Raw genomic sequence first — 288,358 nt, 5'->3', positions numbered from 1 at the left:
TCCATCCCACTCCAGAGCACACAAGATACGTAATGGAAGCCGTAGCATGGTGCAAATCCCAGCTACTTATTTTAAAGACCTATGAAGTATCAGCATTGAATGTATTGCTTGGAACCCTTGTGTCATTAAAAAATACACAGCTGACTGCAGGCAGTTTGGGAAGCCATGGCAGGACACACAGTGCACCATGACTGTGTCACGTCTGCTGTTGGACGATGAGCAAATGTGTCCTGTGCACTACATCCCAGGAGAGAGGAATGGGGGCCTGCCCACATGCAGGTAATATTTCCAAATATATCCATGAAGTTGTGCTGACCAGCTTAAAAGAGAGGAAGTTATTATTTCCAGGTGTGTAGGAAGGGATTTCTCCAGGTTGTGGGGAAGGTGTTTTGTGTCCTGCAACATGAGGAAAGCTGTGGCACTGTGTCCTGGATAACCTCACCATGAGAACCCTTTGAGGAGAGGTCTGGTGTGAGAGCTCAGGTTCACCAAAATTATCTCTTGGTTTAGTGGCTTAGGATACTGAGCCCTACTGAAAGTCAACGTACTTGAGCTCTTAAATTGATGATGTTCTACTGCCCTGCTCTGCAGAGAACAGATTGCTCAGTACAGTCTTCTGATGTTCTGCTTACTAACATACATTGCAACCTCACATCATAGTTAAAGAGTCTGTTTTTATTGTTAAAAGACACTTGAAAATAATCAGTGCCAGATCAGATGCAAGGACCTCCTGGACTGTAAATGGACAGCAATACCCTACTTTGACTTTGTTTTTTTTAATCTTAGCATTTGTACAGAACAAGTTGCTCTTACATTTGGTGGCTGTCCGAGGGCCAGGCTTTCTATAAATATAATACACCTAATTCATAACCATGTAGCTAATATGTACTTGTTATCTAGGGGATTGAATTTATGCACCTAACTCCTTGTAACACTAATTGCTCTGTTGTAGGTTGCAAGTTAAGTCTGTGCAAAGGGGAGAAAAAAGCTTTCTCACTACCTGCAAATCAGTAGAACACGAGATTAAATTTATGCAGAGAAAAACTCTTTTTCCTGATCATATAGGGCTGAAATATAACCTCAAGGCTCAGTTTGAAGAGAGGGTAATGTAGAACAATACGTCCCAGAGGAAGCACTGTGAGGCATTCTGCTTCTTGGAAATGCTTGGAAGCATTTCAGTGCCTGAGAGTCTCACTACACGAGAAGAGTATACCTGCATATAAAAGGTAGACAGTCCATGTCTGAGTACCCAGCATCTTTGTTTGGTGACCTGGTAAATGCGACTAAAGAGAGCCTGTCTCCCCTCAGGCGGGACATCTGGGGAATACCACCTGTAGGGCGTTATGGGACAGAACAGGAGTGGTGAGTATCTTTCTTTAACCTCAATTTCTTTGGTCAAAGGTTGACTTTTGCAAGACCCCTCAGAAACAGATAGAAAGCAGCCTCTCTCATTGCATCCTCACCCTTTCCACCCTCTCCTCTCCCCCTTTGGATCCCCATGTAAGGACCAGGAAGACTTCAGCTTACAGGGGTTCTCATGTATTTACTGACTTCTTAAAGAGGAGTGATGAAACAAGTGGACCGTCACACAGAAAAATCAGAATAATGGAGGTGACAGAAATCAGAATATAACCCACCTTTCACTTGGGCCTTTTTGGGACCCTTAGTCACCATTGTTTCTTTCACATCACACCCACACACAGAGCTTTCTAGAGAGAGCAAAAGGGACAGTAAATAAAAAAAGGCAAATTCTTCCTTCCTTCCTTTCTTTTAATTTCATATTCTGCTACAGTGACTCAGAACTAAAGCCAAAATCCAAATTTTTAGTTTTGATTTTAGCATACAAAAATTATATATATTCTTAACCAATATAATTTTTTTGCAGGAAGTTAGAGAAGAAGATTTTAAGATGACTCAACATCCACTGCTCCATGTAAGGAGTTACTGCAAGTCAATTAAAAGAATCAGTTAAAAATAGCTTTCCCTTGATAAAGGAGATATTTCTCTCATTGGGACACATTGCTAAATTCTATAACCTTACAGGGAAACAGCATTATCAGCTAAACTGACCCAGTTTACTTTCTTTGTCTAATTCTGTAACACCCACGTGTCTTACAGGGGGACCAGTTATAGTAGGTGTGGTGGAGTGTTTTACCAGTATTTGTCCTGGGACCAGATGTAGATGAAAATAAAGAAAATGTATCCAAACTCAGAGGAAATGAGCAAATTATCTGTTTAGAAAAAAAAGACGCAGTTTTAGGACAAAAATCAAAACAGTTTGATTTTGCAGAAGGAGGGAAAGAGACCATGGAAAGCAGCAGAATTTGGAGAAAGTTACTTGTATAAACCAATATAATTACATGGAAAGTTGGAGAGCTATGGCCCTCAAGAGTGCTCCCTGAGCTACATCTCTAGAGAGGCAGCCTGAAGGCTTCTCAGAACAGGAGCCCTGCATTGAGAACGTCTCCAAGATGCATGGATGAAACAGGGACATTGGCACACAGGCCTGTGAGAGCCTTTGCATCATCAGATCCACTTACCTGCTCCTGCAGACTACCAGGTTGTACCACTCTGTCCCTCAGTTTATAAAATCCATTTTACAGCTAATCAAGCTGCTGGATCTGAGATTTCTGTCCAGAAGTGCTGCACAGAGCAATGGCCAGGTGTGGTACCTGCTGCTCTGCAGAGGTTTTCCCCTGTACCCTTGTACAAATGCTGAGGGCTCTCTCCCCCATTGGGCTGTGGATGGAGAAGATGCTCCTGCTCACAGTTATAGTTTGGGCTCCGTTGTCAGGTTACCTGAAGCTGTAATGTATATTTTGCAACAGTAAAATCTGCTAGTGAACTGATTTATTTTCCAGTAAAAATGCAGAGAGTTTAGAGTGGGAGCTTTTCTCTGTATTCAGATATTTCTTTCTAAAACTGAAATCAAATATTTCTTTCATAATATTTCAGTTTAGCGTGTAATGTTGAAGCTGTCTTCATAAAAGCTCTCCTTTTACTTCTGCAGCAGAGAGAGAAGTTTGAAAGGTACAAATTGCAGGAAGACATGTGACACTAATAGGGCTTCTGAAAGAGCTTTGAGTCCTGTGGGGGCTTGACATCTTTTTCTTACAATCTCAGATCAAGCAAGTACATTGAAATGAGAAGCCCATAGCCCAGGGAAGCTGCTTTTGATGCCATGCTGCAATCACCTGTACCTGCTCCATCTGCAGTGCTTCACTGGGCAATGCCTTGCTCCACCCAGCTCCATCACAAAATTTTTAGCCATAGGGTTTCAGTGGTTTCTCAGCCAAGCCCATCCTCCCTCTTGACTGGTGCATGGCACACAGAGTGATCACTGCTGGTGGGAGAGAATGCAGCAAATGCGAAACCGAGATTTAAGTTTGCCATTCACAGAGAATCTCAGCCCTGTGCCAAAAAAACTCCAAGACCATTCTGGTAGCACTTAACACCGAATTTATTATTCCTCAGGCCACCCAGGCAGAGCTTGCATGTGGACAGATGCTCCAAAATGGGCATGCAGAAGGAGCTCTCCCATTCTCTGCTGCAGCTCCTCCCAAGGTGCCCCCTTGTCGAAACTCTCTACAGACTACAGGATCTACTCCTGCACTATGCACACTGGGGTAACCTTTAGGAAAGGCTGTGGGGAAGTATGATCATCAGCCAACAGAAGGGATGGGACAAGGAGCCGACCATGGAAGCCTAAGGTGTGGCAGAACATTGCCATATTCCCAGGAACTCCTGTCAAAGTATCTGCACACATTCTCACCCATGGCTGGCAGAGAGTTTTTAGAAGTATCACATAAACAAGATGCCTCTTTGACCCACACAGGTTTTCTGTCTTGGTCTGCATGCATGGAGACCTTGCTGCAGAGCACAAGAAAAAGCATTATATTTCTGCCCATCAAACAACCAAGAGCAAGCAATCACCTTTCCTCTTGTTACGGAATATTGCCATGGTTTCATGGAAGAACACAAATACATATTTCGTCTTCTGAAAAATACAATGAATTTACATTTCCCCAGTTGCTCCTTATACAGTTCTTGTCAGACACAGGAGCACACTTATTTTTTTTCTATTTGTGTTTACAAAGTCTTGCAAAGAGTCATATGAGATTTTCGACGCTTAGAATTATGATTCCAGGGCCAGGATGTTTTTCCCTGCTCCAGCAACACACAGCACCTGTAAAACTATCTTCAATTACCCTGCTCTTGGGGATTTCTCCTACGTGAATCCAGGGTTTCGTAATTGTTCTGAGTAGTAAAGCATGCTGATCCCCAAAGAACCAGTTCTTGCAGGCTCACTCAGAAGGTGTGCCATGTCACTTAATTATGTTTCTCATAGATTCTAGTGCTGAATATTGCAGCAGCTTTGTATCAGAATTTAGATTTTGGGGAATATCTGCAACTAACTGAATTCTCCTTCCAGCAGCAGCAGATGTCTGTGTGTCAGTTCACACAGTAGTTCACCAAGAAGCTTGTAACAGATTATTTCCAGGGCAATCCTTCTGGGTCAGCAGTTTGCAAACAGATTTTCAGACACAATTAAAATGTTGTATTTCCTCACAGGCATGAGGATAATAAATGAAAGAATCCCTGTACTCCATATGTCTCTGCTTCAGAAATTTTTCATATTCCTTGGAATCTGGTCTGAGACACCTTCTTTAAATTTTAGTATGGGCATTTGCTTTTTAAATGTTTTAAAGAACCGTTTAGTTCATGCATTCATTAAGTTAGATAAAATTTGGTTTCAGAAAAGTGGGGATTACGCCTAACAGAAAATCCTTGAGTAAATAAATTCTTGCAAAGAATACAAGTTCAGATGCTGTTTCTGTAAATAAGGGAGTAAGGTCCAATTTTTTGAAGTTATTTGAATTATGAGTGAGTTCAAGGAAATTAAGACCCCTGATACTAAGACCCATTTAAATAGAGGCCTTTTGAAGAAATAGCTACAGTGTCTGTTACTTGTTTCCCACAATGTTCTGGTAACAGCAGATTCACTAAAATGCCTTTAAATTTTAAAGAGTAAAGTATTAAAATGAATAAAACACTACAGAATCACAGGTGTCCAGCTAACATTCCCTGCAGCAGAAAAACACCCAAACAGAGCTGATTTTTTCATATCTTTGATGTGAGAGAAGGCATAATGAGTGCAACAGTATTAGTTTCTAAGGAGACACATGCAGAAATTAGCTCCATTTTGCTTAATAAACTGTTAAACAAAAATGGTTTTGATGTTAGACTTGGTGAAGATGAGATTTTAAATCTTTTTATTCATCTGCTCTCTGGGATGTTCTTATTTCAACAAAATAAAACTCATCTCTCTAAATTAATGAGGCTCTTCATTTTGGATTCTTAGTTTGTAAAGTGTGTATTAGATCTAGTCAACATCTGTTAAATTAAAATGGCTATTCAATTGCAATTAAAATTTTTCTAGCAATTTTTCATTTTGGTCAGTGTTATAGTCTGGTGCTGACAAGTAGATAAAGTGACTCATGCTATCTTCATATAAAATCTTATTTTCTGGAGCTTGTTAAAATTTTGGGTTTGGGGAGTTCATTAGCAAAATTTTCCCAGTGAACCTTACCCTTTTTAAACAAATCTTTGTGGGTTTTGAAGCCATTTTCTCATGTAGAATCGAAATCTTTGGAAATCCAAAAAAATAAAGAAATCAAGTGTCATTTAAGCAGCTTAAATACTTATTTCTCCAAACCCAACAAGTGAGGGAGATACTTCCTCACTCGGACTTGCTTTCAAGTATGGAAACCTAAAGCCACTTCCACAGCGAAGACAACTTTCTGCACAGTAGATGCCCACTCTTTCCTGCAGGATCCACACAGCAGCAAGGCCAGTGGGGGTGATGGGTCTCCCCTTGGGATGCAAGGTTGTCCATCATTCCCATTCCCAATGGCAAGGAATGGCACACTGTCAATAGACCTGCTTTTAGTCCAGTCCTTTAGCCACAGTGAGGGGATTTAAGAAGAAGAGCTCAGGTGTTCCAGCACCACAATGAGATGGCAGTGTTGGCACACTCTGCATCCTTCCAGAAACTTCTGCAGCATTTTGAAGTACCTTGAGTTCAAGTAACTACGCGGCAGTTGTCAGGGCTAGCTTTACCTTGGTTACAGTGACTGGATATAGAGCTGAAAAGGTTAGTTTCCCTAGATTGCTCCTTTCTAATGCCTGTTTAGTCATCAGGACACGTTGATTATTTGTTAACATATTAAATATTCATTTCTGTGGGAAAATAGGTTCATTTAGGATATATCCACACCTGCATCCCTGTCCATAGATGAATGCTAACTATATACTTACTACTGAGCTAAGCCCTGAGGAGGTGCAGAGCTTGTATTCTGGTTCCAGCAGTAACTTCTGCATGGAGCTGCCCACAGAAGTCTCTCCTGAATCCCTGGGGATGTTAAGCACACCAGACAGCCTATAGTAGGCATGTGACACAGCAAAGGGATTTCATAGACACCAAACCACATCTGGCATCACAGCTGGTACCTTGCTTATAGGGCCTGATTCTTTACTCAGCATTCACCCCTTTCTGGAGCTGGAGGGAATATTAAAAGCAGAGATCCTTAACACATCAGCCAAAGTTTCAAATAGCAGGTATCTCTAAAGCTTGTTCAATTCCTTCTGAAATATGGCATTCCAAGTCTAATGCCACTGTCATTCTCATTTTTCTTCATAAATAAATAAACAAATAAACAAACAACCAACCTTTAGGCCCATGGAATAACAAGTGATGTCTTTTCTTTTAATGACTGCATTTTTCCAAGTCAGTGGAAGAAAATTTGCTGTGTTCTAGTCTCTCTGGCTCATTAACTCCAGAAATCTGATAACAGTTTTAATGTAAAAGAATAATGTTAGGTTTTAAATGGGGACAAAATAAAACATGCACAGGAATAAATTAACCTGTTACATCCCCCAAACGATTATTTGCACTGACCTGGAATTTGCATAGGCAAGTGCCTTACAAACAAGTACACAAACTTGTGGTTAAGCTCTGAATATTGAAAATGAATGGGAAATTCTGTCCCTACAGAAAGACCCTATGTTAGCTGTCTTCTGATCTTGCTCTTTCTCATAGTGCCTCCAAATCCTGAGCAGTGCACAGTAGCTGCAGCAGGTACAACAGGGCAGAGTAAGACTCAGCAAAGCACAAAAGCACATCTGTTTCTTGGAGCATGAAATGCAGAAGCAAGCAGCATTACAGCTTTTCTTAAATCAGAACAGTCACAGCTGTTTTCCATTCCAACTTCTAGTGAGTGTTAGTCAACAAATCTCATGTTCTAACATGTTTTGAGCTCCAGTTTGGGTGTAAATATGTGTTAGAAGAACAATCTGTTGGTTGAAATGTGGTAGTCCTTAAACGTGATGGAAGTTGAGAACTGCCAAAAGTTTAGCTTCAGTATTAGCTTTGAAGAAGCTTCAACCTTAAGGAGAGTGGGTTAAGGAGAGCTATGGAAGATTACAGGAAATTTCTCAGACAGGAAGAACAAATCCACTCTGGGCATCATACAAGGAGCTTGACAGTTTGAATTACAGAAGTCAAGAGGTGATGGGCACAAACTTAAGCACACGATGCTCCTTCTGAGCATCAGAAAACAGTTTTTCACTGTGAGGGTGACTGAGCGCTGGCACAGGTTTCCCAGAGAGACTGTGGAGTCTTCACCCCTGAGAATATTCAGAGGTTGTATGTACACGGTCCTGGGCAAGTGCCTCTAGGTGGCCCTGCCTGAGCAGGGGGGTTGAACCAGATGACCTCCAGGGGTCCCTTCTGACCTCAACAATTCTGTGGTTCTGAGAGATCAGAACAACTAGAAATGAGCTAAAGTAATGATTACTAGGTAACACTACCTAATAGGTATGCATTTGCAATGCACATGAGGAACTGTTCCCACTGACCTTCAAGTGTAACCTCAGCCAGAGTATAACTATAGGTCACCAGCAGAACCTCAAAATTGGAAAGTTACAAGTTATGTGGAGAAAGGGGAATTGAAGAGAAACTTAAACAACTGTAAATAGATCTGTTGGATCCTCAGGAAAACCCCAAGAAGTCATTAGCCAATTAAGGTTTTATTCAAAACACAGTTCTTACTAAGGACTGTGGAAACAATTTTATTTCCACTGTTCAAACTTGGTAAAACTGTCAGCTCTGCATGGAGAGCATGGCTGTCCAAACACCTTCAAAAATTTCTGTTATAACCTGTCATAATGAGCAAGAAAAAGAAACTATGAATGAAAATTTGTATTTGAGGTAAGAGTAATTCTCTGAAAGTGTGAACAAGGCTCAAACAAAGCAGGTAATCTCTTCATCTACTCTCCATCCTTGGCAAGGTCTAAGCATACTTCACAGGGCAGTGTGTTCCTGCAGGATATATGGGCAGCAGCAGAACATTTTCCACTCCTAAGGAAAGGAAAATGGCTACTGCATTTATGTGTTTTCTTCAGGATAGTATTGAGGACTTCAGAAAACATTTTGCCATAAATATTACAGAATAAAAAAAAAGGCAGTTGGAGGGGTGGTTTTTGTTGGTTTTTTTCCCCAAGTGGAAGCATATGAAAAACTCCATCATACTGAAGGCCCTGTTTGGCAATGGAAAGAGGAATCATTCTGTAAATCTGGTCTGAAAAGGAGTTCATGTGTTGGAGAGGTCTATGTAGTGGAGGCCAGCTGTGGAACTGGACCTCCAGAGGCACCAGGGAACCAGCCAAAATCACAGGCTGGGTTCATAAGAGCCTAAGGAACAGAGAGGAAGACAACAGCTGTTGAGTTTGCCAGCCAGAATCTTAGGGAGGTAGGTAGGGTACACATCTGTGTTTCTGAATGCTTATCGTCATCACAGGCTTTGTCCTGAAAGATTTCCAGTTGCTCCAAAATATACCAGAGAACGAGCAGTCCCCAGAACACCCAAGTTCACAGGTCTGCAGTGAGCAACTTTGTGCCTGTCCTTCCTTAAAGGCAGCAAGCAGGACTAGCTTTAGAGACTGGATGCACCCCTTCCTGCAATTGGATCTTTAGCCTAGATCTGAAGCACCCATCACTGCAATGTAATCCCTTGTGATACGTAAATCCTTACATGAGGAAACATGACTCATTTAGTATGCTAGTCCACCAGGCTCATTCTCTGCATTCATAGGGGTGGGAATTCCAGGTTCATCCCCAGATAAAACACCCTGCTCTGAAGCAGGACACTGATGTGATGACAAAGCATACAGTAACTGTGGAAAGGCAACATGATGCCATGACATGTGATGCCTGAATCCTCTATCTGCAAGAACAGGAACACCATCACTTGCAGAGGTGTCAGATTTTTCATTAGTTAGAAGTGCAAGGTCTGAAACATGCTGCTAGTTCTGTGTCAATACAGACCAGCTTTTGGAATTGAGATGTGCACATCCCTGGCATGGGCTAAATCAGGTTTGCTGCTGGTCTAGCAGCTAAGCGGTGCCCCTCTCTGCTCCTTTCAGAAGTGTATCAGCCACTTTTGGGGAACCTGAATTTAAAAGAAATAAGCCTGTGTCCTGTCCATCATGCAGCTGCCCAACACAGGCTTGGTTTGAAGGAACAGCACTTCTGAAGATAACACCTGTGGGTGATTCAGAGGTCAGTATATGTTAGTGACCATTCCAAATTAATAATAAACCCCTTTCAGCTTGGTTCAGGTAGGCAGATGCTCCTTCAACAACAGACAATCAAACTCCTCTGGCTCCCCATACCACAGTGAATATCACAGCTGCTCAGGAAAACCCCGCTGGCAACAAAAGTTATATAAAGCTTGCAAAAACACTGACTAAGAAACCTGTCCTCCTTCCTTTTACAGGTCGCGTGGTGATGTCTTCCACTCATGAAAAGTGATCCATGAGTAACCAACTACTTTCTCTACCTTTTCGGCAAAGAAGTCTGTTGGATATTGGGCTTATAATCCTTGGACTCCTTAGTGTGGCCATGGGCAGAGAAAGCTACACAGACAGGAGATGACAGTCTGTATCCTAAACATATATTCTGCCCTTTCCCTACCTTGCCATTAGTTCAGAAAGCAGCTGAAGCAGGAAGCCACAAACCACAAGGACAAGGCACAGTTTCTTTGGCATCCACTCAAACTGTGTAGAAGAGGAAAATCGAGACCTAAAATCATGTCCAGCATGGTCTCTCTCCAAGCACCCTAGGAGTGTTGGAGGCTTTAGAGGATAGATAGAGTTACTACCTTCAAATCTGGCTCTTTCTAGTTACCTAAAATGAAAGGCACTGCTGAGTCAACCTGCATAAGACAAAACATGTGCAGGGCCACACACCCATCCTAGCTGGGAAGTTTAACAGAGACTCTGCCTGGAGTGCTTTCTGCCACACTGTGACTCTGGCCAAGGGTAGCAATGTATTGTAATAGTACTTTTCACCTGTCTTCAGAAATATTCAACACCCACTTACGGGATGTGCTGTCAAATATAAACCCAAGATTACTGAAAGTGACTACTGACACTGCATGTGTTTTTGAGCAATTATCCTAAGGTGACTAAAGGAACTTTATTTCTTTAGAAAAAGGGGAACAACAACAAAAGTTTGGATTTGTTTTTTTTTTTTAATTTAGTACATGGAAAATATAATTAGAAAACTAAGCTTTAAAATTGCTGAAGACTCTTCATAAAGGCAAACAAAAGAAGAACAAACGAAATTCTGTTTGAGAATGTAAATTTTTTTAAGTATTTTGGTAAATAGAAAAAGGGAAGAGGTCCTTTCAGCCAGGTCACTGAAAGGAGCTACAAACAGATATTTCCTCCTCCTACTGGATAATTTATCTGCTAAAAGAAGCATACAGGGAAGGATAAGATGACAAAAACCTGCTTTATCACTTTACAAAAAAACCCCTAAAACCAAAAAAACCACTTGCCATACTCTGGAAAGTGGGATGGGTGTGTGGTGAGTGAAGGACAAAGGGAACTTCTGAAAGCCTCATTTTCCCAGTCAGCATGTGGCAGACCTCCCAAGGGGCATCTCTTCTCATTTTACTATGGCAAAGGAAAGAATCATTCAGCAGATTCTTGAATGCCCTGGCAAAGTGGGCAAGTGTAGTGACCAAAGGTGGAGGGAATTGTGAGTTATTTATGAGACAGTTCTGTATGAATCTCTATTTTACTAGCACATAATATCTCAAATGAGATATATCCTAGAGGTAACCAGGCACTAAATTAGAAAGAGGATCAATTTTGTACAATACACCTTGTTCGAGCTGTATGCCAGTAGGCAATCAGGAGCTCCCTGGAAAGATGCCTTCTTTCTTACAGGGAATTGCTATGAGATATATATTTTTAAAATTGCTTCAGGTTTTCAGAAAATGTTGGTGTCATCAAGCAGTATGCTGAAGAATCAAAGATGTTGTCTTTCACATGGGGTATAGTTCAAAGGTGGAACTCTGCCACAGGCTGTTGGGGAGACCAAAACATCAGTGCATTCAGCAACACAGATTGCTGGAGAACTTATATACTGTAATATAGATGCAGCTTTCTACTCCAGAGATCTCTAAATGGCTTTTTTTTTTTTTTCCACAATGGAGAAATTATGATAGGGAAAGAGAATAAATTAAGGAGAAATATCCAGGAATATATACAAAAAGAAGCATCAGCCAACCATGCCTGTTTTTTACACATAGTCTCCGAGCTTTGCATGACTGGATGGTGCTGGAGACACAGCTCTCCAAACAGTCTTTTCATTCATTCTTCACTTCGTGTATTTTTATTGTGACAAATATCATGATTAGATACTTGTGTGAATATAAGACATCATTTTTCTTGATTGTTTCATAAGTGCTCAGCCACCAATGACTCAGCTCACTTCCAACCAGAGGTAAGAGCAAGAAGGAGCACATCATAGACATCACTACTTAGGCAATGTTGATAGCCAGATGTGAAGACCACACTCCCACTATTAAAGGCCTCTATCTATAATGTAAGCAAGTTTGCCCTTCATTTGAGCAGTCTCTTGAGGTTAACATGGCTGCATAAAGTTTAGAATAAGTGGGAGGGCTTTTTAAGAACTTGCTATCAGAGTCACGAGATTTCCTAAAAAAATTCCAGGATTAATCTTATTGAAGTCCCACAGCTACCTAGTTAGCCTTTGATATGACTTGACTCAAGAAATGAGAAGATTCACTGAACCATTCAAGGCCTTCATTCCCCCACAAAAAAAAAAAAGCCCCAAAGAAGGTGAAATTGCATACAGGCCTGTCAGCAGGTTTGGTGTTTGTGTTTGTACTTTCTTAATTGAAGCTAACAGCTCTGCCTGCAAGAAGTCAGCTGACAGAGATCCAGTTCTGCACAATTTACAGTTTGTGGACGCACAGATTAGAGCTGACTGCAGAGTATGCACAAGCATTATTTTTTGTGGAACCATTTGCCTGACAGCTGCCTTCTCAAGAGGAACAAGATACAAGCTCGTTCTGGTTTACAATTGATGGAGGAAACAAGAAATCCTTTCTGGTGTTTGGGTGGAAGCCAGGCATGAATGAATGAAAATGTAGATCTACATTTTTCTTACACTGACAAAGGATGTATGCCTCTTTCTCTACTTTAGTGCAGGGAACAGCCTGTCGTCAGCTCTTTGAAAATCAAAACAGATTTTTGAAGGAAGCTTACCATTTATTGATTCAAGAAGTGCACTAAAGTCCTATCAGCTGCACAAGATTTGAGGAATCTTCCCTCAAAAATCTTCTGAAAATTTAAGAAAAGAACACGAGAAACATGTGAACCATTCCCCTAATGAATGATTCTTCAAATTACAGTGAAATAAAAGTTAGTAGGCAAATAAATAAAGCCATTCCCACATTTCAGAACTCCCATTTTGCTAATTATGAATGTTTCAACTTCTGTACTAAATTTAGGAGCTCTGCATGAAATCTTGGCTCTATTGAAATTAATGGGAGTTTCTGTCATTTCGAGGAGGTTCTAAATTTAGCTAAATGAATTTTCTCCTCAGTAGTTCAGTGCCTTCTCATGGTTTTGCTGACACTAGCCAAATCTACATGTCCTTGCATTAAACACTAACAGCCAGTGTTTTGTTATTTCACATTAAATGCTTTTTTGAGCCAATATTTAATTATTGTTTCCTACACTCTACTTTGTTTCCTTATATCTGAGTGAGGCCTTTACAGTTTGACAACTCTGAATATGTTCCTACAAAACTGACTGAATATATTCAGTGTTGAATACATACAAGTCTCAGTCATAAAATAGTTTAGAGCCCCACAAAGCAGAGCAATCTGTAAATTATAAAACTGTGTAGTTTTGACTGTCCTATAGTGAGATAATCTTTCTAGTGGTAGTCTGAATATCCTTTCAAAGTCTCCTAATCAACTTTTATGTATGTTAAACCCCTCCATTCTTGTGAAATGGGAGATCTTCAGAGATGGAAGAAGTTTGGCAATTGGCTTATTTTGCACTTCCTTCTGAATTAGGCTTGATGAAAATTGTAAGTTATGTCACAAGCTGCTATGTGTAAAAAAATCCTTCCCTAATCCTTAGAATTTCCACTGGTGAAGTTGGGGCTAAATTGGGTAACAGAAAGCAAAGACGTGGGGATGTCCCCAAGTAACCTGCACAAAAATAGACAAGAGACAGCGGTAATGACAAAAATGTAATATTTTATTATACAGAGGTAAAGAACCAGACACGGTGGGGACCGCCTCAAGTGAATTGTGTTCATCTTTATAATATATTATTTTTCTAACAGGAAAAAGCAATACGAATTGTCAACATTTTAACACCAGGACAGCTAGCATTGATGAAGCACATGTCCAGAACAACTTGTAAGAAAAGAAAAATGCAAGAGGGATTTCCTGGTTTGTTTTGAAAGCTGCAGAGAATTATGAAATTTCTCTGCATCCTACAAAGAATATCTCAAATCATGTCTAAATGAGATAGTAAAAGAGTTTAAGTCCTTTAGAAGGTAAATCAATTAGTGCCACAAATGCATCTGCAATGCTGCTGGGAGTCAATCTGCTACCTTTTTAATCTGGCTCCAGATCTAGGATTCCCATTCTTTCCCTGCCTATCACTGAAACAGCTATGTGCCTTTCCAACAGTGTTTTTTCTCTCCAAAGTACTGCAGGTAGAAAAGGTAATATCAACTGCTTTCCTTTACAGAGGGTACATTTAGGATGAGACACTTACAAACCCAGTACCTAGTGACATTTCTGAATCTGTGTGTTAATGGCTGCCCCAGGAAAGCAAGGAAAACCAGTTGAAATTTTGCAAATCTGTCTTCCTGGGCAACTAGAAGACACCAATGGACTCCAGAGTCCCAAGAGGTCCCATATTCCCACACACACGCCGTGCACTTGGGCAGGCTTCAAGGCAGCTGCAAGTGTGGATGTGTGGCAGGCAGATCACTGCTCTGGGTACCGTGGACAGAGCCATTTGCTTCGGTGGGAGTTGTATGGGCAGGTGCTTTTGAATTCGTTGCCTGTGAGAATGACCTGCAGGCTGCTCCTGATGCCTAGTGAAAAGACAGACAGAGTCTCCAGGCTTTAGGCTCTATTTCCACACAAGATAGACTTATGGATAATAAAAGAGGAACCCACTGCATTTAAACAACGTGGTCCAGAAAATACTTGAGTGTCAATTTTCAGAAAGCTGAAGAGGTCTTGGAGGACATGATAGTCCTGTCCCTTCTGTATACTTTTCCCAGTGTTGGTTATCATCAGAGAAGGATGATGAGCCCCATAGATCTGCAATGTGACTCAAATTCTGGTATTGTCTGCAAATTTCTTGTCCAAATACAAGGCGAAGGAGCATAGAGCCTGCTGGTGATAAGACTTGGGTTTTGGCAACATTATCCTAGCTGGCATTTGGAGAGGAGTCAGTAATAATATAATCTGTATGTCTTTTACAGATGGGCAGCAAAGGTGAGGGTGGTGCCTAGGGTAACTACATGTGAGAAGTTTGGTAAATACAAAACGCAGAGGTGGAGTTAAAGAATTGAATTAATCTAGGATTGATGCTTATTGATCCAAGCTTGCTGCTGTCCAGGGCTGTCATCCCTGGACCTCCTGCACCTTCCATTAAGAGATCCAGTTGTCAAAACACAGTGGTCTAACCTGAGTGTCCCACCATTCTCTCTTGAAAGACTTCATAAGAGTCAGAGTCTGTCGGCTTGGAGAATGAAATTCATTGATCCTCCTTCTCCATAACTTGAAGCTGCCTAAATGAGTAAACTGAGTAAAGTCCTGTCAGTTTTCTAGCTAGCAATTTTACCCAAAAATGTTTTATCTGTCTTGGTAGTAAAATTTCATCCTTCTCTTTCCCTACTCACCCATCATACAAGGAGGAAATCTTGAGATCCTACCTTATCCTAAATATCTTTATCACATATACATCATAGCAGAGAAAATGTAAGGGCTATAGTGAAGGCTAAAGGCATTTAAGTACTAGGAGTCTCTTGACAAGAGAAGCTGTTAAGAACCCAAGGACACATTGATCTTTTTATACATTGAGTTTCTTGCAAATTCATTTATTGACTTATCAACTGGTGTAGTACACCATAGGGATTTTCCTGTTACAAGTTTTCTTTTGAACTGGCAGATTCCAGCAAAGCCAATTTTGGCTTAATTCTGTTCATACAGATGTAACATTAAAAATCTGTTGAGATGTTCAGTTGAACTCTGTGTTCAGTAACAGCTTGATTTCACAGTGGAGTTTGATGGTAGTAACACCAAACCTCATCCAGATAAGAACCTTTTAAAGACATGAGGTGTAGATTTGCATTCAAATCTTAGGGCTTGGACTATCACTCATTAAAAAATACTGGATATGATTCAGAAACTCACTGTGGTGAATGTGTTAGACTGGATAATACAGGTTTATGCAGGATAATACTGGATATACAGGGTTTTTTGGCTTACATTCCTACAGAATATTTTAAAAAATCATATATATTTAAAAAAACCCTAAATTTAGAAAGGACATTTAAAGCCTGTTTGTCAATGAACCCTCCAACACACAGACTCAGTATATTATTCTGAAGCCAACTTAAACCTCAGCAATTAAGTCACAATTAACAGATTTTTAACTTTATTTCAATATGTCAGAAAATATAAAATGGACACTGAATATCTCGTTTAAATTCTTCTACTCTTTTTCCATAAAAAAAAAAAAGGATTATTGTGTATCATTAATGAACTTTGATTCTTTGTTGTAAAAATAAAAAATCCATCTGAAATTATTGCTGTTTATAAGGTCTAGGAAAGCTATAAAAACTCCTGGTGGGAAGCAACTTCACCAGAGCAGATATAACCTTAGCTGCTGGAGTATACTGTAAAATACCCTACAAGATCCTGCTCACACAGGGGCAGCCAGGAGGGTGGGCACTCACTGCCCCACAGCAGTGTCACATGGCCACAAACATCCTGAAAGAGACTTTTAAACTAGTGTTTGGACTTTCCTGTATATTTCATCCTGTTGTGGACTTAGGCAGGGACCATTGTGAACACTGAAAAGACTGAGTTGTTAAGAGCCTCTGCCCCAAAATGTGCTGAGAAGTATTTATAATCTTGCAAGGCTGGGACGTAACCAGACCCACATTCTTTCTCACTGAAGCTTTAACTGGACGTGGGAAACAAGATTTCAGCATAGCGCTGAGGTTGTTTATAGCATGTCAGAGTTAAACACAGAACCCCAAACCAAACTTACTGCATAAAAACAAGCATCCATGACATGAAATACAGTTGTTAAAGACTCGTCTCAAGTGGGGAGTGAAAATCTTCAGCTGGAGTTTATGCAAAGAAAATAGATTTCTCTGCATATCCTGTTGAATTTCTTTATCAGGATTGAAGTTAAAGACACACTGGATTTCCATAAATTGTGCAGGCTTTGGTCAAAGTGTTGTGAGTGCTCAATATACTCCTTGATCAGGCCCAAGCTGTGCAGGTTGAAATAAAGCAAAAAACAGAGAGCAAAAACACCGAACAGAAAAATCAGTATTGCTATTGTGCCTGTTTATTGTTTGGAGCAAGAATTTGAAACGTTAATCTTATTCCTTTTAGCTGTGAATGACTCACTTTTTGTCAAAGAACAGCAGTTTTGAGCCATTTTAAACAGCTGATGCCATCTTTATCTTGATAAATCAGGAAGCATGAAAAGAGATAAAAATCAAGCTCTCCAGAGGCAAAGAATGACACCCACACCCCCTAATCTGTAATACTCCACAATCATACACAAACATGGACAATAACAGTGTTTGTGTATAGAGTGAAAAAAGATGGATTTTAGTATGCTTTAAGGGAAATGCTTTTATTCCTGACTTCTATTAATGTCACGTATATTGAGATTGGAAAGACGAAGCAACAGATTTGGACCCTGTGAAAATGGGATTTACAGTGAATTGGATTAATAACTTCCTAGGAAAAGAGACCTTTTTCTATGCTATTTAGGGCATTACATTCAGTGTTATATCACTTGGATGTAGTTTCCTGGCCTGGCAGAGTTATGCAGAACCCACAGTTGACAAGCGCTGTGGAGATGACCAAAAGGTTGAAGTTATTAACTTAAATTAAACTTACACTGAAGGACAAGGTGACCTTCAGCAAAGACCCTCTTCACTGAGGCAGATGCAGAACACTACTTGTCCTCTGGCAAGAGGCATTTGAAGCCAAGCACAGCAGCAGCTAGGACCTGAATCAGAGTGTCTCAATTGCTGGCAAGAGGTAGACTCCATTTCAAGGTGATGTAGACCATGTGACATCCAGGTTGGTGACAGTCTGGGCTGTCAGACACAACACTGTTTCCTTATTTTGACCTTTCTGATCACTGTCATGACTGCCTAGGAAGCCCCATGACTGCACAGGGAGCCCTGTTGCTGCATGGCCATGGTAAGCTTTCCAATTCATGCTAAACACTTACTTTACATAGCTGTAGAGGGCAGCCTGAATCCAGCTCCCATTTCTCTTCATTGCATGAAGAAACCAGGTCTGAGCAGCATTGGCTATCAGGTGTGCTGCCCTTGAATACAAGATACCACATGGACACCTAAATCTTCAGTACATCTGAGATCTGAATTTGCCTCGCCTGGAAAGCCCTGGGCTAACCACAGATCCAATTAATAAGCAGTTCACTGCTGCTAAGATAGTCTGGCCTCTCATTCTTTCTGACTTGAGTCTTTCCATTGGAGCCGTCAACAAAAGAGCTACTTATAATGTCAGACATTTTTGTGGTGAGGCACTCTCTGTCAGGAAGGAAATAAGGAGCATTTAACACTGCTTTATGGACAACGTCTAGAAGATAGAAAGGTGTGATTGCGACCAATCTGGATCAGATTTGATTAACTTACTTTAAAAGAATAGCATTTGAAGTCCTAATTACAAGACTCAGACTGCATGGAAACCATGTCCATTTTACACCAGCAGGTTTGTTTGGAGCCTTGCAGAATTGCAAAGGAGGGTGAAAGGTTTGAAGGTCAAGGCAAAAGTAGAGGTCACATTCACAAAGAAATACAAGAGGGACATTGGATAAAATAAACAAAATAAAAATATCCAAAATCAAAACAAACCAGAATTCTCTTTAATTTTTCCTATTTTCAATAACTCTTATTTATTGATTAAAACTGAAAGGACATTGAAGGAGATTTAAAGGCAAAAATGGACTTTTCTTCCTAAATGAGAAATAGAAGCAATCCTGATTATCTCCCGTTCTCCAGTCTTTCAGGAAAACATTGGATTTAATATAATGTATATATCTCCTCTTGTTTATAAGAGGGTTTCATGCTGTGCATATCAACATAATATCAGGGGCAACAAGGTCAGGAGCCAATTTGATTTGCAAACTCTCCTCCTGCTAAACTAGGACTTAAAGCAAGTGGGCTTTGTCCTCCAGGTTCAAGAGCAGAGCCCTTGTATCCTATAAACTTCAGCTTACTTTAAATCTTATCAGTTCAGCTGTGCAGCAGTCTTGTGAGATCCCATAAAGACCTGGAAAACTATACATGTAATCTCAGGATTCAGGCTGGAAGACTTCAAGTAATCTAAATGTGAAAGATATAGGAAATCCTTTGCTTTAACCATCACCCAAAAGTATTCACCGTGCTCTAGACAAATTTCTTCATCCTTTTTGGCAAGTAAGTAGGTTAGAAAGTAAGACCCACAGATTTAGTATCCAAAAAGCTCCTTGAAGAAGCTGCATTATTTTAGTAAAGAACAGGAGCTCGCGATAATTACCTCCTTTGCATTCCTGTTTTGGGGAAAAAAATACTAAAAATCAGACATGGCACTTGGAGATCAGAATCAAAGAATTCCATAACTAAAAAAAAACAAAATAAAAGAAGAACTGGACTAATTTACTAGGAGAAGAAACAATGTAGCTTTGGCCACTGATCAAAATACCTTCTTCTGTTGCACTACCTTGCATTTGTAATGCCTCTCCCCTACTCTTTTCACATCTCATGACTCTGATGATGGTGCTAACCTAGCTAACCTAAACTTTGGAGATCATGCTATGTCTGCAGTCTCTGTAACTACTCTGCTAATACTGCAGCTGTTTTTCCCCCTGAAAAGAGACATCAGGGTGGGGATACAAAATGCAAACACATCAGTTTCCTGTACATAAACCTTGAAAACTCTTTTAGCAATGCAGCATGAAACTTTGCCTTAGAAGGTGAGATGGAAATCAGCCTTAGCTGTGAAGATTAAAAGCAATCAGGGAGTTATCTCTTCCAACAGCTGTTGGACTCCCAAAATCTTACATCAAGAAGGGGCATAAATAACTTGGTACTCAGCTTCCCTATCTCATTGTGTTGATTTACTTTCAGGATGTAACAATTATTTTACACAGGGTGAATGTGTGCAGATTGTGGAAGTATTTCACTCACAAATCCCTTAATAAGGCATTGCATTCCCCAGCATATTGCCTTACCCTGCATCCCATCCTGATTGCACATGCTTCAGCTTGAGAACAAAGCTGGAGCCAAAAAAGGGAGCTTAAGCCTATTTTTCTCATTGATACTGTGATTAAAACAGTCATCCCTTTTAGTGTGAAACTTCTGCTGAAAGGAGACTAATGAGTGGGTAAGGAACAGAGATCTGGTTACTGGCTGGATGCATAAATTCATATTCTCTGTTCTAGACATATTTCATTTGTTGATTCAGCTCCTATTCTATTATTCCAAAGTGGTCTCAGTCACCTTATGACTTATTTCTTAATAAGAATTTTGGGAGTCATGTATCACACTCTGTGTAAGATTCTGAATAAGATTCTAAACATTCTAAGCAATGGTCTAACTGTGTTCCTTAATGGCTTGTAAGTGTTGTGCTGCCTAGGATCAAGGTCTGCCTGTGCCAACACCAGTGTGGAAAACTCTTGAGGAGGAGGGTAGCCTCCCATGCACTCCTCAGTCTCTGTGGGTCACACAGATGACACAGCTAATGAGGTAATCACAAGTCATGGTGTGCTTGCTGTTTCAGCAAAGCCAGATGTCCCTGCACTTTCAACCTCTTTCTGCTCACCCTCTCTGGTATCAGCCTTTGTCTTTTTCCTGAAGGAATTCTTCCAACTTCCTCTTATGTTTAGGATCACAGTGCCCCTTTTTCATCCACAAGTACCCTCTGAACAGGTGAGTTTTAACACTCATAAAGTTCTCCACAAAACTGTTCCCAGTGACAAACTCAGCACTTCAACTGCTTTTCCCAAACCCAAACCACTACTCCTTCAGAAACAGGAACACAACTTATTATGCCAGGAGCAGAGAATATCTTACTTATAATTTTACTACTCATCTTCTAATAGAGACTGAGGGATATATTGCTCTACAGCCAGCTAGGTTTACACTAGAGTTATGCCATTTCTCCATCACCAAACAGACTGTGGCCATGGTCTTCAACTTCGCCTCCAAGACAAACTGTGTATGGGCAATAGTGCCCAGCTTGTACTGGCTTTGAGATTTTTTGGAAATTGTATGGAAGAGTGCCAGCTAGCCTGGGCTGCAATAGGGGCTGTTTTAACAGTCTAGCATAGGGCTGTTTTAACAGTCTAGCATAGTATACAATAAGATTTTACTGTCCAGTGACATTTCCTGACACCATTTTACAGCACAGACACTGCAGGGAGCTGTGTTAGCTGTTGGCCAGTAGAGGAACCATTCTTTAGAGGTCCATGGAGAGCATGTGTGGCTTCAGTGTATCATTGTTCCAACTGTAAAACTGGGAATTCTACCTTTCATGGTGAAATTCTTCCTGTTTTCCTATCTCTTTCCTTCAAGAGACTTTGTGTGGAGAGACAAGCTGGATTTAAATAACGAGACTTGAAAATCATTGAAATGTATACATCCATTAGAACAAGAGGAAAAATTGTCTTGTCCCTTCATCCCTGCTGCTGAGGAATCCTTCTCCATGGTCTAACAAGGCAATGACTTAGGTTTTAACTTTTATATTTTTCAAGTTCTGTACTGCTTAGTGTGTAACTCTGAAGTTTCCTGTATCCTGTTAACTTCTGCTCTCTTGTGCTAGGTAGACATAACAAAGCCTCTCCGGGCCTGCTCTTCAAGGACACCCAGACCATCCTAGGCCCAAAAAGTATAAACCAAAGAGCTTCTAAGGGGAGCAAGCAGAGGCGAACTTACATCATTAACTGAAGCTTTAATTGGAGAATTAACCCTGATATGCAAATGAACCAAACCTATAAAAGAGTGAAGAACTCATGACCTGTCGTCCATCTTGGGGTACATCTTGGCAATAGCCTCTGGCCCCCAGGGAGTACCTTTGAAGGCCTTTCAAATAAATACCTACTTTTATTCCCTTACTCCTGTCTAGTCTCTGTTTCTAGGAGGCCTCTTAAGGCATCAAAGGTATTAATGAATGTATGAATGAAGAAAGGAAAGAAAGGAAAGAAAGGAAAGAAAGGAAGGAAAATAAGGGAAGGAAGGAAGGAAGGAAGGAAGGAAGGAAGGAAGGAAGGAAGGAAGGAAGGAAGGAATTCGGAAGGAAGGAATTCAGAAGGAAGGAAGGAAGGATTTAGGAAGGAATTCGGAAGGAAGGAAGGAATTCGGAAGGAAGGAAGGAAGGAAGGAAGGAAGGAATTCGGAAGGAATTCGGAAGGAAGGAAGGAATTCGGAAGGAAGGAAGGAATTCGGAAGGAATTCGGAAGGAAGGAAGGAAGGATTTAGGAAGGAATTCGGAAGGAAGGAAGGAATTCGGAAGGAAGGAATTCGGAAGGAAGGAAGGAAGGAAGGAAGGAAGGAAGGAAGGAAGGAATTCGGAAGGAAGGAAGGAAGGAATTCGGAAGGAATTCGGAAGGAAGGAAGGAATTCGGAAGGAAGGAAGGAATTCGGAAGGAAGGAAGGAAGGAATTCAGAAGGAATTCGGAAGGAAGGAAGGAATTCAGAAGGAAGGAAGGAATTCAGAAGGAATTCGGAAGGAAGGAAGGAATTCGGAAGGAATTCGGAAGGAAGGAAGGAAGGAATTCGGAAGAAATTCGGAAGGAAGGAATTCGGAAGGAATTCGGAAGGAAGGAAGGAATTTGGAAGGAAGGAATTCGGAAGGAAGGAATTCGGAATTCGGAAGGAAGGAAGGAATTTGGAAGGAAGGAATTCGGAAGGAAGGAATTTGGAAGGAATTTGGAAGGAATTCGGAAGGAAGGAATTCGGAAGGAAGGAATTCGGAAGGAAGGAAGGAAGGAATTCGGAAGGAATTCAGAAGGAAGGAAGGAAGGAATTCGGAAGGAAGGAATTCGGAAGGAATTTGGAAGGAAATCGGAAGGAATTTGGAAGGAAGGAATTCGGAAGGAAGGAAGGAATTCGGAAGGAATTCGGAAGGAATTCAGAAGGAAGGAAGGAAGGAAGGAAGGAAGGAAGGAAGAAGGTACTTGGAAGGTACTTGCAAGGAAGCCAGCTGCATGCTTACTCAGTGAGGGTGTGTGTTCCCACAGAATTGGGCCATGTCAGATTTACACAATGGATATGAAAAAGGTGTGCATTTAAGATCACAAGTTCTCTACCTTGCAAGAAGTTTGATAAAAAGCTCCATGCACTACTCCCTCTCACGATCCACTTGTGGGGGTGTCATACATGTAAAAATCTGTTTATATTAACCTGTCACATATGAGAGTTCGTTCCTCACACCATCCCACAGCCAGGCAGCAGAAAATTCTGCAGAGCTGAAGATGCAAGACATTCAATCCTCTAACACACTTTTCATAATTTCAAGGAAATTTAACACTCATAGGGAAATGGTAGAGACGACCAGCATCTTGCACTTAACCTCTGAATATTGACATCAGGGTCAGCTCCTGTATAGGCAGACCCACCAGTTCCCACCAACCCTGATGCAGAAAGAGCCACCTCTAAGCTAAGAGGTTTGGTACAGCTCTGGGCTCTAGCTGAGACTATCAGATTTGGGGCCAGCTATGGTCATGGAACTTGTAATATCAGTCTCCATCCACATGGAAAGGAACATCTCACAGAAGTTAAAATCCAAGCAATTATCTTGTGCCAGTGTTAAATACTGCTAGCAAGACCTGGATGTGAACCAGTTATTAAGGAACAAAGGGTTAGTTATATACACATCTATAAGTTTAAAGGGGAAGAAAAACTTTGATTGATTCTGTTTATCTGATCTCCACCTGCCTTCCTTGAATTTTTCACATGGTGGTGTTGAAGCAGGAATTTGCTGTCAGTCCTCATTAGAAGGCTGCACCAGCTAGTACATGGAAGGCATACAGTTTTCTGTAGGAGTACATTTGCTCCTGCATCTTCTCTGCAACCAGGCTGCTAATGAACTTACTGCTTATTCAGTTACAGAGCTCCTCACAGAAAGCTGGGAGGTGTTTATGGCTCCAAAGGCTCATAAACGAGAATGGTAAAATTATTCCTGCTGACTGTGCAGCAGGGCCCTGAGAATACAACTAGCTCTAATAATACTGTCCAGACACCTCATGCTTCCAAGTTAAAGAGCAAACTACCTAATTGCAGCAATACACATGTCCAAGATAAAGCATAATATCCCTTGGAAAGGATTTTCCAGTAACTTGTGTCCTCAGCAAGAAGTAATTTACATGCACTCTTAATTCTACTGCATTGCTTTTTTTTAAAGCAGATTGCTGCTGTTTTAACAGCTTTTGTTCTGCTTGATGATGACATCTCTAGTGTCCCAATTCTACTTTTTAAGAGGGATGTGGAGAGATCTTGTGCTCTTTAAATGACTAACTTTTCTGAAATGGGATGCCTGAGGAATCAAGACTGAGACATGAATTTCTGAATGTCACTTCCCTGACTAAGGGTTTTGCAGATCCACAGAGTTAACTGTAGTTTTGCTTTAAAATTAAAGAGCCAAATTTTCATGTTAAACAGTGTCCCAGACTTAGACTGTCTATGTTTTCTGAAAGGAAGACAAATACAGTAGTAGAGCACAAATGAAAACTACTCCCACTGTACACTTGTAGAGACTGAAGACCATTAATTAAAAATCATGCTGAACTGATTAATGTTTCACACCACTGCAGCTGCTGCAATGCAAAAAATATTACCATATTTTTCAAACCTTTCTGGAGCTAAACAAGATCAATTACATTATGAGGCAGCAAAATGTATTTAAAGCTCTGAAGTACCTTACACTTACTTGTAACACCTCAAGGTTGGTACTAAACAGGATTCAATTGGCTGCCCAGAAGGCTTTGAATCATGGATTCATAGAATACTTTGGGTTGGACAGGGCTGGCCAACCTGGTCTTGAATGCTTCCAGTGATTGGGCATCTACCACCTGTCTGGGCAATCTCTTTCAGTGGCTCACCACTCTCATTGTAAAAGAATTCTTCTCGATCTGGTTTAAATATACCTTCTTTTAGATTAAACCCATTACCCCTTGTCCTATATGAAAAGGTCCTACTAAAAAGTTTGTCCCCATTTTTTTTACAGGCCCCCTTTAAATATTTCACAGCCACAATAATGTTTCCCTAGAGCCTTCCCTTCTTCAGGCTGAACTGTCCGCATTCTCTTACAGGAAAGGGGCTTCATCCCTCTGATCATCTTCCTGGCCCTCCTCTGGTCCCACTCCATCAGGTCTATGTCTGTCCTGTGCTGACGACCCCCAAGTTGGACACAGTAATCCAAATGGGCTCAAGGGCAGAGTAGAGAATCATCTCCCTCCACCTGAAGTCCATCCATATTTTGATGTAGACCAGGACATAACTGGCTTTCTGGGCTATGAGTGCACATTGCCAACTCATATCCAGCTTTTCCTCCTTCAGTTTCCCCAAGTTCTTCTCCACAGGTCTTCTTGCAATCCCTTCATCCCCCAACCTGTATTGTACCAAAGGTTGCCCTGACCCAGGTGCAGCACCTTGCAATTGGCCTTGTTAAACCTCATGAGTTTCCCATGAGCCGTCTTCTCAAGCCTGTCCAGATCCCTCTGGATGGTATCCCGTCTTTCAGGTGTCTTGACTGCAGCACTCAGCTTGGTGTGACCTGCAAACTCGCTGAGGGTGCACGTGATCCCACTGTCTGTGTCATCGATGAAGATACTAAACCGTACTGTTCCCAAAAAAGACCCCTGAGGGATGTCACTTGTCACTGGTGTCCATCTGGACATTGAGTCATTGACCACTACCAGCTGGTGACCATCTAGCCAGTTCCTAATCCAACAAACAGACCAACTTACAAATCCATCTCTCTTCAATTTAAAGAGAAGGATGTTTTGGGGACCACATCAAATGCCTTACAAAAGTCCAGATAGATGACAACTGTAGTTCTTCCCTTGTCCACTGATGTAATCACTCCATCATTGAAGGCCCCTAGGTTGCTCAGGCAGGATTTGTCTGTGGTGAAGCCATGCTTTGGCCAGCATTTTGTTCATAATCAGTTCTTTGTAATTAAGAAAATCCTATTGCTATGAGGAAGGTAAAAAAAATAAATATTCTGTCTATCTGTTAGTTGACCTCAAACCGTAGTCCTTTAACCAGTTTCTCATGGAAGAGGTGACTCTGTACAGCATTTTACCTCTCTTTAGTCTACTAATTAACCAGATATTTGCTAGAAGAATAGAGTGAGTCTGTTAGGGAGGGAGTGAACAGAGCTCCTTATCATTTTCATTATATCTTTTTTGTTTTGTATATGTGTGTACATATATATACACAGTAGTTTTGCAACTGGCATTAGGATCTTCTACTTTGATGTTGCAGTAATGTTGACAAGATCATGCTGACAGTGAGTTCAGTGGCTGGAGAGGATATATATTTGCATGACTACTTCCACTGAAGTAGTGTGACTTATGAACTGTAATGTACATGTACATGTATGCATCATGTGGGCCACTGTGGTTTTCCCATCCTTGAGAGTGTTCAATGCCAACTTGGGTGGGGCATTGAGCAACCTGGTCTAGTGGAGGGTGTCCCCAACCATGGCAGGGAGGTTGGAACTAGATGATCTTTAAGTCCCTTCCAACCAAGGTTTTTATGATTCAATGAATACATACATGATTTTAAAAGTCACTGCTGTTGTACATGGCATCTGGAATAGACCTCGAGGTCTTCGTATTCAGAATTCAGCAAGCCTCCAGAATAAGGAGGCTACACACATGAAACCTTCTGAAAAGACCCATTTATGCAATGTTAGCCACCAAAAGAGGAAACTTGAAAAAAAAGGATTTTGTGCTGGTTTAAGTCTTTTTAAGAGTGTTAGAAACTCTGGACTCAGTTTTCCCAAATAACTGGGGCAAACCCTCCAAATCCTGCATTCCAAGTCATACAACAGCACCTCAAGGCCTTCCCTCAGCATGGCTTTTTCTTGTATCAAACTGTCCCATTCATCAACAATGTGCCTCAAAATTATTGCTTTCAGACATTTGTTTTAATAGCTTCAGGATGTATAAAAGATTCTTTTTTTTTCTCATGTCACAGAAAGACGTTTGGATATGGTAAATTAACTTCTGCTTCTAGTCCTCTGTTGCCCCTCTGCTGGGATTAAAATACAAGATGCATGCTGCTGGTGCTTGACTGCTGTTGATGATCATTCGGTTGTTTTCCTTCTTCACTTCAATTTACTTGTAAAGGATGAACCAAACCCAGCTGTTACTGAATTACTTACAATTAAAAGAGAGAATTTGTGAGAGTGACTGACGCAATGGCTGACATACAGGATGTGGTATGTTCTGAAACCTTCTTACCTGTGTTTTGGATGTCATCCTTTGAGGTGGTCCTCTAAATCCAGCAAAGAACAACATAAAAATAACACAGCGCTGAAAAAGATCTCCTGGACACTGAGAATTTCCCTTTTTTATTTCAGGCAGGGTGCTACATGAACTCGTTACTGCCCTACTGAGACCTGCACCTGCTTTATTGCACCACGGTCAGATGTTAGGCACCATCTCACAGAGCCACCCTTTCTCCCTTGCAATACAGTAAATGCCAAGTTTAAAGTTCATAGGGATGGGAAGATAATTACCCAGCAAACTAAAAAATTGCAGAGGCATTGTGTTGCTTTTGCTACTCAAGGAGTTCACTAGGCTAATAAAGAAACCTAGTGCATTAATTTCTCCTCAAAATAAAAGCAGAAAACTGCAGGAAGAAATAAGTGTGTTAGTGAGGCCAGCAATAGCTCGATACCCAGAGCAGAAAAAATCCAAGGGAGACAGTAGCACTGTTGAAGAGGAGGATTACATTTCCACCACCTGAATAAGATGGTGAATTCAATGGATGCCTGCTCATTGGAGAAGTGCAGAGGACCTCTGTGCTGGATCTGCTGTCACCTGGGATAGCCTCGGCCAGTGAGGATCTAAAAGAGCTGCTCCACCTGACTTCTGCTACAGCAGGTGTGCAGTCAAAACAATATGGGCTCCAACCAGTGTAACTAGACAATGAAAAATTTACTCTCCATTCAAATTTGTTTGAGGATCTGCTCAGCCAGATGTGTCAAAATCTTCTGAGGTTTCTGATAATTAACATTATGCATAGAAAAACACCTGGAAATGTTTGCAGACACACAGTCAGAGTGGGATCTTTCACAGAATTCCCAGCAAGACAGGGTCTGCTCAGGGCTGGGGACTTCAGGGGCTGCCCACAGGCAAGGCAGGGCAGAGCCAGGCAGCCCTCAACCATCGCAGTGCCCCAGCCAGGGAGCAGGGCAGCTGGGGCAGCCCCAGCCCCAGACATCAGGCACCTCCTGGGCATGGGCACAGGATAACATCTCCTCCAGCAACATTTAGGAAGTCACCACAAGAACAAAGGGGTTCGTGGGCTCTGCCTTCACCTTCCCTTTTCCTCCATTCCTTTCTAAATGGCTGGGCCAATCCCTGACTGCTGCTCCCCAGGCTGGCAAACCCTCTGTGAGGAAACGCTGCAGGAAACCCTTCAGATGAGAGAAGGTGGGATGGAAAGCATCACTCAGTGAATTCTACTATCAAGTCCTGCTTTCTCAGCCTCTTCAGTCAGCTGAATCGCTATGGAGCAGCAGCTCACAGCTGGACTGAAAAAGCTCCCTGAGGACTTGAGACAGGCAAAAAGATCTTCACAGAGCTCCTCTTTGAAGAGCTGAGCTGAGGAGAGGGCGGGGTCGACATGTAAAGTGGGGTGATAAGAGATACTCATTGGTGAAGAGGAAGGATGCTAAATGGCTTATTTACAACATCATTTCCTCTTGACTTACAGATGCTATCAATATTTGTGCATGTATGTTATGCAGAAGCATATTTCCCTCCAATTATTTCCATCTTCTGCACCTTAATAAACAGATTTCCTACAATTAGAGAGAGCTAGCAGGAGGACAATCTGCCTGCACAGAGCACTGCTCTGTGATTTGGGACTGAACCTTGCTCAGTCACTTGTGAAGAGCAGGCCTAGACATACTGAACCTGGCACTTTTTGCTGCTATTAGTTACCTGGCAGAGAATTTGCAATTGTCCTGGTATGTTTGCCCTGACCAAGTTTGGTTCTGGACACCCCTGTGAACTCTGGTAATCGAGTATTCAAAAGAGCATCAAAGACACTGATTAATTCTACTATGAAACTGCCCCAATCTTTTTTCTCTGCTCTTAGACCAGCAGTAGCAAAACCAAGATTTGTTACAGAGATAATAGGAATTTTAGCAAGCAATCTTACTGAATCATTTAAGGAAAGACAAAGTGGCAGAACACGATTGAATGGCCCAATTAACCTCAGCATAATATCTTCAACTGGCAATATAAAAAGCAAATGCTAGAAGTTCCGCATCTAGTATCATTCAATCCTCTGCCATGATTACTTATATTTTAGAGATGACCAGAGCTGAGATGTAGTTTAGATACTAATTTATGGGGCTTTTTTTCTGGTGAAATAACACTGGCAGAAAAAAACCACAATTTGAAACTAGCCCTCAGTCTAGGAGAAATTCAACTTTTGGATATAAATAGCAGCAACACCTGCCTAACCTAAATGCTCATTTTACTTTAAACTAGTTTAATTTAAGCAATAGAAGTTACGCTTACTTTTAATGGGCAGCAGCTGTTCATTAAATTTATAATGACATTTGGGTACCCTGGTGATAGACATTCAGAAATATCATATACATAGAGACAGAAATTCATTAGTAGCACTACTGAGTTGGCTTGGAAGTGAAATTAACTCAAAAAGAGACACTTGTTTCACCTCCCTCTGCAGTTTGAAAACCTAGACTGTTATCTAAGGCATATAAATACATCACAGGGTGGTATTAGCCAAAGCCCATCCTATAAAAAATCTGAAGAATTTTTGTTGTGAAGACATACACACGTTTAGGATTTTTCTAAAATATTATCATGGTACTACTACCATTGAAATATACATTGGTTTCATTTTCATTTATATATAGAGATATAGAAAGCTAATATAGAGATTTATATATTATCACCAAGCCAGTGGTGAGTGCATTAGAGTTTATACGTGATGGTATTTGCCTGTCAGGGAACTGCTCATTTCTAATGGGCTCTGGCTCTGTCCTTGTGATGCCAGGTGGATTATTTTTAACAGCTGCAGTAGACAAAAGGGTTGACCCACACATTAGGAACTAACAGGGAAAGTAATTACAGAACTCTAGTAAACAAACAGCTTTAGTCTTTTATGAATGCTGTCTCTTGGTCCATTGATTATGCATTAAAATCCATCTCCAATCTCTAGCTTGGGTCTCTTCTTCAGGTCAACTCCATTTCTCCTCTCTAAAAGTAGTACTGCTAGGATCTACCTGTACCAGCTTACCTATACACATAAGGTACATGCTTTACAGCCTGGAGAACTCAGCAGGGGTTCACTACTAAAAATGTTATTCCTACTTGCATTAATAAGGCAGCCAAGGTCAAATAAGGCTGCATGTATGGGCTCCATGGCATCTCAAGTAGTCTGGAGTGACACCTTTGCAACCTTTTTTACTTCAGTGGGATTGCCAAATGTTACTGTTTGCATTTTATTAAGCAAGTCTGTTGATTATACATAAGAATGGACTAGAACATGACTGGATTAGAAGAAAACTTGTAAAGTGACACACAAAACCAAACAGCAGCTTTGTTAGTTTTGTTCAGCAAGAACTGATGATACAACCTCCATCTGTATTTTTTAATTGTGTGGATCAGTAGGAGATTTATAAAGGCAAAGAGTCTGAGAACCAAATATCCACACAGCACTTGTCACAGGGTTTTGTTTTGCCTTTTTCTCCAGAGCAGCTCTAGTCCAGTCCCATAGACTGAAGACCTGTGTGTGGTTGCAATCCATTAGCTACACTACTAGAGAGCATTTTCCCCTTTAGTTTCATGCAAAAGGAATCCAGTTCTTGTTTCAAAAACTGTTCCATGACAGGAACCAAAGCATGGTAATCACTAGCAGAGACATTTGTTTCAAAACACTGTTCTGATACAAAATAGTGTGTTAAAGTAGATAAAAAGCATACAAAGCAGATTTTTTTTACATATAGAAGAGCCAGCTCACATTGGAGCTGCTCTGAGGACTGTGTTTGAATAGCTCTGATAATTTAGAAGCATTATACCCTCACATAGTTCTCTCTGTGCGTCGCTCATTTTTTCTGTTAAGTATGTCCTCCTGTGGCAGGAAACTCATTAGCAAATTCTGTGCTGAAAGTAATGCTTATGTAAGTTGAAGACAAGCACATTATCAGAAGAATGTTTTGATTAATTTGCTGTTCATTAACGATACACCTCTGTGGCTGTAGCGTAAGTTCTCTTTTGAAAACAACTATAAAAATTATACACAGCTGCATTTTTTTGAGAATCTGGTGTTCTGAGAACATTTAATCACCTCTAACAAATGTTTGGTATTTGTTTACTTCAGGTCCCCATTTAAACTCTGTAGCACACAGTTGCAGAAGGACTGGCAATCTGAGGTCACGGAGGGCTTCTTCCAAGAAAGCTACAATTGTAGATCCATAAAAAGTCTTCCTGGTGTTAAAAGGTGACCAGGTTTGTATGCCCTGTCACCCATGAATCACAGGTAGAGAACATATATCAGCTTTAAACAGAAAACTTAGGGTAATTACTTTTTCCAGCAGGTCAACTTGGACACTTACTATGATGTCCCTTAATCTGGATTGTGCTTGCTTTACTTCCAATGTCATTGCAAATCCAAAACTTTGACCCTATTTCCTTAAATGATATGCATCTTTTGGTGACCTTTGTCAGAATACCTTGCTTGTGTGACTACTAAACTGGAGATATCTTTCTTTATATCATATTAACAATTAGCGTTTATTGTGAGGAAAAAACAAAAATTTAGTAGCTTTGCATTTTTTCCCCTGGGAAAAAAAGGAGTTAAAATGAGAGCTTTATTTCTGTACTGCATCTGTGCACTTCTCCATTTTAAGGGGTATTGTCGTGATGAAGACATCATCAGTGTTTTGACAACATCTACTAGCTACAGGTGCTATATCACTCTCAGTAAAAATAGCTGCCCTGGTAACAACACTGTGCCAAGCTGGTACTAGGTAGTTATATTTGGCCAACATAACCTGCTACTAGGGAGGGTGCTCTTCACTGCAGTGCTACCATGTGAGGTAATAGAAAGCCCTCTTTCATTCACTTATTGTTTCTAGGGGTAAAACTAAACAGTCCTCACGCACTCTGTGTATTTCTAGGTTTCTAAAGAGCTTTTATAATACTTAGGATGAGAACACTTCTATAAATATAAGTAAGCATCCTCTCATTTTCTCCAAAGTTTGTCAGTAGGTTTGCCCAGAATATTATTTTTCTATCACTAGGTTTCAGCTAAGCCTGGTCTGCTCAAAAACCTGCTCACAAGTTTCACTCAGCTGCTGAGCAAAGATTGGCTGGAGTGACTTACCAGTTAATAATTGATTAAAAGAAAATGGCTCTTCCTCCTAGACATCTACTCACTTTGCCAGCCTGTAACATCAGATAAGTCGGAGTTGCAGTGGTCTGCTGCCACTGTTTCCATTCCTGTTTCTGCTGGGGCAAAGAGGGCAGAGAGTACTGACCAACAAAAAGACATCAGAAACACAGCATGGTATTAACAGCTCTTGATCATTAAGGAGAGTAAAGGGCTATATTTCAGACTAACAGCACAACATCTGCCAAAAATCTGCACAGAGCTGTTATAAACACAAATGAGTACTTTGTGAGCACACTTCAACCAAATAACTTGAGTGAGAAGGTAGTTTTCCAAATATCTTCCTAGCTTTAATCCCAAGGCAGAATGCTGTGCAGAAATCAAGCCGCTGAATAGCATTACCCTATGGAAACGTGTCCCCAGAGTCCAATGTTCCCTCTTCTTTCTCTAGTACCCCCAAAATGACTCCTGTTAAAACCAGAAATTGTTGCAGAGATAAAAAAACTTGAGGAGTTTTATGCTTACATTTTCACCAAATAAGAGGGAAGAAATTCAAAAGCATGATGAACAGAGAAAGTCAATAGAACATCATGGAGCTCTGTGGAACATTCTTTCCTGCCCTGCTGTTAAGTTAAATATTTGTTTCATTTCTTTCTCTATATACAGAAAAGATTTGAATGCCTTCAGTTTTGAACTATTGTTATTAATATTAAGAAAAGCCTAGATACACAAGGGATCTTAGACAGCTGTCCTCTAGCCCTCCGATATATTGCCCTGGGAGGGAGCCTGCCTGGCTTACACAGGCTGGAAATAGAGCAGCATTTCTAAAGAGATAGGCAAAACTGGTAACCTAGGGGAAAGCCACCTAAGTCAGCAAAGCAGAAAAGACTCAAAGAGGTGTTTTTAAATCCTCCCTTTTTGCAACTGTTAGCTCAAAATCTCCTCCCATACAGGTAAGCACTGAGGTCCTCTGGGAAACGGAGGTGGCCTTTCAGGACTCAGCGTCATAGCAGGCAACCTTCTGACTGTAGGAGTTACACTGGGTGCTGGTTAATGCCGAACTGGTGCCACAATGCTTGTGAATCTTGCTCCAAGTTTGTTTCTTTTCTAAATTGATCATGACACAACTCTTTCATTCAAACCTTTGACGGGGATCTGCTTCCCCTGTTGGTGTCTGCAGCTGTCTAGATGCAGAGATGTTGCAGTGGGGATCCTGCAACACGCATATATCAAACCAGGAGTCCCGTGGAAAGGAAATATATATGGACAGACAGATTCTTGATAGCTGTTTCAGAGATGTTTATTTCTCCAGCCGCATGGCCGGAGCTCTGCTCAGGAACTGTTCCAGTCATGGGACCAAGGGTCCTTCTGCCCGCGCAGGGAACACAAACCAACCAACGGGAACGAGGCTGAGCAGGGACAGGGAAGCCCCGTGTCTGTGCCCTCAGGGCCCCTCTCCCAGGGCTACACGGCGGGGGAGGGACCCCAACACCTCACCCGTTTTATTTTAATAAAAGGAGAATGAAAACAACTGGATAAACATAACAAGAACCGTTTCAAGACAAAACAAGCCACCCTCCTGAGTCTTTAAATGTCCAAACAGATTCTCTGGAACATCTTAGGGCTGACAGAAGGGAGACAGAATTCTCTGAGCATGCTTTGTGGGGAAACTGAGGCAGGAGAGGGTTTAACTTCTTCCCTCCCCCTTTTCATCCCCCACTCGGCATTGGAAAGGGATTTTTGGGGAAACAATTAGCAAAAGCATGGTTTTGTGAGGGAAACCATGCGTGAAAAAACGGATTGGGAATACACTGGGGGCAATAGGACATAGGGTAAAAGGGAAAGGTGGGATTAGGAAAGGGAAACTGTAGGGGGGGCTTACAATAGAGATACTGTCTAACATGACTACGATTTTTTGCATATATACTGCCTTTTACAGGAACACCATCAGGCCCAGTGACCTGCGATGCTTGTAACCCTTTTCTCCCTAGTACAATATTAAATTCCACCACCTCTCCATCTCCCAAGCTTGGGATGCATTTTTCAGGGTTATTCTTTTTAATAGCAGTTCTATGCACGAATATGTCTTGCTGGTTGTCACACCTTGTTATAAAACCATAATTTTGCTTAACATTATACCATTTTACTATCCCTAAGATCTTAGTTACTATGATTTTTTCCTTTTTCCGAGTGGCTGCTGTTTTCTGTCTCGCTGCGTCTTTGCTCTCTCCTTCGGTCGCTCCCGTGTTGGAATTCTCGGGGCTGCTGGTGCCTGCGCGCTCTTCCCGGGGTCGCGTTCGGGGCCGCGCGGGCCGGGCCGGGCCGCGCCGCTCAGTTCTCCGTGCGTCGCCTCCTCTGGTCGCAGCTTCGCTGCCGCTGCCAGGCGCTGCACCCACGTCTCGGCCGGGCCCCCGAGCGACGACCCCCCCGCGCCCCGCTCCAGCGCGCCTTTCGGCTGGGCGCGGCTCCGTTCCACCGCCATCGCCGCCAGCTGCCGCCCGTGCGCCGCCCCTCTCGGCCGGGCGTTCCCGGGGCTCGCTCCACCACACGCTGCACAGGACCGGGCGGGCACTGCCGGGTCCCGCCGCTCCCGCCGCGCCTCGCTCCGCCACCGACACTGCGGCTCGCGTGGCTCCGCCCGCACGCGGGAACTGCCTCGCTGCTGCTCGCAGAGCGCTCGGTGCACGTGGCCTGGGCCGCACGGTCCCTGCGCCAGGCTTCCCTTCGCCAGGACACAGCTGACATTGCTCAACAGTCTCGGTAACTAAATAATATTCACGAAAATATTCTTCCATCGGCATATATTTTGACTCCAGTATTAACTGTGTCCAAACGGTTTTCCAAAAGCCCTTGGTAAGAATTAAATCCCAAGAAACATAGAAAAAGTTCTTAAACAACCATGCCAGGAAGTGTTTCAGTTCTTTTTGAGCTTGAATCAAGCTAAAATTTACAAATCGTTGTTCAAGAATCATTTTAAGTTTAAGATAAATGTCCATATGCGGCTCTGAGAGCCAAGAGTCTTCCCACGGTTCCTCCATAGTTTAGATATGGAATAGCAAAGCAAAACCAAGAAGAGGAATCCAAAGTTTCCAGGGTTTACTCACACAAATCAGTCGCTTAGGGATCGGGGATCGTTCTGCTCTCAAATCTCCACCATTTGTTGCGGTGGGGATCCTGCAACACGCATATATCAAACCAGGAGTCCCGTGGAAAGGAAATATATACGGACAGACAGATTCTTGATAGCTGTTTCAGAGATGTTTATTTCTCCAGCCGCATGGCCGGAGCTCTGCTCAGGAACTGTTCCAGTCACGGGACCAAGGGTCCTTCTGCCCGCGCAGGGAACACAAACCAACCCATGGGAACGAGGCTGAGCAGGGACAGGGAAACCCCGTGTCTGTGCCCTCAGGGCCCCTCTCCCAGGGCTACACGGCAGGGGAGGGACCCCAACACAGAGATCTGAATTTAGCTTCTTCTTTTGTCCTAACAGGGTTGAACTCTGAGCATGAGAGGGCCCTGTCTACGCATCCAGCCCCATTCTTCTTTGTGGGCTGCAGAAAAGACATCTCCTCCCTGCCAGAAAAGCCATTCATTTTCGCATGGAAGAGGGGAACAAACATTTTCTCTGTCTAGTGGCTGAGGAAGTTTATATGAGAAATAAGACACCTAAGAGTTACTACAGGGTGATTTTCAATATATCAGGTGATTTTCAATAAAAGATTACCACAGATAATCTGAGGAGTTAATTTTTATAACTGTTCAGGAACTAAAATGGGTTGCATAAAATGTTTCACCTTTAGTGTTTACTGCAAATGAACCCATTTTGCCTCAACGGGGCCATGCTAGCGCAGCACTTCACACTGGCTGCCATAGCTTACCCAGCTTCTGTGGTCCTAGCTAGAGCCACAGGAATGGTTCAGGTTTCTCTGCATGGCACTGAACTGTGTGGCATTGAACTGTCTGCAAGTTCTGCATAAAGGGGACTTGCTCAGAAAAGTTGTGTTTCCCACCTGAGCCATTTCACTGACTAATAAAGTCCTGACAGCTGACATCCCCTGTCCTTGCAATGAAAAGCAGGTATGCTTCAGCAGGAGTGGGACCTAAATTCAGAATATTTTTCTTCTGAGCAAATATTACAGGAATAGTCATGAGTCTTTTCTACTCTGCAGCCTGAAGTCAGACAAGTTAATTACCTTAAATGCATATAATAATTTCCAGAAGAATGCAGTGCAGTTTTCCAGAGGTCTCAAGAATGGTTAGGAACTGTACAGTTTTGGAAACAGACCTTGTGCTTTCAAATAGGGTTTCTTATAGCCTTCCATATTACAGAGCTAGCTTACATGTCCTGGAAAAACAAGAGGGACTTTAACAAAAAAGCATTGTCAGCCCCTGTAGTTTTCCCACTACATTTCTTTATTCCATTCAGAAGAGACTGACCTTTTTTCTTTTGTATTGGTCTTCTATTCTTACCATATTGCACAACTGAAAATCTGACATCCTTAGCTTCTCAGGTATTCATTTTCACCATACTACTCTAAGAAAGAAAATTCATGAATGGGAAATTGAAGCACCAGAGATCCAAAGAGCTCCCAGAGCCATTCAGAGAGTCGGTTCAGGGAGCGCTGAGTCCAGACCTCCTAAGTCTAACAGCAGGACCTCAGCTATTCAATCATCCTTCCTTTCAATTGCACCATTTACCTGTCCAGAGATCACTTTCACATGATAAGTCTTTTTAATTTAAAAAAATACTTATATTTTCAGTGCATGTTAATTCATAACAAGAGAACCAGAATATTTTTACTGAATTATGTTCATTCTCTATCAGTTATTTATGAATGCCAGAGCTGTCTCTCTTTATTCAATAAAACAGGTTTGTATTAATTTAAATTAACGCAAATAAGGACCATTGATTCCTCTGACCCCTTTAATTCATTAGCCAGGCTGATTAGTTTTTTAGATAAAGTTGAAGGGAAAAAATATACCCAAGGTGAATTTTGAAACAACTGTGTCGAACTGAAACTGATCCTGGAGTGATCCTTATCTGCAAACTACAGGATATTTGTTCCACTGAACGTCAGAAGGATAAAATCTGTCTAAAGTCTCATGTTAGCAATGGACAGCCACTTAAGAGCCCTGCAACTGAGAACAGGCTTTACTTTATTGACCATAAAAGTAAACAATGTGTCTTATCATGCTCCTACTTAGGCAGCAAAATACTCTGAGATGGCAAGTTTCTAAGTTTTCCACACTGTAAGTATACATTTTTTAATGGGCCAGTACCTTACTGAAAGAGAGTCCTCAGCACAGACCTTGTAAAACCCAGCCATTGCACCAGTAAATATTCTGGCCATGTATTCTGACCTCTGCCTCTAGAACTGGGAGCTGGACGAAGGCAGGGACGAAGATTCTTACAAACCAAGTGGAAATTTCCAAAGTGCTCAGCCTGGTAGGGGCCGCCCAGGCCCTAAATGCCGCTGTATGGTGTGATAATGGGGCATTTTAAAGCATTTCTCCTCAGAATAGGTATGTATCCTTTTATAGTAGAAAGAACACAAGAATGGGGCAGACACAGAACTGAGCTTTTCAAATAAGCCTGAAAAGTTTGTCAGGGTTTGCTATAATACAAGACAAGCCAGACAGTGACTTCAGAAAAAAGGAAGCTTCTACACCCCAGTCTTTAACCATGAACTTGAGCAAAGTGTTCAGTAGGGTCTGGGAGCTGGGATTACACCCTGCTACTCTGCCCATAAGGATTTGAACTCATGGTGCCTTAGACTTTTCAGGGGAGAAAAGCTCTCACTTTTAGGTTATAACATATTCTTGCGGGTAGGAGGGAGGAAAAAACCCCACTTGCAATTTTTCCTGTTGGAGCTGCTCATTTTATACAGGATGATTAAATATTAATTGGCCAGAAGATAAGCATTACTCTCTAGATGCTCCTTTGGGCAAGGGGTTTTCCCTGTTTCTGTCCTGCCTCCTGTTAATGCCTGCACAGAGACAGGAAAGCAGGTGTCTCTCCTCCTTTAGTTCAGGAGAGTGCCTAGCATCTGGGACGGTGCTCCTTCTCTTCAGACAAAGGAACACGCAGCCACACAAAGCTACACAGTGTCAAACAGCTGCAAGGGGAGGATGGGAGAGAAGCCCAGCCTGAGGTACCCCACCATGAGCTGAGTCATGGGCAGAAAGGAGAGGGCAAAACTGCTCTTTACAGTTTTGGAGATGCAGGAGGAGAAAAGGGAGAGGTACAAATTCTGGAGCAAGACAGATGCCTCACCAGGGTCCACAAGAATTGGAGTCCACTGAAATTCAGAGCAACTGTAGTTTGGGAAATGATTCTCCTCTCCTGAGCTCAGCATACCCCTACCAAAAAAAGAGGGATTTAAGGGAAACAGAAATAAAGGAAGGTGACATCTAGGGCTGCAGTAGCAGGTGTCACGAGCCCGGGACAAGCAGCACTAGGGCTTAAGATCTGGCATTCAGCAGAAGATCTGACAACCTCTGAAGAAAGAGACTTGAAGAAGAGGACCCATGTTCCCCAGCTTGATGGTTGCCTTATGGTCATCCACTCTACACATCAGTAAAAGCATGCCTAGTAGTCCTTGGTTATTCAGCTCTGAATCACCCATGAAAATGGGAAAATATTCCTTGAAAAATGTACCTGTGCTCTTTATATACTTAGCTTCAAATGTGAGTCATAGACTCAAGTGCCTTCTGGATTTTTAGGTTATGCAGAAGAAATGAAAGACAAGAGATTCCTGTGGACAAAGAGAATTTGTCACGTCTATGCCATACCTGGCCATCACCCCACACGCCCTGGCAACAGGGCTATGAGCAAGCAGAACTAGCATGGAAAGAGTTCTGTGTCCTTCATCAGATGCAGAGCACCAAGAAGTTCACTCATACAATACAAATTTAATTCAAACCTGTATTAATCAAACTGGAACTTTTTATGTGTACCATGTAAATAATGAACTCTATGTCATGCATCTTAGAAGACTGATTAATCCTTTCTTGCATTTCATATTACCCAAGTGAACTAGATATGAAATAGTGTCTTGGATGGCTTTAGGAGATACTTTTAGAAACACTGGGACAAATCTGCACACCACTATTTTCAATACAAATGCATTTCAAGCTTCACTCAAATCCCTCTGGAGAAAATGGGATTCTTTTCTTCTGGGTCAGACTCTTGCTCTGGAGGCAGCACTTGTGCTAACACCTTGTAAAACAAAGTATTTCTAAGCTTTGCCTACATACAAATGAAGAAAAGTGGGATGCATCAATTTTGGAGGCATATTTACACAGGCGGAAAATTCTTGAACACTGACCCTACAAGTCTTGAATCTGTAAATGTCAAGAAAATACAAATAACAGCAACTGACATGATTTCCACTTATCTCTATTTCTGAATTCCCGTCCTTTATTAGATTATTATCTCTATTCCACAGGAGTTGGTTTTCCCTCCCAGAACCACTTTTTTTTTAAGCATAAGTGGGAGCAAGAAATTGCCCAACTCATTTGCAAGCAGGTTAGTTACTAATCCAACAGCAAATGTGGACTACCATGCAATAAAAAAATTTAGGTTTCAATGCATTAACACAGACATATAGCTATAGAGACATGTGGCACTGCTCATCACTTTAATGAAGAGGCACTGAGGTGGCTTTTATGCCCTCTGACCTGGGTGTTCACCCTCTTCCTAGCCTCCCCTCCATGTCCTGGCCTGGACATTAAAGCTGCTGAAGGATTTCTCTAATTGCTGAGAGTCATTTGCTCACCCCAGCTGCCTTGGTCCACAGAGGTGCCATGGCAGTTGTCAAACTGATTTTTCTTGGTACCAAGGGTCTCCCCAAGCTGGAGATCATCTGGAGGCAGTTAAGCTGATGTTAGGGCTGCTTTGTGTGGACAATACAAAGCTGAGCTGGGGGAGGGTTTGGACAACAGTATTTGGGACTCCTTCCAGTGGTGTGAAATTTCTTGGGCGTGATGACCTGGTACTGGTAACAAGGTGCCTTACTGAGCCAAGACTGCAGGAGCTGGTAAAACAAGGGTATTTCCTGCTAAAGCTTAAAGGACCTCTCTCCTTACTGCCTCCTAAATAAAACCCTGAGGAAAAAAATTCTTAAAAGGAGCAACTAATTTTCTTGTTTTCTAACACCGCAGAAACTGACACATTTGAAGGTTTTTGTTAGCTTTTTTTTTCCCCACAACCTAAAAAGATAAAAAAGACTCCAGAATATTCTGAATTATACACAAATGCACAAATATTTGCTTAGAAAATAATTCAAGTCCAAAGAAAGATAGGAAAAAAAAATAAACCAAACCAGAAAGGCTGATAGTGGAGATTGAAGCCAAGGTACATCTCTCCCAGACTAGCACTCCCTGACAGCTAACAGCATTTGCATGAGCAGTGGTTTAAGTCATATTTTTATAAATGCCCTATGCTTAAAAGCATTAGAAAGACTTCAACATCATCAAGGAGAACTACTAAAACAATTGCACCAAATTCCCTTTGATGGTTCCAGATATTTTATTTGCCAATTTAAAATACTTACAAGCGGCCACTCCATAGCTGCTTTGTCTCTGCTTTAAAGAAAATTACTGTATAAAAACCATGTATGCTACTAAGAGGAGGAATGAGAAATTTTACCTGGTAAGGATAACACCTTCTAACAAAAATAGAAACCTATATTTAGTTTCTGTTACTTCATGCCTGGTTAATCTGGAGAGCATGTCCGGGAGAGCAACTGGTGTTAACCAGTCTGATAGTGTGATGCCCGCAGCAATACAAACTTGTTAATCTTAAGTTTAAAATAGATCTTCACAAGCAATTCAAGTTAACTATATCTGATCCAACTAGTTTTATCTTAGACTGGTCACTTCATTTCATCTCCTCTCTTCTGGTGCTGGGAAGATTTGATATAATGTCTTGATCATTATGTAGCCTGCACTGAATTGTAGATACACGAAATTTGTGGACTTTTCAACTTATAGCTTGAGCTCAGTGGAGTTAAATGAAACATCAGACACCTAAATATGGAGACCATTCAGGCACAGTTATGCATGTTTCAGTGGCCCTTGCAGTTGTAATCATAAATTATCTATGGTCCTGATCAAAAAAAATTATTTTATTGCACTTAGGAAGTTTAGGAAGAAATTAACTTTCTTCCATCTTGAGCTACAGTACACACCACAAAAGATCCTAAAATTGATGAGGATGATAATATTTTCTACCTTCAGGAAAAAGCCTTCAGGAAATGATGGTGAGTATCTGCTGCTTCCACTGTCTTTATAGGATTTGTGTGCATTTGAGATTTGGAAAGTCATACAGTGTTTTCACAGGTGCCTAAATAGAGACTTTGGAGCCAGATATAAATCTCTAAACTGTGTTGCCTTTATCAGGCAATCTGACTAAACAATACGTATTATTCTCTTGCCAAACTTTCCTCCTCTTAGGGGAAAGAAAGATCCGCTTGAAAAAACAAGCTGCGAAGTGCTACATTTTTACTTGTTTTCTAGCATTTGTTAACAACTCTGGTTCAAAGAACAGAAAATCACATTGGGCATTGACTTAGCTCAGTGCAAAGATCCTGCATGAGCTCGGGCTGCTCCATGGGGGTCACCTCTGGTGGGATTTCCTGGGCCATGTCTTCAACTTGCAAGTTCCAGATACTTTCTGGTTGCCAACAGTTTAGGAGCACTCTATTGCTGTTTGCTTGTGCTTTACTGTCTTTTAATGATATGGAGAGAGAGGAGATCATCAATTGCAATTACCGGTGTTCTCCCCATGAAGAAGTGACCATGGAGAAAGCTTCCGCCGACTTTGTTGCCTAAAGAATCCAGCCTGCCCACTATGCCTCCTGTGAAATCAAAGCCTCCTCCCACTTTCTTGAATTGTATCTGTTTTGTACATTAGTCTTGGGAACAAATGACCTTGAAGCTGTACATGTAGCAAAAGGGAAGAATATGAGTCCTGTGTAAGAAACTGGAGAAGTATTATGGCTTTTATATCAACATGCAAAGCATCAACAAGCCAGACACACACATGTGCATTGTGAGCTAAAAAAAGTCCTGCCCTGGCATCCAGGGAAGAGATGCGGCTTGCAGTACTTGAAAATACATCTTCAGGTTGCTTGAAACATTAATTATAAAGATCAAATATTAATCCCACTCCATGAACTTGGCTTGTCAATGGAAAATGTATGGTGAAAGAGATTGTTCTAAGTCTTTAGAAACAGTGCTGGAAAAGCTCACTGAAGTTAGAAAACTTTTCTCAAAGATAAAGGCTCTAAGTGTCTCAGAATCTGAAGAGCAGCCATTGCAAAACGCTCCTTATTCCTCCACTTATTTGTACCCTAGAGAATATTTAGTGAGAGAAGACGAAAAGTGTCAGCCCAAAAGGCATATAGGGTATTCATGAAATAAAGGGAACAATAAAGTTTTGAATGGAAAATCAGAATAAGCCTGCTCTAAAGTATGTGAGGTACCCACGGTGCAAGATTTTGGTCAGTCAAGCATATGCTCCATGAGGTAAATGCAGCTCAGGATTTAATGGAGCTCAGCACCAGAACAAATATTTACTTTCTGGTATGTCTGTCCTTTAGTCATCAGAATGACTTCAAGAGAAGCTACTGGAGCTGTCTGCACCAGAACAGGAGTAATTCATCTTCACACATGGCTGGATAAAGTCGCCCCCCATACAGGTGGAGGGAGAAGAATAATCCCTTCTTGGGTCCTCCTTCAGGTCTAACTCAGGCTCTGTCAGGCTGCAGTGATGCTGGTGTTAAAGCTTACAAGTCCCACTACTTCTCAGTTGGTTTATTCAGTTTCTTGTGGGTTTTTGGGACATTTTCCTCTGTCCGTTCTGGGCACAGATTCACATATTGTTTCAGGCTGAAGAGGATCTCATTTTAAGAGTGCAGCTTTTATCAGTTGCTTTTGTCTTTTCCATGCTTTTCCATGGCACAGAGCCAAGTACTCCCTTACCTTCCTCCAGGCTGAGAAGCAGAGGGACAGACATTTCAAAATAGTCATTCTGAAACTGAGTGACTGATACAGCCAGTGAGACGTTGCTGAAAAGTTGTGGGAAACCTCTGGCTATTATTCTCATTCCCAGCAAGTCTGGGATAGGTTCACTGAAGACAAACTGGCATCTGAGAGACAGCCCAAACATCTGAGTATGTGGAATTCCCATGCTGCAGGTGAAGAGCCCTACTACAGCTAATGGCTAATCACAAAGAAAACCTGTGTAAAAATCCTGCTGGTGGGACTGTGGAAGACAAGAGCCTTTCTGGAAGTGTCCCTATGCTTCTCGCACAAATGGACGTGGGACTAGAAACCTGGACCTGAGGTCAGTCTTGTGTTGCAGTTGGTGAGACCAAGACAAAAACATCTGGGCAAGTTAGGTTTGTGCCCTGAAAGTACAGAGACCAACTGAAGTATGAATGATACATTTTTCCTGCATGGTTGAGTGCAAAATATCATTGTTTTGCTTAGTTTGGAGCTATTTAAATATAGGATGAACTTTTCCGGATCTACGTTGCTTCCAGTTGGTCGACCTGGAAGCCCTGCTGGTGGCCACAGCTAGTCCTTGGTTGAGAAGAGAAAGCAAGCTCCTCAAAATCTTTCCACAGAAGGTACTAAATACTCACATTCACTGATGAGAAATAATGCAGCAGGTTGGTCTGAACAGCCCCTGCGATTCTGCTGGCTCCCACAGCAGCGGTGCCGCACGAGGCACGGTGGGAATGGCCGTGCAATCCAGGTCGATCTCAATCAAAAAGTAACAAAGAACTTTGTGAGTTTGGAAAGAGGACTGTGAGGCTAAAGCTGTAAACTGATAACAGGTTGGACACACTGCACTGTTGTGTTGTGAAAGCCTAATGTTTAGCTTCTGTTTGCTTTAACTTGCTAACATTTTCCATTCTCTGGCTGTTGTAAATGTCATTTCTTTCCACAATCATGAGGTGAGGCCCTGATCTTTGCTCAGAAAGGGGTCCAGCTTTTATATCAAACCTTCTAATCATGATTTTACTGCAAACCTTGGACAATTTTGATAAGTGGTTATGTTATGAATTGTTGGAAGGAAAGCTTCTAATCTTGAACTTGAGTGCAGGCATGTAGAATGGATCGAATTCTGAAATAAAACAAAATAAATGCTTTTTAATGTATCATTTACCAGGTTCCAAGAAGCCGCTCTGCTTATCAGATGCTGCAGTCATTTCCAGGAGACACTTAGAAGAAGCTGTGAATTCCCTTCAGAAGTAATATGCCTAAGAGAATTAAAAAAGAGATTCCTTTTCCAATTTCTCTTTTCTAATTTTGAACTCATCTACAAAGTAAATTATTTAAATATCTAAAGAACTTTTTAAAAAAAAAATAGATCAGGGGGATGGAAAACAGTGTTCTAAAATCTGCTTTCACAGTGAAATATTCTATATTCTTGATAAAACCACACACGTATTTTAATCTGTAGATACGAAAGATGATAAGATGGTGGAATATGAAACGTAGCTAAAAGTTAAAAATAGAAGAATGCAACAATCTATGTAAAAAGAGCGCATATAATTTGGGAGATAAAAAGCATATAGAAGAGTTATTCTCCCTTTGATATACAGGATTACCAGCCACTGATCTTTAGTGAGAGCTGTGCATAAGAATGGACTTTACAGCTGAACTACAGTTATGGTATTTGTGTGGAAAAAGTAAGCAGTAAACATGCCTGCTTCTGTAGACTTCTAGGTGCAGTAATAATTGATCACACAGATTTTTGTCCATACCAAGAGCTCACAATACTGTGCAGCAGCACGCAGTGACTGAAATTTTTGTTACAATGGCACTTATGTCACTTTTGCTGAGCTAGTTTTGAGTTCAGCACAGTTGGAAGATGAACCTGTTCACCTTATAATATTGTTTGCTTTATTTATTGTTTTTTCCATATTACCCTTTGAGACTCTCACCATGTAATTTTATGGCTTTGAAGTTGTGTGGGTTGACCTATAACTGTAATAAAAGAATTTGGAATGAGATAACACAAGTTTTTCCATTACTTACAAAAGGTTGAAGCTACTTATTAAACAACTTCATATTCTGTAACTTTGCTAAAATGAATACTTTTTCAAGCACATGTTATGTTGCAGCACACAGATTGGATAGGATAGGCCTGTGCTGTGAACCCGAACAAGAAAAACTATGGTTTAAGCCTTTAATGCAACCTTTATGAAGAACACTGCATTTCCTAGTTACAAATTAACAGTATGTGATCATCCTACATAACAACTCTGGGACACAGGTTGTGTTCCTCATGATGCATGCTCTTCTTAAAGAGCACTGAGTTCAGTTGAGCTGATGCAAAGAAAATAGAGAGGAAGATTGATCTCTCATTCTGTCCACAGGGGATTGACCCACCAAACCATTCAACAGGGATCCCATCACATCTAATGCACCCCTAAATTCCACAACTTTGGTCACACAATCAGCTTTTCCCCCAAGTAGAACAGTGCCCTATAGATGAGCCTGGACTGCAGGGCAGGTGCGCCCCAGGGTGCACCCCACAGCCCTGCTCCCCCCTTCACCAGGATGGCAGGACCTGTGGGCGTGCTATTTTTCCTTTCAGCTGTCAGCTCAAGTTTCTTTGCAACAAAACAAAGTCAGTGCTCAGGAAGTGAGGACTATGGGAACAGGGACCACTGACATACACCCAGATCTCTCCCACTGCGGAGCTAATGCTTGGCCAAAGCATGCATACTGCCCTGTAAACTAGACACAGTCTGAGTTCTCCAGGAAGTGAAGTGAAAGTCCTAAATACTCAAAAGGAGCTCTAAAATCCTCCAGAGAGGCAGGCAAACCTTCTAAATAAGGATTCTAAATTTCCAGCTGTCTTCCAGTAAAACATCTCACAAGGCGAGTCTCTGAAAGCTTTAGTAACTACCACCACTATTAGTAGCACTAACATCCAAGATAATTCCTTGCTAAACAATTAAACTGCTGAATTTGCTTGAAATTGCATGCAAATATACATTATCCAAACAGTGGAACAGGAGGTAAATCCAAACAAAAAGAAAATAAAAATCCAGTCTGTCATATAGCAACATAAGCCCCTAAAAATCCCACTGAAGCTCACTGAAAATCAAGGATGAACACTGATGTTAGTAAACACTGGATCAAGCTCTCAGAGAGAGCACTGGGTCCAGTGATCTGCAGCCCATCCCGTCAGTCTGTGCCATGGAGAGAACTCAAGGCAACAGCTGAAGGTCTCCTTGTGGCAGGAGTAGCTTTGGCTGTAGGAGTAACTGCACAACACCTCACATGCTGCCAGTGTAAAGGTATTACGGGATTGTGGCAGGTGGACAAGAGGAGCTGCTTTTCCTGGCATGAGTTAGGTCCTCCCCAAGCTGCTTTCTACTGGTATGAGTTAGGTCATCCTTAAGGCTCTTTTAAATCTCCTAGTTAGGCAGTTACTTACCATCAAAATGCAAGACAATCCACAGTTAGGCATTATCTTGGGAAAGCTGAGGCTAAATACAAGAATGCTGCATGATTTCACTTGTTTTCTTCTTGGCTATAGTTGGTTTATAGAATTGAACAGATCATCAAACAGATCCCACCTACATCAGGCACTACTTCTGGTGGTACTGATACACTGACAACCCAGTACAACCTTTCATGCATATGTAGCATGAACATGGTCTTGTATTCCTTCAAACAAAAAAGCTGTTTCCTCATATCTGGAGCCACAGGCTATCATGCTCCCAGCCCTTGGGAATGGCTGGGTTGGAGTCAGGCTAGTGCCACCCATGAGGTCTGTGCTGGGCATCCATTTAGTTTTTGAAGGAAGGGAGCTGCAAAGTAAAGAATGAAATGTTCTGATGGCTCTGAGGATCTTACAGGGTGGGAAGACATGGCAAAGCGTGGTTGCATAGACTTTGGGCCTTCTAATGCTAACAAAACTGTTGTTGAGCATTGCTTTGTCATTATGCTGCTTCTAGGAAAGCTACACATGAGACTGCAAAGATATAAAGTAGATTAGAAAGGGATTAATTAGGCACTAGCTTCACCTGTCAGAAGGTTAAGGCTTTGATTATGCTGCAATCTAAATTCACAAGTGACTCATTAATTTTCAGTTTCTATCAAAATATATTTTAAATCCTCAAAATTATTTTGGACAATTCTGTCTTGTGCTTGAAAAATATATTTCTGTATAATACTGTCTGTAAAAAACAGTAAAGGCTCATGTACTTCACTATTTACATAATGTATTTCCTGTGCCAGTAGTGGTTTACCATAATAACCACATAATCCAAGGGCAGCTTAAGACAGAGAGTGCATTACAATGCTGCATTTTCTTTGTCATTTTTAAAAAATACAAATACTGATTGAAATGTAGGTAAAGAAAATGTAAGCAGTAAGTTATTCTGTAGTATTAGCCAAATATTCTGAATACATGTTCCTCCACTCATAGGTAGCCATACTTGGTGGCAGTTGCACACATCTTCGAGCTGCATTCTAGAGCCCAACACTACTTCTGCAAATTCTGCTACAGCCCAAACCAGGTACCAACACTGTTCCAGCTTCTCTGCCTGGTTTATGTGACAGGAGTAAGTTTGGGGATCTTATTTGAGTACCTGGATCAAAGATTTAAAAAGAAAAAACTTCCAAGGTTTTGGGTTCCTAGGATCACTTTATAAAGCACTAGCCCTTATCTATAATCTGGTTTGTATACCTGTCACAAGTAAGACTGACAACAGGAGGATATGCTATGCTATGCTATGCTATGCTATTCTCTGTACAGGTACAGGTGTTTGCCCCTTTTCAGAATTAACATAACCTTCATACTTTTTCCCTTATGAAACTTCCAGTTATGATATTTTTCAGATATGTATTTTACAGTTACAGTGTAGAAGAGTAAGAGAGACCTTCTCTGTGTCACGAAATGGTTATAATTAAAATCTCGGGAATCACTTGCTTCAAAATGCTTCTTACTCTTATGGTTCCCTATGGAAAAGCAGAACCATATGAGCAACTACAGCCAAAGACCAGAATTTCCTTCCACATCTTTCAGGAATGACTGTGCTGCTAATAGTCACCAAGGATCTAATAGGAAAGAAGAAATTCATAAGGCAAATCCAGCCACACCTCAGGATCACACAAGAATGTGGCCTTTCAGAAGAGAGGTGACAAAACAGTCTCTGCCTTTGATATGACTTCTGATGATGGACTGAGAATAGCTAAGTAAACAACCTCTGTGGTCCTTGTGGAGCTTTTGTGTTGTTCGTGTAGGACATGTTCATTTGAAAGTTCTTACTTTTGCATCTCTTTTGATCTCAGCTCAACAAAATCAAGTTTGTGATGCTTCACACGGTGCCTAAATTTTTGTGGTTTCTGACTGAGAATTACTTGCCCTGTTATTTATTTGGGGGATACTGTAAGTTATAATTGGCATGTTTGATTTCCACACATCTTGAGAAACCCTTGGGCTATTACCATTAGGTGCTTTCCTGAGAATGAAGAGAGAAATCTGGTAGTCAAAGTTAAGAAGTCTCAGAAAAGCCACCTATAAAAAAAAAAATTAATTAAAAGCATTTGAACAACAAATGTTTTCAAAGAAAATCATCATCACTTAGATACGGGGTCAAGCTTCCAGCTGGCTTCAGTGTAGCTTTCCTGATTTCTGCCAGATATGGATCTGGCTCATGTAGCTCTAGTAAAAATGAACGACAAGGCTTGGGCTTCTCAGTAAAGTAATTCATTAATCAATCTGCATATATACTTATCACCATACATATAATTTCTGAAAATAGGAAGAATTTTGTCCTTGCAAAAAGCCCTCTAGAATCACTGGGACAATTTGCATGGGCTTCATTGGGTTATGGATCATATCCTGTATATATCTACATTTTTAAATCTTTTCCAGTGCTTCCTCTTTCAATGGAAATTAATAGCTTCTTGAATTGAAAAGACCAGTTTCCGATTTAGTTTTGCATAAGCAGAGTCCAGTGGGATTAAATATGAATGCTGGCTTGGTTATTCATTAATCATAAAAATATGGTGTGCAGTTAGTTATGTAAGTGATTATTTTTGCACGGAAATGTCTGCTACTTTTATGCCTGTGCAGAAGGATCATATCAAGTGCAGCAGAGAACTTAGAAACCCATTCACCTTGATATACTGTGTTATAAAGAACACACAAAGATGCATAAATGCTCTGTAGCCAATACTGATTTTGTAGATGTTAGCATAATGAGAGGTCAGCATGTCCAAGCATCTGCATTCAATTTTACAGCTATGGGGAGAAGCAGCAAAAGTTCATGTGAGACTTCTTTTAAATCCTCCTGGCCACATATGACCTATGTAAAATATTTTATTCTGAGAACTTTTGAAAATGTAAACATTGCAGATCCTGTTAGTTAAAAAGTCTGAACAGTCAGATGAACAAGGTTGAGCTGGCCCCAAACAATGCTAAATTCTTCGCTCCCATGCAGCTACAGTCTTTTGGGTCAGGGAAAAGGAACAAGATGTGATGTGCCATTGGAAAATGGTAAGCAGCAAGGAGCAAATCAACATCAGATGCAAGTCAGAGGTCTGTTGAAACAAGTTCAGTACTTGGTTTCTTTTCCTGCAGGCTTGCTGGAAGCTGAAATTCTGCACTGGACAGGGTAATTCAATATGCTTGGTGTAGAAGAAGTTGCCTCACTGGCACAGACATCTTCTATCTAAAAATGAAGGAAATGCAAGTTCCACCTTTGTCTCCTTCCAGTGTCCTTGCGTCACTGGCACTCCATTGTCTTTTCCAAGTACAAAGAATAATCCCAGGCTTGATTCACTGTGCTTCCGTTTGTCAAGGCCAGAGCTCTGCCATGACCTTGATCCTTGTAAAAATAAGCCTCATGAATTCTCTCTTTTCTGGTCATTATTGCTACTTTATGGAAATGTGTTAGGTTCAGATTTTTATTTTCATGACAAAATGTAGGCAGATTATAAAAGTTTCATGGTATGGCTCCCACTGAAGTCTCCATCTCTGAGAAAGCCATCCCTCAAAAGTGGTTCCTAGATAGGAAATCGGCCCAGTCACAATTTTTTTTTCTTTTTTACATGGTGAAACACAGAGCCTGATTATAAGGAAATATTAAAATTTCTTCAGTCCTTTTGCAAGTATAATGGTATTTGTGACTGCAAAACTATTCTAAACATTTTTCATTAATACGAATATTTCGAATGGAAGAGATTAATAGTCAGTTTCTTGTGTCTTTTCTTGTAGCTGCTGCTTTGTTCAGTAGCTAACAAAACACAGGCCAACCTGGTGCATTTCTTGAAGAACTCATAAGCAAACAGCAGTGCCAAGAAGAGAGGGCTGCACATAACAGGTGGAGAAACAGGAGAATGGAAAGATGGAAGGAATCAAGTATAAGGTCTCATGATTACTTAATCACTATGTCCACATCTTGTTCCATAATGCATACAAGATTTCAGCCACCCAATCTACTGAAATCCCTCTCACAACATGTCAGCTTTTAACTAAACATCCCTCTCTCATCCTGATGGGTTATCCATCCCCATTGGCATTTTGCTGTTTTCTGCATTATCCTGTTATTTTTTTATGCTCATGCTATAGGTGAGTCTTAACATACTATTGTCCTAGTCATGTTGATCACTTAACACATGGAGATTCCTGGGTTTCCCAGCTCTTTGCATCTCTCATCCTTACTGTACTACCTACTGCATTTGTCAATGTCCTGTCAGCCAGTCATCTTGACCATCAAACCATCATAACTCAATGTAGTATCTCAAGGATACTGCTGGAAGGAGAAAGGTAGTTTCAGTGCTTCAGAGTACCCAGGTAGCCCTAATGACTAAAATGACTAATCCCAAAAGGAACTTAGTCAGCATTACCAGTACAGCACCATGTTTCCCCATTACTGGAGGAAGATTTTTGTAAGCTGTTCCGTCCCCTCCCTCCAACTCACTGCTTATAGGACAGCAACTCTCCAAAGCTGGTCTATCAAAAAAAGACCTTACTTGGTCAGAGCAGACTGTGGTAGTGTCCCTCATGCCTCTGCACTGTTTCTAGGCTGTCTCAGTATCCCATTATATCTCAGAAGGAATATCAAGTTAAAGGGTTGCGGCTCTTCAGAGATCAGCTCTGTGCAAAGCTGTCTGGAGGTCTGGACTGGGGATGAAACAGTGAAAAACGGATTCCTTGCACCCCACATGGTGCCCCAAGTGGTTTTTTTTTCTTGTACCGAGACATCTTGAGGTGCTACAAGCCACGCTCTAAAATTCAGGGCCCTCTTCCACACGGAAGCCTCATGGCTAATCTGGGAGGCTGTGCTCATCCTCTGTCCCCACGTCCCATGGGCGCGCTCTCCAAAGCAAGGGATGCGCGGTAACTCCTGGGTGGGTCGTTCAGCGCTGCTCTCTCTGCTCGGGGCTCCCCGCTCGGCACCCACACACCCCTCCCACGTCGAGGGGTGTCGATTCCCGAGGGCTCCGCCGCCGGGCTGCCCCCAGCCGCGGTGCCGCCGTAGGGAGACCCCGGCCCCCCCGCGCAGGGCGGGGAGGGCGCGCCGGGGCCCGCGGAGAGGGAGGGCAGCACCGGGGGGAGTGGCCCGGCCGGGACGGCCTCATAAATAGCCCTCGGCGGGGCGGCGGCGGGAGGAGCCGTCGGAGCCGCCGTCGGAGCCGCGCCGGCCGCGGTCAGAGTCGAGTCAGGACCGCGGACAGCGCCCCCCCCGCGCCCCCGCCCCGCGCCCACCATGACGGCGGAGACCCACCTGCAGGGCGTGGAGATCTCGGCCGCGCAGTTCTTCGAGATCTGGCACCACTACGACTCCGACGGTGACTCCTTTCCCCCCGGGGCGGCGGGGGCGCGGGGGGCGAGGGGGGCAAGCCCGCGGGAGGCTGGGGGGACCCCACCGCTGCCCGCCCGAAACCCGCTCGGTCCCCGCTCGCCGCCCGCAGCCTCGGGCGCAGCCCCGGAGCCGTCAGGGGCTGGGACCGGTGCCGGGCGAGGTGCGCGGGGAGCCGCTCGCCTGGAGGGAGCAGCCGGGTCAGAGACGCCCCTGCCGGCGCTGGAGAGCGGACAGAGAGTTTGGAGGGAGCGGTGACGGCAACCGTAACTCTTTCTGTTGTAGGCAATGGGTTCATGGATGGGAAGGAGCTACAAAACTTCATCCAGGAGCTGCAGCAGGCACGGAAGAAGGCAGGCTTGGTAGGTTAATGTTTCGCCCCACTTTCCTGTCTTCTTCGGGAAAGAAGAGTTTTCTTGAGCAAACTCCAGTGCCCCGATTCCTTCCGTTCTCTCTTGCCATCACACGGTTCATGCACCTGCCGCGCCAGGAAAAGGGAAATAGCTTGGTTAGAAATGCGCAGGTTGCAAATCAGATAAATAGTCTGCTTTGGGAAGGTGAAACAAGGGTGCACCTCCCTGAAGAGCAGCTCCCGCTCATACCTTGCCGGGCTACAAGCTGGTACTTCTGACAGTGCTTAAAAAGAAAAGTCAAGAAATGTGTGGATGCTGTCTTTTTATCTTGGAAGGGACCTTATCCCATTGCAATTAATCTTACCTGATCCAGATATATACTCATTAAAACTGGCGAGGGGGCGGGGGAAGGAAGGGAAGAAAATAGAAAAAGAACGAAAACAAAGATAAAGAGAAAAAAGAGAAAGAGAGAAAACCAACACTTCAGGGTAGTTGGACTCTTAATTTCATGCCTAATGGGCAGCACGGGCTGAAATGCGTTTCTGCCCCTTGGTGGTCACTAAATAGATCTGCAGATGACTCCTAAACACTTACTGCTCTTCACCGAGAGTGTGAGTACCAAATCCTGGCTGTTTAAATGGCTCAGAGAGACAGCGAAGTTTTTGACAGTGTTGTCAAAACACTTCTGCATGTGAGTTATCGAAACATTAATTAATAATTTCCCCCAAACTATACCCATATGGGGGGAAAAGAAAAGGGAGAAAGAATGAAATTAAAGGTTGCATGTAAAGATACAGCCACTTCTAGCATATAACTTAGTGGAATCGGTCTAAATGAATCTATGCTAAAAGACTTCCGAAGAAATAAAAAAAATTTACAGTTTAAGTGGATGATGTGTGCAGGGAGGAAATACATTAATAGTTCATAATAAGAATGCCTCCAAATTGAGAAGTAGCTTTTCAATAACTAACTTTGCTTTGAAAGTTCCTGTATATCTAAGACTAAATACAGAAAAAAATTAATATTAATATTAATTATTAAAACATTAATATCTTAATTGTTTTTGTGGAAAATTGTATCATATTAATTGTATGAGTACAAACTTTACAGACATGAAAATTTGTCTCCCAGCAATGCCTCTAATGTTACTGCAGTCTAAGTACCAGTTAATTCCTGTTAGAGACATTGCTGTAGGCTCTCATTTTCCTGAGTGCAAGTTCAAACTAAAATTAAAAATAAAATAAAACAAAACAAAAGTTAAAAAAACCCAAAAACCAAAAAAACTAAACAGAAAATTGGGAAAGGAATGTGGGTTTTTTAGAGGGAAAAAGTCTATTTTTTTTTCACAGAAAAAAGATTGAGCAACTTCAATACGTTTCAAGTACTGGAAGAGAACAAATGTCTCTTCTATACTAAAGTGCAGAAAACATAAGTTTGCCCAGTAGAAAGAAGATATTAAAGCCTCTTTATATTTAGCATGAATGGCATTGTTAGTAGAAATGCTAATATATTATTGAGTAGTTAAAAAATTAATCAGAAGCTCAAGGAAAAAAATATTTGTAATTTTAAGATCAGGATCTTTCTCTCTCAAAGCAAGTGTGCATCTCTTTAAAACATAGCCTACTCAAAGCAACACAAAAAACCTTTCAGGATTATTCTTATCTGCTACAAATTTTTTAATATATATGGTTTTTTTTAAATAACCCCTGCCATTATCTCACACTGTATTATAAAAATGCTCAGATGTTTAAGTTCTTCTGTCCCATTTCTCTGATTCAAACCTATCTTTGGAGTGTTCTGCTGAAAAGAACAATCTACAGTAGCAACACCAAATTCAGCACCTGGTCTGTGGGCTCTGGAGTATGGCTGTATGTCATCTTAGGTTTCAAATCTAACCTGATTCTTGCGTTTGAAGGCTCATTTGCTAAACAAGCATCTCATTAGTTCATTTCTTGTCTCAGGGGATACTAATTCAGTACCTTTGAATATCTATTCTTTAGCCAGAAGGGACACATTGAGAAACTAGTGTAGGTTATATGTCATTTCCTTGTCTGTCCTTCTTTTAACACCCCAAAGCTTCTTTGTCATCATTAACTTCTGCATTTCAGGTCACTCTTCTGCTCACTTTTTTTGAAATATTCAATTATGCATTCTTCATTGCTGGATTTTACATCAGTCATGCCATATGCATTAAAGAATCACATTGATGCTGTCATTGAATAGGAAGGTTTAATATTTCCCAATATTCTTCCCAACTACAGAACTCTTCTAATTATGTTCTGATGCTAATCCTTGTATTAATCCACTCAGTAAGCCTGTACTTTCACAGCTGCTTTTTCTCAGACAGAGAGGTAGCATACAGCTTGATTCAGGCTAGCCCCCCTGAAAGGGGGGAATGTCTACTTAGAAGTTTTAGTGCTTGGGCTTTGGTAACATTAGGCCTTTTTGCTTCATGCATTATGGTATATACTGAATTGATCTGATATAATTTCAGCCATGTTAAAAGAACTGCCTCTTTTTAAAGGCAAAAGCTACAAAAGTATATAAACATAGCTTCCGTTTATTGTGACCCACATTTATGCAATACATTCTCTATTTGGGTGCACCAACTGCCAAAAGAAAGTCTGGGGTGTAAATGACTAATGCAGAGGTTGATAAAGTGTCAATAGGTGGATCTTGTCTGAGCTGTTCCACATCCGTTTCTCACTTTCCCTGCCTATATAGATAATGACGACATTTCTGCACAAAAATGCATGCTTTATGAATACAGTCGTGTAAGTGTTTCTGTAGTGCCAACTATCCTTACATTTTCAAATCATATCAAAAAAAGCTATTTTTTTGCAGTTGTTGGACAAGTATCTTTTCTGAGGTGTCTGACTGAGGCGTGAAGGGCTAGTTTCTTCACTTCAAAAATTGAGTACTGCGTCTGTATCAGGTTTAGGACTAGTCTTGGTTAAATTTAGGCATTTTTATTTGACCAAAAATATTTATTTGAATAACATAAATAACTCTTCAAGCAGCTTATAAGAGGGTGAAGAGAACACCAAAAATTCACTCTCATTTCTGAATAATGAACTAAGAGGACAAGTTTCCTGTTTTGTTTAGCCTGTAATCAACTGTGCCTCCTTCAACTGGCTGAACACCAAAAATTCACCATCATTTCTGAATAATGAACTAGAGGACAAGTTTCCTGTTTTGTTTAACCTGTAATCAATTATGCCTCCTTCAACTGGCTGGACACTGTCTGGAACTGCAGAGCTGCTATTAGAAAGATTAGTAAAATATTTAACCAGGACTAATTAAAATCCGAGTGTCTAATTCTCCATTCTATCTGCTAAGAAAACTTGTCCCCACTTTGGGATCATTAGATGAAAGGTGACTTTGAAGTCCATTGTATTAATAACCACATCTCTAATTAAAGCCATGGCAAATTACTAACCTGCCATGGATGACTTTGACGGAAATAGGATACTAGGCCGTGATTGTATCAGCCACAAGGAACTGACATTTTAGTTAGCTTTGGCAGGTGAAATTTGGGACAAGCTACAATGGACTTTGTACAACTGAGATTTCACTGTGTCTCCAGTGAGAAAATCACTTAGGTCCCATATAATCAGATTTATTATAACAACTAAACCTTTAATTTCCAAAGTCTGATGTAACTTCATCTATAACTGTAGAATTGTCCATTGTTTTAACGTGACTGTAACCCTGTTTTTGCTGCATGGTTCACTAGCTTCCACCTCTAAGAAATACAATGAAAATTAGAAGTTTCATCAGTATTGAAGGTTGATGACAGCTCATATCAAAGCAAGGCAGGTTAAGTTGAAGTGTGAAATCAAATATTTAGATATTTACCCCAAGGCTGGCACATTTTGGCATAACCTAGAATGAGGATAGTCTTTAGAGAACAGATGTATAGCAGGGACCATAATTTATACGGACAACTATGATGGCTTTATTCTGTCAGATTTAAGGTACTTCTTAAAGTTTTCTCCCACCTAAATCTCCCTCTCTACATTTAAGCAGTGACATTTTGACTCTGTTTCCATGATAACCAAATACTAAACAGTGAAAAACATGACATTGTGATGAGTTCTTTTAAGACTAAAATAGCATCCATTGTTCAGGAGAAATCCACTCAAAGACGTGGAAAAACTATTTTGGTGTTCAGATGTATTATACTGAAATTTTTTCCTTATTTTGAAAGATTCCGCACTGCCTTCGAGTTACTAATTTAAAAATGAAAACTGAAAAAATGGACTAATAATTGCCTATGAACTTCACTGTCACCCTCTTAAACAAAGGAACTGTTAGACACATCTTCCAATACATCTGTCTTTGTAATTTTTTTTCGTTCTGTAAACTAAAATAAGAGTTCTAAGTATTTAGATGCCAATCATTTCCACTGGCTATAATATAATTCCCTAGGAAGTAAAATTTATCAGAATGGCATTATTTATGACAAAACACAATGCTCATTTTCATTTAAACTTGACGAGTGTAGCTGCAATGTGTGAGTCCTTCATTAAATGTGGAATATTATTTGACAACTAATAGATTATTCAAGTAAGTTTACGTATGTTTCTTGTGTTTTAAAGTAATGATTCTATCATTGTGACTTTCTAGGATTTAACACCTGAAATGAAAGCTTTTGTGGACCAATACGGGAAGACTACTGATGGAAAAATAGGTATAGTTGAGGTAAGATAGTTACTTTGTAAATTTACTTGAAGGAAATGCATTTAGCACAGAACAATGTGAGCATAATATGCCAATACTTAGGATTTTTAGATAGACAGAATATTTCTTCCTCTCCTTTTTTTCTTTTCACTAACAAAATTTTTTCATTAACAAAAAGTAATGTTTTCCTTACCACATTCCAGACTTTTCACCACGAGTAATTTAACTTTTCTCTCATTATTAAATAAAAATAAGCATCAATAGCGATTTAGTTTTCTACAAGGTAGATAAAAATTCCATTTTAGAAATTTAAATTTAAAAGGTAATTTGATGAAGAGTGATGTGCTGTAGTGCTGCCTGTGATTTTGAGCTAATGCTCTGTCACCATTCCTAATAGTGATATTAGGATACTCGATAACACCCGAGTGAACTTAATTAAGCAGTCACTGTATGTAGTCTATTCTGAAAAACAACACATATGGCAAGTCAGCATGTTAATCATGATAAATGTAAACAAAATTTTAATAGTAATTGTGATTCCAAAGAAAGAATTTCTTAGGATTTCCTTTCTTGAACTTTAACAGAACTTCAGGCAGAAAATTCTCACACTCCTTACTCCCATTTTCTAAAGAGGCCGAAGATAACCAACAACTTCTCCTCATTCAGCTGCTCAACAATTGTATAACTTAGACAACTTGCTAGGAAGGGGGGAACCTTTGTGTTTTCTCTCACTTTAACTCTTCAGCACTGCAAGTCAAAAAGGAGAGTTTGTGGGGTTATGGGGTTACAGTTTGAGAAGTCACTTCTCTGAGCTTAACAACTCATTTATGTCACTCTGAGTGCAGTGAGACTGCAGTTTTATTATTAAATGATACTATTTTTTTTCCTGATAATAAGAAATCTGACCTAGAGAGCTAATTAAGAAACAGCTGGAAACAAACCAGTCCTGCAAAATTTCTACAGTGACCAGCTTTGGGTCAGTATCTAATTTTAAAACAGAGGACTGAATAGAATCTGCAGAAGTCAATAAAAGTATCGCTGCTGATGCAATAGATCATTTCAAGATACCTTTTCTCCTCTGTCATATGTCTGAATTTTATATACTTGTTTAAAGGCATATGTAATTATGACTAAACTACCATAGAAATATGAGCAATTTGTTTCACTTGCAGCCACAGCTGATTTTTAAAAGTGCATCTTTTGACAATAGTTAGCATTGATGAATAGCTTTGCATCTAGAAAGAAGTAGTATTTATTTGGTACAACAAATTTTTTGCTTTTGGACTAACGGATGCGTATTTATTTGTTATTGAACAATTTAGTCTTTTTGAATATAGCAAGCACTGGATGCAAGAAGAATGTGTGAACAGTGCCTGAAAAAGACTGTGCTCCTTCACTCGGGAAAGATAACTGGAAGTTTTACCTTTCAAATTCTATTTCTGATTCTGATATTGACTTAATGAGTGAAGATGAGCAAATCTAATAGGGTCTGATATGGCTCACCACCCCCAGTGGAGTGCCAAACATACTCAGCATCCACGGAAGCAACTGAATAGTGTGATAGTATGGAGTTCAGTGTCTAAAGGGACTTTCTCCCTTAATATAGCAGTTTCCAAACCCAATAGCTATATTTTATTTCCCTTACATCAGCATGATGCTTGATTTGGAAACTGCTGATGGAACTCGTGAAATGTGTGGTACATGCAGAGCAGTATGATATCAAAGTTGGTATTTGGACTTGATTCTCCTTCCTTATAAAAAAAAAAGTATGCAGTAATTCCAGATTGTTCCTGTTTACATAGTATATCAAACAGTTTTTCTGAAAATTGTGTGAATGCTGTTTAAAAAACCTTACGTAAAGCCGTTCAGACTCCCAGCTCTCATAATGAACATGCAGAATTTGATGAAGAATGTGCTAGTGAATAATGAATTTTCAGGAAAGGTCTGTTGACTGAGATAAAGAGGAGGCCTGGATGGCTTCATAGAGGAAAGAGTGGATTTTCAGCTCGGATTAAGTGTTGTTTCTGTCTTTGCAAGCAGACTGCAGTTAGTTCGCTGGCTATTATCCAGAGTCCTCCAGCTAAAGGCAGAGCCTGACCTGCCCACTTTCTTGCCATTGTGTAATAGACCTTTAATTCACCTTCTGTACTCATTGAGACCAATGCTTTTACTAAAATGTGGCTGTGAAACCCAAGGTTTCAAAACTCAGAACTGCGGCAATTTCTCATTCAAATTATTTGAAGATTACTGCTGTCATAAAAATGACTACTTATTAGCCTAGAATATTCTTTGTACTCCCATGCTCTATTATGGGATTTTAAAAAGCAAATTCACTCTATTAGGTGAAAGGAATTTTAAATAGCATTAAATATCAACTGAATTTACTTAGAGAACAATGTCTAGGAAAAAGTTCTGATATTGTTTTAGGTACCGAGAGTATTTTTTCTGCTAGGTAACCTATAAAGACACACCTCACCCTGCAGCTGACCAGAGAGGAGACAAACCAGTCTTAGGCTTTGTCCTCTATTATTTGTGATCCAGAGATAACCAACCTTCTCCATAAAAGCAGCAAGGCTTACTAAACTAAACTACTATTGCTGCTATAAGCAGACTCACAGTGGTCTGCACTCTTCATTGAACATGCTCACAAAGTCCACCTATGCTTATCCGCACAAAGAAATCATCATTTAAAATAGCCCCAGGTTTTTTTTTCTTCTTGGTAGTGGTATAAAACTGGGACTGGGAAGTCGAACCAGTTTCCACACAATCCACTTATCCCTCAGTACTGCAGTTTTCCACAAAAAGCAATTTAATGTTTTCCCCTGAGACTTACAAGAGGTGAGAGGTATAGCTTAAAATAAGGTAATTTTCTTCCAGAGGTAATATATTCTGTACCTCAAATACAGTTTGTTAGTGCTAATAAGCTGTTAATGATCCTTTCACAGTTACTATTTTACAGTGCCCTTGCAAAATTCACAGGAGTTAGCTATGTCATTGAATGACATCTTATTTATATTTTCCACACAAGCAAACCCTCTCCCATTGTTATAATCAGTCACTTCTCTCAAACTCTCTTTTTTATTCTAAACAGTTCTTCCATTCAACATTTGCTGTTAAATAGGAACGCACACTGAAAATCAAAGCTTTTCTGTCATGAGAGAAATAAAGACATTTTTTCATAAATCAGGACAAGTTACACACATTTAGCTACTGCGTACACATAAATATATACTTACCCACAAGTGTATATGCTATTTATAATGGAGTAGGTTTTGAAAGCTGCTGACAAAAATGCATTTCTTAGGTCGATTTTGGTTTCGTGTTCAGCCACTTAGCAAAAGTACTCAGAAGCCTCTGGTGGGCCTGACAGCCTGTCATCAGCTGCGCCATTTCTGTAAGGAGAGTGCTCTCATGTGTCTTTTCATCTGTACCAACACTGAAGAATTTAACTGATTCCTTCTATATATGATTTAAGAGAAACAAGAGATATGTCTCCATAACTTTGTTGTGTCTGTGGGGTGGGAGCTGAAGTCACTTACGGCTCTGCTGGATCCCAATAAAAAAGCCTCAGCAATTAGGCAACAGCACTGAAATAGGCAGAACAAAAGATTCGAGGGTGTGAAATGGAGGCAGAAAAACAAAAATTTGAATCAAAATTTTAAGATGGGACTCCAGAAAGTCTGCAGATGTCATTTTACATAAAAGTATGCAGCTAAGAAATCTGTCTTTCTCCATTTTCTCCATAGTAAGCACAGCTGGTCTATTCTTCAAGTAAAGTTTTTTTAATCAAAACACATTTCATACATTTTGAGGACAGAAAAAAAAAAATTGGGCTTTTGTTAAAAACAAATCATGATTCTACATTAAATTATACAGCATACTTTCCATCTTCCAGATTTGTCACTTGCCAAAATTGAGTTATAGTAAATGAACATTTTCAATAATCAGTACAATAATGTCTGATTTTAAAAAAGCCTTTTGTAGAGAAGAGGCATTGGAAGAACTATCCCTGGTTTTGCAGGGCTAAAAGCCCTCTTGATTTCTTTCTGGTATTTATAGCTCTTTTTGAACACATCTCTGTGACTGACAAATGAGAACTGCCTGCCCTTACCCTCCCTGTTTTCTTTTTTTTCTCCTGGCCTTTCCTTATATTTAGCCATTTAAATTAAACATGTGTTCTTCATGTCAGTGTTCCTTTCTTTCTTCCTCTTCCTTGGTATCTGTGAGTAGTCTGTATTTCTCAGTTTCTTAATTCATGGTCCTTCACACTTATCCTCTGTGAATCCCTGTGTTACGCTTTCCCTTCATGCTGATTCAAAGGATTTTAACACAGATTCTAATTCTGCGTGGGTGAATTTTTTTCAGCTTTCCCCAGCTACCCTTTTGGTAAAGTGTTACCTCACTCCCTTCTCTCAGACTTCAATTCTGTTTGACCTTGATGACTATGACAAAGCTGCAAGCCAGAAGCCTTTCGGAGGCATCTTCCAGACACTTCAGCTAGCAGGATGAAGCTTCCAAGGGGGCCGCGATACGGCAGTATGAGCACAAAGAATTTCATATGCTTTTAAAAATCATCATGCTCTATTACAGGCTGAGGTGGCCTAATGAAGAGCCAAAATTTAATCTTTCTTCAATTCTGTTACAGCTTGCTCAGGTATTGCCAACGGAAGAGAATTTCCTGTTGTTCTTCAGATGCCAGCAGCTAAAGTCAAGTGAAGATTTCATGCAGGTACAGTATGAAAAGTTGCCTGTTGTAAGACCTGCTTGCCATAAACGTATCATTAAAGCATTCACATTCTGATTGCAGACATGGAGGAAATATGACAGCGACCACAGTGGCTTCATTGATTCTGAGGAACTAAAGGTAAACCAGTATCTACAAGCATGCATAACATGAGAACAGGTGTTGGATCACAGCCTGTGCTGCTATCTCTTTCTTCAGATACCCACTTATGCCTGATTTTGCATTTCAAACATGACAAAAATGCAATACAATTAGCTGATTTTTTGTCGTCAGTAAATTATTTAAAGTGAAACTCTAATCTGATCAATGTTTTTTTTAAGCCATCTTTTAATTCAGATCAGTGTTGGTATCAAGTGACTCAGAGTACTAGGTAGCTTAGAAGTAAGAAAGATTAAGAAAGCAAGATGAGTCTCTGACAGCTATGTTGGTTATTATTTTGGCCTCTTAGGGAAAAGGGCTGCTTTGTTGTGTTTTTCTTAAGAGCATCACTACTATTAATCACTATGGTGCTGGGCAGATTATGCTGTCTCAAGTACCACGTAACCCTACAATTTCCTCTGTAATACTGTTAGACTAACACAAATGGAATTACGCTGCCTCTGCTTGGTTAACCTAGTAGGATTTCGATATCAGCTTTAATATGCACAAATAAGAGCAAAATCTAGGTTATCCCATTAGCCATCTCAGCCTTGCACAGTTAAGAAATCGTAAAACAAGAGTGATTTTATTTCACTGGTCATACAACCAACATCAATTTGTCAATGCTGAGTTAGTGTCACGGAATCACAGGGTGGTTGTTAGGGACCTCTGGAAGTCATCTGGTCCAACCCCTCTGCTCGAGCAAGACCACTCAGAGCCAGTTTTCCAGGACCTTGTTCAGATGACCTTTGAATCTCTCCAAGAATGAAGATTCTACAGCCTCCATGGGCAGGCAACCTGTGCTAGTGCTCTGTCATCCTTGCAGTGAAAATGTGTTTCCTGATGTTCAGAGGGAACATTTTGTGTTTACCTTTGTGGCCACTGCTTCTGGTCCTGTCAGTAGCCTAGCTCCATCCTCTTTGCACCCTCTCTTGAAGTATTTATATACTTTGATGATGTTCTCCTGAAGCTCCTCTTCTCCAAGCTGAAGCATCCCAATTCTCTCTGCCTTTCTTCGTAGGAAAGATGCTCATATACAACAGCTTTCTGAGTAGAAAGGTGCCATTTTCCACAGTTCAACTGCATTTGATTCATTTACATTCAAAGGAATCAAAGCAATTCAAAGCAAGAGAAAGATCTAGCAGTGTTTATCCATCTAATTTGGACTATTTTGCTCATATGTGATATAAAGAAGAGTTACGTAAGTTTTAAATAAAGCACCAGGAGATCAAACTGTCCAAAATCTTAGAGTTTTTCTGCTCAGAAAAGGAATCCACGACCAAAAATTCACATCTTTTTTCCTTTTCCCTTTCTCTTTTGAGTTCGATATCTGTGTGACATTTGCTGGGGATCTAAGCTTAGGGTAACCCTCAGGCAGACAAGCCCATTCTTCTGCTGACTGGTTGTGTCAGGTTGGTGTATTTAAAGTTGATAGGATCAGGAAAAGGTAGCACTTGAGAACTCTCCAGCTGTTAGGTGATGCCTGCTGACTGCTATATTTTAAAATAGACTTTTAAAAGGCAGGGCTGATTGAGGACCAGCTGAAGAATGAAGGTATTTTAACTGAATCTCTAATGGTCCATCTCTCTTGTGCTATGAGGTTTTGTTTGCCTCAGAGAAAGAGGCCATTTTAACACCAAAAATAAGACATAACTGTCCAGTTTTATTTTTAGATCAGTATTTCTTGGCAAGACGGAACATTTTTAAGTATTTTCTATGGGAGGAGTACACCCACTTACAACTTTGTAAGTGAAATTTAAGCTGGAAATCAGGAAAACTTTCTAACAATAGTAATGGGAGTAGAATGTGTTGTCTAAGGGGGAGGCAGACTCTTCATCATTGCCGGTATTAGGAAAGGTTTGGCAATAGCTCAGATCAGAGAGTAATTCAGGAAGTTTAGATAGATAGGATCCTTTCTTGAGACATGGACTGAATAGCCTTCTAATTTCCCTTCCACTTTTATTTTCCATTGAAGCACACAACATTAAACATGTTTCCATAACATCCATTCACAACATTCCAGTCGTGTTCTTTGTTATACAAGCTACCAGGAAGGGCCTCCAGCATGGAGGGGGCCAGACTAGAAGAACTATAGTGGGTGTTAGTCATACAACTATTGACATGCTTGCATTCAGGTTCAGGAATACAAGTATATTTTCTTATAAGCTCCCCCATTTTCTATCTTGAAATGTGGCCAGAAATTCCACAAAGATAATGACACTCCAACTGATGACAGGAATTAGGTCCTTTATCTGGTCCTGTAATGCCCTTGCTATACAGTTTCGTATCTTTCATTTTTGATGTCACAGACCTAGTACAGAAATCTAAAACACTGAATGGGTGGAAACCATCTTATTTTTTTAAGTAAAAATGGCTGGTGTTTTAAGTCATATGTCATCAAATTCTCATTCAAAAATGCAATGAAATTGGCTGCACATATTTAAAATACATGGTAGGAAGAATATTCACTTCTAGCTTCAGGTACTGCCATAGGCAAGGACGAAACTTGCTTAATCATTGATCCTTTCTGTAAAATTGTTCCTATGTTGCAAAAGTGATTAGGCATCCAAGTTTTCAAGGAGACCCAAGGTTAATTAGTTTAGTTTACTGATAGAGCTGATTAAGAAGCAGTATACTTGAAAGCCAAACTTTTTTCCAAATTCACAATACAACAAATGGCATATAATGCAGGAAGTTTTATTAGCTACTTTTTCCAAACAAATTGCAATATATTTGAACTTACCAAAAGAAACATGTGTTCTTAGTTGTTGATGACTATTTTTTTCCTACTTATTTGGAACTTCAGTAGTAAATACTAAAGTGGAAGTAAAATAGTATTTCCCATTACTTTAATCTGAAGTTAGCAAATCAAACATTTTATACTGTAGATAAAAATTCACCTATTACTCTATTTATTTTAACAGAGCTTCTTGAAAGATTTATTACAGAAAGCAAATAAGCAGATTGAAGACTCAAAGCTAACGGAATACACAGAAATAATGGTAAGGTTATTTACAGGCATAGTGGGTTAATCCAAATTCTGTTTATCATTAGCCAGTGGAAGGCTCCAAATGACTTGGAGACCCTCCAGGTCCCAGTCAGACTATGACATTGCAAGAGAGAGACAGCTGTGGCACCTATCCCTGCAAGTATTTCTGCAGCTACAGAGCTTTAATGGGCAGTTTGCAGGACTGCTTAAGAAGAAAAGCCCAGGAATTTTTAACCTTCTGGGTATTTATATAATATCATGCCATGCCATTGTATTTTCCCTGTTTTGCTTCCTTGTGCCACTACTTGTAAAACCAAAACCAAAATCTTCACATTTCATGGGAGCAAAACTGTTCTTGTCATAATTATATTATTATATTTAGATCGAATTAATTTGGTGCTATTTTCTATGCTTTGCCTTCTTACAGTGCTGTGGTGTCTGTCTCTTGTCTTAAAAGCCATCATTGCATGGTGGCTTCCTTAGATTTACAGACATCTCACACATTCCTTCTCCCCTTGCTTCACAAAAGATAAACTGATGTTTTAGATAAACACTATAGCAAAACCGTTGCTTCCCTGGCCTCAAATCAGCCCATCCTTGGAACAATCCATCCATCCCATTGCTATGGTTCTTCATGGTAAGGACCAGTACTAGCTTCTGCATGGGCTTTTCAATAAAAAAAAGACCAGAACTCTGGTCTTCAGCAAATGTATAACATTACATTTTTTGTTTTACCAGCTTGTTTTCGTCCTAAAATACTTTTAACAATCAAAAATGTGCTAGGTAGATGTACTAGCCCTCAAACTGGCTTAAGATTGGCAGAACAAAACTTGTGTTTCTCCTGGAAAAGGTCTGCTGGTTCCATTGTACCAGTATAAGCCATTTACATAGAATTGTCACTGTTCATTCACAGCTGAAGATAACATTTTCATTCAGGGAGCTTTTTGACCTCTATCCTGAAGTATGCTGTAAGTTCTGGCCTCTGCTGAGACACACAATGACAAAGAATGTAGCTATAAGAGAAAAAAAGATAAGCCCAGCTCTCCAATAATCTCCTCAGAAGACAGAAGGATAGTAGAAAATGCACAGTCCTGAGCAGCTGCTGGCAGGCAGAGCCAGTCACTAACAACTCATCAAAATACAAAATAAGTTCACAGCTGCCACTGCTTACCTCCCCCAAATGCAAATCTGCTTTCATGGGAAATGCATGCAAAGCAGATGCTTTTATACAAAGGAAGGAAGTGCTAAAAGGAACCACGGTGTTGTGTAGAAATAAACATTTGTAGAGCGTCACTTTTTTCTGGTATCCTTTGTCATTTATTGTGTATTAACAAAGTGAAATTAGGTCTTTTTTCATTGCATTACATTAGTTCCCTCTTCAAAAGGATATACATTTATGTATCTATGTCAGTACAGGATGTTGCTTTTCCTTTTACCTACTACTTACATCTAAAATGACTGTGACTGCAGGGGATGGGATGGAGTGTGGGTGATGGTGCTTTCAATACAATGTTTTGTAGTCCGCTGCTTTTGTGAGTCTGATACAGCAAGTGCAATGTAATGTTTGAAAGTTAAAAAATGGAACCATACAGACATAAATATTGGAAGAGAAAGTCCTATGCAGGAGCAATGTCTTCATCTGCTTCTAATAGCTATTATAAGCTGTTTGTGCCTCTCAAGTAGCAGGAGCTCATCCTTTCAAGGCCTCAAAAGAAAACACTTTAATAGTAGAGTTATTGAAAGTTATTAGAAATAGTAATCATTTATTTTGTGGAATTATATTAACATAGTTATAGCTATAATTTAATAATGTTTATTTGGAAAGATTTATTTCTCCATTTGCATACCATCAAGAAAATATGATCATCTGCAACATCTGTTCATTTTTAAAAAAAATGTATCACTGTGACAAAACATTGTCTTTACTTAAATACTTAGACCTAGTCAATTGAATGAAATGTCTGGTGTTTTCTGTGTAGGGAATTGAATGCCCTGGGTTCTATTGCACTTTACCCAACATTTTTTTCATCTTTGTTAATAGAGAATAATGATTCTAGTATCCAATCATGACATTAAGTCAAAAGTAAAATGTTACCACATCAACACTTCTCTCATTTATAAATAATTACATGCACATTTCTCATACAGGATATTTGTTTGCCAGTGAAGGCAGGTTAAGACCTACCTTACTACAGGTTAATCAGAATTGCTCATCTGGTTTCTTATCAAGCTTTTGCAGTAGAATTAATTACTCTAAATTACTTAGTCAGTACTTAAAATAAATGTATTACATAGCAAAAGTGACCTGGGGACATCATTTCAGGATAAAGTTAATTGGATTTAAGTTTTCCAAATAAGTGTTTTCTTCATTAGGATAATTAATTTTGATTAGCAATGTAAAATTATATATTCTTGCAGCTCAGAATGTTTGATGCAAACAATGATGGAAAGTTGGAGCTTACTGAACTGGCCAGGTATGTCTTCTGTTTCTTTTACAAGTGTCATGTACCAAGCGCTGTAATGGGAATAGTTAAATATTTTGACCTTTGTTGTTTTTTTTTTTTCTCCAAAGACTACTCCCTGTACAGGAAAATTTTCTTATTAAATTTCAGGTATGAATATTCACATTCTTCAGGTAACCTCTCACCATCACACATAACTGGTGTCATTAATGGATTTGTTTTCCTTTTGGCATTTAGGGTGTCAAAATGTGTGCAAAAGAATTCAATAATGCCTTTGAGATGTATGATCAAGTAAGTCTTAAAAAAATGTTTTTATTAACTGTGTAGTTTATTGGCACTTATTTTCTGAATTTGTGGAAAACAAGCCATAACCTCTGGAATTAAAAATAAATTTTTATACTTATCTTTAATGGTATTTTTCAGGATGGCAATGGCTATATAGATGAAAATGAACTTGATGCCCTACTGAAGGATCTCTGTGAAAAGAACAAAAAGGTAATCCTAGAGGACTTCTTTCTCCTTAGAGATTAGATTTAATTTGGATTTTAAGGACACTTTAATCCACCCTAATAAGATAAATATAGAGCTTCTAAGTCATAATTCCTGAAGTCAAAGTACAACTAAAAATTGTGGTGGAAATAATAGCAGTGTAAATCCTGAACTAGAGGAGTTGTGATTACATAGTGACACTGTCAAGAGCTTGCTTGCTTCTGAGACACCAGCTAGCAGCAAGCTAACATATGGCTGTCATATGGATAACATACAAATATATAAAAATATTTTAGTGTGGTACTGTCAGATAGGCTGAGAATACCTGGGATTTTTTCTCCTTTCCTGCCATTGGAAGTAAACTTGTTCATGCTGATAACTAAACAGGATTATAAAGCATTATCTGTTCTTGAAATAGGAATTAGACATTACCAACCTTGCAACATACAAGAAAAGCATCATGGCCTTGTCTGATGGAGGAAAGCTTTACCGAGCAGAACTGGCTCTTATTCTCTGTGCTGAGGAAAACTAGAGCTCTTCTGTCATGTCCACTTAACTAGTGATGTACTCTACACAATAACTGTGCACTATAAGGGAGTAGGCTGTATTTTTAAACTGCATATAGAAAATTAGCCAGGATGTGTGGCACATTCCTTTCAGTTTGTTTCTATACTGTTTGTAATGTACAGTTTTTGTAACAATAAGATCGATAAACAGAATGTCAGTGTTTGGGCCAGTCTGTATATTCAAAAAGAAACTAAATATGTCAGGGTTGATTTTGGTTGGCTTTCTTGCTTTCATAAACATGGCTGGAGAAAAATTAAACCTGCCAACATTGCTGTGGTCATCATATCCTTTGACACTTGCAACATTTCTTGTTGAACTACGTAACAAAAAGATCTACACATATCTTTCCCATAACAAATAAATGTCGGGTTTTAAAATATATAACATGAATTCAGATTAAATATGATCTAGGTCTGAAATAGGAAAGAGACATTGGCATGTCTGATTTCAAAAATTTAATAAGGCACTAAGAAATATTTTCAGTTGTCAAACCACCCACTTACAGGTCTGTACTCTCTGCAGTCTTACAATTACTCTTCTCATTACGAATTCATAGCATATAGACAAAGCATTTATCTGGAATAGATCTCCATGCAGTAGTTGATAAAAATATAGTGGTCTCAATCTAGCTGTTTTACTGAATTTAAACATAGGCACTTCAGAAATAAATGCCTTTAAACTGTCTTGAAATCCTGGCTAAATGACAGGTAGTATAGTTAATACACAGATTACCATATGATATTATAAGTGTACCTTTCATGACTATTGCTGTGTCAGAGAATATGACAATCCATTTTCTAAACTATTTTCACATTTTGCAGGTTATAATTATTCTAGTAAATTGCTGTTTTTACATCATATTCTGTGTAATCTATAATTAAATTTAATATCCTAAGATTATTGGTGTCTAGTTTGTGTATCTCCTGGATTCTTGTATCTGTACCATGTAAAGGACAAACTGACTATTTTAAAAAAACGTGCCTCCTTGGATATTACACTGAATTACTAGTCTGTATCACTAGCATTAAAATTTGACATTAAATGAAGAAAAAAAAATAGTACAGATTTTATAACAATTTATTAATTTAGTTTACATGATGGGCTCTGCTTTTTATTATATTAGAGATGTATTTTTTAAATGGGAACTATACTATGAAGCAGCCCTATCTTCTTGCATACTTGGGTTTTTTTGCCTGGCTCCCTTTTTACTTTACACCAGTTTTATGCCAGACAACTTCAGGAATGTCCAGGTCACTGCTCCCAGTAAGTACTGGAGAAGGAAGGAAATTGGGCTGTGTCTTAAAGCCAATAAACCTATGCTGCCTCCATGTACAGCTGTTTCAGAAGCAAATCCAGGTTAGCAGATTAGCTATATACAACTTCTCAGATACATTTCTGTGTCTTATTTAACAAAAGGAAGTAAAAGCATTTTATTTGAAACACGTCTCAAACAGTGAGGCTCAATCCTTCAAGATTACAGTCAATGAATTCCCACTGAAAGGAATCTTTCAATTCCTCAGGTGAACTCAAGCAACTAAATACCATTTCAGGAATGGCCTAATGGCCTTGGGCTCTCTCCAGGCTGAGCCTTGGAAAGTTAAGGGGTAGGTGGTGTTGGATGGGATCTTTCTGGGAAGAAAACCACACAAAAAGCTAAAATAAAGTTAAGCCAGCTCATTCTCACTGTTTTACTCCCACTCCATGCACAGTGATTTAACGTCTTACCTGCTTGTCTCCTCTTTTCTCTATGCAATGTGAAATACAATTGTGTACATTAAGTGAAGGAACAGTGAATCTGCCTATCAGTACAATAAATGATTGATATTGTTCATACTGTGCACTTGAAATCCTGGATTTTGCCTTATTTTAACATTTTAATAGTGTAAAGAAAAAACCCCAAACCTTGTGTGTAAAAATATGTTTGCTACATCATTACAGTGAGAGATAAAGCTTTTAAAATGTTTTGACAGTCACCACAGAAACTGAAATCTGTCTTCCTGAACATGAGTAAAGTTTACTGTCACAGATCCGTTCTGAAGCTACTAAAGCTCTTCTGCTACTGCTGCTGCCCACCAGCTGGCTCTGCTGCAGGGCACAACACAGAAAGCAGGTCTCAGTCGCCCACAGGCAGGACGTTTCCTGCAGTTATTTCTCTTAAATAAAAGTTGGATTAAAAGACAGCGGTTTAAAACCCCAGTTCTAGCAAAGGTGCCTACTGTCAGTGCAAAGCAAATTGTGACAAGTATGGCTAGGTCAAACTGCTGTAAAACCTCCAGGTTTTATACTCTAAATCACTCCTGGGCAGACTGATTTTAAAATGTCAGGGTTGGGGCAGAACAAGGCAGAGAATCGTAAGAGAGGTGATGATAGGGAAGATTTCTTCTTTCTTCTGGTACACATCTGGTGACCAAAGAAAAGTTAAATTGTAGCATGCACAAAGATTAATTACATGATGTAGTGCAGGTACACCATACTCCAGCTAAACACAGAAACTGAGACAGAGCTCCTTGGGAACCCCTTTACTGAAGCTATTAACTGTTTTGCTGCCTATAAATACATAATTTAATAAACATGCAAAGAAGCACTCAAGCTAACAAATACCAAAACTCACTATCCTACAAATCATAAGTATACTATAAAATAGAAGCATACTACTTTAGTTTAGCTTCTTCTAGTTTAAATGTGTACAGATTAAAATTGAACATGGCACTAGGTATTCAAATCAAAGAAGGTGATCTTCTAGTAATTTTAAAGTACAAACCAGCAAACTGAAAGAATAATAACAACAGTAACTATGAGAACCTTTATAAACCCTTGGCATTATAAATGTAGTGTTTCCTGACAGAAGTAAACCTTAACAGTACCAGATTAGGTGGAGTGAGTGCCTGCTTCCAGCTGGGCCCACACCACCATCCATCAGGGCACCTCAGGGGCCACTAACACTGCCCAGCTGACCATTATGGAGAATATTATGTGAATTTTCACCAACAACTTAATCAGGATTGAACACAGCTCTTGAAGCAAGTACTTTGGCTTTCTTTCATTCACTGCTGCACTGTTCTATCCTCAACAGTTCATGCATCATAGCACTGATCTAATCCTCCCTGTTTACAACTTAGTTACCCACCTTTGAGAAGATTATCCACACAAGCTGATGAAATTTCTAAACACTGTATTTCATGGGCAAATGTTGAATACAGACCAGGGTGCTGACAGTCATCAGCATTTTATGCAAAATGAACCTCACCAATGAACAAAATACCTACACGCTGCTGCAAGCTCCACTTAAACCTCGATTAAGGCTTTGTTTCTTTACACAAGTTTTGCTTTTTCTGGTTTATACTAAGCCCTCATCATATTCATGGTTATCGCCACTGGTTACAGAGGGAAACTGAAATCCACCCCTACTTGCTGTGTCTTTGAGAAGATACAGAATGCATACTTAGGCACCTGAATATACATGGCCTGATTTTCTGAAGTGCTGAGCACCTCCAATTCCCTCTGAAATCAACTGAAGTTGTTCTACAGCAACTAAAAGCAGGTCAGTGCACTCAAATCCCAAAGACTATTTTATTTTACTGCATATTAAATGATCACATAAAAGACTGTGGGGTTACCTTTGTTCAAGTGGTGTTACTTATTTAGCAGTTACATCACAAGGTGCTCCATGGAGTTAGACAAAGGTACAAACTTTCTTGCAATTTAGTGTCTTTAGTTACATGTCATCAGTATGGGAAAAAAAGTAAATATAAATGAGCAGTTCATGTGCCCATGAACTTGGAAGCCAGTATGGACAGGTAGGAACTCACAGTTCCCTCAAACAGTATCATCCTCTGTTTGTGAAGCAAATTCTCAATTTGGGAAATATAAGCAATATTCTCAACAGTAATTAAAATATTCAAGAGGAGAGAATTCCCAGAACTAGGAGAACTAAAGACTGATAGCAGTTCTGGTATCATAGTGAAGAGGTAATACCACAGATCTCTTTCATTTGCAACCTTAAATGATTTTCGTAACTTGTTGATAAGCCCCTACTATAGCACAAGACCACTTTTGCAGCACTGAATTAATCTAATAAATTGTAACAGACAGGTTCAAAGACAGTAAATCACCAGCAGAAATAAAAAGGGTAATTTCAAGATTTAATTAAGCAGACAAGATGCACTTTTCAGTTGAAAACAAAGAATCCCCTTTGTGGGTGTCTCCAAGTTGAGTTCATGGAAGTGACAATACTTTTGACTGATGGATCATGCAAAAGAAATTTTAAAAAAGGTATTTGGATTTTAGGGAAGTATCCTTGTGATTCATGAAAATTAAAACTGCCTCTGCAACCCTACTGATTCCTGTTGCAATCTCCAATATACACCATCACCTTTTCTGACTCATTCCTCCACCCTCCTGTCCCTCCAACTTCATAAAATCATTATACCACAAAGCAGTACTTTTTTTCATCCTTCCCTTTACATTGTGGCTCACTGGCAATCTCAGGGTGAGAAATGTAATAATCTCAGGGTTTGAGACAGCATGGACACTATCTCTCCTACCAGTTTAGCTACGTTTGGAATACAGTAGCTGTGATGACTGTGCTTTATGTCAGTCTGTGAGTAATGCAAAGCTGTGGAGCATGCTTTTGGATTGGACACCTCTTGGGTTTTAGCGATATTTTATGCCTTTTTCAGGACAGTCTAATCCTCATCAGCATTTAGGAACAGCTTCTTTTGGAATTTCCAAACCAGACACTGCCTGGGTTAGGTAGCAGCTATAAAGCTTCTTCATCTTATTCTTTTCCTGAGTTCAGATACCATGTGTTGCTGCTTCAGTAACTATTATATTGTATTTAGGTAAAACATAAACTTTGAGATGTTTAGGATTCATGTCTTCATAGTAATGTTCCTTTCCTGTCCCTACCAAGTCTAACAACTCTTACTGAAGGAAATGTGTCCCAGTCAGACTATTCCATTCTCCTGCAGCAGTGGATGACAAGAACAGCGTTATGTTTTTTCACTTAACTAAGTCTATATATTAGCAAATATTTTGTAAGTTAAGTAACATGTAACTCTTAAAACATTATATGCCATTTCTAAAACCTGCATCAATGATGAGCAGAACCTGCATCTGATGATGAGCAAAAACCAGTATATATGGGCCTAACTTCTCAATTAAATCACTTGTTGGGGAAAAGGCAGGGCTGTCATGTCAGAATGTGATCTTGATTACACACCTACTAAACAGAGGTTACCATAAAAAACCTTTACATTATGCTCAAGAACACCTTTAAGGCTGCTACGATAAACACAGTTGCTTTGTTTTATTATCAGTGGCTGTTCAATCTCCCACATGACCATTACTCATAGGAGAAAGGCTCAGGAAGCCTCCACTAACACAGTCCACACTTTCAGCAGAACACAGCTTGCTTCAGATTTCTAATAAGACAATCAAGCGACTTCAAAGTCAGATGTTGGCATATGTTACGTATGTCCTGGATTATGTGGAAAAATACATGACTGCCACCAGCACCTGAAGGAGGACATCCTTGAATTGATTCTATGGTCCTGACTCTTACATCAATGTATCAGTCTCAAAGCACATAAAACTATGTACATGCACAAGCATGGGGACACACATGGGGACAGGTTGGAGCTCTTTTTAAACACAGAAAAAGGCATTGATTTCGGGCTGTAAAGGCCAGAGGTTGATAATTTCTTTGAGGAATTCCAACCATTGTCTGAGGCACAAGGGACAAAAACTACCAACTCCATAAATTTGGATAAAGAGGGAGAGCAATATTTTTATCATCTGCATATATGGGATGGATAAACTGACTAGATTCAGAAGTAATGCCATCTGAAAGTTTCCTTAGTACCAGCCTGTAAATGCAAGTGAAACCTAGGGATTTTTCGTAAATCTCAACAAATGAGGTTTCAACACTTTCAGTCCCGATTTACCAACATCCCTTTAGCCTTAAATAAACCACTTTTTATGGAGAGCTCCCATAGTCACACACACGTAGTAACAGATGATTTTCAGTCTGTCATTTTCAAGAATATTAACTTCATCATGACAAAGAGCAAGCTCCTTAGAAAGGCATTGCAGGTCCGTAAATGCCATTTTTAAAGTTCAGAATAAGATAATTAACAGACTGAAAATGTCACAAGAGATGAGACCAAGACGGTTATGCATTTCAAGATTTCCTAAGTAATCACAGGAGTTACATCCTTTCTCAGTGTATGTAGTCCTGCTAATAACTTGAAACTATATTTGCAAGTTTAGAACTTTTTATTGAAATGTGAAAATTAGGACCTTCTCTCCAGATTAATGATTACATTCAGTTATGATAGCAATGAAATGCTATTGGAATTACAATATTAAGAGACACTTGCATATATCTGAGAAAAAAAAATCCTCAGAAAGATAAAAAAAAGGCTGATTGTAGACCATGGCATGGCTATGTAAGACAATCTAAAGAACAACAAAATTTTAGTGACCAACTTGTTCACTATTGGCAACACGATAGATTTTAGATTCGAAAAACATACAAACTATATTCAAAATACAACCATTTCAAAATATGTTATTGAAAATAGCATACAAAAGATTTTGAAGGCTATTTCTCAATTGGTTATTTCTAAATATTAATGAAAAAGTAGTTGTTCATTTCCAAGAATCTCCACCAGTTATGTACTTTAGGAACCTTTTGTTTTTCTAATCATTGCTTCCATCATATCCCACTGCTCTTTGGTAACCTATCAAAAGAAAAGAGAATTTTATTGGAATTTCATATAATAATTACACATCAAAGTGTCTGAATGTAAAATAGCAAGCAAGGAAATTAATACCCTCTTCAAATCATTGAATTCTCCTGCCATAGATACATATTCTCCACCATCCATTCTAATAACCTAGAAAAAGCATAAACAGTGTTTTTAGTAATAGTGGGATTTCTGTAGTATTCACTTGTTAAGAACTGTGAAAGTAATTTTTACTGATTTGGGTGAGAAAAGCCCATACTCAAAATAATGCAATTCAACCACTTTTAGAAGTTCTTTCTAAGGTGCTAACAACCATGCACTACACTTAAAAGGTGATTAATACTTGTAAACAATTTTAAAGTAAGATGTTTTGTTTCATTTCTGAAACCAGGTCTTTAAAAAAAAAATCAACAATACTCACACCATCATTGGGTTAATTGTACAAACAAGATCAACCAAAACTCACTGCTCCATTAACCCAGCTTGCATAGTCACTGCAGAAATAGGCAGCAAGATTTGCAATTTCTTCTACAGTTCCCAGACGACCACAGGGAACCCTCTCAATTATCTTCTTCTCAAATGTGCCTGTTGGGTCAAGGCGGCTAAAAGCACCCTGAGAATTAAAATAAACATTAAAATAAAAGTTATAACTACATCAGAAAATAAAATCCAGCAGAGATTTGACTCCACATACACAATACAGAAGTTAATATTTGTCAGTAAGCTGTCGATACCCTCATTGTCAGTAGCATGGAAAAGAAGGAAGTAGAAAAGAAAAAACAATTTATCCCTTTTGCACTGATATGCATCTACTGATGATAAGTTGGAATTTAGCACATTTGGGATAGTCACCCACCATCTATCTATGAAAAACAAAAGGGGTTAATCATTCTTTTTCCTCAAACACCCTTGATAAACCTTTGAGGAAATAAGCAAGACTCAACTGCTGCATGGACAGAGGAGAGGAACAAGGGGAGAAGAGGAACAGCAAAGTAAACAAAAATAAGTTATACATGACAGAGTAAATAAAATGGAGAAGAAAAAAAAAAATCAAATTTACTTAAATTGCAGCAACTGCTAAGGCTAAAGGAAGTCACCGGGAGCTTTAGTACTTGAATAGCTTAAAATGGCACGGGAAATAAAAGGGATTTTTTCTTCCTGGCTCCTCCACAAGGAAATAACCTCCTCACTCAAAATGAGAAATGTATCAGTAACATTTATGTTAAATCACTGAAGTTATGATTTAAATCACATTGTAATTCATGTAATCATGGCTGTAATCATGCCATTTAAGTCTCCTATTGCCATATTTTTATTTGCCAGTTTATAAGCGTAACAGTGTTGTGCTTGTATGCCTTGTTCTTTTCCCATCATGACTTGCAACAGTATGTTTTAAAGACATGGATATTGCCCCTAAGGCAGAAAACCTTGATTTTGCAATATGCTGTCTGCCTTTTTATGCTTTCAGGGAAATTTTAAGTTGGAACCATACACCAAATGTAGCATCTTATTAAGAACACACAGTATCTCAAGCAGGTTATACACTATTAGTTCAAAAAAGGAATATTAACTGGAGCTAGCACTATTGACATTTAAATCCCTTAACTTGCCAGATGTTTTTCTTCTACTCTTAAAAATACACAAGATACAATGCCTGTAGAACTTTTGGTGTGATCCTCTAATGCTGTTTCAACATTCTTATAATTCTGCTAATTCTGCCACTTATTTTTCTCTATAGTAAAAAGAGTTAAAACTAAGTTTTCCGGTGTAGCATCTAAAACTGGCAAGAGGAAACAAGGAAAAAATAGTAAATAAACAAACAAAAAAACAAGTAAAAAAGAAACAACTCTGCACCCCTGTTCCCAAAACAACAGCAAAACCAACTGTGAAATATTTTACAGGAAGAAGTAATACCATTATTAGTGCTCATAATCATAGTAATTTGATTCAGTGGAAATGGATCTTCCTTTCTCTTCTTGCAGGACTGCTTTCTTTATTCTTCCTGTTCCAGCTGCTCTGGATTACTTCCTTCAAACTCTCTAGTCCTCCTTCTCACTCACTTCAAAGCTTCTCATTTCCTTGCCAACTTAGTTTTTCTCTTTCTAGTTTTGAGATTTTCAACAAAACTAGTGAGATTCTGTTCTCATATCCCTAAAAGAGATTCTAAGATTTTGGAACTGATGAGATGTTTTGTTTAAAAATTAGGGGTTCAGGTAGAAACAGGAACTTTACTCCAAGTGTAAGAATTCACTCCACTTGACAAACTAGGTACATAGAGATAAGAATCAGCAGTAAGTACTTTAATATATCAATTCTTTGAAACACTAAAAAAAGGTCCAGTTTATATCAAGTGTAGTAGAGGGGACAGTGGCAGGTCTCACAAGTTCAAGAAATGCTGTTTTACAAAAAGACTAAGAGGGAAGTGTGTTCAATATTCCAGCAGTCTTGACTACCAAGGAAATCATATTAGAATTTATGGCTACAGAAAGGTTAGGCTGTTGTAAAGTTAAGTCTGTATTACAAAGCATAATCAAGGCTGTGTTTCACTTCATGCCACGTACCTTTGTTTTTATTAGACCTGGTTGAATCACATTGAATCTCATGCCATATCTACCCCATTCAGCCGCAAGAGACCTAAAAATTCATTAACAGAGTGCATCAATATTTTAAACACAGTATTTTAATCCTATTCAGAAAAAAAAAAAAAAAAATTAGTCAAATGTGTAAATACTGGAACATCCTGAAACAGACATTTTTGCTTATGGGGTTTTTTTGTGTTTAACAAAATAATTTGAGTGAAGCAAGAAAAAATCTCATTCACAAACAGAGGAACATTGATTTAATAGATGAATCATAGATAAAGCAGCATGAAGGAGCAATTCTTTCTCCTTTGCAAATCACGGATGGTGTTGGCACCTGAACTCCTTAACAAACAACTGTTAGGCCTCCTTTCTCTGGCAATTTAGACTATCCCACAAGTATACATTTCTAACATTTGTAGCATAGCTCTCACATTACATGTTTTGAAGTAACACAAAACAGAGGATACATTCTAAAATAGGACCACTAGAATAGTTTTGCTTTATGACATTTTCTCTGCATAATGAGTACTTCGGATCTACTATGGTGAATGAATAAGCTGAGTCATAGTCTCTGAAAAGTACACATTTCCGTTACAGCTCTGTAGAACAGAAATCAAGACCATTACTCAGTCCCTCATTTTTTTCCAGATAAAGAATTCTAGTTACTAAAAGGCTGCCAAACTATTCAATTCTTTCTGCTGAAGTGCAGAGGAAGATCTAAGTGCTATTAAGGACTAGCTGAAGTTAAAAATGAGAGAAATCCTTCTGTTTGCTGAGCAGCATGGATACATCAACATGATATTGTTCTGAACTAAGTAGAACTGCAGACTTAATTTTAAACAGTGATAGGAAACAAATTTGTTGATTAATATAAACAGAGCTGAAGCCACAGTATACTGTACCCAAATAACAAGCACATATTTTCCTCAGACAAAAGAATGTGGAAGGTGCTACAGATCTCAAACAGTTCCCTTAATAGCTGTCTTTAAGTGCTGGTTCACCTATGAGAATGCAAGTGAATCTGATTATCAAAACTCCATACAACAAACTTTGGAACTTGTAATTGCCAAACTAAGTAGTTCTACTTGTCCTTATCTTGGTCTTGTGATAAAAACAGTAACAGTTAACGCTTCCCTCCATAAGAAGCTGTCAGCATGCTATTTTCTTGCTAGGATACTGGAGCCTGGATTGAACTCTTGTGGTACAGCGGAATAGGTGGACTATACTAACAAGCTCCATCTTAAGGATGTGAAAACTAAAGCACATGTTTTGCTGTATTACTCACTTGCTCATTGCTTCTACACCAGCTTTGGCAGAGGCACTTGGCAACACAAATCCTGAACCACTCTCTGCATAAATTGTTGTAATAGCCAGGAATGCTGCTCCTAGAAGTTGCAAAAACATTTAAAAAACAACTCATACCAAACAAATCAAACAACCCTGAAGATCAAACTCTCAACTTAAGGTAAAAGCAAGCTAAATGGTACAGAAGTTTGCAGCTCAAGTGTTAGGGATACCTTTTCACTCTGGGTAGTGAAAAGGCATTTTAAAAATATAGTCTTTGAAACTTTCTTTTCAAGCCTTTTTATTTCAGTTCCCTCTTTTGCATGACTGTTAAGACTTGTTCCAGGTAAGTGCAAATAGCTATTGATTAGGCTCTGAAGGTCTAAGCCCTCAGACTTCTGCTGATAATGACTGCATAAATTACTCTAACTGGAGTGAAGGCTGAAGATCTTACAGTGTTTTTTCAGAAGCCCTAGTCTAGTTGTCACTAACCAGATACTTTGCCCTAAATTCGTCAATCCCTAAGCAGAAAAAAAAAAAAAGAAAATCAAGGAAAAAAATCAGCATTAATGTTAGGTTTGGCACAAACTAACAGCTGAGGGCTTGAGTTAAAGTTTACACAGAAGAATAAAAATTTTTAAGAAATTTTCAGAAGCTTTTTCTGCAGTAGAGCCTATTACAGAGTTAACCTGCATAACTTTTCCTATTATTATCACAACAAACTCCATTATAAAAGAACTACTTTCTTTTATATCCTATATTTTATAACAGACTTAGCAAAAAATGTTCTGAAAAATAATGGAAACTGCAACTGCTTATTTAATCTCTCTTCTATAGAATCCTGCAAATTCTGTCTAATCAATGACTGGCATGAGCTTATTGTAGCTGGGTAGCGAAGGACAAGGGATGACAGTTCACTGCTTACATCACAGTAACTAAAATAACTGTTCTACTTACTATATTTTTAAAATAATTTCATTAGAATAGCTGCCCAGGGGATATTTCTAAAACAATGTACACTACTGATAGATTTAAGTAGAGACTCAGGTAAAAAATTACAGTAATATTATACAGGAGAAACAAAAGAGAACCATAAACAAGCACTAATTGAAATGCCAGCAGATATCCAGAAACCATGGGCCCTGTTTATAAAAAAGGAGTCTTCACACTTTGAAAGGAAAAATCTACACAGGCAAAAAAACTATAGAACAACTCTGAAATTATCTAGAGGTCACTGTTAATTGCACATTTTGCAGAATTAAACCACTGATATTTTTTTTTTTTTTTTAATACAGGCAAGTTAGGTGAACCTAACATGGAAGCAAGAGTAACTGACAGATTGACAGCTCTGGTATTTAAAGAACGCTTCCGCTCATACACAACTTTTATTTCTAAAGCCTATTCATAAAATGGACAATAACTGACCAATTAACTCCTCTCACTTTGTGAAAATAAGTAACACACTAGCAGATTACAACTTCCTTTTAAATACCAGCACAAACCTGCAGTCTAAAAGCAGAGAACTTTTATTATTTACTACATTAGACTTAGTGTAGGTCACACTGCAGACCTAAAGGACGTCTCAGTGTTCTAGAAACTGACAGATTTGTAGTATCCTCACAGACTGCTCTAAAATATTTGCACTAGGTAGAATCACTTTAGAAACTAAGGTCTCTGCCCAAACTAAAAAAATCAAGTAAGTAAAAAGAAAATGAAGGTGAGAGGACAAACAGGTACACTTGACTTACTTGCAAAAACATGTCTTAAAGAAAGCCTTAAACAAAAAGTCTTATTTACAGATGGACTTCCCTAGAAAGAAGACATGCAAGTAACAGCAAAAGAAATTCACATGTTTTGGAAGCTTAGAAGTGAAAGGAAGAGAGACAACATGAAGGTGAATGGCATCTAGATTTTACCAAATTTGAGGATGGAAGTAAGGAAAGTAGCTTTTCATTCGACAATAGCAAAAACAAAAGCATGTTTGAGTTAGTATTTCACATTACTCTGTGGGTACAATACATGCACCTAGAAGACCACAAGGCAACCTATTTCAATGGTCTGCCATAAAGATATAGTAAGTCATAATTGGGGATGTGTTTTTAATGTGGGAATATCAGCACGAAACCTTATTTTTTTAATTTTAAAAATGTCTCTGCAATTAGAACTCTGAAATTAGATTTTTATATTCAACCTCAGTTGGTCTCTGGGCCCAATTGTAAGGCCTGATGCTACAAAGAAGTAATTATTAGCCAGATCTACTGTGTGATACTTAAGGACAGCTTTCATTGAAAAATTTCCTTTCTAGAAGAATGTTAAAAATTGTATTTCTCTTCTCACATGAACTCTCAAAACTGACTGTAGTAACAGTAAGGCAAGGAAAGCAAGTAATAATATGTCACAATACTTAAGATACCTTTTTTTACTTTAATGAGCTCCTTTCCAATTTCCAGAGTTACAAAAGCAGTACCATTAAGAACAATATCAGTTATTGTTTTCCAGGCATTAGGAGAAAGTCGTTCAGAAGGGGAAATAAAGTTTCCAGCTGCGTTGTTTATCACAACCTGAAACATATAAAGGAAAGAGTTAACTAAAAATAAGAGACAAAAGTAAATAATTTACAAGGAACTTTTTAGTGTTTCCAGGGACAAAAGTAAAAATATCCTCATCAAATGAGGTATGGGGGGTAGGGGAAGAGGGAGAATAATCCATCCGAAATTTTAGCAGCTGCAGCATAGATGAAGTATCAGTAACAGAAAATGAGCTGTATTTCCAAACTACTGTACTGAGGAACAGTAAAATGTAGAGGCTATTTTCCATAGTGTCTCAAGTGCATCCTAACAGAAAAGTTTGTCCCCACAAAATTCCAATTTAATATAATATTTAATATATTGGGAATATATTTAATATAATGGGAATAAAAGCAAAAGAAGGCAACCTGATAACTAAAGTCTGGATGAAGTGACTGTTGCATAACAGGAAGTCAAATAATTCGTGACGAGAATATTATGATACAGTGTACTGCAAACAGCTAATACAAAACTTTTGTTGAATAGATGTACATCCGTCAGTTCCTATGAACAACAATCAGGTAGAGGATACTTTCACTTTCTTAAGGGGAGTAAGCATCACATTAGCAGTACTTAACAAAAATTACGTAGCCAGATCTAGCATATTTAATAATATAATGTGCTGAAGCAATACAATGGTGTACTGTTTATGGAATGGCGCCTCAGTTCATGTAGGTTCGCACATAAGACAAATTCTTTGTCCAAGAACTTCTGGGCTAAATTCTAATGAAGGTATTAGAATTTTCAATAACAAAACAGAGCACAGTACATATTACATGAATGTAAAACTAATAATACACAACAGCCATAAATTATAGACAGCAAATTCAGTTTAAAGGCCTCCCTGAAATCTGAAGGAAAAAAAAATCCAAACACCTTGAGATACTGAGAAGGTTACTTGAATCACTGAATAAATATAGGAAAGACACAATAATAAAACTAGTGAACTAAGGACTGCACAATATGATCTTTGAGGTATGTAGGACTGCCAAAATAAGCCATGACAAAAGAATGATTGCTTTCTAATTGGGAGTAACACTCTTGGGAACGGAATGAACAAAACAAAGCCGGAAGGACTTTCAAGTTACTGCCATTAACTTCTGTCTTTGAGATCTCACCTCACATGCAGGGTGGCAGTGAGTGACACCCAGGATTCATAAACTGACATCTCATGTCTGCAACTAAGAGAAAAGCTGGACAAAAAGAACTGAATATTCAATTTACTCTGCAGTCTATCTTAAAAACACAAAATATGTGAAATTGAAGAGAAGGCAAATGCTTGTAAAGAACAAGTCATGGGAAACATTTATTCAGAAAATTATTCGTGTTCTAAAAATGTACTATACAGGAAGAAATCTCCTCCCTCTCTGCACACATGTAAAACCTGAAGATCGTGATTTTGACTTTGGTCAAAAACTCCATTAAAAAATAGTCAAAATAATATCCAGAGAATCTTGTCAACAAATCAGGACAGTGAGTTGTCTTATTTCTACCACTGTTATAGCATACAGCTATACAGCTACATAGCATACAATTTCTCTACTTTTTACGATACTTAAAATTCAGTAGGTTCTCTACCACATCTGTAGGAAGCTCTTGGTGAGTGCAAATTGTCTTCAATACACATACAACAGTTTTAAATTTACAGTAAACAGTTTTAAATCTGACTGTCCTTTACAACAACGCTACATCATCACACTTCCTATCAGCTAGCAGAATCCAAGTTCTCACAAATCCAAATCTCACAAACAAATCAGAATTTGGTGGTTATCATCCTTCAGATTCCACCAGATCACCCCCCTCACAATGTGATGTAAAGAGCTGTTATTTTGTGCCAAACTATAAAAAACAGATGCTTGGTTTGACTGAAGATTTTTCTTCATTTTATAAGAACTTAATCTTCAGTTTGGAACCTTCTTTGTGAATATTAATAAGCTAAGCAAGGACCAAAGGAGACATTTATTATTACTTTCGTTGCTATTTTTTGAGGCCTTGTGTTAAGATGTAATTCAGTAAACACAGGTAAGTCACCTTTTCAGGATGATTTAAGGGCAATATTCCTTTCCCTTAATTCAATCCCTCCAGAATTCTCCCACTATTTAAAAGAAGATGTTAGTCCTCAGAGTAAGGATAAAAATGTTTTGTCTACCTGGCCACTAAATATTCTAAGAATTACGGGAATAGAGTAACTTTACTGTTAGCTTTACCTTGAAGTACTGCCACTGTTTTGTCTAGTGTCTTTTTAGATTCCATTAACTTTCTATCTTAGTAACTTTCTTCATACCTACTATGCAAAGTATTTTCAGTAATGAAGAATGAGTTCTTTCCTTTCCCTAGAAGACTTACATCAGGATGTCCTGCCATTTGGATTGTTTCAGCAACAGCATTCTTAACTGAAACTGGATCTCTCACATCACACTGGATGGCATGAACCTAAATAATAATGGAAAAGCAGTTGTCAGACTTAAAAACTATATCATTCAAAAATTTAACAAGTCCATAGAAGCACGCAAATGCAAAAAAAAAAAATCCAATAAAATGTAGAGTATAATACATAACATGTTCACAATTCTGCAAAAAATTACCTTATTCCCTGTTTTAGAAGAAATTTCGTCTGCTGTTCCTTTCAAAACATCCAGCTTCCTAGAAATAAGTATTAACACACCTTATGTCAGTTAAATGCAATTACAATTCAGACTACTAAAATCTCTTTTTTTTCTGAGCAAATATGAACTAAAACTGTTGCTGATTTTCATGAAAACTGAGCTTTAAGATTAACACTATGTTTATCCACTAACTTTCTGAAAGAAAACTAAGTAATTTATGGTTAGTGCTACTTTAAAACAACTCAGAAGTGACAATGGTAAGAGACTCTAAAGCTAATCAACATGTGATAAGCCAGAAAAAAGCACACTATCATAACAAACTTAGTTTTAGCTACTACTCTACTAGAATTAATAAGAGACATACATATTCACATTTAAAACTAAACAATTAAACTACTGTTAGGATCACAACACTTCTGTTTATTTTGATTTAAAATGAGATTGTTTTTCTAGACTTTATTGAAGTGCTTCTAGATTCTACTGCACTACTTAAGAGAGCTGTAGAAAATCATCATTAAAGGAAAATCAAGGCTCTTGTTCAAAGTCAGAAGAGGAACGGATTTAATTCTGTATTGTAATTCAAATCTGTATCAAGAACACCTGTAATAACATATTAATAATGTTCAATAATGCCTACTGCAAACTTTTGTTCCCTTTAAAGTTTTAGTTGAATTAATGCCTACTATTTGAGGTTGCTTATTTTGCTGCCACATTTCATGAAAATGTGCTTAGTTTATTTCTTCCTACTGATTTTTATACCATTAAGCATTTGCAGAGAAATCCGTAAGTTTCTAGAATCCACAATATGACATTGTAATTTAAAAGTGTACTGCAACAGAATAAATAGAATATTTTTTTCTTTTTTATAGAGAAGAAAACAGTTCTCATCAGCAGTCAGAAATAAATGAAAATTCTAAAACATCTTCATTAATATTTACCGGCTTGCTATAACACACTTGGCACCTAAACTGGACAAAGTTGTTGTCATCCCTTTGCCAATCCCAGTACCTCCCCCAGTTATAAAGGCCACTTTCCCTTGGAAGGTATTTGGTGGCAACATCACTTTTTGAAGAGGTGAGAAGAATGCAGCTTTTGGTGCACTGTTGTCTTGATGCAGCACATTTGGCCCACGGCTGAAAAACTGAAAGAAAAAAAACCCAGAAAAGTTAGATTTTTCTCCTTTCTGTATTCAGGACTGTTACGCAAGATCAGATTTTCCTATGACAGTGGAGATCACAATCATAACTGCCTTATTATAAGTAAATATATATGAATATAAGAATGACTAGATTGCATTATAGCAACACACATGGGCCTTTACTTAAATGCTAACACTGGACTAGGAAAGCACTTGAAATATTTTTAGATACTCTACTGCAACTGAAGAACTACTGAAAAAATACTTTAGTCATGATTCTTGCTACTTTGTGCAATTTTTGTATCTATCGCTTTTACTAAAGCATGTGAGAAACCATTAACAACTAATGAGAGAAGGACTTGGGCTTCATATTCATATATGCACTGTAATTAATGCATAAACAAAACCATGTGATTTTAGGTTATATACGTATCTATTTACAAATTTAAAATCTTCAGCAATAGATTCATGATTTTGACCCTTTACTACTGCATCCAACCAAACCTTCTTTGCTGGAGAACAGGACAGAACCAATCTTCACAAGACCTGCCCTAATGGCCACAGGAACTGCTAAGGAAATCAATGCCATCTCCCAGACAAAACTGGGCAAGGTTATGTTATCAGCATCACACTCTGTCCCAGCAGAAGTACCATCTACAGTAAATTAGCCTCTGAAGGATTGGTCCCTGCAAAAACACACATGCTTGGAACATGTTTAAAAACACGCATGAAAAAAGAAGAAAATTCAGTATTACATCTAGCAAACTATGCTAGTAAGAAAACACCCCACTAATGTAATGAGAAATTTGTGATGTCACCAAGAAAGTTGCAGCAAAAATAGCCAACAGGATATTTCTAGCATCCTAATCCACTACACTAAGTCAAGCCCTAATCTAAATACTGAATTAAATGTCTTGGGACAGCAGCATTACACTAATAATTCAGAAATTCCCTTATTATTTAAAATACAAAAGTTACCTTAACCTGAAGCTCCAAACACTTCCAAGTAAGACAAAACTGGGTTTGCGTTATTTTTGATGTGCAAAAAAATTAGAAGACTGTAAGCTATACTTATTTTCTCCAATTTTAACTTGTACTTGATCCTTTAATGTGTTTATTTTCATACCAAAAAAAATCTAATATAATTTTGTGAAAGAAGACTGAACAGTCACTCTTGTATGATGCTGTTAATAAAACCATGCAATGGTTCACTAGACTGACACGAAGAAGAAAGGTAGTTTTAAAATAGTAAAAATATTACAACTTATTATTATGCTGTATTAATTCACATTTTGAACACTATTAATTCACATTTTAAACACTAAAATTAAGAGACAACATTTTTAGTGGTAGATGATTAATCTGTACATCCCACAGTTACAATGCAAGGGGTTTCACAGAGCTTAAAGTTCGCTTGCAGAAGTGTGCACGTGAATCTTTCTGTGTGGCAATACATATGCATAAGCAATTCAGGTGAAAACAGAGATAACAATCATGGAATTACACTGACAATTTAATGCAGCTTAAAGCATGGTGCTATTATCACCAGGGTCACGGGCTCAATCCCTGTATGGGACATTCACTTAGGAGCTGGACTCGATGATCCTTGTGGGTCCCTTCCAACTCAGAATTGTTGGGGTCCCTCCCCTGCCGTGTAGCCCTGGGAGAGGGGCCCTGAGGGCACAGACACGGGGTTCCCTGTCCCTGCTCAGCCTCGTTCCCGTTGGTTGGTTTGTGTTCTCTGCGCGGGCAGAAGGACCCTTGGTCCTGTGACTGGAACAGTTCCAGAGCAGAGCTCCGGCCATGCGGCTGGAGAAATAAACATCTCTCTGAAACAGCTAGCAAGAATCTGTCTGTCCGTATATATTTCCTTTCCACGGGACTCCTGGTTTGATATATGCGTGTTGCAGGATCCCCACTGCAACAAATGGTGGAGATTTGTGAGCAGAATGATCCCCGATCCCTAAGCGACTGATTTGTGTGAGTAAACCCTGGAAACTTTGGATTCCTCTTCTTGGTTTTGCTTTGCTATTCCATATCTAAACTATGGAGGAACCGTGGGAAGACTCTTGGCTCTCAGAGCCGCATATGGACATTTATCTTAAACTTAAAATGATTCTTGAACAACGATTTGTAAATTTTAGCTTGATTCAAGCTCAAAAAGAACTGAAACACTTCCTGGCATGGTTGTTTAAGAACTTTTTCTATGTTTCTTGGGATTTAATTCTTACCAAGGGCTTTTGGAAAACCGTTTGGACACAGTTAATATTGGAGTCAAAATATATGCCGATGGAAGAATATTTTCGTGAATATTATTTAGTTACTGAGACTGTTGAGCAATGTCAGCTGTGTCCTGGTGAAGGGAAGCGTGGCGCAGGGACCGTGCGGCCCAGGCCACGTGCACCGAGCGCTCTGAGAGCAGCAGCGAGGCAGTTCCCGTGCGCGGGTGGAGCCACGCGAGCCGCAGTGTCGGTGGCGGAGCGAGGCGCGGCGGGAGCGGCGGGACCCGGCAGTGCCCGCCCGGTCCTGTGCAGCGCGTGGTGGAGCGAGCCCCGTGAACGCCCGACTGAGAGGGGCGGCACGCGGGCGGTGGCTGGCGGCGATGGCGGTGGAGCGGAGCCGCGCCCAGCCGAGACGCGCGCTGGAGCAGGGCGCGGGGGAGTCGTCGCTCGGGGGCCCGGCCGAGACGTGGGTGCAGCGCCCGGCAGCGGCAGCGAAGCTGCGACCAGAGGAGGCGACGCACGGAGAACTGAGCGGCGTGGCCCGGCCCGGCCCGCACAGCCCCAAACGCGACCCCGGGAAGAGCGCGCAGGCACGAGCAGCTCCGACAATTCCAACACGGGAGCGACCGAAGGAGAGAGCAAAGACGCAGCGAGACAGAAAACAGCAGCCACTCGGAAAAAGGAAAAGATCATAGCAACTAAGACCTTAGGGATAGTAAAATGGTATAATGTTAAGCAAAATTATGGTTTTATAACAAGGTGTGACAACCAGCAAGACATATTCGTGCATAGAACTGCTATTAAAAAGAATAACCCTGAAAAATGCATCCCAAGCTTGGGAGATGGAGAGGTGGTGGAATTTAATATTGTAGTAGGGAGAAAAGGGTTACAAGCATCGCAGGTCACTGGGCCTGATGGTGTTCCTGTAAAAGGCAGTATATATGCAAAAAATCGTAGTCATGTTAGACAATATCTCTATTGTAAGCCCCCCCTACAGTTTCCCTTTCCTAATCCCACCTTTCCCTTTTACCCTATGTCCTATTACCCCCAGTGTATTCCCAATCCGTTTTTTCACCCATGGTTTCCCTCACAAAACCATGCTTTTGCCAATTGTTTCCCCAAAAATCCCTTTCCAATGCCGAGTGGGGGATGAAAAGGGGGAGGGAAGAAGTTAAACCCTCTCCTGCCTCAGTTTCCCCACAAAGCATGCTCAGAGAATTCTGTCTCCCTTCTGTCAGCCCTAAGATGTTCCAGAGAATCTGTTTGGACATTTAAAGACTCAGGAGGGTGGCTTGTTTTGTTTTGAAACTGTTCTTGTTATGTTTATCCAGTTGTTTTCATTCTCCTTTTATTAAAATAAAACGGGTGAGGTGTTGGGGTCCCTCCCCTGCCGTGTAGCCCTGGGAGAGGGGCCCTGAGGGCACAGGCACGGGGTTTCCTGTCCCTGCTCAGCCTCGTTCCCATTGGTTGGTTTGTGTTCTCTGCGCGGGCAGAAGGACCCTTGGTCCTGTGACTGGAACAGTTCCAGAGCAGAGCTCCGGCCATGCGGCTGGAGAAATAAACATCTCTCTGAAACAGCTAGCAAGAATCTGTCTGTCCGTATATATTTCCTTTCCACGGGACTCCTGGTTTGATATATGCGTGTTGCAGGATCCCCACTGCAACACAGAATGTTCTGTGAAAAACTAAAATTGAAGAAGAGTTGGAGGCACTACATAGAACAAAACTGAAAAAACAAAGCTTGAACTAAAGCTGGAATTATCACATTTGTAAAAACACTGCTGCTTTTTAATTGCCCCAGTGAAAATAAAATTTGCATACTTTCACGGAGTACCAGAATACTACTAAGCCTCCAGGAAAGGGAAATGTGAAGGTTCTCTTTTGGGACTTTCTTAGTAGTCCCCTACTCATCTCTCTTCAGGAGAAATGCTCCCTGTGGAGAATTTCAGCTCACGGCAGAGACTGCAAATCAAGACAGCATTTGGACTCCCCCTTCTTTCAGGATATGGAGATTACTGAAACTCCCTGATCAGGTGCTCTGTCTTCTTGCTCTCCATGAAAGAAACACTGCAAGCAGCAGTGTTTCTACTCGAGCAGGGAAGATTAGGACATGCCACAGCAGAGCAGAAGACTGCACCAAGACTAATAAAGTACGATAATGATAACCAGCCTGTAAAGTTGGTATAATTGAGCAATCTTTTAGTCAGACTGCTATCGTCTCCTTACTGGCTTGCACAAGAGGCTTCTATGACAGCATCCATGCAATTTAATCATTCCACTGCTTAAGGCTGAGGTTTTAAATGAAATCTCGGGTGTAAATAGAGATATAAAGAAGTCAGTAAACAGCTTTAAAAAAACCAACAGTCAAACAACAAACACACATATCACTGACAAACCAAAAAAACAAACCCTCACCCAGGGGGTGGAAGTGAACTGTCAAATTACTGCAGAAAGCCGTCTCAGAAACACACAAGCAGTCACTGGCAAGAAGCACCGTGCTCGGGGAGAACTCACTAAAAATGACCTCCAGCAACATCCGCATAGTCACAGAATCATAGAATTATTTGGATTGGAAAGAATCTTAAAGATCATCTTGTTCCAAGCCCCCTGACATGGGCAGGGACACCTTCCACTACAACAGGTTGCCCAGAGATCATCCAACCCGGCCTTGAACACCTCCAGAAACGGGGCATCCACAACTTCTCTGGGCAACATGTGAATATCTAATCTAAAGTACCATCTTACAGTCTGAATCCATTCCCCCTTGTCCTGTCATTACATGCCCTTGCAAAAAGTTCCCCTCCAGATTTCTTGTAGGCTCCCTTCAGGTACTGGAAGGCTGCAATAAGGTCAACTCGGTCACAAGTCAAGCCACACCACTGCTTGGACAGCAACATTCCTAAAGGGCCGTGCGCAGCTGTGCGATTGAGGCCAAAGGGCGACAGCACACAAGTGGAAGCCACGGCAGCGCCCGGCGGTGGGGCAGGAGACCGTGTGCTGGGGAGCTCAGCCCGCACCTCTGCGGGGGCTCCGCGGCGGACAGGGCCGGGAGCTGAGGAGAACCGAGGGGTGTTCCCTTCCTGGCTGTTTCCCCAGTCCCGGCAGCCCGAACTGCAGAGACCCGCCGTGCCCTCTCTCTGACGCGACAACGGCGCCCGGGCAGAGCCGGGGCGGCGGGGCAGGAGGTGGCGGAACACCGCCGCGGTGCCGTCCGTCCGCCCTCAGCCCCGGCAGCACAGGGAGCGCCTTACCCGCCCGGCGCCGGACACGCGGAGGCCGCGAACCCCGCGCCACCACAGCCGCGCCATCGCCGCCATCTTCCCCCGCCGCGCTCTGCGCCTGCTCCGCGGGGGAGGCGCGGCCGCCGCCGGACGGCACCGGCACCGCCCCGGCACCGTCACCGGCAGCCGTGGGGAGCGGGGAACCGGCGAGACCGCCCCACCACACCCCCCCACAGGTGTTGCAAAATATAGGATGTGTAAAAATTTTCCTGAGAAAGGCCATTCTTTGATGTTTGATCTTTGATGTTTGATCGTTGTATACTTTCAAGCCTAATCAACAAGATAGGAGCAAACCAGCTCTAAGCAATGTCCAGGTGAAAGACAAATCATTTGTTGATGGAATTGCCTTGTTAAGGTTTAGGGCTTGACATGTTTCAATGATCTCAGACCTAGAGGGAGATTAACAAAACTTGGGAAGAAGGATGTACCACTGACAGTGGACACAAAGAGTGCAGAATTTATGGGCTACAAGGGCATTTGGCAGAATCCCCAAGATAAGGAAAAAACTAATAAAGGCAACACAACAACTTCGCTCAAGTCAGCTCTGACTGGGTAAAAGGTATTTCTGACAGGGCGAGATTGCCCACTGACCCAAAAGAAGAGAACGACTGAACATATGGACTAAACAGCCTGAGAAGTGAGAGAATCATTAACTAATAGAAGATAGAATCCTAATTAATAACAGAACTAGGTAACTGGTAGCCAATGAACATGAACGCCCTTTTTGCTAAAACATTTAAATAATGAAAAGTTCTGGTTGTCCTTGTGCCGGCTTTGTGTGTTTGTCACCCAACATGCCTTTCTGCATAGAACTGTAAATAAATCAAATGTGGATTGGCCTCTTGAACACCAGGTGAAAGAACCTATTTTGGAGCAACACAGGGGTACCTTCTCACCCACTGCCACCCCCCTGGTACCTCCAGTTCCAGCTGCGAGGGTTGGAACATGCTTGGTTCAGTCTATCTGCTTCACTGGGTTGGAATTTTATTACTGAAAATGATTCACTAAATGCTATTTAAAGGATACTAAATAACTACGTTCTTTGGTGGGGAGTTTGGTGTTTTTGTTTGTTTGTTTGCTTTCCTTGTGGTATCTACACCCAGGAATTGCTGTGCCCTTTACTCATTGCATGGCAGCCAGTTCTTGGCATATGTTTTGGGGGGAGAGGATTTGTTTAAGAAATATGAGAAAAGAGGTTGTTGAGAATATTAGCTGTCTGCTAAATAGGAATTCAAATGGAATGGGTAACACAGGGCCTGATTTGAGGTGAAATTGTGCATTCACAGATCACTCCTGCGCAGCAGACAGAGGCTCCATGCTGGCTCCACCACGCACACCAACAGTGGCTGACTGCCGTGAAACAAGGTTTACCAGAAAGATCAAGAGTCCTCATTTCAAATTCAACACTGCTAATGGAGTTCAGAAAAAGCCTAGGTGGTCTGTGAACATCAGACCGTATTCAGCTACGGGAGATTATGTTGAGATAACAAGACATTTGATTTATCTGCGTTGAGCCGAGAGACTGGCTGATGGAAAAAGTAATGACTGACTGATACCCACCCATTTGCACAGCCTTTGTAATAAGGCAAAGAAACGTGCAGAGTCATATCTACTCATAAGAAAGGAGAGGATAAGGGGGTGGAGGAGCAGCATACTAGCTGTAAGAACCTACAGATTTAATAAAGCTGCAGGTTTTCCAGGAAGGACACCATACTTGATGAATCTATGCAGTTACAAAACTAGGCATGAAAGGCAATAAATCTATCAGTGGGTCTATACTATCAACTTTTGAATTTAGAATTCCAGGCAAACTGCTTACACACTGCTGTGGTAGTTCAGAGGAAGCAGAATTTAAATCCTACAGCTTAGTCATCATTGCCCTGTATAAAAATGACCAAACAGCCATTTTCTCTACATGTTCAACATTTAGGAAAAAAAAAAATGGTTGATGCTCTCTTGGTACAGTAAGCTCCAGAGTAGGTAACATCTTCATAAGTTCTGCACACCGTCTGGCAGGCATTGAAACAATAGTGTCACACTGCTGGGCAATAGTTGCCACGTTTACCATTAAAGTAGCACGTGGAGTATCTGGTAGGTGTTAAAGAGTTGCTCCAAGATTTATATAGTAACATTCCATTACAATAACTTAATTCAAACACACAGAGTCTCAAGGGATCTGTAATCACTTAACACAAAAACAAAACAAAACACAACAACAACAACAACCAAAGAACCCCAGGAAATAACCATCAAAAAAAAAAAAAAAAAAAAAAGAAAAAAAAAAGAAAGTTGGAGAAACAAAGTGAATATTGTTCAAGAGAAGCTTTTAAAATGCCAAATACTACAGAATTTAGAAAGCTTCACTGGAACTACGCAACAAGAGGAAACAAAGTACAAACTACACATTGGAAAATACAAATGGGCTAAACAGCTACCTCTGAAACAATCATTATATTTCTATGGTGAGAGTGAACAAGGTGATATGACTGAACTAAATTTCAGAAAATGTTTTCTAGCAGCTTTCATTTATGAGGTGCAATTCCTATCCTATACTTGTTACTTTTTAGTAATATGAAGAAAATGGTCTCCAAGATTGGGATGTGGACAAATTTTTAAAACTGCAATAACACCTTAATGCCATACAATCTAAAAATACTACTGAAGGCAGACTACCCACATCTTACTGATACCCACCCATTTGCACAGGAAAATAATGGGCTTAATAGGCTATTACTCCACTTTACAAAATCCCACTTCAGTTTGGGTGGTGCATATTTACAAGCTTAGGGGGAGTTTAAAAACAGCCTAACTGAAATATTGAAGCGTCCAGTCTCTAGTTCAAGGTATATCAGGAGGTTTAAAGTGCAGGAAATATCTGGAGTTTTTTAAAAAAATCTTCCGGGATAACATGAGAAATTATAAGACTGTAAATGTAATATCTGTGGGGGAAAAAGTAATTAAAAAATGAAACACCTAGAAAAGGTGAAAAGATCTGAAAGTGTCTGCCTAGAGCTAGTCTTCTGAAAAGGTAATAATGTCTTAATCATCTCTTATGGAAATGCCTAAGAGATAATGAATATATAAGAGCTGGCAGGTATAATTTGACTTTCAAGGATTAGCCAGGTGGCATAGCATAGAGCTCAGCCTGAGTCCTCATCATAAACTTGCATGCTGATGCTGTTTCTGCCACTCAACCTACTTTGTCAAAAGAAACACATAGCACCTGATGATAAAATTTAAAAATACTCCAAGAGAGTTTTGATACAAGAGATTACTAATACAAACCAAAAAATCCTAGGTCAGGAATAAAACATGAACATAACGCACATGTAAATTTCTGTTAAGAGCAAAAGTTTAGTGATAGAACACCTTGATATTTTGTTTAGATACTGTTACTGTTCTGATAATCTCTAAGTTTTGGACTCTGATGAATCATTTATTTCTGAACTGAAAAAGGGAACAAGTAGAAAACCCACAAGTATTAGAGAACAGACACCTAGGTCAGTCAGGATCAGAGAGACAGCAAGTCACTCTCACAAAGTCTAGAAGGTAAATGAATGGTAAACCACAATTCTAGAAAAATAAAATAAAATTGGATGAATGCAAGAAAATTTATAATGTAAACATTAAAAAGAAGTTTATATGATTCATACAGTTTCGTATTATTATGATTTGTCATGTGAGTTGATCACATGAGTCAAGCCAATAGGATAAATAAGACAGAATAATGACAACAATACAGAGAATATTTAAGTACAGTTATATAAAATAAAGAAATAGTCTAATTTAAGATACACTGTATACTTCTGGTCACCTTAGCTCAAAACTGAAATGACAAAATTATGAGGGACTAAAAAAAAAGAAGCAAAGAAGATAGATAATAGAAGAGATTAAGGAGATTGACCATTTTTCTTAGAAGCATAGGGAGGAAAATATAAAAAGATATCTAAGTGAACGTTTACGGAAGTCATAGAACACACGGAAATTAAACAGATTATGATCCTACAGAAAGTATATTTCTGGCAGCTCATATTTACATTTCTGTATGTTTTAGATTAGTATTTTCTATTAGAAAAAAGTTATCCTGAGTTTCTCCAGCCCATTTCAACTCCACAGGTTTTTTGATGCTAAAACTTCTTAACTGTGGACATAACTCCAAAAGATTTCACTATTTTGTAAAGTTAGGGGGCAAACAATTACCAATATTCATTACTTGAGAATAAGCCCACTGCCTGGTAGGAAGAAATTTGCTCTCCAGCTGTGGCTGATGTGATCATGGACATCAGGAATGCTTCCTCTGAGCTGCCTAGCACAAGCAGAAATGGGTATTTTGAGCCATACCTCAGATGTGTGTGAATGCAGTCACACACGTATGGCCTCCCCATACCTGTCCTCTGCTGTTCCTTTCCAGAAAACTCAGCATAAGACAAGTCTCTGGTAAGCTGCTGAATAGCCTTCGAACTCCCAGTGTTTTTTCATTTATTTAAAATTCTATTTATTTCTTCCTTGTACCCAGAAGTCACTTCCTGTTAAGAGATGAACGTCTAGAACATATCCTGTTCCATATGCAATGCATTTTGTTAGGCATATTAGCGCACTGAGAAGGGCAGCACAGAGGGACACAACTCATCTGGAGTCCCCAGCTGCCCCCGGGGTCGGAGATGCCACCCCCGACCCACATTGACACGGGGCGGAGGGGACGGGCTGGGACAGGGGCATACGTGTGAGCCACGGCAGCACGCCCGGCCCCGGCCCGGCGCGGCCCCGCCTCAGCCCCGGCCCCGGCCCCGCCCCGGCCACGCCTCGGCCCCGCCTCAGCCCCGGCCCCGGCCCGGCCCCGCCTCGGCCACTCTCGGCCCCGCCTCGGCCCCGCCCCGGCCCCGCTTCGGCCCCGCCCCGGCCCCGCCCCGGCCCCGCCTCGGCCACTCTCGGCCCCGCCTCGGCCCCGCCCCGGCCCAGCTTCGGCCCCGCTTCGGCCCCGCCCCGGCCCCGCCCCGGCCCCCCCCGACCCCGCTTCGGCCCCGCTTCGGCCCCGCTTCGGCCCCGCCTCGGCCCCGCCCCGGCCCCGCTTCTGCCCCGCCTCGGCCCCGCCTCAGCCCCGCCCCGGCCCCGCCTCGGCCCCGCCCCGCCCCGCGCACGCGCGCCGATCCACCGCTCCAGAGGTTGCGCGAGGCCAGTAGGCGGCGCCCTCCGCCGCGTCCCTCCCCTTAGCCCGGCCCGGCCCGGCCCGGCCCGGCGCGCGGGATCGCGGCGGCAGCGGCTCCCGGGATTTTCTCTCCCTGGCCTGGCCTCGTCCCGGCTCGCCGGGGGGTGCCGGGCGGAGCTCCAGGATGTGGAAGCTGCTACCCGCCTCGGGAACAGGTGAGGCAGCGCCAGATGCCGCCGCCGCTCCGGCGGGCTAGGCCCGGGCACCGCGGGCCTCTTCCCCGCCCCGGCCGGCGCCTGCGCGGCTCCCCGGGTGTGCCGGCGTGTTGGCTTCCACAGGGCTGGCTCCAGCCGGGCTTGCGTGTCCGTGCTGCTTCGGGCCAGTGGTGATCTAAGTCCTCGTTGCCCTGGGCATTCGTCCACGGCGAATCGTCCGTATTTCCCTGGAGCACTGCAGACCGCAGCGCCTGTTAAATCTAGTTGGGCTTTTCGAACCTGTGTGGGATGTCTTAGGGTGCTGCAGGTTACAGAGTCCTGCATTGTAATACCTGGAGAGTTGAGCTCTGAGGCAGCAGTCAGTCTCAGAAACGATGTTTAGCTATTGTACTGATGTTTCAAAGACTTAACTGTTGGGCTTCGTGGTGTTTCTTGGGTGCAGAGTTTTGAAACTAAGTCGCCCCTATACTTCACGTTTCCTTGTTCATATGAGCTTTAGTAATAGGTATCATATAATACATACATTTTGTCCTAAGTATTTATAAGGACACAAAACAACTGCATCCACTCTGTATTTCCTGGTTCACTGGGAGGAAATTTTGGATGTTTGATTTATTTCCTGGTGGCAACAACACCTAATCTTGTTGAAATGAACTGACTTACTGCCTGGAGAGCTCTTGAATGAATCAAAACACTCGTCATTCTATTCAGAATGATCATTTCTGCACAGTTCATATTTGGAAAGTTATTTGCCCAGGGTTGATAACTGGAATTTATCTGTATGTACTCACTTTCATCAAGAAACATTTTTGTTTCTGTTGACCAGTGGTAGCACACCTTTGGGAGGGAGTCAAGCCATTCACTGGGAAGCTACCATGGAGTCCAGGTGACAGGTACAAAGCGTAAGCTAAAGCATAAAGATTGGTCAGAAGCTGAACTTACTAAGTATCAATTTGATTTACATGCATATTTCCTTACATTCATTAGGAGGACATTTTCCTCTGAACCTCTTAATCTGTTATGTGAATAAATAATATAACCTCAAAAAATTATGTAACCTTGCAAAGGTGTTTTAGAAAACCTGTCTTACATTGTGTTGTGGTTTTTTTTTCTTCCAAATGTCACACTTAATCTTCAAGAAAGTATTGGTAAAAATATATTGTCCTTGAAGAAAGTGCGATGCCACTTTTGAAACTGCTTTATTTATGGTAAAATGTATCCTTTTATAGTGGACAGAGCAAGGGAGCAAGAAAGAAAGAGGTTTTCTCTATAAGGTAAATGCATAATTTTAATCAGCCTAATCAGCATCACAGAATTCAGTCACAGAATATTCTGAGTTGGAAGGGACCCACAAGGATCACTGAGTCCAGCTCTTAAGTGAATGGCACAGATGGGGATAAAACCTACAACCTTGGCATTATTAGCACCATGCTGTGAGCATAAATGATGCATGGCAAAGCTAAGACTCAGATGTGCTACTCACTTCTCAGTGTCTCTCCTATGTGCTTCAGGTATTTCGGTGTTTTTTGTAAATTGATATTTTTCTGGTTTTTGTTTATTTTCAGGAGAGCCATATCGGCTTTTAAGTGGTGTAGAATATGTTGTTGGACGCAAAAACTGCACAATTTTAATTCAGGATGATCAGTCTATCAGTCGAAGTCATGCAGTTCTGACCGTAAGTCAGCCTGAAACAAGTCCTGTAAGTAGCCACCATTTTACTGCATTATCAGTGCACTGTGGGGATAATTCAGGCTGCTGTGACCATGCATACTCTCATTTTGCTCTTACCAGTTTTATGCTTGGAGTAGAACTGTTGATAACCTGTCTTTTTTTTAAATCTTGAAGTTTATTTCATTTCCTTTACGTTTGTTTGCTTTTGTTGAGGAATTTAGAGGCATAATTTTAGTGGTCCAAGCTTTATTTTATCCCAGAGTGAAGATTCACTGCGAATTTGTATTAAAATAATCACTGCAGGAAAATTATGCAATTGAGTTTTATTACATAGACTACTTTTAGGTTCTGGGAAGTGCTTCAGTTGTTTTACTGCAGACTTAGTTTCTGTTTCATTTCACATCACTAATTCTCTATATGCTTAGGACACAGAAAAGAGTGTACCAAGGAGAATTAACAATCAGCAATTTATTGTTATGACATTTATGGATGTTTTGAAGCCAGATGGCAGAAATTTCATTTATGTAACCTTCTATAGTATGTAAAATAAAATACGTAAAATGTATTTTTTCCTTTAATACTGCAAATATTGAGTGAGTCCAGTGGAGGGCTATGAAGATGATAAGGAGACTGGAGCACCTCAGTTGTGAGGAAAGGCTGAGGGATCTGGGCCTGCTAGGCCTCGAGAAGAGATGAATGAGAGGGGACCTCATCAATGTCTGTCAGTATCTGAAGGGAGGGTGTCAAGAGGATGGAGCCAGGCTCTTGTCAGTGGTGCCAAGCAATAGGACAAGAGGCAATGACAGAAACTGGAACACAGAAAGTTCCACCTGAACATGAGTAAGAACTTTACTATGAGGGTAACTGAGTGTGTTGGTTTTGCATGGCCTGGTTTTTGGTAGCAGTGGAGCCACAGAGGTGGCTTCTGTGAGAAGCTGCTGGAAGCTTCCACTATGTCTGGTAGAGCCAATCCCTGATGGCTCTGAAGATGGACATGCTACTGGCCAAGGCTGGGCCAATTAGAGAGTTTGGTAACGCCTCTGTGATAACATATTTAAGAAGAAAATCAAAACAAAGGGGGCACAGTTTTTCTAGCCAGGGAAGAGGAGGAGGTGAGAACATGTGAGGGAAACAACATGGAGACACCAAGGTCAGTGAAGAAGGAGGGAGAGGAGGTGCTCCAGATGCCAGAGCCAAGATTCCTCTACAGGCTGTGGTGAGGACCATGGTGCAGCAGCTGTGTCCCTGCAGCCCATGGGTGCTCGGGGCTGCAGAGATCCACCCGCAGCCCGTGGGGGAGGTGCCCGTGCCAGAGCGGGTGGATGCCTGGAGGAGGCTGTGGTCCAGTGGGAGACCCGGTGGAGAGAGAGGGCCCTGCTTCCAGGCTGGAGCAGCCTGTCCTTGGAGGACTGCACCCTGTGGAAAGAGAGACCCACAGTGCAGCAGTGTTTGGAGGACTGTTGCCTGTGGAGGTAATTCACGTTGCAGCAGTTTTGGGAGGACTGCTGCTCATGAGGTTGGAGCCCTGCCAGAGAAGTTAGTGTAGAGCTGTCTCTGGTGGGAGGGACCCCACTGGTCTCACATGGGGAAGGACTCCTTTCCCTGAGCAGTGAAAGTAAACCTAGGATGGCGAACTGACCAAAACCCCCATGCCCTGTCTCCCTGTACTGGTGGTGGGAAGGAGGGAGGGGTTAGGGGAAGAAAAGGTGTTTTAAGGGCTTATTTTACTTCTCATTATCCTCCTCTGATTTTGTTAGTAATAAATTTACTTTGTACCTTTAAGCTGAGCCTGTTTTGCCCTTGGAGTGTTTTATCCCGGTCCTTATCTCAGCTCATGAACCCTTTGTTAATTTTTTTTTGCTCCTCTGCCCAGCTGTGGCAGGGGAGGGTGAGTGAGCGACTTCCATGGGTGCCTGTCGTTAGGCCAGTGTAAAACCACGACACTCAGCACTGGAACAGATTGCCCAGAGAGGTTGTGGATTCTCTATCTCTAGAGATACTCCAAAGGAGCCTGGAGGCCATCCTGAGTAATGTGTTGTAAGGAAACCTGCTTCAACAGGCAGGTTGGATTAGATCACTCCAGTGGTCCCTTCCAACCTGATCCATTCTGTGAAATAGCATGTAACTGCATGGCACAATTTCATAAAAACAAACTATCAGTGTTCTCACTGGCTTGTGAACTGCTTTGGAAATCAGTGTCTAACCAGAGATGCTGGTGTCTCCATGTCCTGCAATTTGGGGTAGACTAGCATTCCTCATGGAAGGAAATGCGAAAAACTGCTCTCAGGTGACTTTAGGCTTTTACTTACCATTCAGCCCAAAGCCCAGGATAGGGCTGAGTGGTAGGTAAAAACATAAATAATAAATCTCAGAGCCTTGCTAAATCGCTCTAGCTCAGGCTTTGGGCCAATGAAGGGCTGCCATGCACGGTCTCCAGAAAGACAAAGTGTAATCTCCAAAAAGACCAAGTGTAAGAAGTACAAAAGTTCTAAAGCTAAAAACATGTGTATTTTTCTCTCATTTCTTTACAGTGAAAAGCAGAAGATGAATAATTACATATAGAAAGCCTCATTGTCCAAAGTCTTTATTTAAGATGGTATTTTGTGGGCTGCTTCTTATTTATCTATCGCTTTGATCCACAGTGATAGTAACTTGTTTCTGATGAAGCTATCTCATTCTGATAAACTATAATGGCTTATTTATGTTTATTTTCAGAGTCAGTCTCTCTCAGTACCTATATTAACAGTAAGAGATACATCTAAGTATGGTACCTTTGTTAACGGATCAAACCTCAATGGTACTTCAAAGTCTTTGCAGTCTGGTGACAGAATCAACTTTGGAGTTTTTGAGAGCAAGTTTAGGTAAGTGCTTTGATTATAAAATACCAAGTAAAGAAATGGGCTTTTTAGAAGAGTATTTTAGCACATCATTCAACTTTGCAAGTGATACAGCAATGATGAAATTTTAGAAAGCAAAGGAGGTGACTACACTAACTTCTCTGGCAGGGCTCCAACCTCATGAGCAGCAGTCCTCCCAAAACTGCTGCAACGTGAATTACCTCCACAGGCAACAGTCCTCCACACCTGCTTCTGAAATAGTTTTTCCATTTTATTTTTATATAATTTGTTTTGACACTGGGAGGTTAAAATTGTAGTTAGAAAAGCAGTGGCATTTTAGAAGATAATGTGTCATGTAGAGTGAGTATTTCCAGGCTCTCTTTAGGCAAAAAACAAAGTCCTACACCAGATGAGAAGAAGGGAGAAAGGTTTAGAGTCTGTCTCAGCCCTTGTTAGCTGTTTGTAATGTAATGAGAAAAGAACTGACATTGCAGGAGAATGTGAACCCAATCTGCTATTTTTTTCCAAATTTAACATGGTAGCCAGTGCTGTCTGTTTATTTTTGGGAAGCAGTTCTGGAAATGAAGTGACAGATAAATAGAAAAAGTCTAATGACCATTAAAATCAATGTTAAAGTAACCAGAAGGTGACTTTGTGCCTTAAAATTTTATTCAGTTTTATCACTGCTTCTGGTATTATTTATTGTTATAAAAAGCTTGGCATTCTCTTCCAATTACTACAAAACTATTTTTTAATATTTTAGGTAAACATACTGAAATATGATACAGGCATCATACCACGAGACCAGATACATCGTGACTGTTGTACTAGGAAGTCTACAAAGTAGAAAGAAATTTAAATATTCTAAAAATGAAATAATGGAATTTGATATGTTTTGAATTTGATGTGGAAGATCTAAAATATATGTAAAGCTTATGGGCAAGGATAATGGCAATGTTAGGAAATGTTACTTGAAATTGCATTCTATGACATGTATATTTTAAGTACTAATCTGTTGCTGAACTGTCCTGTTGAGCATACTTTTGCTTTTGGGGACACACACTCAAATTTCTTTTGATATTCCCAGACCTTGTGCTATTGAAGTGCTAATTCTGTGTGATGTCTGTAAAAGACCCACAAGTCCATAGAAATATTTCAGACATCAGGTCAAATTGTCATTAATTTTTCTGAATAAAAATTAGTATTTTCTTTCTTCAGGAAAATTTAAATCAGGAAGATTTTACTTTAATCTAGATTAGAGTATGGGTCTTTTTATTTTTTTTCCTTCAGATTTCCCTGAGATAAAAATGTGATAGTTAAGTCGGCTCTGTTCATCACAATGATTGGTTGAATTAACTTAAGCAATTCTCTTTTACTTGTTCTTTGCAGAGTGGAGTATGAACCTCTGGTTGTCTGCTCCTCATGTTTAGATGTAGCTCAGAAAACTGCTTTAAATCAAGCCATCCAGCAGCTTGGAGGTCTTATAGTGAATGAATGGACAAAAGAATGTACCCACCTTGTAATGGTATCAGTAAAAGTTACTGTTAAGGTATGTTGAGAGTTTTCCCACTAATGCCAATTAAATTCTAGACCTGTTCAAGATTTTTCTCTACAAAATGGTGGTAAACTCTTCTTTTTCCAAGTTCAGAAGATGTGTGTGTCAATGGGAGGTTGAAGGGCAAGAAAACAAAAAAAACCAGTTTTGAAGACTTAGTGATTTTCATCAGTTGCCTTCTACGTTTTCATAACTTTAGTCAAGACACCAATTAAAAGCTAGGCTGTTAGAAGCAAAACAATCCCAGAAGCAAAAATAAACTATTGTGCATTTGTTTGTGTGACATTTTCCACATCTCAGATCTTAAAAAGCTAATGTCAGTTGAACCATATTCTATCTGAACTTTTTCCATGCAGTAAATTTGTATTTTCTGGTTTTTCAGACTATATGTGCTTTGATTTGTGCTCGACCAATTATAAAACCAGAGTTTTTTTCTGAATTAATCAGAGCTATTCAGTCCAGGCAACAGTTGCCAAATCATGGAAGGTAAGTTGCCAAATGATCGTATTTACTGTGTTGCAGATGAAATTTATGGGAGTTAGATGATAAATAACTGCACATTTATCTGATAATTTTTGTCATAATATGCGATTCACAGTAATTTTATTTGTGGAGAAATGCTTAATATGATTGACATTTTAATATTCTAGCAGTTTTATTGTTCTCATCCCTAGAATTATAAAATGAGCTCTTGGAATTGACTATATGCTTAGAGATGTTACTGTCTCTAAAAAGGAACTTGTTTTGTTAGTATTTAAATGTTGCTTCAAACACTTCCGGGAACTGATACATAAAAATAAAGAAATTACACTTTTATAAAAGAAATTGTATCAAGTTTATTTCATTAAGCAGATGTATTTTCCCAGAGTGCAGTTATTTACTGAGTTACAGTAAACTTTGATCAGAGTTAGCCTGACCCTCGAATTCCCTGAAATAGAAGAGGTTTTTAATTATCTGTTAAGAGATGAAGTGATACTAATATGCATTAGAATAAATAGAATATTAGAATAAAATATTTATTGTTTTCATGGTTAAATTAACTTCAAAAGGGAATTCTTAATTTGGAATCAGTAAATACTGCAGAATAGCTCTTCTGGTTATTTTCTTGATGTAAGAAAGTGTGAAATAGTCTGAATATTGTATGTGGCAGTTTCATCTGAGCCCATATTGCTACTCATTTTACCTTGAAAAGGAGACAGTGGTGTTTTGCTTGGGGGTTGTGGTTGTTGGTTTTTTATTGTACGAACACATGATTTATGCAGGTAAGAAATTTCTGCTGTGTATATACATTCATATGTGCATAAATATGCATATATGTTAGGAAATGGCAATTTATTTTCTTTAGTGAGTATGGTGGTAGCCACAGGTAGAGTAGTTTGAAGACTGAGGCTGGGTGGATACTAAACAAACTGCTAGTGCACATGTGGAAATAGAAACAAAACTGGAGAGGATTCACAGTGAGCTGTGCTTATTATGTGGTAAAACATATTTCACAGAATGTGACACTACCTTGTTAGAAGAATACAGATGCCAATCTGGAGCAATTGGAAGGAAATACTCCTTAGTTTCTAGATGCTACTTTACATTGGCAGGGTTTATGTAATATGTCAAATCAGTCATCTGTGAGTGGCTTAAAACTCATTTGTTCTTCATTTTTGGAAGAAAGGGAGAATCTGAATTAATTGTAACTTTCCCTTCTACTTCTGCATTGTTTTCTAAGGATGTAAGAAAACTAAACAAACTATTTAGTACTCTCTGAAATACTTTCCTGCGAGATTTTTTTTTCTTTTGTAGAGCAGATCATACAAGCCATCAAAAGCTAGTGATTGGTTGTGCAACTTGAAATTTGTTTGGTTGAATATTACCTGATGGTAATGCTGCTGTTCCTGTCTGTTACAGGAACGAGTAAACTGTGTCTTTGTCTCTTGAAACCAGGGCGTGTCCATTTAATACAGAAGTGATAATACAATTGAGCTTTTAAGTTCTCCCTAAAAAAGAAGCAGATGGGTATGCTTACATTTCTGAAATAATTTTGCTAACTTTCAAGATCCTGAGAGGAGCTGAACCGGCTAAAAGTTAGTGACACTAGCAGTATATACATTATGTAGCTTTCAAAGAGAGTTCTGCATCAAGCTAGATGAAACAGCTGATGTAATACACAGATCTATGTTTAAAACAATTGGTGTATTTTAAATAGGTCATGTTTTATGAGATGTAGCTTGTGGGAAGATACTGAAAATTTACTTATCAGCTGTTTTCATTAAATTTAAAAAAATACTTCTAATTTTGATAGGGAATCTCTATATTGTGCATTGTAGCTAGAGCTGACCTGAGCTGGTATATCCACAGGGCCCCGGACAGCTTGGAGCAATACTAGTTTGGGTGTGAAATAGGAAAAGTATGTTGAGATGGCAATACTGGGTGACACTATTAATTAAATCTTTACTATTACTGTAGAGCTCGTCCCTCCCAAAAAATCTAGGGAAACATTGTCTTAAAGTTCAGAAGAAAAAAATAATTAAAGTATCTTTTTTGTTTATAGTAAGATTTCATGTAATTGCAAACCTGCAGTTCCCATGTGAATGTGGAATTTTTTACGGTGTTACCCCAGTCCTCTGGTACTCTCTGACAACCTATGCGAGGAAGAACAGTAACTGAAGATTTCACAAACGGCTGCATAAGTGCTGTCCTGTATGAAATAACGTGTTTTATTACTGCAGTCCAGTGTCAATAGTGCAGGGCTTTGAAAAACAAGAAAAGTAACAGAGTTTTTAACAGAAATTCACTTAGAATCAAAATCTGTTCACTGGGAGATTCAAGGTTGTAGAGGATCTTTTCTGGATGATAGTGTTACTATTAACAGCTTATGAGGCCAGAATATGAGGAGCACTTCAGAATCCTGACTGAAAAAGACCATTGCCTTTTGAGCTTAGATCAGCGTTGGATAAGAGTTTATAATTAAAATCAAAGGTTGATGTTTTGGGGTATTATTTGGAGACAATCATCAGTTAAAGTTGTTTTCTGAAATTAAAAAATGGAGCTTTTAAAATATATTTATAAAGAAACTATACTCCAGTTTCAAAGTAGTGAAAACTGCTGTTTTTCTGTTTTTACTCATCCTTTCATCTTTAGCAATGACTTTGTCCCTTGTATTTATCTTAGGTTAATCACTGTCTATAGGATCTGGTATCAGAAGTCTTCTGGCTTAATAACTAAAATCTGAATTGCCCTATTTCTACCTTAAGTTACTAAGCTTTATCATTTCTATTCAATTTCAGTGCAACAATATTTTTGTAAACAGCTTTGAACAAGCTGCTGAAACTGATCAAATACTCATCTTTCAAAATCTGGTGGATTTAGGTTGCTTAATTTTCATTGTGTACATAAAGCTTCAAGAACTGATTGTGAAGAAGACATAAGAACGAAGATTACTGAAAAGCCTGTAACTATATAGCACATTTTAGCCTATCATAATTGAATTGGGTATTTGGATGAAGGAGAAAATTTATGTGCTTATTCTTGTGTTCAGTTTGAAATATATGAATGTTCACAGTGTTTGAGGAATGTCTTTTTATTTACAGATACTCGATTTTTTTTTTTTCCCAGAACTTCAGTATTTCAGCATTTCATGGAATATGTTTCTTGCTTAGAATCTGCCAATCTTTGCTGTTAAACTGAATTTCATTGGTGTGTTTCAGCATCTTTTTTTTTTTCCTGCATAGTAGTATGAGAAGGATGTATAATCAGCAGTCAAAATAAAGATAAGTAGTTCTGTGATCAGCCAAACTATGTACATAAACAGTTATTTGGGCACAGATGTGGTATAGTTTGGTTAAAATTGACCTATAGTTTCCCTCCTTCCTGATATGTGCCTTCCCCTTGCTCTGTCAGAACTGCTGTGGTAGGGAATATGTGGCTCAACGATCCTGTAAGTATCTTGAAATTATCAGTTAGATGCATATCCTGACTCTAGAGGCTTTGCATGCTCTGGGCATGCCATCATTAACTGCAGCTGTGGTCACAGGCTGTGACAAAATTTAGAGCTTCAGGATAGAATTTGATTTTTGCCTAAAATGTTTCCCAGCTAAACTCCTTCTCATTTTGCCTGTATTGGACAAAGCAGTAGAGAATCTGCATGATTAATCCCTTCAGTTCTCTATCCCACCAGCAAGTGTACTTGTCTGCTGTCATACTATAGGCTGTTCTCAAGTGTGGCGTTACACAATTTCTTGACACAGTAGAAGAGAATGAGGGGTGACTGCTCTCACCACGTGGAGGGTAGAGGAAGCAAGATGACTAATTTTGTGTGGAGTTTTACTGTTATCTGGAGTAAGTGCAAAATGAGGTGGCAGTCTCATTTGTCAGTATTGTTAGTAAGAATGTGGCTATGTGTACAGCAGTTTGGTTGAATACATTCCTAAAAGTGTTTTCAAAGTTACTGAAGTCTTGGTCTTATCTTCGATGTTGAGAAATTAGGGGCTCTGTTTCTTCTTAATAATCTCTTGAAAATTATTTCTGTAAGTAGTTTTAAGAGAGAAACACCGTATTTTAACTTCGGAACTTTAAACCAGAAAGGACTATGAGTCAGTACTGATAAGTGAATGTGAATTTTGTAACTTTCATTTTCTGTTCTTGCAGCTTTTATCCTCCAGTTGATGAGCCTTCCATTGGCACTGAAAACCTGGATTTATCTGAGCGTCATGAAAGGAAAAAAATATTCAGTGGAAAAACTTTCGTATTTCTAACCGCCAAGCAGGTAATCAGGCTTTACATTGCAAAAGTATTTCAGGGCTAACTAAGCACAGATTTGTTCACTCTGAAATCATACTCATTCTGGGTTCATCAGGAAAGAAGGATTTCTGTGTATTTATCCTACAGTACAGTGGCCTAAGCAAGATAAAATATAGAGGAGAAACAGAACACATTACATCTGCAGTAATGCATCAGTGAGAAGCCCTGTGCTGATAGTTCTGTATTCTGATACCTCTAAACTGACTGCATTCTAAGATTTTTGTTTTTATTTGCATTCTTTTTTTAGCACAAGAAACTGGGTCCAGCAGTTATTCTTGGAGGAGGAGAAGTAAAGTTGATGACAGAAGGAAGAAAAGAAATGCCTTTACTACTTTCTCCTGAAGTTTGTGTAGTTGATGTGGGTTTGACAAACTCTCAGATCTCAGGATCTGACTCTCTGAGAAACTGGACTGATTCCATTCTGACTATCTTGGAAAGGTACAGCATTGTTCTCTTGTACAGCGGTGCAGTAATTTCAGAACTGTTAAAAGAGACTTGGTCGTGGTATTTGCGTACATATTTAAGCAGGAGGCTGATTATAAAGAGGACATTTTTTCATTGTTCTAAGTAGTTAGCAGAGTAACTAAAACTTCCTGAAGTGGGAAAGAAAGGAGTTGGCAGTTCGTGAGGATTTGATGGAATTTCTGTTTTCTTTTCTTTTTATTATTTTTTTGTAGAACTCAGTTCTACAAAAATTCATTGTAATGAAACTGCTTTAAAAATTACAGACAGCAAGTAGTTTCTCTTCTACTATTTAAAGTAAGTTAAAATTAATATATTATAAGAATGCAAAATATATCATTTATGATATTGCATTAAATATATGTATTTCATCAAAAAGAGATGAGATGGCACCTTGAGGTCATGTGGTTCATTGTTATGTAATTATTTGTATACAGTGTTTTTGAAGAACAGCTTCTGTATAATGAAAATTAGTTTTTGTTTTGATGATAAGTTTTGTTTGAGAGGGCAAACTGCATATATTATAGATGTTAGGATTATCATGATGCCATTTTATTAAAACAGTGAAACAAAATCTCAATCCTTAACACATAAACCTAGTTCCCCTAAATTTTCCTTCTGGGTAGAGAAGATGGTACTCAATCTCTCCTCATGGCTGTAGTACAGAAGATGGGGGGTGGTGGGCAGGGTGCGTGACTTGTAAGAAATGGTCTCAAGTCTCTTTTCACACATTTTTGAATTAGAGGTAGAGTATAATTGGTTAAATGCCTAAAAATCTGGAAAGAAGAGATGTATTGGCCAGATTACTGGAGCTAGACAGTGGCTACAGCAGCAGGAAACATGGGAGTTCATACATGTAGAACATGGCTATAATGAAGGATAATTGTGCTGACTTACTGTATTGGGAAAAACTGTAGTGTAGGCTGATTTTTTTTTTTGGAGGAGGAATGGACAGTTTTGTACTGTGCCATACCTGTGCCCATGTGCCTATTTGTCTTTGAATCTGTACTGAAAAACTTTTTTGTTTTAATTTGTATATTGACAGCAAGAATCTTAGGGCTGTTCCAGAGGCAGAAATTGGATTGGCAGTTATCTTCATGTCTACGGAAAAATACTGCAACCCTCAAAAGCAGCCTGCTTCCAAAGGTAATTAGAAGAAGGGTAGTAATAAATTAACAGCCTCAAAGAGGCAGTATTTCTTTTTGTGTAGGAGCATCAATTACTAACGTTAAAGTTGTTCTGTTTTGCAAGACCACTAAAAAAGAGTGACATTCTATGAAAAATGTATAGGACTCCAAAGAGGTAATTGGTTTTTAATGGTCTTGCAGTAAATTGCAATGAAGATTATATGACTCTTAGATGTAAATAAAAAAGTAGATCTAAAACTAGCCTAAAAGGCAGACACATAGAACAGTGACCTTGAAAGGAAAGGTACTTTAAAAACATCTGAAGTTCATATTTTTAGTGACCACTGAATTCATATGTATGTGGTAGTTTGAATTCCATGCTATTCTGTCTTTTCATAAAAGACTGGGGTAATAGGGAAGTAAAAGGTGAAAGTTAGAAATCAAGAGAATAAGAATGGAATTAATTTATTAAGGCTTGCTTTTTTTTCTTTTTTTCCCTCTGCACAAAACAGAATTTGCTTTAGGAAAATACAATTACCTCCCACACAGTTCAAAACTAAAAATAATCTTTCCATAAGAAGTTAAGGCAATGAGACATGATTGCTACATTTGCTGAAGTAGTAGTTTGGGGGTGGACATTCCAAGTCTTGACTTGAAGCTTATATTTGCTAATGCAGTAGTAATAAAAGTCAGACAGACATTTTGAGAGACAGAAAAAGGTTTTTGTCTAATTCTCTTTTCATGCCTCTTCATGTTGTTCTATATTTTGTTGCTATAAAATTTTCAGAATTATGTTTTATAGATTGTTTTTGTTCTACAAAATGTTGTATCAGGTAGAAAATCCTACCATTATTTTAAAAAGCAAAGGAAAAAACCCATAAGTTTGTCTTTATATGTAGGACTATTACTTACTTAAAAATATATTTTGAACAGAGAAACACATACACGCAGTACTTCCAGAGACCTGAAAAATATTTTGGTTGACTGATATTCTTGTATGAATAACTTGCGTATGATCTATTGCCTGTCCAATTAGTTTAGAAAATATCACAATATTAGTTGTCAGATTAAGTTTTAAGATTCTGATCCTTCAAACACTGCATGAATCAGAAATGCTGATTCTTATTTCCAGTCTGAACGATTCAGTTGGATAAAAGTTGTCTGAAATTGCGTAAACAGACTGTATATCAGACTTTTAAAGGGAGCTGTGTTTACAGTTGAAAAAACTCGTATCCCAGATACAATAATCACATTAGAGATCATAAAAGAGTAAGTAAAAGGAATTTTGTGCTCTGACAGTTTTGCATAAACTATATATCGCAGGATATATATTTTATTTTTTGCATAAAATGTATACCACATGATTTTTTAAGTACATTTTGTATATACTGATATATGATTTCCCTTTATGCTTCATTTTTATTTAAGCATAATTCCATTACTTAATCAGTGGAATATTTAGTTAAATCTGAATTACAGAATATGGTCCTTTAGAACTATTTTTTCAGGTTTTTTTTTAATTAATAAATCTGCTTATTTTTAAATTAAAATTGCTTTAAGACCATTTTACAAAGATCTCACCTGATCAGGTAGTAATGTGTGATATCACGTGCAAAGAAACACAGCTTTGACATTAACCTTCTAATTCTTCTCTTGTGTTGGTCTTGCAGCTGTATCTGAAAGTTTTCCTGCATCAGCCGTTGTAGGCCAAACCATTTCCCACAGTTTGGCTGTGGATGAAACCATAATGCCAACTGCTGCAGATAGCAGCACATTTTACATAGCTGATACAGAAGAGCAGACATGGTAAAGTATTCATAGAAATTTCTAAGCTAATACTTGCAAATAAAACAATCTTTTGTGGCAGAGGAACTGTATCATTGCCATGGGCAAAGATATACAGTGTTAAAAATGGCATTTACTAAATTGTTGTCACTTGTCTGCAGTGACATAATTTTTGCTTTTGAGTGCTAGATTACAGAAACCATCCCATAGGACTTCGATGACTCTTTCAAATGCAAATGTAGATGCTGCATATCTGTCTTGACTTTCTGAACTGTCACAAATTTTCAAACCATTTCACAATCATAAAAATATTTTGATCATAGCAGATTTTACAGTTTGTTTTAGCACATTGTTTGTAAGTTTATTCAAAGTACAGGTATAGCTTTTTTAAAAAGTGTGTCTCTGATTTGATGTGTCTTTGGTAACTTCCTCTGTGTCATTTAGTATTTTTTTTTCTCTCTAATCTAGTATGGAGATAGAGAATACTTCCCAGGTGCATAGACAAGGGAAAATGGCTTTCCAGGATACAACTGCCATAAAGAAAACCAGTAGCACAAGTGGCAGTGTAAGTGCAGGAACATCGATGCCTAGAGGGAACAGAACATCTGGGTTAAGTGAAAGAAGTCAGCCTGTCTCACCATCTAAAATTGCAGAAGCTGGCAAACCTCGTGAGGGTGCTTCACGTCACCAGTCGAACTCAATTACAAATTACTTCCAGGTAGCTAGAAAAAGGTACGTTGAAGTGTTCTTGACATTACTTCCCTTGTTGGTATGTTGGTGCTGTTTCTGGAAAATTTCAACTCAAGCAATGTACTTTCAATCTGACACATACTTAAAAAGGTAATTTTTAGATCGAATTCCTAGAATGAAAAGGTTTTCCTTGAGGGAACTTTAAATTTCACAATGCAGTCCCTAAAACCCCAGAAGCTGTTATGTTGTGGGTACAGCTAATCATACTCAAAAATGCTTTTGTAATTTCTTTCTTTTGTAATTTATTTCTGGCTAAGGGAAAGAGCTGAAGAAGAAGAGACATCTGTACCCAAACTAGCAAAATTGGAGGAAAGGTCATTGCCTCTTTCCAAATGCACTGAATCCACAACTTCATCAATCTGCAACAGTGAAGCAAAACAGCATCAAAAGAAAAATAACATCCTGGACCCAAACCCAAATTTTGCAGTAGAAGACATGGGTGTAAAGCTTATGAGGGAAAGTGGCAAGCTAACGAGTGATAGAACAGACACTAAAACCACTTCTAGTGAAAATCATGCACCAAAAAAGAGAAAGGAATTAGATGATACATCTGAAGATACAGAAGCACTAGAAATTGTGTTTAGTGGAGACCTAGACTGGGAAGATCAAATGGCAGATCATGACCAGGAAGCTCAAGGTAATACACGAAAAAAACAATGTTTGGAAGCCAAAGGAAGCAGGATTCAAGAAGTAAATGTAAATCAGAGAGAGGAGAATAAAGTATTGGTAAGTTTTATATCTTCTTGTGTGCCTGATCTTGAAATCTGCAACTCTTTTAGGAGGATGCAGTTAGCTTTTTTAAGGAGGAGGCTGCCGGCATACAGGAAGTGGCTTTGTAAAATTTGTTTGCTTAAATCTCATACATCCATTGTGGTTCAGAATGATTAACCTGTTACATGTGAACGTTGCAGTTTTACACATACCTAAATGTTTTTTCATTCTTCTGGACATTTTTTCTTTGTGAATTGAGAGCTGCTTGTATTCTGAATGCTTTCTTTTTTTTTTTCCGCTTTATATACTGTAAGTAGAACAGCAGAATGGTCCAAGAAAAACTTCTCATATTACTTGTTGCTGTGTTAATTATAATGGTGTTATTTATACTAAGATACTACTAAATTATCTTTATGTAATTAATTTTCTAAAGAAACTTCTAGCTGACCTCCTCTGTTGAAAACCACAGTAGTGTCCAAGATCTTCTAAGTCAGAATCTTTTGATATTGTGTGAAAGATTGTTAAAATTCCTGTATGAGAAATTTTAAAACAGAACCCAAAACAACAGCAAACCCAAAACACAGCTTGTGTTTTTGTGATTAATTTTCTGGTTTTGTTTTTGACACTAAGGGAATTGTCTAAGAGATATGAAGAAAACAATACCCCTTGAGTTAACAGTGGTTACTTTGTTGAAAAAAAAAAAAGGAAAGCGGGTTTGTAAAGCAAAACAATATTGAGAGATTTAGACTATTAAAAATACCATAGGAATAAAAGAACAGCTTTATTTTTGGTTTATTTAAAATATATGTATTAAACCTTACTGTCCAGTCCATTTACAGTGTAGGCAGTGTTTAAATGTTTAAAAGTTTAATTGCATGATTAACTGGATTTGCAAAATTCCTTGGACCACATGATAATTAGTAATTGTCTGTGCATCCTTAGGTCAAACCAGCTTGACACTTTGTTGATGCTTTACTGGAGCTTGCTTCTGGTGAAGTGTGAACTTTAACTTCATTATAACGCTCTTTTGTTGTGTGCGACTAAGAGGCACACGTTGAAAGACAAGTCCTATAATTTAGAGAATTACGTTTCTTGCTTTTTATACTATCAGAGAGTAGGTACTTTTTGTTAGGTCTGACCATACTGACAGACTAAAATTGGTGCTTGGAATAGTCTATTGAATTTTGTTGTGGCTTGGAAAGTTTTTCTAGTCTAACTTCTTGTCAGGGTTCTGAAGGACAAAAAAAAATTTCTGTGCAACTTAACTAGTACTTTAGCAGATAATGCACTTAAAGTTTCTGCTGAAAAGCAGTCTTCTAATAGTTTAATAATGACCTACTTTATTAATGTGAAATATATTTCCAGTGGACTAGGAAGGAGATTTCATGATAAAGCTCCCCAGGCAAATTTGATGAATATTTTCTCTAAGTGTAGATGTGCCTTGTGTATCTGGCAAGACAAAGAATGTTAGCAGTTGACTCAAAACCTACAGGATGCATAAAGCTGATTTGATATTTTATCAACTATTGAAAATAATTGTTGTAATGCCAATCTGGTTTTAAACTATAGGACAGAATCAACCTGCAGAACTTTCTTGTCCTAGTAATGAAATGTCCTTTCTGCACACATGTACACTTCAAATATCAAATTGAAAATACTACTTTTTATATTTAAAAGCTTTTACAGTTTTCCAGAACCTGACAGGACTTTGAAGATTGTACAGATGGACAAAACTTCCTAGTGTATAATAAAGAAAGAAAAAAAACCAAGTGAGCAAATAATAGTGATTTTTTAATAGAGAAAGCCTCCAACCATTGTTACAGTGTGCGTAAAATCATAAAAAATCTAAAGTAGAGGGCAGTTTCTCTTCTGTCTAAATGTTTATATTGATTTGTATATGTTTACTCTACCGTAAAGAGCAGAAAACAATTTTATGTAATTAAATTTCCATTTCATTTGAGCTTTATATTTAAAATAATTTTTAATCAAATAGAAAGAAGATGAACTTGGATCAGTTCTAACTTCAGAAACGAGAAGTAATATTAAGCAAGAGTCACCAGACTTAAGGAGCGAGCTGATTGTAAGTTTGAACAGTGAACTTTAAGAAGCATTACAAAAATATATCAAAATTTTGATTTTAAGAACATAGTATTTCTGGATCCTATTTCAGGGTAAAGGAGGTTTGGAAGATTGTACTCGTTAATGTAATCATATGTAAATTTGAATAGTGCAGTCCAACTTACAGACCGTGGAAAAAAAAGAGCATTTGTAGTTCATCTGTGTGCTTCTGTAATGGCTTTTGGGTGGATACTTAAGGTGACTGAAACTACAGGTAATTGTATTAAGCCTTCAATGTGGTTAATACTTGTACTGATGTTTTTCTTAGATTACTTCTTAAAGACCTGCCAAGTATGTAATCTTGTCTGCTCTAAGATCACAACTAGAATGGAGGAGATGGACCATTGGGAAAATGGATGTGATATACAATGATTAACATTAGATAGTGTGCTAATTTTTTGTAGGTGAGATGAAGGAAGGAGAGAATTGCTTGCAGTGGCAGTGAGGCAAAGGAGACTAGGCTGAATGAAATTGAAAAAAAAAATTCTGAAGAGATATTAAAGTGTAGCCAGTCAACAAGGGGCACAATAATAGTTTTTCATCTACATACAAAAAACAGCTGAAGAAGAGGTATACCACAGTGCAGGGTCAGCTGAGATTAAAGGACTTATAGTTATACTTTGCTATAAAACCACTGTACTGCATATGGGCTGGAGCTGTCCTTGAACATAGTTTAATGTTACTTGTGAGCTTATCCTGCACCCAGACTTCTTTTGAATCTGCATAGTTGTAGTCCCAGGCAGCAAAGTGTTCATGCAGACTTGCTCGCATATGAGCATTCTCATGGACAAGAATAATTTGATGCATTGATCAAATTCAGCTTATAGCCCTAGAGTTGGCCGGGTAACTGTAGGCTAGAATTGAGATGTTCAGCCTTGTCTTTTGTGAAGTATTTAAATACATGAGAAACAAATTTACTCTATTCATGGTATATAAGAAAGCTGAGAAGTTCATACATCTTCTTAGCTTCTAGCACTACTGCTATTTCTCCTCACTGTTTCTTAAACCTAACTTTTGCTCAGCTCTGCTTGCAATAATTTCTTTACAGTTTGTACTGTTAGATACGCTGTATGTCTATTCGCACACTTGCATGCTTCTTCCTTTTTCTTCCCACATAAGAACCACAGCAACCTGCAAGATGACTCCAGCAGTCTCCCTAGCAGGCTTCTGTTGACTGAGTTTAGATCTCTGGTTGTCAGCCATCCAAGACAGAACAGTCGTCTTACTGGAAATACCAACTATGGGGGAAAGAAAAATTTCAAAATGTTCAGAAAGGTTAGTGTGTATTTTAAATGGTCACAAGATGGCACTATTTGAAAATATTAAAAAGTGTTCAGATTGTAGAAATAGCCTTCAGATTGTAGAAATATGTTACTAAAGATTTTTTATAAATTGATAATAACTAAAGAAAGAAACAATTTAAATACCATATTATACTGTAAACAGATATTTTGTTAATTGGCTGAAGAAGTACCAGGTTGACAAAGGCTTACCCTGTGCTAGATTATTTAGATACTTGTAGTGCTTATTCCAAGCTATTACTTGGAATAAGTCATTTAGTGATGGTTACCATAACTTCTGGTTGTACCTCCAAAAGCTAGCAATTCCACTTCTCCAAAGACCTATACATACAGTGTAGGCTGATTGAGAACCTTCCATTTTAACTAATAAATTTTGCATTTCTACATAGAACTAAATCTGTATCATACAAAAGTAAGGTGATTGCTTGCTTGGGTCCGGAAGACAATTGCAAAATGATTCTTAGTGGTCAGTGTAAAAGTACCACTTCAGCTTATATTAAAAATAAAATAAAAATGAAAATCATATGATACGACTAGAAAGGCATTTTAGTAAAATAAGTGTGACTAGAATGTGATTACATAGTACTACTTCCTGGGAGTTCCTGGGAGTATACTCTCATTTTTAAATAATGTTTTAATTTTCTGATATTTTCCACCATTTTGTAACAGATGCTTATGCAGGCTGACAATAAAATATAAACAGTTTTTTATCGATATTTCAAACTCCATTTAATGCACTATCAAATTTATTTAGCATATTTAACTTATGAGATGTATTTTTTGTTTGTTTCTTTTTGTAAAAGGAGGGAGTTAACAGCTTTCTGTAAATGGTTTTTTAATTTCAGTCACTTTTGAATATGATTTTTGAGTGTTATTCAAAGAAAGACTGGCTTACTTTCTTCTGTGATATCTGAATAGACTTTCTGAATTTGTTAAAATGGATCTTTTACTTGCACTATGCTTGCCTTGTAGTTGTAAGAATTTATTGTCCAACAGGTAGCTTACCCAGGGGCAGGACAACTTCCACACATCATTGGAGGATCAGATTTGATTGCCCACCATGCTAAAAAGAATTCAGAGCTAGAAGACTGGTTAAGGCAAGAAATGGAGGTAAGAAATTATTTTTTGAATACGATCAAATAAAAACTTGACTAATGTAAGTGGTCATACCAACCTGTGATCATTATGGAAATACTTCAGGATTTTATTTTTTAAATAAAACCTCAGTTAGTTATCCACACATGCTCATGGGAACGTGTACAGTAGTAAAGTCACTGAATGTCAGAGGTCAGTGGTAACACTCATCTTTATCTGGTTATTTAATTTCATTTTGCATGCAACACTCATCTAGTCAGAAATATTTATATAAAGTGAAATCAATAACCTAAATGAGATTGATCTTTTGATGAGTGGAATAAGTGCTGTGTAAACTTGTGACTTGTAAAAGTGTGACAGGGAGCTAGAAATAATTTCTTTATGGTTAACTGTGTTTAAGTACTTGTACAGTACAGTTGATATTCTACTCTTGAATAGAACAGAAAATGCATGAGTAAAATTCTGTTGGAGTATACTCCAACAGAAGAGATGTAATAAGAATAAATTTAATATTTTTTGTTTTGTGCAAATCCTCACCTTTATATATAGAAGTCCTAAAAAATATTTTATCGTGGCAGTTGTCTGGCACTTTCATTTTCTGATAGTATCCTTAAAAATACTTGCTGATGACTCATATTGTTTCCACAGCCTGATTGAGATCCAGTTGCATCAACACTTCTTATCTCATTTTTTTTTAATCCCTGAATATAGATAATGATAATTAAAATTCCCTTTACACACAAATAATCAGATAAAAATTTCTCTACTTCTGTAATGGGGCTTAAAGCCCAAAACCCCACATTTCTGGCCAAAATTGACATATTTCACAAACTATTCCATTTAATTAGTTGGTATCAGTAGCCAAATTCGAGTAGTGAAATAACTTGTCTAATGTGAATATGCACTAAATGGAGTCCTTAGAGAAAACTTATTTCCTTGGGAAAACTTTGTTAGTGCAGGAATATTGTTTTTCTAGTTTGTTCACTAGAATTACCCTTAACAATCAAATATTAAATAAACTTTCTCAGGAACAGGACAGATATGCAAGAGAAGAATCACTTGCTGAGGATCTCTTTAGGTAAGAGTTTTATGTTTGTACTTAGAAACGTTTATTTTTTGCATCACATCTTTTTTTGGACAAATTTTGATTTTGGAAAAGACTACTTTGACTATTCTTTTCAAAATTTAATGTATACCCATGTATAGAATATAGGCAAAGTGATTCAGTAATTTCTCTGGAAAACAAACTCTATCCAGGCTTCATTTAACATGGAAAATGGGTGGAGGTGAGGTGGAAGAGATAACATGAAAAGATGTTCATGACTGTCTGTGTCAGCATCTCTGTAGCGAGTCACAGACAGGGTTGAAGCTGCTGTTGTTTTGGTGTGAGGTTTCCATCATGTATCATCCCCTGCTCCTATCTGCTTTATCCCCCCATTCCTCCCTTGCCCCCTCTTCCATAGAATTTGCTGTCCAGAACACATTTAAGCGTTAGAACGAACGTGTTACAATGCTATAACAATAAAATCAAATAGATGTTTTGAGAGTTAATACAGGGGCCTCATTTTATTTAGCAAAAATTTCACTACTTTCTATATTTTTCATGTGAAGAAACAAGTGACCGGTGTTTGACTTCTCACCTGTCGTGAATTTGCCTAACAGCAAAAGCTGTGCATTTCAGTAGAAAAATGTATATTGTGAAGGATTTTTTTTTTTCTGAATCACTATCAAACAAACGTGATACTACATATCAATACCTGTAAGAGCCATTCAGAAAATCCTATTGCATTAACAACTTGCTCTATTAACAGTTAATAATAGAGCATTTCTTTCAAAGGGTATACATTAAATTTTTGAAGACTGAGTTGGATAGTAACAACAGTGATTTCTACTACCTTTCTAGCTGTGTGGTGATGTAATTTGGCTCACAAGTTGTCACATCTTCCTGTCTAAGAGAAGAATCTTGATGAATAAGAGCAGAATTAGTGAAAGTAAAACTGCCTGATCATTCACTTGTGTCTAAGTTATTCATGCATGAATACAAAACACATCAGAATTCCAAAGAAGTGACAGGATTTTGGGAGACAAAGCACAAATGGAAATGGCCAAGGGATAGCAATGTCAATTTGAGTCAAACTATAAGCATATTGCAGTAAATCAGGTAACTACTTAGTATATCCAGAAAGTAGCTCTAAATTTCTAACAGTCAATCAGAAGCTGTATAAAGGGGAAGGTAGGGCAAGGATCTGCTTTATGTAGGAGTAGGAAGCAGCAGAAAGGTTTTTGAATGAGTTGTGGCCAAATGTACATAAATGTAAACTTACAGGATCCCTTTCCCCTTCCTCCTCTTTGGTTTTTTTGGTGTCCTTTTCCAGTAAAGAACTTAGTGTTGGGACATTAAAGGCTTGGAGAAGCTTGTTCATACATCAGGTTTAAAGGCTGTAAGTAGTTAGGAAATACGAAAATTTTACTGAAGGTTATCTCTAGTTCATACACAGATTCTACCTTAGGCATCCTTCAGTCCACTTGTAGTAACTGCAGTTAATTATAGGAGTGTAGTCAGAGAAAGGACTGAACACTTGGCCATTCTCTTGTTATGAATATATAATAAAGCTATTTACATCACGTATATCTAGATCTATATAAACTTTGAATATCATTGTTTTACTTATTAGTGACAAATTTTATTTTTTTGTTGCAGATACGATCCTAACGTGAAAAGAAGAAGATAAATTGTGACCTGGATTTACAATGTTTCTCTGGCAAAACCTGTTTTCTGTTCCTTAGGTTTCCTGGTTACAGTGTGTATGACATTCCTATATATGACCATCTGAACTATGTATTATTGTAAGACATGTTTTCTAAGTCTTGCTTTTATTAAAGAAAAAGAAAAGTTCCTTTCACTGCTTGGTACTTACAGGTTGCACATTTTCAAGACCTTCCCATTATTCACTTCAGAGTAATGCTTAGTAAAATACCATAGATACTTAGGATTTCATTTTAGGCTCTTTCTAATGTTTGTTTATCACTACTGTATTGGGAAAGAAAAAGGAAGTTAGCATCAGGCTATTTTTTCTCTTTTCAGAAAGGCTTTGTTAACTGGGTATTTTCAAGGGTGTTATATTAAGAATTGAAAATCTATTGAGGCTGAGATGCAACTGGTATTTGATCATGATATGATATGGTTGATATGATATGATCATGATATGAGTCATAATGAATCACTTCTCCGTGGTTCATTATGTAGAGCATGTACTATTGTTACTGTTACAGAAGATCTTGGAACTAAAAAAACCCAGCTTTTTGTTGGTTTTTTGCTTAAACATACTTTCATTTACACCTTTAAATCAGTGTGGTTGAATGTTCATTTGTTAAATGAACTTCCAAGCCAGACAAAGTCTTCAAAGAGCTGTTGCACTCCAATTTGGGATTTTAAATTATTTGACCTATTTCTTTCTTTCGTGCCTTTACTTTTTGCAATCACTGTGTAAAAATATGGCCTTCAAAATAGGTCAATTAACAGAGAAACAATTGCTTGTTTGTGGATTAGAAGAGCTCATTTTAGTAATCTGAGAACTTGCAATTTGTGAGATTCCCCTGGAAGTACAGTGAAAAAAAATTTCCAGACCTCCTGCTCAGCTGTATGAAGCCATCACATAGCAATAAAGATGGACAGTAGCTTTATTGCATCCTCTTTCAAGAGGGAGGATCTTTCTTCATGTGAGGAAGTAATCTGGTTGATGTAATTGAATTGACACAAACAAAATTTCTTCCTCTGCCAAGACCTCTGAGCATATAAGGAAGATGAGCTGCACTGTTTGAAGCTGCTCCATTGTGTATCAGATCTAAAGAGCAGCATTGCGAGATCTGTGTATATCAAGATAGCAGATGTGCTGAAGTCAACATGGTTGAACCATGCAGAAAATATTTGGTCTTCCAAAGCCAGTGTTTTCTCATGTCTGTCTTGGCATCTTCTTGCTGATCAGCAATGTCCAGAGTGATACACAAACTGTAGCCCAATACTTCTGAGTTCCACAAAAGCTGTGAGAGTGTTTGCGTGAGGGTACATCTAATCTTACCCACCAAATACCTTTAAAAAGACTGTTCTTAAGCAGTTAAAATTCTTTCTGGAGGAGATGTACTGACTGTTGCACCCTCAGTTGAGTTTTTCTACTATCACTGAGAATTTCCAGGTTTTCTGGCTGAAGACCTGGTCCAACAGAGCTCTTGTAGACTGCTGAGGTTTTTGATTGTTGTTACTAAATTCAAGCAAATAGCTTGGATAGCAGAGTATCAATGGACAAGATTCTTCAGAAAGGTTGTAATTAAAGCCTTGTTTTTGTAAAAAGCAACTGGATAATTTCTGAAGTGAAAGGACAAAACATGAAATGTGTAGGGGCCTTCTACAAGAAAGTAAAGGCTGAGTCCTTTGCTGCTCAGACTGCAATCAGCTAGGGCTCAAGCAACCCTGCTGATATAGCTGAGAGCGCTCTTGTTCATGTTTTATGATTTTGGGCTCTTCAAATCCAGTTTCCCAGACAGCTGAATTTACCAGCTTTGATACTTTTATTTTTTTAATTTAGTGTTTTAAGAGTTTCAGCTCAGAATATTCTAACTTGAGGGTCCCTAGTAGGTGATACAGTGTGGTTTGTAATACAGTTTCAGCTGCTGTCCAGTTGATGAAAAGCCTGCCACATTAGTGCACCTGAGCTTCTGCTATTTCAGTATAAAATTATGCTTGCATTAAAAAGTTTAGACATACAGACCTCTTAGCTATGGCTTAAATTGTAATTCTAAATTCATGTAACATGTCCCATTCATAATTCTGAAGTCTTCCTTCCATTTTAACTTATTTTTGCCATGATTTTCAACTCAGGACATTAGAGGAAACATGCTTGTTGGCTTACTGGTTTGGCCTTCTGTTACTGAAGTTTTTGAGGTAGATGATAAAGGACATGATTACACGATCCAATAAATTTGAACATTCGATAAATTGCATCAGTATCTACCTTATCCCTGGAGCTAGTGCATTGACTTCACCTGGTATTTCCTTTATTGTACAGAACATACTGTTGCAGGCTAACCCCAGTAGGCAGCTAAGCCCCACTCACACATTCTCCCCCAGCAGGATGGGAAAATTACAGAATCAGAAAAGAGCAAGAGGGGAAAGCTCATGGGTTGAGGCATTTTTATAGGTAAAGCAAAAGCTGTGAGCACAAGCAAGGGCAATCAACTTAGCATTCTGCAGTTCAGAAATTTTGCTGTGTGCTCCATTTTCACTGCAGAGCATGTACTCTGTGGTTTCAACAGCAAGTTCAATTTCTGGGAGAACTTGTGTGGTGCTGATTTTCTTTAGAAGGTTCAGTAAATCAGAGATGATATCTAAGGTTTCTTTCCTCTGCCAAACCCACGGTCTGCAAGTATACTCATCTTTTTGACAAAATTATGCTCTTCACCTTAAAAATACCTAAGCAGAAACTTCTCTTCAGATCGTGTTTCTTGCATTTTTTTGTATATAACACAGTTTGAGGGTTTGTTTGGGATGCTTTTTTTGTAGCGTTTATTATCTTTGTTCACACTGTTCACAGAAAGGAGATGCACACAATATATAAACTAAATATACTTTTTATTAGCAAGGCTCTTAACAGGCAGTCTTGCATTCAGCAGCTTAGGTGACAAAAACAGTTTAAAGCAGATTGAATTACTCTATGTACTACTAAAACCATGGATAGGTGCTGTATCCCTGCATGAAAACATGCTTAATTTTCAGTTTAACTCACACCAGTTTCAGCTGACTTCCCATTTCCTACATCAGCTGGGAAAGCCACAGGTTTTTTTTGGGAAGACTGCCAAGATATTCTCACTGTTGAAGTGTGATTTCTATTTCTGTCCATTCATATCTATGAGTCTGTACATTTTTCTCCTACCCTTATTCCCCTATCTTCTCCCAGAATGGTGGGGGTTATGTGTCAGGGCTGGCCTCTCCTTTGTCATTGCACCTATATGCAGAAAGTGTGTTTGCAGTCAGCTTATGTTCCTCCATCCTCCCCATCTCCTTCCTCTGAAATGCCAAGTCCTCTTCCATTGCCTTTATTCCTGATGTGTGATAAGCTCTATTCCCTATGTTCATTCCTAACTGAGACAGTAGCTGAAGCCTCTACTGTAGACCCATGCCTAAACCCCTCCCCCCTCTTGCTCCAGTCCATGTTATACAAATGATTTCTCAGTCTATATTTTTCCTTTCTCTCCATCTCCCATAAAACTGGAGGGAGTCTTGCACCCTCTTCTCTTGCTCTTTTCCATTTCTTGAATCAATCCTCAGTTACATTTGGCCACATCTGGTTGGAGTCACAAATTCACAAACTGGTTTTTGTTTGATTTCCAGATTCCAATTGTGTTCTGGTTGTTCTGGTATCTCCTTATAATTCAAGCCAAATGTGCCAAAAAATTAACCCTCTTCCTTACCACTATTCCTCATCTTCCTCTTTCAGTCTTTGATTGCCATCACCACATTCCAGTGAGATAGTTACAAAATGCTACACAATATCAGATATCTCTGACTAGCAACTCTTTCTACCACTTGGCTTTAGCACTCTGCCTGTACTGCTCTGCTGCAGATTTTACTACTGGAATCTTTGTTATTCATTGGTTTCAGCACCAGATTCATGCAAAACACGTTCCTCATTCTGAACACTGCAGCTCTCTGAATTCCTTTTCCTCCACAGTTTGATCTTTCATTTGACTTGAGTTCCCTACTTCTCAAAACCAAAATAACTGACTTCTAGGTGACACTATTTTAATTTTTTGCTTTCAGTCTATAATAAGTGTTCACACATTAAGATAAAGCAAGCCTAGCATGCAAACCTCAGGAATGTTTATCATCTAATCAAAACAGAGGTTTAGCTCACAAGTTGTTTACACAAAATGTTCTGTACTAGTTTACATTGCTTATCTGAAAAAAAGAAAGTTTTGACCCAAGCATACTCCAGCAAAAGATGAAACGGGCACTGCCACACACAAAGAAATTATATTTATACACAATATCTCCAAGTCCAGGTGCATTGTGTGTGAACAAACACATAGGTAGATGAATATAGTCCTTTATCTTATTTCAAACTGGAATTCCAGCATACAACCAGCATACCAGGTCTAACAGAGAAATGGGCAAGGTCAAAGTATTGACTCAGTATATTGTGCCAGGGAGATGTAAGGTAGCAGGATCAGTTCTTGAACAACAATAGCTCACTGTTCACATAGAAGCTGGTCCTAGCATGCAAACTGATGAAAAATATTTGTATATCTAGTTAAAAAAACAACCTAAAAATGCCAGGATTCTATAGTATTTTGTGAATACATAGCAAACCTAATTGGTAATTTTCTTTCTGCTGGCATGTAAGTCTACAGAGGGTGTCTAGGGACATAAAGCTGCATTTTAGTTTACTGAAGCATCCACTGTAGGCTGGTACTTACACATTGCCAGTGATCTCAGAATAAAGAGATGGAGGAGGAAAGTGCAAATTAGAGTTACTTAGCCTCCAGAACAAGTTGTTTCCTGGTTTGATGACTACTGATTACCACTAGGTTTTAAGAGTTGGTTTATTATGCCCTGAACGTACAAAACTGCCAGTTAGAAAATGAGCTAACAGGCAGACAGGTATAATGAGAACTCAAGTTCAAGGTTTGCTTGAGCTGAATTGTTCTAGTGTCTACAATGACAAAACCATCTTTAAAACAGCTTAGCTTCTCTATAGCTACCAAGTAACACTAGAAATGCTTTTTTTCCCTGCCCATAATCCTTGTTCCTTACACCAAATTCATCCTTGACCACACAATTAATTCTCTGTGTAATTCAAGGTTCAAAAAATTAACTAAACTGAAACTCCCAGTGTACCATTTAGAATATAAAATACATTGTTTCAGGAAAAGAGCTGTTTATAATTCAACATCCTTACTTCAGATTTCTACCCCTAGTGTCACCAAAGCCTTTCTTTTTCTGTCAAAGGTGCTTCAATTTCCATTCTTTCTGCTAAGTAGAATCAAGTGTTACAGTTATTTCAAACAAAGCAAAACTTTTCTTTCAGGTTGGGCAAGGGGAAATGGGGGAAATATTTGTACAAAAAGCTCTCAAATCCATTGAGTGTTCCTGTCTTGCTCTCACCTTAAAATAAGAGTCCAGAAATGATGACAGAACATTGTTATTGTAAGGCTCCTAATGCATTATCTAAATTAAGGTATAACAGTATAAACCTTTTGGCATTTTTGATTCCATAACTTACTCAAAATTAAACCATTACTATATGGACGATAATAAAATTGAGTAATCAGCTGCCTTTAAGGCATATGTGTGCTACCTCTTCCAGTTTAGAAATGTCTGGGAACACTGTACAGCCCAGATCCTGCTATTACATGAAGATACGTGCTTGCTTTCCAGAAGTAGAAATTATGGTAGCAGAGTAACAAAGCCTTATCTCTTGGCACACCATGTTGCTGATCCAGTCCTACAGCTTAGTCAGCAAAGATAATTTCTCGTACATGTTGCATTCAGTGTACTTAACAGCCAGTTACAAATACTCAGCAGTGTGTTGGATGAACAGCTCCTGTGCAGAGCTCTTGCCACAGACCCAGATCTCGACCCAAAAGGATGGGGACACCCCCGGCCTATTGACGCTGCGCGGAGGCACTTCAGCACCTGTACGTTTGCACTTCACACTGCACGCGTTCTTCACAGCTTTCCTCCCATCATTCCTCACTAGTCATCACTTGTCAGCAATGAACACTCACTACAAGTTTGCAAATTTTACTCCCTTTCATTCTCTTTCAAGAGCACTTGGTCTAAAAATGGCCTTTTCTTTCAACTGCATGTGCAGGTCAGGCCTGTCTAGAAGTTGAGGTTTTAGTTTGGTTTCCTACAGCTTTGAGTAAATACTCTGGATTTCTAGCTCTAGCCTTCTTTTCAGTTCTTGAGCTGTGAGAGAAGCTACAGCCACCTCCTTCTACAAAATTAGTATTTTTCATTATGCAAAAATCATTCTATGAAATTATTAAAAAGAAGTTGCCTACACCCCCCAGGCCAGAAGTAAAATACAAGAATATTTCAACAATTCCCTAAGTGCTGAGGACTAGGGACCTGGAGCTGTGGGATACACTTTGGTGTCCCTTTCTCAGTGTATAACCACTGTTTCTGGGAGCCATACTCTTTTCATGCAGCCACTGGTAGACCCAGGCTGCTAGTCCAAAACAAAGCACTTTCCTGAGAGAGAGAAGAATCTGGTGTTGTTATCACCACTCTCTCTGGATTACTCGCAGAAAGGATTCCTGCGTTAACTCACTTGGGTGAAACAGGCTTACTCCTTTGTGGAAAAAATTTTAAGCACAATTCAGTCAGAAGAGACGCTGGAAAGAGGCAGATTGTTAGGGAAATCTACTAGGAGAAATCTTAACTCCCAGTTCAGCATCTGGATACTACTTAAAATACTCTTAGCCATAATTTAACTAGGAGACACATTCACAGCATTAAGAACCAAATCCAAATGTAAAAGATGTTTTTCCACTAGCCTATTAGAAACTACGCAGTATGGGTTAACACAACTTTACAAATTCTGTAAATCCAAATTAAATTACTTAGGCTAAAATTTATGTTCTTCCTGTCTGTATTTTAGTAATAGATCTTAAGTACTAAGTATCCTTTTAAAATCCATGATATTTAAAAGTTTACCCTTCTCAGTGAAAGAAGTGCTGAAAATTCAAATGCTTGGTTTTTTTCTAATCTGAGAAACAACGTGTTTCCCCAAAAGACACTATTCAGTGCCAACATCTAATTCACAATAAATGCAGTGCTGTAGGGAAAACTATCTTAAGGCAAAGCCTGAAGTTTTCTATCACCTAGTTCCTCAAAATAAGTAAGAGGAGAGAAACAGAAATTTCTCTCAAAATCAGAAAGGCAAAAGTGAAAAAGTCCAGCTACAACTTTAAATCTAGCACTTCCTAGAAGACAAAAGATGATCTTTTAGCAAAGCTTTGGTTGAAAAAATATAAAATTATACTGGCCTAATAAACATTACCACTGAAATGTCTCTGCCCAACTAGGGGGTCTTGCATGCAACTTTTTATCTCAAAAATACTGGCAAGATTGATATAAAAAAAGCAGTTAAACCTCAAGGTGCTGTAAGATTGCAGTGAAAGATACTTGTGTAATAATAGGTCAAAGATCTCTGCTGCAAAATTGTTACTACAACACACACAGCTTGGTGAGTAGCTGCAGCAGCTGAGGCTAGAAATTGAGCCATTTAAAGGTTTTTTTCCCTTTTTGCAAAATAACTGCTAAGTAGATCTTTGTTTTGCTGGCATTTTAAAAGTCTCCTGTGACAAATGAAAAAGCAGTAACATGCCATATGTTGTATTTGGACATTTATATTGATACAAAACTGCAGGAATTTGATCACAGTGCAGATGTATTCCCAATAACTTAACTGCAATAAAGTTCTATAAGGAAGTATTTAGCACTTTTAACAGTTAAAATTATTAGGTATCACAGGTTTAGAATTGGTTTCTATATACACAGTTTCTGCCAGAGAAGGTAAATTGTAGAATCTCAAATTAAAATATGAAGAAAACAAGCTTAGACTTTAGTGGAATTAAAATCAGTTCAATATCAGTATAAAAAAGTATCTTAACTGGTACTGACAATGTGTGGCTAAAGCCAACCATGTGGGCAATGCAGAAATTAATAGAAATGCTCCTTTGTTTGTGTTTATGCTATTAAGTGGCTCTAGACTAAAATTTATTATTAGTTGTAGCATAATTTCATAAATTATTTTGGACTTCCACTGAAAATAGTAGTTTTAATCCTTGCATACTGTACCTTTTCAACTTCTATGTCCAAAGTCTGAGTAACTTACTCAGATGCATAAAGACCTGCAGTAGCCACAGAACCCTGTAATTGAGTAGGCACAGAAAACAGGCATTTATTGAATACAGCTGTCTACAACTTAGGAAAGTTAAGACAGCTGGGAAACCAGCAAGCACTAGCAGTTTCACAAAGCCTAACTTCCTTTTTAAAATCTGTTGAAGTTCTAATATGGAGATTTTTAATCATGTGAACACAATACCTTAAACTAACACGACATTCTTTAACATAAAAAAAACCCAAACAGAAAAATAACATCTATTCCATCACATTGGACCTGAATTAAAACATTTGAGAAAAAACCAGTTAAAACCAATCACTTTTGTCTATTCAGAGTTCAGGGTGTTCACTTTCCTAAGTTAACCTCACTATGGTACGAAACCTATGAGTGTGTTTAGGTAAACTAACTACTGTAAAACCCAGCAAATGAAATCTAGGTCTTACATTATGAAGCAGAAAGATGAAACTTGGATTCAGAGGTAGGTACAAGTTAAGTCTTTGTCTTTCATAAGCTTTAAGATTTAAAGGAACTTTTGCATGTTTGTTTTGAGATTGGTTTATTTTTTAGCTGGCTGTAAGATACAAGCCTTTCTTAAGTTTCAAAAATTGCAGGCCAATATATTTCACTATCATGTGCTGCTCTAGAAAAAAAAGAGAACCAATTTTTGGTCAAATGGGAGATGAGAATATCTATCACCCACCCCACCTTCATCAGCCAAGTGATCCCATTCAGTCTTCTTGAGCTTGGAAGCAAAAACCCCTTAATTTTCTCATGTACTTAATTTTTCAGAAGTACACTAGATACTCATTATATTGACACTGTAATAAGAGCACTTATATGAGTACTTTATTGTTTATGTTAATGCGTATTCTCAGAAATGTACATATCACTGTAGGGGAACATCTCATGTTAGTCTTTGTGCACTCACCCAACTCTAGGCATAGTGTGAAGAAACATTAATGGATTGTGTCAAATCGTTATTAAAGATTAAATGGGAATGCTTATTCTTTTATTCCAATTACCAGGATAATTTAAAACCGTTAAGGAATACTTCTTGCTTACAGAAGTCCTTCTTACAGTAGAAACCATTTTGCTAAGTGCTCATTCCAAGTATTACTGTGGCAAATAAATAAAATCCTCGCTTCAAGCAGAAGGCTCCAAATTTGCTTTGGGACAAAGAATCATTTTGTACTAAACAAGCTTTCTGCTTTTAGAAGTTATTTAAATTTCATGGTAAGAGTATTTTTGTCACATTTGACACTAAAATGTAAAGCCACTCTGGTAGGCATTGCTTTTCACAGACGAAGTCTGCTCTTGTAGTTGAGCAAGAGATGACAGGCAGGCAGGCCAAGATAAGTTAGTCTCATTTTCTGTTTATCTGGAAGCAATTCCAGTTGAGATCAGTTGAAATAGCAGATCAATTTTTTGTATTTCTAAAGAATGAAATATTGTAGTATCAGCATCCTTTACCAAGCAATACAAGCGCAGGTTACTTGTACACAACAGAAATGTGACTGCTATCAACTTTTGCTGCCAGTGAGTTTTCTGTTAAGACTACATCTGTAATCCTGGATGTGAGAGTTTCTAATGTCTCATTTATGGTACCCCATCACCTCCTCCATCCTCACTTTCAATCAATTCATGTTTCTTCTTTTGTCTTATTGCCAAGCATCGTGCAATGCCCAGTGCACCTCCTTTTAAAAACCGTACAAAGTTGTCTCCCACCAGAGGCCCTAAAGCAAAGAGGTTGGCTTCTTTAGTGCATTCGTAAGTGTATGGATCAATCTCTATAGGATTCCCCTTGCATGTGATAGGCTGATTAGAGTGATGACCTATGCTATGTCCTTGGTCCTTTAAAAAGAAAAGATTTGGGTGAGAACCTATCAGAACTAAGGCTACAGAAAACTTCAAAATTTTCTTCAGCCCGGAGGCGCTCTGAAGAACACATTTCATTTCAGGCTTGAAGGAAAGTACATTGTGTTCAGGGAAACTAGTGTAAGCAGAATGTTGATTAGAGTCCACGGTATGAGACTGAGTACACATCATATGATAGACCTTATGGTATTCAGGGTAAAGCTTTTTAGGTAACTGTTTGAAAATTAGGCTTGTATCGGTAACTCTTCTACGAAACACATGGACTACTGGGATGTTGTTGTTATAGGCACATAGTACTGCATCAGCTGCTGTTAGTCCAGCACCCACGATCAACACAGGGTCTGCCTTCCCACGTAACTTTCCTTTGCTGATTGCAGCTCCGAAGTCAGACATGGAATGGAGGACAAAAGGAAAGTCTTCTCCTTCAACTTGCAGTCGGCCAGGAGAATCAAAGGTGCCAGTTGCAAGAGCCACATTCTCAGCAAAGAGGCAGAAGGGCACATGAGAACCATCTGTTGCTCGCTGATAACCTCTGACTTCCCAGTTTCTCTTAATAAGTGATTTCTGTCCATCTTCCATTTCCAAATGCTGTGTTGAAATATCTTCATTTTGTTGACTGCTACCTTCATCATCCTTTTCTCGGTAAAGCCTGGACACTGATGTTATATAGACATTGTCTCTGAAATTCTTTTGGAGGCCCATGACTTTAACATAGTTTTTATAATAACAAGCTATTTCCTCTGGCATTACTCGATCACTCTTTATATTTCTGAAACAAAATTAAATGGTTCCAGTTAATAAATAGACCTTATTGGTAATTTGAATATCAGATATGAAATATCACATGACAGATCAAATTTAAGAGGACTGAATCTGTTCAGTGTAACCGACACTGAGTTCATCATCTTTAAAGGCATTTATTTTTTCTCTTGTTTTCTGATACACAAGACAAGCTAACTTTTAAAATACAGGTTTAAGTCTTTATACAATGTAAAGTGCTATGGTGTTTGACAAATTAGGTGTAACAAAGCTCTGGAGTATCACGTCAGCTCCATATGGAAGTATTTTACAAAGTTTAACATCACAGCTATCAGCAGTACAATACTGGCTAAACTTGTACTCAGTGAGAATACACTTACTTACAATCTAATTAATTAAATGTCATAGTTAAGTGCTAATTTTGAAACTCCAGGTTCAATGTTACTGGAACCAAGTATTCATTATACTTTACAAAAGACCTCTCCCTTGGGTACAGTTAAGTTCACTAAGTATCAAATGAAGTAGTTCTATGTCACATGAGTGAGCAAAGCAAACATGACACAGAGTGTTAGTGCAACTATGTAAATAGGATTGTGAGGTTCAAGTGTTCAACAAAAAATATTTTTGCACTGCAACCCTGCTATTACATCTGTGCTTTTCTCGTGATTATTGCAGTCTCATAAGAAAAAATAGCTGACAGTGTAATTATTTGGAACAGTTGCATGAATTTTGCTGCTTCTTTAGAAGTAAGCTCTAGGAAGAAGGCAAAATAAACAGTACTGAACATCAGGATTGCCACTAAATTACACTTAAAATCATATTTACAAGTAATCAGGCTATTCATTTTCTTAGATTAACAAGTTAATAGCATATGTACTTTTAAATGCTCAGGTTACGGCTCTGAAAATCCTCATGAGATATTTATTGGAAGAGGATAATGTGACTGTGACACCTCTTACAAGGAAACTTAGGAAACTGTTCTACATGACTAGAAGTTTACATTATCATCAATCCTTTTAAAGAAGGTTGTTTAATTGTAGTACAACAGGTCAGCATTTCTGGTTTTAGCATTGTTGAAAACTATAATATATAGCTTCAGATAATAAGCAGCTTATGGGATTTCAGTTAATAAGGAGGCAAGATTGCTGGGGTTATCTAAGAAAAGGATTAAAGAACAAAGCTACAGTTTCTTCACTTCAAGGGTTGTCCTGAAATGAGTAACAGTCCGCCCTTAAAGACATATGCTCAAGTAACTCTACTTCTTCTTTTCCCATACATGGTACAAAACCAACTTCCTTTAATTTTGCTAGAGCAAAGTCAAAAAAATTAAAATTTTAGAAAAAGCTCATGGAGTGTTCCTAGATTCATCTGCTGACACAGACCTTTATGAACTGAAGTAAAAACAGTGAGCTTGCACAAAAGTAACTTTTCTTCTCAAGTTTTTCAAGAAACTTACTGCTACAAACTAACACTGAAATACTGAATTATTCTCTTAAAATTCATAGATTTAAGATGCTGCAGCTTTGCCTGCAAAAGCAAATACTGAACTACATAACTTCCTGAATTACAAGAAAGCTGGTGTGTGCAGCAACTTCAGCTGCATCTGTGTTGAAAGAGGAATTTACAATACTTCGGTTGATTTGAAATTCCTTCCTCCATCTTCCCTCACCTCTAATCAGAACTGCTTTCAGTAAGTGACTCTTTGTCAAATGCTACTGGAACACACCGTTGTCTCTGTACGTTTGCTTTTGGTGCACTCACGAGCAATTATTCTTCCTGACCATTGCCCAGTTTTTTCCAGTGCCATCAGGCAATTTAATAAACAAAACAAGAAGCCCTTCTGTGAACAGTGAAGTTTAAATATTTTCCAGTTATCTGGATTTTTATAGCAACTAGGATTCCCAAACAGATTATGCAGTATCTTTACCTGCGTTTGCTAGCTGCCCACTCCTTAAAGCTGAGGCCAGGCAATTCCATCCAGTCTCCAAAACTGATGGTTAGCATAGAGCCTTCCATGGACTATGGAGAAAACATGAAGATGCATGACCAGACACATTTCAAATTTATATAAAAACCAGTGAAGGTCTTCTTATTGTACTCACTTAGAGCAACAAAATACCAGAACACAACATAAGACCAGGACATTACATGAAGAACTGATGAACCATTTTTGTGTTACATGTAGATAATAAGCAACTATATGATCAAATAAAGAAGAAGGTGACGAGAGAGCATGTGCAAGTGAAACTAAAAGCAAGTTATTTAAAATACAAAAGAGGAAGAAAAACATGTGAAAGTGACATAAAAAGACATCGAGATTTAAGATTTTGTACAAAAGCACCTGGAAACAGTGCAGACAAAAAAAAAGTTATAGAAAATACTCTTCATAATAGTTCATTAAATTTAAACAAACAAAAAACCTGGTAATATAAGACAGCAGTCATGGTCACAAACACCCAAATAAGAGGGCAAGTTCTTCCTTCCTTTCTCATATCCCCCACTTACCTGGGCTTTGGCAAGTGAGCAGTTGAAACTGCAACTGGCATTACTATCTAAAACAGCCCTAGGTAGTAAGAAAAATCCCAAAACACAGAGTTATCAATTTACCCTAGGAGTGAGATGAAATTTTTACTCACATGCCAAGCCCCCCCAGGTGGTCCTTTTCCAAGCACTATGTGGGGAATATAATTATGCTGTTCTAACTTCCAGTGCAGAACAGGTGGGTAGTCATAGCCAAAGTCAGCATCAGGGTGAAGCAACGTATCGAAAAGCACTGCAACTGGGTTTGAGGAGCGTCCTTCAAGGCCTTCTGACAGGTACTCCAGATCCTGAAGGATGACAAATTTTGAAAAATGTTCATGCAGCATCATGCTATTCTGATGTACAGAAGTTGAATTGCAACAGAAAACAAAATTAATTCAAATTGCACTTTAGGTAAAGGTACTTAATGTAGAGATTCAATCACAACACTTTTCAGAAATAACTGCTATGATTCAATTCTGTGTAACTCTGAATAATACACCTCACTCATTTAAAAATTACATGTTAATAACAGCAGTTCTGGGGCAAGTCAGTATTTAAAATTCATTGTAGAACAAGAAGTATGTAGACAAATAGAGATCAGAGCAACTTAGTAACACCTGTATTTATAGAAAGAACATTGTTTTTAACAAGGGACTGCTAATATTTCTAGGAGCCCCATTTTGATAAAGCAAAATTGGAATCTAAAAACATTAAGCTTTAAACATCAAGTAGAAAAGGCTCTTTTGACAGCTTTTAGCTAGTTCCAACACTAACTGTATTGTATTTTGAAATAATGGAGATATTATAAGCATTATTTTTAAAAATTAAAACTAGGATTATTTTACACAGCAGTTAATGTTGAGCAAAATTTCTAGAACTTTATAAAATGTTCGCATTTCAGCATCTATTAACCAGTCTTGTTCTAAAAATTGCAATAATTGAAAAAATTATGCAATAGCAAATATTTGAAGAGAAAATAGAGATTTGAAGAAAGAATTGGACATAAGACCAATTTTTGCTGACAAAGACAGTACAGCTTAGCTTCCTAATTAGGCAAAATATCAGGGGGTCAGGGGAGGATGAAATACATGAAACATCTGGAGCCAAAACTTAGTCAGCTTACTTTCCTGCAAAAGAAAAAGACCTTGAGACCTAGGGTAAACATTACATGCAAATAGCACAGCACTGAAACAAAAGCACCCTCCAAAATCCAAAGCAAAACAAACCCCTACTCACCCCCTACAAACATAAATCCATGTTTGTATTTCAAATAAATTACTCACAAAGGCAATACAGTGATAGCATTGTCAGTAATCCATCAGGAGTACTGTGCAGTGAGTGGAAAACAGTGTTAACATGGCAAACAAATGGACAAATGGAAAGAAAAATGCTGGAGAAGATTTAACCAATCAAATCAGACAGAAAACTTGGATGCATAGAAGGATAACAACTACAGCACAAGAGCGACTGTCAATACAACACAAACACTGAAGGATGCATACTGTTCCAAAAAGAAAAATGGGTTGTGTTGGTAGAGGATATATGTTCCCCACATAACTAAAAATCAAATCTTAGTAAAAATTGTAGTATTTGCGAATATTTTAACTTGAACTATGTGTACTTTTAAGTATGTTAGTAGCATGTGTTCCTTGGTGATAGTGCCCAAACATCCAGGAAGTCCTGCAACTGGAAGTCCTGCATCAGCCACTGACCAAGTCATGCTTTAGACACTCCTGGCAGGTAGTAAGAACACAACAAAGAGTAGACTGTAAAACAGAAAAACACTACAAACTAAAAGCCTTCAAGAACCACAAAGAACACTACACAACCCAGGTTTGGATCCAATGGTCATGAGTTGATTCTATTTAAATTAACAGAGTAACAAAATAACTTATTAATGCATTAATGCTCGCAGTAGGAAAAGACCTAGACAAGATGGCAACCAAAGCTTACTTGATCAACAATGGAAAGATGTCGAGCTTCTTCTAATTTTGTATGTAGAATGGGGTTTGGGTGTATAGCTTCAGGAGACAAATATGGCCTGTATCCAGAGAGCAGGTAAGAAAGGCAAATTCCTGAAGGTCCATTTCCTATTAAAGAAAAAAAAATTACTGCTTTAGTAAAAATGTTTATAATCTACAGTTTGTTAATCACTAAATATACAGTGACAAAATAGTACTGAAGTAGTATAATGCCAGACTGTTTTGACTCAAAGCAACTTATAAACTTTGCAGTAAAATAGAGCTTTTTATAGGGCCATCCTCCAAATAAACAAAGCAAAATTTTTTTCAGGTAAAAAGAAACAGATCTGTGACTTTTACACCAGGAAACTAAATGCATATAAAGAAGTTCCCTAATTTAGTATGTCAAATTCACTATTCTTGTGTAAAAATGTCCTGACAGATAATGGTCTGCCTGTCAGTCATGGTGATATCTGAATATTACTGCATTCCCATAGGCACTGTACAACACAGAGCAGAAAGGCAATCTGGAATACATGATCTTCAGGTCTGTCCATAAAATAAAAGGACGAAAGAGACAAGCAGAAAGCTTAAGACTGAAAGTTAGATGAAAAGTTACAGGCACAGCAAAACAGCAACATAGAAGCTAAGTGAACACAGACCTCCTGTAGGTAAGTGGTAAAGTACAAGAAACTCATGTAAGACCACATTCATTGTTCAGCAAGAGTATCAAGTCCAACACTTTTATCGGTTTTGTAGCATTTTCAATTTGTATATGGGAATTGCTGCAATTTTAATAGACATTTTTAAAATGTTATTAAAGGTATGAGATAGATGAGACCAAACCATTACCGTAAGGTAAACATTTCTATTTATTTGACTAGTATTAAACAAAGTAGGGGACCATATTTATCACATGCAAATACAGAAGTAACATTCATGTCGCATAGTCAGATATCAAAAGCTAAATCAGAAAAGTATGTGCTAGGATACAGAATTTAAATATGTGGCTATGTATTGTTATTTCTATGGCTCCTCTTCCTCATAAACTGAATGAAAAGCACAGTGTTCTCCTAATGAGGCACTTGTGAGTACTTCGTCTTTGTTTGCACATATGGTATTTAGCGCACACCCTATGCAAATTCTGGGCTTAAGTTACAAATTTATTCATACTTTTATATAGCAGGATGTTTGTTCTTACTTCTAACCATTTCAGCTCTTGATGTCAGGAGTTCACAGACCATTTACTTTTCCCCATCACCTTTGCACACACTGTTTTCATCACGCGTTAACAATCCCACTTCTCCAATGCCTGTCTCTTCTCCCTTTTCCAGTTCCTCAGTCCCTAAATCCCCCATTACTTCGCTGAGATCCTGTTCATTCCCAGTCTCCTCATACATTGGATCTCTTTTTCCTCTTTCAGCAGGCTATACTAACCTGGTCCTCAGTGGCAGGGTATCTCATACTTTATTACAATGCTGTGCACATAGACTAGTCACAACCATAGACTACAAGAAAATCATCTAAAGAATCTAAAGACAGTGAAAAAGTTCTTCCTTACTCTCACACTGTTCTGCCCTCCCACAAACTGATCAACACAAGATAGCTGGATATGCTTCAGTCCAGGAATTTAAAGCTTAAAGATGCAAGCTCCTCCTGTCACCCATTTGCCATGAAATGGATGTGAGAGACCTGTACCAATACAGAGAAACTACCCACATCAAAATCAAATGAAATTATGAAAACACTTTAATTATACCAATAGCTCACAGGCATTCCCACGGCTGAGTAAATTCTTAACTGTTTTTAGAATTTTAACTTGAACACAGTAAAGAATTTTCTATCTTTTTACAAGTGCACAGCTAGCTTTTTTTTCCTGCTGGAGTATAAACAAAGTTAGTCCACAATAGGAAGGGGAAAATGTGTGCCTTGGCCAAGGATGCCATGCTAAAGTTCATTCCTACTGGATAAGCCGTAAAGAACTTAATGGGTAACAAATGTTGCCCAAACAAAGGCTGGCAAGGGCCAAGGAGATTACAGAAGATGGGATTACGTTAAGGTGAATTACTGTCACTGAGCTCCCTGAACTTTTCTGGGACCATCCAGAGAGCTGATCCAAACCCAGTTCCGATTCTTTAAGCAGACTAAGTCCAAGGGAAAGGAATTCCCTTGAGGATATGCTGTCAAGAACACACAAGACGAAGATTCAGCTGCAAGGTCTGCAATTAGACTTGCTATAATTTTCTCAGAAATTCTTGGGAAAAAGAGAAAAAAATCGTTTTGAAATGAGAAATTAATACCTGAGAGGTTTGTTCTTTATTTACACACAGTACCTCCAATAACAGCTCTGACTGCAACTAAGAGATATTACTATTATACAAACTTTAGTTGTACAATCAATATAATTGAAAACCCCATGGCCCTGTTCATTTAAGAAGCAGTTAGAAGTTTGTTTGAATATCAGCAAAATCTTCTTCTGATCAACAGCAAACTATAGTACAACCACCTTTACACTACGTGCCTAAATTTAAAGCAAATATTCAACTTTAAGTATCATAACAACCTTGTTGTTTGGATGAGAAGTGACAACACTGTCTACACAGTAATGATCAAAACTAGTGCAGAAGATAAAAATGTTTAGCGCAGAACACGCTCTAAACTTAAGAGTTTCAGCATGAAATTGTTCAACCCCAATGGAATGTATCCGTTTCTTCCCAACACAGGTACTGCACAGAAGTCATTAAACAAGTAGAAAACAGTGTTTATATATGGGGGAGGATGACAATTATTTTCATACTCTTCTACTACATTATCAAATCATTTTAGATCCCTTCAAAGGCTCTTCAGTGATAGTAGGCTGCCAGTGGAGAAGATCAGCTTGCAAGGTGTCTCAAATATATCCGTGAAAAAGCATTTGGACGATGGAGAGAGAAGTGGTCAAGGCAGCTGCGTTTGGTGTCAGCACCTAGAAAGGCTCTCTAGACAAAATAAGTATTGAGCACAGGTATTTGCCTAATGCATATTTGCAAAACTAAACATTGGAAACTGAGTCATTAACTCAGTTTATGAGTCATTAACTCATATGGCAAAGCTATACTAAGGCTGACAAAATGCTAGAAAACTGTCCTCTTCAACTGTGATGCAGAAATCATCAAATGATTCACGTCTGTCACATACACGTAAGTCTGTTACATGAGCACTATTTTAAACTATCATAAAGAGAGGTTTGTGAACAGGCCCTGTACAAACACCAGTCTTTCAAAGTTGTGGAGACTTACTGCGAACACAATTATATTGCAACATCAATCTCCAAAATCTCTGCTTGTTTGCAGGTACTTGCTCTAGTCCCAACAGCTTTGGACTAGATTATTGAAAACCTTCTTTTACTTCAGATCTTTTCTTTATCCCCTCATGAAGTCATGGTGATAATGAGCTGGTGACCAGCTGTTGTTGAAAAACCTTGGCCCAATACACATCATGCTGGCACTCTAAATTAAGTTGTGTACTGATGGAGCCTCCTCCCTCTGTTATCCTGTCATTCAGCAACATTTTACAGATACAAGCCTTTAAGTGTTCAGTCAAGACTAGAGTTTATTGTTTTAAACTAGCTGAATTGACTTGGATTCATTTTGGAAAAGATGGGAGAATATTTAGACATTAATGATGGATGCAACAGAGAAAAAGGCAATTAATGAGAGGTTAGCACCTAACCAACATACAGTACACACACTTTATATTATGCTTTTCAGTCTCCCCACAGATGACCCCACAGATTTCTACCAGTGTACCATCGATAACCTCCACGCATCCTGAAATAGACATATCACATTAATCAAACCCCATGTCATCAACACTAGAATCAATACAGTTCTTCCGTTAATACTCCCGTATCTGCTGCCAAATATTGCAGCTCATTTTCTCAAAGCATAATTTGAATTCAAATATACTCCAACCAGTCCCTTAGTATAATTTTATGCTACTGTTGTTAATTATAACAACTGTATTACTCTAATAAACATCTTCATTTTAAGGATCCTAAGCATTAGATACTTAATAATAAATTATTTCATGCAGCAGGTCTATAAAGGCAATGACAGTGACAGTGAATCTTTAAAAAAGTGAAAAAACTCACCTATTATTACTACAGGCAGAGTAAGAAGGGAGTCCCCAGGCAGAACAGTTTCTTCAATTAAAGGCATTCTTTTAATCTTCCTCCCAAGGCTGTCACCAAAGTACTGAACAAAGGAATTCAAAAGCTGTCCTTCAGTTTCAGTGCTGCTGTAAGTTCTAATTAAGAAGGACAGATGGGAGAAAACTAAAATGAAACAGTGAACTGTTGTCAGAACAGTCTCTTCAAAAATCGCTTTTGATGTTTTACTTCAAGAGCTAGAAACTGGCAAAATCAAGACCAAAACAAATACGTTTTATCCAATCTACACAATTTTACTCTTCAGCACAGCTTTTCTAACAGAAGATTTTTAAAAGTCCACTTTCTCCTAGCAAGTCTACAGAAGGATAACAAAAAGGCACAGATGGCTCTGCACAAATGCAGATTTCTAATCTCAGTTTATACAAAGCCAAAGTATAACCAAAGCATTATTTTGATCCCACACACAGTAGATCTCATTCCTCATTATCCTTATCAAATGAGGAGATACACACTGCCTAGCCAATTAACAACATTAAGGCCAGAAAAATCCTGAAGGAGCAGCTAAGGTACAACAGCAGCATTTATATCTCTTCCTGCTGGCTGAGCTGCACACAAGACTTCACCTCAACAAATTCCCATTCAGACAGAAGTGAGGCCAGCTAAAGTCGGCAGTGGTGTGAGGACGGATCCTTGTGAAGCGATCCCTTTAAGCCCTAGACATAACCCATCCTACCACTGTTAAAAGTTTTTACAGAAGGAACTGCCATGCAGTCAGATCAGCTCCTGCACAGCAGACTGCTTTCATGATGAGCCATTTTTCTAGATTTCTCAGTTCTTTGTCTGCAAAGTCTACTTAAGTTTCTCTTGTAACTCTTCACCATCTAGATGTGCTTCTAGAATACAAAGACTTGCTTTATAATGTTTTCTGTTTAATTATTTAGGAGCCCCTTCTGAAGCCTTTCCAGGTCATTGAAGAAGCACACACTATCAGTCGAGCTAGAAAGACAGAGTCAAATTAAGAATAGTCTGTTACTGCAGATATTTTGTCAAGTCTTTTGTAAAGTAAGGACAACCAATTTTTAATTAAAAATACCCCTACCAACAGTTCTAAAAATGTTTCTCTTTACAAATATGGTTAATTATTAACAATAAATAAAAGTACTCTTATATATTTCCTAAGAATTTGCATATCTTAAAGCTATTCTAGTGTTTCAGCAATTATTTTCTACACAGGACCAAAACCGTAAGACACTGATACAATTCCCAGGGCCTTCAAGAAGCCACGTACACTATGTACTGCCTCAACTCCCACAGCACCCAAGATTCTCTTTCAAAAGCCTTTCCTCAATGGGGAAGTCTGAAATAAACCGGAAACAGAGCTGGGCAGTAACAACAGCATTAGGAAACTCTTTAACACATCTCTCTGATGGCATTGTTAAAAAAGGTGGGGAGCAATTCTGAGGCTGTATTTATTTTGGAAAGTACTTGATACCACTATTCCCTGCAGTACAACAACAATAACAAAATTACACACTTACTGTTTGATTACTGCTGCCCATTAACTCTTGCAGACACCTAATATACAAACAGCATGAGTTAGATGAAGATGAAGAGTCAGAGAGGGGATATCCAATTATCGTCCTAATTTTTTCACCTCTGCTTTTAGAAAGGAACAGGTAGACTGTTTTATTTTCCAGCCTTTGCTCAAACTTGACTAAGGCGATACTACCTTATGTTTTGCAAAAGACAGTCTTAAAGGCAGCATGCATGCTTTAGTGTGGTTTTATTACACTTGCTGGGCTTGGTGGTACATAAAACTGAAAGAAACATTTCAAAACTTCTTTTAACGGCTATATGCACAATGCTGTAGGCTACAAAAGGATCTTTTAACAATAAAAACGTTGCTTCTGTGTAGCTTAGTGTATCACAAACTACCAAACCGGTGATTTTGCCCAGGAACATCTGCACACAATGTGCAGTTTCTTGTTCTTTGCACAGGAACATCCACACACAAAGTGCAGTGCATATGCAGGACTGTTGTCAGGAGCATGCTCTTCCTTTGCAAGAACATCATACCAGCACCCAGCAAGATCTGAAGTTAGGGGCCACCATCTTCATAACCCCTGAACAACACTGAAAGCCACCAATTACTAGAAGTTTTTATCTTGATAAAAATAGATAATATAATATAAAAGATAAAACGGTAGACAGCTTCACAGTGGTGGGGATTTGGCACAATTACTTACGGCTCTAGTCCTGCAGACGTGCAAGTGGGCTCAAGATGAGTCAGTTACAACACTAGTGCTTAATCTATTTTATACTGGTCACACCAAATAAGCTGGAGAACTACATTCTGTCAATAGCCCAGATTCTAAACATGTGCCGACGTGTGCATCCACGGCTTTGCTTTTTTTTTAATGTAAAAAACCCATTAAGAGAAAAAACACAATGTACATGTAACAGTTTTTCTCCCATTTGAAAAAGCTAATAATAATAATTTGATAATAACTAATACCTAATTTGCTGCAGGTTATTAAAACAAACGGTACCTTTTCCAGGTAGCAGTTTTGAAAGATTCTAGAATACATTACGTACTTTAAGAAAAAAAAAAAAAAAAGAAACGGACTGTGGTGGGCGGTTAACAGAAAACTCGTTATATAAAAGGAATCTGAATTTGGTCTCAAGCTGACACTTCGAGAAGCGAATTTAACACTGCCAGACTGCTGGATTTTCTCCAGGTAAGCGGGCAGAGCGGTGCCCCTTGGGGCCGGCATCCCGGGCGGTGCAGCGCTGCGAACCCCGGAGCAACACCGAGCATCAGCGGGCGCGGGCTGCCCCCGGCTCGGCTGCGCCTCGGCGCTGCCCAAGGTCACGACGCACCCGCCCGGGCCCCGCCACTGCCATCCCTTCCCCGGCGGAGCCGTGCGGGGCCGGGTAAGCGCCGCGCTCGCCGCCGCAGCCCCGCGGAGGCCGCAGCCCCGCCGGTGTCCCCGTCCTGCCCGCACCGCCCCCGCCCGCCGCCCCGCGGCCCGGCTCCCGCGCCGCCCCGCCGCTCCCCGCTGCCGCCTCACCTGAAGTGACCGGCCAGGGAGCAGCGGCAGCACCACACGGGCATGGGGAGTGCCGGCGGGGCCCAGCGATGAGGCTGCGGGGGGACACCGCACGCCGGCTCCCGCTCCTCCTCCTGCCGCCACAGTGGGGCCCGCGCCGCGCGGTCCCTCCTCCCCGCTCACATGCGGCACCGGGTCACACGCGGGAGGAGGAGCCGCCGCCACACCGGGAGGGAGGAGGGACGAGCGGGATGAGCTGAGAGGAGGAGAAGGAGAGAAGCGAAGAGGAGCGGAGAGTGCGCCTTCCTCCTGCCGGCGCTGCCGCGGGCCCGCGGGCCCGCTCCCGCAGGAGGATGCGGGATGCGCCGCCTCCCCCGGGGAGGGCGGGCAGCCCCGGCCTGGCACCGGCGCAGGGTGAGAGGGAGGGCGGTGCAGCGGCACGAGGCAGCTCCGCGGCCCCGTGAGGGGCTGCTGTCCCCGAGGAGACTCACACCAGGCTGCGGAGCTGTCGCGGGAGGCTCCCGGCCTGCAGCGTCCTGCTCTGCCCCATCGGGTTTCTCGTGAGATGCACATGAAGAAATTAACAGAAATCAAACAATTAAAAAAATTTTTGACGCACCTTTTGACTAACTGCCACCTATTCCGGAACAACGCTTCGTATATGATTAGTTAGTTGCTTTGAGTTGTGTCTTATCATAAATATTTTGCAGGGTTGCTTATTTGGAGAGAAGGCATTCCTTCCCTAGTCACACCCGTGTGTCAGTGACTGTGGGTGGCAGAACCTCAGGAGGTCACCCAGTCCAACCCCGTGCCCGGGCAGGGCCACCCTGAGCCAGCTGCCCAAAAGCATGGCCAGGTGAGTTTTGAGTATCTTCAAGAATGGAGAATTCGTGACCTCCCTGAGCAACCTGCTCAGGTATTTTTAAAATTCTCACAATGAAAACATGTTTCCTTATGTTTGATGGATTTTCTTGTCTTTTCTGTTTGTGTACATGGACTCAGCCTTTCCCAGGGAACCACTGAGTTCCCTCCCATCTTCTGACGAAGTCTTCTTCATCCCCTCCCGTCAGGTATTTATGGATGAAGGATCCCTCCAGCCCTTCTGTTCCACAGGCTGAACAGTCCCAGCTTTCTCAGCATCTGCTCATAGACAGTGTGCTATCTGAGACACCCATGTCTTACAGTGCTTTTCTCTCTCAAAGCCTACCAAACAATGAGTGAATGCCAATAAATTTATGACTGTTTATTAAACAGTTATAGCCTTTCCCACAGAGTTAAGCTTGACAATTAGAAATGTCTTTTCTGTGAATCTGTTCTATAAATCCACAATACCAAGAGCTCACAAAGCTGAGGAGTTACGGTCTGAGGTGGCTGTTGGTAGCTGACAGTCCAGTTCACCTCAAGGTTGTTCATTCAACAGACTGTCATGTCTGTAGTCAGAGAATAATTACTATTTAATAGATCTGGTCTGGTTCCAGTACAAAGGATGACTTTGTTAGACATGTGCTCTGTAAAAGCTTAAGGCAAAAGAACACAGGAGCTGAGCTGTACCACTGAGGAAATACAGAATATTGATATAAAATCTGTATTTTGAAAGGATGAAACATGTTCAGTTAAACACATTGTTCTTCAAGTGAAGCACCAGGTCTAATATGTCTTTAGACCAGAATTAACCACATGAAGCTGCATTTAGCTTGCCCTGTCCTCAAAAATACTGCCTTTAGTCCAGGAAACTATGTGAATGATTTTTATGTTGATCAGATAACTCATACTATTTGAATATTCATACTGTTTTATTAAAGTTATGTTCTGCTTTTCAATGAGTTGCAGAAAGCTACAACAGAAAATATTAATTTTTTTTCACATAATAGTTTGCTCATAGGACAACCTCCTCCCAGATACAAAACTCCCAAGTCTGCAGGACCTCACATTTCAAGGAAACTAGCTATAACCAAGCGAAAGTTTTTGGGGTTTCACCAGCTACTTGGTGGCATCATCAGATGACATTGACTTCAAAATCAACGTATTAAGGACATATTTGGCTTTAAGTACCGCCCTTATTTCCTTCCATAAATAAACCTGGCTATCTAGAATATGACACAGAACCTCAGCTATACTGGTACTATTACTAGTTTGTGTTCTTATCTTCATGTACATACAATTGAGGAGAAAAGCAAACACACCTGTGTCCACTTCTAAGATTGGGACATGTCTTTCCCCAGCATGCTTTCACATTTAAAATTAAAAGATTATATTGGACCTTATGTTTGTGATATAAAAAGGTAGTTTGGAAAAAGTACTTTAGAAGTACTTAAGTACTTCTCTGGAAATGATGTTGTGCATAGATGTCCTGATTTACAATTAATTATATGTTTCTCCCAGAAGTACAATTTTCTGTTCCCTTTAAATTCTACATGTTAACCTGGATTTTTCAAATGTCTTCGTTTTTTGGTTGGGATTTATTTCAAATCCGTGTCTCAGAATAAAATGTATTTTCTTTAGATGTACCTTTGTATTAGTTGTTTGTCACTAAAGTTGGAACACATGGGAAGAGACTAAAACACACCAAGCCACAGCAAACATTTCCTCACATTTTAAAGGGATGTATTTTTCCTGTTGAGTTCATTTTTGTAAAGAGATTCAGGCAGTTATTGGCTGTTAGCTTTATTCCAAATCTTTACATTTTAAATCATGCTAGCCAATTAGCTGATTTAAATCTCCTGTCTTTTGCTAACACTCACTATACTAATTTAGGTAATAAAATGGTGCATTTGTTCAAGAATTATCTTTTTTCAAAATCAATTTAATTTGAAAATATTTCTTCCCTGTCGCGATAGAGGGGAAACCCAGACGCTCAATATGAGTGATCAGCAGGAATCCAATTTATTGATTGTACCAGAACTCCTTATATACTAACCATAATAGGCTTTATGCATATTCGTAACGGCGCATTCTAAGTGGTTCACGTCGATTAAGCTGATTCTAAACCCCTCCTTAGACCCCCTTTCGTGGTCAGCAGTTCTGCCTTTTTCCCTGGCCTTCTAACCACAGATGTCTATTGTTTATACTGCCAAAACCTAACCTTGCTGGCTCTGCAAATAAACCCATAGTTCAGCAGTAAGACTCAATGGTGGTTCAGTTACTGAGCAAGATACATGTAATATTCTGTAACTTCAGTTGTTACACAGGATGTGTGGTGCATTGTCTTATGAAACCTTGCTCAGCTAGCTGCAAGGGCCTATGTGCCCGTTCTCACGTAGCCAGCTTCTCAGATCAGTAAGCTGCAAAGCATCTGTATATCCTGAATCTATATGTCCCTTTTCACGTAACCAATCTCTCACACTTCCCCACATGTTCAGGAAGTTATTATCTCAACCAATGATGTTGGAAAATGCATTAAACAGCTTTTTGTTAAGCACAAGGGTATTTTAAACAAAATTTGTAGCTTCTCCCAATCAACTGACTGGTAGCTAAATATGTTTAATACTGACTTAATGCTGCAGAATTCTTAAAAATCCTGTGTGAGGTGGAGCATCAGAAGAGGAGAGTGTTGCCTCAAACCATGACACACAGCATGGAAAAAAAGGGCTTCATCCTCTTCTGTAGAAGTGGCATGGTCAGTGAGTAGCTGGAGAATGACACCAACTGTGTGCTGAGCACAACCTGCTCGTTGTAATACAGCATGGGAAACAAGGAAAGTGACTGCAACATTCTGGTAAGATTCCCAGGCCCCCACCCACTGCAATATGAGATTAAAGTGCAAACTAAGTAGAAAATAGACCTGCAAGGCTTCAAATGTCACTACAGGAATATGATCAACTCTGTCTGAATGAATAATGCAGTATCTCAGTTCTGGAGCTTACCCAGGACAGATGTCTCATCAAGAGCGAACTTGTTCCCTGTAACATTAAATGACTCCAAAAGATGTGTGAACTGCAAGGCCCAGCAAGTGACAGTGTAATGTAACATTTTCTGAGATGAGCAAATAGAAAGTTTGCCACAAGCCTGTGGCACTCAGCCCAAAGCACAAGGTACTGAAGAAAGGCCAGGAGAGATTAGGAAGGCTTGAGTTTATTTGCTCTCAATACTGTTAAGCAAGACAGCAGCTAGGAAGCCTAGCTGCAAAACAAGTTTCTGCCTGGCCAAGGCAAAATTGTAATTGTTTTCAAATTGTAAAAGTGGGGGAACCTCAGTCAAGAAGTTCTGTTGCAGTTGTAACATATCCTGCCAGAAAGTCAAGATGCTTGTCAAGAGGGACCAAGAAAAGATACTTATAAAACAAGCTTAAAGGAGCAGGTCTGTAAGGTTCCTGGGATCTTTTTATCATCTGTGAATAAAATTGTTTTCAGTGGTTCTCTTCAGATGTTACAAAGTGCTAATGAAATAATACTTGCTTGAGAATAAAGATGCAACAATTTCTGTGTCAAAGAATTATCTTAACAGTATAGAAGTTTTGACAGGAGGGTTTTATGGGCCTTTTGCACCCCAGGGAGCAATTTGCCTGAACATACCAAAAGGTGTCTATTAGTAGTAGTATTCTGTGATTAAAGAAGAGACAAAGAATTCTGCCATTGGTTTAACTTGGTCTGTAAGCTAAAACACCACATAACCACTTGCTCACTGCCCCCAGTGGAATGGGGGAGAGAATCAGCAAAAAGGTAGAACTCATAGGTTCAGATAAGTCCGCTTTCATAGGACAGATAAGGAAAGGAAAATAATAATAACTATAAAAACACATACAAAAGTGATGCACAATGCAGCGGTTCACCATCTGCTCTCCAGTGCCAAGCCAGTTCCCGAGCAGTGGCCTAATGTCTTATTCTGTAAATAATCCCATCTAAGATCACTGCAATATTGATGCTAGCAATTAATAATTCTACTTTATATCACATGTAACTATCAAGGAACACATTAATTTCTAGGGAAGCAATTCTTCAATTTTTAATCAGGAAAGACTTCCTATTACCTCAGATTTTTTCTCTATATATTTATAAAAAGAACTTTTTTAGAAGAATAGAATTTTCCCCTCCTGATTTCTGCCAGATATGTCTTTGTGCTTGTTATTTTGCTAATGTACAGCTCCTAGAGATAAATTATTATATAGGCTACGTCTAGTCCTCTATCCCCCAAAAATCTGCAAAATGTCTCACTAATCAAACATAATCATATTTCTGATTATGCAAAAACTTAATCAGAAGTAACTCCTTAACTATAAATTAATGTAAAATCCAGATTTTTGTAAGTCTGATTTATAATTTCTTCAATAGGTGGGCCTATCTCTATCGTGTTCCTTTGATTTCTTTTAAATGTAGCACTGTGATAGTAACAGCATTTTTATATGAATGTGAGAATGTACAGCTTGTTCCTGACAGTGTCCAGTGCATGAGTCGTGCTGCCTTCTCACTGAGTAGAGGAGTGAGATTTCACAGGAGATGTTGGAAGAAGGCTAACATAGTTCTAGAAGTGTCAAAATTGCAATTGGATTCATGTTAATTTCATGTTTCTCAGTTCTTCTGTTTTGAAACACACATGGTTCCCAGCCACTGCTGAAGCTGCCTGTTATGAAAGTCAGGTTGCATCTCTCAGGGATAGTGCCAAATCCATGGGGAAGCTTCGTGTACTTGCATAGGTGTTTGAGAAAGGTGAGAAGATTGTGTGCCGAGCAAACTGGTCAAGGCTGGCATATACAAAGGCCCAAGGGTTTTGAAGAATAATATAAAGAATGATAACAATAGTTTTCAAAACAAGGACAAAACACCAGGGGTTGAAAGACCTGAAATTATTCAGTTGCTATCGGTTTAAGTTCATTGCACTCCAACCTACTGAGGGGTTTTTGTTGTGACTTCTGCATGACTCCCTTCTTTAATCTATTCAAAATCCAGCTGTCATAAACATCCTATTGCTTTTGCTACTTCATACATTTCTTTAAATCACACTTGGGTTGTATTGCCCAAGGGGGGAGTGAAGGAGATTATGGGAGAGAGGATATCAAGTAGTGAAAGATGGAGCATTAAAAAATAGCTCTTAAAGATATTTAATTAAAAAGGAAAAGAAAGGCTTTCATTACTGAACTGGATGATGTGATTACTTGTTGGGTCTTAGAATAACAGCTGTTTTTTCTTTCCTGTTTTTCCTAGTATCTGCCACATCTATTTGTAGTGTTTTATTTCTAATTGCATTCTTAAGAGAGCAATGTGTGCTTGGCTGGGCACTTCTGTCCTGGAGCCTTGTTTCTGATTAGGGCTTTCAACTTAGGGCAGTAAACCAAATTCAGTAAGTGAGAATGAAAGAAAATCCCACAAAATAGGAGATTATGAAAATATTTTGGTGAAAATTACAGTTACTGCTGATACGAAATTTCACTAAGCCTTATGTAGTGGTCAATCTCACTTTTAGTGTAGCTAAGACTGTCAGTACTTTTTTGATTCTGCTGCAAGATGATCAAAATACTAGTGTCTGCTTTTATTCTAATACTCTCATTTTCTAAAGTTGACCAATAATAATTAAAAGTGACAAGTGTTGGAATTTTTTTCCTCTATTGCCAGCGATTTGAAGTTTTGTCACAGAATGGGAGATGAAGTTGCTGAAAATCAAGGGAAGTCACTTCTCACAGTATCCAACATCTACCACATGCTTATTTCAAATGTTCTGCCTTCCCTTCCATTGGGTACAAAAGGAAACAAAAGAACAGCCATACAAAATTTTTCTCTCTTTAAATTCTAGATTTCTGTATTCTAGGTGCCCAATACCATTTACAGCTTGCTTATAGCTGCACCTCCATAGCAACAACACTTCCACCACACTTTGCAGTTCATATGAACATGCCTCATTGTTTTAAGTCACACTATTTTAATTGTCACATCTCTTAACTGCTTCCTGTCTGTAAAAGGCATAAGACTGCACGGACCCTGGAATTTAAAGAATGAAATAAGGTGTGACCAGTCTGTAACGAGGTAAGTGGGTGGAAAGCAGAGACTGCAGGTTACAGGAAAGGGAACCAAAAGCATGTTCACATCATCCATGTGCCTCTGTGTGTGCTTTAACTACACATAGGTGTCCTGAAAAATAACAAAATCCAGTCCAAAAAGCAAACCATCCCATTAACAAGTATTGCAGAAAGCTCTAGAAACAACAGGATTTTCTGCTCTGTACCAAATATATTATCAAGCCTCTTATAAACCTGCCTACCATAACTTTTCTCACTCTTTTGTGACCCAGTCTTTTGTTTTGCGTTCTGTCTTGTTTTTACAGACCACAGGAATGGTGTTCAGCTTGCATTTGGTTTTACATTTGCTTGAGGATAGAATGGCATTTTTCTTGGCAAAAGTTTTGGAAGCATTTGCCAGTAATAACTGTACTCATAGCTTGTTTGTTTTTCTAAAGAAAGTATGTATTGTACTAGATGTGCATTTTTAAGGACCAATTTGAGGCACATAAATAAATAAGTACTTACTATATGTTTTCCTGAGAGTAAATGGATTATTCCACAATCTTTTCCTTTAAGTCTCTCTCTCTCTCTGATTTCTTTGTACATGGGCTAAAGGATAATTTGCCTGAATGTGTGATTATGCCTCTCTCATTGCTATAAATTCAGCAGCAGTTTGCATAAGACGTGATGGATTCCAATGTGATTGTTCCTCTTTACTTATGTTAGAGAAAATGCAGAATGTATCACAACTTCAAGGACACATTTTGAGAGTAGACACAGACCTCTTGGTGTGAAATGCTAAGAGCCATATTTTTTTTCATGTGGTTTTGCTCCTTGGGAAATATCAAAATTTGGATCCAAATATTGTCAGTTTCCCCTCTTAGATTTACATAGTAAAATTTTCCATCACAATTTCTAAAAGAGAATTCATATATATATATATATATATATATGTCTGTGTGTGTATAAGTAATGTGTACATCTGATGTGGTGTGATATAGATGTGGTTTTGAAATATTTTAATTTAATTTTATAAAATTTTATCTTAAAACTGTATTTCAAAATCTTCATGTTTTAAAACAGCTGTTAAAAACCAAGCAAATTACCTGACCCAATATTGTTACGTTTTTTTACATCAAAGGGCATTTAATATCAAAGGTAAGGAGTGGCAAATGCTTTTAAACTAGAGAATCCATACGACAAAGACAAAAATATGGAATATAATGAGTTGGAAGGGACCTATCAGGATCAAGTCCAATTCCTTGATATAATAGAATAGTAGGAAATATTTGCTAAGCTCACCTGTTTCTGAAACAGATGACTGACCATGTCACAGACCACCTGTAATAGCTGTGATGAATTCCAAAAAGAAAGCTTAAAAGAAACTGCTCTTTAGATACTTTAAGGTCAGTATTATATAAGAACATTAATTCCTCGAAGAGCAGTTCAGTCTGTCAAAATTAGCAGCCTCAACACTGCAAATCTTTTTTTTTTTTTCCAGCAAGCTGTAAAACAAAGTTAAACATTTGGCCACCTCTTACATGTTTTACGGTTGAAACGTGTGTACTTTTTATGGAGTTAGGGAAGAGCAAATCACTCTGGAAAAAGTGAAAGAGGTATAAGCAACCCCACCCTAAATGGGTTATCTGATTTTTTCATTAAATCTGCATGAGTAACACAGTGATGGTGAAATTAGATAAGAAAATCCAAACCATCAAAGTGAACCGTGACACATTACCTGCACTCAACAGTAACACTTTAGCTATGTCTAAAGGAAAACAACAGCAATTACTTTGAGGAGAAAAGTAGGGAAACAAAATCTAAGGGCTATTTAATAACAATAATAATGCTTTGAAATGCTTATGACAAATGTTTCTATTTCTTTAGTGTTTATAGGATGATCTTCATCACTCTGTCCTTTGTTTTGTCACTCCAGTACTGAATTCTACAGAATCTGAGGGAAAAGTAATGTTTTTTTTTTCATTTCTACATCATGCAGTGCTGTTATAACTTAGTCTGGATTGGAATCATTGGGAATACTACAATATAAAGGCATATTTATAATTCTATTTTAAATAAATAGGCAGTGTTCAGTACCAGGTAAAAGCAGATGCTATTATACCTCACTGAAGTATTTATCTCAGTAGTCAAATATACTTTTCTGGTGACCAGATGTTACTGATTTGCATCTTCGGAGTATTTTTTGATGAATGTCTGATGGAAATAAAGTCATCTAGCTCCTTGCTGGGATTGCATGAAAATCCATGGGGTCAAGTTGCAATTGGCACAGCAGCAGACAAGACCCTTAATTTTGCATGTTCTTAAGTGGCTTAGTGTTTCTGGTACCTTTGTTTTGGGCTCAGCCTCAGTAATGTGCATAGGTCTCTGCACTTGCTTAAAAAGCCCCATACTATATTCCTGAAACAACAGATGGAAGTCTCACTGATAATAGCTTTATTCAACCTTGCTGAAAATGTTAAGCCTAGCAACAATAAAGGCTTAACTGTTCTACATGCCAGCCAACTGGCCCTTGCATATTACAGAAAACAATTGCAAGCATTTAGCATTTCAGTACACATACAGCCGAACTACTTGGGAATGTGGGCTCTGAATACTTAGCCCTGAAGCAATCGTGCTGCCAAGCAATCGGTACTGGGGACCTCATCTTTGGAAAACTATGTGTTATATACATTTCAATTTTGCTGTCACATATTCAGATGAAAGTGAAGACGTTGTTTTAAATTTTCTGAAACTCCAGGGACTGTAGGACAGAATTTAGGCTTGCTCACTTTACACTGATATGGCAGGGTAAGGAAGGTATGAGACTCCAGTAACCCACTTGGTTCCACCCACTGGAATCAGGAATGACTTCTAGCTGCTGCCGGCAGAGCCCAGTCAGGTGCAGCCTGCATCAGCTGGAGCCAGTCAGTTGTGCTTGCCACAGCTGTATCAGATGGTTTAGGGAAAAGCATCATCTTTCCTATTTAGTGTAGACTTATGCAGCTCTTCTGGTGTGCAAAGGCATTGATAAATGAGCAAAGGATTTCTAGCAAATTGTGATGTAAATAGTGTAGTCTGTTTATTTGCACTTGTCCTTTTGGGTCCTTGACGTACCCATGCTTGTAAATTCTACATTTAAAAGTTGGTGTAAAATAAATTCGAGACAGGGGAAGGAGAAAAGCAATGCTTCATATGTTTTGAATTTAATTTTTGTGATTTTTTTTTCCTGAGTATGAGTCACTAGTTACAATTAAAATTATTCCTCTTGATAATTTTTGGTATGAAAACCAGATGGTTTTGGTTGCCTTTAGTTTCTTGATTGCATGGTTATTATATGATTATTATATGATTTTGCTTTTTCTGGTATGCACTAATTTATTTTCACTCTTATGTTATTTATCAAAAAAAAAAAAAAGTTCCACTTAGCTTCAGTTGTTCATGACTTTGGTTTAAATACTTGAAGATACTTATGACACTGTTTTTATTTTAAATGTCAGATATACTTTCCTTCTTCTCTTCCTTTAAAACTATTTTAATTTCTCCAAACCCTTTCTCTGACCCTTCATCTCTCAGACCACCACCATATGAACATCAGTATTCAGGTTGCTTCTATTAAACTCTTACTTTTCTTACAGGACTTTTCTTTGTGCTAATACCGTTCCGTTATTTGCTTTTATTTGTTGTGATTTATTTAACATATTGTTTAGCAATGCTTCAACTGAGAACAGCAAAACTCCATCACTTTAAGGGACTATCTTAGCAGAATATATATATAACTATATATCATTTCAACTGCAATCCAGACCTACAGGACTCTTTTTAATTTCTCCTTAGGACTCTTCCTGGGAAGTTTAAAATCAATCTTTGGAGATCCACTGTCGCTGTTATTCCCAGAGAATGGTGAAATCCCGACATAGGTCCAGGTCAAATGATATGGCCAAAGCAGAGCTAAGACCTCATTTAATGAATAGCTCAGCTTTTATAGTGTAGTTCACAATAAAGAAATTACATGATTGGTTTATTCACTCACCACCTCTCAAGCTGATAGGCTGAGCAGTAAGACACCCATTTCCAAATATTATTCTCACAAGACTGAAAACAATTCTGCAGTTCCCACAACAACTTGCAGGTGTGGAAATGGTTTACATTCTTACAAACTGTTATCCATCCAGTTCTCATGAGAACGAAAGCTTTCACAGAGAAGCTGTGAGAAGCTGGATTTCTCTGTTTCTCAGCTAAAGCATGAGAAAGGAAAAACTTCACAAATGCTACAGAGCTGGAAAATTTCTCTGCTCCTGCCTTTTAGCATCCACAGTCCACCAGCCAAAATTTTACCTTTTCTAGTGTGATGTTTCTTATGGCAGCAGTGGATTACTGTGCTCAGTATGAAACAACGACAGAAAGTCTCATCTCAGGAGATGGCAGATCATGACAGAGATTTTTGAATGAAAGATCACTAGAGCTTTTAATACATTAAAATCAATGTATTTTCATGATCTTTCTCTCAGAAATTGCTGAGCTATAGTCTATGCAACTTGTCCTGGCATTCACTTAGAAAATCTATTGACTTCATAGTCACAGACTAAAGCCCTGTGGCTTTGACCATCTATTCTTTCCACAGTGCCTGATACTAGTGCCCTGGAAGTCAGAGCACTGTGTTCATAGTACTCCTGATATGTTCAAACTAGCAATTCTGAAGTAATTTTAACAATTTTTTTCATTTGCGATACAAGGATAATGTTATGCCAGCAAGGAACTTGCTTTAGAACACTTTGGAACACATGGTTCCTTGTTTTCTCCGAGTAATAAGAGTTCTCTGCTGCATATTTAGGCTACTAGTTTAAGGTCATTGGATTTTTTTATTTTGTTTGATGTCTTTGCTTTTGCTTTGAGAAAACCAAGAGGGCTTCTGTTATTGGCTTGTGTCGCGTTTCTGATTAAAAGCTTTCCATTATGTAAGAGAAAAAAGTATTGCAGATGCCCAGGCTAGATTCATCTAATCTCCTAGGAAAAATCACTCCATAGCTGTATCCCAAAGAGAAAGAATGCTTTGCTGAGGATGGGATCACATGCTCTGTACTGCCAGTGTCCTAATCCAAGGCAAACTGAGATGTTTCATAGCATCCATAAAAGACATCACAGTGCTTGGGGCAACAGGGCATTCAGCCAATGCCTCTAGAATCACTTTTTCTCTTGCAGTCTCTTTGTTTTAGAATAAAAGCATTTCCACTTTTAGAGGGGCATGACAATATTTTCAAAGATGTCCTTGTTAACTTTACTTTTGAAAAATTATCTGCAAGCAGAAACAGTAAGTCCACCAACACTGTTCCATTAAACATTGCCACATATTTGTGGCGTTTGGGACACATCCTGAACATCTCAGCTGCCTTGTCACATCAAATGACTGGAAGGCATTTTGACATCATTTAGCCTCTGACCTTAAATTTCGCTCTCAATAAGCAGAAACCAAAACATACCCCACAAAACACTGAGAAAATAGAAACTGTGACTGTGTCATTCCAAAATGAATCCCTATCACTACAGATGAGACGTTTCCCCGCTTTCACACAATAGATGCTTTTATTTATTACTATCAAGACTGGAGCCAAATCGAACAATCTCTCTTTGTATACAGATACTTCTTTTAATTTGTTAGTGAGTTGATCCTTTTAAAATTGCTAATTAGCTGAGCTGTTACTAATGTGACTCAAATAACTGGAAAATCTCTGATCTTATGATCACAGGGCTATTCAACTGACGGGTTCACAAATACCACTCATTCACCTTGTAAGTAAAGTAGTGTTTAGCCCAGAAACAGAAAACCAAAGTAATACATGCTGCTCAAATTGCCAATAAAAAGTGTTCTTAATATAGCATTTTAACACTTCACATACTTGATTAAATGCTCAATTAATTTCTTTAGCAAAATAAGCACAAAACACTTACTGCAAAACGAATAGATAATTTTTATGCAGAGGAAACTTTGTTAATTTCCAGGGGTTTTGGGACATATTGAAGCATCTTACTTGCAATGGAGTTGCTACTGCAGAACATACATCCTCATTTGTATTTTGTGTACTTTTTATTACAATGTTAAGTCCTTCCATTTCCTCATGTCAGTCAGCACACCTGTGTTTTCAGTGTGTTGACATTGTTATTAAGTCTAGGTTCACACTGCTATTGTCTGAAGTACTCTACAAATAAATTTTAGCATACTTTGCTCCAACCATTATTCCTCTGTATGTTAAATTTCAGGGGGTTTTTTTGGTTTTGTTTTTGTTTTTTGCTAAAAAATTTATATAATTCTTTCTCATTTTACTTCCCTCTCCCTCCTCTGGAGAACCATTCACCAAACCCTTGACCCTACTTTAGCAGCTAATGGCCAGCTGAGGAGCAGGGAGTTGTGAGAATTCTTTCTTCCCTGTAAATCAATTTGTTGCTTCATCCAAGTCAACGGAGTTCAGCTTAAATTACCAGATATGGAGCTGGTAGTAACTGGCATTTAGCCAACCCTTTTTTTTCCCCTCTTGAATCCAGACCTTCTTTTGGTAGAAACAGTTGGAATCTGGTTGTTTTCTAAAAACGCCATCTGCTGAAAAGAGCTATCAAATTGGAGCAGAGATCAATGGGAAAAAAATTACATTCAGGCTTAGTTTAGTGGTAAATTATAGCTTCATACCAAAACTTACTACCACTAATATATAACTTAAACTGTTTTGTCAATCAAATGATAAGTATACATAATACAAGGTGTGGGCTGAAGGTGGAAAGTCACCCTTGGCTAGGTGCAAAATATTGCCAGAACTTCATTTATTTGTGTAAACTTGAGCAGTGTTATAAAAACTATGTCCATATCAGATTTGCTAGTCTAAGCAACTACATTTTTTGCCAGGATTCTCCCTCTTATCAGCCTCATTGGCCTCATGAGCCTTCCTTTTTATTATGCTTGCACAAGATGCCCTTATTGAAGTTACAGTATTATTTTCCTATTTTCCTATTATTTTACTTTTATACTTAAAATATTATTTTGCTGATTCTCAGTTTTAATGTTTTGCCAAATATGTGGGGAAAAAAAAAGCCCAAACATGAATATTGCATAAGGCATCTCCTGTCACTGTAGAAAAATAAAATGGTATCTCCAGATAGGCAGGTGGTAACCAGTGTGTGCTTGCTGTGCTCATAGTCTCTGTGGCCAGATTTTAATTCTGCTCTGGTCTGAAAGTAGAACAGTTGGATAGTGACTGTGTCTAAGCACTGCTCTCCAGAAGACTTTATTAGCAGAAGCACAGCACTCTTTTAGTGGAAAAGTCAGACACAGCTAGGTAGGAACCCGATAACGGTGAACTGTCTGCACCCATCAACAGAGCCCAATCATAAGTTATATTTCAAATAAGAAATATAATCTAATTGGTGAATGCATTCTTGCAAGGTTTGCTCATGCTTAGAAACAGGAATATGGCAACTGTGCAAATGTTAATACCTAAATATGCTGGTGGTGCAAATGTTTTCAGATTCTAGCCCACAAATCTTATTTAAGACTCCTGTTCATGCCAATAAATTCATCAAAATGAAGGTAGAAAAGCTGTAACTTAGAAGTCTCTTCTGCAAGTATTACTAATAATTCAGCCTGGAACAGAAAGTGATGAATTTTGAGGTCGAGGGCATATTCCACTGCATGCTACCTTTTTTTTTCTTGTATTTGCAGTAGGTTTCCACTGCAAATCACAGACTTAGTGTAATGGTCTTTTCATCAGAGGCCACATTATGACTGTTTGAACAGACACTACTTGCAAAAGAACCCCAAAACCTACACCTTTTTTTTTGGTAAAAATGGGGAATTCATTATTGTGGTTTTGTTATGCTGGTTTATGCTTGTGCTTGTTTATGCTGACCTAAGCATAGTAGTCTCACTACAAACGAGCATTTCAGTGAGCAAGTATATACATTAATTGTTTTAATGTGTGTCAATCAAGAAAGAGCTCATACATAAACAAATTTTAGCTAACAAAGGATTTTATCATGTTGCCTGACCTGAATTATTTAGGTCTTATGTCACAGTTTAAAGACATAAATGATCATAAAAATAAATGTTGCACAGTACAAAGTTTACTATATTGGCAGAACTATTAAATTTTACTTTAATTTCTATAAATATTAAATTACAAGACTGTTCAACATGTAGATGCTCAGCATTAACAGAGATACTAAAAAGCAAAAAACTGGTATTTTCTTTTCTTTTTTCTTTTTTTTTTTGAAAGTACTTAAATGAAATATTTGTAAAAAATTGTCTGAATTTGAATACAAAATCTACCAAAATAGTTTAGTTTTAGATTGACATCATGCAATCAGACTTACCATTTCTGTAATAAGCTGATGTGATTGCCGAATTCCAGAATTTTGAATACAAGGTTTGGAATTTGAATGCAGCATATTTTGAGCTTGGTTGCTAGGTGGACATACTTCAGATTACAAATGAACTCAGTTGACACCTCATTCTTGAGAAGGAAAGCTTCTGCCCAAGTAGTTCATTAATATGATTACATGAACAGAAAATTAAAAGCATGACCAGAAAATCCAACAGGAATTCTAATGGAAAATACTCACATAAGCAGAGTATTAGTAGAGAAAGACCAGAATGCAAGAAATAACAGCATTATTTTAGGAAATTAGATGTTTCTCTGCAACATGCCAGTATCTTTAGCAACTGCTGAGCCTCTTGAGAGAAAAACTGAGTGGTTTGTACTAACCCCCTGGTGTGGTTAGCTCAGTTCTGTACATTTCAGCAGGACCTTTCCTGATGATTATCCAGTCCCCAGGGGAATTGGTCTAGTGACATTAAGATTGAGGTATTTTGTATGCTTTTTATGTGTGGGGTTTTTTTAACAGGAAAAATGTAAACTTTTAAAAAGTAAATGAGATGCAAGAGAGTTAGTAAGCCTGATTTGTATTTGGAAATATAAATGAGAAAATAATAATAATTTAGAAATATAAATGAGAAAAGAAAAAGCTCCTCATAGTTTGTAATATGTGAGAAGGAGCAAGATCAAAGACAAAGGTCACTGTACCTGAAACAGTGAGAGGAAACCCCAACAGGGAAGCTGAGGAGCATTGTCTTGCAGAGGAAAACCAATGCAGAAAATTTTGTCACCACACTATGTTCTCACTGCTCAGTTCAGTGTCTATTTCAAAACACCCTCTCTGCTGCTCAGATGGTGTTGGGGAGCTCAGGACTCATGTCTCAAATACCCTGAGCAAGAGCACAGATTAGATACAATAGGTAATGCACATCTCAAAGCTTTTGTTGTGAGTTCCATGTCTTCCTGGAGTGGAGCACTGTAACAGGCATTCTTGACTTATCCAAGTTTTATAACACTGACAATTGAGTACAATTGCACCTGGGTAGGAGATGATGCTCAGTAGAGATACATTCTTATGCTGGAATTCAGATGTTTGGTTGTTATGACTGTCCTTAGAGAAGGCTGAAGAATGATTGTATGACTAAAACTCTGAGGGATCCAAGCTGGAAGTCTGAAAATACATGTGAAGATCACCCCACGCATTTCTTTAAATAGGCATCTTTTTCAAGGAAATAGATACTTGGGAAACAGGTTGCTGTTACTCCCTGAAAAAGTCAATGAAAGAAGTTTGATGTGGCAGTGTTTGCTTTACCTTTAGCAGATCAGGAATTTAATAAACTAAGCTGTATATATGAAACAGTTATCAGTTTTAGAAGAAATGGAGGCTTATAATGTGCTGTAGTTTGAGATTAAATTTTAACGTTTTATAACAGAAATTATGTGAAAACAGTGGGCCAAAATCAGCTTTCTTGATTTTCTGTTTCTGATGCAAAATTAGTAAAGTTATTGGTTCTGTTTCTTTTTGCTGTATGGACTTTTATGGAGATTACAATGCTGCCACAGAAATCATCTTCATCTCTTGTTGATCAAGCTGTGTGTCATTCCCCTCTGTCTCTTCACAGGCACTTTTGATCTACATCATGTTTCTAAGAGTCACCAATTTTTGCCTTTTTGGACATCTATTAAAAATATTAGCATGTTTTTTATTTCCTCCATTTTCTTTTCCCCCAGTATACTTATTCAAACACTCCTGACAGGCTGCCTCTCTTGTCAGCCTTATTTTGCTTATGCCCTTTTTCACTCTATGCTTGTATTCAGCCCTGTATTTGTTTGGCAAATGATCTCCTTCTCTTGTTACATCTGTTTTTCTCTTCTGTTTCTTCTCAAAATGACACTCCCGATAGATGTGAATCTTTAAAAGGAATAAAAAGAAACCTGGAAGCAAAAGTATTCAACCTCAATGTTTGATTAAGAATAATGACCAGTTTAATTCAACACTAGAAGTTTCCCACAAATAACAGTGATTTAGTTAATGAGTTTATTTGACCTTTAGATGTCATCAGTTGAACATATCTGTCTGTTATCACCTTACTCTGGTTCTGAATTTAATTTTTTAATTCAGGTGGTTATATATGTCTTCTGAAGTCACAAATTCCCCCACCCCGCCCCCTCCTTTCCCACACACACTTTCTGTCTGAATTATGGCTCTGCTGGTTGGAGTACTATTTGTAGTTGTCTCTCTGAGCCATCAGTCTAAAAAAAATGCACTGCCCGGTTTATTTTAGCTTTATGGATCACTTATGGAAAGACAAAAAATATCTACTGATTGACTGTGTCACATGAGGAATAATGGTGGTGGTGCTGTTGTTATGACAGCCTAAAGACGTAATCAAGACAGATTTTCTTGGTGAAAGCAGTATCTTTTATTAGACCAGCTTGTATCACTGGCAAAATTAGACAAGTTTTTGGGCATGTGAGTCCTTTTTCAGGTCTGAAATAGAAGCAGAAGACTTCAAAGCTAAGTACAAGCTGAGTGCATTGTCTTATCTCATTATTTGTGCTCAGACCATCTCAAAGGGAAAGTTAGTGGAAGAAACAGTGAGAGAAAGAGGAGTTTGAAGAAAAGATACATCAAGGGGAAGGTGGGAGGTTTTTCTGTCACAAAAGCACTGTCTCTGAATTCAAGGGTTTTGCTAGCCAGCAGATTTGTGAAAGCAGCCACGTTTTTCTTTGGAAAATGTTGTAGGAATCCTTGAGGGTCTGGCCTAAGATTTTCGAAATGCAGTGATTATTTTCTGAGAAATACTCTCTCCCTGATAACTGGGGAACTTCTGTCCTTTACTTGTGTGTGTTCATTCTCTCTGGTGCCCAGTAGTTTCTTAGTTTCACCTGCAGGGTTACCCTGAGAGCACTCAATGCACCTGACAAAAGGTCCCCAGAATTACAGGCGTAGGAGTGGATTGTTCTGTGTTAAGGCATATTTATTGTGCTGGTAGTGGAGAGATGTTGGTTGAGTTTTGTACTTGTGAAGGGCCTAAATACATTTAGTTTGTTTTGGCCACAGGCAACTTGCCTCTCCTAGTGGGTTTAGTAAGGCTGGGGCCTGTGTAATTAGAAGGGAGGATCTGGAGAGCCCTATTTCAAAACAGGATTGTTTTTCTAATAAATCTTTCAATGCGTGTTCCAGCACATGAAATTGCAAGTGGGAAGGATGTATAAGGGCTATGCTATTTCAACATTGTGCATATCCAACAGTCTGACCTGTTTTTCTACTCATAGCAGTTGGTCTGATAAAATATATTATTAATACATAGAAACCCTTAAAAATACACCCTTGCTTTTTAAAAAAGCAGGTCCTAACATCAAAAAATGAGGATAAGTGATGTCAAGATTAGCTTTTGTACAGTCTGCATCACCATGTGTCAAGAATGTTGATTGCACTGTAGTTAAAACAACACTTATGAATCACTATGTGGGGGAGGATTTGCTACTGGTGTTGCATTTAACCTTTTCCCTAAATCTTTTTGTTTAGGTAGGAGCCCAACATGACGATCAGTGTGTATGAGCATTGCTAACATTTGTTAACCTCATCTTCATTGACCTTTTTCACTTCTGCTACCAATGGTCTTTCTTGGTGACAATGCTGAAATAGTGTCCATACTGTCTAGGTGAACAGCCTACAATGTCCTGTTCACTGTAGGGAATCCAGTCTGTGTCTAAATAACCAGACAACTGTGCCTCCTCCACTTGGGTAATGATTTATAATCCACTTCTCCCTGGTTTCCCATAAATCTCTCTTATGATACCTTCTCTTTTAACCAAATATTTTTCTCTAATCCTTGTTCCCCGAAGCTCCAGGTATATATTCTCTCCCTACCTGACCAAGTGCTCCACAAGAGGGAAATCTCTAGAGTTTCAAGTACATAGTACAGGTGGGTAATTGGCCTTTGTGATGCTTGTAACATGAATATTACAGCGATTAATATCAGCAATATTATTTAGTATTAAACCTTGGAAGATGTACTGAAGTGGTGTTATGAGCACTTGTAATTCTTCAGGGTTTGGAGATGACAGTGCTTTGCAGGAGAACTTCCACATATCATATTCCTTAGTGGAGCACCAGAGAAAACAGCTTGTAATTATTTGGCAAAGGGCAGTGAAAACGATCTCACTGTGTCCCATCTGAGAGAAGTATCCTAGGAACATCCAGTTGGGGCAGAACCTTTTCTGAGGGTTCATTGGTTAAAAAGAGTGGAAAGGAGGGGTGACATTCAGGCAGACCATGAGTTTTGTGAAAGATAGCACTTCTCCGTCGGAAAATAAAATAATAATAGTAAAAAAAGTAGCATGGGGAGTTGCAGCAGTTCTTGATCTCCAGTGCTTCCTGAACTTGAAGTTGTTTCTCTTTCAGCTTCTCACTAGAAGCCAGACACATCCAAAGCAATTCATACTGTGCAACTGTCTTATTTGCAGCGAGAACAATATGTTTCAAAAAAATGCCTTTCCTTTTTTTTCATCCTACAAAATCACAAAAAACATGGAAAAGCCAGTGGTTTCAATAACGGCATAGTGTGCTTTTAGAGAATACTAATTTAAGAATAAAGGCTCTTGTGACCTGTACTTCATAGTCTGATTTCAAAATATTGAGCAGAAATATTTTGTTTTAAAATTATGTCTTCTTTCACGACAAAACTTCCTACAGTGTTTTTATACTTTCCATCTGGATCTACCAGAATTGTTTCATTCTTTTCCAGTAGAGACATATATTGTGGAAAGCCAGTTGTAAAGCTAATGGTGTATGTTCAATACAAAATATAATGTGAGATAAATTCTCAGTGCTTTCTGGAAGAACAAGTCTCTGAAAATAAGCAGTCACCAAGAACATACCACAGAGGCTCTCCCTCCCACCTTCGAGGCTCCTCTCACACTAGCCCCCAGTCACCACCGTGCTCAAAAGGTTGGAGATGGCTCTTCCCAGTGCAACATGGGGCTGTTTGGCTGTTTCTGCCGAGAGTCTGGCTGTGAGTGGAGGAACAGCTTCCCTTGCAAGCTGTGGGCTGCAGCAGTCAGTGGCCCCAGAGTGCTGGTGAGGCTCCGTCTCACGCCATGGTGATGAAGTAGCTGGGACAGCTACACTGCCCAGGGACTCCTCCTCTTTGACAACCCTGGCTTGACTGATGCAGCTGTACTGATGTTTTCTGTCTGGGGTTATGAGCAGAAAATACTCTGTAGGGAAAATAAAACAGAATATAGGCACTTTTAATGTTACCCACAGATTTAAAAATCTAATGCTTTCACTTAGAACTTTTGAAATATTATATAAGAAAATACAAATGTTTGGCTGAGGAAACACTTCATCTTGTTCTTTTGAAAATAATTTATCTAACACATCATTTAGCTTAGAAAAAAAAGTACATATTCTGTTCATTTAGTTGGGCTTTTTTTTTCCATCCCCTCCCTCAGTGATATTTCTCTTTGGTCTATGAAATCATCATTCAGAATATGAAACTGTGATTCAGAATATGTCTGGGTGATTATATCCTACATGAGATATAGAAAAATGGTTTCATTCCAGATGACCCCTTATAAGGTTATAAAGTAATTTATAAAGGATTTGTCATATAAAGGATTTGTCATCTGGAAAAGAGCTTTTTCCCATGTTTAGAAAACAACAGAAACCATGTAGTTTTGTTATTAGCTGAGACTACTATGCAATTCTCCAGTAAAGCAACTGATTAAAATTTATTTTTCATAGAAGTGCAATTTACACTAGCATTTTGCCATTATTGATAATAATTAATAACAATTCTAATATAGGAAATGAAGTATTAATCAGCAATGTTTAAAGAGATGTACGTTATAGACATACAGTACTTAAAAAATAGGAAAGATTTCTTCACTATTTTGTTTTTTGTATTTGCAGCTGTGGACTACACAGTCAAATATTGGTGAAACAAACTGCAAAACATGCTTGGTGACAAGATGACAGGGTAAGGTTCTAATTACAGAAACAAATTTTTCAAATGTTCTCAGACCCAGTTTAATCTTGGTTCATGAGAGAAAGGGGAGGAGGTAGAGGGCATAAACTCTAATGTTCCATTTCTGTTTTATGTAGCTACATTCAGCTTTAACAGGCATTCATTTATTTCAATCAGCATGAATCTTGGCAGCTGTATTTAGTATATGTGGCTCAGAATAATCTCTTTAAAGGCAGAAATCCCGAAGTGCACTGCAGCCACACTGTACTGTGAACTGATTACCCGAAGAACAAAAGGCTGTTCAGACCTTTAAAGACATAGTAAGCCATGGAAAACTTATTTCATCAGTGAGCTTTAGGGGAAACTGATGACTCAGTGCTTGACTTACAACAGTGTTCATACACAACCCTGCACACGTCTGTGTGCAAATCCTTCACTCTCACTGTTTGACCAAGCAAGTCTGTGTTACCTGCACACAATGATATTACTGCTGGGTATCTCAGCCATGGGTTTTCAGAGTGCTGTTGCAACTTGTGTGTATACAGCTGAAGGTCTGCTGCAACACTAAGTCTTCAGGGTACTTAGCCAGTCACCCCGTTTATGCTCACACACTGCTCAGACTAATGCCAGTGACTGAATAAATACAACTGATACCTTTTTATCAGACACCTTATTTTTCAAAGGCTGAGAAATTAGCTTCTGTAGATCTGACAAGTGAGAAGCTCTTGCCTTCACATTTACAACCTGGCAAAGAAAGTCGAACAGATCAAGTCTCTTGTCAAGGACGCACCAGAAGAGAGTGAGGTAGCTGGGAAGAGCTATTTTCTGCTATTGAGTCCATGTGCTCTAACCCCAGGATCAGACAAATGAATGCAGGCAGAAACCTGACCTGAAAATTGCAGATTTTCAGTTAAGATCACTAATGAGGATTTTAATTAGTTGAGTAAGCCAGCATCAATACAATCAGTAAACCAAGCTCCATGACCTAGCAGCCTACTTCTTTCTGAAGGAAACTTTACTGTAGACAAGTGGGTATGAGGCCTTTCTCAGCCAATTTTTACCATTTATTAGCACAAGTCTGGCTTCACTAATTAGTATTTTAATTAATTTTAAATGACATGGCTCTTCTTAGAGTGTAAATCCATTCTGAATGCTCTCATCTGGACTGGGATGGCCACTCATTTCCAACAAGGGCTGGTATGGCTCTGTGGCTCGCTTGTGGGGATCTGCTAGCCCTGTGTCTCCTTCTCCCCTGGCAGTTGGGCTTTTCCCCCAGCCTTTCCAGGCTGCCATAACTTCCCTTTCATCTGGTCCTAGCAGTGGTCCTCGCTGGGTTGCAAAGGGAGATTCCCACTCTGTCAGTGGTTGTAGGAAAGCCCCTTCCACAGCATTGCTAAAGATTTTCCTTTTTTTGGAACATGGCTGCCCCTTAGGTAAAAACAGCTAAAATAAAATTTTCAGCAGATTCCACTCCTCACTCTGATTTTTATTATTTTAACACAGTACCCATTGTGAAAAGCTTGACAGTCTATACAACCACAGCTTGAAATTAATCTAGATGATGTGTCCATAATATGTCGATATTCTGTGATAGAACAGCATCTCTATCCTTTTAAAGTAGCATCATCACCAGTGGAAACAATTTGCTTCATCAAGGTGATTTCTTATTTCCATGGTGTGAATTGATGGTTACAACAACAGTCAGGAATGCTTCCTAGCTGAAAGTTTGTGAATATGCAACAATATAGTGAATTTTGAACTTGCAAATAGCTTAAGATGACTGCCTGCATTATAAACAATAGACTTGCAACAATGACAAGTGCAATACTTTGTGCAAACGCTGAACTTCCACAGAGCTTATAAATAAGATTGAGTGAAAGGGAAGAGGAGGGCTGAAATACAGCTGGATAGAGAATGGTGTGATAGCTGACAGGCATCAGGTCAAGGATGAATTAGGAAACCAAGAAGGGAATGGAAGGAGAAACAGGTAAAGTTTCCTTACAAGCTCCCTAGGAAGGGAGAAGAGCTGGACAGAAAAGGAAATGGAGAAGGGAGAAAATAGTATTGCTTTTCTTGGCTCTGCTGGATGAGTTTCAGAGTGTCCCTGTTATGACTGCACTGAGAAAGCTGTACTAACCTAGGAATACACTACATAAGACAGCCATAGGGCAGAGATAGTGCTTACTCGTAGGATTTAGTGGCTTGCTCAACAGCAGTAGCTGAAATTTATTTCTACATCTTACTTATATCTATCTTTTACAGAAACAGTACATATTTGTACTACATAGCTGCAGTAGTGTAGTTCTCATTTATCTTCTTTTTTCATTTTATGTCTTTTGCATTGCATTTTAATTTGATGAAAATGGAACAGGCTGCCCAGGGAGGTGGTGGAACCACCACCCCTGGAGGTATTTAAAAGACGGTAGATGTGGTTCTTAGGGACAGGGTTTAGTGGTGGACTTAGTAGTGCTGGATTAACAGTTGGACTTGATGATCTTAAAGGTATTTTCAAACATAAATGATACTATGATTCTCACATTCTAAGGAAGAAAAGCCCCATATGAATCAAATCTGCACAGAACTAAATAAGAGAAACGTGATGCTGGAAACAATGTGTTGGCAAGGGCCATAGGAGGCCTTTGCAGCTCTCCATTCCACTGGCAAATCTGCACCTCGTAAGACTGAATACAAACAGAAATATAAAACACCCTCAGGAATGAGAATGCAGAGCAAAATTGTCAGGCTAGGTCTGATAAAGAAAAAAGTTTGGAATTCGAGCAAGAAGTCTACAGATTATTGACTTAGGTCAATAAAGATACAGACACAAAATCAACAACATTTTAAAATCTTTGAGCTGGTTTGTAAGTGCTACTGTGAATGAAGTGGTAATGCACAAGAGATAAAACAAGCAATCAAAGACAAAACCAAAAAATGTTATAAATTAAATCCTTGTGTCTTGGTTATACAGACTACTAAGTGGCAAGAGAGTAATGTCAATTTGTATTAATTTCTGCCATTTATAGCAGATGAAAATGGGCTCCTATTTTTACCCAGCATCAGTGATGTGCTGGTAATTAAAAAATATCACAGCTTAAAATAATTTTCTAATTCAGTAACTTTTCTTCTACCCTTTTACCCAAGTCCAGAGTGAATGAAAGGAAAAAAAAATCTTAAATTCTCACCAATTAAAAGTTTAGCCAAGGTCTGTGAAGATTACTTGATTAATTTTTCATGTCTGACATTTTTTACAGAAGCATAATTTTTATGAAAAAGAAGTGCCAATTTTAATAGTGTTTGTCAACCAGCCTATTTTGACTGTTTCAGAGTCTTCTTTCACTTTTCTGCTCATCCTTTTCTTCCTAGACCAAACTCAGATCGATTTGATTGTTTTTCTGCTTTGCAGAGCATTCCTACAAAATCATTAGTTCAGGTCTCAAACAGTTCCCTTCATTATATGGAAGACTGCAAGGAAGTTAAGTTACTGAAAGAAGGTCTGTACCATCCATCACTCATCTTTTGAGTGAAAAGCAATAGTTTTTTCAATGCAACAGCAAGGCAGAGTTGCTCTTGAAAATATATTTGGTCAAATTTTCAGCTAATATAGCTTGTTTTGACCCCACAAACATTGGTTCTATTTTTGGGCCATTTCTAATGTGCTCAGAAGTATTTTTTTAAATTTAAAACTGTGGTCTAATTCTTACCCAGATAGTACTCAGCAGCTTCTCTTTTTAAAAGTTAACAATATTATATGAAAGCAATAAGAATTTGAAAGGCAAACATATTATTTTTTTAGTGTATCCTGTTTATCTTAAAATGAAACTGTTTTAGCTTCCTTGAGTGCAAAGATATAATGAAAGCTAAAAGGGATGTAGCAGGTACCAATTATAATGATCAGTCTGCATGGGTACCAAATCTGCAATTCTAATTTACAGGTTAAGTGATCACACCTCAGAAAATCTGGGAACATAATAAAGAATTTGTTCAAACTTAATTAGGACAAGTCATTAAAGCAAATCTTGAGGGGGAGGAGTGGAAAAAGGAGGCAATGAGAAGAAATTGCTGGCCTTAATACTTTTTTACAAAGTAAAATCACTCTCAAGTGAATTCTAGTAATGGCAGTGAAACAGTAAAGAAAGGAAGAGTAGGGGAAAAAGCAAGGGAAAGAAAAAAGAAGTAAACTGTTGGTATATGAAAGGAGAAAGGAAATACCAGGCATGTGGCATTTTAAAATTGTTGTGTGTTTTCTGCTGGCATGGCTGTTGCAGAAAGGTTGGTGTCTCTCCACACCAATTGCTGATTCCTTCCTTTGTTCCATTTCAGCTCTCTGCATTCTGCAATTGTTAATTGCATTTCTACTTTAAACTGTTCCATATATTTGGTTAAACCCTAACTTGGATCTTTGGATTCTATAGTACTTTCTCCTTTTAAAACCAAGAAGTAACTAATAAAAGAACAAATCTACCTGAATGAATGCCCTTTCCATGCCTCATTATTGCAGTGGAAGGTTTGAAATGCCACTAAAGAATAAACAGAGAAACTAAAAGGCCAGGCAGAAAAGAATTCAACACTCCTCTATTAGATCTCTGGGGGTTTTTTTATGTTTATTAATTTGAGAGCCTGAATACCTGCTGCTGTCCTCCCTTTTTCCCCCAGGCACTGCCCAGGCAGGCTGGCTCTCACAGAGAGAACACCACAAGCACATAGCTCACACCACTTAAAGGCTGACAGGCTCCAGTCTACCAGTGCAGCAGCCACTTCATTAGGATTATTTATATCCTGGTAGATGTCAGAGTGTGAATATTCCTGTTCTGGCTGAAGGATGCTGAGTGTCTGTCCCATTTGTGCAGAAAGCTACTTGTGGCCCTCCTCATATCCTCAGCACTGCTATTGCTCTGTCTACTTGGCTGTCATTTTCAGCTGTGCTCAAGCCACTGTCATTTATCCTCAGATCTCCCTGGCACCGCAGGACTGCTCTGATGCCTGTGCTCAGCCAGAGCACAGCATTTCTCTTACAGCGCCAGGGAGTGCACTTAGGAGTGAGAAATATATATTGTGGCCTTACTTGACACAAAAATCATTTCCAGCTGTTTATTTCCTAGTGCCCTTGTTTGTGTTACAGCTTAGTTCATTCTGCCAAAGCAATGTGCTAGAGCCACAGAGCAGCTGACAACCAGCATGGCTTGAGCCCAGGGTGTTGAAGCCATGAAGGTGACTCACCGTCACAAACTTTTGCCCAGTGTCCTGTTTCCAGGGAACTGATTTTGCAAAAGCACCCTGCTCTGAACCATTTTCAGAGATGGATTGCCTGTGCTGTATTCAGGAGACTGCACTGCCCCACCCTGGCCTGTGCTGATCCATCTTCCCAGTCACACAGGAGGCTGAGCTGCTCTCAGTCCCCATCCTTTCTCTAACCTGGAATGTAATAATACAGTGCCATGGATATCAACAGGAGGAAAAACTTACAGTGCAGGAGCTCAGGGTGCCCTCTGCTCCACTCTGAAATTCAGCAGTAATGAAGAATCATAGACTCAGACTTATAGAATCATAAAATAATTTGGGTTGGAAAGGACCTTTTAAGAGTCCTACTACCCTGCCATGGTCAGGGATATCTTCAACTGGATCAGGTTGCTCAGAGCCCCATGCAAGCTTCTCTTGAATGCTTCCAGGATTGGGCTTTCTTTGAGCTTCCTTTTCTGGCAGACGCACTTGCAGCAACCCTTCTATTTCTCTTTGCATCCCTTGCTAAGTTCAGCTGCATCTTGGCCTTTGTGACCTCACCCCAACAAAACTGGGCAGCATCCCCATACTCTTCCTGTCTCTTTACCGTCTGGATTTGTAGCAAGCACTACAACTAATACAGGTGCTCTGCCTGAGGGGTAAAATAAGCAAAGCGAGGAAAAGAATATCAAATCTGCATACCCTTCTCCACTTGCTACCTTTTGCTGTCAGCTGCTTACAGATATCTTGCCCAGTCTGTGCATATTGTTTACTCGCAGCTATTACTAGCAGGAGCTGATTAAGAGTACCTTCATATATTGAGAGAATTACTGGCAGCAGATGGATATCATAAGTTGAGATGAAAGGCAAGGGTGGCTCGGTATTGCACTAAGTGGGCAGAACTAGGGGATTGCTCTGGAAGGCAGTTAAAATGGAAGTGAATTCAACAGAGCGATATGGAAAAATAACAGCTATAGAACAAAGGCCATAGCTGCCCATGGACTGACATCATATTTGCAGCAGGTCAACAGGCAACTGGTATAAGCATTGTATTTTCCAAAGAATGACTTTATAAACAGTTCTTCACTACCAAATAGCAGAGACACTTGGATATTTCACAAGTTTTATCTGAGAAAAAGACAGAGAAGAAAAAAGGGGCGCATAAGGATGAAGAACTACTCAGACATTCAAGCAGAACAATTTTTTTCATTTCCATAAAAGAGCTGACTTATTATCAATTAGCTATGATTAGCTTGTTTATTATTTATGTTTAATGTGGAAATTCTGAAAAGCATGTTCTCGATCCTTTTCATTCATGCTGTTATAAAGCAGCTGGGATGGGGTCTGTGGCTCAGATCCAGGAAGCCGTGACCGACCAGAGAGAGCGTCCTGCAAGGGACAGTCCCCCAGAGGTCTGCGGGGATCCCTCAGCCACCGGGCTGCCTCTGCAGAGGGGTGCCTGTCTCAGCAGGCTGTCAGCTCTTTAGGGATTTCAGTGAGAGTGATTTCAGCTCTTGTCCTGCAAGGCAAACCCCAGGCTGGACCAGGAGGAGAGAGACGAGAGGCTCTTTTGGCGGTTCTGCATGGGGCAGCTTTATTTGACCCGCTCCCCGCGAAGGGGAGGCCAGGGATGAGCTCTCTGATCTCTAAGGGGGAATAGGGGTAGTTCTTATAGGGATGCAAGGGTGGGTGTGAGAGGGTAAAAGCCAATGGGTTACAAAGGATCTACATAGGGTCTCCCAGAGGATCATGGTTCTGTGTCCTCTCTCGCCGTAACGGAGAGTGCTGCATCTTCTAAGGGGATTCTGCTGGGAGGTTATGCAATCTCCTTATCTCAGCAAGCCTCCCTCCAGGGCAGGGGCTGGGCATACCCCACACTGTTACATATTGAGAATAGCCAGAATGAAAAACATCTGCCTGCTGCTACAGACACCAAGGCATTCCTATAGGGAAAGAGGAATGTTTGAACTTTAACCTTATCTTCATTGGAATTTGCAGCAGGTTGTTGCACATATATCTTATTCAGAATATGTAGCTGATACTTTTCACTGGAGTTAAGCCTGTACTTCCCAGGGCTTTTGCTGAGGAATATACACATCGCTCTGGTTCTACTGCTCGGGGCAGAAGGTCTAAAACCAGCAGGCTCTTTCTCCGGAGAAGCATCAGGCAGAGGAGTTCTCCCTCTTGTGGAGTCAAATGTAACTCCACTGGAAATTTAAATTCTGCTTCCATGCTCACCTACTCTCAGAGACAGAAAAGACCTAGCCAAGAGGAAGGTGAAAGTAATTTGCAGGTTTCCTCATATGATGGCACAATATGAGCAAGAGCAAGGTCTAATCAGAAATAAGGTAATGTCACTATGAAGACCATATTTTGACCTGAACGCACATTGTGCATTGCAATAATTCTGAAATTCTTTTGCACATCAGGCATCTGGTTCAGCAGCTTTTCCTTTAACTTATGGCCATTACTGTCAAATTTGCCTTTCTTCTGTTTCTAAATGACCCTTTGCACTTCTATATAGAGGAAGGACTTATTACAGTTTTAAACCAGTGCATGCTTTTTTCTTTTTTCTTTTTTCCCCTCCTCTGGTCTCTGCATGTAGGTAGAATGTTCTCAAACCTCACCAAGCAGGTTTTCTTCCAGTGTGAATTCTTTTTGCCATCCCTCCCTCCAGCAGGTGTGGCTCACAGTTGTTTTTGGCTCTGGGAAATGAACATTTCTGAGCATTATGTAAATATATTTCTGAATTGATCTTTGTTCTCTGTGTATACTGAACTGTATTAATTTCTATCACTTCACAGACAGAACATTTTGGATGAATAGCTGTTCAAACACCTAGTAATTTCTACTGTTTTGTTTTGGTTTTTTTAATTGAACTGTAGCATGATCCAATTAATTCTCATTTATTCCTCCCAAGAAGATCAACCCTTGATCATTTGCTTTAATGTTGACATCTCATGTTTCAAACCCATGGTCATGTAAGTGAAATTCCACTCCATTCTTCTGACTCTAATATTGACTTTTCAAGGTAGCTAATAACCAGACATTTCATTAGCCCACTTATCTTTTATGTTTTTCAGTAGCATCCATTGCATTAAATGTGTGCTCCTAAAAAAGTGTTTATAATTTTTTCTTGTGGTAATAATCTAGCCTCTTGATGTACAAGACAAAGTGGCTAATTTTCCCCTTACTGTGTGGCATCTTACTTAGGTTTGCATTTTATTTTTCTCATTCACATTTTTTTTCTTTTAATTTTAGAGCTTTTGAGCCACTTGCAAAATTTTAGAACTTCACATAGAGTTGCTTGGCTGGCACTCCTCATAGATCAAAAAGTCAATCCTGAAGAAAAAAAATTGGAAGATTTACAAAACCTGTTAGCTTATCAGAACAGGGACTTGACAAAGCTCGTACTAGAGATTGAAAGATTGCGCAATAATACTTCTTAAGTGTCTGTTACACAATGAAGGTAAATTTCAAGAAAAACATTAGGAAGTATCTTCAGTTTCAAGTCTCACATGTAGCAAAGGCCTTTCAGCTTACAGTATAACAGAGCTGGGACCTGTCCCAGTGTCTGGTTGTGCAACTCCCAGGTAGTTTCACACTTCTCTATCCTCATCCTACTTGATATGTGAAGGCATTTCCTCTCCTCTCTATCCAGGGAACACACAACAGCCCTTATGCCTCTTCAGGCTCATGCAAAGCCCAGAAATCTTCAGACTTGCTATGGCTGACAGTGTTTCCTCTATCAACAGCAGCTTCTGTTTTCCTTTGCTGACACAGAAATGGCATCTGATACCTATCCTCTTCTCCTGTTTTTATTTAAAGAACTGTGACTTTCTGTAAAAGGCAAGTATCCCGTATTTCCTTAATTCCTAAATAAGAGCTAGTATAATCCCTAGTACTGTATTGCCCCAGCTGTCGCTCCTGAAAGGCCCTTCCCCAGTTCTGCAGGTGGGCTATTCACCAGGGTCCCTTGTCCCTGCAGCCTGCCAGGCTCCTGTAGAGCCTTGCAGTGAAGCTTCACCTCCATGGGCTGCATCCTCCAGAGGCTTCCAGTGCTGTCCACATCCCAGTCCCTGGCACCAGAGAGATGCCAGCTGGCAAACTAGATTTAAAACAGCCTCCTCCTAATATTTTGATATCTAATGATGAGATACTTAGCCTAGGTGCCAAGATTGTCTCTGAAAAGTAAGACAGTTTATTGTCTTACTGTGTAATTGAGCACCTGTGAATAATGTAGAAAAAACCCCAAAACCTGAGAGCAAGAAAGGGCTTGAATTGCTTTTATGTCCCATCTGAAAGCAACTAGAAATTTTTCCTTCCATAAACGATTTTTTTATTGATTTATAGAGAACACAAAAAAGAGTTAGTCTCACTTCTCTTCTGGCAACCCAACTGGTGAGATGTAAAGCAGGGCAAATTTCTCTCACAGTACTATTTTTATGCTTTAAAGCCACACAACTATAGAATTTGCCAAGAATGAGATGTTTATTTGTTTAAACACTTGCAGCATCTATGACTTGCTTTAGGTATTTGGCAATAACTTACATGTATTATTTGTAAGGAGTGAAAAATCAACAATCACGTTAACATTTCTGAGATTCCAATGTCCAGAGAATTTCAGTAATTTTATTTACATTTATAACCTTATATCTATTACTTTTCTTCTGTTCAGAAAGAAAATGAAGGCTTGTGTATCATGCCCAGAAAGTCAAGAGGCTGTGCTGGATTGACCTTTGCTTGATACCCAGTGCCCACCAAGCTGCTCTATCACCCTCCCTTCTCAGTGGGAGAGGGGAGAGAAAATAAGATGGAAAACAAATTGGAGTTTGGGATAAGGCAGCTTACTAAAGCAAAAGCAAAAGTTTGTGCATGCACAAAGAGGGGAAAAAATAATTTTATTCTCTACTTTCCATCAGCGAGCAACGTCCAGCTAATTCCCAGGAAGCAAGGCTTCAGAATGATCACTCCTGAGGGCAAACTTTGCAACTAACAAATGCCCCACCTTCCTCCTACCTCTCTTAAGTTTTATAGCTCGCCTGGTATCATCTGGTATGGAAAATCCCTTTGGTTAATTTGGGTCAGCTGTCCCAGCTGTGTCCCCTCCCAGGATCTTGCCAGCTTACTGCTTGGGAGTGGAATGTTAGGGAGACAGCGCTGATGCTGTGCTGGCACTGCTCAGCAGTAGTCAAAATGTTGGTGTGTTATCAACACCTTTCCAGCTACCAATGAAGAGCACAGTACTGTGAGGACTGCTATGGGGAAAATGAAATCCATCTCAGCCAGACCAAATACACAGATACATGCAAAAAAAGATTTTGGCAAAGAACAGACAACAAAATAAGTTTCTCAGCTCAGAATTTTGTTTGGGAATGGTCTTATTTTGTATTTTTGGTCTTATTACACTCCCTGTAATGCCTGTTACCACCTGAAATGTCACCTCAGGTGTCTCAAATCCTTTAGAAACTTTGGTCTTGCATTGAAAAACTTCAGAGGATGGTACAGCGCTGTCTTGGTGTGACATGTGGCTCAGCACCAAGCATGACTTTGAACTCTGTGGAGGCAAAGACTGTCACGTTTACTTTGGTGCAGCTTGGAGGGTTTGTACTCTCTCTGTGCCCTGATACAGTCTGGGACCACAGTTCTGTCACTAACCAGTGCTTTGTAAGAGATGAGGCAAAAATGCAGAATTGCTGTACAATCATAGGGCAGGATCACAGTGGTGCTATTCTGTAACAGAGGCATATAACAAGAGTACATGGGGATGTTCTGAGCTGGGCAAACCAAACTGCACCCTTGATGCATGACATTACAATCCTCCAAATGCCTTTGCAGTGTGGGGAGGGAATGAAGAGAGGCTTAAGTAATAACAATTGCCTATTCCATTGCTCTTTCTCTGAGCAGATATAAATAACACACAACAATTCTGGAAGCTACAGGGACTTGTATAAGATTAAATTACCTAAGTCAAGGTTAATTGAAGAGAAATGGTTAAATTCAAATTAGAAACAATGTATGTTACATTTAAATATGAAACCAGGAAGGAAGTATGACTTTCCAACAAGGATTACAAATGGTACTGCATATCAACAAACCATATTAGAGCTGGAACACTTGTTTTTATGGTCTAGGTTGCAAGGCTGGTGGCTTTTTTTTTTCCTAGAAGTTATTGTCTTTTCCAAAAGACTAAGAATTAGGACTAGTTGCACATTCCTGTGTGCCACACTGAAAACTTAACATTCAAGAGAACATCCCTAGTTCTTAACTGCCCTTTTCTTTCATGGCACCCACTGGTGGGTGCACCTGTCCAGTGCAAGTGTCTGTGCTGGGTATTGTGCAACAGGCACCTCTGTGGTGTGAAGACCTCTCTGGAGGCTCTCTGTGTGCTCAGTAGGAGATCTGCAGGTTATCACGTCAGCAGAAACTGGTGAGGTCTCAAGGGTTAGGCAAGGGCTCAAGGAATTTTGAAAAACATCAATTTTTAATTTGTCCTTGTGAATTTCTTAAATAAGTTCCACTGTGGAAAAAATCAGCATGATTCATGAGATCACACTTTTGATATTTCTAGGCAAGCAAAGGACAGTCTGAGAAGGTGAAGTGTTTTCCTTGAATATACACTAGCTGGAATGTGACTCAATGCCTTGAAGTGCTCCATGGCAGACTGTTCTGCTGGAAAGCAGAAGTACTTCAGTCCAATGGTATCATTTGTTTGTTGGAAATACCTTTTCTACAAAAGAGTAATGTATGTGGACTATCGTCAAATGAGAATTTCTCACAGAACTTAAATGACCAAACTCTTTGGTTTTCTGCTTTTGGCAAACTATGTGTGCCAGGAACTATGCATTAGAATAATTTAACACTAATATTACATTGACTCAAAGCATGCCTACGAGCAAGAATTATATATTTTTTCACTTTGGCCAAGAATTTAGTTTTATTTTTAGATGAATACTTTGGTTTCTATTTTCAAACACAGACTTTGAATTTTGCAAAGATCTGATCTAATATTTTTTACTTTTCTTTTGCCTTTAATATTTAGCACTTATCTACTAATAAATCTTTGTTCATTAAGTGCTTTATAATTGCAAAATGTTACATGATAACTCACTACTAACGAACAGAATTCTAAAAAGAAATCCTGGAAAACAGAGTGTTTTATAAAACCATCACAACTTAACTGACATCAAACTGATGCACAGTACAGTGGTTAGTGGTCTAGTATGACTGAACATATGGGAGAACTTCAGATGATAAAAATTGCTCCAGATAAGAGATGTCAAGGCACAGTTCTCAATGCTGAGGCAACTCTATTTACTCTTAGCTGCTGTGGGTTCCACGTCTATGTCCAGGTCTGAGAGAGCACAGTAGAAGAGCATCTGAACATACTTCGTTGTTGTAGCTGTACTGGCAAAAATGTGAGACAGAGTTATAATATATCCTAGATATGCATCTGGATTTTGAGGATTTGAAAACACTACACAGATATTAGGAAAATCTTAAAACACCTTAATCAATTGAATTAAGCATATGTTATAAATAGCTAAAGGCAAAAGAAGTCAATAATCAAACTGAAATTCTTGTTTAATCAGATTTCATCAACATTTTCACTGAATTTATAGCTGACTTGATTTATTCAAAATTAATAAAAATATTAAAGATATCCTTTTCAAGACTGCCTGAATTTGAGGACTGGCAACTACCCTTCAAGACAATAATTAATTATTTCATTGTTTCTGAAAATCTGTGGTCTCCTCTGATTTGGATGTTCCATTCCTTGGATGGAAAGTGAAGAAGCAAAGATGTTCTGGTATTTCTGCCTTCCAGGGTGTTAAAAAGTACAGATTTAGTATTCACAATCCTACACGGCTTTTATTGAGCCAACATATTGAAATGGTTCAACACCACAAATATCAGATGACCACATGACATCCACATATAGGACTGTTTTGTACAAGTAAGCATGGTTTTGTTTTCAGGACCATGTGATGAAGCAGATGATCTCAAACATGCCACATATCAAAGCACAGCAAAACTTCATAAAGAAAAGGATTTTAGGATAATTTATTCTCTCTTTCTTCTCACCAAGGTTTCAGCATGGTGACTAGGACGTGATGTTGCTTACCAGAGAGCCAAAGTAGACATTTAGGTCGTTTTTCAACTGGCAGATAGACTCCCAAATAATATGCAGGAATGCCTGAGAGGGCAATACCAACGCCAATAAGGGAATTGATTGTGTCACTGTAGAGAGGCACTATGACCAGGAAAAGGGAACACAAACAATATACTATAGGGAAGAAGAGGCTAAGCTGTGGAGACATAAAAACCAAAAAACAAACAAAAAAACCAGCATTTGTTAAAAGATGCAACAAATACTCTACTGTAAAAATTCAGGCTTTGCAGATTAAAGTCAGACATGTCAATAATAAAAGTATGTACTGAATCTTTTGACTGCTTACAGTCAGCATAATTTGTTAGCTTCGGTGTACCGTGCTGAGAGCCTCTTATTTGGCACACATCTGAGCATTTGACTATTTCATTTTTTTTAGGCCTGCATAAACCCAGTTCCTTTACAATTAGTAAAAGATCAACCTTTGAAAAAAGTACTTTAGAACTGAGCAGTAATGGCTATCTTTCTCTTCAACTTCAGTTCTGAATTTTTAAGGGTAATTTTGATTGGGAACTAGCTCACTAGACCTTTAATTACCATCTTGATGCTGTAGAACTAATGGACTGATTTACAACCATTTTGTGTGTTCACTTAAAAAAATATCATACCACAAATAAGGGAAGTTGGGCCACAAAGCTGATAAGAAGACTGGAGCACCTTCCCTACGACAACAGGTTGAGAAAGTTGGGGCTGTTCAGCCAAGAGAAGAAAAGTCTGCATGGAGACATCATAGCAACCTTCCAGGGTCTTAAGGGGGCTTACAAGGAAGCTGGAGAGGGATCCTTCGTCAGGAACTGTAGTGATGATAGGACAAGGAGTAATGGGTACAAACTGAAAGAGGGGAAATTTAGGTTAGGTATTAAGAGGAAATTCTCTACTGTGAAAGTGGTGAGGCATTGGAATAGGTTGCCAGGGAGGTTGTGGAAGCCCTAACCCTTGCAGTGATTCAAGGCTAGGTTGGATAAATCCTTAGGCAACCTGGTATAGTGGGAATTGGCCCTGCCTATGGCAGGGATGGTTGGGACTCCATGATCTTTAAGGTACCTTCCAAATCTTAACATTTAAGAATTCTGTGATACTATGGAAGTTTCGATAACCTCTTTATGAATTTATCTTTCACCCATTTTTTTTACTGTGTCTAGTAGTGAGCCCTCTCATGAGTCCAGGAGTTGACATTTGAATACCAGCTGAAATTGGTGAGAGTTTACTGGTATAAATACTTTTTTTCCCTTAAAAAGGTTAAAAATTATGAAAACCAACTGCTACGTTTCAGAAAAGGAAACGTTGTATGTGGAGCTGTGGTGTTGAATAGGCTGGCAAATGCTGACAGGAATTAAACAGTCATTGTGTATAATCTGACTGTAATCCTTAGTAGAGTCAGAGGCAAAACTGCCAAAAAGGCAAGATTTAATCTTTATCTTCCACATATTTTGTGGGAAAGTTTGGAAATTGAGTGTGCACACACTTCAGGAAAATTTGGTCTGCTGTGGAAAATTGGGAAGTTTTCTAGCAGGAAGTACTTAGGATATTTTATGCCTTAGTTTGAACCTTTTTTAAATTAATCAGAATGTTACACTTAAATGGAAAAAAATGTGTTTGTAAAAATGAGGCAGGAGTTTTGGAAGAGAGATTGACAAAGAAGATATGTTTGGGGGGTGTGAATTTTTAATTCTCTTAATTCTTACTGCATCACTGCAGAGCCAAAATGCAGGTCATGGAGCCAACAAACAGGAGCCAGTGCATGCTTCTGTGTGCCTGCTGTGTATTTCCATCCTTGCTTCCTGGACAATCACTGGATTAAAACTAGAAACAGGTTTTAGGCTCACTTTGTTTCTGTGCAGTCTCCCTGGCCTAAGTGATAGTCAAATGCTCTTGTAAGTCAATCATTAAACTTGCATTTTACTGTCTATGACCACGATGCAGTGGGAGGGAACATTCAAAATATATTTGATTATTTAAGCTAACTTCTGTGTGAGCAGAATTGTGAACATTTATGGGCTTTGGAGGGATTTTGCTGTGTTTGTTAAATCACGTAGGTTTGATCAGTGTTAATCTCTCTGGAGCCTCCATCACCAGCTCTACTGAGGTCTGCTATTCTTCCAGGATGGGCTAAGAACCCCAGAAATTTATTTATTCCTTATTTGTGTGGAAAAAAAAATTATTGTAAGTCTGAATGAAAGAAGAATAAATGGGATATATAATTTCAACTTCACAGCAAAACTACCAGAAGAGATGTTCTTGTGGACTCTAATGGGTTTTGCTCCTCCATCTTGTGTTTTGAGAGAATTTCTATGGCTAATAAATAATCTATAACGTAACTGGTACTGTTATGGTTGTGATATTAAAGATCATATAAACACATGCATTAGTTGGCTTTTAGAGCTTTCTTCCTGTCTTTTTTACTTACTTTAACAGGCCGTGGTCTATGTGGCTGAGTATATCTCAAATATATTAGTCCTGCAATAGATAGACCCACAAAGAGCCAGTAGTTGAAGCAGTAGTAATTAATAAGGAGGAAAACATCTTCCACAAGGAGATAAAGCAAAGTCATTAAACCCTAGAGATAATAAAAACAAAGACTTTTTAATGTGAAAATAAAGACAGAGTAAAATTATAAACTGGCCTGTTTCCAACCTATTTGTATGGGCTTAGCATATCAGGTCCTTGAAAGAAGGACATGGTCCGCTCATAAATTGAGACCATTAGAGTAAATTTTGTGCCCTGCAGGTGTGCAATACTGCCTGCACAGAAAGACCTAAACCACCAGGAATTCAATGTCTATTTTAACAGATGAGCAGAAAGAACTTCCACTTTCCACATGAAAAATGTGAATGGTGATATATTAAGAGAGTATAGATCATCTTACTACTGCAAACAGAATCCCTGTGAGAAGAGTCTTCATAATGAAATTACAATTTTTAGTAAATTATTCTGTGTCAAACAGGATCAGTATGATAACCTATTCATAAATGTTATCTAACACAGGGCAATGGCAGACACTAAATAAAATGCACACTCAAATACATAGATTATTTATGAAAATTACTTCCACTAATTCTATAACTTATGGCACAATTGTGTGTCACAAGATCTCATTTGTATAGTGACAGCAGAAAAAAGTCAATAGAGTTATAGGCATCCAATGGTAGAAATTTAATTTTAAGAGCTTTGTCACTTCTGTAAAAAATAGAGTTGTAGAACATCAACCTGTGGCAGGGTCAGAGAGATGTTCCTGACATACTCTTCTCCAGTGACACTCTAAAAGCTCACATTAAAGACTTAAACAGCTCCTGTCTATACCATTACATATTTAGCCATTCTCGGTTTTCTCAGCAATGCTATTGTACTTCTCACTAATATTGTTTGGAGAGTGTATGAACATGAACCAAGCCATTCTCTTTCCCACCCCCTCAATGAGTTTTAGAAGTTTTAGAAGTTTTGTGGGCATTTGCAGAAGATGTCCCCAGGGCAGGAGAAGCCCATGAGAAGTCCAGGGCAAAGCAGAGATGTTTTACCCGAGGTCCAGACCCCAACTGCCCCAGCCAGGCATGAGGCTGAGGTGTCACTTACATTGAACAGGAGAGCAGGGACTGGTGTGAAGCACTTTATGTGAATCAAGCTCAGACTGACAGGGAGGTGTCCTTCCCTGGCTCCAACATAAAAAAGCCTAAAAAAAGACAAAGGGAAATCAACCATACAGCCAAGGAATAGCTTTTTGCTTCCTGACAAAGCAAAGAAATAATTCTTTTATTACTCTGTTGTAAGTGCTGCTCTCAAGTGGCTTTGGTTTATCAAACGGTGCTGATCATGAGAAGATGTCTGATTGTAACAATCTCTCCATCATAAACGAACAACTTGACATGGCAAAAATTAACTGTGTCACTTTTACCAAACAGCAGTAAAGAATGCTGATTAACAATACATGATTCCTTTTCAATTATTTAAAATAAATGTTATATTTCATACCGAGATGCTGCAATAATTGATGAGTTTAAGCCACTATAGCAAGACATGGCCACTGCTATAGGAATTATCCACTTGGCATGACTAAGGGTTTCACCTCCAAATGTCTGTAACAGAAGAAAATAATGGTGAGGCCTACTATGTTAAGCATATGGATAATCCTGAGGAATTCTCATGAAAACACAACAGCCCAAATGTAGTGTCTTAGCCCATACTTTTTAATGACACCCAATAATGACTTGGGAAATGAGAATTTGAAAAAGCTGATCAGTATCAAAATAAAATTGCAGATATATTAAAAAAGATTAAAAAAAATTCTAAGCCTAGATTAAGTCATTGATGGAAAAGAAGATGATGTATTGGCTTTAAAGTATTCTGACAAATACCGACTGTAGTAATCCATGAATTATCATTTGACTTCTGTATAAAATATTGATAAGGTTTTAAGAAACATTTCAGTGCACACGTCTGCATTGAAAATATTGCTGTGGTCCTGCAGCGTTAAATGTTACACACTGTACATCAGAATGATAACAAAAAAACCTGGTTCTCCTACCACCCAGACTTTCTACAGATCTTTGATCCTGGCAAAAGCATCTTTCCTATGATGTAGTGCTAAGAGCAGGATTTACAGAGCATGTAAGAGGATTTTTCAAGAGCAGATTTATTGGATACATTCTTGATATGCACCTTCTAATATACCGGTACTGTTACACGAAAAAAAGTGTTTTAAGCTGCCTTCAGCATGACAGTATTTCAGCTGTTTGCCAAGTATGCTACCTAAAATTTTCCTGTAGTGTCTTTTGTTTGGGTTATGTTCCACAACTTACCACAGCCACCGCATCACTTGTGAGGAGAGCTGACATGTCCAACACTACATAGTATGCTATATTAGTCAACAAGTAAATAATAGCTACAATAGGCATTGAAATTGCAATAGAAAGAGGTAGATTCCTGCAAAAGGAAAACAGAAAAATCATTTCATGTTATTTAAATGAGAAATACTTAAATGGAAGATTGGTCCCTGGTTCAAACATTTGTGAATGGATACCTCCATCATGTCTTGTAATCCATCATTTTGAAGCACGGGGTTACTAAATAACATGCAGCCATATGTGAAACAATCCCATAAAAAGCTTAGTTTTTTGCTTGAGTGTCTGTCATAAGTTTAAAAAAAAAAAACTTAAAACATTCATACATGTAAATTTAATATACTGAATTATATAATATGAAACAATTTGAGAGCACTCAAACAATGAGATTTAAATGCACACTTAGGTATTTTCTTTTTCTGACTCATAACCTACACATGTCTCAAGACAAGGTGGACTATATCAGCTTGAGTGGCTGATGCACACCAACTACCACAGGGCTGACATCCCTACAGAAGGGAGGAGATGATATTTGCCCATGAAGAGTACTGCTGAAGATCACATCATAAAAGCCATAAATCTGACGCACTCTCACTCTACTGGTGGCAAAAGATGTCTTGGAAAAATAATTTTGTCTAACTGAAAAGAAGTAGGGAGTTTTAGAGGGCTAGACAGACCTTTGCTTTTCCTTGCTTTCAGCAGGGATTTGTTCTCCTTCTTTAAAAATTGTCGTCTGAAGTGTAAGATGTAAAATACATACATATAGGTAAATGACTCATTAGTGTGATAAAACTGATGAATGGGCACAATAATCAGAAGGAGTTCTCCTACTTACTCCCTCATTTGAAAAGAATAAGGTTTTGGAGAGAAAATAATTTGACTAATTTCCAATCAGAAACAAATACAGAGTGGCTTGTCCTGCCATCACCTGCCAGTGATTCAAAGGAAAGTGATTCATGTGTTTACCTCTCAGGATTCTGCATTTCCTCGGTGACATAGTTGAGCGTGTCCCATCCTGAGTAGGAGAAGAGGGCAGAGTAGAGAGCCAGGGCGATCATCCCTGGGTTTGTTGCCGAGCCCTGGAATGGAGCTCTCAGGTTTTCTGTTTCCCCTGTACAAATGGCAGGTGCCAATTGCCTGTTACATTTCAAGGATTACAACTTAGAAGGGCACTACACCTGAAGTGTCAGCTAACCAAAAGGAAACAACCCCCACTGCATCCAACAGCATTACTGTATGTGAAAGTGCACAGCTTACATTTTTATTCAACAAACAGAAGAGTTTCAGTCAGGTGTTCAGACAGCTACACTTGCACAGGGAGAAAACAGAACACATTTTCCCATGTTTGTTATTTGGATGTGACTTTTGTAATTCTACCAGATTTCACAGAGTCCTCTTCTGGCATTACTGCCGAGCCTACCGAAGGAGGGAGCCGTACCAAGGGCATGCACTACTCTGCCAGCCAGGATGAGGTACTTGGCAAACCCAATTTCAGTTCCTGAATCTGTCTCATATTTCTTCCTAAAATCGGTGCTTTTATTTTCCAGATGAATCAGCGGCCACTAGAGGGGGACCTCCTGTAGGCATGGTTTTCAGGGGGATGCTCTGACCCACAAGGGTGTTCCCCAAAACTAAGAGATGAGACTTAAAAATCTTTCTTTTAAAAATTCTGCTGTAGTTTAGCAACATCGGTTGAGATGAGAACCTGCAGAATGCTGCAAAATAGGCGAAATGCTAATGAAACTGCATAAGCCTCCACTGCCATCCTGGAAAGGGGAAGAAAGGCCTTACTGAGTTTGCAGAAGGAAAGTCTATTATCTAATGCAAATGGAATTGGGTTAAGTATTAAGGGAAGACAGAAGCATGCTGAAACCTCAATTAGGAAAGAAAGTAATGTCTTTGTTGTAAAATGAAAGCACTGATTCGACTAAGGAGTTTATAGATACTACAAAGGCAATTCAGTCATTGAAGAGCAGGAGACTGAAGCAAAGAAGAGAAGCTATGAAATGTACACATACTTTGGAGAAGAAAATGGTTGGAATGCAAAAAAAAGAAAAATCCAAAATGATCAAGAAAAGCTTTTTGGGTTTTTTTGCTAAAGACAGCTCATATTCAAAATCAGATATATTCAGAGTATTTTAACACAAGAAGTGTATCCAGGCACATCAGAAAGAATATGGCAGGGCTAAAACATCATAACTGTTCCTCTCATTAAAACAGCTGATGACCTTAAGAGTCATTGACCTGGTCACAGCTTCCTCCAGAAGTCTACATTATTCCTCCTCCCAGTCCTTCCTGTATTTAAGTGCTCAGTTCTGCTTAAACAAAGCAGAGATGAGACCATTACTACCAGTAAAAGCTCTCAGCATTTCGTGTTCCTCACCATAATGTTTCCTCTGTGCTTTAACCCTCCCTGACCCCACAGAGCAATGCAGAGGAAACAAAGTGGGCTGTATGTGGGACCAGAGGGAGCAGCCCCTGAGTCCAACAGCACACCAGTGAGTGGGACAGGAGTTTTGAAGGAGGCAGTTTGAAAGCAGAGGCAACGCTGCTACAGAGCTGACACCACAGAATCACACCTTTAAAAAACTGCAGCAGTTTTATGAGGGGAACTACTCCTTCATGCAACTGTGGCCCTTAAGCAATGCTGCTTCCCTGAATCTTCACGTCCCTGCCCTTAGGACTGGGTTTGGTTGTCCAGGTTTCTTTAGACTTCAACCAACTGGTGACACCTGATATGCACAGATAATGGCTTATCAAAAAAGCTTTCTTAAAGTCTGGTGTAGCTGCACAGTGTAACAGCTGAAGCATCTGCAGCCAAGGAAAGAAGGAGGCCCGTAAACAAGGAAAAGCCAGCACACTCCTTAGGTTTTATAAGCTAATTTAGCAGGAGAAAAAGATAATTCCTAAGCTGAAGAGGGGAAACCATCTTTATTTCAACTGAGTAAAGATAAAATGGCTATGCAATTTAAGAATTTCAAAGCAAATAAAAATGTAAAAACCTTAGTAATCTAAGCAGCAGAACTAGAACTGGAAGAGACTTCACTGTGGCAGAGGCCCAAATTAATAAAAGCAAATCTATTGCCATATGCAAAGATCAGAGAATCATAATAAACTACTCTCCAGGTTTTCAGTGCGTTCAGTTCAGCCCAGTTACTGCTGAGAGGAGGTGGTTCATCTGCCCTGTGACGCCTTACAGTAACACCATACCACAGTGATTCACAGAACTGCACTGTTACAGTCTTCTCCTCTGTTTCTAGGAACAAACATGCCCTCTCCCAAATCCCACCTATGATTTACCCTCTCTGATCCTCTCCCTGGGCAGGGTGCTGTGGCCAGGGGTGGTGCTGGTGGGGTGAGGTGGGGGGAGAATGGTGGTGGTGGGAACTGTGAGGAGCAATGCAATTTCTGTTTCACTGTTCTGTTGTAAGACAAGTAGTAATGCCTAAGTCAGACACCAAGGCTGACTTTAAACTAGTCAGCAGGAAAGTGATATTAATTCAGCTGCTATTTGCTATTCAGACCAAGCAGCACAGGACTTGGCCTGAATAATTAGCCCCCGATTGCTTAACAAGCCATAAAATAGATGTGATCTTCCTATCGCAGACTTTTTTTTCCCAGAATAAACAACACTTCATATGTAAGTCTTAAGGATCTCCCTGCATGGATTTTGAAACTCATATATGGTTCATTTCATAGAATTTAGATAAATGAAAATTATTCTTACCTTTACCAATTTTGTAAAGTCCAACAGATATCACCAAGATAAGAGCCATAACTTTTGCATATGTGAAAACATCTTGTACACGGGTACCCCACTTCACATTAACACAATTAATAAACGTTAAGGAACCTGCAGAGAAAAAGAATATGCATGAAAGAAACACTGGATGTTGAACATCACTTAAGTCATATTTCAAATCCATCTTTCCAGATACCACTCCTCTTTCAAGGAGTAAAACTGAATCAAATTTTACCACTTCAGGACCACCCAGATTTATTAAGATGAAATACCGGGTTTAAAATTTACACAGTGCTTTTCTGAAGAATACTGTTTTCATGACAGTAGGTAAGACAAAACACATCAGTTTTTGAATTTTAGAGCTAACTCCTTCTCCTTTTAAATAATACTTAAATTTTATTAAACCAAACAGAGTTGCTCACAAGCAAGTGATAGTATTTCTTTATATCCTGTATATCACAGATTTCTTCATGCTGAATTAAGCTCTAGTTTAGGTACAGAATAAGGACAACTTCTGCACAGAAACAGTCTGGATGCTGTGGACAAGATACTGCACTGAGCCAGGGCATTATGCTATTACTCTGTGCTAATGGCTTAGAAGTTGTGTCATTCACTCTTTGGCCCTGAGTTTTGAAGATTGCATAGCACTTACAGAGTTCTCTCAAGTCCCAGTTTTGACAGAATCTCACAAAAATAACAAAGTAGTTGGTTGCAGAGAGCAGGTGGGATCAACCTGTTTTCCTTTCCTCCTTTTGTTTTGTCCCCTTTGTTTGTCCCAGGGGCTGAGCCATGTGCCCATCTGCTCTCACTCTAGCACACACACATGGCATTACAAGCAACTTCTCCCTCTTGCAACCCCGTAATTCAAAACAGAGACAGATGAGGAAAGGTAAGGGTATGCATTGGTACCAGGTATGAAGCCCAGCTCCTGGAGTAGAGAGCAGAACAAACATGGCATGGTGACCTAGACTGCTCTTAGGTGTGGATCAAAGCGGGCTATTTCTTATCTAGAAGTCTTGTTGGTCTTTGCTTCTGTTTTCTCCACCTGCCTATAATCTATACTTCAGTTTTGAAAGGAAGAAAAAGGGTTTTGTAATGCTCAAAATGAAAATAATTTAGAAATCATTCTATATCGTGAAGACACTAGCATGCAACCACACATGCTCAAAGAACTCCTTGCCTTCATTTTCATAAATGAATCTGTGTATGTGACAGTGTCCTATCAGCCAGTTAGGCCAGTGAACCACAGACATACACGTATCTTTAATCAGCAGTCACAATTTCTCCCTGCCAAATTGTTGTAATTCTCCTCTCCCCTCTAGTAATCCCAGCCCCAAACACAATACAGCTGAATAAAAGATTATTAGTTTCTAAGAACATGTTTTAGATAGGGAATAATTATTTTCACAGAATGCAGAGAAATAGAAATTTGGCCACATATAATTACAGTTCTTAACTTCTAGCAATCACTACTTACATATACACGCAGCTGCAATCAACCTCACTGCATCATACGGTGGTTCACAATGGGGAAAAACTGGCTGAACAATATAGTTAGCAAAGGTGATTGCTATCACTGCCTGAGTTGTTGGTTCGATAATTAGCAAGGAAGACCAGAGTCTGATGAAGGCCACAAAGGCCCCAAACGCCTCCAGGATATAGGCATAACTGCCTCCAGATTTCACGATGGATGTTCCCAGTTCAACGTAACACAAAGCTCCAAACAGGGAAAAAATCCCACCTAGCGCCCAGATGACTAGAGAGAGTCCATAGGAAGCACTGTACATTAAAACACCTCTGGGTGATACAAATATCCCAGAGCCAATCATGTTCCCTACAATTAAAGAAACTCCATTTAGTAATGTGATTTCTTTTTTCATCTGCACTTTTTCACTTGTCTCTGCCATAGTGTCCGTTTCAGCTTTTGCATTCTTAGTTCTGGATTTTTTGTCGCAGCATATTTGCCAGGGGGTTGGCATTTTCAAATCACATCACCTGAAAACAAGAGGAGAGAACATCTTTTGTAATGCATATGGCATCAGAGACATGGATAAAATAATTAACATACAGGGCATAAATGATACAAAGAACAACTATTTCGTCTGCTTTTGTCTTGCAGTCCAGGAATAGCACACTAGCGAATTTTCTTCACTTTCACAATTGCATACCTTTTCAATGGGTAAATATGAGGCCACTGTCCTTGGTTATAGATTCTAAAACTTTTGTTAACAGTTCACTATTGTTGTTTGTCTTGAATTGTAATTCTATGTTATGTTATTGAAAATATTTTAAGGAAGAAGGAGACACTGTACCCCTGGAAACATGTTCTAATACAGCTGGAGTGTCCACTACAAGAATACCTCTTCCTAAATTTTGTTCTTATCCCAGAAAGAATTTTATTTCATTATTATTTGTTTCATCAAATGACATTCACTTGAAAACTGTTCTGCTGGAGAATACCAGAGAAAAGACAGAAAAAGATCCTCCAAACCTCTAATCTCACAAGGTAAATGTAAATATGAGGGTAAAAAAAGAGTTTTAGCTGCTCCTAGAAATGGGATTGCTGCTCTAGTGAACAATGCAGCTTGGTTAGCTATTAACCTCACTTGACTTCTCAGGAGAAGCCAGTAACATTCATAGGGGTCTGGAACACTCTGTCCTGGAATGCTTCTGTATACGAGAGTCCAACAAAACATGCCTTAAATGCATCTCCCTCTGGTGCTTGTAGGACAAGATCCAAGTATGCTGGGAGCTGGGAAAAACGCCCTAACTGCACAGCTGCATGGATCAATCAGCCTTGTGCACACATGCACAGCTCTGGGGCTGGGGTCCCTGGGGATGAGGAACCCAGGACTGCAGTGACTGCCTCAGTTCTTGGGTCCTGCTGATGTATGAGGGTGCTTAGAACAGCGGCTAATTTTTGGTGCCTGTCTCAAAAAACATTTGTTTCTCCTTCCCTTCCCCCCTCCACACACACTCTAAAGCACTTCTAAAGATAAATTCCTCAAAATCCTATGACCTAGATCCAAGTTCATTGAGTAGAACAAAGCTCATCCATGCAATACTGGCAAAACACACGTGATTACAAATGTTCACACATTACATTTGGTTCACAATTTTATGTCGTTAAAATGTGGGTCAATGGCCAGTTTAAAACAATCTGGCCTACCCAAACTTCCTGAAAGGTTTGCTTTCCTTTGTAAAGTATGACTGTTTTAGCAACCCTGAATATAATTCTGTGTGTTCCTTCCCAGCTTTTTTGATGCAACTCACTTTCCTAATTGATCAAATAGCAAATGAGGCCTGATGAGTATTAAAAATTAAAAGATGCCAAACTCTCTTTGAAGATTAAATGCTTTTCTCATCCCAATGGCACTTTCTCTAACCGCAGGAACACTGTGGGAACACTGGAATAAAGTTAAATATTAACTCTTGTCATAAGTGTCCAAGCATGACTGCAGTCTCCCATTTTTTTTTTGCTGACCTCCTCTTCACACACAGGTGACTCCTCTTACTTCTCACATCATCCTGTCTGAATAAAAAACATCATCCTGCTTTGCAGAGAGAAACTTCATGCATCCAACACACCACTGATATATCTTCCTTTAAATTCCTGATAAGCCTTACCTGTTTCCTTCTGTGTGACAGAAAAGAGAAAAAAGTCACCCTCCCCACCCCAAAATACAGGCCAATACTTCCAGAACTCCTGTCTCCATTTCTGTTCTCAATGGCTACGTGAAATGTTGTCAGAAGCCCCTCCCACAGCAGCTGTCCGGAGAGCTCATCATGATAACAGCATGCTAAAAATCTGGGCATAATTCTCTATTAATACAATTTTTCCGGCATAGCTAGTTGAAAATCATCTTGTGCTTCTTATGCTTGATCTAAGATTTTTTTAATACCTTTTTTTTCAGATTTTTAAATGCAAGCTCTGGCTGTGAGCTGAAATGCACAAATATTTCAGTGGGTGCAGCTCAAAGGATGTGAGAATTTAAAATGCAGTTGTTACCCAGGTGATGTGAATGTGGAGCTATGCAAGTAGTGATCAAACCCAGTGTCTATCCTGAAATGAAGTCTCACTGATATGTGAGATACAGTTATTTTCCTGTAAAAAAGAATACATCAAGTAATTGGTAGCTACAAGTAACCTGCATACGTGGTATCAAACCTGAACTTTGACGTCTGGTACAGATGGCCTGGTAGCTAAAGGGAATTTGATCATTTAAACTGGCAGTGCTTCTAAAGTCTAGTAGCACTTTTACAATCTGCAGCTTTCAGGAGAGCAAAAAGGTAAAGGTTAAATTATTTCCTTAAGTATCACAATGTTTTGCATATTTTTCTCTTATCTCTTGTGCCACCAAAAGATTATTTCTGATTTCTGAAAATGTGTAACTGGAGCTGTGTAGGGAAGTATTTCTTCCATAAATGACAGTGGATGAAACCATTATGGAAGAAACCCAATTAGAAGAAACAGTTCAAAATTCAGTACTTTGAGAGATGTCACATTAGCAAAACTTTTACCCAAACCCTCAGGTAAGTCCACAAATAGGTATAGCCTGAGAATCAAAGGATGAGAGATACAGTTTCCATAACCAAGATGTGCAAATTCACTGTAATTAATTTATATAACCTGAAAGTAGAAATTTTTGAAGAAAATATTTTAAACAGCTTCTGCCTGTCCTTATTCTCCAAGACAACCACAGTATTTCCAGCAGCTTTGACAGTGCACTGATTTCATTCAGTGCCATCACAATGTTGAAGCAGTTACTGATTTCTTTAATCAGGTCTGTGTCTTAAATAAACAAGAAGCACTGAGTCGTGACTCATGCTAGTTCTCAGCAAAGCCCTCATGCTATTAAGAAAATTAGTGGAATATAGGAAATAGCTGCATGTACAGATGTCCCTATATAATAGCAAAATAATAATTTTTTTGTCAAGTATATAAAGAATTTACTGCTGTTACATTCCAGGCAGTGATGAAAACTATTTGTGGATATGCCCAGTGCCTGTTGACTAACTCTTTATCTCATTAATAACTTCTGCTATTTTGTTCCTACTGAACCTGGCCAATAGTCCTGTCCTACTGTTGTCACTGTCACTTCATCCTCATGCCACCATCTTCCCTTTCTGGGACCATCACTGATGCTTCTGCCTCAAACTGGTGTGCCAGGAAGCTTAAGCTGAGAAGCTTAAGTGTTCAAGAATGTTTCAATAGCTCTTCTGCATAATTTTGACATTTAGGTCACATTTTGAGGGTGCACATAATCCAAGTGAGAGCCAGCAGAAGCTACTAACTGAGAGAGCTTATTGGAAACAACCATCAGAGCTGTAATAAGGTGATTTCTTACAGGAGAGGCCATTTTCAGTTGTAAAATCCTGTATTATAATAGATGACAAATACTTACAGTGAATCTTCTAGCATTCAGAGTGGCTTCCCGAGACCAGAAAGTTTTAGTTTATGCAGTAATTAAAAAACTGAGGTTCTTTGCATTCTGCTTTAACATGGTTTGGTATTGTGATGATAAAACTTTATGGCAGCAAAAATACCAGTACAGGTATTTTAGTAACTCTTGAGCATGAAGCCTGAAGAGCAAAGCATAAAAGCTTCCTGATGCTAAGGAAGCTCCTTGCTCTCTTGGCCCCATGGACTGTGACAAACAGAAAGAGCTGCTGGTTTCTGGAATCAGTGTGCCAGTGTGCCTCAGAGACCGCAGCAGGCTGAATGACACAGCTGCCAACTCTTGCCTTTGCCTTTGTGTCAGCGAGTGAGCTCTGTTACAGAACTTCAGAACCCTATTTTCATGCAGGTCTTCCTTTTTCCTAGGGGCTCTCTCAATAAATGGAGGGAAATTTTCCTCTCAGGGAAAGCACAAGGCCTTGAGAGCCCAGACAGCCATAATGGCCCTAAATTCTTTGCAGCTTCATGTTTAACTCCCAGCTGTGTGTGCAAAGAGCAACAGAAAGGACCTTGGAGACTGACACCTGAGAAGTTAAAGGAAACAGTAACACAGGTGATTCTCAATAGCTCATTTCCTAAGCCACTGCCAAAAGTCATACAAAAAAGTGAAGAAGGGACAGGTTGATAGTAGTTGAAAACTAGAGCTGAAATCAAAGACAGTTCTTCCATGAATTACTGTAGGGCTGGTTTGGCAGGGCAGGATTTTCTCAGACACTTCCCATTCTTCAGGGGTCTACAGCTCATGCATGAGTGATTGCTTCCTTCTTAAGGAGGTAATTAATGATTCAGCAAGGCTTGGTCAGGGAGTGCTTGTGTGCTTCCACAGGAACTCACAGACTTGTGAAGTCTTATGAACTGCTCCATAGTCTTCCAGAGGGACTGAGACGCCTCTATTTGTTAGAGCATTTTGAAATTCTCATCCTTTAATTCAAGAAATATTAGTAAATCAATGAGGTCTCAGAGATCAATTATTGTTGCCTTCAGCAGATTCTGTTAGAAGCTGAGTGCATTTAGAAAGTTAACTCCCATGAAAGATGTTGGAACATGCTGGACACCAAATTTACTCCTCATTTCAGGGTCTTTTGGTGAATTTTGTCTACCTCCACATAATTTCTCAATAATGAGTATGCTATACCACTAATGAACCAGGCAAAGTCAAACCAGCTAGGAAAACTGATAAGCCCCCAATATTTTCTAGTTTCAGTCAGAAAATTAGAGAGATTAAAAATCACATTTAAAATTAAAATCTAGCACATTTTAATTATGTGTATTAGAAATCAATGTGCATGTAGAAAGCAATTGTAAAAGTCATGAGCAATCTCTTATTTTCTCCAAGTACATTCTGGGCAATATTCTCCTGCCTGTAGAATACTGACCAAAAGTTAAAAACCCCAAACATATACATTTATATTAATAGCTATTGGAACATGAAATCAGATGAGCAAGCAGTTTTCAACATGACCAAAAATGCGTAGCTCAAACTTCAAAACACTACTCCTGAGTATGAGCATGGACAGGTCTCAAAGGGAGTATTCATGGCAGATTGTACTGTTGGACATTTCCCAACACGGAAAGCAAACAAAACAAGATTATACAACGTCAGGAAATAGCATAAAATAAAATCCTCTCAGAAATTATAATACTGAAAACTCAAAACAAAAAACTCACTTGGATCTCATCTGAAGCAAACATTTCTCACTCAATAGGAAACAAGCATATTTTGGTTTTCAAATTCAATGTTTATAAAGTATTTAATGAATCACACATTCACACGGTCCAAATGCATTACTATGGTCATAGACTGGCTTTCCCACAGGAGGAACTTGCTCCGCCCCCAGCACTCCATTCCCACCCCAAAGCAAATCACAGAGGAGTTTTGAGAGAAAAGCTCCTGTAGCCCAAATCCAAGGAAGGTATTAAAAGGAGAAGATAACAGCTTACCAGAGGGTAGGTAATATGCTTGCTTCCTTTAGCAGAGAGGCTGCTGTAATAGAACAGTGCCTCTCAGGCTGCTGCTCTAAATAAGCACCTCTGTTTCACTGGGATGGGTAAGCTAACACTCATGTATGTGAATAGCCCCTTCTCTCACTCTCCTTTTAGCCTTGCCTTACCTGCTATTTTTATTGCAGTAGTATGAATACTAAAATCAATGTGAGCTTTCAAGGCTCTCCTGGAATGTGGTTTCTCCAAACAGCCTCAACTGAGGTCATTAGCAGGCAGAAGCAGGCAACTGCTGCTCTCTATTCCTTAGAAAGTTGTGATAGAAATAGAACAAAAGGAAAGTTGGGAAAAAAAAAAATCCTTCATCCATGTGTACCTGAAACCATGAATAATATGCAATAATGCAGTCTAATTCCTTCTTGCTGATTTAGAAAGCCACAATGAGATTTTTACTAACACTACACAAAGGTATTTACTCTGGTGGCATAACTTGCCAAATCAGAAAGACTTTCGAGTGGTATATAACTGAAAATCATAGATATTATTTAATTTCAAACAATAAAATGTTTTTCTGTTTTTTAAAAAAATGTATTTTCTTCTAAGTTTAACCTATGCATTGTTAAATATTTATCAACTCAATTATTTTTCTTATCTTCAGAATTATAGATCTGTGGCTTTTATAATAATTTATGACATGATGCATGAGAAACAAAACAGGCTGATCTGGTGTTAAGATCTTATTTTAATAGGTAAGCTTTAAAAAAAATCAAAGATAAAAATAAACAAAGAAAGAAATTATTTACCCAGTGTATTCACTTAGTCTTCTGAAATAATAGGTTGTCCTATGATGTCCTTTAGCAAAGCCAGTATGGTATACAGCATAATATCCACTGAAACAAGTAAACATCCCGAAAATAAAATCTTCTGGGCAGAGGGAATAGTTAATGAATGCAAGAGTACTAACTTGGGATTTTTGTTTTCCGTGAAGAATGATGTACTCACGTGCCAAAGGGCATCTAGAAGGAGCTGATCCAGCAGGTCAAGAGTCTTGTCACTAGAGCTGAGGCACCAGATAACAGCACTTCATCAGACTGGACCATTAATCCACACAGGAAAGTCAAATATCTGAATCCAAGCACAGATATCCCTCCAGTACGCCTCAGCAGTCCAACTAGAAAACAAGCAGGAGCATAGAATCATGTTGCACGTTCCATTCTGTAACCCACAGTAACCAAAAGGAATAATAAAAACAACACAAATCTTTCTTTTATAAGCCAGTGCTCCTCCTAGTTCTTAATTTTAAACTATCTTGTATAAACATGGTTTTTGTGACAGACTGAGACAGCTATACAGTTAATGCTTACACAGAAATGGCTGTGCTTTCTTAAAACCCTATTTGAAGCAGGTGTAGGACAAATTCTTTGAATAAACAGCTTTCCAGCTGTTTTATCTATGAAGGATGAGAGCTCTCTAAGTCTGCCTGAAAAGATTGCACAATTCCAGCTGCCTGCAAGTTTCTGGTTACGTACATAATAATGTAGCAAGAAGCATTTTGGCAACAGGATTGTTTTGCAGGGAGGTTGTTCCTTGTTGGACAGAGACGCTGAGCACCCTGTTCCTTAATCACGGCCTCTGTCATCTTAAAGTCTTTTTCTTCTGCCAGGGCAATAGTTAACAATATAGCAATATAGTTAACAAACTATAGCCTAAAGCTCAGAATGCATATTTTCAAGAATGCGTAATTACTTTCACTCTGAAATTTGAACTTGAGTTTGTCCTGCTTCTGATTTGGGGCACCAAACTGGTTTTCTGATTGTGTGTTATACTGAGGGACTCCGCTATCAGACCACCTTTTTACTGTCCATATATCCCGCTCCTGAGCCAGCCCCAGCCCTTTGTTTCAAGTCTGTAGAAACTGCATGTTGGAACATGAAACAGAGCCTCTTCTTCACTAATGCCTCCCATATTTCTATTGGTCTGACCCTCACAGTTACACACTACTGGACATTTGCCATAGATTTACAGGAACAACACATAAATCAACATTGAGCAATCATAAAGCAGGCACTGTGCATGAAAAGGATTTTTCTTGAACGTTTATTCTGTAAACACAAAATCTAGTTCCTTTGCCAAGGAAGATTACACTTAATCTTGCACTTTAAGTAACCAAGATGGATAATATAAAGAAGTGAATGTGACTGCCTTTGTTACAAGTTTTTCTTAGTAATTTTTACAGTATTTCAGGATTTGATAAGAATGTTTGTAGTGAGGCTTCTCCTGTACCAACTTACTGTTCACAGTAATTCTTCTGCGTGTCTTAGTTACATATAAACGCATATTTCCTTATGGAACAGCAAAGTAAGGCATGCTTGCCTGAATAAACCTGTGGCATTTTCTGGTTTCCTGACCACACTTCCATTACTGCTCAGGAAGGCTTTTCATACTCTGCACTGGAAACAAGACTACTTCAATTATTTCCAGAACCCTCTTCATTCATACCATTTTCAGCTGCAGCAAACAGCTCAGTGGTACCCTTGCCAAGTCCTCTGCTTCCTCCTGTTCCTTAACTCTGCCCTCTGTGCCTCAGCCAGCACAGGCCCCTACAGTCCTCACCTACAACATACGCACTTACACTGAATCCTGACTGAAAACACCCTGCCAAACACCCTCTACCATTAGCTGCAAGACTGAATGACAAAGGCCACTATTTGTGTCATCATGGTAAAATCAGATCTTTACCTACTTTACCATAAAGTTGATGCAGGACAGAACATAGTTCACAGACCAACAAACTTTTTCCAACCATGTTAACTTCAGTTATAGGAGCAGAACATGAAGAACAGCCACTATTAAGTGACTAGGTGCTAAAATACCATACAAAATCTAATGCCAACAAGTGCAAAATAATATGTGTAGTCCTATGTTTCTATTTTCCCCCGTGTACATGTAAAAAGACATTTCTACATGCACATTTTGAAAGGCTTTCAGTGAGCTGTTACAACTCAGAGAAAAGCTTTTACTGTCAGTCTGAAACAGCAGCAGCATTTCCCCTTGGAGTGAAAAAGCGGAAAAATCTGTTAGGAATTGCCATGAAGAAGTGAGGAATGTACAAAATACTGTTTAAACAACTCAAAAACAAGAGCAGTGTCAGACTTTAGCTCATACTGACTCTCATGTCTGCCACCTCCACACACCCTTCACTCTGCATGGCCAAGAACACAACCTCCACCTCTCATTCCTCATGCCTACCCCAGATCATTCTCCTTATGCCTTTGTCTGTATCCCTCAAGCCCCAGCTGTGGCTGTCCCCTCCCCCCTTTCACTCAAGGAAATCTGTGTGTGCCTAACATGTTGGAGGGGGCAGGCTGATGTTGCCCAGAGTGGTAGTGTCTGATGCCCTGGAAACATTCAAGGTCACACTGGACAGGGCCCTGAGCAACCTGATCTAGTTGAAGATGTCCCTGACCATGGCAGAAGGGCTGGACTAGCTGACCCTCAGAGGTCCCTTCTCACCTGAACTATTCTATGATTGTACTCCATCACGGAGGGAGGCTCAGGGTCCAAGGACAGAGGAGGGAGATGGGCTGGTGTTTTTCTACTGAGTGGCCTCAGGGTTTCCTTGGAAGGCTGGGCTTTGGCTAGAATGCTCATGGCATTACAGATGCAGGTATATTCAGGGCTGGGGGTAGAAAACTACTTTTCATGCAGCTGTGCCACCCCTGGGTGATGACACATGAAGAGGAGCAGCCCATAGTGATTGCAGCACTGTGACAGCACTATTCCTTAATGTGACTCCATAGGCCACATTTATCACTGTAATTAAGGGACTCCAACCTAGTTCTGTACTGACAGGCAAGAGTCAGCAAGGAGACTTTGAAAGCAGCAGGATGCTCTTTTCCCTCACATAGGTGTCTTACAGTGGGTCCTCAAGGAAGTTCCTAATACATGATGAATTTTGGACACACACTGAAGAAATGTTACTTTGCTACCTTGCATGACACAAACCCTTTTTGAAGCAATGGTAATAATCAATAGATGTGGCTTAAAATGTGATGTGCAGTGAAACACACAGTTCTGGCACCAAACTCCCACTGGCATGGCTGGCACCTTTCCTAAGACTTCTGACCACTCAACATCATTAGGTCTGCTCTAGAAAAAGCACAGCTATTCATTGCACCATGGTCCTGGTTTCAGCCATCTAACTTGAATTTTACAGCCTCCAGAGAGAAGCAGTATAAAAGGCAAGTACCCAGTTTATGTCAAAAACTTACTTTATTAAAAACAACTTTAAACCCCTCCTATCCAATAAACCATACATTGTGTTCTTGTGATTCAGTTCAAAAAATCATAAAGATATTTTAAAAATTAAGCTGTTGCAACTAGTAATGACCACACTGAAACTTGAATCATTGAAATGGGGCAGATCTCACATCTCCATAGGTTTTGAAATAGTGATCACTTAGAATTTTTCATTTATCTGCTCCTTTTTATATGGTAATTTAGGTAGATTTCACCATTCTTGTATGTGGAGTTTGGATTTTCCCAAATTTTAGATAGTCTGAGCAGAAATTGTAATTATTTATTAGTGCCTGCAAAAATAATCTGCCTGTGCTGTACAAAAAAAAGACCAGTAATTTTTTAACTAGTTTTGAAGTCACCTGGATAAAGTCACTAAGGTCTTGTGAAATGAACTGAAAAAAATACCACATACCTTTTCCTCTCAGGTGGCCCCATTTGTGCCTCAACATGTCAGCACCATCCTTCAGACAAAAAAGGACAGCAGAGAGGTTATCCGGAGAAGGTCAAGGCAGGTCATAGCAGAAGACACCCCTGCACATTACTTCCAGCATGGCAAGGCAGGGCATGATTGATCTTTGTACATACCCAACTACTGTTCATTATGTAAATACCAAAAATAAAACTGAGTTAGAAGTTTGATCCAGCAACATGAGAAGTATTTATGGCAGATTACAAAGGTAAGGAGTGGTAGGATGGCAGATGACAAAGGCATAGCAGATGACCAAGGAAATGTTAAAGAGATATTAACTGAGGATGCCCTTCTTTAAGTTCTTTCTGGATCTAATCCTACTATGATCTCAAAAATAGCTGAAGTGGTTATAACCACACAATGTAAAATGCTATAGCTGCAGCCCTTCTACTATATCACTTCTGAGTAGACAAGCACAATTTCCTCTTTGCCCTTGGGCTCCTCTTTGAACTAACATTCTTCTTATGCAGTGGTCTGAGGCACTTGCTCTGGCAACAAAATGGGAAAAAAAATCCAAAACAAAACAATAAAAAATCCTGAAATCCTGTAAAAACTCAATGTAAATTTCCTCCCACCTACCACTCTTCCCGGGTATGTACACCAGCATGGCTTAAGGAAGAAAGTTTATTATACACACAGCAGAATAGCCCTGGAATAGAGCACGCAGATTTTTCTTCCCTCCTCTGTGGGAAAGAGCAGATGGAAGGAGATAAACAAACACGCCATGCTGAGTTGTCTCAATCCTGTGAGGTGAAAGGAAAGGATGTGTATAAACAGCAAATATGTAAAATGGTGAACCTTTAATGTTTTTCTTTGTCATGTATAAACAAAATACTTTTACAAAATTAGTCAACAACCGTCAAGTGGTTTGGCTTTATGATTGCACTCCAACTTATTAATTGGCCACTCACCAAATGCAGGCTAGATGAACTCAGGGTCATTTCTAAAACTCTACAAGGCACAATAAAGACAAAGCTGCACATATATAAAACACTATATAGAAAAAAGAACCATGTTGGAAGAAATATTCACATGGTTTCATAAAGAAAGAATAGATTTAAAGATGCAGTCTTTGAGAATTAGATACAATGTCTGGATAAGGTTGAAGTCCTAGCTGTTTGTTATCTTTCAACTTTTGTACTATAATTCTGGCAAATTCCTCTCCTTGGCTGTCTGAAGTATCAAGCAGTTGTCGTACTTTTGATGTCCTTGTAGGTTTCGTGCTTATGAGTTCATAATCTTCTTTCATGAGTAAATATCTTGATAGAAGAGCATCCAGTGATTGATTCAAACATGCTTCAGTCATCTGATCGATGATTTCTTCTCTTTTACTTTGGATCCACTGATGAGCTACATTCTGTTGTACAGTTTCCAATACAAAATCTGAGATTGGAAAGGATTAGAAAAAAGGAAGGGATTGTAACTGTCTGTCAATAAATACTGCCACAGAACAAAAAACAAGCTGAGAAAAAGCTGTTTAAATGTTCCAATTTGACAAATTTGGTGGTTAGAGTATTTGTTCTATCTGAATCACAGAATAATTTAGGTTGGAAGGGACCCTCAAGGAGGTCATCTGGTGTAATGGCCTGCTCAAAGCTGGGCCAACTTCAAGGATCACTCAGGTTGCTCAGGGCCTTGTCCAGCTGAATTTTGAGCATCTCCAACTGATAGAAGTGGTACTTCTGCAGTCTCCATGGGCAACCTGTTCCAGTGTTCAACCCGACCTTGTACTAAAAAGAGACAGGTGGTGAATTCACTTTCCAGGGGGATTTTTATTGAAGATTACTGAAAACATCCCTGTAGTTTCCCTGGTATTTTTCTCAAGATGAGGTTTCACACAATGAAAAGGTGTTGATTCTCATATTTCCAGAAGAGGGATAATGCAGTAGATCTTTATAAAGCTGCATGTTACTGTGTGGCCCCTCAATAGAAAAAATCTGAATAATTCATCATTAAAGTTTCTTTTTGTTAACTTTTGTGTTAACTTTTAACAGTTACTTGATGCACAGAATATAATGTAGTGGGCTCTCAACTAACACAAAGGATCATTACAGGTGAGATGCTGACACAGTTGCTGCTTCTCCCTGCCTCACCATTAGTAAATGGAAGACTGGAAAGCCTAAAAAGTGAGAAGTGACAAGCAACAAGGTGACTAACTTCGAGCCAAGTTTTTCTCCTGTTCTGCTGGACCATAGCACTACTCCAACAGTAGGATATAGGAGAAATAATATGAGCAAAGGGAACAGGATAAAGAAGACCCATGGCAGCAGGAATTTGATTAAGAGAAGAGAAAAAAAGCTAGTAGCTACAGGTACCTGTACTTGGTGACATTTTACACTGGTCTTGCTTACTTTGTAATGTAAGTCTACAAGGACAGAATTACTTAATTTTGCATTCTTAATTTGCACATGTTTCGTTCTCATTTTGTTATTCTCAGGTGAATAACAGTTCTAGTTTCCATTTCACACAGACATATATTCAATGTTAGAACACTTATTGTGGGTCTTGCAATCAAATAGTGTCTGCTGTACCTGAAGGAATCGGTGATGACCGCAGCACACAGGATGAAGAACTTGAGGCATCTGAAATACTCTTGTCAGATGAGAGAACAGTACTGTATGGATGCACAAGGACTTTGGCACTCTGAGTTACAGAGAGGTTTCCATCTGTGCTCTGGCTGCTGAGAGAGTGTAGACACCCAGAATTTCCGTCTTAGGAAAAAGAAAGGAGGAAAAGAAAAAAGAACAAGCTGTATTACTTGTGTGTTCAAATAAAATACAGCCATCAGAGACTATTCAGAGCAATTCCACCAGAGAAGTCGTAAACCAACTACTTTCACATAACAAAAAATTAGTTCTTATACTCAAATTCTGAGTACATTTATGTCCCTTATATTTTACCAGGGCCTGACTATGGGTTTGGAGTCCTGCTTTATTTTAAAGAAATACTGGGGGTATAAGTCTGGTAGATGTGAACTTTAATGAAAAAGCTCTGTTTGACAGAAAATTTTTGTAGGGACTAGAAGAACAAAATAAATCCTTTGAGTGTTTGGAGAGGTAACTAGAAGTCAGCAGGAAAGCAGACTAATTTATTTTGATGAAGTTTGCAGTGTGACAAAGGTGAAAATATTAAAATAAAGATTCAGGTGGGAGAAAAGGACATGAAGAGCATTGGGAGAATTCAACATTCAGTGAGATGCCAATGGAAGCTTTTTGTAGTCCATCAAAACTGGGTATGACTTCAGGAAAGCTTCATGTAAACTTCTGCAAAGTAAAAAGGATTTCTATCAGGTGGAAAGTTTAACAGTTTCTAGGTTTAGGATTTTTTATAGTACGAAAAGGATGAGAGTTATGAAAACAGCAGTAGGAATGACTCAAGGAAGAGATAGCAAACAGCTGATGAGAGATGAACTACAGGCCATGTGCCTAACTCTGTAAATAGCTTTCATTAGACTTTTACAGCGTCACTTGATAAAGACACGATAACTAAGATGTTAACTAAGAACCACAGATGCAAGAATTCAGATGAGCATCTAAAGACACAATGAGGTAGCCCCACGGACAACTCGAGATTACCTGTCCAATGGGGAAATATGAGGGTGAATTCCCAGCTCTTTGTTGACCTGTAGAAGAATATGTAAGTACACGGAGCAGGAATAGGAAAATGTGGAAGAAACTCCATTCTCAGTATTTTAAAAATGGTGGACTAGAAATCATAGTAACTAGTATTTTATTTCATGAACAAGAGAGAGTGTGTTGGGCAGAGGTATGTAGTGTGAAGCAGCAGATATTATCTACTGCATGAAAAAAAGGGATTAGGAGACAATCACCGTGAGTGAAAGATCATTTCAGAAAAGTATTTCAAGCAGCTGTGCTAGGATGGATTGTTATACATTTTTAGGCACACATATTTAATTTAATAACGTAAAGACAAAACTACTAGGGTTGTACTGGTATGAGAAAATGACCTTGACCAGTGACCAAAGCATAAAAAATATAATCATAAAATCACACAATCGTTTCGGTTGGAAAGACCCTTGAGATCAGAGACCAGCACTGCAAAGTCCACCACTATACCATGTCCTGGTGCCACATCTACACATCTTTTAAATACCTCTAGGGCTGGTGACTCAACCACTTCCCTGGGTAGCCTGTTCCAAAGCTTGACAACTCTTTCAATGAAGAAATTTTTCCTGATATCCAATCTGAACATCCCCTGGCACAACTCAAGGCCATTTCCTCTCATCATATTGCTTGCTGCTATTGCTTGTCAGGTAAGAGGCCCCCACCTGGCCACAATCTCCTCTCAGGTAGTTGCAGAGAACAAGGTCTCCTCTGAGCCTCCTTTTCTCCAGGCTAAACAATCCCAGTTCCATCAAAAAAAAAATTGCTAATGAGAGTTATTCAGATGTTATTCAGAAAAATACAGGTTGACTCAAGTTACTCAAAAAGAACCTCAGTGACCTAGAAGACCTGAGTAACAGAGGCGGAAATTCAGAAGGAAAAATATGAGATCTAGACTTTCTGTTTCAAGCTGGGGCTAATGATTGGAAGTGAGATGAGGAATAAAAACAACCCCTAAGTAGATTATTCTGTAATGAAGGACCTTGTGAGAAAGGAAAATAAAATTCTAAGGTATACTATGTAAAGGGGACTTTGTAGACAAAAAAAAGTTTTTCATGTCTTTCATACTACTAAGTAGCCTTAGTTCAATGACTTAAGTTAGGACATGCACCAGGAGGCCAAATTAGGATACCAGGAGAATAAAGAAGTTTATTTTACAAAGGGATTTCAGAAGAGTGCATTCTGTTCATCTAGTAAAACAAAGTATATTAAAGGATTACTCTCTGTATCAAAAATGAAACGGGGAGAGGTAAAAGAGCTATTTCAAGAAATAACCAAGAAAAGCTGGCTAGGGAAGGGAAAAAAAAAAGGAAAGATGAAAAGAAAGGCTTAAGGGTAGAAGAAAAGTCTTAACTCTGAAGAATCAATTTTCTGAAAAAGCATTCTAACTGTACACAGAGAAAAAACAAATCAGCTAGAATCTACAGTCATTAACTTCTGCCTTGGTGCCATGCCAAACTCCTCTCTTGCTAACAGCTAACTGGAATTGAATTTTCACCTGAAACAATTGCATCTGAGTTTGAAAAGCAAAAGGAATATCAGTTTTTCTTCCTACTACAAGACTACCTGATGCAGCTATTGGCAAAGTAATAACAAATGCTTCTGCAGTAGGGTTTTGTAGGCACTATTTTCACAAGCTTCACAGTATCCACACATAAACACAATAAAGTCTAAGCAATGACTCTATAAAATGACCACCAGCTGATCAGTCAGATTAATTGTACCAACAAATTTTCATTGATGCCCTCCACAGCAAGACACAACAATTTATAACAGGAACCAGCAGCAAGAAAGGCTGGTATTTACCATTATCTTATGTGACTACACTTACAGTCCATGCTCATGTTCAAACTAATACTCCATGTTCTAAAATTCATCACAACATACTTATTAAGCTTGGTAAATATGAGTTAATCTTCATCTCTGAGGTTTTTATGCTGTATAGATAAATGCTCTAGTTGAGGCACAGACCAAGTACCCTGCACTTGCTTTCTGCCATTTTCTCCAGTAACTGAAAGTCCTTAAAACTGAAAGTCCCACAATTTATTTTCCCAAATTCCTCCTGTATTTGTATCTTTCTAGTACACAGAGTAGAAGGTCAAAATTGTGTATGTGTTCAAACATAAGCTGAAACTGCCTGTGCTCTCCTACCTCGACCCAGAGTATGTCAGGTTTTGCAGCACCTCAGAATACTTTTTGATGTCCTTATCTTATAGCAGTGAAGTCAATAGTCTTGTCTGCTTTCATACTCCTGGTCCCTGCAATGCCAGAGGACACTCCATTTCTTTGAAATATTCTTGCATTCAGTCAGGGGAAGAAACTTAAATGCAGTTTTAGTTTCACAACTGGGTGAAATCATTCCACCTGGGTCCCATTGCATTTTTCTGGCTTCTGACGCCAGCAAAACCTCAAAACTGAGTTTTCTCAGGGAATTTTGCCAACATTTACTCATAAAAGGGGACAGCTACAAAAGGTCTGTGCAGATACTTTTGCAAGGCAATCTATTAATGCCATTTTTATTTATTGAATTCAAAATGATCTAGAGGTCAGGCTGTATTGGAAACTTTGAGTTTACTCAGTTTCTAGAATGCCTTAAAATGTGTAGCCTTTTTATATTCAGAAGTAGCTCACAAATTTAAAAAAAAAAAAAAAAGCAGTTAACTAAACTGCCTGGAGTCTGAAGGGACAAGTAACTGTTAACTCTGCACTCACAACTCTGAGCAGGAAAACTGAACCTGTGAGCTGTAGAGATTTCTCACATGACAGGAACAGAAAATCAGAGCTTAAAAAAACGCTTGTTTTTTACCCAGAGCACAAAGTTTACAAAAGACATTTCTTTCTGACATAGAGTGACCCAACTTTCTACTACACAAATGCAATGTCACAGTGGGAATGTAAAGCTGCAATAACAAATTTACACAAAATCAAGAGTATCTCACCTGATGAGAGGATATTACACTGGAGAATAGACTTGAGTTTTGATATATCTGGAGAGATGCTCCGAAGTGGAAGTGCATCACACTGTATGGAGCTAGAATATGCTGGCTGAAAGAAATCCAGTTGTATATTGAACAGGCACACTAAACAAATATGAAGTTGCAATTTTTTACAGAGAACCTTCCTGTCACCGTGTTTTCCCTGCTATCTAAATGCTAAATAGCACAATTAAAATACGGTAAAATCAGAAGAAATTACATGATCACGATACTTGTATTTTTCTAAAGATGAAAGCAATTTTGTATACAAAAACCAAAAGCAGCAGCATTAAGAATCAAAATATAAAATATATCTGTATGGTCCTATATAAGCAAGCTCCGTGGAGGTGTAAGGGAGCAGTAGACAATCTCTTACTATTGGCAGGCATTGTGTGCTGCATTCCTCCTTGAGGGGATCACAGACTCACAGGATACACGGAGTGGGAAGGGACCCATCATGATCATCAAGTCCAACGCCTGGCCCTGCACAGCACCATCCCCAAGAATCACACCATTTGCCCAAGAGCATTGTCCAAACACTTCTTAAACTCTGCCAGGCTTGGTGCTGTGACCACTTCCCTGGGGAGCCTGTTCCAGTGCCTCATCTCCCTCTGAGTGAAGAACCTTTTCCTAATATCCAATCTAAACCTCCCCTGGCACAGCTTCATGCCATATTTAGACCTTTCCTGTATTTAGATACCCTTCTAATTTCTGCATACCCACCCTTTACTTCACATACATGGCTTTGCATTTGTTACACCCTGGCTCAAGTAATGCATTTTATGCCTTTCCTGACTGCACAGGTAAGTAAAGTGCAGAACAACCTCCCTTACCACGTTAACCTTCCTTTAAGCTCTCAGGATGCTGAATACCAAATGCAACATGTATTTACCTTGTCGGGATTCAGAGGTATATTTAGAGATATCTGCTCCACGTTTGCTTTCTTTCCACTCTTGTAAATACATTGTGATTCATATACTGACTGGAAGAGAAATATTTAACTGTATTAAATTTCTGCTATAAGACAAGATGACAGCCCTGTACAAACACGTTTCAACCAGATACAAGACTAGACAAAGGAGACTGAGGAGAAATGACAAAGGAGATTACACTTCTTTTAGCAAGTTAAAGTTACCAACTTATTTGACCGATTCATGACTGTAACAAAAGATACTTACCTTTGATCTCCTTAACAGAATTACTGCTTCTAGCATAGCTATTTCATCAAATGTTCGCAGAACTGGCTCCAGGTCTATTAAACATTCTAAACAAGGGAAGAGTACTTGGTGAATAGTTTGAAGTGGAAATCAAGGTGTCATTTTACTAAAGTGTCTTTCTTACATTTAAGAAAATAATTCGTCTATTGACACGTATCAAACCACTTATGCTGCTAAAGCAGAATCTGCTTGCTTCTATTAGAACAGTTCACACCACCAAAAGAAACCTTGATCTGATCTGGCCACATGATCATTGTGTGTCAAAAGAGATCCAGGGCTGGGCTGAACTGCAGGTCTTGCATTCATGGAATGGAGAGATTGGTGAGTTTGCTGTGTTTCAAGGCAGACCCATCCAGCCTGATGAGCTGAATGGGACCAAACACCATAAGATCTCAGAGTGGGTTGTTATCATCCCACTCCAGAGGAGGCGTTGAAGATTTATACCAGAAAAATAAACAAACACACAGCAACATCCAGAATACATGCTTAAGGCATGAGGAAGGGCCAGAGAAGATGGGGTAGTCAAGGCACTGACCTGTCACAGCCAGTGAAACCAAATGACACTGGCCTCACTCTCACCAAATGCAGGTCAGAGAAGTTAAAATCAATACTCACACAGGGAGGCACAAAACAGTCCAATAAGCCAACAACCACCTGTGCTATGCTCCCTTGTTTTCCAGTGCTTTGAAGTTTATAATACTAAATATTTCACGTTTTGAGATGATTTTATTATAAAAATAGTTCTTTGAAACTGTGCTCAGACAAACAGGAAAGTATGACAGCGTATCACAATTGTACTGCTTTTCTGTGAACTCCATGGATTCAGGAAAACTGATTTACCATACTAGCAACTCATCACATGGCATCCTTATTAATATATTCTTATATTTTTATTACAATTTTACCACTATTCTTCCACATGAACTTTTTTTTACACTAGCATCTTCAAGACATACATTCAACTCTGGGAGTTTTCCAAGTTTGGCAGGCCATTTTCCACACTGAAATACTAGCATGGTCAATTTTGTTGATTTTATTTAAACTGTAGGTACACACTCCAAGTACACGCAGAAAGATGGTGATAAGCAGTCTTGATCCTTTGTTTGTAAGATGAACAGACAGGTTAGATGAGCTTTTGCATTTAAAGCTTATTTAACAAAAAGGGTGTTCGGGTGCTTTTGTGCTTGTGTGTCTGTGCCAGTGTCCCTGTGCTATGGTAATTGCTTAAGTTCCCCATCAGGGAGCTTTACTTCCCTTCATTTTGCAACAGTTTCGCAACTTCTTCTTTCTTATTACCATAGTAAAATAGAGGCAAAAGCGATGCGTTTTTTTTTTCAAAGACCATCTCACTACAGACAGGGCACTAAGAAGAAAATCCAAGTTAGCTCACACTGTAGTACATATCCCAAATAATTTTCCCTTCAGTGTGACCATACTCTTAAATTGCCTTTTTTTTTTTTTTTGTTAATTGGCATAGGAAAACAAGAATACATATGGAAATAACATGATGTGTCTATTCTTTTTTATTTTAGAAAATACTGTATTTCCTTGCTTGGAAAAAAAAAATCCAGTTCTTGCTTGATAAAGGAGATGGAACAATAAAAGATAAAGTGTCAGTGAAAGATTTACACTGAGATGCAAATACAAGTTGAAGTCACTACAACTTATCTGATATGCAGTGGTTCACTGGTGTTGGTTGTGTGCTCATAAATCTCATAGTACTCATTTTATACTTCACTTCTCCCACCTCCCCTTACAAACCCCTAATTATCTTCAACAATAAACAAAAAACTCCAAACACAAGTAGTTAAACAAAGCATGCTGCTTTTTAACAGGTAAATTAAAAGATGGTAAATGCAAAAAACTCCAATAACCAACCTGGTTTTATGGTGCACACATAATTCCCTTCATAGAAGTTTGTTTACAGACATGAAGGAAGCAGCCAAGCACCTTGTCATAACCAACAGAACTGAGCACATGTATCTCCTGACATTTTTAACACTTCCCTTTCGTGACTATAACCTTGGTCTGTAAGTACCATGATCAACAGGAATCTGGCAGTTTAAAAATCTCATTATGCAAGGTGAACTCACTTAAGAACGATGGTCTTTCATCTGGGTTTTGTGCCCATCCACTTTCCATCAATCTTATGATAAGCCCTCGATGAGGAATGTCCATTGACAGACTTCCTTCACTCAAGTCTAGTCGCTGTCCTTGTGACACGCTGTACATTATCTGCAAGGGGTTTATAACTTCTGTCAAAACAGACATTGTGAAGCCATTAGAAATATATGCAATATAAAGAGCTTACTATATAGGACGTGTAATTCGGTTTGTAGACATAGAATTTACAGCTCATCAAAATAAGGTTATGTTTCTTTTTTAATTAATGAAAAATTATTCTTAATTTAGGAAACAACAGTGTAATTAAAAAAGAAGATGATACTAAAAAAAGAGTCTGATTTGAAAAGTATTTCAAAGAGTTCTTCAACAAGCCTACAAGTTGAATTATTAGAAAGTAACCCCTAAAATGAAGTCCCCAGTTTCAGGTTTAACCTCTAGGTAAGGCAGGAAAAATAAGTTAACAAAAGACATGGCCTTACCTTCAAATGGCTGTTTCCTTGACATCACTTCCCACATGATAACTGCATAACTGTTTACAGTATAGAAAGTACAGAAGGTGTTATTTTAGACTGCCAACACTTAATAACACAATATGCTCAGCTTTATATTTTTTTTAAAACATTCTGGTAAAATGGTCCTGCAAGCACACAGGGGACTGACTATAGCTAACTAAAATGATGACATGAATATGTGAGAACTAGAGCGTGACTTCAGCTAGAACTAGTTAATACTATTAAGTACAGAAAAAGATCTACGGCATATAAACTCCTATTCCAAATCTGTATCAACCTGGCTCTGCTAATACATTATGAATTATGTACATGGAGTTTCAATCTCAGCACACAAATTGAAGTGAGCCCCAGACAGCCAACTGCTCTGTCCTAATTGCAATACTCTGGCACCTTCCTAGTACGGACTGACACTCCTCGACATTCGCAAGGAAAGCTGGGTATTAGCAGGGAGGATGGCTTGGACCCACAGCTCTGTCCCAACACAGTGTCACAGAGACAGGTAACATACGAACTTGCGCTTGGGATGCCCACTCCAGCTTCCTCCCCACCCCCCCAATATATGCTTTCAACATATACAATCTCCATAGGGAGAGATGTCACTTACACACAGCATTCACTTTCCAAAAGAGACTCTTGGGAAGACTACTCTGAAGTAACGCCAGGAGAATGAACACACGTGCTTACTCAAACCAGTGACCTTCTTTTCTGTTCACACCAACATGAATGGCAAGTGGTTGAGTGAGTACAAACTTGCCCCATCTTTAGTAAACTAGCTAACTCTCTTCAGCCATCAGGATATACTAAAAGTATAAGAGATAACTTAAACAACTCTGTAATTTAAATAAGGTTAGACGATTTCATTTAAAAGCAGCACTGAATTCTCTCCTTCTCTCCAATTTTTCCTCACATACTCTACCATATCTGAATGAAGCTCTATTCCATGATTTATCCCAAAAGGTCCTAGCACTGCATTCAAGTATCTGGTTCCACTATTCGGATTTAGAAAAGACAATCCAGGCTAAAGCTTCAGTGCTTCCATAACTTCATGCAAGGTGCTGACAAGTGTGTATTTCCATGCTTTCAGTTCAAGTCTTTATAAGTGCTGTGACAGTGTCATTCCAGGAAATAATCACCATGATCAGTTGCTGTTAAGGCTTGCTCCCCACCCTTGATACGAACGCACTGAGCTTCCTTCCTGCAACACTAAGAAGTACCAAATTTTGCATACAGGTTACCTTTAACTGCCTTAGAGAACTGTACCATCCGACAGCTACCAAGTAAGAATTCAAAAAAATGAAGTAAGAAACAAATAACTGATGCTTAAAATCAAATCATATAAATTGAGTTTTCCTAACTATTTATTCCGTTTACATCTTAACATTCTTCAATAATAAAATTTATTCATGTAGCTTTTAAGAAAAGCAGTCCTCCCTGTTAGAAAGTCTGCTTTTGATGTATTCCTGATAAATCCATGCAGGCTGATTTTTTTGGTAAAACAAATCATCCCTTTTGTAGAAGTTAATGCTGTTTGACTGTTGTTTAAACAATTTGTTTTTTTAAGAAAGATCCTTCCTCACAAATTAGCTTCAGTATCTCAACAACACTCAGCTGTGATCAATTAATTAGACAGCCAGAAAATATCCAAATACTTAATAATATCTTTCATTCAGTTTGGAATCTCTCTACCATTAAAGACTATTTTCTCAGTTCTACAACACTGCAGCATTCCCCTTTACACTACTCCTGTTTTCCTTTCTTATTGCTGCTTTGTAGCATCCCCTTCTGACTGCGAGCACAGATCCTCCTGTGTGGTCTTTCTGGTGGTCCTTCACTGTCTCTGCACCTTCATGTCTTTCTGCCTTGGACATCTCTTTTTCCAATGCTGTCTCAGTTTCTCTTCTTTCTTCTCACATAATCTCTTTCCTTCCTGATTTATCTGTTTTGTACACCCTTCTACTGATGTGTTTTCTTATTTTCTCCCATTTGGTTGTTATTCCTCTGAAAATATTATTTTCTTTCTAACAAACATTTGTCTTCTTCATCTCCACCCACTCATTAAGCTGCCAGTCACCCTTTCTTCCCTCTTAATACACTATTTTTTCTTTTCAATGTTTTCCTTATCCACATCTTCTCATCAAAGGGTAAGGAGAGCAGGTATGTTGTCATCTGTATTCTTTGGACAGGAATGTCAAGGAACTTCATGTGCTTCTTAAGAGTAAGGGATAATTAAGGGAACTAGTGGTCTCCCTGGAAGTCAGTAGGACCCTGTGAGACTGAGTCATCTCTCACCAAGATACAGCCATGTCAGAGATCAGTGAAGGTAAAGGTGGTAGACTGCACCAGAGTGATGGACTTTGTCACAGCGATTGGCCAGTTCATGCCTCCTCAATCTTCCTTTACATATGGTAATTCCTCCCAAAATCCTTCAAGTAATCTCTGAGCTCTTCAAACCATTTCAGATCATCCAATCGTAACTCCAATATCCTCAGAGCAATATCCTTTTGTTATATGGGTCACCACCACTCTATTTACTATTCTATTACTTGTACTCAGGACTGCCCAACACAAAACTACCACAACTTTCATAAAGCAAATCATTCCTTAAGGAGATTCTTATAACTACTTTCTCCAACCCCACTATCCTGTTTTTATCTACCTCCTTTCCAAAAATACATTTTCTTGTTTCCCCCAAGCACATTCTGAAAATTATGTTACTTGATTACACATATTACAAGAGTATATGCATTGACTTAATGGTGTGAATGGCCTTCTTCTTTCCTTACACTGTCTGTACATGTATGCTCATTCACAGAAACCAGTCTCCCCTACCTATTTCTGTAGTCTCAGCTTAATTTTGGAGCGTTACACTTGTCACAGCACAAAATAAGTGAGTCACTAAATCCAGCTATCGCTCAGTTCTTTACTTCCCCATTCATTTTGCCTATACAACTATGATATTATCACTGAAAATAATAAAATTGATGAGAATATGTTAAAATCTAAGTTCAGTAAATCCAATCTGAGTTCAGATTTCAAACCCCACCAGAGAACAACAGGAGTTACCTGTAGATATCATGTTTCACACTTGCCCGGGTTTTCTGAGTGGGGTTGTAATCCTCAGGTGGCATGTAGATAATTGTCCCTCCTTCCGGCAGAGAGGATTCACTTCGTGATTGCGACATGGATATGACACGCCATTTGGACATGCCAAAATCTGCAATCTGCAAAGGTCAAATCAGTTGCTCTCAGAAGAAAAACTGGATTTATCTGCTGACAGTTGTTAGAAATTCTTGAAATATGCCCAGAAGAAGGGATCACCCAAAGCTCTTAACCTGACACACAAAAGGTATGTGGTTCACCTAGCAACAGGAAACATCCACTCCAGTCCATGAAGCATTCCCAGGTCATGACTCATGCTGTCCCTATAGCACTCCCCTATCCTATTCTTTTAAGGAAGGACTCATGTACACTATGGCTGAGGAATCTGCTGTAGCTAGCTGTGCCACATGAAGAAAATCACTTCCTTGTGCTAAAAAAAGCAAACAAAAAATCATTGATCACTTGTAGCTCCCTGGTTGTGAAGAAAGAACAAGTTTAGTATAAATCATAATAGCTGTACAGAACTCAGCTTGCCAATATCCTGAGGCACTTCCCCTCACAGAAAAATTTTAGGGCACTTCACCTCTCTTCCAAAGCGATGACATATTAATCTTGAATGAATAAATTTGATATTCTGAAATTCTGTGCTGCAAAAAGTTGCTGAGTGTTTTCTTTACTATGCACTCTGGGGCCTTGCTCCTTTCTACAGGATACAGTTCATCTACATGAAGAAGTAACTGACTTCAGTTTACATCCTCAGACATCCATGAGCCAGGGTGCCAGACGTCAGATTAGGTTATGGCTAGAGAGATAAACATTTAGCAGAATACACTTGCTGGCTGAGTTGCAGTGTCTGGCATACATGGGAGACAGATAAGCAGCCAGCTACCAGCTCTGCACTTGTCCAGTACTTGCATAATAGCAAAAATTTTCAACAAAGAAGCCTGTGCAAGGCAACAAAGGTAACAGAAACAAGCTTTCTGAAGAGCATACATCCAAATCCACAATGACCTTTCTTCTCTACAACTCACTCTCATCAAGCCTTCCTCATTGTAACTGGTCTTAACTCTTGCTCATTCAGTAGATCAGGGACAGCCAGAAGCACTCTGTGAATGGTGTTACTTTTACACATATGCAATATTTCTTCTATTTGGCATGCATTATAACCTTGTTTGCATTTCCTGTCAACTGTACTAATTTAGAGAATCTTGCTTCACTAAAAACCCTAAGGACACTCCTTATAGGAGGCAGGGCAGGTATGCAAGAGTTAACCTCTTCCCTTCAATTGCCTCAGCAAACAAACTGTTCAGATGTGGTCAGGCAGAGCACCAGGCCACACCAAAGCTGTTAGGGATTAAAAAGAGTGAATAAAAAAATGACTTGGACCAGCTCCCTGATCAGGTTTGTCAGGAAGCTCGAGAGATGGCAATACCAGCACAACTGAGTGGGAGAAAGTATGACCTGCTGAGGGTGTGAGCGGAGACAAAGCCACGTGAGGCACTTTGCTGCCAAGAAAAATTTCTGTGCAACGGAGAAAGAAGAAATCAGCAGCGGGTCTTTGCTCAAAGGACTCACAAGGAGATTCATCTTACGGTAACAACTCATCTTACGGTAGCAACTCAAGCATTCACTTTTCAAGTATAAATTCAGTGCAAAGTATCTCTTATTTCCAGTTACTTGAGTAACATATTCTATCAATTATAAAAACAGAAGATCTTTTAAAAGAACATGAAAACAACAAACCCAACTCTTGCAATTATGGAAGCACCTAAACATTTTGTCAGAAGTACTTTTAGTCTCTTTTTCACATCATGGCAGTGATATTTTAAAAGGCAAAATTAAAGTTTTAAACTACTGATACTTCTGTATGTATGTTTGCTTGTTCTAAGGAGCTTCACAAAAACCACCTTCCAACATGGTAAGATTCTGCAGGCATGTTTTTTCTGTTCTTATATTACACCAACAGAATAGATATGTCCATATTGCATGACAAGTATCAAATGGAGCCTTAACATTTGAATTTGACCTTCTGCCTATCAGAAGTAACTTGTCAGAGCATCTCGGGCAGGAACACTTTCTATTTTCTTCTCAGAAAGGGCCAGATGTAGCTACCCTTGGAATGCTAACAAAAAAGTGTCACCACTATTGAGTATCAGCTACTGCTATAGCAGAAACAGCCCAAATTCTATCTTTCTGGTCTTTTCAGATAGGTTAAATCCACAACTGATTAATACAGAGTTTTCAAAAGAAAAACTCTAAAGTTCTGTCTGCAAGGATAGAAGAAAAAGTCCACCATACAGTTACATCCGTGTGGCCACAACCTCACCCTTCCTCCTCTACAATAATGAAAACACTTTCACTCATTCAGGATGCTGAAGAACACAAGAATTAAATAACCCTACCTTTACATGAAACTCATCATCCAGCAAAATGTTCTGGGTTTTTAAGTCATGGTGCAGCAATGGAGGATTCATGTTGTGCAAATAGTTTACTCCCAAAGCAATTTCATAAAGAATGCGGAATCTCAGGCACCAGGGAATGTCAGGATATACATCTTTCTGCCAAGATAAAACCACAAAATGAGAATATCCTCTGTTCTGACCTAACAGCACACACAAAGACTTATTTTATAAGAAGAAGAAAGTGACTTGGGCATGCAGTAATCTTTCAAAACATACATTACACAAACTCCTTAAAAAACTGTAACAGAGCATTAAGACTCATTAGCTGTTAAAACAAACATTATTAAAAAATAATAATTATGCAGTGCTATGTTTCCATTTGCTAACATTCACATAATAGTTCATGACTGCTATATATGATGTTGAAAATTTGCTACATTACTCATTCACATGGAAATATGAATTACAGATGAACTTTTGCATGAAACTTGCAACCCACAATTTATGAGTCCTTCACAAAGAATGGCAATCATATCCTCAATTGACATTGGGGAATAAAAACGCTGTATTGAAACTATGCACAAAATACTACCTTTATAAATAATAATACAGCAAGAAAAATGCAGTAAAACTCAACTGAAATCTTAAAAGTTGTATTGGCACTAATGCCTTTATGAAAAATACACAGTTGAGCTCTCTAAGGCACGAGATGTGTATTGATTAAAGGTGGAGAAGAGACTTCAGTGCTGTTGAGACTCAACTGCAGTAGCTTTGCATAGCAACAGTCTGTGTTCAGGCCAAGCTAATGGGAGCAACTGAGAGTTCAGCACAGGAGAATTTATTCAGAGAATAAGATCTGTTAGAAATATTCATACCTGTTTATGTTAGCAATATTTGGCTTCTATAAACTAACATCAAAATCTTTTTTTTTTTTTAAATATTCAAATTCATGAAAAGAGAATCAATATTTGTATTGGCAGTACTTCAGAAAGCCAGACTGAAGCAAGCATAAGTATTTCAGAATCTAATTAGAGAACAACTGAGATTTTTAAAGTGACTGTATGTAACACTGCAACATAAAGCTAGTTATAGGTCACAACATTAAAGGAAAAAGTTTAACAAAACCTAAGTTGGCTGAGTTTAGTTGTCTTTTTGAGATACAAAAGGTCTATCTGAGCACCAAAAACTACTAGGGATAATGAGCGTCTTTTAATGTGAAATATTATAAATAAAATACTTTACTATACTAATTAAGTATGGAAATTGCAATCTACTTGAAGCAGCCAAGTATCGTATTTGAAGACCGTAAGTACACTTACCCCATGCAATAGCTGGTTTAATGACCCATTTGTCATGTATTCTGTCACTATCCCCAGAAATTCAGGCTCGTTGCAAATTCCCAAAATTGGCAGAATGTAACTGAACCTGGCTTTGTGTAATACCTCTGCTTCTTTTAAAAGATGGTTTCTATCGCTTAAAGAAAACAAGCAAACAAATAAAATACATTACCAAACCAGTACTAGGAAACTCAAAGCAAATGCTGGGTTCACTATATTCTCTGTCATTTTTATCCCTGTATGCAGTGCCACCACCTCTTCATTTCTACTAAGATGTTTTGAGAACAAGACAGTGTAAGACAAATTAGAATCTGCAAATGCAAAGACAAGACAGCTTCCCTGGTTTTGTCGTACCACACAAATCTCTCTATTTCCATCACACATTTCATCCATGTTTCCAGTAAATAAGGATACAGTCAGAACTTCCAGCTTCCATCGTTCTTTGTAACCACAACGGTAACAACCAGCTGCATTTGTCCTACTTTGCTAAACATCTTCAAACCCTGAGTTTTCACTCAGGCCCAAAATTTATCTCCTACAGAGTGGAGATTTTAATACTCAGGATTCTCCAACCATTTACATTTAGTGGACTCTGATGTATGCTAAAATAATAGGGGCTAAAGGAAAGCACTTTTGAACTTCTGAAGGAAAAATTACCTATGCTTTGTTTTTGCATAAATCATTCCTTCAAACTGAGCCCCTGCTTTGAATCACTCTCTGGAAAAAACATTCCCTAGATGAACAGGAAGCAGGAATAGACCAGCCTCATCGTGTTTGGATGCCTGAATTTGACTGTGTGGATCCTCTCTGTTACCTCAAAACTCCTCATAAATGTGGGTTTGATGCATCTTTACAAATTCAGACCTTGCAGCACATGGATTTGAGAACGTCAAGTTTTATTTAAGATTGAGTATGATTCTGTCCCTAAAAATAGAAACTATTTGGTATGCCTTATATCTCAAATAGTCTTGAAAAAAATGGGTTTGTTGTCAGTGAGGATAGTTGGACCATGAAGCATAATTCAGCAAAAAAAGGATTTAGATCTCATACCAGTGAAGACTGGTACAGTACATGACTAGGATATTCAAATACAGGACATTTACAGCACATTTGAGATAGATCCTTTGGATATGAGCCAGTCTGACTCAGAAGCAGTAGGGCTGTGCTGGGGCCAGGGCTATGCCCATCACAATTTGTTCAGCACAGCACCGAGCTACGTGCACAGCACAGCTCTGGGGTGAGAGCCGGCTTGTGCCCATCGAGCTCAGGCCACACCCCGAAGCACTCATAGCAGTCTGGATCCATCAAGGTGGATTTAGCACTCACAAAGAAAAGGCCACCAGGATATACTGGGAAAAGAGGAAGCCTTGTGAACTAAAGCCTGCAGATCTTAACAGCAGGAAACTTTGAATTTAGATGGATATTAAATTAAGGTCCTTTGATCTATGTGATGGAAAAAGACTTATACGAAACTCTAGGAAATGACAGAAGTAAATTGGCAGCCTTTGAGAAAAGCATGGGATGGAAGACAAAACTCTATGCCTTCCTCCTTCTCTCCAGAAATGACTAGGTTTGAGGAAGCTAGGGGTTTCCCAGACAGTAAGGCACATTTGGATGGGATTCAGCTGTGGCAGGGAAACAAATTGCAACATACTGAAGTCTATTCCTGTGTCTGTCAGTCACTTCACCTTTGTCTGCTCTGTACCAGAAGGGCACTGAGTAATGCCTGAATGAGTACATTCCCACAACAGCTTCCCGACAGGCTTTGCTCTTTGGCTCGTCACATACATATTCTGGGATGCACAGCACACACTTCCCACTTGGGCAATTAATGGCACCATGAACTCATCCCTTTTCTTGACAACACTTACAGGTTGGCATTTTATATTGCCTACTATACAACCAACAAAGCAGAGGCTTGGGTATAATGGATTTTTTTACAGCTTTCAGTATTCTGATAGCATTTCTGGGCTTTGCATGATATATGGTAGGTGACTGAATTATTTTGATTACCTCACTTGCCCTTTTAATCACAATTTCACAGGTTAGATGTTCCACTAATCCAAATTCTTGCAAGGCTAAAAATAGTATTTGGTGTTTCCTCCCAACTGAGTTCTGTGGATAAATGCTGTATTTCCAATTAACAGGGATTCCAGCAGACATTTAAATTTTTTAAAAAATTCCAAAACAAGAAAAACCCCACAATACCCACTCTGCCCCCACCCCCCAACTTATCAGAAAACACAACATAACTGAGAATCCATTTCTGGCAAGATTTCAGAGATACAGCCTGTGTATATACACACCTGGGTAAGAAGTGGTGAAAGAGCTTAAAACAACTTGTCTTATATTCTAGTATATTGGGTCACAAGACTAGAAGCCTTTCTGAGTGAAGCTATCCTACCTAAGGGCCTAAAACTAGATCAAAGAAACCTGGGGCAATAAAGCTTGAAGACACCAAGATAAGACTCAGAGTAAGGTTTACAGTCAGGCAGGCTTCAGACAGTGTAAGAAGAGGCAAATTTGCTGTGATACGTTAACAAATTGGAACTATGGGGATTGAATAAGACAGAGACGAATGAAAAAGTACAACTTGCTGTCCCCTTACATGGAGTGACAGCTCCTGTAATAAGCATGCTACCACTTGGGTACCTGGAAAATGGGGAAACCGATTGTTATATGGAAAATACCAGTTGTACAGGGGGGCCTACAAGCCTATTATTTTAAAATCAGCTTCTCTCAGTATTGTGAGATCTGGGGGGGGGAAAAATAATTTTGCTTTGTCTCAGAGAAGCTTATCCCGGAAGCTAGAAGCAATCTCTAGTGGATAGAACAGTATACTCCCCATTCCTCTCCCTATGTAAACACCAAATCTATAGTAATCACTGTACTTCAGCATCCTGCTGATATCTCAGCAAAATGGGTAGCAACCACCAGACCCAGCAAGAAGCCAAACTCTGTCAATCCCACCTTGAGGAGGGCTCAAGGTGCACAGTGCAGAAGAAAAAACCTCCAAAAGAAACAACGTAGCGTCTCACAGACCGAGACCGAAACCACCCCTTTACAATAATCGAAAGAGAGGAAGCTCCGGGGCCGGTCCGTGCTTTCTCTTGGCCCAAGCTGAATCATCCTCGTGGGGATCCCCTTTCCCCGTGGAATTAAAGGAAGCCTGCCACCGAAACACCAGGATGTGATCCACAGACCTCAGAAAGCCACGCCGGCATCTTCGACCGGCACTTGGACGCCTTGCCGGGGGCTGGTTTGGGGAAAGGCGGGTTCAGCTCGGCCCTTCCCCCGGCGATGCCCCAAGCCGGGCCCCCTGCCCACCCCGTTACCTGTCTAGCAGCGGCCCCTGCAGGCATTTGAGGGCCACCGGGACCCTCCAGTCGGCGTGGCGGGCGGCGGACACGGTCCCGTAAGCGCCCCGGCTGATAAATCGCAAGTCCGGGAGTTTGCTGGAGGGGATGGAGGGGAGGGCGTAGCTGAGGGCGCCCGCCCGGCCCCCACCGCCATCCCCGCCGCTCATGCTCGCACTCGGCCGGGCGCAGCGCGGCCCGCAGCGCCGCTCCGCTCGCCCCGCTCGCCCCGCTTCCTCGCCTCCCCCCGCGCCTCCCCGCCCCGCCTGCTCTCCTCCTTCTACCCCGCCGACGAGCCACTTCCTCTGGGAAAGAAGCACAGTCCCACGGCTCACGGGCTGGGGAAGGCGGAGCAGGCGCGATGGGAGGAGCGAGCCGAGGGAGCGTGGTGCCCTGGAGAGCGGTGCCGGCGCAGCAGCCGCGCTCTTCGGCAGCCGCGGGAGCGCTATGGCGGGGCGCATCCCTCGGGCCATGGATGGAGCATCCGTCGTCCGAAGGGGGTCCTGGTGGGGAGCATCCCGTGCGCCGGAGAGGAGGAGGCATCCCCCTCCGTCCGGGGAGCGGGCGGGGTGTGTGAGTCCTCTCTCGAAAGACGATGCAGGATGCCAGAGCCGAGCGCAGATCGCCGCAGTGAACTGTTCACTCACTGCATAGAATCATAGAATGATGTGGGTTGGAAGGGACCTTGAAGATCATCTATTCCCAACTCCTCTGCCAGGACAAGATACACCTGTCAGGCTTGCTCAGAGCCCCATCCGGTGTATACTCATTGCTCAAGCGAAGTGAGCAAAGCTTTGTCTCATGCACTTGCTTATCTCCTCCGTGTTTGTCTTAGGAAGGTTTTTCAGGATAGCGGCGTTTCAAAAGGGTAATTTGGAAATTTCCAGTAAGTGCAAGTTCACCCTTGCCCCGCCTCATAGCAAGCTGCCTGATACACTGATGTATTTATGAGAGCTTTGTGTGAGGGTTGCGCAGGAAGGTTTTGTAAGGCCTGTTCACCAAGCCAAGTTCTCACTTAATAACAAAGTAATTTAATTTAAAGATAGAGGTTTGTAGCTTTCCAAGGAGTGACAGTTTCGCACGATGAAATAAAGGTGAATAGAGCAAATCACTTGCCTTTCCGTGTGTGTGGATCAGAGGCTAGGTGCCTGTGGCTTTTCACCTCTCCTCTTTTCTCCCAGTAATGGATATGGACCAGAGAATGAGGGAAAAGACCTAAGTTTTCAAACTACGATATGTTCAATATTTCACAGCATTCATTTTAAGACATGGCAACAACTTTTCAGTTCTGTCTAGGTGCTAGCACTTTAATAGCTCTATGGCTTTTCCAATTTTCTTGTATCTTGGATGATTTATATCCTCCAAATGCTTCAGCATTATGAACCTATGAGCAACCACATAAAGCAAGTGGTGGCTTAGTCTACTTTCAGTTTTCAGTTAGTAGGTGTCCCTTAGACACACTAGGTGGTTTCCCAAAACTAATCTTGAGGCAATGTTTGCAATATGCAAGTTTTGGGTATCTATTTATGCATATCTCTCTCTGTATTTACCATGTTGGTAGTACCATTAGTCATGCAATCTTAAATTTGATATATAGGAAAGATTTTGTTTCCTAAAGAAAATAATATGCAATGGACTCACCAGGATTAAAAAAACACTGTGTAAATATGTATGATGCTCTTTGCCATCAAGATGTCACTATACTGAAAAATTATTTGTGCATCTTGTTAGTGTGTACTGTGTTGATTTAATGTATATTTACAGTGTTAAGTACACTGACTTAAACCCCAGGAACATCACTGTGATTCTAAAAGTGGATGTGGAGGCAGCACTGTTGGAGCAGTGCCATGCTTCCCTTGTCATGCCTATTCCAGGTACAGTGTTCCTGGAGCTGTAGTCCTTGTGACACCCCAAACCCTAACCCTAACCCTAATGGCAGCTTGGGAGTGAGGCTGAGGTCCTAAGGTAGATTAAAATTTTGATACAACTGAAGTTTTTGTTAAATACTGTTTCTAAATGATAGAAATAGTATTTATAGCATGCGGCAGATAAATAGCCGCCTGTGGTTTACTTCTTTGAAATTTTAACTTGTGAGATTTCCCACAGTCCTTTTCATTCTTAAGTGTTGGGTCTGACTCTTCCTTTCACATGAAAATTTTCTGACGATCCTCACTGATAATGAGGTAAGCAAATTCCACAGCAAAGAGGATACTTTTTGTGTGTGTAGTATTCATAATGGTTTGATTAGAGTTGTAATGGCTATAATTTTCTTGAATTTAAAATGGAAAAAATGGTTCTGAAAGTGTGAAAGCTATGGCAATGGGCTTAGTCTTCCTTCAGCTTGCAAAATCTAGGAAGGCAGCTGCTGTGTGATCAGTACATCATGATACAGACTTGTAAAATGCTTTGCATTCCTTGTATCTTTGTAAATGATCAAGTAAAATAACAACTAAAATTAAACACACTTTCCAGACTGAGGTGGTATTTGCTTTCTGACATTCTTCCCTGTGGGCAGCATAGGCTGGAAAGAGCTTTTAGATTTCTACTGTAAACATTGCATTGATGTTGAGAAGAGGATACGAAATACAGAAAGAGGGTGGGTGATTTTTTTTCTTTTCCTGTGCATCTCCACCTGAAAACCAGGCCTCCGATACACAGATATACATGCACTCTTTTATATTCATATTTATGTTTTTAAAAAGTCACACTACCTGCATGTCTTTACTAGTATAATGACTTTTTTTTTCAATTTGTTTCAGTCTTATCCCTCCACCAAAATATTTTAGTGCCTTCATTTTTATGGACATCAAGCACCAAACCTACTTGTATTTTTTTGCAATTCACCAGACTGACTGTGTTTCCACAATGACAGGAATCTGTTTGTTGTCAATACAGGATGTTCAGATTGAAATAAGCTATGGTTGCATGATGATGATTTTATATCTCAAACAACTATACCATACTTTGCTGTTGGATTTAAACATGATGGACCCTGTTACCTATTCAATATTCTGAAAAATTTGGAGAATAGGATTTTTTTTCTCTTGACACTTGATAGTCTCTGAATTTTAGTTCTATCTTTGGAGCTGCATAAAAGACCCTGTTTTAGAAAATGATTTTTCATTCAGTAGTCACAATGCCTTTGTCCCTGCTTTTTATTTTGTGGAGTTTTCAAGCTTTTAAAATAAAAAGATAAGGGATATTTGGTTTACAATAGCCATTTTAAAAGGAATATTTTGCCTGAATATTTTGTACTATCCACATTGCAGGAATGAAGGACTTTGGTAGTAACCTCTTCAATTGTGTTTGTTCTTACTGAAGGAAGTATTTTTTTTTCTGAAATAATACATCAGGTGTTTAGATTCTGTCCAAGATGCTGTTTTGCCTGCTGTCACACTGGCAATGTAATGATACACTTGCTCAGATCTATTAGTAATGAGTGCTACAACCATGGAAACTGATAGCCTTTGAAATCATCTGTGTATTCTACCAGCTTCAACCAACCTTTCCTTGTTAGCATGTGCCACACTCTAGGTGGGCCATTCCTGAACAGCTGAACTCTTTTGGAAGTTGTTACCTATGGTTTCAGATGTCTGTTGACACAATTTTGTATTAAGAGATCTGCATGAGAGTACTTGTATCCAGCTATTACAACATGTTGACACTACCCAGCTGACTGAATCAAGGAGCAGAGCTGCTGAGAGCTTTTCTAGCAGTTTGGAGGGAAGGAGGGAGGGAGTGCTTGTGATGCATCTGAGTCACCTGGATTTTTATTTCCATGTTGTGCTACTGTTGGTGCCCATGTGGTGATGACACATCAAGAGTGTACCATCAGGATAAACTCTAGTGCTCTTTTGAAGGTAAATGACATTTCCTTTCAGCACTAGGATTTTAACAAAGCCACCCCACACTTGAACCATTTGAATGTTTCTTTGCTATTTTCATTGAGCTTCCTCTTTTCTCCTCTTGCCTGTGGGACCTGAGCAACTTTATGAAGGTCGTCCTCTTCCTAGCCCCCTGCTTTGCATGAACCCAGTGAAGCTTTCTGTGTGGAAGTAATGCAGAGGCAAAAGCTTGGCAGAGGAGGAGGGAAAACAGGGGGTGATTTTGAAAGGTTCTCCTTAGACACAGTAACACTGTGGTACTCTTCTGTACCTTTCTTAACATGTGCTGACTGGGATTCTCTGGGGCCAGGTGCAGCCCAGGTCCATCCTAGGTGCTGAATCCAGCAAACGTGTTTGACCATTTCTTCGCAACAAGGACACCTAGCATGGGATGACTGTCATCCATCTGAAACAGAGAATCTGCATCAGAAGTGCCTGTTAAGAGTAGTTCCTAGCTAATTCCTAAACCATGGAGAATATTTAGGAAAGTAGTGTTTCTCATGAGCCCAAAGAGATTATTTTAATAGAATTCTAACAGAACTGTATTTTGTTGGAAGATGAGTTGCAGGCCTAGGAGCATTCCCTGACACCTCCAACTTTACAAGGACAGGTAGTATTAGGTATTCAGTGGTCTGCTGTCTTCAGGATTAGGCTATGTGCATTTTTTAGGCTGAGTATTTCCTCAAATACTTCAGCTTCCCCCTTCCCCCTGCTTCTAGGTTTTAACCTTTATTTTGGTTTTCAGTCTAAAATGCTGATGTTCTTGGTGTTTCCCATAAAATTAGTTCAGCTGAGAGAAAGCTGAAAAATTTTCTTTCAGCAGTGAATTAGAGCAATTCTTTTTCCTTTTATTTTCTCTTTTAAAATTTAAACTATTATATCAGATTTGACAAAGCCAGAAGGTCAGGAGAGGTGATTCTGCCCCTCAGCTCCGCTCTGCTGAGACACACCTGGAGTGCTGCATCCAGTTCTGGGGTCCCCAGCACAGTTAAGACATGAATCTGTTGGAGCACGTCCAGAGGAGGCCACCAAGCTGATCAGAGGGATGGAGCACCTCTCCTACGAGGAAAGACAAGGGAATTAGGTTTGTTTAGCCTGAAAAGAGAAGGCTTTGGGGTATTTATAGCCTTCCAGTACCTGAAAGGAGTGTAGAAGAAAGATGGAGAGGGACTTGTTAAAGGGGAATATAGTTACAGAGGAAATGGAATCAAGTGGAAAGAGAGTAGGCTTAGATTAGGCATCAGAAAAAAATTCTTTACTTGAGTGTGGTGAGGCACTGGGACAGGTTGCCCAGAGAAGTTGTGGATGTCCCATCCCTGAAAGTGTTTAAGGCCAGGTTGGATGGGGCTCTGAGCAAGCTGATCTAGTGGAGGTGTCCCTGCCTATGGCAGGGGGGTTGTAACTGGATGATGTTTAAGGTCCCTTCCAACCCAAACCATTCCATGATTCTATGATTCAAGGCACCTCCTAGAGTGTAACAAATCTGCTAGGTCTGTAATTTCTGTTGCCAGAAATACATAATGTGTTGGAGCTCTGTTCTCTAGCTTGAATAGCTAGAATTCTTTCCAAATAGCTGTCAAGCTGTCAGTCATGACAGAGTCATAAAGGAGAACAACATTCATTACTTAACTAAAGACATCAAGGCAAGGTCTAGGTAATCTAGGGGATGCACAGAACCAAGTGGGAAAGTAGGAGTTGGAAATGTTATACGTTTGCATTTGCTTTTTTTTGTGGTTTGTGTTGGCACTTAAATAAGTGAAAAGTTGGCATGTTTGTTTGACAACACCTATGTGCTTTGAAATCAAATGAAGATGCAGCCTATCTGTAAATGAAATGAGGAGTTAAGTCTTGTAAGAACTTAGCATACTTGGTAGCGTAGAGGACTGAATTCATAATAGGAAAAATAGCCCCAGTTTCCAGCTCCAGGTTTGAAAACATTCCAAGGTCAAATTTTGCCTAGATTCTGTGATTCTGATAGTCCAAGCCCAGTAATTTTTTTAGTAAGTGCAATTACTTCTTGTTCATTTAGGAGGAGGTAATTCCTAATAAGTATTCTGTTGAAAGTCTATGACATTTAGCAACGGTTATGTTTCAAGGAATTTATAGTAAGCCAAAATGAATCAACCTGTTAATCATTTTTTCAGGCATAAACACGTGGCCCTTCTTCCTGTTTGTATAAGCAATTAGCATGTGTCATCTGAGAATAACGTAAGACGTATTTTCATCACAAATGTAACAGTTTGTGGTGGGGTAAATTCTAGAAAATATCCTAAAAAAAAAAAGGCCAAAAACCCCAAACCAAAACAAATCAAAAAACCAAAACAGAAATGAAGGTGGAATATTTTAATGAACAATATATATGCAAAACCTCTATTAAGTGAGGACTCTGTTTACAAAGGGTACAACACTCCTACAGGTTCAATTCGTCTGAATGCCCATAGGTATTAGCAGGTCATTAATATGACTCCCAAGTGTTTAGAGTGAAGCAGATGGACCTTTTCTGTGGGTGTCTTCCATGAACTCATTGACACTTGGTCAATATAGGAAATGCCTGTAAAGATTTAACTGGCCTGGAGTTACCACAGCTCACCATCATACAGGGTAAAACAACCCAGAATGGCAGAGACTGTATTTGGGATGGGGCAGAAAGATCGGATTTGGAATGCATTTGAAGTGATCTGAAGAATGAAGCTGTTTCTCTGGAGTGCAATTCAGAAAACTGGACACATCAACATGATTCAATTTTTGTTCACAATGGCAAAAATGTAATATTATCATCTTGGATAAAGTGCATGAGAAGATGATACCCCAACAACCACTCCTAACAGTTAACACCATTACATCTTTTGTGTCCTTTAGGCATCCCAATTACAACTCCTGAATCTGCTGAATTTAGAAGTATGTGAGGTAAGTGAAAAACTTTTTATTGTACTCAGACATCAGTGCGAACAGGCTCAGAACTTCCATGGTGTAGCAAAACTGTACCAGATTCCACATTTTTCCATTTTAAAATACAGTTTCCTGTTTAATAATTAATTTTTTCACTAAAATGAAGACTTAACACACCACAGCTGCATGCATGATGGCCATTTTATGGCTAAAATCCTTCCAGGAAAATCCTGGAAGAAACTTGCTGGAGTTTACTCTGATCACTCTGTGGGTAACAAGGCCCACTGTCTGTTAGATTGCCTTAATATACTTTTATATTAGAAAGAATAATCTCTCCTCGTTCATAAAAGGCTTGCAGATCTTGTTCCCTTTCCAGTGCAAAGAACTTGGACTGAAGAAGGCAAACTCCCTCAAAAGATTTAGACTGGTTCTTAAAACTGTTTGAGATTCAGGTAATGGTCATCTGGTAGAACTGCATACCACTTTTCTACTGTATTCTTTCAAGTATGTTGTTAGTATTATGTTTCACATGCCACCTTGTGGTCTTCAAGCAAAAAGAGAAATTTTGTATGATTTGGAAAACTGGAAATACATTTCTGTGTAAATGTTTTCAATAAGTGAAAAGCTCTACTATAGATTCATATCTCATCAAATTTATTGAAGCCAAATTTTCAAAATTTTTATAAAGAGTACCTTTTAAGAGTATCAAATACAAGTTAGTTTAGAACATGACATTCAAACATTGTAGTAGTTGTGCTGCATATGTAGGCAAAATAAAGATAAAGGAGGAAATATGCAGGATGTGAATTCTTTTCATCTCTAGCATAGAAGCATGGGCAAGGAAACAACTGTGATTTAGTCAGGAGTACTGACTTTCCAGGAACTGCTGTCATGAGAAATTGATTCTGGAAAATCTATCAAGTTGTTACGATGGTAGAAAGATTTTCACTACCTAAAAAAAGAGTTATGTTTTCAAATTAGAAAACACTGCAGTTTTAAAACAATTTAAGAAGTTTGTTTTCCTGTTTTACCTTTCTTAAGTGTCAAAATGGGAAGTTAATCTCATTTCAATTTCAGTTAAGTGAGAATCTCTGAGACAAGTTGAGATTGGGAATTTGAGTCTAACCTGTTTCTGTAAGGCTGGAAGTGTTTAAAGTTCTTGTAGGAAAATACTCAATAATGTTTTGTATGTATTATTTCTTTAGGGTTCAAAGGCTTAAACTTGGGTTAGAAATATTTGTAGTTAAAATAACACAAACAAACCAAAATATATATTCTGTTTTCCTAAATAGTGTCTAAATTGATGAAAGATAATTGAAGAGTACAAGGGATAGATGGGAAAGAAGGAGAAAATAACAAGGACAAGGACAGGTAAGATGGGTTTTATGCATCTGATACTTAAAAAAAAACCTTTCAGTATTCTGATTATTCATTTATTATGCAACTGTTAGCTGCCTAATTTTTTTTAATAAGACCATCAACTTGGACTGACAGAAAGGAGATAATAGCTTTAAATTGGCTTATGTAAGGTGTTAAACTTACTGAAAACTTCTGTGCTTATGAATGTATATCATCATACGTTGCTCTTCTAAATGTGTCTCCTTTATATGTGCTATGTCTGCCTGACAATTAGAGAAGAATTATCAGCCTTTTCTGGTGTCTAAGTGTCCCATACTTCTTTGAGAAACATGGTCATTGTACATTTTTTGAGTACAAATTGTATTACAGCTGGTGGTGGGGTCCGAGGCTGTGACCCAGGAAGAGGTGACCGGTCCGGGGAGATGGTCCTGAAAGGAATCGCCTGCCCGAGGTTTGGTGTCTTCCCTCAGCTGCTGGCAGAGGAGCCCTTGCAGAAGCTGTCAGCTCTTTAGTGATTATCAGCTCGTGATTTCAGCTCAGCTCTGCAGGGCAGCCTCTAGGCCAAACCAGACCGGAGAGAGAGACGAGAGGACCCGTATGGCTGGTTCCGCACGAAGGTAGCTTTATTGTGGGTTCCCTCTGGTGAAGGGAAGCCAGGGACGAGAGCGCTCTCTCCTACAGAGGCGAACTGGTCTCCTTTTATAGGGATACAGGGGATCAGCAAGGGGACCAATGGATTACAGAGGGTCTGGGATAGACCAGTGGGTTACAGAATGATCTGCATAGGGTCTCCCAAAGGATTGTGGGTCTACTTTTCCTCACCATGACTCCAAAGTCCTTTCCAGGGAGTCCTGCTGGGCGGTTGCAAAATCTCTTATCTCAGCAGACATCTCTCCCGGGCAGTGGCTGGGCATATCCCACAAAATTGAGATTTTATTTTTGTCCTGTTATTGAGTAGATGCCTGCTTCTAAGCTTTTGGATACTTTTGCAGCAGTCTCATTTTGGTGTCAGACAAATAATACAGATGATGAATTGCTTTATTGATGGAAATGGCCAGGACATCTAGAAAGACACATATAGAAGAACAAATTGGGCTGTAATTGGGCTGGACCTTTAAGAAGTAGTTTCTTGTAATGTTCTCACAGGGAAGAGCTGTCTGGGAAGAGCTGATTTTGCTCTGTATAAAGTTGTGATGGGATGACCTTAACTGTCTCCAGGTGCCCATGCAGCTGCTCTATATCACTGCCCTCCTCAGCAGTGCCTGGGGGAGGAATATAGGAGGAAGAAGAATTCACAGACCAAGATGAAGGCAGTTTAATAAAGAAAAAGAAAAAGCTGCACGTGGAAACAAAGAGAAATGAAAAGATCTATTCTCTGCCTCCCATCAGCAGGTGATACCCAGCCTGGGAAACAGGGCCTTGGTAGGCATGGTGGATGCTCTAGGAAATAAACCCTTCTTCCTTCTTCTCCTTTCTCTTCGTTTTATTGCTGAGTACAATGTTATTTGGTATGGAATATCTCCTTGATCACCTTGAGTCAGCTATCCTGGCTATGTTCTCTCCCAGCCTCTTGCTCACCCCCAGCCTATTGGCCTTTGGGAGTGTGGGGGAATGTTGGAAAGACAGTCTTGATGTTGTGGGAGCAGTGCTCAGGAGTAGCCAAAACACCCATGTGTGACACTGACACCTTTCTAGCTCCAGGTACAAAGCACAGCACTGAGAGCTGCTATGGGAAGGCTGACTCCATCCCAGCCACACCCTATACAATCTCCATGCCTTATTCCATACCATTTGCATCATGCTTATGTCCCAGATAATTTAATACAATTACACATCTTCTAACCATCCTTTTGTATTTAAATCTCGTACCGAAATCTCCTTTTAGCAACACATCTTATTCTACATATTTAAATGATCTTTATACTCACTGTACGGATTTATACATTCTCATTAAGTATTATTCTGGGTTGCTTAACAGATACTTACTATTCTCCCATTCCATGGGCATCCTCCACTCCTCCAAATGTTTGTAAAAACAGGCTATATTTTGGGCCCAGCTGCCATCCTTTTACATCTTTGTAGGTTCTTTGGGAGCTTAAGAGCCATCTTCCCTGTCTCCTGTGCTGGTTATCTCTGTCAGTGCACTGAGGTGCTCCAGGAAGGGCACTGCTGCAGGTCTGTGCTGGAATCACCTCAGTCGCAAAAAGTCATCTGGTACCTCAGCCTCCTGTGTATGTACCAAAGTCTGCTGTGTTTTTCATCTGCTTAAACCCCATTGTAAACATCCATTAGTTTAGTACTCTCAATTAGTTTCCTTACAGAAATGCTGTAGAAATAATTTATTCCCAATGTAGCACATCAGTGAATAATGACTTGGGAACACCAGAACAAGAAAACAGCAAGAAAATGAAACAGGTTGTTTTGTGCATACCATATGAATTTGAGAAGGGGGTTGCTTATCCATATGGACTGTTATTACAAGGATAAAAAGGTTTTCCTTTTCTGCATTATTCTTCAGTTCCTCCAAAGTCTCATACCATGTGCAGAAGCTGTTACATGTCATACAGACAAAAGACCACTCCCTCCAAGAAATCTGAAGATCAAAGCTTTTGCATTGGACTCTTAGCATATTCCCTCAGTATATAGCTCTAGATACTGATGAGAGCCTTCTGTTGAAGGCACAGCCTGCAGATGGAGGGCATGATATGGAAGTGTGTTTGAGCAGAGAATGTATTATTGAGGCGTGCTCTGAATGAGAGCCGCATGTCTGCACCCAAACCTGTGAAGAGTTCCAGTGATTTCTGAAGTTTGTCACTGCCAGAAGGTGTCTGCCTTCACAGCTAAGGCTACATACAGCCTTAATGTGTAAGCAGTGTTTTTAAATGTAGAAATGAAACATACTAATGATAAAATAGAGAAGTAAAAAAGATGGGGAATTTTTAGTATAAGTCCTGTCTCACTGTGGCAGTGGGCCCTGGGAAGGGAGTGAAGAAAGAATCACCATATTAGGAACATGATTCAATGAACACCAAAACCACGAGTGGTTCATTGAATCCCTGACTACTGAGTGATCTTTGCTCTCCTGCTGTCCAGGAGAGAAAACTGTGAGCTTAAACTGCACGTTGACAATCTGTAATGAATTCACCTCTGTAGCTGCTGTACAAGCAATATGAGCTGATTTAGCACTGTGTGCTACTCACATTGTCTACACATTGGCTTTACCATTGTAGCAGGGGTTTCATGCCAATACACAGCAGCATTTAACAACAATGACCACTCGATGTCACTGTTGTCATTCAAATCCGTACTTGAAAGACTAGCTGTGTTTTGATGTTGGTGAGGATGTGAATGTGGCATTTCAGATGAGCAGCTTGACACATCTTTTCAATAATAATCTGTTTAAATAATCAGCTTTATTAAAACGCTCTCGAGGACAGATTTTTCTTCTGTGTGCTCAAGTACTTGTAGAATATAAGTATAAAAAACGTTGTGATCTGCATTTCTTATTTTTCATAGAATCCCTGTAAGATATACACAGGCTAATTTAAGGTGCCATCTGTAGTACAAATCTATGCATAGAAGTTTTTACATGTCAGTATATTTTCATGACAATCCTTCATACACAAGCACATTTCAAGAGATCTTTCAGTATTTTAATTTTTTATAGTGGTGTTTATTTGGTACCATTTCAAGTTTTCATGTACATTTTGTAGTGCTAGAGAAGAACACATGACTTCTTGGTAGAACAACTGGACCAAATTATTACCATCTTTGGTATCTATTTGCCACAAATTGCCATTAATGATTGTATTAGAGTTAGAAGATATGAAAAGTATTTTAAAATAATTGCTCAGCTATTATTTCTCTCCTGGTATATGATCTAATTTGCATTTGAAAGGAAAATCAAAGTAAATGCTGATCAGCTTTTGCATTAGTTGGTCATCTTCTATGTTTCTTAACTTCAGGCCAGCACAGGGAGTTTAAGGGGGCAAGGAAGAGATTAAAGAGAAGTCTCCTTTAGTTTACTCATGAATTCAAACCTGGGGAAGAAGTGCCAGAAAGACAGAGGCATTTAGGTATGACTGTCTAAATCCCTGAAGAACTTTACAAAGAGTGAAGAAATTTCAGACATACATACATTTCCCTGAGTCAGGTATTTCTTTTATGGCCTGTACAGAAAATGTATGAAGTCTTGAAGACTAGACACTTGTTGGCACATATTATTCTCTCTTAGCATAACTTGAGTTGCTGAGAACCTTATTTAGCTGTGGAAAAAATGGCTCTGTCCTTTCCTTCCTCTTGGTGCCAAAGCTTGTGTGAGAGAGTTTGTGCTGCCTTTGCCAAAGAAGCCCTATCCTGAAGAGGAGGATATTTTCTTGTGTGTTTTCCATCTTACTTGATCACTGGCAGAACAGCTTAGAAGCTACAGAGTCTTGCAAAACAAGGGCAAACACCAAGGGAAAGGTGTGAAGTACTGTGCAGTTTGATGAAACACATCTTTTGAAGGATATATTTGAAATAAATTTTTAGGTGTATTTATTAAAAAAAAGATCATTAAGAGAACATGCTGAACTTTCTAGACGTCTGAGAGTGTGCATTTAAGGAAGATGATCAAAATATGAACATACTGCTCTGATTATTTTTTCTCAGTAACAGAACTTTTGTATTGTTAATAAATGCTTTCAAAAATAAGGTTTGAAATTCCTTCCATACCTTTTGTTAGTAGAGATGGAAAAACAGAGTACAACTTGGAAGTATGCAACTTGAGACATCTCATTTAAATTATTGTTAATAAAATTTAAAAATCCCACAAACCACCTTACCAAAACGCCAACACTTGCTTGCTGAGCTGTGCCTGTTCCCTCTGGAGCAGCCATAAAGATTCAAGTTAAAAGAGAGAAAAACAGGTAAATACAAAATAAACAGCCTTGGGGGTGGTGAATCTCACCCCTTTCTCATTGGTTTATCTTACATTTTTTTTCCTGGTGTTTAAACTCCAGCAGGTGTTTCTTAAAGAAGGTATTTTATTTTGCCATATTCTGAAAATCTAACCTTTTAAGGCCAAGAAGATAACTTTTCATAGCTTGTATTATCCAGATGACTATTCAGTTTAATTTAGATACTCATCTTTTTGGAAAAAAATATAAAAAATTGTGTGGCCTTATATCTGAGATATCTTTTCTCCTCATGCTTTAGATAAAAGCATTGTTTAATAATGATCACAAAGAAGTGTTCAAAATCCTATGGCCTACCTGTGCTGAAAAAAGACTTTTTTGGGGGGACTTAGTTAATGAAAGCAGGCTGCTGAATCTCCTGCATCAAAAAACAGTGCAGGTGAGGGTATTCTGCAAATAAAATTTTGCTACCCTACATTGACAGCTTATATGGTATTTGGTTTGGTGGTAATTTTCTGTCAATCATTTTTTGTGTGCTTGCATTAGACTTTTCATGTGCTTGCAATTGCATCAATTGGCTAAAATGTTCTGATTCATTTAAGCTTGGCATCCATTGGAAGTGCTGCCTGCAGCACCATCACCTAAGCCCCAAGAGCTGACAGAAGAAATAGAACAGCTGGAGGAGCATGAAGAGGATATGTTGCGTGAACTTAGGCTTTACTTAAAGGATGTGACTCGTAGACTTGTCATTAACAGATATTTCAGAACATTTATGAAGCCCATTGGCCCAGAGGAGGTCAGTTCATGTGGCTCTGTAATGCCATTCCAGCTGTGTGTATTCACATTGTCTCTGTATGTGTTTCTTGGTGTTTGTGTGCTCTTTCCAGGAAGGTTTGTTTTTAGGACTGTACTATTCTGATTTTCCAAGAAGCAGGAAGTGAATTTTTCTTTTCTTTTTGTTGACTCCTTGCGGGTCTCGAATGTGTGTGATTTGAGTATTCATTGAAAGCCCAGTGTTCCTTCTAAAAAGTCTTTAAAACTTAGGAATATTTCAATTGGAAGTGACTTAGAAGGATCATCTAGTCCGAGTGTCAGTGACTACTGCTATCCCGAGCTCCTCAGCTTCTGTGTCAGAGCGTGGAGTGCTGCGATCTTCTAAGAGCATCCCTTTAGCGAAGCCGCTCGGCAGGATCAGCCCCACACTCACACACGTGTGCATGCACAAACACACAGACAGCTTCAGCAATATGGGTCAGTGGCAAAGAGGCAGGAAGGGTCTCGGTACAGAGTTCCACGGACGAAGGTTGATTGCAGCCGCACCAAGAAGGGATCCAAGGACACAGACAAAAGACAATGGAGGGTCCAGGTTTAAGTACGGGAGTGGGGTGAGCACCAGGGGCCAATGCTCTGATGGCACGGGGGCGGTACAAAGGCGGGACTGGGGAATGGGGGCCAATGGGGAAGCTCTGGGGGAATGGCGAGGGGCAAAGGCCAATGGGGGGAACCTGGAGTGGAGAACTTTCTAGGACATGGAACATATAAGGTAACAAGGGGGTGGAGGGGCCATGGGCCAACCAGGAATGCAGAACTGGGGTACATTACCATAACCGAACAAAGCATTCTGGGGGAAGCTGCTTTTCTCCCCCTAACCTAGACAGAAGTCTCTGGTAGTAGGGACTGTCTTACCCGAGAACTCTTTCTGTCCCTTGTACTGTAGGTTAACTGGTCACCCGGAGTGACAAGAAAGGCCAGCACAGTTTGCCCATGACAGGGCTTGGATATGTAGGCATGTAACAGCACTGAAAAGCGGGGAGATCTCTTTCTTTATAGTTATAACCTGTACCTATATGCTGTTTTAATAAAGCCTAAAGCTCTTTAATTGACTGTCAATAGTTTTTGTGAGAACAGGAGTAGAAGCAGCAGTTTGTCAAATAAATTGTCGGGTTCTATTCTCAGTTTTATCTGGGGCTTTCCTCAGTATGAGACGAACCGTAAGGGCTGTGTGGTTTTTTGGTTTTTTTTTTTTTTGGCTCCTATACATTTCTCATTTAATTTATTGAGTAAGTCTAAGACAGGGGCACATCAAAGTCACCGGCAGTTTTAAGATTTTCTGCTTTTTAGCAAAGTCCCATTCTCCTAAGTATCCACTGACTGTCTTTTTCTTTCCGTGTAGAGTTTGATATGTGAATAACCTAAACAAATAGAGATGTCTTCATCTAAACTTGTCATTAGACTTCTTTCGTGTTCTGAGTAGAGAAATAACCACCTCTGGATCCAGTTGTCTCATTCTAAAGTAGATGCCTACGACAGGTGCTTCAAAAGTGCAATTTCTGCAGCCTTTTTCTTGCTTCCAACGGCGAAGACAATCTCAGGTTTCCTTGCTGTGATTTTCTGAAGGGAAGTGAAATGAATCCCACTTTGGGTGCCTGTTCCTTTCTCTGCTCCACACATGCTTCTGACCTTCCTGCTTCTTTTTTTCCCTTCTTCTGGTCTGTCTCTTCAAAGCCAGCTGAAATAGCCCTTATATTTTCAAGAAACTGTTTGATTTCTGCATTTTTGGATTATTCATAAATATTTGGCATTTTAAGAAGTCTTTTATTTGACTTTATGGATATAATTAATTTTGGTAGCTATTGCATCAAATGTCTGAGCACAAATATTTTGTTTGTAGGCCCCTGATAATAATGCTGTTACTAAACAGCCTATGGATCTCTTGGCAGTTCTCTCCAAGATTGCATCCTAAAGGATGTCGACCTAATCTGCAGCAATGCTTTAGAGTACAATCCAGATTAAGGTCCTGGAGATGAGGATGTGTTTTTATCCCTAATTTGGAAAAATTTTAAAACTTGATAAATGCCATCTGTGGACAGTAGATATGGAATTAGATAATTTTAAACACCTTCAGAGAGCATTTCTTGCCAGTTTGTAGATGTAGCGTTAAATAAACTGGGCATGGAAGCTTTTGTTTTAATAATTAACTTTTCTGTTATGCTGAAAATATTCACTGAGATAACCTTTCAGAACCTAACTATGAAAAGAACAAAATCATTCTAAGTAAAATACAGGGTTTCATTGTGTGGTAGAAAACAGTGTAAAATTTCAGATTGTCTCCTTAGGCACAGAGCTTTGCTTTGAGAGATACTGCATATTCCACATGAAGATTTTGAACAAAGGTGCCAAGAAATTAAAGAATCCCATAAAGAAAGAGGTACACTCTTTTGACGCTGAAGGTTTTATGATTTGTTCCATTACTTGAAACCAACCACGCAAGACACAACTTTTTGCTCTCTCTTCTTCATTGCAAGGTAGTAGTCCTTCAGGCTATGATTCCTCTTACATCTGTGTCATGCCAAAGGAGGATCTGTGGCTGGGTGGAAGGAAACATACCCGAGTGTAATGAAAAGCTGAAGATGCCAGCAGTGCCTCTGGATGCCTGTACACTCTGCTCTAAGGGCAAGCTGTGTTTTATTGACTCTCTCGGAGAAGGTGCTTAGGTCACTATTACCTTCTATGTTTCTGTGACCTAATAGATTCCTGTGATGTTTGGTTGTTCATGACAGAAGAATTAATATGCTTCAAAATGTGAGATAAATCCAGAGGTCACAGTGTGGTTACAGAGTTCAAGTGCAGTGGCTGCTTGACATTACAAGACCCTGACTTTGATGACTTACTTGGATGATACTTAATGGCTCCTCTTGAAGTCCAAAATGTTATACATGGCAGTTCCTGAATGCTCAACTAGATTTTGTTATATGAAAGTGTTTTCCCCTTCCCTGCCTACAATATATCTAAGAGCAAATCATTAACTTGCAACTTTTTCTCTAGACATACGTAGGGAAATGGACAATGGTACTTGAGCTCCTGTGGCCATTTTCCTTGCTAGTCAAGTAGGATGGTGCATTTTGAAGGAAGAACTGTTTTGGTGATGTTCTCAATTATATTTTCTCATACCTCTTTGTAGATAAGTCAAAAACAAAAAGCAAAAAAGACCGGAGACTCTTCAAGTATCACAGCAATGAGCAGGAATGTTCAGTTTTCATCCTCCTAGGATAATTCTATGGAAGACCATGCAAATGTAGTTCAAAAAAGAGAGAAAAAATGGGACAGAAAATGGAAGAGAGAGTGATCCTTGTGGCAAATTCTCCTTCTGGAAAGAGGAGTGTCGTGCTTCCTAAACATTCAGACCTAAGAGAGAAGAGTGAAAGGACATATTGCCAAAGAGCTAGAACTTCTGAAGACAGAGGTTCAAATGATGAAAGGTAAAACAAGTCCCGTAGCTCCTTTTTCTTCCTGAGGAGGGCTGCACTGCTTACTAGGTTTTAGCTTTCTTGAATCCATTCTATTAACCACTGCTATAGTTAATAGCAAACTCTCTCTCAAATCAGCACACACTGTTTTTTGCATAAAGGTGCTGCCCCTCTAGTTATGCTAGCCTAACTCATGTTTTTCTGTAGCTGGTAGTTTTTTGATTCTGAAGTTTGTTTTTCAAATGGTACCTAATTGAAAAACAATCACTGACTTTATTTTTGTGTATGGTGTCTTCCAAGTAATAAGCAACATCCGTTAAAAAACTGTACTTCAAGCAGTGTAGACCCAGAATGATGTGTGGAATAGGACAATTATAATCTAATGTTTGCTATGCAAAATGTGCTTCCTAACCTAAATTATTTTAGTGTTTTACCATGTAGTGCTATAATGGCAATATGACTGATTTTATTTTCTGGTTTTATCCTGCGTTTTTTCTCCAGGGCTTTTTTTGTGTATCTGAACTTCTTGTTTCTAGCAGTGACTTTTGCCTGAAAGAAAGTGAAAGTCAAGCATTTCTCAGTGAAAGAATGGCAATAGTTCTCTCTGTTTTTTGTAGAGAGGTACCTACCACAGGTATGGGATACTTCACTGATACTCTATTCCAGATAAAGAGAAATCCTGACTTAAGAAATTTGTGTCGTTCCAGACTCATGGATACACCTTGTGACTCAGGCGAGATGTTCTCTGGTGGATGAAAAACCACGAGTATGTGATGGGAAAGCAATGAAAACTCACACTCGAGAAGCATTTCTGGATTACTCTGGGCTTGGAGTAAGTTTAATTTCAAGTTTGTTAATACTGAAGTGGGACATTTTCTTGCTACCTGTACAGCTGTAAATTCAATCAGCTGTTAACCAATGCCAATTCAAACAATTTATGGGAGGAATATTTAGTTTGTGAAGTAAACCTGCAATGGACTATAACTTTTGTTTCCACAGCCAGTGTAAACTGCTGCTCTTGCTTTTGGTAAAATAAATTTTTGGAGACTGGGTTCTCTTCCTAATTATTAATGTAGAACGGCTTGCTAAATTTTAAAATGGCCCACAGACAACCTGCTAGTACTGTTGATTCTTAATATCTTAGCAGTATCTCGAAGATCTGAAGCCTGGTTTCCAAAGACACATTTTCCAGGACCTTATATTGTATTTCCAATGAAATGCATCAGTGGCTTTACTGTGGCAGCTACTCTGTGACAAAGAGGATTGTGTTGTTCCCTGATGTTCTGGAAGCAGTTGATTAGCAATTATGATTGCTGATGTCCTTGACTGATGAATAAGAAAATATTGTTTGAAATTTAAACTTTCCTTTTCTCTGAAGTATGAAAAATTAACTCATTTCTCCAGTTAAATCTTGTGAGACATTTAAACAGTTGCCTGAAGTACCACTCCTATTTAACAACACAGGAATGTAGGATGGATATATCTTGAACTGTTCCAAGCTGTAGTTTCCATTTTGTCTCGGGATACTTTGTGACAAATCTACCATTAATGCATTGTGCCGTCAAAAAAGTGCTGAGTAAGCTTATGCTGCATCAGTGTCTTATTGTTACACACTATTCCACATCTGTCAGGCTGAAGAACATAACTAAGCTACTGACAGAATGCTCAGGCAAGCAGCTTTTTACAAGTGAAGCACTCACAATGATTTAATGACGAGTTATAGTCCTTGCTTTGAAACTCTATCTCTGCATATAAAAATCACATTTAAATTATGCCATACTCCTCCAGGCGAACATCAGAATACCCCTTTGGAGGCCAATTTTTAAATGAGATCTCAATTTTTTTCTTCCTCTTGTATGTCAATAAAGCAGCAGAATTCCCAGAATATTACAGGTAAGTGCTATTGTGAGTTAAATGCTGAATCAACCGTTTTGGAAAACATGTTGTCGCGGGTTCGGTTTGTAACCGGGCAGAAACACCAATTTAGTGTAGTGGTTTGGTCCAAAATATTCATTACTGTTTATCTGCTGTGAGATAAGAATTAGGAGAAATGCAAAGCAGGCACCAAACTTGAAAGAATATAAAGAAGTTTATTAACAAACCTAAAAGAGGAAAAAAAATTATACCACCTTCAGAACTCTCCTCCTCCCCCCACCTTCCTCCCTTCTCCCACTGACAATGTAAAAAGACAACCCTTAAGATGTTCAGTCTGTTTGCCACTTCCATAATAACCTTGTTCAGTCCATTTAGAAAGAGAAGTCTCTTCTTGCTTGTGCTATGAATGAAAACATTATCACAACGAGACAGCCGCCCACTTCCAAATATTGTTCAGTCCATTTAGGAAGAGGAGTCTCTCTGCCTGCGTGTGAGTCCTTTCCCCCGATTTGCAGCTTTTCCCGCAACTGCTTTCGAGGGTCCACTCTTGAAGTTTTTTGGGGTACAAGTTTAAGGTTGAGCCGTTCAGAAACAAAAACAGAGGCCCTTCTCCTTCCCTGGGAGCAAAGGGTCTTCATCATCTTCATCTTTAGGACTATCTCTGGGAGCATCTCTAGGGACTGAGGTTTTCTCCTTTCCCGTTTGGAACAAAAGTCCTCATCTGGTTCATCTCTAGGGACTGAAGTTTTCTCCTTTCCCGTTTGGAGCAAAAGTCCTCATCTGGTCCATCTCTCCCTGTCCAAACTTCTCATGAAATTACAGCTGCGTCAGCATCTGCCTATCTCAGCGCAGGTGCTTTTGCTTACGAGTTGAACACTCCACCCCCCATATCTTCATGGAATTACAACAGGATACTCTGATATATCATAGCTTCACAACAGAATTTCAGCTTTAAGCATTTCCTCTCTCTCTTCCCTCAGGGTTTCAGCTCTTCACAGCAATAAAAGGGTTAATCTCACCTCGGCCTTGCAGCTTTGCAGCTGGAATGTTGAATTTTTCTTATCGCAATGGAGAGGGGGGAGAGCCGAGCCGCTCCGGCTGCCCACGGCAAGGCAGTGGGGGGGGTTCCACGGCTGGAACAGATCCATCGGCTCCAGGATGGCCGTGGCCCGGCCCGGCCTGGCCCAAGCAGGGCCTGGCTGGGCCCACTGGCCCCCACACGGGGCCCGCAGCCACCTGTCCCAGTGCCAGAAACGAGAGAGAGCTTGGAGGGGGAGTTTGCCTATTCTTAAATGTGGATCACAGAGGTGGTCACAACTTTAAGTGGCTTAGGGAATTGTCCATATTCAAACTGGCCAGCTGATAGGTTCTATCAGTTCCCAGAGGAAACTGTAAGCACCCCTTAGCAAGGACATCCCTTCCGGGACTATGCTTGCTAACCTATGACTGATGTCTGACCTGATTTTAAATACATTGTTAATAGAAACAGATGAAAGTTTACTGTTGTTGATAAAAAAACTACAATATGAGGGAACTTCCCATACTATATAATTTTATTAGGTACCAGATTTTCCAAGGAGCCATAAAAAGTTTGATCATGAAAATCAGTTAGATTTCCCTTCACTGCAAAGGAAAGGTCTCTATTCATAACAGACTCTCTTCCAGTGATTTTATAGCACCAAAAACATTAATGCACTGGCACTAGGCCCTCGAAAGTACTCTATGAAATGGTTCTTTTGGGAATCACATCTATGCTAATTGTATAATAAATTCAGGAGTATTTTTAGGAGCTGCTATCACAAGCAGTTATTGCCATGACAGCGTGTTCTTAAATATTTTCAAAATTTGAAAATTATAAAATTGTTAATGCTTTCTTATTATCTCTTCATCAGTCAAACAGTCTTAAGAGGGTCAAATAAATCTGTGCAGTGGCTAAGCTGGTGTATAGCGTATGTGTAGAATCTGGAGATGTAGATGTTTCAGTTCAGACACTGTGGACTGCAAGCAATCAGCTAATTTTTCTGTTTGCATGCAAAAGAATTTTAAAATAAGGTAGATACTTATATATCACAGAACATGAGTTAGAAGGGACGCATAAGGATCATCAAATCCAACTCTTAAGTGAATGGGCCATATATAATGTTTTGGCAAACTGTATCATGTAACACAAAATACTTAAAGGCAGAAAACATTCATGTCATAAAACTAGAGAACTGAAATACTGGGGAAGACTTTCTTTTTCTTTTTCTTTTTCTTTTTCTTTTCAGTAATGTGAAGGGAGGTATTAAGGGAAGGAAGATAATGGCACTTCTCTAATTCCCAGTTTCAGTGTCACTGCATCAGTGAAGGGAAAGGCTGACGTGTTGGGGTGTTGGGGCACAGCCCTGCTGGAGCACTCTCAGGGCTGGGCCAGTGCAGATGAGCTGGGCGCCCAGCACACCAGGCTCCCCGTTCTGGCACGGTCATGCTGCCAGCTGCCAGCTCATCCCTATCCATCAGCAAAGCAGCTGAGCAAGCGCTCAATTATCCCTGTGACGAGCCTGTCAGCAGAGAGGATGGGGCGTGTTCCCGGCCTGGCAGGGTTTGGCTGCTGCAGCAAGAAGCAAGGCTGGGAGCTGCTTACCTTGCACTGGGCAAGACTCAGCCCGTCAGCTGTCCCTCCACATGGACACTCCCCAAGAGACAGCATCTCACTGCGGCTGGAGTGAGTTCCTGTCAAGTCTGCAAAGCTGCATAACCCAAAGTGACACTCCTGATAGAGCACCTCCCAGAACTGGAGTGCAGGTACCCCCACTAAGAAGAAAGGCAATAAAGAGGTTTTTGTGACAGCCATGTGCTCCGTTATAAAGTAAACTTTGTAGGTAATGGGATTAAAAATACAGATTCATAGACAGATTCAATCCTTTGCTAACATTTCATACTTCATAGATACTGCTACACTGTAATGACACTGAGGTGAAATATATCCTACCAGAAAAATTGTGTGTGATTGATTAAACTAGGTATATCTAGCTTTATAGATAACATCTTTTATTAAAATAAAATTTAGTAAGTATAGCTTCAAGTTATTAGTGTTCATAACAGAAAAAATAATGTAAGCAAACATACAGACACAGACCTGCATACAGATGCCTTCTCAGAAGATATTGCAATAAGTACATGTAAGCTAAAAATTCTTACAGATAACTTCTTAATCAATACTGAAACAGATGTAGTTCCATAAAAAGATTAGAAAGGGAGCTTTTTCTGCCTTCGCCTCATCACTGTATAACACCGTGGAGGGTCACAGATACAGGCATCTCCTGGCCTGCACATGAACCTGACCATTTGCCACCAGGAGAGCCCATGAAGTGATCCCATGCTAAACTATAGCACTGTTTATACTATCCTTTTGAGAAAACCTGGTCTATTAAAACAGAAACTTCTTCATGCTACCAGCTCCTATTTTGTTTTGGCTTTGAAGACAACATTGCCTTCCAGTTGAATTTTAAATGCTCACGTCATCTGTACCTCAAATAAATTGGGACAATACCTACTCTCAATGTTTTTGTGAAATACTTTGACCTCTTTATCCCAAATGTTTTTTTCCTTGGGCTTCATATTCTTACTCGCATCTCCACATTTTAATAACTGTCCTGTGGAGTTTTTCCTTAACTCATCAAGTATTACAATTTATTTCAAAGTTTTCATACTGCACAGTATTTCTTCTGATTTATATTTTGTTTACTGAGCTGCATATGCTACATTTCAGATATGTTTTTTAATTTGTTGCTCTGAACCATAGATACCTAGGAAAGCTGATCACATATACTTTCATAATTTAGTGTCTCTTTCAAGTATTTGCAGTTTGGTCTAGATCCAGCATTTCATAAATGTGTTTTTCTTATTTATAGACAAAATATCAAACTTCAGTTCAAATAGCTTGTATCCAGCTGAACATGCTTTTGGTCAGAAGTATCACAAGATCAATAAAATTGCAACTGCAGTTAGCAAAAAGCTAATGAATATATCCCTCTCACATTGGTGGCTTGCTGTATAGCACTGTATTTAAAAGAAGCATAAACCTTTAGGCACATTTTGAAGAAGGAAAAGGATCACTTATTGATATGGTTCTCTTTTCTTTTATTGAGGGTCTGAGGTATCCCAAAAGAAAATTTGGTCGTATTGCTCTACATGAATGCACATGTGGGAAAAAAAAAGGATTTGTGGTCTGAGAAGTACAACTGCTATAGCAATTCATTTAAAAATGAATGTGTAGTCTCTGTGTGCTTTTCTCAACTGTGTATATTTTCTACAGTTGATTCCAGAGGAAAATGCAGCCTAAATTATAACTCTTTCTAACTTAAAAAGTCAGTTTAGGTGTACATACACAAATTCAGTATAAAGTTAAAAATACAGCAGTTAATGTAAGGTATTATCAAAAAAAGTAAGAAATAAAAGCAAAAAAAAGTTGAGCTAATAGATGTTGGGCACACTGGGGCCTTTTGCCTTGCTATTATATATTTTTCCACAATATATCACAGCAGAGAAAATGCAGTATGTAGTCAGAGCAACTGTGCAAGGAATGAAGGCCATGCCATGCTTTTCCTGAAAATGATAAGATTTCTGCCTGACTGGTAGTCATGCTGTGAAGCTTAATTAAAGTTTATGAAGCACATCAAGATCTTTGGATAAAAGGCATGGTACTATGAACTTGGTAATTTGTTCTTTCCAGCATTAAAGAGTGAAAGCCTAAAATACAAATGCTTTTATCTTGACATGCCACCTTTGGTTTGGTTAGAATTACAGAATTAATTCTGCACATGGACTTAACCTCAAGGAAATATAAAGGGGCTTGTAATTTTTGGCTTTATTACCATTTATGTAAGAGTATTTGTAGTGGTCTGAAATACTGTAGTAACCTTCTCTTTGAGTTTAAATATTATTATATTATCGTTTTCTTACCCCCTTCAAAGTTTGTCCTTGAAACAAATAATCAGTGCCATTATGCAAACAAAATTAATATTAGACTCCAGCAAGCTCTCAGATGTAGTTCTTCAGTCATTTTAAATATTGCCCTTTTTTTTTCTGGATATATTTTCAAAGGCTTGTGCTGCAGGAAAGCCGGAAGAATTACACACGGCCATGACTGAAGCCGTGTTTGTTTATATATTTATTAACAAATCATACAACTCAGAGTGTAAGCAAGTAGTCCCATGTACATTAATTTGGCTGTGCAAACTCAGCAGATGACAAAAAGTTTTATGTGTTCAAGAATCCTGTGACTGAGAATTAATTTTATATGACTCATTCCTTATGCATACTTGTAAATTCTTAGTCACTCTCTTCAATGAAGCTCAAGTTTCATTATTGGTTTGGAGGGGAAAAATCTGTGTGATTAAGGTACCCTGGACAGGGCTCAAATCAATGCAATTTCATGTTACATGCACCTCTTAAGCAATTATAGATAATTATTTTCTAAGTAAAAGGTAAATCAGTGTAAATGTTAATCTCTTTGAATGCACTAGTTTGACAAATTTTATAAAATTCAGTAAAATGAAGTTGCATTTTCAGTAATCTCTTGATCTATTACACCTGATGCCATCATGATATTAGAGTCCATACTGTGGCCATACAATGTACAAAATTCTCTTGGTGGTGTGTTGACTCTGGAAGAAATTATATTAGTGAAAATCAAGCAAAAATCAATAAATATTAGGAAGGCGAATTATCATTGTAGTCTTCTTACTTGTTTAACTACTTCTTACTTTAACTTCTTACTCATTTAACGATCATAATTTTAGAGTTTGTCTTGATGAGGGTTTTACTGTTTTATCCACTTTTATCTTTATGGTGAAGTAAGGCAACCTTCTACCTTTTCCTTAAGGTCTCCAATACTTTCATGTTCACGTGTTACTTTCACACTAGTAAGGTTTCTCATAAATGTGTTGGTGTAGCTACTTCTAAGCCTTTTCAGTTTTGCTTTATCTTCCCTTGGTTCCACCTAAAATCAGGGCATAGAGAGTCTCCAGTCAAGTGTGACTTAGAACAGATGCCTGATGAAGCTGCCTTAGTTTAGGCTAAGTAAATAGTGCTCTTAATTACAGATCTTTCTCCTCCCTAGGCCTTGCTCTGTTAGCAGATCTCACCCTCAGAAGTTCTCTCTCAGTGACAGAACCTCAAGGTGAGTTCCTAAGTAATATAAATCAGAAGCTCATCTAACTACACTCATATATCTCAGCTGAGACTGTGGCCTTTCATTTTTATTTTCATGGTCTCTTCTTTCTTTTTCCTTTAGAATCAATAAATGAGCTTGGAGAAATTTCTGCTTTGCTTAGCAAGTGTGCTTTCTGTAAGTCATTAAGACTAACCAAGGTGTAAATCAAAGTCTGAATGACCACATTAAAACAATGGCCAAAGATCTTAAAAAATTTCCACAGGCCTGAAAACAGTATCTGAGTATACTTTTATATACCAGGAAATAGAGTATACTGAAGTTACACCACCACCACCACAACAACAAAAAGAAAAAGGACAAAGAGCTCATCTGTGACAAATCTGATGCTTATGATCAAGCCTCTAAGTCAATCTTTTGATCTCTTATTTTGTACTGTGCCTTAATTTAGCATCTTCCCTAAAGCTTTGCTTGTTTCAGTGTTTTTGTCTTACCCTTTCAAGAATCCTTAGGATCAATGATGCCATTAGTTCTATATTTGTTTTCATTCTCTTATTTTATTGTGTTTTCTTCCCAGCATTTGTCTTCTTGTATTATTTGCCATTTCCAGCTTTTGCCTTATTTTACTATCTGTCATTTTTTAGGCAACTCATATTTCCAGTGCTTGTCATTTCCCTTTGCATTTAATTTCAGTATTTGTGACATGCCTTTTTTTTCTTCCCATGACTCATAACTCATTTGCTCCCAGTGCTTTTCCGAATGGATACAGGATGGAGGCATAGATAATGTGGAAGCTTGCGAAGTCCAGAGAGATGGCTCTCGTTAACATACGTCTTCTTGATTTTCACTGAAGGGCAGAGGAGAACAGAATAATTTAACACATTAGACAAGAAAGCTTTCTTACTTTGACTAGAATTAAATTATTGGCATTGGAGAATATTTCTTGATACATTTCTCAGTCATGTCATAAATATCTAGTAAGAGTTTGGTATCTGAATATGCTCAGTACTGATTTTCAAAATGCTCTTGTGCCATTATTAAAGAAAGAACATCTTTTTAAATACTTTCTCCATTGTGCATATTTCCACATAGAGTTCTGCTAAAGTATACAGGATTTTCTGTTTGTTTGAGAAAGAAAATGGGGAGATCCTTATGGATAAATAACTTTTGAGGGTATTACTCTGCATTGTGTTGCTTCAAAGTCATGTTTGACAATGCTTCATGAGTGTAGTATATGCTATGTGCTTCTTCTTATGAATTTGCAGTTAAATCCAAAAAAAAAAAAACCAAACAAAAACCATGGAAGGAGAGAATTTACAATGAAAATAGCTATATGAGTATCTTATAAAAATCCTTAGCTCTTACATAGTATTTTCTTAAGCACCCACTATCTATTTGAGAGGTAGAGGCAGAACAAGGAATATGTTAGTGAGGAGAAGGAAGATGTAGCCAACCCCCCAGTGTTATTGAGGATACAATCTCCTGGAGGGTACACACAGTAATCAATTGTGCACCACTCAAACAAAGCAGGAGATGGGGTTTGGATGCTTGAGAGTGGTCTGTGCAGGATTTCAGCTCCTCAGCTAACCACTGTGCTAGTTTCACTTCATTGGTGTTTCATTTCAGTCTCAGGGAGATGTCTGACAGCTCAAGCCATTAGCCCGCTCCTACCTCTGCCAGCACTGCTGCTTCTATAGACCCCTCAGAATTCTTGACTTCTTTTCCCTGTTGCAGTCTTTTCCTGTCTTTTGTTCACTTTGGAATAGAAAGTGAGCAGTTATCCCCTCCTGCATCAGGTGATCAAGTTCCTTTGCCTTTTAAAACACTTGAATTTGCTCTCTCTCCATTTGAACCACGTATTCTGACATCAAGAAACACAAGCAAGCCTGCAGTCCTTGGGAGGATACATGCTTGAACTCTGGAGCATCCACTTTTTTTCTGTCTCTCCTTAGAAGTAAAATGTCAAGCTGCTGGGCCTGATACCTAGTGTCATTTTGATTTTATTCTTCATATCCAGAAATTTTTCTAAGTACCAGTAGATGTCACTGCAGTCAAAAGAAACTTGCCAGGGGATTTTCACTATGAATAAAATTGCTTTCCTAACAAAATACAAATGATAAAACATCGTTATTTCTAGTACTACTCCCAATTTTTTTTATTTGGCAGTTCAAACCCTTGAAAGGATGAAGTATGCCTCAGGAAGGAATTCAGGATTTAAGTCCAGGTTATTAACTTATTCTGAATGTCAAGTGGTTAAACATTTCTCAGCAAAACGTGTTTTCATTGGAAAAAAGAAAGTGATTCATTGAAATAGTTTGTTGAAGTGTGATGCTCTAATGAAAAAGTTGTAAAAAAATCCACCAAAATTTCTCTAGTGTACAAGTAGAGTCTGTTAAACATTGGGAAAGGAGATCCAAGGCCAAAGTACTTCAAACTGCTTTGTTTATGGATATGCTTTAAATACAGAGGAGTGGATGATCTAAGTAATTCTTCTTTCCCTCATAGACAGACCCCTTTCGTGGAACAGGAGAAAAGGAGAAAACTCAGGATAGATGAGGTGAAAGAGTATCTTTCCCTTCAACTCTAACTGTGATACCTTTAGAAGGAAGAACAGTTTTTAGGAAAGGATAATGTCACAATTGAGGCTGAGATCTATATGTTTAGGTTTAGGTTTTGCAGTCCTGAGTTCTGCCAACGAATTTTTATTTAGTATGGAGAACTAGTTACCTTGATACTACATTTTTCTCAAAATGAGGATAATACCTACCTCAAGGAATCCATGAACATGAATTTATTAACTCCTTAAAAATGAATATGAGTTCTCAAAGGATCACATGAGTGCAAAGCAGTATTGATCTTCCCACTCCTCTGCTACAGACAGTTGTGTTAAACTCAGAAAAAAATGTTTTCCATCTTCCCTGGTGATTTTTTTTTTTTGTGCAGGTTTGATATTTTGAGACATGTATGGATATTATACACTGAGATGGCATTAGGACATTTCAAAGTTGCCAGTAAAAAAGGAAGTCCATATCATGTAATATCTCAGCAACTAGCAGGTTAGAAGTATAGAGCTCTGTTAAAGGCTCTGCTCTGTCCAAATATGCCAGAGGATTGCACTTTGTCTTCCTTCCTTCCTTCCTCTACTGAAACAGATATTGAACCCTGAAATGGTAGATTTTAATCAAATGCCTGAATCATATTTTTGAGTAAATCTCTGTGCCTCAGTCATTCCTGTTGGAGATACTCCACTTCACATGGATAACTGCATTATCTGTTTGGAGAGAGCATAAGGGAAGATGACTTAATAGTCCAGAAAACAGAAAACCTGCTGAGTATGTGGGTGTGTGAGTTTCAGATCCATGGACGGACATATGCAAAGCAAGAACATCATGGTTGGATTTTTACTCCCATGTGCCTGCCTGAAACTCTTTTAAGGTCAATGAACGTCTGTCTTCCATCTGAATTTGACCAGTCCAGCTTTGTCCTTTAAAAGTAGAATGATTACTTCTCACTAATACTTTTCTATTTGGACACATCAACAGTTTCTGACAAACAATTATTTAATCACAAAATTATCTGCCGGCTTTACTTCAAACAAACCTAATTTGCAATAAAAATGCTCAGTGGTATAACATATAGGAGTGACTGAACAGAAAGTACATTTATTTAACTGATTCTCTCTGTTGCCCAAAATCATCTAGGTTAAAAGTTCCTGCTGTGTGGGCTGAGGGTCATCATGGAATCACATTAAACATTAAAACTAAAGAATGCATCATTTTTGCCTGACAGTGTATTTTCATGTGCAGCAGGCACTTTGCTCTAGGGACCTGCTTTTCAGTTAGAGGAAATGAACCATACCCGTTGCAGCAGAGAAATTGCTGAGTGAAAAGGGATCCGTGGATGGAGATGTGGCTTTTGCTGGCAGTACTTTACGGTGTTACATGCCTCATGATGCAATGGTACACGAATATAGTCACAGAGGGAAGAAGAGCATTAGACAGAACAACATGAAGCATGGAGCAGTTCTGGGTTTCATATAGGTGAATATTTGACTATTTCTTAAATGTAAATAGTATTTGTAGTAGCTGTGAAATTACACTACTGTCAGGCCTTGGGCTAGTAGAGGTAAAAGAGCAATGCAAAATACACCCAGTCATGGCAAAAGTGAAAGAAAAAGATGTTACTGCAGAGAGCAGTAGATGTGAAAAACTGATACAGTGCTTAAGGTCAGACTTTGCTGCAACAGCTGCCAAGGTGTTGGTGTTGGAAGGTGTTGGAAAAGTGCTGGAACTACAGAAACTGTAGTTGGCTCTGTACCATCTCCTGTCTTCTCAGCAGAAGGAATCTCTGCTCCTGCCAATACAAAATAAGTCCTGCACTGATTCTGAGACAAAACAGCACTACTGAATAACAATTAAATTAATTTAAAAACCCAACTCAAAGCAACTGAGTGAGAAGTTTACCTGGAGACTGTTCCACAGTTGGTTGAAACTATCAGAAAGACTTTCACACAAGTTCAGCAGGTGTTCAAACAGGCCCTTAGCAGAAAGGAAGATATGACTCTGTTTTATGGGTTACCATAAAATCAGAGCCAAAGAATGTGAGAGCTATTGGGTCATAATACCTTAATAATGGTATATGTGAAATTGAAGGAGGCTGGGAATGTAGTGTCACAAATGTGAATGCCCTGAAGATACAGCTGGGTGGGCACTATACATGTAAGGCAGACACATCTATAGACCTTATGTCTAGGTGCTCTAGTCTGGATAAGGAACAAGAGTGTGAATACCCTTCTGATGTCAGAGTTCACACTTGGATAACGCAGACTGGATTTCTGTCTTTCTGAAACTAAACTGGTAGAAATGCTGCAGGAAGATACCTGCCCTCCAACAGCTAATGGGTGTTGAATGAGTAGGATCAGACTAGACCTGGTTTTCAGGAAAACATTCAAAACTGAATGTGGACATCACATCCTTGTCACCAACTCCTCTACCTCCCACATTCTCTTCTTTTGAGATGGACTAGAGTTCAGGTTAGCTTATATGGATTAAATTCAGTAATTTGTCTCTGATCCAAGACCTGAACATGCATGAAGTAAGGCCTGTGAGATGTCAGCCTTCATTACAACCTAACATTTCCTGTTGTATTTTATATCTGGTATTTATTTGTGGCATGTGGAAGCACACATCTTTGTCACGTCTGTTTTTTTCTCTGTGCTTACTTTTGTTGTAATAAGTGTAAACCCTATATGCTTTTGTAGAATGAGGAGAGGTGGATGCTGCTTCAGTCTAGAACACAGTGTTTTCTGTCATGTAATTTCCGTGCATTGCATGAGTACATCCAGCCACTTCCCTCACTGTTTTTTGCTGTTGTGAGATTCATTCATTAAGAACAATTTAATGACTAACACCTGCTAACTTAAGTGGTTCGTCATCAGCTGTCCTCAATAACTCTGCCTTCCAGAAGTCAGCCTTTTATTTCTAAGGCTGATTCATGCAACCATCAGCTGGCAAAACAATAAGGCCAGGGACACAGGTCTGAGGAAAGTGGTACCATGAAATAAAAATTAAAGTAGAGGACAACTGTGGCATTTGAGAAAATAAGGCTACTCAGTGTTCTGCCAAATGGAATAAGAAATTTCTAGGTTTTTTTAAATTTTTAAATCAAGATTGATCGTGGTTTTTTATTAAGGGACAAAACGCATTTGTGACATATCATGGCTACTTTGACTATAAAGATATTTAATTGCAAGGAGTTAATTTCAAGGAGTACAAATTCTTTTAAGTTTCAAAGATGTTTTGCTTTGCATTTGATCCCCATTTTGTTTTACACAATGTTGTCAGGTCCTGACTTACAGCTTGTTTTCTTTGCCTGTTTCCAAATTCAAGCTATAAAACTCCAACTTCACCAAAACATAGAGAAGACCATGCAAGTCTTTCTACTGCTTTAGCTAATACAGGAAAAACAACATGAGCCATACTGTGCCCTTCTTTTTATGTAAGATTTTAGTGGTTATCCTTCTGGATGGTCCCATGTTTGGAAGATAGTAATAATCATATAAGCACTACTTTGGGGGTTGACAGGCTGAACCTCCTTGGAGAATGAAAGAGAAGGAAAAAAAATCAAGCTGTGGAAAAACCAAAATGAACTAACTGATAGATCAGGTCAGGATCTGATTCCTACTTTCCCACATGTGAGAAAAGAGGAATACCTCCAGAAATTCAAGTCTATTTCTGTCTCCAGCCTGTGTTTACTGAACTCTGTTGTTTGTTTCTGTATTCCTGAAAGGATAGGAACTCTTCTATTGGACCTCTTTTCACCAGAAAATGATGCAAAGAAGCGCCTGATAGCACTGCTTTGGTGAACTGAATGCACAAAAATGCCAATTAGATTGATTCCGGAGTTAGATATGGTTTTCTTAACCTTTTACATTCTCAGAACATACAGAGTTGTTTTTTCCTAGAGAAGATCCATAATAACAAAAGCTCTAATTAGAGTTGGAAGCAATGCTAAAGACAAGCTCCTTTAAAATTGATGTCACTATCATGAAGAAAACAGAAGGAGGTGTCACCAATTTCCTTGAGGAGGCACCAAAGCTTATACATATAGAATGAATCCATAAAAAAATTAGTTGTTAGCTTTGTTAGCAGAAATTTTACCAGTCTTTTGCTAAAAGAACCTCTGAAATTAAGTATATAATCTTTCTACCCATACCACTCTCTGATCACAGTGAGACTTTAGAAAACGTTACTTGCCTGGAATTGAATCCAGTAGGTCTTAAACATTTAAGAGAGACTTTGGATATCAGTGTGCTAAGCTGGGATTGCTTCAGCAAGCCTGAAAAATGTTCTCTACCTGCTGTTCTGCTCTTGGGAGCTGTGAGAACGAGCAGCCTTTTCAAGATCCTGTTCACAGTAACACTGCATTACTTAAGGAAACAGCAATAAAATGATCCACAGTCTGTACACTGCCATCTTCCTACACACAGTTCAGTACTGTCCAGCTGTTAGCCAAACACAGTTGTCTCCTTCAGACTCCCTCTGCCCTGCCTCTGTATCAGAGGAAGTTGCAATGGTTTTATGACTGAACTTTAGCCCTGAGTTTGGTCATCAACATACCTGCTAACATGCCAAATTTGCATCTGTGTTTGGCATGTCAGCGACTGCAAAGCTCTGACTTATGGATTCAGTCAGGATCTCTATCTCAACTCGGCACCAGAAAAGAAGAACCTGAGGTTTTCTGGACCTTAATGCACACTTCTAGCTCATTTCAGCTCCAGGTCAAGAGAACTTTTGACTACACCTGAAAGTTGCTTAAAACACAACTGAGCAGAAAGAAAATTCTTCCCTCTTAATTCAGGAAGGACACTGAGGTTCTGGAGTGTGTCCATAGAAGGGCAGTGAAGCTGCTGAAGGGTCTGGAGCACACGTCCTATGAGGAGCAGCTGAAGAAGCTGGGGGTGTTTAGCCTGGAGAAGAGGAGGCTCAGGGGAACCTTATTGTTCTCTATAAGTACCTGAAAAGAGGCTGTAGTGAGACAGGGGTCAGTCTTCTCCAGGCAACTAGTGACAGGACAAGAGAACATAGTATTAATATGCATCGGGGGAGGTTTGGGTTGGACATTAGGAAGAATTTCTTCCCAGAAAGGTTGATTAGACATTGGAATGGACTCCCCAGAGAGGTCGTGGAATCACTGTGAATGGAGGTATTTAAAGAAAAATTGGACATGGCATTTAGTGCCGGGGTCTACTTGACATGGTGGTGTTTGGTCACAGGCTGGATCTCAATGATCTCAGAGGTATTTTTCAACCTAATTTATTCTGTGATTCAGTGATTCTGTGACTTGTACCTGTGTACTCTGGTTTCAGCTCCAGCAGCCTCTATTTCCAGTGACAGGGCAAGGAGCTAAAATATGATACATGATACCTAGTGTAATTCCTGCTTCCTTTAATATATTCTTACATTCAGTGATTGTAGCCAGCCTGTTGATTTTGGCCTGGAGTCAGCTACCAGGTCTCAGGTGACAGCTGTGACTAATGACTGAGATACTGGAAAGAGTAACTACAGCTCTCTACACCAGGATCCTGATTTGCTTGCTCATGCCCAGGCCAGGAGGGTGGTAGATCAGTGTCACAGCTTACGTGCTGGCTCACTTTCCCTGGTAAACTCACATGCATCCTAAACTGGGGCATTTCACACAAGAATACTCTGACTCAGCATTGCATTCTTGTGACAACTCAGATTCTCACCCAGCCCCCTCCTGAAGCAACTGCTGTCTCAGGAGGTAGTTTTGTTATTTTTCTTCCAAGAGGGCTTTTGAATATAAGGACTGAGATCTTGAGACACCAGATTTTGTTTTCTTGGGAGGAGTAAGTTGGTTAAACATTTTTCCATTAATCTCCCATCTATTATGCTGAAGGTTTTTTTTTTTTTACAGCCACATTATATCACTAAATGTTTTATTTCTTGCTTTTAATTTCTACCTGGCCAGTTATACTCACCTCCTCATAACCACATAGCAGCCTCAGGTAAAACAACTGAAAACTCAGATGGCACATACAATGCTCACAGCTTAATATAGTATAGGTTATGTTCTCTGTGCATAATGTTATTTTATACTAAGAGTATTTTATATGCACCTTCCTGTGAATTTTTCAAGTATATCCAATATGTATGAGACCTATTAAAAACACAAAACAAAACAAAACAAAAAACCCCGAAACAACAACAACAGCAACAACCACACCAACCCCTCCCCCCCAAAAAAAAAAACCAAAAAAACCCCCACAAAAAAAACCAAAAACCAACCCAATCCTCTAAAAATCCATTGAGATGATTCTGGAAAAGAGAGAGACTACAGCAAAGACACTGAACATCTAAAATAAAACAGCATCTATTTATTCTGACATATGGAAAACCATGTCCAGGAGCTAGCAAATCAGTGTAAAAATACATACTGCTAGCCTTCACAGAAAATTCAGGGCAGCATAATGCAAGTTCTCCTAGAATTCAGCATTGATTATTATGCTAATATGGCCATAAAAATAGGAGCATGTGGTTGGAAGAGACAGTCTAGGTCATGATCTAATAGACAGTCTGGTTCATGTAGGTCAGAACACCCAGAGCTGTGGGCCACCAAGGAAAACTCTCTAGTTCCAAAGGTTGTAGACACTCCACAAGTAACTAATACCCAAGACTGCAAAGCATCTCCATCACCCTGTGCTGAATTTATAGTTTTACATGGGCTAAGTGTCACAGCTGTGCCATGGGAATCATGACTGAGAAACTGAGGATGTCTCTCTACTAGCATAGTGTATGTTAAACAAAACTCACTCAAGGACTAATCACTTTCTTCTCTATATAGAAAGGCAAGAGAAAAAAGTCCTTTAAAGTAGAACTTGGGAGAAGACCCCGTCTCTTGATCAATAACTTCTTTAACCCTTAACATCAGCCTGAAGCTGTATCATGCACTGTGACCCTCAAATGTATCTTGTAAACTTCCTCCCTGCAGTTATGGTGAATACTTTTCAGTTTCAAAACTGAAAGCAGAATCTGCCTCCCCCAGAAACTAGAGCATCCACCTGGGGAAATCCTCCCTGGCCTCCATATGTGACAAGTAAAATGTCTTGAGAACACATTATAAATTCAATACAAGCTCATAAATTTCCAGGTACTTAGGGTATGTCGCTGCCTATGACATATGTGAAGTCTGATTGCCCATGCCCACAGCCTGACTCAGAAGCTTAAAGGTGTCACCCCATGCCATTTGAGACACTATAACTTAGCTGAAAAATCTACATAAGTCTGGCAAATACTAGTCAGACCTTGTAGAAGAACTTTTCTGGACTGGCAGCTGGAGGCCAGGAGCAGTGCTCGAGGACATGGCACTACTTGCTGCTGTCTAGGGGACTGAAGTGAGCCACCAATGTCCAAGTCCCAGACATTTTCTTACTCTGTTATATAGCTCTCCCTACACATCAACTGAAGTTCATCTTAAAACAAATTTAGCTTCACTTTCCCCCAGAGCCTGTGTGGACACTTAAAATTTTGCTCCTCATATACTAGGAATTTCCAGAATAGATTTGTTCATGATCAATTTACAGTAATTTGATTTTATGTTAGTGCATATATTTAGCTTAAGCCATTCTATTCCTCCAAAGACATATTTCTAGAGCCCTCATTTATCCTCTTCCATTTCTTTTTTTGCTTGGCTAAACAACCTCTACAAGGTCTCACTGTAAGTCTTTCTCTTTACTTAATAATTTCTACAGATTGTTTCTGCTTCTTTTCCAGTTCAGTTTTATCTTTTTTGAATGTAGATGACCAGCCCAGCACACAGTATTCCAAGCGACACCTCTAGCAGTGACTTGATGCAATGGCACTTCTACAATTCCATATGTCATATTAGCATCATGCTGTGAGCCTTTTAGCATAAATGACCACTCAGTTCTGGAAACATTTTATAAATGTTTTTTGGGCACTTAAAAGTAATAAATATGAGGAATAAAACATTTAACTTGCAATTTCTATAGAGCTAGGAAGGTTGATACAGGAATTTTTTATGCAGACAGGAAGTGTTACATGGACTGTTTCTTTTGTCTTTTGTTCACTCCCCCATTTCCTCACATGCTGCTAAAGAGATTTTCCATCAGCACTTTGCCATTTCACTGTAAACAGCCTTTGGTTCTTCAGGTTCTCTGTATATCAGTAATCAAGGACACACTTTCACCACTTTTTTTTCCTGTTAGTAAGGAAGGAAGATTTATCTTCATCATGTATTTTTTATCCCTTTTCTACAGTCAGCATCATTTGCTGGTACATGTCTCGTGTAGGTCAATTGCCAAAAGGCACTGATGTCAAGGTCTGAGACCATTATCAAACTGCCAGAAGATTCTTGAGAGAAAGAACTGTCACAGTATGCCATAAACCTATGTGACTCTAAATGATGCACTCATACATGGTATGTGATTTATGTTACAGCATGACAGAGACAGAAATACCAGTTTGCAAAATGTAATCAAGATACTTACCTCACTCACAAAAGCACAATGCTTCACCTTGGACTGTCAGGAAATAAAGTTTATCTTTATAAAACAGAGATGGCCACACTTAAAGGATATTATGACTGAAATTTTAAGTTTAGTTAAGATGCCTGACTAGGAGAGGAATATATACAAACTCTTTCCTGTCACTAAATGCTTATAGAAACACAACCCATCATCCAAACTGCAAAGGGCTTGCTCCTTACACTGTCTGCATTTAAGTCCTGGAATGTAAAATGGTTTTGCATTTCAAGTTAAATAAGCTACTTGCAGAGTAGATAAAGCAGGAATAAGTTCAAGCTGGTGTGAATTGGTGCCACCTATCTTTCTAAGCACACAAACATGAGGCAGAGGAAAATAGGGAGGAATGCCAAATAGGAAATACAGGCAAACTACTTATTATCAGTGTTTCTGTGCTCCACCCCAACATGAATATCACTGTTGTGCAGAGAATATTGGTGGAAGTTTTTACTCTTATCTCTGCTTTGTTCTAATAAATATCCACATTCCTAATGCTGCATTTAGTGCCTACAAACTATTAATTTTTACATTTTCTTTGTTGGCAGTACTCTTGTTCTAGCTTCAATTCTCTTATTTTCTTGACAGCTCTGCAGAGTCTGTCATTACCATCTGTCCCACATTAACCTGTGTAAAACTTTCCTTTGGTAAAAGCACCTGAAGGGGCTTTGGCTTCTGTGTTATCTTACCCCCCCTAACATAACATAGGTATTACATGGAGACTCCTATTTTCCTCTTCAAAGGTAAAGACAAAACTCCAGAAGAATTAGTATGTATGCTGCTTGCATTACAGGGATGAACCCCAGCTTCTCTTTTAAACAGAAAGTGCGAATATTTCCATGGCAGAGAAGAATCTGCTATTCAGCCCAAGAAATGAAATAGTAAAGCCAGTACTAACAAACTGTTTTGGGATGTTGACGTAGCACCAGAGCAACCCACGAATAATATATATTTGTGGACCTGGTAATCCAGATACTGACAAAATATCTCCAGTATTTCTGTCACATAACAGTGTCCTTACACCTCATTCAGTTATAGACTTCATCACCTACCATGCAAGTGTAAGGGACTGAAGCATATCTTCCTCATTCCCTAAACACTGCTTCTGATATCCTGGTGCAGGTTCTCAAAAGCCTTCTCTTCTGTGCTTGGCTGTTCTAAGACTTGTCTGTGGATGCATAACGTTCACCTCAACCCTTGACCCCTGAGAATTTGGCTTCCGGCTGGAATCCTGGCAGACAGCTACCTGTCAGCAATTTACTGGAAGGATCCTGCCGTCATCTGTTTCAAGCTCTCTGAACAGGAAAACGAGAGGAGGGTTTTGTATTTCAAAGGACTATAGAGCTCAGGGATGGTTTTTTAAATTGAAATTCTGGCTGCAAGAGTCATTAAATATAGTTCTGCTTCTCTTCTAGACTGTGAGATCAAACAGCCCAGGCAACAGGAGGAATATTTGCTGACTTACGGTACATGTACAATTTTTGCAGATTGGTTGGCTTCATTCTGCATCTTACTATGAAAAGGACATAAAAATGTCATTGACATGTCTGGTTTTTTGCTGAAAAAATCCTATGCTAAAACATTTTTCCCAATCTGTTTCTGAACTTTTTCTTCATGGATATTCAAGTTCTAGAACTTGTTATTCTGGAGTCTGTTGATAGATGTTTAAAGAGGCTATACGGTTTGAAAGTTATCTCAGTTTTGACTTGTTGAACAGTATTTGATTTGAAGGATCTGGTAGGAAAATCATTAATTTTTATGATAATCTAGTATAGTAATGGGGATAAGAAACCATAAAACGTTATGATAATTTAAATTTAGTAGTGTCCAAGACCATAATCCAGAAATCTTGACTCCATGCTCACTACAGAACTGAAATTTTCACTAAATTCATCAGAGCACTGTCTTTCATCTTAGGATAGAAATCACATTGCACCAAAAAAAAAAAAAAAAAAAAAAAAAAAAATCCCTGCCTTAATAATGATCTACGTGAGGGATCCAGTTTATATTCAGTTTATCACATCTCAGCTTCACAAAACCGAACCCCCAAAGTATGGCAGCAGCCAGCTAAGGCAATAGAGTACCCCTTAACTGAAATTCAAGTTGTTTTTTTTTTTGGATGCCTACCAGAAGCACACATGCATGTATAATCCTCAGTTTGAGTGTGTGGACAGTGCTGATTTGCTGCATTAAGAAACGTGGAGTATTTGGATACATTGTCATTACTTAAGTAAAAATCTGTTATTGGGGGTTAATGCTTTGCATCCAAAGAGTCCATTTCACAATTATACTACTTACAAGGGGTTGGTAGCCAAAGTAAGAGAGAGAGGATTGTTAACTAATATAAAATACCAAAAGAATTTCTGTTACTTCCTAGAAATTAACAATGTCTCTGAATAATCAGGATCTATAAATGCTTACACAATTATTTATTTTATTTTCAATAAAAAGAAATTATTTGTTTTGTTTTCAATAAAAAGGAACCTCCAAACTAATGGAATGATGAATGTTTTCTCCATAAATAATCTGAGGATTAATGAGGAAATATTAAAACATGCAAGATATGCAGCCTTTACATAAAATATACCAAAAGAATCTGCAAATTTTTGGAACATGGGACGGTCAAGTGTGAAGGACAATTTTGGGATATATCAAATTGGAGGAATCATAATAAATAGGTATGGGATCTGGTAAGAAATGTGCAGAATGAGGTCATCACACCACAAACACCAAGAGGCTGTTCACTGCACCACACAGAAAAAACCACTGGATCATAAGAATTCATCAGCACAATAGTTTGGTGAATGGGCCATTGCAAGGACCCTTGCAAGAAAGATTTAGTCACCATTTAGGTGACTGACTGTCCTTTTTTGAGGGGTTTTATTCCCCGTGTGAGTGCTACCCTGTATGAAGACCCTATGAATTTGTTTTCTAAGCAACACTGAGTGTTTGTGCAACAGCTGACATAAAGGAAAAGAGGATTTAAAATCTTAATGTAAATACTTCTAGCATAGTTATGCAGTTCTTTTGGTCAAGCTGGTATTTTTGTGTTGCTAGTTCTTTGTGCCTCTTCACACACTCAGAGGATCACAGAATCATAGAATGGGTTGGGTTGGAAGGGACCTGACACAGGCAGGAACACCTTCCACTAGATCAGGTTGCTCAAAGCCTCATCCAACCTGACCTTGAACACTTCCAGGCACTGGACATTGACAGCTTGCCTGAGCAACTTGTTCCAGTGTCTCACCACACTCATTGTAAAGAATTTATTTCTTATATCCTTTTATATATCCTCTTTCAGTTTAAAATTGTTGCCTCTTATACTGTCACTTCAGGACCAGATAAAAAATCTTTCTTCATCTTTTTTATAAGCCTCCTTTAAATATCAAAAGGCTGCACTAAGGTCTCCCCAGAGACTTCTTTTCTCCAGGCTAAACCTGGAAGCTAGAATACCCTCTAGAAACATAAAAAAAAGTTCTGCTACTATATTTCAGCAAAGACGTGATAGAATAACATGGCTTGCTGCAGTGCACAGAACCGTGGAATGAACTTTCTAGGAATTGCACAGTTATTCATGACCAAGGACAGCAGTTCTGACTCACTTGAAGCTCAGATGACCCCTCAGAGCATGGATCCCTCAAGGTTAGGCAAGCTTTAGTGGAGCAATTCAAGTGAGGAGTTAAACCTCTGCAGTGGAAATGTACACGTAGAAAGAAACCTTCTAAAGGGAACTGCAATATCATATCTGGGGAGCCCAATGGTTTCAGGAGCTACACATAAGAAATTCACTACTTCTACAGTGTCAGAGTTTTCTATTAAAATTTTAGAACTTAATAAATCCCAAGCCTGGTTTCTGATGTTGAGCTCTCACATTCTTTTGGGCTCAAGGTCTGCTTCACCCTGAACCATTTCTGGAAGCTGAGTTTTGTCACCTCTAGGGCTTTTAAAAATGGGGTTTTAAAAATGCTGGACCACCTGCTAAGGAGTAGTGGGTAGGTCTCATTGTTCTTTGTAGGCCTTTGTAACTAATGCATAATAAAATCTCTCTGTCTGAGGTTGTGTGTAGCAGCCAGATAGAAGATCAGAGCTGCTACTGGAGCAGTGCCATCTATACAGAGTGAGAAAGTAGACTTGGCAAAGGGCTCTGGCTGTACCAAGTGGGTCCCACAGGCAGATGAAACTTTAGCAAGCTGTCTGAGTTATCTTATGCATCTGCTCCTTGTAGTTTATCAAGGCACCCAGGACAGAGCTGTGAGATTCAAGTTAAGTTACACCCCATACCAGCACTGCCTATGCTGAAATAATAGTTCTTCTTCTCCTATTATGGGATTATTATGAGATTTAAATTTATGTGTTATTAGAATTTGCTTTACAGATAGTGTTGCTGTTTTAATGGGTTCACTGAGTAGTTTTCATGTACTTTCTAATCTCAGATGTCTTTATACAGCACAAACAATAAGAATGGCATTGATAATGAAAGCTTTGCAGTACTTACTTTCAAAAATATTTACATTTTGAGAAGGTACTTCTCCTAGTGAAATTTTCACAGAGGTTTCTTTTTCTTTTTAATGTTTTTTCTGCATTTCAAAGCTTAATGGTTTTATTTTCTGAGCCAGTAATTCACCTTTGCACTTCTTGTGAGGTTGTGTACTAAGCAAACGTTTTTGCATTAAAGATGATGACATTTTAACAAAGTTTGGCTGTAAGATTTTTTCAGTACTTTCGCCAAGCAGCAGCATACATTGCTAGAAAAGTTCTTAAAAATACTTTGCAAAATTTTTCTTTTGGTGCCATGGACATCTCTCCAGCTGTTCTTTCCACCATTCTCTTGCAGAGTGAAGCCTTGCTATCTGTTTGCAGACTTGTCTCATTTATTTGGAGAAATCAAGACATCCTTGCAGGTATAGAATGGTTGTAGAAATGAGGTTTGCATGCCTGACCACTGCTACTCCTCATACCAGCCTAATTCTTCATCATAGTAGTTATATCCCTCCTCATTAATTAACAGAGCATGTGAACTCCCTCAGTCCATCTAAACACCTACCTTCACTGTGGCCCCTCATACTGTGAAGCCTCTGGTACTTATCCCTCCTAAATGAGCAGCTCCTGTCATTCCCGTGCCCCTCACCATACTGCCCACTGTGCAGTCCATTTTCTAAGCATCAACTCACACACATTGAGTGGGGTCTAAAACAATCAAGGGCCAATTCACTCCTGGCTGCTCTGCATGTCGTTTTGGCTGTGGCTGAGATAATTTCTGGGCTGTTTCCTGGGAGTGAGAGGGATTCACCAATATGCATGTCAGTGGGAGCTGCCAAAAGAATGTTAACTGGTGTTAAAGTAGTGTCAGGGAGCATGGAAATGAGCCAGGGGGGCAGCTGGCAAGTACTGGACCCTCCACATACAAAAAATAAAGACTTCTGCATGTGCAAGCCTGAAAAGGGAGTGTGAATAGGTGAAGGAGACATTTATCAAACCAAGAACAGGTGAGACTGCTCAGGAAAAATGGCATCATCAAAAGGGAGCAGCACTTATTACACTTAAGATTTGTGTTAGAGAGGTCAGGAAGCAGCTGTAGGCTGAAAAGGAACCAGTCACCTCCATGATAACTCTGATGCATGGGAGGGTGAGCATGCAAAGTAGTCATAGTACTATGGGTATCCAAGGGTGGTTAATATGACCTCTTTCACTGACATGACCTAAGTCAAAATCAAGTAGTATGGGGATAATGTGAGACATGCCAAAAGCCTGTTTGGGCCAGACTTTGTGAAGGAAATTAAACAAATAGCAAAAGGTTATTCATCTGTATAAATAAAAAGAACACAGGAAGGCGTGAGTCCACTACACAATAATGAAAGAACAGAGATTAAAGATAATCTTGATATGTCCCCAAAAGTAAATGAACACAAAGCCCTTGGAGTCTAATAAGGGCAATATCTTGTGTAGGCTAGTGTTCATTAACTCTCTTTGGTGGAAGAATGAAAAATCTGATGTTTTTGTCAACACCAAATCTTGCATGGACACCAATGAGATGTTTATCCATCATTAGTAACTCTAATTATCAGCATGTGTTATCAACACAGGTGAAGAGCTGAGTAATATCGACATGAAAACCATCATCAGCTCTACATATAAATAGCTCAAATGCAATTGTGTGAAAAGAAGAGAAACAGTAGGATTGAGGGGTATTCACTACATGTGTATTGTAGCTTTGGCAAAATCATGCAAACTACAGCCATTTTATCAACAAATGAATAAATAACCACTAACAATGAACATATGTACAATCTGAATTTGGATCTCTCTTTTCACCTCTGATTGCCCTTACCTGACAATGTTCTTGTTGCATGGCAGATAGAGATGCAAGGCTAGAAAAAGCATTCTTATTTACTTGAGTTTGCAAAATTTTCAGAGGGTGAGAGCATTGTCTTTTCCAATATCCAGAGTCAAATAGGACTAAAATATTTATATCTGTTTCACTTAGGCAGTGCTTGCTCATTCCTACCTGCAGCTTTTCAGTTGCATAAATACTGAACTGACACTACCAAGTTTGCCTTCTTGTAGCACACCTTGTATAGCAGCAGATTTCTATGCTAAATCAAATCCCTTTCATTTTCATAGTTTCAACAGAGCATTGATAAAACTTACATGGTGGTTCCTGTTACCTGGACAAAGGGAAACAGCCATATTTGTATAGGAAAAAAAGATAAAGAATACTTAGAAAATGTTTTTTGTATCTCTCTTTGAAGATGATTTACTGTCCTCAATGCATAAGCTCCTACACATCAAGTCAATATCCAGGTCTGAATGTCTCACACACGAGTCTGTGTCTCAGAACCTGATCTAAAAGATGCTGAAGTGAATTGGAAAATTTCTTGCATTTACACCAGCTGAATTTTTGGTCTTACAAGAATTTGGTATAGCTCAGGCATATAAAGTGTGGAGGAGAGAAATAACCATTTCCAGTCCTCAGATGGAGTTAGTGGAGTTTAGTAGGTTAAGTAATTGCCTGAGGCTACTGTTAAGTTTGTTCCACTGAGAAGAGTTCATATCCAGTCAAGGATCCTATGCCCACAAGCACATCTATTCCCTCAAGCAACGTGGTGTTTTTAATTCAAAATAGTTGACTCTTTAGTAGTATAGGCTAATGACAAATGAAGCACTAACACAAGCACTGAAATGCCACTTTAATGCCTGTAGGCTTCCATGAGAATCCAATAGTTCCAACAGGGGATTATAGGAAGCACAAAGAAAGACTCTAGTAATCTCTTGGAAAACAATTCCTAGAATACTTCAGCTTACTTTTGTGCAAAGGTAGCTGTCATTTGAGGAAGTCTATACTGAAACTGGTAAACTGAATAACTGATAAATCTCCAGTAAAGATCTATGCACCTGAGAATCTGAGAACTGAACTCAGATATTCAAAGACTTAAATAAAATATTTTGTCCACAGGAAATGTCTCTTTCTTTCCAGGAATGGAAAACTCTAGTCTTGGATAGGAAGGGACTTTGGTGATGTCTAGCTAGGTGTTCACAGTAAAGCTTACATAGCTAACATTAACTAATTAATTAAATTATTTATGAAGATTTTACATCTTAATTGCATTATAAATAAAATGTTGAGTCCTAAGAGATAATGATGTCCTAAACAGAATAGCAAGAAAACATAGAAAGCAAGTTCATTCCAAATGTGTCCTTTTGGGGGACATAAGGCCATTCATGTTATTGTGAATTTATTTAAGGTATTTTGTTTTGTGGTCAGACACTTTGTTACTGTGAATCTTCAAAGTTTCTGACAACAAAGAAAAAATAAAAAGCTTTGGTAAAATTATAATTGTTCAGTGATGGCCATCTTGGTGGAGGTTTTTTGTTCTGTGTTCTAATATTGCTTATAGCTATGAGTAGTTTTGTTTGGAAAAATAGCTATTGTTAACTTGAATGAAAAACTTGTTGACTTAATACATTCATTTGATTGGCCTTATGTCTGTGCTTTTGAAGATAAATTTTCTTCCAATGGTATACAAATTAATTTATAGTTCTTTTTCTAGAACCAAATCATTTTAGAAACCTTATGCTTAATCTTTTTTGTATTTATGAGGGTCACTTTATACTGCTTGTACATGCAGCTTTTTCCTACTTACCTTAATGATCTCTTTCTTTTTTTCACTCCTGACTTTTGCAGGATGTTCAGGGCTTACACAGCACCAAGGCCTTTTCTGCATTTCACACCACCCCACCAGTCATGAGGCTGGGGGTGCACATGGATTTGGGTGGGGACTCAACTGACCCCAGTTGACCAAAGGGGCCATACAAGGTCATGCTCAGTCTATAAAGCTGAGGAAGAAGAAAGGGGGGAACGTTTGAAAACATGACTTTTGTCTTCCCAAGTAACCATTAGACATGATGGAACCCTGCTTTCCTAGAGATGGCTGAATACCTGCCTGCCGATGGGAAGTGACAAATCAGTTCCTTCTTCTGCTTTGCTTTACCTATTAAACTGTCTTTATTGCAATCCACAAACTTTCTCACTTTTGCTCTTCCAATTCACTCCCCCATGCCACTGCAGGGGGAGTGAGCCAGTGGCTGTGTGGTGTCTAGTTACTGGCTGAGGTTAAACCATGATGATCGTCTTGGTGCCCAACATGGGGCTTAAAGATTTTGAGATAACGAGATTTGGTTGGAATAAGCTAGATCAGATTTATAGCTGATATTGCTGTTTAGCTATGAATTGACAGAGTTTTATGCTTACCATGGCATTTGCTTGCTATTGCATTAGAGTCTAGTGCTTCTTAGTGACTGCTTTTTTTTGCTTTCCCAAATTGTATGTCACTTTGAAAAAAATTAAGGATTAATAACATATCTGAAACCAGAAAAAGAAAACCCCAAACCAAACTACAAACAAACCCACAATAAAATGTTCTCCTTGTTATAGTCCTCCTCGGTTCTTTGATAAGTTTAGTCTCTCGTGTTGTTTTTACTTGAAAGTTAACACCATTGCAGAGGCAGATATTTTTAAGTCAAAAAGAAGGTTGGGTTGATTAAAAAGTGTTGCTGCTATTTCATTTACAGAGGAATAGGCTTGCTGAAACCTGCAGCAGTGTATGGTAACGTCTACATTTCACCTTTTGCTTTTAGTGCAGAGCCAGTGGCAAAGGCAGGTTCGTGTCTGCTCCTTTTCACAGAAAACCCCATTAGAGTCTGTGTTTTCAGACAGTGAGTCACCCCTGGCCATGTGAAACCACAACTTTCTTTTTCTGTTAAACATTGACCTGTCCACATTGTGACAGATGAACCACACCTACCTCATAGCTTGTATAACTTTCTGTCTCTTTTTTGCCTTACTTCAGCAAATACCACACCTGTGTTTCTGTGTTGTACTTTCTAGTCCAACATACACTGAGTGTAATGGAACTGTTATAGAAATTTAAAGTGTGAAAAGTTTTTAGAGAGTGGTAACGTCAAATTTTCCATTCCTCAGTAATGAATGGGAAGGGTTGAACACAAATAATGGTGTATAAAATAAGGCACCTGTTTGCAGCTGCTGCTCTGCCTCGAGTCTGCAGCTCTGCAATGCTGACGAATCACTGCTTTGTGTTTCTTGATGCCCATCAACTTTCTGCAACTAGCTGTACTTCAGGCACTATGTATGTTTACACTGAGAAAGAAATATTTCAGCACCTGCATGTGAGAAATATGGAGACACATTTATCTTCGTTTTGGGATGTGATTACCTTTTGTGTTAAAAAATCAAACACCTATAGCTATGTTTCAAGGAGAGGAATTTGAAGTACCTTTCTAAAGTACAACTAACTCACATACTTGCTTTCATGATTTGCTGTGGCTGTAGAGACAGACAGTGCTTCAATCAAGTGATACACCTGCCAGAGTATAATACCCTGTTATAGTTAAGATTTCTCCCCTAAGTTATTGTCTGTAGGTAGATTCCCAGAGTGTGGGAATATATTCAGTGGTGGGTGCTCAGTGTTCTGTGTTCTACCCCAACCAGAGAGTATGGTGGCATCCCTTACCCACTTCTGTCCACCCCTACACATTCCTGCTTAGTCTTAGTTCCTCGCCACCACTAGCTTGACTTTTACTTGTTACTTAGGGCACTGCTCAAACCATTCTATAGTGTAGTTTAGGGGATTTTTGTATTTTTTTTTCTATTTTTATTTAGCATTTAAATTTACTTTTTTTCTAGGGCTCTTTTTACTCACATAGTTTTACAGCTATGCCATCTGTGTTAATGTAGTTTTTCACCTGAGACATCAAGCTTAGTAGAAGAAAAATGCTTGGAGAAACATCAAAACTTCATCTTTGGCAAGGCTCTGTGCTAGAAATTTGAATTCAAGTGCTTAGATTTTAACTTTGGCTCCATAGCCTTCAAAGAAGAACTTATTGAACTTGTGATTAGGAGTCCTGAATTGGGTTTTCATGGCCATTTTGGAAGTGGAGGCTTTCAGGGGTAACTAGAAGCTTCTCCCATGTTCAACAGAGTCAGTGTCAGACAGCTCCAAGATGAACCTGCTGCTGGCCAAGGCTGAGCCCATCAGTGATGATGGTAGTGCCCCTGGGATAATGAATGAAAGAAGGGGAAAATAACCTGCACAATTGCAGCCAAAAGAAAACTGAGAATATGTGAAAGCAACAACTCTGCAGACACCAAGACCAATGAAGAAGGAGGGGAAGGAGGTGCTCCAATCACTGGAGCAGACATTGCCCTGAAGTCTATAATGAGGCAGGCTGGATGGTCCACCACTGAGATGTACAGCTCCAGATGTTTCTGTAAAGAATTTTTCCATTTCCAAGCTCAGTTAAAAGAAGTCTTGGACCACACCTTTGCTTGTTGCTATCAGTTGCAACCCAGTATTGTAGGGCAGCCCTTCAGTAACTTTGCTTTTCAAAATTCCTCATTTCAGGACTCTCACAGTTTTGGAAGCTGTAATACCAGAAGGCAGGAAGAGTGAATGAGGAAATAGATACTCATCTGAAGACAGAGGGAGAACTGTTTATCAAAAAGTTTTCTAAAAAGTGGTCTCCACAGCCTCACGTGAGGCACAACATCAAAGACTGTAGAGGACTGCAAGAGGCTCTCCTGTTCCTGAAGCAGCATCAGGTCTGAGCAGCTGACTGCTCATTGTAATCCAGCAGATACTCATCTACAGAAGTCTGTCTTAGAGACTCTGAAGTTTGCCCACAAGTAGCTCATCTTGCCTAAGATGTGATTGACAACCTGCCCCTAAAAAATAAGTCCTTTGTTAAACTGATTTCAGAGTAACATGATAGAGTTCATGGTGTCATCATTACTCCAATATCATGTGCTGATTCTGTCTGGCAGTTTAAGGTCTGAAAGCTTATTCAAGAAGCTGTATTTCAGGCAGAAACATTTTCATTCTTTAAGTCAGTAAGTGCATTTTTCCCCAGGTTGATTAAGTCTTTTCTAAAGAGTATTTTCTAGAGAGACACAATCTCCTTTTTTCTGACTTTCCACTAGCAGCTCTGCTGAATTCTAAATATTCTTTGTATCCTTGACTTCCCTGAACTTTTTGATGTGTCTGCATATCAAGTCCTGGAAAAGATCATAGTTCTACTGCCAGGGACTTGGTGAAACTTGTGGCACTCTCTAAATTCCGATGCACAATTTACCTTGTCTTCATACACCTTTCAGTTGATTCTTCTCTAGGCCATCAGATGACCATTTTTATTTATTTCAGGATTTTCTTTGGTGGTACTCAGTGCAAATGAAAACACAAAAAACCATACCCTTTTAATCTTACTTTTCAAAAGATTTCTTAAATGCACATGTTGGTGACATTCTGCAGAAAAAGCTAAGCCAATTAAGCTGTATTGAAGCACTGTGAGAAACAGAAGAGTGTACACACACACAAAAAAATAATTTCACCACTAATATTCAGGGAACACAAAAGATATTTAATGTTGTAGCAAAGTATTTGTAATATGTCATGGGACACCTACCAAAAGATTTCTTGACAATGACTAAGCAAAAAGAAAGACAATTAAACTTACATGCTCATTCAAAAGGTTATAAAATTAGGTCTTCTGGATGTTCAACTGTGAAAACATATTATTATATTTCTCTATAAGAATATGAAATTAGTTTTGAGAAGCACAAAAGCTATATGGATGCATGTGGTCTGTCTGAACAAAATCATGGCTTGGAAGTGAAGATTATGTGCATATGTTGTGTTCCTGGTTCTGGAATATGCATGCATGTTATCCTACCATTTGTTTTCTGATTGAATGGGTTTCAGTGCAATGACTTACAGAAAAAAAGAGTATCCATCTAATCAGATTTTGGGTCTTAGCCTCAACCTGTAAAATAGGAACAACTTTCTTCCTTATTTTTGTCAAGAAAAAATACAATTTTTTCTAGTAATAAATTCTTGCAGATATATTGGGAATAGACTACATTATGTAAAGTTTCATATCTGGCTTTTAAGTGCAGTTTGGGGTGTTATTTTTTTGTTGGTTTGTTGATTTGTTTTGCTTTTCCCTTGACAGATTATCCTGTCTCTGAAGAATATCTGGATCTTCTGGTATTGTCACATGCACAGCATCAGTGAACCAAGCTTCTTTATCTCACTTTACCAAAAGACTTTTTAATCAATTTATGTATGAACATTGTTTTCATATACCTTGAGGGTGGCATGAAAAACAACATGACTGAAACAAAACCAGGACTTATGAACTACATAAAAGGATTTATATATAGGGGAAAAAAGTAAAGAGATTGTGAGAAAGAGAGAATGTGGAGGATGATCCTGGAAGTCTTTGCACAAAAAGACGGCCCTGTATCCAACCTAGCTGACAAAAAAAATGAGAAGCACTGGAGGTGAGTCATCCAGCCTTCTCTACAATCTTGGATTCTGCACATATGCAGGCATGAGTGCGTGTTTGTGACACATGCAAAATGATCTACCTCACACCACGGGTCCAGCTATGACAGCAGTCACTGAATATGCTCCAAGACTGAACATCAGGGAAGAAATGTTATTATATCTGTTCTGTATGTCAGACTCATAGTGACATGCTGAAATGTGTTAAACTTAATGTGAAAGCCATAAATGGCAAGTCCATCAAAACCAAAATGAGTTATAAATCTTTCAGTCAAATAGAAGTGTTTCATTTTTTATTTCTTGCAAATTCTGGGAAAAGAGTCTGATAGTTTGAGGGAAGGATTCCATGAGACAAATGTAGTTATTAAAAACCGTATGCTTTTATTTTGAATGACACTTCACAAACAGGAATACTTCATTAGGAATCTTATATTAGAAAAATAGATAGAGCTCTTAGGGTCTTAAGACATTATTTTTTTCGCTGCATTTCAGCTAAAACATTAAGCTTTGTGTCTTTTTATGTTTTATAGCTCCTAGTTAAAAATACATATGCCACTCCCTCTAACATAAGTGAGAAAAAGCAACAGTCTAAAAAACGCATTATGACTACAGATCCTCAAATAACTGACATTTAACACTACCAAAAGAAAAAGAAGGGCCAATTTCAGCTCATAGGACCACAAACTAAATAGAGAAATTCTGTCAGAGTCTGCTGTGCACAGGAGAGCCAAGGGAGGAGGTACAGAGACAACACTCACCTGTGCAGAGTGCTGCACTTCTGTCACCTTGCAGGTAAGATCAAATACAGTCTGAGCTGAGTCCCTGGTACAGCCTCCTCCCAGGGAGAGAGATCCAGCACTTTTCAGGTGAATGAACTTGAATAATTAATAGGTTGTTACAGTCTTTAGGTAGTGGGAGTCTAGTGCTGGTGGAAGGCTTGTACTTAGTTTCTCAGGCTTGTGTGCCTAGTGAAGAGCCAGTTTGCAACTTTTAGGATGTGGTTCTGACCTTTTCAGGAGGAGTTTTCCTTAGAGGCATGAAAGCTTTCTTTATTTTTATTCCATGCTGGTCTTCAATTCCCATCCACCTCTCTGGAAAAGTTCATATAAACTTTGTTTACATATGTTGCATAAACTCAAATATATCTGACTGAAAACAATTATTCACAACAAATTGATAGCCATTAGAGTAATTTGGTCCAAGAAACACTTTTAAGGTTCAATAACTTTATATCTGCCATATGAACTCTCCTGAAATATGAAAGAACTAATTTTCATTAAAATGCTAACCATAAAATGAAACCTTAACTTTTGGGTTGTTTAGGAAAATTATTAAACAGTGATAAAATGATACCTATGCCAATGCTGGCCATTTATTCATGATGCTTGATGCTGTGTACAGATCATTTCAGCTTCATCTTATGCTGCTTGATTAAAAGAAGTGGTCTACTACTACACTAAGGGACATCATTTATTTCACCTGTTGGAAGATAAAAGATACTCAAATTTTATTATCTGGAATAAGCCCTGGTTTCATTGCTACAATCTCATAATTACATGATGTTAGAAATACAAAAGATACACTTGAAAGGAACAGCCAGTGCCACCAATTCCACCAAAAAAAAAAAAAAAAAAAAAAGGCATAATTTGGTAGCCAGTGAGGACTTTAGTCTTAAAACATTAATTGAGTTTTTTTCTACCTTTTCCAGGGAATTTGTTTATATAAAGAAAGTGTATGGCCACCCCTGGACACAGTTGGTTTCCATTTTTATTCTACATGTTCCTGCAGTAACTAATTAAAGTCTGAGAAAAATGTTATCCTCCTTTTACATCTGAAAAACTAAGATGCAGGAAAGCAAGTGATCACCTCAAGTAGTAGAATCTGTTTCAAAATGAGCTTAAACTCTACTCCACCAGGTCTAAAGTTTACATACTGAATTAACCATAAAATAACTCATTTGTCTAAGCTAACTAAACTCATTTGTTAGGATAAATAATTTATCATGCTCTTGCTAAATGGTGCCATTACCTAAAAAAAAAAGCTAACAGTTCTGGGATAAGATGCACTGCTGAATGATTATGATTAATTTCATATTTGTACTGCTTTATCGCTAGCATTTAGGCATATATTTATTATGTAGCATTTTTTAACACATCACAGAATCTTTGGTCTGAAAGGATTTTAGGTTACACGGTCTATCTCCCAGATCCAAAGCAATGTTAATTGAACTTGTTTTATCTCTGGATAAACACTCACATCAGACTGCCAGTGGGGAAAATTTCACAGCATTTTCAGTATCCCATCCTGTTGCTTTTCTACCTTTACATTGCAAAGGTTTCCCTGGTATCTAAACTCCACTTCCCCCACTGTCTTTTAAGATTCTTGTATTTACTGTGGACATGAAGAATATTTAATTCTGTCTCTTGCTGCAGATTTTTTTAGTGATTTGTATACCAGTAACTGCCATGCTCTCCCTCCAGATTTTTTTTCTTTAGGCTGAACGACCCAAATTCTTTCAAGCCTTGACACCTAAGCACTTAACCATTCCTGCTGATCTGCCTCGGACTTCCTGCTTTTGTCCCACATCCTTCTTGAATATAGTCCAGGAGAGAACTCAATGGAGATAGGTAAAGAGGAAGGACTTCACACACTGACCAAAATAAAGTGTTCACCACAGAAAGCTATTTCTGTGTTGAATAGCTATATAAGTTAGCCATTCAAGTTAGCTATCCTTTTCCCTGTCCAATAGTTTTGTCTCTTTGAAATCTGTCCTGTAAATACTAGTGCATGACAGAAAAATCTGGGGGAAATGCGGTTTTGTGATGAGAAAAACTGTCTTGTGTATAATTCACTTACAAGGCTGAGTGGGTCCTGATCACATTTTTTATTGGCATTTAAGGCAGTGTTTGCACAAATACATCTTTGTTTCCAAGGCCTCAAGCAATTTGAAATTAGCCACTGTGGCTGCTTGCTCTGGAAACTAACCAAGAAAACGGTTCTTTTTAAAAATCTAATAATGAAATGGAACCTAGAGTGACGGGAATATTTTATAAATGATACTATGCCCTGCAGCGTTATTTATCTTCATGTCTACTATACATTGCTCCCAAGTTGCCCCTCTCAGTGTTGCAAAGATAAATGCCTCAGCACAATAGTTTATTATATATTCTCTCTCTAGGTATACCTTATATAAAATAGAGATGCATTACCCAAACATTGCTGATGTTTTTAAGAAAATGGCAAGTAGAACTGGCAGAGGATGTTTGGTCCCAAATCTACAGGGCCAGAGCTGAAGGCCAGAAACATCTCTAAGCTAGAGGAGCTCAAACACTTGGCTCCTGTAACTTGGCAATGGCCAAATGACTCAAGGTGGGACCCTGAGATTCACTGGTTCCTTGAGATTTACTTCATTTCTGGTGTAGTGTCTTACTCTTAGGAAGGGATGTTTTCCATAGTCTGATTAAAATTCTTTCCTTTTTAATAGAGAAAAATGTTAAAGAAAACACCATGCATGTAGCAAGAGGTCTTTGAGTCTCTATGGTGAGCCTAAAGTGTTGGGAATGGAGATAATGAATGATAAGTCAGATAGCTGCAGAGACCAGCTGTCCCCTAGCAGTCAGTGTAGCTAAGTCCTTCAGGGATCTGTGGACTGCATCAAGATGAAAGGCAGACCCAAGATTTGGAGAATGATGAGCAGAAAGCACAGCAATCAACCATCTTTGGGACAGGAGAGCTAAAGGTTTGTCAAGGTATAAGTGTATATATGCATATCAAATGTTACTAACAAAGGGTAACAATGCTTTTTAATTCACATAAGAGTCCCCAGAGATCTCCATTCTTGTTTTAGAAAGTGGATATTGTCGTGATGGACCAGTAGCTGTTCCAGGATTTCCTTCATTTTGTAGAATCTCTGATGAACCTATATGCACATGGGAGCTTAAGTGCTTGAAATAAAGACGTTACCACTTAATAGGTTCGTTTTTAGGCAGCTGATCCTACAGTTTCTAAATTAAGAAAAAAAGCAATTGTTTCAGCTTCAAGAATGTCAGCATATTTTAATTATTTGAGAAAAAAAAAGCTAAGGTAGAAAACAGACTTTAGTGTGAAGAGTGAAACTACATGAACTTAGACAAGCTTTCTAATTATGTAGAATTCTTGTTAATGATATTTTTAAAGGAAAAGGTACCTCAGTACCTCAGTTCTTCCATGGTAAACTCAATATAGCTCTGAGGACTTTATTTTCTATTAGCTAAAATAGTAAGTTAGAATGTATTTTAACACACATCTGATAAAAAAAAATTTCTTTAGGAAAAAAAGTGGTTTGGATTTAATATTCTTAGTCATGTTCAGATGCTGCTGGTCACTGACAGTTATCTATTCTTGTCTGCATTCAGAATCTGCATGAAATCTGCCTTCTGGGTTAGTACATTCAATTCAAGATAACTTTACACAAATAAGGAATACACCCATATTTAACATTATACTTAGCCATACAGAAACCTTTTATTTATTTTTTGTTAATTACAGCACTCTAACATCTGTTAACAACTAAGCAAAAAAACAGAAAAAGAAAGCTCATATCAACTGTAATCAGCAAAATGTCTAAAATCAAGAAGACTCTTTAAAAACTGCAAAATTTTGTTGTAAAAATCTGCATATTTTATTTGAATACTATGTGTGGGAGCACAAAGGAGTTAGCATTTCTGTGAAAAAATGTCTTCCCTATAAGAGATTATTAAATCTTTTTGAAATATGTTGTTGTTGTTGTTGTTTGTGATATTGTTTGGGTTTTTTTCTGGGGATCTCAAAATACCTCACATAAACTAGCTGAGTGCTTTCACAGCTGAGTGCTTACATAGTACAACATTATTTTTTTTCTAAATATTATTAAATAAATTTATTTGCATCCAAGATGATTAATAGGTGAATCTTACACCAAAGGAAAATGAAAGTAGAATCCTGAACCATGTCATATCTGTCAGATGAAAATGTTTGCCAAGATATTAATGAGTTTGATGTTCTGTCTCCCTCTGTAGTTAGTACATAAAACCACTATGGCTTTTAAGGAAGAATCATTCCAAATAAAGTAATCATTTCAGTAAAGGTGATAGGTTAATACAATCCCCTCCACCACAGAAATCTATCTGTCTTTCCTGATATCTTATTTGGAACTTTTGCCAGCACATTCTAGATTAAGCAAAGAGGATTTTTTGCTGGGTCAAAGCCCCAGAGATTATTGTGCCAGGAAGGGTATCACTATTTTGCTCTCTTTCATTTCCTATTTCTTGCTATTTTTGATAGCACCTTCTAAATTAGTAAATATCTCACTTTAGGGAGCAAGCTGTATGACCTGAAATGTAATAGTGTTTTCCAAACTGAAAATGCTGTAGTGTAGAAGGAGACATTTTATTTCAGTGCACTATCTCAGCTCTTATCAAAGTGTAAAACCTGCATGAAAGGTTGATATTTACAACTTATTGCCCGTTTTACCAGTGATCACTTTGATGCCATACTGTAGGTCTCCAGCAGTAGGACTGGACTGCCTGAAGAGTCAAACAGCTCTAACTGAGTGATTGCAGAACACATCAGTATCAAAACATTAGTTCATATGAAGTCAGAGAGAAAAAGCAATTTATTTTCATTCTGTTCAACTTCTTTACAGTACTTTAAACACTTTATGTTTTGAGCATCTTACTGAGCTCTTGAGCTTAGCAGCTACCAAGGGTCCAAGTCAAGTTGCTAGAGATCCCCCAGACACCTATGTCCATAGCAGGCAATGCTTGATTAAATCTTGTATAAGTGGAATTTTTTTTTCTGGGATCTGTACAATGTATGTCTTTCCTGAGGATGCTTCTGCAAGCAGATTTTTTTCCATTTCTTTTCTCTGCATGAAGCCAACAGGTACACAGTGGCCTTTCAAAGCAAAGAAAAGCTTTGTGATGGTAACAAAATTAATAAAGATGTTACTGCCTTTTAAAAATTCCGTTCCTGGTATTTCTGAATTTACTTAATGAATTCTATTGTGGGAAACAGTTAAAAGAATTGAGTAGCAAAGAGAAGAGAAGAAATCTTCCTGATCACAGATCCTTAGCAAGGAATGACTCCTAAAAAGGATTTTATACTTTCTGGCACATTTTAAATACTGTGGCTCTGATATGTTTGTTATCCTAAAGTGATGGTGTTTTCCTCCTTAAAAAATGGGAAATATGTATTGATTTTGTCCAAATTAGATATGCTTAATAATCTCTACTGTTTTGTTGCCATGTATACCCCTGATGATCCAGCTTGTGAGCAGCTGCAATGAACTGTTATAATAAAATCAACTCAATGTTTTCCTTCAGCACCAATTAAAAACACATAATAATAGCAACGAAAATAAAAAAATATTCTTCAAGCATAGAACCTCTGATTTCATAAGATGTTTTTCTTGCTCTCCTTGAGTACAGATTTTTTAATTACAATCTTACTGACCTGAAGATCAGTATAGGTAATAATCTGTCTCGGAAGAGCAAATATTTTAAGGTTCTGCATTTTGCTAACAACTGGGTTTTAAAGTATCTTATTCCAGTAAAGCAGGTTCATAACTGTGATATGTAAAGAAAATCTGATTCTGGTCTCCTGCCTTAGCAGAGATGTTAATATAGACATATTGTCAAGATAGATGACTTTCCATGATGTTCAGGGCAATGACTAGATAAGCATATATGAAAATATATCACCCTAGATAATGGTCTTTTTTTTACCATTTCTTAAGTTATGTTTCCAGACAACAGTAACCTAGATCAGTAAAACAGAAAAAAGTATAAAAATTAAATGAGTTTTAAACTTTTTTCTATTATTTCCCTTTAAACTATTTTATATTTTGTCTATTGTTTTATATCTTGTCTATTTTTTTTCTGTGTTTTCTATTTTTTCAGCTTGGTCACTGAAAATAGGTCAGTTTATTTTTTTTTTTTAATCTTTTTTTTTTTTAATTGTAAACATAGTGGAATATACAGAACTTATTGAAAATCCAGTAACATCACCTAAAACTTGTACAATCACCACTTGTAGGTAAGATTAAATACCAGAATCAAAAGTGTAAAATATTTAATAGTGCATTGGCATGCTCTCTGTTTCCTACACGTGTATCTTGTATATGATAAATAAGCATTAGCATTTTGTGCAGAGAGGAGGCTCCACAGAGGCTGGGAGCTCTGGGTGCTGAAGCAGTCCCTTTTGTGCTTACCTGTGTCATGTGGGTAGAAATAGAATTACTGGGAAAAGGCAGGCCAATGAGTGGCAAGGTAATGAGCAGAGTGCACATTATGAATTGTTCTGCTGTATACAATTATTTACTAAAAAAACCCCAAAAACCCCCAAAAGTAGATATTCAGAATTGACATCGCCCATAAATCTTTGCAGTTTTGATCTGTTCAAAACCAACAAAACAAAAAAGAATAACACTATGCTCTTTTAAAAATGGGATTTACTTGGCAGGGGAAAAGATCAAAAGAACAGAATGGAGAATAGAGATTGTTTGCTGGTTACTTGAAGCAATCAAGTGTTAGAGTAAAACAACTGTTTTGTGTAATCTGGAAATGACCCAGAAGTATTTTATTCTGGAAGGACAAGAATAAATTAAATCATTACATCAAAATCGAGAGCATTTATCTGAGATTATCAGTGTTTTGAAGAACTGTCACATAGTAATGCAATTTTGTCATGGCATCCTGTGCCTGAGGTTAGGGGTTATAAATGAACAATTTGTTTGAGCCAACATACTGTTATACTAATGCCTTCATTTAAATATAATAATGGACAATTTGATAAAACAGTTTTTATTGATGCAGTATGGTACAACAGTAAAATATTTGCAAAAATCTAAACTTTATTCAAACTTTGTATCTGAGATTTTGAAAGGTCATTAGAATTTTTGTCCTTTTGTCTCCTTGTCCTAGAAGGATAAGAATGTCCATTCATCCTATAGACCAAACTGGTTTATGAAACAGTTTAATAACAACAATGGGGTACAGTACATCTCCTAATCACTGGAAAGATAACCTTAGTTTAGTATTTAGTGTTGAGTGTACCCTCAGTTATGGGAACACAAAAATGGCAAAAGCTGCGTGAAATATAATGATACAGAGTTATAAGTGACATTTCAACGGACTGGTGTTTGGTAGATTGGTGCCACACTTGTTTTCTGGGATCACAACATAACCTGTATTCCTGCCATCTGCAGACTCTTGGGGGCCAGGAGAAAATACAGTGCAGGTAAGTAATAGGGGTGCAGAAAAGAAAATGCATACAATGCATTGTTCCAAGGTCCCATTTTTCCAGGGACAATGTGCCTGGTCTTATTTACTTGAGCCTCTCAAGGCACTACAAATTTGCAGCCAACAATTTGCTTCCACAATTTCCATACATGGGTATGGGCATCTTAGAGACATCCATACCCAAGGACTGGTGATGGAAAATGCCAACCAGCTGTGGGAACCCAGAATACCGAGAATACTTCTCTGCCTGTTTTGAAGGGTTCTACCCCCCTGGACAACACTGGTTTTGACCTTCGTCCATGGAGAAAATTGCCTACCCTCTGGGAAGAATTAGAATCTATACTGGTGTGAACTAGGTGATAGAATATTATGTAAGATTGTCACAGGGTGAAAAATTTAAGAGTTTTTGTGTTTATTAATATAGTAAGTAGATAAAAGCAAAAAACCATCAAAATGGAGGATTATTGTTGTTCTCCACACCTTCTTCTTCATCTACTCCATATTCTGCAGTAGAAGTAGTTTGGGATGATTGGATAAAGAATTCCGCAGTTTCTGCCTGTGTGACTAGATGATTTATTAGACATTTGTAGAAAAGTAAAAATACCTTGCGTTTTAAGTTTTCATTGGCTAATTTACCTTTAAAAAGGCTGTGCAGTCTTGATAATTTGGCTTTTTCCTGCATTCTCTGCTTCATGCTATGTCTGGGTCAAGTCAGTGGCTTGTACTTTTCTGATAAGACTTAATAAACAACTGCAGAAGAAAGAGAAGGCCAAAAGTCTCGTTCATCTCTGACTCCTGGCAAAGACTCTAAAAAGTCTCCCTCATCAGGGGAGACACAATTAAGGTGTTGGCCGTGTCAACCAGCCTCTGAGGCTGACCTTGCCTTCTCTTGCCCACTTGTTGCCACAAACTGGTAGAAAGGGCATGCTTTCCTTAGCCAGGGAAATTGCCTTCTTGGCCTGGAGAGGAGAAGGCTCTAGGGAGCCTTCCAGTACCTAAAGGGGTCTATGACAAAGTCAGGGGGATTTTTTACAAGGGCATGTAGTAACAGGACAAGGGGGAAGGTCTTCAAACTGAAAGACATTAGGCTTTGGTTAAATATTAGGAAGAAATTCTGTACTGTGAGTATGGTAAGGCACTTTTTGCCCAGAGAAGTTGTGGATGTCCTACCCCTGGAAGAGTTTACGGCCAAGTTGGAAGGGTCTTTGAGCAACCTGTTCTGGTGGAAGGTGTTGGGGGGGTGGAACTAGATGATTTTTAGGGTCCTTTTAACCCCAAATGTTCTATGATTGTACAATTATATGTGATAAGTAAACAATGGTAAATGAGTATTTGGCCAAGTTCAAACCTCTGCATCCCAAATATCAAGTATTCTGCTAGGGATTATGTGTTTTAAATTTCTGTTTCGGGATTTTCTTCTCACCTTGCAACCTTCCCTCCAAGAGCTGTATCTCCTCTCTCCCCACAGCTAGAAGTTGAAGTCCTACCCCAGCTTTCCCTGCCTGCGGCTGTACTTAGGGAATAAATAAAGAATTTATCACATGCAATGAAAAACACTTTCCATGAATAAGTACAGTCCTGCCACTTAAGGCTGCTTTGTGGCATTTATCTCCAGGAGTTTGCAAAGATTTGTTCTGAGTGGAGCAGAAGAGGCTGTTCCTTCCTCCCTGCCTGCCCAAAGGAGAACGTTTTTACTTTCTATTACCACCTTCCGCACAACTGCAGAGTATTTTCTCTCTTTTTTCTTTTTTTTTAAACATAACAACCAAAGATGGTACATCTGTGATAATACTTTTCTTGTCATCTTTCACCTCCATTTTCCCCTCAGCTTGCTTGTTCCTGTGATTTTACGTATTGAGATCCACTGAGTATCTGGCACATTTACCTTGTATGTTTTATTTTCTGATGGAGGCACCAAAAAGGCAGAGAGCAGAATTCACCTTCCTTACAAACCAAGGATGAAAACAACCTACCCTTGTGATTTTCCTGCTGAATGGGATTCAGAAGGTTGAAATACTACTTACTAAGCACAGGAATTATTATTTTGCCAACAAGCTTGTTTAAATTAACTACAGAAAAAAAAGTATAAAATGAAGCTTAAAATGTTTGTTTTGCCTTTAGAGAGGAGGTGAAAGCTGCATAATTTTTCATTATTATCATTTGCTCCCCCAGAGGTAAAGTTAGCTTAGCATTTGCAGTTTAAACTCCTGTTTCCAGAGGTTAACAACTCAGCTGTAAGGCTTCAGTCTCAGTTTAACATTTGGCAGAGTTTCTGCCTTGAAATAGTACCTCTGGAACATATATATAATACCTTCTCCCAAAGGGTGTCGTAGCACTTTAACACACTGAACTTGAATGGCTTGTTTCATCCATCATCAAACTGCAACTGCTTTTGAGGTGGAATACAGCTTCAGGATGCAGAGTTCTATACAGCAGTTTAGGTAAGAGAGCAATGATAATACCTGCAAAATTTAGAACATTTTTGTTTTGCTGGTATTTTAAGTGAGCAACATACTTCTTTCTCTAGATATGCTTTTGTAGTCACAGAGTACAGTAATGACAAGATATGAGATCACATTAAAAGGACAAAGACATTTTTATACACTTTGAAATCTTCCAAATCATTCATGCTTGCAAAAGCTTTTCTAGTACCTTTCTATTCAATTAGATTATGCTCTTAATTACCTAATGTTGCTAAAGCACAATGGAACATTCTTTAAAATACAATAAAATTTAAGTCTCAGATTAAGCTAATACAAATTAAACATAGCTATAATTAGCTCAGTACTTCCTACTAAAGAATCAATACTTTGGCACTGACATGAAAAAAGCAGCTTATTTGTCATTTTCCTACTTCTGCAGGATGGTGTTATTATCAATAACTTGTCAAGACAGACAGCAGTGATCAAAATATTCAAATCCAGATCAAAATATTTAAATTCATGTGGCTGAAGTTAAGGGTTTGTTTGCTGTGTGATGGTTTTGGCTGAGGTAATTTTCTTCACAGTGGCTGGTCTGTGGCTACGTTACAGATTTGTGCTGAACACAGTGATGATAACAGAGATTTTGTTATTACTGAGCAGGACTTACATGGAGCCAAGGCCTTTTCTGCTTTTCATACTGCCACGTTGGCAAGGAGGCTGGAGTGCATGGTGGGACGGGACACAGTTAGGGCAGGTGACTCCAACTGACCAAAGGGATATTCCACACTGGATGATATTATGCTCAGTACATAAAGTAGAGGGAAGAAGGAGCAAGGGGGGATGTTTAGAGTGATGATGTCTGTCTTCCCAAATAATACGTGATGGGGCCCTGCTCTCCTGGAGGTGGCTGAACGCCTGTCAGCCCATGGGAAACAGTGAATTAATTCCTTGGTTTGCTTTACTTGTGTGCATGGCTTTTGCTTTCCCTGTTAAACTGTTTTCAACTCAATCCATGAATTTTCTACCTTTGGCCTTCCTGATTCTCTCCCTGATCCTGCTGGTGGGGGATTGAGTGAGCGGCTGGCTGGAGCTTGGCTGCTGCCTGTGGTTAAATCACGACAACTGTTTAGTCTCTGAAATAAAAACTAGATTATTTCCAAACATGCTGTCCATAACAGGAATGAGTAAAGGAGCTTGAACTATCCAATAACAGAATGAACAGAACAGAATGAAGATGTATGCCTATATGAAAAAATTCTTCAGAGAGAGCTGTGGAGTTAACACACCAGAAAATGATGACACTGGATGGTTACAAGTCAATTTAAGTGACTTCTACAGTCCACCAGATTTGAAAGTACATTCTTTGCTTTACTCTTCAGAAACAGTGTTAAATGGTTTCCTTGAACAAAAAAGTGTTCATTGACAAGCTAAGCACCTAAATACCTATCTGCCCTCTTGCAGTAGTGTCTAAGGCTGCATCTGTACCACTTAATGACAGAGGCACTTGCTTGCCGTCAAGTGAGCTGTTTAATTATTAACATGTTCCTTGGCACAGTTTTTGATTTTTCCAGAGGAATGGCATTCATCAGAGACTGTGCCCAAAAGGCAGTTTAGATGTTGACATCCTGCTGTGGGGAGGAAAGGGGAGAATTTGGGTTTGTGGGTGTACCCTGTCCAAAGACTGGAGTTTGGTCTCGGTTTGCTCTGCAGCCATGTTATGGATGTAGTCCTGGGGATCTTGTGTGCTGAGCTTCCAGATCTCAGTGAAGCCTTAGTAAGACCAAAGTACCAAATAATTGCATCTAAGGCCCTTCTGAGGGAAAAGAAGGAAATATTTAATCTTAAGGACGAAACTCTCACAGCTCTGCAGTGCCTTAATAGGTGAACAAATTTTCTTTACTAGGTGCCTAAACTCAGCTTAAACCTTGCTTTATGCTTGTAAGTCAAAAGAGATTTAATATGGGGTCATAGCATGTCTAAATAGATGTCAAGAGTGGTGGCGAATGAGCTTTGAATTGAAGCAGAATCTCAGCACCAAACATGTTAATTGGCCTGCTACTACTAATCAATTTATAAGGTTGTGTCAACAGGCTCCAAGTGTAAGGAGAATGATTTTAATTCTGGCCAAGGCAGACTATATACAGGTGCCCAGAGACTCTGTTTCTGACCTTTTTTTAGTGGAATAAATTAAAAAAATGTAAAACTGCTTTCTTGAAATGAAAATTAAGCAGATAACAGGATTAAAATACCTGGAGTGTTTCTCTGCTAGTTAGGCTAGTTTATGGATACCCTAGATCCAAAATAAAGCTTGTGCCTTGATGGTATTCTTTGAGAACATTGAGGTAACAAACATATCCACCTAAAAATGCCTTTGCAACAGTCAATTCAAAGGAGGTTTGCACACTTTGTAGCCCTGAAGCTGCTGATTCTGAGTGACAGGTAAATCAGCTTTGACGTTTCTCTTGCAGCTTAATCTCACTTAGCTGAGGAGAAAAATGTAAAAGGACTATAGATCAAAGAGAGCTCTGGCTGAGAAAGAGAAAAGACAGGAAAAAGCTGACCTAAATTTTCAAAGTGACAGATGATTTTTGATATTTCAATTTTGGGGCTCTTGATTTGAGACATCTTAAAGGATCTTGATAACCAGAGTGCAGTTGCTCAGCATATTGTTTGAATCCTCACACAGAGTCTTATAAACATCTCTAAATCCATGTTTAAGCAGGCAGGATCTAACCAGAGACAATTTTGGTAGAAGTTTGAATATTCCATGTTCCGAGATTTTAGAAAGAGATTGGTAGGAGCTCAGGTTTTCAGAGACCTTGCAATAAAAATATTATGTTTTTCTTTTTTTTTTTCAACAGACATCAAGTTCAAAGCTCTCTAACCCACTATGCTTGAAGTTCCTTGGTCTCTCAGAGCATTCAGTGTGGTTTGATTACCTACATTCTCCCAGCATGGTATGAGCATTATCTCCTCCAGTGACAACACTGAGCTGTTTCTGCCTGGCTGCTTTTTGTGTTATATTGGAATACACTCAAGCATTCAGGTATGTACATATAAATTACGCCTTTGCTGTTCCATCCCATGCTGTAGGGGTGGAACAGAGGATTCCTCCTCCCACAGAGGTCCTGCCCATGTCCTCCTGAAGCCATTCAGTTAGTTCCTTTGTGCCAATAGCATACCCTGTTTTCCCTTGATGCTGCCTTCTCTCCTGGGATTTCTGCCAGGCCAGTGCATGCCTCCAATGATTTGTCTTCCCTGGCAGCTGAGATGATGTCCCAGCAGCCTTGCCCTCAAGGGACGGACTGCCAGAAGGAGCTTTGGCTCCAGCTCAGCATATGGAGGTATGTTTCTACCCTGCCTTCTCAGGCTCAAACCAGTAAGTCCTGCATCTCCATAAGGAAGAACAGCTCCTCTTGACTTCCATGTTGGGGCTATGACTTTGCCCCATGACTCCACATTCCTTCCTCCCAGCCCAGCATCAGCCAACACTCAACACTCTGCCCATCAGCAGGACTCAGGAGCATCACACATCTGTTTGCTACTGAGATCCCTGCACACTTTTTGAGCTTTAGGCTCCCCACATACTGCACATGGCAGGGTAAATGAGGTTTGGAAAATAAAACCATTTTATACTGCCCTTTTGCATAACAAAAAACATGTACCTCTCTGCTGAGCTGGCACACTGTTACTCCACTCCCAGGGACATCAGAAGAGCCATGCAGCATTTGCATGTGTTTCATAAACAAAGAAAACATGGGTGTTTTTTTCCCCTGGTTTAACTCTTGCAAAGACAAAAATAAAAAGAAATTTTAATCCCAAATTATATGTATTTGAGACATGGTATATGGTAGGAAATTGTAGAACATTTGTGTTTCAAATCTTCCTATTTTCTTTGCCCTGAAAAAATAAGATCTGATTTTTCAGAAAAATCCAAACAACTATAAGACTTGTCTGGTTGATTTTTGAAATTTTCTCTTCAAAGAGATATATCAAGTCTAGTGAAATGGCTTGGGAGTACATATAGTGGGTTTGCTTCAAAGCTACAAGCTCTGGAAGCATTGTGATTCTTGTCAACCCTATGGTGATCCTGCAGGAAAACTTGGAGGGCTTCAGTCATTACTTGCTTATGCATCAGTGAAATGCTTGACGATTGAGATCTTGCTACAAGAGATAATTTTTGATGAACTGTAATTTTTAATTAAGGAACTCAGCAAAAAGCATGCAAATAATTCTGATGCTAAATCAGCATGTGATTTTATAAAATTGTGATTAGATGAAAGCTATGGAGCTGTCTCCCTGTTTCCCATGTGCCTTGCTTGACACCTAATTTAAAGCTTTGTTTCTTTCATTGGGGCCTTTTTTTCCCCCAGATTACCCTAAGTAGAGTGTTTTGTTGCTTAAATCCAGATAGAACCACCTTTCATGGATTACAGAGCATATGAACACTAGGATTATTTTATTGCTGGATCAGTGACATCCTCTAATTCTGTCCTTAATATGCCCTTTTATTATGAACAATTACAGATGTCTCTGGAAACTGCAGGATTCCACACAGGATACAATGAGTGGGCTTAATGAGGTGCTTTATGGACACAGTTCAAAATTAACTTTAAATTTCCTGGCTTTTGTTGATTTTTGTCACAACCTTAACATTTTTCAAACATAGAGTCATTACATTAAAAAAAATAAATCTGTATTTTAATCAAGATTTATTATACCCTAGTGAGATAAACCTTGTTTTCGGTTTTCAGCAATAACATGATTTATTTCCAAGCAGCTGAGCAGTAAAAATAAAAAGACATAGATCTGAATGAAAAATAATACTTCCTAACAAGAACCCCCCAGATTTTTACACGGTCTTTAAAGAACTTTCAATGAGCCCCAAGAATGAATAGATCAAGTGCCTCATTCTGACAGGTTTTTAATATACTTTGCTTATTCTTAAGTGCAAGTTAATATGAAAGCATTGATCTGAATTGCTATTTTTAAAGTCTTCTGGAAGATCAAGGATCTGACATCCCCTCATGTATTTGGCTGCTGGACAGGCATAGAATCTCTGACACTAAGCTACCATGAACTCCTTAGAGGGGATAGCCCTCTGTGGTCTTTGTGCAAAGCTACTGAGACAGCAAGTGTTTGGCAAGCAACTGGTGGCACATGGCTCATAGGGCTTTCTAACAGAGATAGCTAGATAGATAGATTTTTTTTTTTCCTGACAAGAAGAGAGAGTAGTGTAGGTTAGGGGGTTCTGGGGTCCAGTCGGGACGGCCGGACGTAGACGGTGACGGATGGAGACGAGAGATCTCTATAGGCAGGTCTTGGGACACAGGCGGTTTATTGTAAAGGGCGTGGGTATTAGGGCACTGCTCAGAGCTGGTAGACTCAGCTCTGAGCAGGCCCAAGAGAGCAAGAGAGTGAACGGGTGAGAGAGAGAGAGAGAGGGTGTAAGAGCAAGAGTAAGAGCAAGAGTAGAAGTGGAAGAGAGAGAATGAATAGAAGTGGTAGTAAGGAATGTCTGAAGTCCTGGTTACAATACAATAAATCATCTTCTGTACTGAATATTCTAATTGTCACTAACCAATCTAATACAAGATACAAATCCTATAGCATTTACATACAGCCTATAAGAGTTCTTATATTACCATAGAGTGTTACATCTTAACTTCTAAAAACTACTCTTTGGACCCCTTCTGCTGAGCTAGTAGGGTCTGCTCTGACCCTTGGACCTGTTTGCAAGCAGAGGGTATTGTTCCATCAAGAGGGGATTACTTCAGTGGCCATACCATTGTTTTCCAGTTGTTCAGTAACTAAGACCTGGTATTTCAAAAGTGGCTTTCATTTCGATGTTGCCTGTAGTTTTCATATTCCCAAAATCTTTTGTCAGGCAATCATATTTATAAAGCTTTCCTGTTTCATCTTCCCCAACAAGTAGGAAGACAACATTCCAGACAAGGGCACTAACTGGAACCTGGCTGCTCTTCAATACATCTAGATGAAGCAGGTATAAATACATAAAGCCACTCACATCCATTCAGCAAGGGCAGCAGAGTCCCAGTTTGCAGCTGGTGGTGTCTCTGCACCATTTGGATAGCAAATGTTTTTCAATTCCTCAAATTTCGGTTTTCCACATTTCACCCTCAGGAATAAACCTGGCAAAGAGCCATTTTTATCCGCCCGGAAAGGGACCCTGGTTTATGCCCCTGCTGATTAACTGCTTTAAGTCTTGCTCCATTCCCCCCCTGTCGGTGGGGCTCTATGTCTCCCATGAACACCATCGATTCAGCCTTCCTGTTTGGAAATAGTTACTCTGTGTTCATTGATTGCCATACCATACTTCTGCATGTTTTCTTGCTTTGCTTACTGACTTTTTTGTTCCTCTCAGTACACATGCCAAGACACAGAGGACTGAGACCAATATCTTGTTTTGCCCTTGCTTTCTGCAGTCCAAAATCTGATGTCCAGTGTTGCATGTCAATAGCAGGGGACTTTTTTCCCGCCTTTGGTTTATTTTTACTTTTTGGGAAAGAATGTTCTCTTAAGGGCTTGTTTTGACTGTTCTTGTCCAACAATTCTTATTTTAGATCTGAGTACGTCATGCTGTCTGAACCTGCATCTTTTGGGAACACGACCTCAAATTTGTTATCTACTTTTCTAGTATATTGTCAATGAGATCACCTTTTCAGACTGTCATACCTGCTGCCTTTTGACTGGTACCTATTCCTAGCATGACAGAACTCTCTGGGGTTAGATCACCTTCCAGAGTAAGGCTCTGAACTTTCTGAATTCCCTCATAAATTTTCTTATGATTCAAAGAGTGCTATAGGTCTCACTATCCTGTCAGCCACAGAAGATAGTAAAATGACAGTGAGGACAAAACATACTGACCCAGATATTTCTCTATATGTTAGTAACTTGCCCAGTGACTTTTCATGTACAAGGTATGAGATTATGTATCCACACATGACATAGGACACCTCAGATATAAGATACCTACTCGCCCAGACCCAGTAAACTGCGAGAGATTGTAGTTAAACTGCTCTGTAGGATAAAAGTCTGAGTCAGCCCCCTTAAGTGTCTGATCTTATCAAAGAAAGAGCAGACATAACAGACTTCTAATGTAGTGGGTGATCAGACCATCTAAGGAAGCCTCCTACTCTTGTCCTTGAAAGCCTACCTCTCCATTGACTTTGAAGACATTTGGAAAAGATGACCCTTAGTAAACCAAAATTAGCTTCTGTGAAAATCCCTGCGGTCTATTCAGCCATTTCCAGAGGAAGGATAAAGTTCTAGCAAACGGTAAAGATCTACATTATTTAAATATAGATTGCAATTACCTATTGGAAAAAATATCTATAAAGAAATCATGGTAGAGTTTTAATGAACTGAAAAATACATTTATATGTTTTCAAAGAAATTTTCCTTGCATAATTAGATACTTTATTAAATCAGTCTGAGAGTCAGACAAATTACTGGCAAACCAATGCATAAGAGATGACTAATTCTCATATAACAGTGTCACCTAGGTACTACTATGAATAATGCATTCCAAAGCATAAAATAGAAAGCACCTGAATTAAATCCCATGTCTGAGAGTATTGGAAGGTAAAAAGGGGTGAATGAGGAAGGGAAATGAATATGAATAACCACTGAGTCTTCTCAATCAACAGAGAGATTTAATCTGTTTGTCTACTTCGTGGAACTTTTCAGACTGCATGCTCTGAATGAATGAAGTAAACCAGGTAGAGTAAAAGCAAATAAAGGACAAAAAAGTAAAGCAAACCAGCAGAAGCAAGAAGAGATGTATTGAATTTTTTATTCTCTTTTGAGGGTAAACTACAACAGCCAACTTTCTCTGTGGAGGATGGTGGCAGACGAATATACTTCTGTTATTTTCACTATACAAAGGTTATCTTAACTTGAAAACTAGGAACAGACGGTGCACTAGTAGCAACTTGAACAGCCATCAGCAAAGCACAATTAATTTTCTCAGACAGTGTTAAAAAGTCAGACACCAGCAACAAGAATTGTGCTGAAAGAGGCATCTTTTTTTCTTCTCTCTTCTTCCCTATGTCACTTCCACACATGCAGTTCTGCTGCTTATTTTGTACTGACCTTAACATGTGCCAAATCCCTCTGTGAAACACTTCCACATGGTAAAGCTGCAGAAAGCAAAACTAGAAAGCTATGATTTTTTCCCTGTTAATGAATTAAAGTGATCTATGAAGGACCTGACATAGGCCAGAGCAGGTCAAAGGCAGGGGGTAAGGCTGCAAAGCTGAGAAGAAGGGAGAAGGGGATGGGATAGAGTACTGTTTGCATAGGCAAGGGAGAACGGAGTTGTGAAATACAAGACCTAGAATATGTCCCACCTCAGCACAGGACTGAGGTGTTACCAGATCATGTCACTCTTTGGGAAAGTAAAATCTTGTATCCAAAGCAATCTGCACAGTCTCAGCAAAATGATTGACTGGGGTAGAAAGTTGCTGCTTACGTTTGTCAGGAAGAACCAGGAACAGAGAAGAAATCACTCCCATTTTGCTCAAACTGAGCTGTACGGGTAACTACCTGACAACAAGGATGGATGGATGTCTGTATTCTAGGTGGCTTTTATTCTTAATTATTTTCTGAACACCCTCTGATGTCTGATGATTAGACAGAGCAAAACTGATGTAACATCACCCACATAGTGGATATGTGGTTCCCCCTTTGTACTTTTGCATCGTTTCTTCATAAGGAAAACTCCTTGCGAGATGAATGAATCTGTATTCTTACCTTATCTGTATTCTTAAACTCCCCTACCTTCCATAACAGATTGGTTGCACATGGACTACCTTTGGGAATGGTCTCCTGCTTATGATAGTTTATCTGATATGCCCAGGAATAATCTGGGAATGTGTGCTAGTTGGCATAGGTCAAAGGCATGCCAAGGTCTGTTCTCAAACCAGTATGATGCCTTGCTCTTGTCCATTTTACATGTTACAACTCTATAATTCTTTCCTTGAAGTTTCACCTTGGGTACTTACACAGTAATTATTCTTGAGTTGTAATTGCTGACATTCCTCAATAAAAGAGTAGAAAACTAATGGAAATATTTCGGCCTATTCTTTGAAGGTTTTGTGATAGAAACAGAGAAATTTACTTTGAAACAGCTCTATGGAGGTCATGTGGGCTGATCTTCTGCTTAAAACCATCAGTCTGCAAAGTTGTTTTCTAGTCTTCCAGGACTGTAGAATCACAGAATCACAGAATCGAGTCACGGGATAACTGAGGATGGAAGAGCTCTCTAGAGTTCAACTGGTCCAACCATCCACTCAAGCAGGGCCACCTAAAAACAGTTGCCAGCACTGTATGAAAATGGTTTTTGTGTATCTCCAAGGATGAAGATTCCACAACCACAGGAAAACCTATGTCACTGCTTGGCAACCCTCACAGTTAAAAAGCATTTCCTGATGTTCAGAGGGAACCTCCTGTGCTTCAGTGTGTTCCTATTCTCTCATAAAAATTCCAATAAGGTCTAAAACCAGTTTCCTTGAAAGAAGTAATACAGACTGTTGGAATAGCTAGTGGGTTAAGACATGAATAACAGGTTGGTCTAGATAATGTCTGGAAGTTCTTTCCAAACTCAATTATTTTATTATTCTATGATTTAAGCTAATACGTGTGATTTTGATAATGTGATAAAGAAGTTCTGGGGTCATGTCTTTCTTAATCAGTCACAAACCAGAAACTGTGATTCATAGCTGTGTGAAATGTAATTGAAGGCATTATAAGTGTGAAATTATTGCTTTCACTGATTTCTCAAAAGGTGTTGGCTGTGTTAATTTAAATACTTGGTTTGTCCAAAAAACTGCATCTAAATTAAACTGCAGATAGCTTTCAGAATAAAAGCAAAACTTGCTTAATTATTATTAAAATAGTTTCTTGATAGTGTGTGTTAAGCAGTGCTGTTACATAGACATAAATGGTAAAAGTGTCTAGAATCACTATGCAAAAAAATGAGAATGTTTTGAACAGAAAAAAAAGATTATAAATGCTTCTCTTTACTGGCAGTTCTGTTCCTTCCTGTTTCTCCTTCTAATAATACCATTTAATTCAGGAAAATACATTTCTCCTTGACCTTTTATTTCCAGCTATGCTGAACAATTTATCCCAATTATATCACTACTGTATCTGGTCTCAAGAAATGGTAACATATGACATTGAAACCATGTCATCAGTGCATTAATTTTTCATCCTACCTGATATATCAGCTTTTTGTTAATCCTTTTGTTTTGTTGGTCTGTGTTTGAACAAAAACGTTGAATTACATTCAGGTCTCCCAGGAATATCCTGTTTGACTTCTTTGCAGTGATCCACAATTTCTGGCCTAACAGAAGAGGCCATTTCACTTGACAAGCCTTTCTTTACACAGGTCAAAACCATTATTTACCTTCAGAGGAATAACCAAACCATGGAAGGAGACAGAGAGCTAAAGCAAATGAGTAGATCTAATTGACTTAAACAAAGATTGGGTTTGGTTTGCTTGGTTCTCTTGTGAAGGCACACAGTTGTTAAGCCGTGCACATGTAAGCACAGCTACCAGTTAAGAGCAGAGCACATAGAATAGAGGATATTCCAGAGAGATGGGTTTGATGACTATGCAGGATGAAGATGA

General features: G+C 39.1%; 6 protein-coding genes and 2 long non-coding RNA genes across 19 annotated transcripts; 4 read left to right on the top strand and 4 right to left on the bottom strand.

Annotated features, from left to right (window-relative positions):
* The first annotated feature begins 51,926 nt into the window (after positions 1–51,926).
* Positions 51,927–70,391, top strand: CALB1 (calbindin 1). The gene is made up of 11 exons (XM_048286285.1): positions 51,927–52,108; positions 52,405–52,481; positions 57,102–57,176; positions 61,801–61,884; positions 61,963–62,019; positions 64,962–65,039; positions 67,445–67,500; positions 67,599–67,638; positions 67,726–67,779; positions 67,912–67,983; positions 68,396–70,391. Exons 1-11 carry the CDS (start codon positions 52,027–52,029, stop codon positions 68,507–68,509), a joined length of 789 nt encoding a protein of 262 aa, XP_048142242.1. The 5' UTR covers positions 51,927–52,026; the 3' UTR covers positions 68,510–70,391.
* Positions 70,392–75,088: 4,697 nt separating this feature from the next.
* On the bottom strand, positions 75,089–95,411 carry DECR1 (2,4-dienoyl-CoA reductase 1). Of its 3 annotated transcripts, none has more exons than XM_048286284.1 (10): positions 95,361–95,411; positions 85,271–85,473; positions 84,312–84,369; positions 84,073–84,159; positions 81,573–81,720; positions 79,161–79,260; positions 77,855–77,927; positions 75,760–75,906; positions 75,381–75,443; positions 75,089–75,287 (listed from the first exon to the last, which is right to left on the bottom strand). In XM_048286284.1, exons 1-10 carry the CDS (start codon positions 95,394–95,396, stop codon positions 75,228–75,230), a joined length of 975 nt encoding a protein of 324 aa, XP_048142241.1. In that variant the 5' UTR covers positions 95,397–95,411; the 3' UTR covers positions 75,089–75,227. The 3 variants fall into 3 exon arrangements, 2 of the variants coding, with proteins under 2 accessions (XP_048142241.1, XP_048142240.1); XM_048286283.1 differs by lacking the exon at positions 95,361–95,411 and adding an exon at positions 90,944–91,017; XR_007199892.1 differs by lacking the exon at positions 95,361–95,411 and adding an exon at positions 90,944–91,017 and having other exon boundaries at positions 75,248–75,287; positions 75,715–75,906.
* A 747-nt stretch (positions 95,412–96,158) lies between these two features.
* On the top strand, positions 96,159–119,440 carry NBN (nibrin). Of its 2 annotated transcripts, XM_048286345.1 has the most exons (16): positions 96,160–96,334; positions 97,900–98,033; positions 100,721–100,866; positions 102,232–102,391; positions 102,780–102,883; positions 107,036–107,153; positions 107,436–107,626; positions 108,696–108,796; positions 110,448–110,583; positions 111,031–111,294; positions 111,570–112,038; positions 114,017–114,103; positions 115,261–115,416; positions 116,439–116,552; positions 117,566–117,615; positions 119,239–119,440. In XM_048286345.1, exons 1-16 carry the CDS (start codon positions 96,304–96,306, stop codon positions 119,267–119,269), a joined length of 2,292 nt encoding a protein of 763 aa, XP_048142302.1. In that variant the 5' UTR covers positions 96,160–96,303; the 3' UTR covers positions 119,270–119,440. The 2 variants fall into 2 exon arrangements, with proteins under 2 accessions (XP_048142303.1, XP_048142302.1); XM_048286346.1 differs by lacking the exon at positions 114,017–114,103 and having other exon boundaries at positions 96,159–96,334.
* An 8,828-nt stretch (positions 119,441–128,268) lies between these two features.
* OSGIN2 (oxidative stress induced growth inhibitor family member 2) lies at positions 128,269–142,124 on the bottom strand. Its single transcript, XM_048286357.1, has 6 exons — positions 141,784–142,124; positions 138,695–138,849; positions 134,555–134,691; positions 132,715–132,906; positions 132,006–132,097; positions 128,269–130,088 (listed from the first exon to the last, which is right to left on the bottom strand). Exons 1-6 carry the CDS (start codon positions 141,825–141,827, stop codon positions 129,041–129,043), a joined length of 1,668 nt encoding a protein of 555 aa, XP_048142314.1. The 5' UTR covers positions 141,828–142,124; the 3' UTR covers positions 128,269–129,040.
* LOC125316935 lies at positions 141,372–144,401 on the top strand. The gene is made up of 3 exons (XR_007199916.1): positions 141,372–141,450; positions 142,473–142,618; positions 142,765–144,401. It is a non-coding gene; the product is annotated as an uncharacterized LOC125316935 (long non-coding RNA).
* A 14,834-nt stretch (positions 144,402–159,235) lies between these two features.
* On the bottom strand, positions 159,236–194,297 carry LOC125316932 (Y+L amino acid transporter 2-like). 9 transcript variants are annotated; one of them, XM_048286349.1, is made up of 14 exons: positions 193,753–194,296; positions 193,391–193,559; positions 193,192–193,312; positions 192,559–192,693; positions 186,467–186,984; positions 184,975–185,100; positions 182,214–182,358; positions 181,206–181,329; positions 180,379–180,482; positions 179,983–180,079; positions 178,820–178,969; positions 176,368–176,551; positions 175,561–175,644; positions 159,236–162,273 (listed from the first exon to the last, which is right to left on the bottom strand). In XM_048286349.1, exons 5-14 carry the CDS (start codon positions 186,966–186,968, stop codon positions 161,975–161,977), a joined length of 1,815 nt encoding a protein of 604 aa, XP_048142306.1. In that variant the 5' UTR covers positions 186,969–186,984; positions 192,559–192,693; positions 193,192–193,312; positions 193,391–193,559; positions 193,753–194,296; the 3' UTR covers positions 159,236–161,974. The 9 variants fall into 9 exon arrangements, with proteins under 9 accessions (XP_048142306.1, XP_048142304.1, XP_048142311.1 ...); XM_048286347.1 differs by lacking the exon at positions 192,559–192,693 and adding an exon at positions 191,124–191,368 and having other exon boundaries at positions 193,192–193,559; XM_048286354.1 differs by lacking the exon at positions 175,561–175,644 and having other exon boundaries at positions 193,192–193,559; positions 193,753–194,297.
* Positions 192,289–199,376, top strand: LOC125316936. Its single transcript, XR_007199917.1, has 2 exons — positions 192,289–192,394; positions 199,211–199,376. It is a non-coding gene; the product is annotated as an uncharacterized LOC125316936 (long non-coding RNA).
* On the bottom strand, positions 197,938–218,019 carry RIPK2 (receptor interacting serine/threonine kinase 2). The gene is made up of 11 exons (XM_048286358.1): positions 217,781–218,019; positions 214,428–214,581; positions 213,109–213,264; positions 210,671–210,828; positions 207,575–207,624; positions 207,065–207,226; positions 204,933–205,018; positions 204,647–204,736; positions 203,719–203,824; positions 199,688–199,867; positions 197,938–198,539 (listed from the first exon to the last, which is right to left on the bottom strand). The coding sequence occupies exons 1-11, from the start codon at positions 217,969–217,971 to the stop codon at positions 198,214–198,216; spliced, it is 1,659 nt and encodes a 552-aa protein (XP_048142315.1). The 5' UTR covers positions 217,972–218,019; the 3' UTR covers positions 197,938–198,213.
* Between the last annotated feature and the right edge of the window lie 70,339 nt (positions 218,020–288,358).

Source organism: Corvus hawaiiensis, chromosome 26 (genome assembly GCF_020740725.1).
Source record: "Corvus hawaiiensis isolate bCorHaw1 chromosome 26, bCorHaw1.pri.cur, whole genome shotgun sequence".
NCBI lineage: Eukaryota > Metazoa > Chordata > Aves > Passeriformes > Corvidae > Corvus > Corvus hawaiiensis.
The sequence above is the reverse complement of the archived record's forward strand: the minus strand, read 5'-3'. Positions and strand labels throughout refer to the sequence as shown.

Coding starts and splice junctions, on each gene's coding strand:
- DECR1 (XM_048286283.1), bottom strand. CDS start 91,009: ATGGCGGCGATGGCGCGGCTGTGGTGGCGCGGGGTTCGCGGCCTCCGC. Junction 75,907..77,854: donor CAGGTCTAATAAAAACAAAG/GTACGTGGCATG, acceptor TTTAATTCTCAG/GGTGCTTTTAGCCGCCTTGA. Junction 75,444..75,759: donor CAAGCTGGGTTAATGGAGCA/GTGAGTTTTGGT, acceptor TGCTTTTTCTAG/GTTATTAGAATGGATGGTGG.
- RIPK2 (XM_048286358.1), bottom strand. CDS start 217,971: ATGAGCGGCGGGGATGGCGGTGGGGGCCGGGCGGGCGCCCTCAGCTAC. Junction 213,265..214,427: donor TAAACCAGCTATTGCATGGG/GTAAGTGTACTT, acceptor TTATCTTGGCAG/AAAGATGTATATCCTGACAT. Junction 204,737..204,932: donor TTCTGTTAAGGAGATCAAAG/GTAAGTATCTTT, acceptor TTTCTCTTCCAG/TCAGTATATGAATCACAATG.
- NBN (XM_048286345.1), top strand. CDS start 96,304: ATGTGGAAGCTGCTACCCGCCTCGGGAACAG. Junction 98,034..100,720: donor GTCAGCCTGAAACAAGTCCT/GTAAGTAGCCAC, acceptor GTTTATTTTCAG/AGTCAGTCTCTCTCAGTACC. Junction 102,392..102,779: donor CAGTAAAAGTTACTGTTAAG/GTATGTTGAGAG, acceptor CTGGTTTTTCAG/ACTATATGTGCTTTGATTTG.
- OSGIN2 (XM_048286357.1), bottom strand. CDS start 141,827: ATGCCCGTGTGGTGCTGCCGCTGCTCCCTGGCCGGTCACTTCAG. Junction 132,098..132,714: donor CACCTGGGGGGGCTTGGCAT/GTGAGTAAAAAT, acceptor TTTTCTCCATAG/TCCATGGAAGGCTCTATGCT. Junction 130,089..132,005: donor TGGGCAGCTAGCAAACGCAG/GTAAAGATACTG, acceptor ATTTTGTTTCAG/AAATATAAAGAGTGATCGAG.
- LOC125316932 (XM_048286347.1), bottom strand. CDS start 186,968: ATGCCAACCCCCTGGCAAATATGCTGCGACAAAAAATCCAGAACTAAG. Junction 182,359..184,974: donor ACTTTACAAAATTGGTAAAG/GTAAGAATAATT, acceptor CCATTTGTACAG/GGGAAACAGAAAACCTGAGA. Junction 180,080..180,378: donor TCAATTATTGCAGCATCTCG/GTATGAAATATA, acceptor GTCTTTTTTTAG/GCTTTTTTATGTTGGAGCCA.
- CALB1 (XM_048286285.1), top strand. CDS start 52,027: ATGACGGCGGAGACCCACCTGCAGGGCGTGGAGATCTCGGCCGCGCAG. Junction 52,482..57,101: donor CACGGAAGAAGGCAGGCTTG/GTAGGTTAATGT, acceptor GTGACTTTCTAG/GATTTAACACCTGAAATGAA. Junction 67,501..67,598: donor GAGCTTACTGAACTGGCCAG/GTATGTCTTCTG, acceptor TTTTCTCCAAAG/ACTACTCCCTGTACAGGAAA.